General features: G+C 42.9%; 6 protein-coding genes and 1 long non-coding RNA gene across 13 annotated transcripts; 4 read left to right on the forward strand and 3 right to left on the reverse strand.

Annotated features, from left to right (window-relative positions):
• The first annotated feature begins 54,883 nt into the window (after positions 1-54,883).
• Positions 54,884-70,071, forward strand: SERTM1 (serine rich and transmembrane domain containing 1). 2 transcript variants are annotated; one of them, XM_079974263.1, is made up of 2 exons: positions 54,884-55,006; positions 68,324-70,071. In XM_079974263.1, the coding sequence occupies exon 2, from the start codon at positions 68,475-68,477 to the stop codon at positions 68,796-68,798; it is 324 nt and encodes a 107-aa protein (XP_079830389.1). In that variant the 5' UTR covers positions 54,884-55,006; positions 68,324-68,474; the 3' UTR covers positions 68,799-70,071. The 2 variants fall into 2 exon arrangements, with proteins under 2 accessions (XP_079830389.1, XP_079830390.1); XM_079974264.1 differs by lacking the exon at positions 54,884-55,006 and adding an exon at positions 66,746-67,921.
• Positions 70,072-85,558: 15,487 nt separating this feature from the next.
• Positions 85,559-91,690, forward strand: RFXAP (regulatory factor X associated protein). Its single transcript, XM_079974248.1, has 3 exons — positions 85,559-86,329; positions 88,768-88,875; positions 89,251-91,690. The coding sequence occupies exons 1-3, from the start codon at positions 85,781-85,783 to the stop codon at positions 89,359-89,361; spliced, it is 768 nt and encodes a 255-aa protein (XP_079830374.1). The 5' UTR covers positions 85,559-85,780; the 3' UTR covers positions 89,362-91,690.
• SMAD9 (SMAD family member 9) lies at positions 90,114-129,505 on the reverse strand. 3 transcript variants are annotated; one of them, XM_079973903.1, is made up of 7 exons: positions 129,379-129,505; positions 112,169-112,769; positions 106,111-106,365; positions 105,194-105,331; positions 103,031-103,252; positions 102,115-102,371; positions 90,114-99,910 (listed from the first exon to the last, which is right to left on the reverse strand). In XM_079973903.1, exons 2-7 carry the CDS (start codon positions 112,578-112,580, stop codon positions 99,767-99,769), a joined length of 1,428 nt encoding a protein of 475 aa, XP_079830029.1. In that variant the 5' UTR covers positions 112,581-112,769; positions 129,379-129,505; the 3' UTR covers positions 90,114-99,766. The 3 variants fall into 3 exon arrangements, with proteins under 3 accessions (XP_079830029.1, XP_079830031.1, XP_079830030.1); XM_079973905.1 differs by having other exon boundaries at positions 105,221-105,331; positions 129,379-129,504; XM_079973904.1 differs by lacking the exon at positions 129,379-129,505 and adding an exon at positions 129,241-129,351.
• A 16,262-nt stretch (positions 129,506-145,767) lies between these two features.
• On the forward strand, positions 145,768-174,874 carry B4GALT4 (beta-1,4-galactosyltransferase 4). Of its 3 annotated transcripts, none has more exons than XM_079974025.1 (9): positions 145,768-146,068; positions 150,951-151,131; positions 151,229-151,377; positions 159,631-160,100; positions 161,573-161,805; positions 164,975-165,162; positions 166,132-166,254; positions 173,537-173,641; positions 174,133-174,874. In XM_079974025.1, exons 4-9 carry the CDS (start codon positions 159,830-159,832, stop codon positions 174,272-174,274), a joined length of 1,062 nt encoding a protein of 353 aa, XP_079830151.1. In that variant the 5' UTR covers positions 145,768-146,068; positions 150,951-151,131; positions 151,229-151,377; positions 159,631-159,829; the 3' UTR covers positions 174,275-174,874. The 3 variants fall into 3 exon arrangements, with proteins under 3 accessions (XP_079830151.1, XP_079830150.1, XP_079830149.1); XM_079974024.1 differs by having other exon boundaries at positions 151,229-151,348; XM_079974023.1 differs by lacking the exon at positions 151,229-151,377.
• A 2,460-nt stretch (positions 174,875-177,334) lies between these two features.
• On the reverse strand, positions 177,335-194,822 carry LOC307214925 (beta-1,4-galactosyltransferase 3-like). Of its 2 annotated transcripts, none has more exons than XM_079974020.1 (7): positions 194,692-194,822; positions 190,191-190,675; positions 184,229-184,464; positions 183,091-183,281; positions 181,770-181,892; positions 179,942-180,046; positions 177,335-177,636 (listed from the first exon to the last, which is right to left on the reverse strand). In XM_079974020.1, exons 2-7 carry the CDS (start codon positions 190,441-190,443, stop codon positions 177,468-177,470), a joined length of 1,077 nt encoding a protein of 358 aa, XP_079830146.1. In that variant the 5' UTR covers positions 190,444-190,675; positions 194,692-194,822; the 3' UTR covers positions 177,335-177,467. The 2 variants fall into 2 exon arrangements, with proteins under 2 accessions (XP_079830146.1, XP_079830147.1); XM_079974021.1 differs by lacking the exon at positions 194,692-194,822 and adding an exon at positions 194,614-194,675.
• A 764-nt stretch (positions 194,823-195,586) lies between these two features.
• LOC307215220 lies at positions 195,587-201,062 on the forward strand. The gene is made up of 2 exons (XR_013838398.1): positions 195,587-196,118; positions 200,546-201,062. It is a non-coding gene; the product is annotated as an uncharacterized lncRNA (long non-coding RNA).
• Positions 201,063-206,786: 5,724 nt separating this feature from the next.
• Positions 206,787-211,148, reverse strand: LOC307214545 (galactosylgalactosylxylosylprotein 3-beta-glucuronosyltransferase 1-like). Its single transcript, XM_079973167.1, has 4 exons — positions 210,285-211,148; positions 209,591-210,126; positions 208,889-209,185; positions 206,787-207,800 (listed from the first exon to the last, which is right to left on the reverse strand). Exons 1-4 carry the CDS (start codon positions 210,394-210,396, stop codon positions 207,714-207,716), a joined length of 1,032 nt encoding a protein of 343 aa, XP_079829293.1. The 5' UTR covers positions 210,397-211,148; the 3' UTR covers positions 206,787-207,713.
• Positions 211,149-217,368: the final 6,220 nt, after the last annotated feature.

Consider the following 217,368-nt stretch of genomic DNA (forward strand, 5'->3'; position numbering starts at 1 on the left):
CCTTGTTGTTGTTTGGTCGTTTAGTCGTGTCCGACTCTTCATGATCCCATGGACCAGAGCACGCCAGGCACTCCTGTCTTCAACTGCCTCCCGCAGTTTGGTCAAACTCATGCTGGTAGCTTCGAGAACACTATCCAACCATCTCATCTTCTGTCGTCCCCTTCTCCTTGTGCCCTCAATCTTCCCCAACATCAGGGTCTTTTCCAGGGAGTCTTCTCTTCTCATGAGGTGGCCAAAGTATTGGAGTCTCAGCTTCACGATCTGTCCTTCTAGTGAGCACTCAGGGCTGATTTCCTTCAGAATTGAGAGGTTTGATCTTCTTGCAGTCCATGGGACTCTCAAGAGTCTCCTCCAGCACCGTAATTCAAAAGCATCAATTCTTCGGCGATCAGCCTTCTTTATGGTCCAGCTCTCACTTCCATACATCACTACTGGGAAAACCATGGCTTTAACTATACGGACCTTTGTTGGCAAGAGTTGCAAATACCAGTACCCATATCAAACTATAGTTCCTAGGATTCTTTGAGAGGTGGAAAATGTGCTTCAATAGAATGTTTGCTGTGTTTGCAAACACTGTAAGCTGCGAGGGGCTTAAGGAACATAAAAAAACCTGCTTTATAACAAGTCGGACCATTGGTCCATCCAGCTCTTAATAGATTGCAGGGATGGGACAGGATGTAGGGGCCCAATTCACATATCATGAACTGGGCCCAGGATATCCTCTTGAGGCCCCTGCATACCTGCTTCAAGGGGTTTGTGACTAATCTGATTTTTGAGCTGGTGGTTTCTGACTTGCCCTGCGTCAGCTTTTAGGCTGTGAGCCGAGTTCAGCATCATTAGTATGCATGCTCTGCTGTGGCTCTCCCAAGCAAACGGTTTTGACTGAAATGGTGCTTGAGAACAAAATGTTGCCATCATTAAAAACCACAGGTTTCAGGAAGAGGTTCATATGTAGCAGCTGCAAAGGCAGGCAGTGTCCCTTTGTAAGAACAACCAGAACTTGCAGGTATTAAATATGTTATTTCCTTGGCCCTAGCTTTCCTTAATCTGAACCACTGGGACTGCTGGTTACTCAGGTGTGTGGGGAAGGCACTTTACGTATGTTCATAATCTCATCTATTTGAATCGAGTCTAGTCTCAACACTGGGATACAAAAGCAGTTTAAGAAGATGGTGGCAGGATGGCCTCAAATTACATGCTATAATTGTCTAAACGGAAGAACACTGGCTCTCACCTACATCTCTGAGCTAAAACCACTCAGCTCTATTGTCTTACAGCCTATCCCGGGTAGTAGGCCTCAGTGGCATTGTTAGGTACTGAAGTTCTCACCCTGGGCCAGCAGGGGGATACTGCAGATAGTTTTCACTCAGGTCCACATATGCAAATAAGGGATTGAAAGTGACGTTCAGTGATTGGATAGTTACAGAAAGTTGTTACAGTTGTGTTATACTGGAGCTCTATATCAGCAGGCTGGCTGAACCCTTCAGTTCAGTTCTGTTCTGGCCTGTGAATAAACAAGAGCTGTTTGAAGAATCGCTGTGTTGTCTGATATGTTCACCCACAACTTAACAGGCATAGTGTAGGTTGACAGCACCCAGGGCAAGTATTGCATCCCCTGACATGTGGACCATTAGCATGGATGCCAAGAGGCTGCACCACAGAGCAAACACCATGGAGATGGTTCGGCATGTGCACTTGCCACTCTTCTCCCCCCACCCCCTCTTGCACCTGGGACACTTACACCTAGCGCCACCGCCCGTCTGTCCCCCTTCACCCAACACTATGCCACTGGTAGCCCTGCCCTTGCTTACAAACACCCCCAAATAGCAGCTACTCACCAACAACAGAGGGTCACATAAACAAGTCCCAAACACAGGGGCCAGACCCTGCAACAAGCTCAGATGCCAGCGTTGTCTTTATGCCTCCTCAGACATTATTTCAGTACCCAATAATGCTAGCCATAAGACCACAGGCAACTGAATTAAATGCAGGCCCTGTAGCAGCTTTGAATATGCATAAGCTGTGCACACTTTTCCTGTGATGTTTGAGGAAATGCTTGTTTCATAACTACCCAGCAGGTTATTATGCATTTTTAAACTTAGTTGTTGTTGTTTTTCCAATCCAAGATTTTTTTCAAGGCTCTTTTAGGCTTGAGGCTTCAGTCCTGGCAGGGGGAAAAGCAGTAACCTTTCTGACAATCACTAGCAAGAGGTTGGCTCACCATAATGAATCTGGCTGCAATAGCAAGTCTGATGTTAGGAGCAGTAAAGGCGCAGTAAAATCCCAATTGTGTGGTGGGCAGGTGCTTGTGTTGTTGGCATTGAGGAAAGCTGAAGCAGCTGCTCACATTGGAAGCTACCTCCTATCAGATCAGGTCATTTGTCCATTCAGTCCAGTATCATCTATTCTGATTGGCAGCTGCTGTCTAAGGCAGAAGTCTCTCACATCACCTGAACCCTGATCATTTTTTTAAAAACTGAAGATAATAATAGAAGCCGTACCTTCCAAGTGCCTCGATAAAAAGAGGAACATCCTGCTTTTTCTCGCGAGATCTCGGCAGTCACTCCCCAAAAAGTGCTTTGTTCAGGGTGAGAGTGAGGCTTGAGTCACTTGACTCACCTACCCTCCAGCATTTCTCTGATGAAAATAGGGACGTCCCATTCCATAATGATAATTTTACTATTTATACCCCACACATCTTACTGGGTTGCCCCAACCACTCTGGGCAGCTTCCAACACATATGAAAACACAACAAAACATTAAACATAAAAAACCCCTTCTCTATACAGTATTGCCTTCAGACAGCTCAGGGGTCAGGTAACTCCACCCCTCCAACATTTCTCCAATGAAAATAGGGACATACTAAGGAAAAGTGGGACATTCTGGGATCAAATCAGAAACTGGGATAGCTTCTCTAAATCAGGGATGCCCCTGGAAAATAGGGACACTTGGAGGGTCTGGACTCGCCCCGGAGTGCATCCTGAGTATTGTATACAAATGCAAATTAGTTTGCTTTTTTGACTAAGTCTTCTGCTGTTATTTTTATTCTTATCTATTAAATTCAACCTTCAACCAGCATCATTTAGCATTAATGCAAGATGCATGTTTCCTATTCAGGCACCTATACCAGATCAGTACGGGGCAAGAGAGAGGCGGTTGTATTCATGGCAGGCACTGATTATACCTTTTAACTCCAGGTTTCTGTAATACATGATGTCCCAAGGTCCCAAGGTCTTTCAAATGAGCTGTCAAAAAATAAAAAATAAAAATCCAATGCTCTTAAATGACAGACAGCAAGTGATGTGGACAGATCCACTTGCTGGCAAATTCTTTCTCCCAGAATGCACCATTCACAACTGGAGCTGGAAAAGAAGCAAATTTAAGGCAGATACATTGCACTTCAATTAGAGATTGTTTGCGATACCCGCTGTAATCAGACGCAAGGGTTTTTGTTTTCCCTCCAAAAAAAGTGGGATTGATATAATCATATGTAGTGACAGTGACCCCAGTTTTCTGAGTGCTGATTTTTATATCATGAAAATGACCTCACCCACATAGAATAGGAAAGTTTCTGTATGCTTCGGGAAACCCAAAGGTCTGCAGAACTACAAAACACACACATGAAAGCAGGGTGAGAAGATACCTACATAAAAGCCACCTAAGGAGGACTGAGCATGCTCAGTGGGCACAGAATGCTGACTGGCTGCTGAGGGAAAGGGAGGTGGAAAACTGATGGAATGTCAGGAGCCCTGAGCAGAAGCACTCTGCGCTGCAACATTTTGTGGTAGATCATGCTTGTGTTATCCTATTCAGAGAAGCATGCTTTCATTATAATGGAAAGCATTACTGCAGTGAAGCTATTTACAAACCATTTCCCTTTCACAGTGGTATATATCCTCAATTGGCATTTCTATAAATGGAAAAGAGAAATGTGACGATAGCAGGAATTTCAGGAAAATGAAAGAGGGGCTTGCCAACAGGAATTCCTGGGTCTGGTACACTGTATGCGGATTGGGACCCTTCTATCCCACCTGCCCCTCCTCAATCTATTGACAAGAGCTGCTGCTTATGTACATTCTGTATATTAACCTAGCCTACCTCACAAGACTGTTGCTATAAAATGGGGGAGGGGTGGAAAATGTATAGAACCTTGAGCTCCTGGGTGGAAAAACAGGATGCAAATATGTGCCCCACAGTGTGCAGTTAAGCTATGAAATACCCTCCCATGGCAGACAGTGACAGCTGCCAACCTGGGTGGCTTTTAAAGAGGTTCGGATAAATTCATGGAGGAAAATCAGAGGGCTGCTAGCTACAATGCCTATGCTCTGTCCCTTCCCACTGGAAGGGAGGTCAATATTCCTTCCTTTGGTCTTGTAACAGCAATTAAGCAATTACATGTCCTTAGTAATGGTGCTGCCTGCTGAGTGCAGAAGCATTAGAGTTGCCTCTGCATTTTCTGCTTTAACTTTCTTCAGAAATGTCAGATTGATTTACTTTTTTGAAAATAAAATAAAAATAAAACTAAGTGCCTTGGCTCAAGGATCCATTAAACCCTACACCAGCAGCCCTTGGCTTAATGGCAGAGCTGAGCACATGCTGTTCATCTCGAAGGTCTCTGCTTCAGGCCCTGGGATCATCTGGTGAAAAGGCTTCATGCAGACAGAGCAGTGAAAGATTTGCACCACCAGCCCAAGTAGTTAGTACTGGGCTTGGTGGCAGTACGGTCCAATGTAGCTTTACCACATTCTTCAGACGGTTAACTTCTTACCCTGCAATACAGTGTAAGAGGAATGACATCAAGATTAATTGATTCAACCTGGTATGAGTCAGTCCAGGACACAGAGCTTGCAGAGGAATGGTGCCTGCATCACAAATGTGCACACAACTAATATATACCGCACAGGCATGAGCTGAGCTGGGGGGGATGACTCATGTCCAGACCCTGGGGAAAGTGCTTTGCTCACCAAGGTGCTATCTAAATCAGCAGCTGCATACCTCCTTGATTAAATATATCAGGTGCCATGGGGACAAACATTCCGTTCTGCAAGAAGAAATGTTGGAAAACTTCCCAGTGCATCGAGCCTTTAGGCTGTTTTGTTTATCTTTACAGACAGGATACTGGCCTTCTAATATAATTGATGTTGCAGGACAACAGAGCTTTAAACATCTGGAGAGACATAGGTTCCTTATCCCCGCTCTACAGCAATAATATAAAATACTATCTAAAACTTCTTTCAGATGTGTCTGATTTGACAATTTTCGTAAGTAAATCTCACTTTTATTTAACAGATTCTTTGTTTGCCCTGGGTTGTTCAGATTCTTTCACAACTCGAAAGCCTTGACCAATTATTTGCAATGGGTTAGTCTGCTTGGTCCAAGAATGATTCTGAGAGTTACACATAAGTAGAGTCATGCAGAACAATCTCTGGACCATGACTGGTAAGAACTGCTGAAGACCTAATACAATTTCATCATGTAACTGTATTTGTTATTTCTGTTTTTTAAAAAAACAAACCAACAAACCAACAAACCTCTGATTCTGGCACTTGATGAACTAGGTGCACCAACATTTCCATTTGATATTCTCTCATACAACCTGCTACTGTAAACCTCTCAGCCATTCCTTTTGAAGATGACACAGTGCACTCTGCACTTGAAGAAAGCAGAAGTTGCCATGCTCAAGAGGTTGACAGAGGTGTGTGTCTAGCACAGAAGATAAGCAGGAATAGAAGCTTGGGGGTGGGCAGCATAGTTGTAAGGTGAGCCCTGTGCAGGCTTAAACAGTGGCCATGTCAGTTTCTGTGCCATCCCTGCTCCTCATCCAGTTGTCTTTGAGCTGGAAGGTAGGAAACGGCAGCAGGCGATACACATCACTGCATAGAATCATAGAATTGTAGAGTTGGAAGGGGCCCTGAGGGTCATCTAGTCCAAACCCCTGCAGTGCAGAAATCTTAACTAAAGCATCCCTGACAGATAGCGGAATGTGCAATCTTGATTGCCTTATATTAGTTAAGCGGAATTTTTTTTTTTTTACACATCTGCCAATTCACATTTTAAGCTCAGGCTGTGCTCAGACATATTGAAGCCCCAAAGCACAGGTGGCTTAATATATTTTATTGCCTTTAGGCAGATGTGTCTCTTTCTCCCAAAGAATGGTGCAATGTCAGCTTCCCAAGCACACAGAATGGACAACAGTACCTATAAGTCCTTTTTAGTGGGGTGCAGTTTCTTGTGAACATGGTCTCAAACTTCATCTGAGCTCTGTTGGAATGGCTCTGGATTTAATGCTAAAATATGAAGACTCTCCACAGAAGGCTGACCCTTAGTTCAGACTTAGGATCAGTCTTTTGGAAGGCACAAAATTCCATTCTTTTGCTGGAACTTACACTTTGCCATGGTCTAGAATCAGGAACAGCTGATCACCATTCATTTGGTCCTCTCACAGGGTCATTGTGTTCTGTGACATTGTTCATTGAACACATCTGTAAGGCACCTTTGATTGGTTTTTGCTTAGAAAGGCAGGCTATACATTTTGGACTCCACCAAGGATTGGAGATGGATGCCTGGGCCCTTGCTCATGTGCCTACCTGGAAGGGAAGTCCAGCTGCTGTCTACAAGGAACAGAGCCTTTTCTGCTGGGGCCCCACAGCTCTGTCATTCCCTCCCCTGAGGCATAACAGCAGCCACTCCTTGGCAGTGATTAGGTGGGCTTTAAAAACGTTTGGGATTGCTTCCTATCTTATTTGGGTATGGAAATATTTATATACTGACATTGTCATTGTTGCAATGGAAGGCAGCTAGTAAACATTTTTAAACAAATTAATAAGCACAGCCATATCATCACCAAGGAGACAATCAAACCAAGCAAAGGTGGGGGGAGGATCCACCACAATCTCTGAGCAAAGTGAAGGAAAGCTGTCATTTCCATTGCAATATGCTTTTCTGAGTTAGAATTAACCTGGTAGTGAACAGCAGGTGACAGCAATGCACTGGCTTAATACAATTTACGCACCAATGGAACACTTGAAAAGGTGTCAGGTAGTTTTCTTTATCAAAGTAGAGCCTTGTCATCCGAAACCCCACTGGGCGGCTTCTTGAACATCAGCATCCCTTTTGCTGCAACGATTTATGGCACTATGACGCATGTTTCAAGCATCCGCCTATAGGAAACTTTATGTCTCATCTCTTCCCCCCCCCCCCATGTGCTTTTACAACTCAACACTTTTTGTTTCCCCCCGGTTTTACTAAACAGGGGGGAATAATTTGGCTTGCAATCACCGTCACCCTCTTGCCTCGACTGCGCCAGCTCTGAGTCCAGTGAGAGCATTAAAACTCACAGGCCTCTCCACTTCCCTTTCCAGAAAGATTTCTAGCAGGGGAAAGAGATGATGACACCTGGCTCAAGCACCACTCAGGACTTGGGCGGGGGGGGGTGTATGTAGGGGGGAGAACTCCTTGTCCCTATAGTGGAGGAAAGAATTTACACATGGGGAAAATGCTTACATCTCTTGCTGGCTTAGGGCAATGCTATTTTAAAACCTGTGTACTGAATTGAGCGATTGACCCGATGCATGCTGAACCTGTTTTCTTTAGATGTACTTGTCGAGCATGTTTTGAATGCTAATCCTAGCCAAAGGCAAGGAGTATTTTCTTATCTGCATTCCCAGGAAAAGCACAGCAGCAAAGCCCATCTTGTAGCCCCTACATTGAATTTTAGCAACCACCTCAACTTTTCATTCAATTCTTATCTGCCAATTCGCTTCTTCTGGGCAAACTGGACTGGTAGATTTCATTGTCTGCTAACTGCAGCAAGGTGATGGGTTATTTATCTGATTTCCTTATTTCTCACTTTAACCCTTTTACCGTGTGTTTTTTAAAATTATTATTCACAAAAGCAGAGCTGCCATTGGCAGAACACACAATCCTTTTGCAGTGGGATTAATTTGCTGTATTGGCTGCTCACCGGAGATCACAGGTTCATTCCCACTAACAGTCAACTGCTGGGAAGTTTGGAGTTTTGTCAGCACAAGGGAGATGAGTCATCTGTGACAAATGGTGGTTCTCTGAGAGGTAATAAAAAAGCACAGGGAATGGATCGAAGTTACCCAGTCTAATGAACTAGAAGATTCCATGGGAACCATAGTTAGCTTCAATGATTCCTCTAGCTACAGCTGAGTGTTTGAACAATTCCCAGAGATAAGTCCAGTAATGGGAAGGAACAGACTGCAAGTGTTCATAAGGGAGTCATTTCGCTGCCTTTTCTCATCTTTCCAGTTGTTCTTCTGTGCTCTGATCCAGGTTCTCTTTAATTCTTGTCTGCACCAGATGTGCCTAGCATGTGGCAATATCTGCTTCTCTCTTTGTCCAGAAAATGTCTGCAAGCAGTTTGGCATCTTCTACTTCTTCCCAGTCTTTGCTAAAAAAAAATTATATATAGTAAAGCTTTTAAAAAGGACTTTGTAGACTTTGTTGCATATGTTCCAATAACTGTAAAGTGCAGGCAAAAATCACAGATCATGTTAGGTGGAACACCTTGACTGAAACAACTGGTACAAAACACTGGAAGACCTAAGGACCCTTCTTCAAGCACAAATGTTCAAAGCAAGAAAATGGGTAGTTAATATGACATGACTGAATATGCAGACCACTCTTAAATTACAGTTAGGAACTGAAACTGGAGGCAAAAGATGCAATTGCCCAGAATGTTCTCAAAAAGAACTATAAATAATATTCACATTATACTTGCCCCATGGATGGTGAGTGATGTGTGATGGGTGTCAGGTAAAACTGAGGCTAGAATAAATAAAGTTTCCAGTAGTCAACAAAAGACTCTGCAGAGTTCTCTGTCCTTCCCCTTGACTAGCACAAGCAGAATAAATTATCCCAAATAAACTTGGTTTACTTATGCAGATCACAGAATTCAGCTTTCCTTAAGGCAGAAAAGGGCAAAGTACACAGAGAGCTGTCCATGGTGCTTAAAATGCAATCTGGATGTTGTTCTGTATCCCATCCTTCTGTTCTGCTTCAATACTGTGAGCTCAGTAATCGTCTGTCATGTAGGCTTGAAGGTTTGTGATTCGATGTAAATCTCTAATTAGTTAAATATCAGTTTGCATTCAAATAGCCCACACATTCAGTGTAATGTAACATTTGCACAAAGCACACACTCAGGTTATTCCCATGGCTAATTGCAAGCAGAGAACTTCATTTAAAGTCTGCTGCGGGCATTCATGCACCATGAGCTAGCAGATGCAAGCTGTTAGCAAATATAGATATTTGGTGCCCTTTCTATTTATACAATTCCGCCAGGAACATCTGCTGTAAAAGCCCCTTTGCAAGAAATGGATATTGCATATCATAGTGAATTGTACATATACTATGCCAGGATTGAAAGCAATAATATGTAAAAGAATAGGAGCTATAAGAACAACATAATTCTATTTTCAGAAACTGTACATCTGTGCAAGGCTGAAACTTAACTTAGCTCCAAGGTAGTTACTCCATGAAGAAAAAAACAAACTGCTGTTTCTCCCGAATTTCACTCCCCCACCCTTCAATATACTTTATCTCACAACAGACCTGTGTAGTGGATTAGACTAAGAGATTGTGAGTGGTCCAAGGTCATGCAGGGAACTTCATGATGGATTTGAACGTAGTTCTCCCTGATCTTCTTGATCAACCACTGCACCACTCTGCCTTGATATATTTCATACATCACTTAAAGCCTCAGAGGTGAATTGTCTTTCCTTCACGAGAGTACAAAAACAGCGAGCTTGGCTGGCAAGTATAACAAAATGGTACAGAGAAGCATTTCATTTATCTTCTAAGATAATTAATGCACCCCTTTTTTGTTAACTGTGACTAAAGCTTTTTTGGTTTTCAAACAATGATTATTAGCGTGGGTTCTTCTTATTATCTTTTCTCCCCTAAGGAATTGGTCTTAATGAGTATTTTATTTTCAAATCAAGAACTTTTAAATCAAAATCTTCATAAAAGGAAAGCTCTGAACATTTAAAAAACTAGATACACAGTGTGCTGTGGCTAAACTAGACACAATGCTAATTGTGTGGATGCAATTAAAATGTATGGTCTGGCGATTAGAAGAATAAGAAATATTAAATACTGCTGGGTTGAAATCCAGATTCCCCAGAATGACTTAACAAATTCATTCATTTCAATAGAGTTGGATGTGCTGAGAGTTGCCTGCTCCATTGAAGTGAATGACAAAATCTGCTGCATGAGAGCTTCATTCATGAAATGGAATTACTCAGGACTCTGATCTCAAGAACAAACCAATTACAATGCCAGCCCATTACAGCTGAAAACCATGAAAATAAGGCAGGTGTGCAGCACCATTGCCTATATTTGAACATTACCTACCATGCAGTTACTATTTGGTGACTTGTTTCCATTGCCAGATTGGTGTGGCTGCCAGCCAACACAGCATGACTCAGTTCCACTGAAATAAAAGGCTTAGTCATGTTTACATTCCATTCCATTGCATTCATTGAGACTGGATGTAAACACATTTCTTCTAAGTTGTGCCTATCTACTGAGAAACCACAAACCAGCTATGTGGTATTATGGAACACTGAAAGATAATTCTTTGTGTTGTTTACTTTTTAATAATACATGGAAGATGGATCTCCCTCGGGAGGTTCTGGACTCTCCTTCCTTGGAGGTTTCTAAGCAGAGGTTAGATAGTCATCTGTCATGGATGTTTTAGCTCAGTTTCCTACACTGCAGGAGGTTGCACTAGAAAAACGACCCTTTGGGGTCCCTTCCAGCTGCATGAGTCTATGTGTTGTTGTTTTTTTTGCTTCAACAGTATTTCATTATGTTCCTATCATTTTATGTAATTGTATTTTGTATAAATTATAAAAATTATTAAATTATAAAAATTATAAAAAATATAAATAAAACATGCTCTATTTACAAACAAAACTTTTAAATAGTTACCTTTCTACTGGTAGGACGGGGGCATGGGTGTAGCTAGGACTTTTGTTAGGGGGGCAGGCTTCTGTTGGGGCAGGCAGAACCTCTGATTTGTATTGATTTGTATTGACTTTTATTTATTGGGGGGCAGATGTCCCCGCCCCCCTTGGCTACACCTATGGGGGCACAGAAACATCCTTAGGAGTTGCCTTGCATCTGGCTCATAATGAATGTTCCACAGAGAGCTGTCCAGAGTTCTGATCCCAGGTGACTGGACAGTTCTCTTGCTGAGTCTCACCAGCACCATTACAGTGGTACTTAATTCGTTCTGGAGCTCTGTTCTTAACCTGAAACTGTTCTTAGCCTGAAGCACCACTTTAGCTAATGGGGCCTTCCGCTGCCGCCACCACCACGCAATTTCTGTTCTCATCCTGAAGCAAAGTTCTTAACCCGAGGTACTATTTCTGGGTTAGCGGAGTCTGTAACCTGAAGTGTCTGTAACCTGAAGCATCCGTAACCCGAGGTACCACTGTATAAGGTTCCAGCCCTGAACAGGATGCATGCAAGGACATAACACATGCACATGTTATTGAAAATATAAATTTCTCATGTGCACACCTTGTTTTGTTTACACATAAATTCCACAATTTAGTACAGAGGTATGTGGGCTTGAACCAATGGGTGCCAATGCATTAGGGCAAGAATAAGACACTGTGACACCTTAACAACTAACCAATTTATTTTAGCATGCAATTTTTTCTAGGCAAAAGCTCATTGAATCTGATTTCAGGCACAACTTAAAAATTGCCCTTCACTTTTTGTTAATGAACCCCCCCCATAGGAATACAGGTGAGAGAAACAGGTGCTTTTGTAAACTGCAAGAAGGTGGAGGCTAAAGGTCTATGTTTAGCAGATTTGTATAAAAATGCCGCTAGTAGGGAAACAAATGTGGTGTTCAAGAGCGTCAATATTTGGTTTTTATAAAATATTGCTGAAGCTTTAATGGGGAAAAGGAGTGATTCTTCTGTGTGCTGAAATCAAATACTGACAAGGGGGAAAGGATGAAGAATGGGAAATTAAAGGCATCTAGTCAGCAATATGTCATTAACACATATACTAGTTCAATGCAGGGTGGCCCATTCATCCATCTCTGTGCAATTTGCAAGCAAGATGGATGGGACTGTAGCCTACAGAAGCTGCATTCTGTGTCCTCATCATTGTACCACTTACACATCTGTGCAGTAACCTTGAAATGCAGATTTCAAAGGACTTTTCCAGGATCAGTGCATTCAATTCAGAAACTCTTAACACCAGCCCTTGGTTGAAATTACTTAACTGTCAAGGATTTGTAATATGTGGCTTTACTATTACACTATGAAATACAGATACTACAAATGAATGTTGATGATGCTGTGTAGACAGCACAGAAAACCAATGGGCAAATGATTTTGATTTTTTTAAATGTTATGCAGGGTAGAGTGGGAATAAATTAGAGCAGCTAAAGTGCATGGATAGCATCACCTTTCATGCGCTTCAATTTGCCTCTTGGCACTTGATTATAAGTAGAAAAGGGAGGGGAAGGACGACAACAGATAGCTGTCCTTTATTTCTTATGCGGCTTAAAGTTAATTCACACTACAGTGCCACAAGTCAGATGTTGGGCAAATGGTTATTGTCCTTCTTTTCCCCTAGTTCTCCCTCCTCTGCTGTTTTGATCCTAAGGATGGGATGAGGAAATTTCATCAAGTTTTAAAGTCTGATTTTTGATAGATTAAGATTTAATTAACACACCCATAAAGGGAGGGGGGAAGAAAAGTGTGATTTAACCTATGTACAGTGGTGGTTGTCAATCATCATCATCATAACAAGCTTTTGAAGGTAAGTGAACTCTAGACTCTTTCAAGAGCTTTGGGATTTGACAAACTCTAGCAACTTTAATAGAGGCAGTGTGGCATAATGGTTAGAGTGTTGGACTAGAAACTGGGAGAGCAGGGTTCAAATCCCCACTCAGCCATGAAGCTCAATGGGTGACCTTGGGCCAGTCACCATCTCTTAGCTTAACCTACCTCACAGGGTTGTTGTGAGGATGAAAAGGGGAGGAGGAGAACCATGTACATCACCTTGAGATCCTTGGAAGATAAAGGTAGTATAAAAATGTAATAACAAATAAATAAATAGTAGGGGTCATTGAATTTGCTGACATTCCTTCCACACCAACACTTTTTGTGATTTCCCTCCACAGGTTTCGAATGATCCCATATATTAAAATCAACAACTTTGTCATGAATGTGCAGTGACAATATATATGCTTCCCGACAACAGAGGAGGAAAGATGAGGACATAAGGAAGTAGAAGATTGTAATCAGCTAATTGATACACCAACATCTCACTTGCTTGGCCTGACTCTACTGAATGAAGGCCATTGGATATTATGGTATGGTTGCCATACTTCTGGAATTTCCCAGACATACCCAGAATACCATGGTCAGAAGCAATGTCTGGGCAGGAATCGCTAAAATACCCAGGAAAATCCTGATTTTCAGTTTGAAATATGGCAACCCTACATTATGGAGATAAAGTCTTTATAATTCTGCCTCTCATACCATCATAAATTTTACATTATACATGTCAATGTAAAAGTAACACTCTGTCCTAGACCAGAGATATTGTTTTTAATGTGGGTTATAAAACATACATTAGAAGTGTAATGTGTGATTAAATATTTGTCCCACTTATTTTTTTAAAAAATATTTACCGGTAGTACCTCAACAAGTAATACAAAGTCATGGGCTGTATCCAGTGGTCCCCCCCCCACTAGTGTCAGGGCTCTTGCACTAGTGAATGGGTGAGTTTTAATTTTGCACACCAGAGGAATTCAATGTAACAGTTGTGACAGGAGGAACTCATTGCAGAACAAATTGCACAATCCATTTTGCAACAAATCACCAGCAAGTTTCTTATGCTATTGTTATTGTCTTTTATTAGCATAATAATAATAAAAATTATTTATACCCCGCCCTCCCCAGCCAAGGCCGGGCTCAGGGCGGCTAACAAGCAATAATAAAACAAGTTGAATGAATACAACTTAAAAACAAGATTAAAATATAACATTAAAACATTGAAACATTAAAATGCAGCCTCATCACAGGAGGAGAAAGGAAAAAAGAAAGAGGGGGAGGGAATCAAATTGATTCTAAACCAAAGGCCAGGTGGAACAACTCTGTCTTACAGGCCCTGCGGAAAGAAATCAGATCCTGCAGGGCCCTGGTCTCATGAGACAGAGCGTTCCACCAGGCCAGAGCCAGTGTTGAAAAGGCCCTGGCTCTGGTTGAGGCTAATCTAACTTCCTTAGGGCCCAGGACCTGGACCTTAAGGTCCTCCGTGGGGCATACCGGGAGAGGCTGTCCCGTAGGTACGAGGGTCCTAGGCCATTTCTTATGCATTATCTTATGCAACTATATTCTGCAGACACAAAAATTTCACCAATGGGACTTTCACCCTCTTGTTTTTCGTGACTGGCATTAGTAAAAACATGGTACTTTCATAAACTAGATACAATCTTATTTTGGTCTGGTATTCTTTAAAAAACCCAACCACAATGGTATTTTTAAAAGTTCAGAATGGATGGGATAATTTGCAGAAAGCTTGAATGAAAAGCTATTTGTTTCAGCTTTAAACAAAAAAAATTCCTTCCAGTAGCACCTTAAAGACCAACTAAGTTAGTTCTTGGTATGAGCTTTCGTGTGCATGCACACTTCTTCAGATACACTGAAGATACACTTCTTCAGATACACTTCTTCAGATACACTTCTTCAGATACACTGTGTATCTGAAGAAGTGTGCATGCACACGAAAGCTCATACCAAGAACTAACTTAGTTGGTCTTTAAGGTGCTACTGGAAGGATTTTTTTTTGTTTTGACTATGGCAGACCAACACGGCTACCTATCTGTAACTGTTTCAGCTTTGTTAATGATGCTTTCCATAGTCATGTCCTAAATGTGCTGCTGTCTCTATAATAAACACATATTCAGTTGAGAATTACCTCCGAGCTTATTGTCAGTTTAAAGTTCAGCAGATGACTCATGTTCTAGATGAAGGTCTCCATTCGTTCAAAAGGCAAATCCACACTCATCACTAACTGATGACTTGAAAAACCTGCCAAGCATGAGTGAGCTCTCAAGTGGAGTCTCTCCAACCTTATACATATATTATTAAGCATTAGGAAATGCCTTGGGGCGTCTTAAATGTCTACTGTTGAGAATGAGTTAGTGAAGCTGACATTATTCCTGGCTTTAATGAAACAGAACTCACTGTGCCTTGAAGACCCCATCTCCAGAGACATTGTGTCTGAGATATTTCTGCTATTAATATAAATGAATCAAACTGCCTTAATGTTTTATCTCATGATTTGTTTTCTATCTTGCAGGTAAAATTCAGACAGGATAAATACGGAACAGAATGCCCAGTAGGAATACTGTCTACACAGGAGTTCATTTTTTTTTTATTTTGTCAGAAGCTCTTTATTTCTCCTCAGGTACAAATTCTCAGCACAAAACAGGGTGTTTTGCAAAAACCTAATAGACAGGAAAAAGTGTGAGAAATCATTCATAAAGTACAGAATATGACAAAAGATAAGACAAAGCACTGAAGAAAACTTTGGAAGGCTTCATATTAAGGACACTTAGCTGGGAGTAAGTCCCACTGAACTGAGGAAAACTTAATCCTGACCAATCACACAAAGGATTGCGCCAAAAATGGACAGAATTTTTCTTTCTGTAACGGGAAGGCTTACAGATCCCAGAGAGAGCTGCATTATGACAGACACATTGTATAAGCGGATAATACAAACACAAGCACCGCCTTGGAGAATTCGGAGAGCAGGATTTGCAGAGTTCATAAAAAGGTGCATCCGCAGATAAACAATGGGGAGGAGGCCTCAGTAGAGACAGGTGTGCTTGCATAAGTTAGAACAGCAGCAATGTCATGTGGTAAATTAAAGGAACAGTGAGGTACAATTGTTGCAAGGCAGGGAGATGTGCAGTGAACAAATACTATTTCAATAATGCAGATAGAAGAAAATGCAGCGGGAAGAAATGTGGAGAAAACCTGAGAAGATACAACAGCAAAGCCAAATACTGGACCTAGCTAATGTATTATTAATTTTAATATGCATGGAAATAGTAAAATATAATATTGTGATAAACTTTACAGCTGAACAATATTGCGCTCTCTTGAGAGTGGGAGTGGGAACGGAGGTGTTAGGTTTTCTCATTAGAAATGGTTTTTATCCCCTCATTCCTCTCCCATCTCAGCAATATTTGTAATCACAGTATTACATTTTATCATTCATTGTTAAGTTACATTTTGATAGCTGGATCATGGGCCTGTCTGGCTGATTAACTGTCTTCTGCTTAGCTATCTAATTGGATTTGTTATCTGATTAGAATAAATACAAGAGGGGTTTTTTTCCCCTTTGGAGATTTATTGAGGATAACAGTTTATAGTTTAGAAATCATCCGAATAAGAATGTTAGAAGTGTCTGCTGCACCAGGCTAATGGCCCATTGAGTTCAGAATCCTCTTCACATAGCGGCCAACCAGATGCTGTAGGATACCTATAAGCAGAGTCCAAGCACAAGTGCACTCTCCATCCCAACTGGCTTACAGCTGGGATTCAGAAGCATCACTGACTGTGGCCATGAAGGCAGAGCATAGTCATAATATCTAGTAACCATTGATAGCCTTAGCTGCCGTGAATTTGTCCAATTTATGGTCATCTAGGTGGGGGGTCATCGCTGCCTCCCGTGGGAGCGAGTGCCAAAGCTTAACTAAGACCTGTGCGAATATGTTATAATATTACTTTAAAAAAGATGGGCATGCATATATTTCCTAACTACTCACCAGGCTTCCTCCCCTTTTTTTAATGGATTGAGGCCCTGTGTTTTTAATTTCTGAGTTGCACACCAACCCAAGCAAGATTCCAAGGTTTCCAGGCGCTTATCCAGGTTTGCCTTCCTGAGAATGAGTGACAGCGGAGACTGTGATAGCTGTATACAACCTAAGAGTATGGTGGAAGGGCTCACAGCATTCACACCTTTTGCTTCTCCCATAGCCACAGCCTTGGATTCAAGCAGAAATCAAGCATGTCTCTCCCTAAGAGGCTTCAGCCTGCTGCCTGTGTCTAGCTTCTGGCTCACAAACACCTCAGCATACCCCATATTAAATATGAACTTTGCGTCAAGAGTGTGATGATATATGTGTGCATGGCCAACTCCCTACGTATCCTCAGTCTCACTGGATGTAAATCTCTCCTGCTCTGTTTCACTCTTTCAGGATCAGACAATGTGTTGCATGACTTGAGTTTTTAAAGAAGCCGGTTTAAACTGGTTGCTTTTTATTGGGGTGGGGTGGGGTTTGTAGTCCAGACCAGGAGCCCTGTTCCAGTTTCCTGCTGAAAGCCACCCCCTCCTTAGCAGCTCTTTGGCCCTGAGGGAGGAGCAATCTTCTCCAGGAAACTGGTGCTGGGCCCCAATCCAGTTCGGGCGAGCATAATGCCAGACTGAGGATCTGCAGTGGCTTTTCTCTCAAAATAAAGTGGCAAGTTTGAGCACACATTTAAAATGAAACACGAGAGAATGAATAATGCAGGAGTCTGGCCTTCGGTTACCCACTTTAATCTAGACTGTGTTGGAATTTGATTGAAGGTTACTCTTCTGTTAATGCTTTGCTGCATCTGCCTGGTTCCTGACTTTTGAGGGCAGACGTTTAGATCTCAGTTGCATGAATATGTATGCCCCATGGTAAGAAGCTTCTTTCAGTTGTTTTTTTAGCTGAATTGTGTGTGCTGCTCTGAAACTGATATCAAACCTGGAGAATGCAATGGGTATCTGCAACACATAGTTGCATTGTGGGATACTGTTCAACATTCCAGGCTGCCAGCCTTGCCCTTCACAAAATGCTCCATTTCTTTCCTTCTCCCTCCAATTTTTCACCTCACAACAGGCATGCGGTATTCCAACTCTGTCCTGATTGGGCTGTTCTGTTTTGGTTTTCCCCTCTAGATTTCTTTCTTTCTTTCTTTCTTTCTTTCTTTCTTTCTTTCTTTCTTTCTTTCTTTGGAGTTGTGTACTTTCTTTGACTTATGGAAACCATGGAGCTCCAGTAAGCCTACTGATGCACTCATGTGCATTGATGGCGACATTTTGGCTTAACGTAAGTAAATGTACGAGTTTACCATTAGTATATAGGCTATATGATGATGTGGTACGGCCCTCTAAACAACACATTGACCCAGTTGGTCATTTTATACCTTTTAACCCAAAGCAAATGGATCAAGCAATCTGAAAATGTTTGGCCAGGGAAACTGGGCCACTGCAATGCAAATCGAGCATCTTTTGGTATCTTTTATCTTACGAAGGTCTTCCTCAAGGCGACCTGCAGTGTCAGACATAAGCCATGTTCTCTCACTATGAAGTCATAGTTCAGTTTGATGGGGTTGTATTCAACAAGGGATTTCTATCTGTGAATCTTTGGTGGATTACAAGTAGCACCCCAAAAAATGTAGATATTATGGCACCCCTCTCTTGCTCTTTCAAACACACAAACATACAGAGAGAGAGAGAATAGTAATAGCTGCAGCAATTGTACCAATAAAGCTAAAGGCCCACTAAATGTTTCTGCTGACCCAGAGAAACGTGTCATAGCTAGCCTGCAATCATTTTTGCTGGGTCAAAGTATCATGTCCAGGAAAAATAAGGTTATAATTCTGTCATGAATAGATATATCTAATTAAATCTTCAGCTTCCTGCTGTAAATGAATGACTGATCCTATAAATGATCTGGCAATGCTGTCATGGACTGTCCGTTCTCATTTTTGTTTTGTTTGAATGATATTTTGTCAGTGGTGTGTAGGGCCTATGAAAAGGATTCACAGAAGCCCCTTTGGCCCACATAAAAGGGATTGGACTACATCCTTTTCACCACACTTGAGGGCAGCAGACTAGCTGCAGGGATCCAGGGCAGGCTGGGTAGCACGCACTGTTTTGTACTCCAACAAAGGGCCTCAGGAAGAATGCCTGAGAGAGCTGCCTCAATTTGTCTAATGGTAGGGCTGGCCCAGTTTGGCCTTATCATTGCATGTATGTTTTTTGTTTGTATATCGGAAGGATTTGGAGAGTAGTGAGGTATTTGTTCAGGCCAATGTACAACAGGGAGATTAGTTGTCATCCTTTTGTCTTAGCTCTGGTCCTTTGATTGCAGGATCTTCACCCCTTGTGGAGCTCCTGGTGGCCTCCTTCATCTCACTTGCCTGCATATGCCAAGCACTCACTCACTTTATCACTGCATGTGCACACAGCAGTCGGTGATAATCATAAATCTGATCGTTAACTCTCTGAAGTGTCAAGGAATGACTGCTTTATTGGATGCCTTCTCTGTGGAATAGTGAAAGCTGGGGTCTTAAGTGTGCTGTTCAGACGCAGCTATTACTTCTTAATGAATGGGTAGGAGAAGGTCACACTGATGAAATCATTTATTTGCTTTACTTTGAGGAGGCTGGAGAGGTTTGGGTGCAATAACGATCTCGGTCCATTTATCTCATATTTCATCATTGACTGACTGACTGACCTCTCGGTGCTTCAGAATGAAGATAGCTTCATAACCTGCTCTCATAAGTCTTTCCTTGTTTTCTTTTCAGCTTCTAAATATACAGGAAATGGTCTCTGTGGGGAGGAGGTTTTAAGCAGCAAGAAAATCCTTATTTTTCCTCTGTAGTGCTAATAGCAGCTTCAGGGAAGTGACTGCTGCGTGCACACACACAATACCCTTCAAGTACATTTGAAGCACACTCTTTTCCCTAAAGAATTCTGTAGTTTACCCCTCACAGAGTTACAGTTCCCAGCAACCCTCAGCAAACTACAGTGACCAGAATTCTTTGAGGGAACAAAATTGCTTCACATAGGCTGAACAAGTGGTAGAAAAATACTTTGTATATTGTCTCCAGGGCCAGCCTGCCCATGAAGTAAGGTGGGGCAGTGTTAGAAGCCAGAGTCAGGAGTAAGTCGGCCATAAAAAATACTGGTGTCAGTCTGTAGCACCCTGCTTGTGGTTAACGCTTAGCTGGAATGAAATATTCAACGCAGCAATAGAGAAATTAAAATAATAATTTATTTGTCAGACAAATAAATATGAGGCACAGTGGTATATGGTTACCAAGCTCTGGCCTGGCCTCCTGCCATTCTGGCCAGCACTTATATTTCCTTAATCCAGCCCCCTTGCTCCTCCTGTGGCTGCCTCTGTCCAATCAGCCTGGTTGAAATTCCTATTGGCTGTTTGCTAGAACCAATCACAAAAGATACACCCATTTCCTCATGCCCTTTTTTGGGAAACAAAAAGCTATATATTCTTCTATCTATAAATGACAAATAAGTAGTAATATATCTTACATGTGTCTTAACAAGGAACCTTAATTACCAGCTCACCTCTTGCCATCCTTGCCCTATTGCCCTCCAAAACAAATGGTTTAATCTCAAATTTTTATCTTAAACAGATGTCAAGGATCATCATTGAAAGATCTCCTTCCTTTGGAGGTCTCTAAACAAAAGCTTGACAAATGCTCTAATGATGTTTCCTGCTTGGCAAGGGGGGGCTGGTGGCTGATGGCCCCTGTGATCTCTTCCAACTATATGAAATAAGAATCTAGCATAAGGATTTAACATTTCTTAGCTTCTAATTCCTTTGCATAATTACATTTAAGCCAATATATATTTAATACATAACATAGATAACCTTTTAAAAGGAAAAGAAATCTTAAAAGGATCTCAGTTTAAGAAAGAAACAACTTTAGAAAAAGACTTCCCAAAATACTCTCTTCTCCAGCCAAGCCAGTTGCCTTTTTCACTGCTCTTGACCTTTCAACCTTAGGAAAATATGGCTCAAGTTTAATGGGAGGCACATGGTTTTATTTTACTATTTGTTGTTGTTGTGTTGTTGTTTAGTCGTTTAGTCGTGTCCGACTCTTCGTGACCCCATGGATCAGAGAACGCCAGGCACTCCTGTCCTCCACTGCCCCCCGCAGCTTGGTCAGACTCATGCTGGTAACCTCGAAAACACTATCCAACCATCTCGTCCTCTGTCGCCCCCTTCTCCTTGTGCCCTCCATCTTTCCCAACATCAGGGTCTTCTCCAGGGAGTCTTCTCTTCTCATGAGGTGGCCAAAGTACTGGAGCCTCAGCTTCACAATCTGTCCTTCCAGTGAGCACTCAGGGCTGATTTCCTTCAGAATGGAGAGGTTTGATCTTCTTGCAGTCCATGGGACTCTCAAGAGTCTCCTCCAGCACCATAATTCAAAAGCATCAATTCTTCGGCGATCAGCCTTCTTTATGGTCCAGCTCTCACTTCCATACATCACTACTGGGAAAACCATAGCTTTAACTATACGGACCTTTGTTGGCAAGGTGATGTCTCTACTTCTCAAGATGCTGTCTAGGCCTGTCATTGCCCTTCTCCCAAGAAGCAGGCGTCTTTTAATTTCGTGGCTGCTGTCACCATCTGCAGTGATCATGGAGCCCAAGAAAGTAAAATCTCTCACTGCCTCCATTTCTTCCCATTTTACTATTTACCCACTCTTAATTATGTTTATCTCTTTTTTTTATCTTCTGTAATATGTAGGGTCAGTGTAACCTTGGCTGTCAGCCTGTAATTCCCTTTTTACGACTTTGAGAATTGTTTTCTGCTATAAATCAGGGGCCCCCCTTGTCTAGGAGTAAAAACATTGCCAAGGTTCTTAGGCAGCTGCTCTTCTGCCTGGCATGAACATTTGAAAATCTTTAAGCTCATTTTAAGATACAGGCCCTGATCAAGCCTTAATAAAAATGCAGGCTTATGATTAGATGCCTCAAGTCCACTTAACTCTTTACGCAAGCAAACTAAAACAGTGCAGGCCATGTGAGCACAGAAACTCTTCCCAGTAGGTCTTGTGCCAATGAGGTAGTTGTGAGAAGCCTGCACCTTCCCCCAGCATGACAGAGAACAGCAACAACCGGGAAAAGATAGACATAATATTTTACAAGGACAGGAAAAAACATCATGGACAGAATAACTGCCACGCACAAGAAGAACAAAGATAAAGTTTGAGTGCCTCACGTGTAGTTTTATAGATCATTTAATGTGTCAGTACGAATGGAGGTTGTTAACATTGCAGTTGCTGTATAAGGGATTGTTATTTTGATTGGAGTATAATTGAAATTAATAAGATTTTGGAATGCAGAAATAAAGTCAATCATCAAACCATCAATTCTAGCACATGGGGAAGGGGGGGCACCTAAATTATATAATTTGGTATCTGAATTATAGGTGTTAGTAATGGTGTTATAATTTGGCATTGTTATAACGAGGCTATTATTGGATTATTGTAATTGAAAACTACTATAAATTATTATAATAAATAAATAAATTATTCACAGGCTTTGCTGCATCACAAGATTTTGTAGCCGGGAGGGGGGTGTGCTTATCTTTTAGTGTGTGTTTTTTTACTTGTATGAACACTTACTTAATGGATTGCCTTGTTCCAGCTTTTGCATATAAGTTATATGATTAAAAAAAATAATAATAATGTTTTTTTAAAGGTATAGTGTGTCTGTAGCATTAGTGGAGGACTACAGCTGGCAGGTACATGAGACAAGACTTTTGGGGTGGTGGTGCCCCAGTTTTGGAACTCCCACTTAAGAGCAGATAGACTGGCTTTGAAAGGGTAGACTGTGGTGTATTTTTAGGCAGATAGTTTAATCTTGCCTGTTTAATCTTCCCTTTAAAAAAATAAAATATCATTTTTATTCTGCCTTTTTAATGCTCCCCAGTTGTGTTGAGATTTGAATTGTTGTAAACTACCCTGGAGGTCCTTTTGGGACTGAAAAGCAGGATGGAAGCATTTGAATAAATGTTATCTATGCAAACATTTATATTCTGCCCTTCTGGAGCAAAAGTACCACCCAGGGATGCAGCTTTCAAACCATTTCAAAATAACAATTTCACAAAAACATCAATATCCACAGAGTGCAATCGTGGTGCATCCGCTTGGATCTGTTTAGAAAGGAGCCCAAGAATCCTATGCTGACAAAAGAACCCTAAACTGTTTAATTAATGACTGTTTATTCTGTCAGTATCCCACAGTTTCCAAACAACCTGCTGTCTTCAAGCGATGTTGGTCTCTCCAACAGCTGCAATGCAAATTCACAGTGGGGTTCAGTGGGCTGAGTAAGGATTACAATAGGCACAAGGTGTCATGATTCATTACACAGACTGATTGTTGAGATAGATGGGGGGTCCCAGCTTGCCATTGTCTCAGCAGACTGAGAATTTTAATGAGTCCTTCATTGCTCATTGCAAAGTGTGATTGAGTAGGGGGCATTCGGCAGTCATCAAAGAGCGAAATTCAGATTCTTTCCAAAGGAAGAACTGGGTTATACCATCACGATTTGACCAAGATCACAAACAAGGAAATGAAATTAAATGGTGTGAACTCTGTGGACACTTGCGTTTTTATCTTGTGAACCACTCAGATCTTTTGATGAAGGGTGGTATAGAAAGCTAATGAATAAAAATAAATAAAATAATAGTCTTGAGTTGACTGTGAAACTCACTCCCACCAGAGGCATAGATGGCCACAAACTTGGATGGCCTTTTTATTTTTTTTAAGGATTGGACAAATTCATGGAACAGCTACTAGCTGCAGTGGCTAAGCTCGGCCTCCATGGCTTAGTGTGAAGTGATCTAGGTGTCTGAATGTCAAGAGAAATGGAGGCAGAAAAAGAGGTCTGTGTTTTGGGCTCTCTAAGCACCTTAAGGTGCAGGCTGTCTCCTAGAAATCAGATATGGGAACAATGGACCTTGACTGCCTGTTGGACTGCTTAAATTGTGCCTCTGCTCAACCTATATGTTTGCAAATAACATATATGCAAATATTATAAAATTGCCTTTGGAAATTCTTACGGCTTGGAGAAGTTCTATGTGTGCAACAATGTGGTGAAAACTCACATAATAAATATTCAACAGGTTAGGCATTTAGATTTCGAGACATGGACTTTTAATTTTTTTTATCCAATGGTTATCAGAATGTTCTGCTGAGAAAGCTATTACTTAAAAAGCGAATCTATTCTGTCTGGTGACTTGAGGTTTTATTCACATATCGTCCCCTCAGGATCTGAGCATGACTCAAAAGCTCAGTGCTTGAGGAAATTGTCCTTTCCTTGGGCCAGCTTCTGTATTACACACATTCAGTCTCTGTTGCTCACCTTTAAAGCATAGAATCGTTCTGGGATCAAATCAGAAAACAAGATGGCTTCTGTAATTCCGGGACTGTCTCTGGAAAATAGGGACACTTGGCAGGGGTGAAATGAGACTTTATTTCATCTGGGTCAAAGAACCAGTTTGGCACACACCCAGGCAGAGGGCCTTCTCGGTAGTGGCACCCGCCTTGTGGAATGCCCTCCCATCGGTTGTCAAGGAAATAAACAACTACCTGACATTTAGAAGACATCTGAAGGCAACCCTGTTTAGGGAAGTTTTTTATGTCTGATGTTTTATTGCATTTTTAATATTCTGTTGGAAGCAGCCAGATGGGCGGGGTATATTATTATTATTATTATTATTATTATTATTATTATTTACACACACACACACACACACAGGCTGGGAGCCTCAAGGGTGCCTCTCTGGAGGCTTCACCTGGGGCAAAAAACCTGACTAGCCCTCCCCTCCTTTATGGCTCTGTGTTCAAGTGAATGAATTGAGCCTGTGTACAGGATGAGTAACCCAGTAGCACAAAGGAAAGGTGGGAAGAGACTTGGCAAACAGTGGAGGGACCAAGCAGGAGGGACACGGCATGTATAAAGTTTGAAGCTGGCATGTTAAGTAAAAGACTTCGGTTTACAGAAACACTGCCTGATTCTTTAACGGCTGCCAGCAATACCACTTGGAAGCACCTGGGCTCAGCACGCTTTTGCCCATGGCTCCTGTTGATGGATCTTAGGATTTTATATATACACATATAAAAACAAAGTAGAACCTGGAAGCCTGGAGCCTGGACTATAATCATAAGGCAGGCTGATGTCTGGTGTCTAGTGTCTGCCCTGGGTCCCCAGGACCTGCCAGCTGCTATTTAACTTTCCCTCAGGGTCCCCAGTGTAACATTGTTCCAGAGTATTGTGAGGAATTAAAATAGCGGCTCCCACTCTGTGCTCTGATGAGGCTTCCCATCAGTGGGTAAGCTCAAGGATGTCAACCAAAGATAAGAACATAAAGCAAGCCTCTGACCAGGCCATTCCATTCTCCCAGTGGCCAACCAGACACCTGTGGGAAATCAGCAAGCAGGACACGAGCCAGCACCAGGTATACGTATAAGCTAAACAAGCTATAGCTTAGGGCCCCCCTCTCTTGGGACCCCCCAAAAAATTTAAAGGGGAAAAAACTGGATGTACATTTCCAAAATATAAGATAAAAAAACAAATAAAATAAAACCTATGTACAGCAACAGTGTTTTGTGTTGTGTAGGCTCCTACAGTCGTACCTTGGGTTACAGACGCTTCAACTTACAGATGCTTCAAGTTACAGACTCCCCTAACTCAGAAATAGTACCTCAGGTTAAGAACTTTGCTTCAGGATGAGAACAGAAATCGTGCGGCGGCAGCGGGAGGCCCCATTAGCTAAAGTGGTGCTTCAGGTTAAGAACAGTTTCAGGTTAAGAATGGACCTCCAGAACGAATTAAGTTCTCAACCCGAGGTACCACTGTAGTTATTATGTGCAAATGGCTTTAGATACCTATTAGGACCATAAATTACCATATAGCATACAGTCATACCTCATGTTGCAAACGCTGCAGCTTACATCCTTTCAGGTTGTGTCCCGCAGCAACCCAGAAGTACCAGAAGGGGTTACTTTCGGGTTTCACTGCTTGCACATGCACAGATGCGCAAAATGACGTCACACGCATGCGAGAAGCGGCGAATTGTGACCCACGCGTGCGCAGACGTGGGTTGCGTTCCATTCAGGTTGTGAACGGGGCTCCGGAATGGATCCCTTTCACAACCAGAGGTACCACTGTATATTCAACACAAAAAACAGCGACAATTTGTTGTTGGCAAAGGACAGCTGGGCCTATAAAGGACCCCATTACCTTCAGTAGCTTAGGGCCTCATCAAACCTGAATCCGGCCCTGACCTGAGCACAACGGCACTCTCCCCTGCTGTGGGTTCAAGCAACTGGCATTCAGAAACATTACTACCTCTGATCAGGAAAGATCTTGCTCAAACCTGGAAGTGACCCAGAACAAGGGCCTGGAGATAGTAGATGGGTGTCTGAAGCCCTAGGAGCAAGGGAGCTGTAAAGTCTCCATGAACACAAGTATGTTTCACCAGCACCTTCTTTCTTTCTACTCTCTGTGGTTGCAGGATTTGTGCAAAGTGCTTCCTTTGTGCAAAGTGCTTCCTTTGTCCAAAGTGCTCCATCATCAAAATCCTCCTGAGCCTCTTTGTTAAAAAAGAAAACCAAACAAACTCCTGGCATTCCTCCAGGCTTTCCATTTTACTGTCAAGATATAGAGCCATCATTGTCTGCTGATTGGACCCTAACCTCTCATCGCGGTGTGAGAACTAATATTAAAAATACATAAGCCAAGTCTGGGAGGGAGAGGACTTTGAGAGACACTTAATACCACCTCCAGCTTCCTTTCTCTGTGCTGCAGAACTATTATGATGTGCCATCTAATTGAGCTGGCTATGCAAGGTGTTGGCATACTTCCAAGTTACCGTAAATGTCATATATATTTGCATAACCCAGCTGGCAGCATTATAATTGGGAGAAAAATAGCCATTTTGTTTGAGCAAGATTGCTGCAAACAAAATATGGGAAATAGGGTTTCTCCACCACCACTTTTATGAAGATATCCTCTATGTTTGCTCCACAGAATAACTATGATACTCTCCTATCTTTTTGCAGGACTCCACACATCATCCTAAAGTTGTTATTTCAGCTGATTCATGGATCACCTGTGACTACAATGTACGGAAATGAGTTTAAGAGAGGTATAAATTCCAACTATGGTGGGGAGCTGGTAAAGTTACATCCATTAGATCTTCTAAGTACAAAACTGAAAGGTTCAAGGCCCTTTTGTACCATAGCCTTTTTGTGCAGACTAAGGGAAATCACGTTATCTTAGCAACCAAGGTTGTAAACCTATGCACTAGGAATATGCATCATATTTGGATTAATCCCAAATCCAAATTAGGGAGCTTTGGAGAGATTAAGAGAGAGAAGGGTGATCTGCATAAGGCAGTGTGACTTGAAGTGACTACTTCTAAATCTCTTTGTGATACCTTGACAATTAAGATGCTTAAAAAAATGCAAAATGGGAATAACTCCAGGGTTGGGTGGTGGAGGAGGGGGGAACAATACCAAGAAGAAAAGAGGGTAGATAGATAGCTCAGTTGTGCCTGACAAGTCAACCTTGTAATTAGAGGGAATTATTTTACCTCAAAAGCGAATCTTTTTTTTTTTTTTTTTTTAAAAATCTCCTCCCAATCAACTTTGAAGGTGTGTTGCACAAGAGCCCTGATGTCGCCTTTCTATTAATTATAAACTCCGGTTATTACTTAGAGGCCAATTTCCTACCAAAGGTTAAGTGGGGAAAGCGCTGCAGCTAACCTTTTGTAATTTGATAGGATTAGCATCCTTAGAAGGAGAGATTTTGTAATTTCTATAATTTCCTGCCCCCAAATCAAAAAGTTATAGATGTTTCCTTTAAAAAATTGCCCAGCACATAAACCATTAGAGCTATTTTCTTGTAATAGTGCAAGAATAGGTTTTATCTACTCTAGAGGGGAAGCCATGCCTGCAAATTTCAGCCACTTTTGTCAAAAGGAAGAAAATGCTACAACCATTTTTTAATTTCCTGGTTGTGAATTGGGGGTGGGGGTGGATAATGTGGACTCAGACAGACCCAGATCTGAACTGGACAGCTTTTCCAAAGCACTGAATTGGAGTCTGAACTGAATCTTATAGTTGGTGCCACACCCACATTTGCATGGGAGAAGTAGGGCCTGCTTATTTCGGACTCAACCCACAAAGACAGTGCACTGTTGAGTCCCAACTGTAGCATGTTCTCAGAGTGGCTTTGCACATGTGGCGATTTTGACTTTGCCGTGTTCCTCTACATCAGCCTTTTTCAACCTGTGGGTCCCCAGATGTTGTTGAACTACAACTCCCATCACCCCTAGCTAACAAGGCCAGAGCTCAGGGATGATGGGAGTTGTAGTCCAACAACATCTGGGGACCCACAGGTTGAGAACCGCTGCTCTACATGTACACACAAAGAGGTACGCATGCAAAGGACAGTAACACATCTATTTTTAACAGCTCCAATAAAAAGTGTCCATAGGCCTGTTTTCATTGGCATGGTACCTGACGATGTGTTGCCTGGTGTTCCATGCTGGGGTGCAAGTAAGAAAAAAACCCAAAGTCCTTTGCCAAGCTGCCTAGTGGTGTCCTGTTTGCTGTTCCTTCCAAGGTGGTGGCGGTCCTGGTTCTGTAAGGTTTCCTGACAGAAACTTCCTGCAATCTCAGCTCACGTAATTGTTGCCAACGTGGGAAAGAGCAGGCACTTTGAGAAGTAGGCATCTGAATTATTTTAGGGACTCAGAGAAAAGCTGCAAATCTGCTGACCGCGGGTCTATACTGTGATCACAACCCCCTGCAGTGTGGACAGAAGAGAAATGGACTGAGTGTGCAAAGTGGTTGCAGGTGTGCTGTGAACTGTAGGAGACACAGATGTACTACTCCTTTCAGAGCCCCCGTGGGCAAGAACACGACAAATTGGGAAATTTTCATTTCAGGACTTAACTTCCAGGCAGTTTCTTGCTTCTTAACCTTTATGTTCTAATTTATCTTAAAGAATCAAACTGCAAGATGGGTGCTATTACCTTTCTGTGCTTCTGCTAAGGGCTACATGTACGAGGCAAAGTGACAGAATCAGGGCAAAGCTCGCAGAAGCACTTGATGATGAAGCTTCCTCTAGGAAAGAGCTGAAAAAGCAATATATATATATTCCAACTTGCTACCTGGGAAGCTTTTAGCAAAGCTTCCAGAGAAATGTGTGTCCGTCCCGTTCCCCCCGCTTGCAGTGGTTATGCTGAGATAGCGGCCCTACTTCTTTTGAATCCTGTGGGTCTCTGTGGCAAGTCTATTCCTGTTGTCTTGGGTCAGCCTGAAGGGAGAAAAGGTAACAGAACATTGAGGGCAAAGAGGAGGAGCAATGTGGCCATCAGCACAAAGTCACCAAAGATCTTAAAATGATAGACCTGTATAGTTGGAAGGTGCCACGAGGGTCATCTAGTCCAACCCCTGCAATGCAGGAATCTTTGGTCCAACATGGGGCTCACACTCACAACCCTGAGATTAAGAGTTTTATGCTCTGCCGACTAAACTATCCCACAGGTGAGAGCCCCGCTGAGAGCCATTTCCCACCATAAGCAGAGGATCAGGTTGAATCTGCACCAGTTGATTTCCAAGGCCAGGGCTCAACACAAAGTTGAACTTTTGAGAGGGAGAGAAAATGTTTGTTTGAAGTGCATTGTAAAAGTTGGGTTAAATAACTTGCAAGTTTGAATGTCACATGTTGAGTTGATAAGAAAAGGTTGATGAAAAACCTACATATTCATCCCCTTAAAAAAACCCAAAAAACCCTCCCTCCTTTAATTGTTGAACTATCACTGCGTTTCACACAGTTTCACTTCTGGTGCTTCACAGGCTTTATAATTAATCAAGTTACAGGCTAGCATATTTGCAGTGCATAAAGCTATTTTTTAATGTATTAGCCCAGCTGTGATATCCGGAGATTTCTCACATTCAAAAAACATTCCTGTCTTGCACGTCATTCTAAAGATAGTGAGAAATAATAATTTCCTTCTAGGGTAAAAGAACACACACACACACACACACACACACACACACACACACACTGGTATAATTTAATTCAAAATATGGTCCTAGTAAAATACCCCTGAATGGAGTAGTTTTCTGATGATGTTTTCCTCTGTATAGTCACATTCATTCTTGATCTTTTGCTGCTATGCCCCTTGAGCAAAGCAGTCCCCTTCTACCAACTTATATTACATCATCTTATTTATATACTGCTATGTACTCTACATGGGGCTACCTTTGGAGGGGACTCGGAAACTACAACTAATCCAGAATGCAGCAGCTAGATGTGTGCCTGGGAGTGGCTGCCAGGACTATATAACACCAGTCCTTAAGAATCTACACTCATACCCTCCAAAATTTCTCCGATGAGAATATGGACATCTATTATTATTATTATTATTAATTATGTATACCCCACCCATTTGACTAGGTTGCCCCAGCTACTCTGGGCGGCTTCCAACATATATAAAAGCACAATAAAACATTAAACTCTTTTTTAAAAAACCTTCCCTATAGAGGGCTGCCTTCAGATGTCCGTTTAGGATTGCTGTTCTGAAAAAATGGAAGGCCACAGCCACATTGCATTTGATTGCTTTCCATATTACAAAAGATGTGATTCCTTCAGAGACAGCAGCCTTTCACTCTTCTTGTTTCCACAAACTGTAAGTTCAAAAATTCATCAAATAGCACCAGCCATGCCACTGAATGCAACACTGCATAATACGTACATGTACTAAAAATGAAGAATAACACTGATTTGCACATAAGGAAACTCTTCAAAATATTTCTTTCTTAATCATTCCACCACTACATTAAAATATACGCCAGGAAAGTCTCCATTTATTCATTGTTTTAATCGATTTTGGGATCGAAAGGGAGGACTGAATTTCAGCTGTGGAAACTCAACAAGGCTGTGTGTGAAGAATGTTCCCTCTGGATTATTTGCTTTTAGTGGCCAAATATTATTCCTTGTACACAGAAAATCATTTCAGCTCCCCTAAGGCTGCAGGTTAAAGGGCTTGGGTTATGAAATTTACTGGTACAGACTGAGCTAGATGCTATAATTGGTGCTCAGGCTGTGAAACTTCACTGATGGATGATCCAGAGAGAGAGTTTAAGGAGCTCTCAAAACAACTTTCTCCCTCAATATATTAGAACCACTTACAAAGTAGGTGGTCCCGTTCATGCCACATCCTCCAGATAGTAAAGGCAAGACAACCTATGTTTCTGACCTCACCATTTAAGCTCAGCTTTTCTCTGTGGGTTGAACCACACCCATTGCTTCCCATGTTGCTTGTGTTTGCCCTCTGGAACTCTCATTCAGCCATCTGCGGCAGTAGCTCGAATTTGAAGTCCAGAGGAAGGTAACCGGGCACATATGGGACTTCATATTGTGCATAGACTCAAATAATCTGAATCAAATAAGAAAAGAAGAAGCGTTTGGATTTGATATCCCGCTTTATCACTACCCTAAGGAGTCTCAAAGCGGCTAACATTCTCCTTCCCCTTCCTCCCCCACAACAAACACTCTGTGAGGTGACTGAGAAGTGTGACTAGCCCAAGGTCACCCAGCAGCTGCATGTGGAGGAGCGGGGAATCGAACCCGGTTCCCCAGATTACAAGTCTACTGCTCTTAACCACAACACCACACTGGCTCTATAAGCTCTATAAGACCTGCTAATATAGGAGATCCTCTCCTACAGCATCCCAGAAAGGAGTCAGCCAGCCCCAGTTTACAAACCTCTTAACAAAGAAGAATTCTACACTTTCTGAGGCTGCCGGTTCCACTGTCTAACCACTTATGGTATCAGGTGGTTCTTTCTGATGTTTGGCCATATCCTTTCTCCTATAATATGATCCAACTGATTTGGGTCATATCCTCTAAAGTAACAGTTTGCTCCATTGCCTATCAGACAGCCCTTCAGACAGCCAATAAATAATATGACCATATTATTGCAGATGTGAAGTAACAGGATGCGGGAGGGCAAGGGCACCCTTAACTGCTAGAATGAGTGAACGTTAGAAATTGATAAATGGTAGAATTTAGATAATATTTGGAGTATAGAAGAGAAGGTGCCAGGGCTTCACCTGAGATAGAAGTCATTAAGAATGACAGGAGGAGCTTGGAAGCAAGTCATTAAGTCATCAGTGGAAACCATCAACCAGGCTGGTGAGGGGATGAGGTTGCCAGGGTGAGAGGGGCATGATGTCACACAGGGAAAAAATGATGTCTAAAAAAAACAAAAAACAGAGGTCTGGATAAGGGGGTATGCAGACAGATGGGGAGGAGTTGCTCAGGGCAGGGGTTCTTGAGAAGGAGAAAGGAAATGGATAGAACTTCATGAGTGGCTGAGAAGGCCAGAACATCTTGCCAGGCTGGGACAAAAGCCCAGAGATGGCGTGCAGGATTATTATTATTATTATTATTATTATTATTATTAGAATTTATATACTGCCCTATACCCAGGGGTCTCAGGGCGGTTCACAGAATAAAATCAAGATATAAAACCACAAAATACCTAATAAAAATAAAGACAACAACCCAATAGCCCCCCCCCAAAAAAAAAAATTTAAAAAGGCATAGGATGTAAATTGGATCAACCGAAGGCCTGGTTAAAAAGGAATGGTTTTGCCTGGCACCTAAATGTGTATAATGAAAGTGCCAGGCGAACTTCCCTGGGGAGAGCATTCCACAGATGGGATGCTCTGCAGAGAAGGCCCGTTCTCGTGTTGCCATCCTCTGGACCTCTTGAGGAGGAGGCACACGAAGAAGGGCCTCAGAAGATGATCTCAGAGTCTGGGTAGGTTCATATGGAAAGAGGCAGATGCCTTGGACTCCAATGCTGCACAGTGGTGGGGAACAATCCCCTCTTGAAATGTAACGCTCTGAACTCTCACCAAAGTAGACCCAGGTGTAAATATGTATACAACAAGCCATATTTCTTAAAGGCCCTAGTTGCCACTGTGCTTTGATTTCCCAACAGAAACACAACCCTGGGCGAGTGCCTGGAAACCCCTGGAATCTTGCTACCACTCAGCAGAGATTGGGGTGGCACACAGCCTTTGAAATAAGGCCATCACCCAACTCCTCCAGACTTTCTTTGCCAAACAGGGAGGACTAATCTGTTGCCCTCCAGATATTGCTGGACTACAACTCCCAACAACCCTGGCTATTGGCCATGGGGCTGATAGGAGTCCAGCAACATCTGGATGGCCATAGGTTAGCCACCCGCCATAGGATTTTATAGGCCCTCTCACCATATTTGTCACCCTTCTCTGGGCATGGCCCAGTTTGTTTATCTCAGGGTTTCCCAAACTCGGGTCTCCAGCTGGTTTTGGACTACAATCCCCATCATCTCTGACAACTGCCCTGCTATTTAGGGATGTTGGGAGTTGTTGCCCAAAATAAGCTGCAGACTCAAGTTTGGGAAACCCTCATCTATATCTTTAATCTATGGGGCATATTACCTGCCCACTGCCCTGCTCACCCATTTCATGCCCTGGCCCTGTCCTTGCCCAACTTTGTTGCTGCTAATAAACATGCATGCTGGAAAAAGCCAGGAGAACTATGTCTAACATTGAGACATATGGCAGTACGTCCCATGACCGTATATTTTTTAAAGAAAGGTACAAGGTTGCTATCTTATTAGCATGCTTTAGAGCAGTGTTTCCCAACCTTGGGCCTCCAGCTGTTTTTGGACTACAACTCCCATCATCCCTAGCTAGCAAGACCAGTGGTCAGGGATGATGGGAATTGTAGTTCAAAAACAGCTGGAGGCCCAAGGTTGGGAAACACTGCTTTAGAGCCTGCTAGCACCCCTGATATCAGCAGAGCCTGTCAGGATGACAGAGCAAAGCCCCCCCAATAATGCTTGCAAATATATGAGATGTTAGTGCTCTCATTCCTCCCCCCCCCATTAATATTCTGCTGATGGAAGTAAGTCAGCAGGAGATAAGAGGCATGATGGCATGTTGCGGCTTATGAAAAGAATATCTGAAACTGAACAGCCTGCCGCACATGAATCCTCATGGAGATGGGTGGTTTTCTTGATACATCAATTCAGGGTTTTAGCTCAAATTGCCAGCAGTGAGCAGCGCAGCCCATTAGTTCAGCCAGCCAGCTCTGCTACAGATTTCCTAGGTAAGAGCAGAGGCGTTCCAACTGTAAATAAGTGCGACAGATGGCATAAAAGCAGCAGTATACAATGGCAAAAGCATACAGATATTAGGCTGCGGAAAACTCTTCCGAGCATGAGCTCAAGGCTCCAGCTTTTGCACCTGGGTAGACGTCTCAGAATTGATGGACCTATTTGTATTCCAAAAGAACTTCTATCAGACTTGGAGCAAAAGCAGCCTGCTTTGCTATAGAGATCTTCTCCATCGCACACAGTTTTACAGGGAGTCCATAATGACCAGCGCTTTGTGGCTAGGTCAAACCCTTGGCAGACAAGACATGTCACAAGTCCAAAATGTATCATGCTGGTGCATAAACAGTTGAGTCTGGATAGACTTAGAATCAGAGAATTGCAGAGTTGGAAGGGACCACGAGGGTCATCTAGTTCAACCCCATCTAGTCTAATCTCGAACCCACAACCTTAAGACTAAGAGTCTCATGCTCTACTGACTGAGCTAGCTATCACAGTTAGACTTATTGAAACACAACACACACTGCTTAACAACCATCATTGGCATAAATTATGACTGCAGATTAAAAAATTATAATTGACAGCCCCTCTTGGTTTTTGAATATGAGAGCTTTGCCACAAGCAACATATCATGAATGGCTAATGCAGGGATGGACCTTCTAGTTAGAGGCTTGATATGGGTTAGAATCCGTGTGATGGGGTGAGCGCTAGTTCCTGCCAACCTAGCAGTTCGAAAGCACATCAGTGCAAGTAGATAAATAGGTACCACTATGGCAGGAAGGTAAATGGCATTTCTGTGCACTCTAGCACTCGTCACGGTGTTCTGTTGCACCAGAAGCGGTTTAGTCATGCTGGCCACATGACCCGAAAAGCTGTCTGTGGACAAACGCCGTCTCCCTTGACTTGAAGCGAGATGAGCACCGCACCCCATAGTTTGACTGAATTTAACCACCCAGGGGTCCTTTACCTTTCTTTTTTTTTACCTTTACCAAGGGTCATTGTGAATATCCCTGTCCTCCACAACTCAGAGCTGGGGTCACAGGGTGGATTGTTCCACAACCATGTGAGGTCCATCTGTCTAGCTTGAGGTGAATACTGAATGGTCCAGGAGCCCTATGCTCTTACTTGAAAGTAAGAGGAGGGGAAACTAGTGACACCATGCACTGCGGAGGGGAAACTAGTGACACCATGCACAACCTACATCCCTCCAACAGAAGCCCTTGAAAGAAACCTGTAGGAATGAAAATCACGACAGACGAGTAGTGGGCGTCATGTGAGAGGCGTCTCTCGAGCATGTCTCGAAGAGTCTCTTTTATTGAATATTACAGCATTGCCACATATGTGCTTGTTGCTGATTGGTCAACACAAATACAATACAAGGGTTGCATATAGGCATTAATCATCAATAGACCAAAGGCTGGGAAAGGGAACACAGAATTGGGCAGGCGTGAAAACCTCCTTGTTAAACTATTACTAGTGATTAATATAGCAAAACTTGTTCCATAGATGTGGTCAGCCAAGCACTAAGAACAGGTCAGACTAAGAACGAGTCAGAATGCAATGTTTTCTGTTGTGCAGAAACAAAACTTTCCTACATCTCCCCCTTTTCTTTTATTTCAAGGTGAATGGGACAAAAATACTTCGGGATACGTGGTTTGCCAGCGCATGCCCAAAATAAGTTCGCCCAGCGTGGTGCTGTGTGATTTTAGGGTGAATGGGACAAAAGTACTTCAGGATACGTGGTTTGCCAACGCATGCCCAAAATAAATCCGTCCACATTTTCCCTATTATTTACTGTTGGTGCTGCCATTTGGCAAAATAGGCAGCAATAATTTTATTGGGTGGCTGAGGGGGTTTCTTTCAAGGTAATATGAACACCCACCGCCCGCTGTCTAACTAACCCACCGCCCTCTGTCTAACAGGTCAGACTAAGAACGAGTCAGAATGCAATGTTTTCTGTTGTGCAGAAACAAAACTTTCCTACAGAAACCTGCTCAGTTTTCCAAGTTCAAGTCTGCATTCTTGCAGTTTCTGAAATTAGTTCTCACTTTCCCCCTTGACGCCGTCTGTCTTTGTCTAGGCTGATCCATAAACGGATGAGCTACTTGCTCTGCCATCCTGTATTTCTATGCTTTGTATCACCCACAGAACTAAATACTTGTGATGCCCACTGCCTTATTAAGAATCACCTCCTTACACACTTCATGTTGAAGTAAGGAGCTACCTTCATGAATCTAGAGGAGAAACCAAGATTGCTATCATTTTGAGTGGTGTAGCTGCAGTATGGCAGTCTGTATACGTATCAAGACCTGACTGCCACTAAGGATGGGGAGGAATATGTTCACTCTGCATTTTAACTTGTGCAATTCACACATCCTAAACCAAAATGTGAATCAGAACACAGGTCTATGAAATTCATAAATCTGCAAAATTCACAAACCTATGAATTTCCCAGTACATTTCTTCAACACAAGATCTGTGTAGAAAAGCTTCTGCTAGGAAACAATGCATGTGTAAAGGTAAAGGTAAAGGTACCCCTGCCCATACGGGCCAGTCTTGACAGACTCTGGGGTTGTGTGCCCATCTCACTCAAGAGGCCAGGGGCCAGCACTGTCCGGAGACACTTCCAGGTCACGTGGCCAGCGTGACATCGCTGCTCTGGCGAGCCAGAGCCGCACACGGAAACGCCGTTTACCTTCCCGCTGGTAAGCGGTCCCTATTTATCTACTTGCACCCAGAGGTGCTTTCGAACTGCTAGGTTGGCAGGCGCTGGGACCGAGCAGCGGGAGCGCACCCCGCCACAGGGATTCGAACCGCCGACCTTTCGATCGGCAAGTCCTAGGCGCTGAGGCTTTAACCCACAGCGCCACCTGCATGTGTACGTTAGTGAAAATAATGTACAAGAACACATTCTGTTTAAGGGGTAATTGCTTCCAAAAATGCATATTGTTATAGACTCGGGGGCAGGGCTGACCTGGATGGTAGCTATGGATTCCTTCCAGACCTGTGGTTCCAGATCTGTGACATTAGAATCTACAAGAGTGAACATCATGAATTGGTCAAACCAGTTCCCTTCTTAAGGGTGAATGGCTTTGGCAGGCCTCAGCAGCATTGTTAAAGCTAAGATGATATCTCTCTAGTACAGCTATGATAAGCAAAGGCATAAATATCATTGCCAAGTCCTATAAAGGAAACATTTACACTTGCCTCTAATAAAAAGTCTGCCTCCCAGTCACTCTGTTGAATCCTCCCCTGTCATTGTGAAATTACTGCTGATCAGTGTTGCAGACTCAAGGTCACTCTAACTGGGGATGCGACAAAGATAATGGAAGTGAGATGATGGTTCATCAATAAACGCAAAGAAAAGCAATGAAACCAAACCTTGGCTTCAGATAAAGTGGAGGATCAATTCACAAACCAAAGAAAAGGTACAAGGCTTTTGAAGTATGGTGCTATTGAATGTTGTCATAGAAACACTGAGTGTAGTTGCTGCACCACACACACACACACACACACACAGAGAGAGAGAGAGAGAGAGAGAGAGAGAGAGAGCATTCTGCTATCACTTCATATCTGCTTTTCATCATTAGCAAAGTGTTCCTTGGGTAGAATTTGTAAATGTGAGTGCCTAATTGCCTGGATGACACTGATCATGTTGGAAAGTTGGAGAGAGCGGAACAAAAGCTTTGAGACAAGAACTCCTAATTGTGACCACCAAGGAGGAAAGGCAAACTTGCTCCACGGGCTACAAAGGAGTTGGATGGGAGGCGACTTTACATCTTTGTCTTGGATCCTCAACAAGGAAAGCCCCAGGGTGGAACTGAGGGACACTTATTTAATATATTACAGAGAACATGAAGCTCAAAGAATGATTCAGTGAAGATGGTTTTTATTCACAAAATCTCTCTAGGAAATATAGAAGATGTGATACTGGTGCAGGTGTCTGCAATGTACCACCTTGGATACAGATGAACAAGCAGGAGCATCAATATAAGTTAAGTTGATGGCCCAGTCCCTTATTTAACTATGTGGTGTTCCTTATTTCAGAACAAGTCAGGGTCATATAAGAAACACTCTGTGTAGTTTATAGAGTTTGGCATCCTCAGATTTCCATAACAGAAGGCATGGTGATAAAGAACTGGGGCACAAAACTGTTGTGTGATATGAACAAGATTCCCCCTCCCCACAATGAAACTGAATTAACATGAACTTTGAAAATTAGTTGCATCTTGGTGTTGATGAAATCAGCAGGACTTCAGGTAGTTGCAACTAACTTGTCCCACTGAAGGTCCCAGGGCAATATCCGAAGGTGCATGGTAAAGTAAGCTTGTTGAAGCCCAGGAAATATGGGTCTGGTCAGCACTCAGAGGGGCAGCCATCCTGTTTCAGATACTTTTATCTGACAGATGGAGTGACCTGGTGAGTCCTATATATTTATATCCCTTGCCCCAATGAGCCAATTTTGACAGGTGGAAGAGATCACCCAACTGTCAATCATTTGATGTCTAAACCAACCAGGAATGACATCCCCTCTCATCAGCTGATGGGCAGTGAGTTCAATCCTGCTTTCTAGGGGGGACTCACTCATGCAGCCCAACCGAGAAGGATTGAACTTCGGTGGGGAGATCAAGCCTGGTTTTTGCAGGGATCAGCTGCACCAGATATTGGGTGATAAGTTTAGTCCTGCTTTGGAAGCGATTATAAGTCTTGGTTCCTTCTCCTTCTGCTCTTCTTTTAGCTCATAGTGGTGGGTGAAGGAAGCAATGGGCTGACAGAATTTCATTCAGCATTTAGAGATCCCCCCACAATTTGTCAAACGAGTTTTCTGAGAAAATTTCTGGGAATTTTATCCCCCTCCTTCCAAATCCAAACTGTTGGAGATCCATCTATGAGATCCATGTATGTGTGTATTGTTGTTGTTTAGTCATTTAGTCGTGTCCGACTCTTCGTTACCCCATGGACCTGAGCACGCCAGGTACTCCTGTCTTCCACTGTCAGCCGCAGTTTGGTCAAACTCATGCTGGTAGCTTCGAGAACACTGTCCAACCATCTCGTCCTCTGTCGTCCCCTTCTCCTTGTGCCCTCCATCTTTTCCAACATCAGGGTCTTTTCCAGGGAGTCTTCTCTTCTCATGAGGTGGCCAAAGTATTGGAGTCTCAGCTTCACAATCTGTCCTTCCAGTGAGCACTCAGGGCTGATTTCCTTCAGAATTGAGAGGTTTGATCTTCTTGCAGTCCATGGGACTCTCAAGAATCTCCTCCAACACCATAATTCAAAAGCATCAATTCTTCAGCGATCAGCCTTTTTTAAAAAAAAATATATACCACCTATTCCCTCACTCTCAAGGTGGCTCACAATATCAATATTCAAAATAGCCAATTTGCTCAGTGAAGAGGCAAGCAGCAGTATCCTTCACTAGCTTCATCTCTCATACCATTAAGAATGCCATGAACAGAGACTCTTTGGGCCGGACAGCAAATGGGGAGAGTCACTCCCTGAGGTGAGAGATAGTTAGCAAGGAAATGCCAGGAGTCTGTGTTGTCAACATGCCTGGTTTTTGTGAATGACCATTGTTAATAATGCACTTATCCCTATCTGTACTTTTCTGCATTTCATTTTCTTCATATCTCACACCCAAACCATACAATGGATTACAATCCATAATGCAGGATAAAACTTCGTGCATCTGACAACGTGGACCATAGCCTACAAAAAACTTTTCCTTAATAATTTTGTTAGTCTTTAACAAGACTACAAGAGACTGATAATGGTAGCCCTCTGGAAATAATCCAAGATGGCAGTGTGCTTAAACTCAAATGTTCTTATGGAATTCAGGGTGCTTTGCTGTGTTAGATTGTAACCTTAGAGAGATCTCGGTTGCCTATGTGTAAGAGGGAGAATCTTTAGATAACTTCGCTCTAACCGCGTTTCTCATTATTCCAGTCCTGCCTAAGCTCTCAATCACAATGGCTATAATGACAATCAGAAAGAACTCTCTTCTCCGATACTATTTCCAAGGGCAGCTCTCAAAATCTTTTCCCTCCCCAAAATAAATTACTACTTTTAAGCTCTCTAATCATTAGACCAGCTTAACTCTCCCATGGGAATATGGAGATCAGTCTAACTTAAAGAGTGCTTCCATTGATTGAAGCATGTCCTTTGTTTCTTGATAATTAATTTCTAACCTGGACCATAGTAAGGATGTGATCAGATTCTTGGTACCAGTTCAGACTACATTTCAACAGACTCATCACCCATACCATTTCTCCTCAGTTTTAACTATTCCCAGTCCTTTCCCTTTAGCTTTTTCAAAAACAACATTATTGTTTACATGTTTTTATAATGATGAGCTGGTGAAAACTCAATGAGCCAGTAATTGCCCACTGAAGTATGCATCTTCCCTCAGGGTTACTGTCTGTTCAAATGAGGATGAGGAGTGAAGGACACACACACACACACACACAGAGAGAGAGAGAGAGAGAGAGAGAGAGAGAGACAGAGTTACAGATCCCTCCCACCTACCTGTCCGCACACTCTGCCCAGAAAAAAGATCAAAAAATGCCCTTTGTACTTTTGCATGGATTAATAATGAAAAGTAATAAGCATCAACAGGATGATAGGAAACTAACTGTTTATTATAATGTACAGTGGTACCTCTGGTTACGTACTTAATTCATTCCGGAGGTCCGTTCTTAACCTGAAACTGTTCTTAACCTGAAGCACCACTTTAGCTAATGGGGCCTCCCACTGCTGCTGCGCCGCCAGAGCACGATTTCTGTTCTCATCTCGAAGCAAAGTTCTTAACCCGAGGTACAATTTCTGGGTTAGCGGAGTCTGTAACCTGAAGCATATGTAACCCAAGGTACCACTGTAATAATAAATAATGCAATTATGTTATTACAAAAATATGTATCAGACTCACATTTTAACACTAACAAAATATAAGCAGAGCCCATGTTTGGTTACATTAATACAGGGGTCAGCAAACTTCTTCAGCAGGGGGCTAGTCCACTGTCCCTCAGACCTTGTGGGGGACCGGACTATATTGTGGGGGGGGGAGGGAAATGAACGAATTCCTATGCCCCACAAATAACCCAGAGATGTATTTTAAATAAGAGCTTACATTCTACTCATGTAAAAACCCCAGGCAGGCCCCAGATGCATTTTAAATAAAAGGACACATTCTACTCATGTAAAAACACGCTGATTCCCGGACCATCCATGGGCCGGATTTCGAAGGTGATTGGGCCAGATCCAGCCCCCGGTCCTTAGTTTGCTTACCCATGCATTAATATATATTGATTCAAATTAAGATGCCAGACAGCAACTGTGATTTCTGTGTGAGGGTTGGCTAAGCCACAAGGGACAAAAAAAGTGAGAAGGTTAACAATAAAACAATGAATGTTAATGTCAGTTAATAGCTAATATAATCCACTCAACAGGGAATCAATGAGACAGAAGTTAAAGTGAATACACATTTTAGCAGTACCAAGTTAGCAGACAGTTAAGATCAAATGATGATTATGATGGCAACTTGTTAAATTGTATTGGTACAAATGTTGTCATATTGAAATAATTATTTAAAAATACCACCAGGAGATCTGCAAAGAGTTGTTGCTACACAAAAATAGAGACCAAGCAGACTAGGGGACAGTTCAATACTTGATCTGTTTGTTGTGAATTCTGCCACTGTCCCTACTTCAAAGTGGAAGCCAAATTTTCAGAATTCCAGTTGGTCTGAGGCAGGATATCAATGGCCATGCCGAGTCCTGTATGAGGACAGGAATGACTGGTAGGCAGGTGAGTGAGAAAGCAGCATAGGAGGCAAGAGGACCCAGGTGAGCTGTTTAGCAGAGAGGGGAGGTGTATCAGAGAGTGGGGAGGAGAAGAGGCAAGGAGGTTTGGGTGAACTGTGAGGGGGTATGCAAGGGGGATTGAGGTATAAAGGGAGGAGATCTGGTCAGGTGTAAAGGAAGGAAGGAAGGAAGGAAGGAAGGAAGGGTTGGTCAGGTGTAAGGGACAGGAGTTTGGCAAAGAGATTGGTGGGTAGGTGAGGTTGGTGGAACAAGCAAGGATGACAGTCCCTAGGTTCTGAAATTTATGTCAAACAGATCCCAGGGCAGTTGCCAAACACATGATAAAAGATACAACAGATCCATGAAAAATGCAATCATCTAAAATAGTAATTGAAACTGGCTCCAATGGCAGTTTAGCTCTGGCACCTAGTGTGTTTTGGGGTAGGCAGTTTTCATTGGGACAGTGGAGAAGGAGGAAGGAGATTCATCTCCTTCCCCATTCTAGAATCCTGATCTCCCCATGGCTGCTATTTAATAAGCATATCTAGACATGACATAAAGATCTGTTGAAATAGTCAAGCAGGGGACTTACAGGAGCGTCTGTCAGTGTAGCCCCATTTCCTTGAACCAAATAACTCAATATTTAGTGCTGTGTGTGTAATCAGGGAGTAAAAATAGCAGACAGTCTGCACAAAAGGAACTGTCTCAGGCAAACGTGTGGCATAAACAGTAAAGCCTCGCAATGTGTTTACAGCCAGCCAGCAGAAGCTTATGCAAATAATCCAGCTGGCAAATTGAAAACCTGCCGTGAGTGTCTAATGAAGAAAGGATGGGGAAAGAGAGAGAAAAAGAGGAAGAATTAATTTCTTAGGAATCATTTAATCAAGCAGAACATTCCAAGGGGTTTATAAAGGGTAATCATGACTGTCCCTTGGTCCTGGGAAGAAAAAAAAGTTTGGAACAAGAGAGGACAGCCTTTTAAACATTCTAAATGAAGGCATGGATAAACAGACAAATTATTCATAGAAAGCTGGAAAGTGAAGCAAGGAAGTCTAGTCAGATATTGTGCAGTGAAGCACCAATTCTTATATACAAATTCAAATTCTTACAAATGGGGCCTGCAATGTCATACTGCAGTGTGGAGTCCTCCTGCCCAGGGTTCCAGCCAACTTACTGGCTCTACCTTCCTAAGATACTCCATTCCGTTCCTCCTCACCCTATCATCTGCCCAGTGTTCTGTTTTGCCCCTCAACAGTCAAGTCTGCATTCTTTGCCTACCTAAGTAGGTTAAATCTTCATTGGGTTGTTTTGGGGTTCCTCCCCCACTGTAGGGTTCCCCCCCTCCTGCAGTTCTGCAAAATTTGAGGCTTTCAACAGCTTCTTGAGTGGTGCCATTTTGGCTACATAAGGATCAGTGCCTAGAAAACTGAATTTACTATGCCATATGGGATATTCTTATTTTTAAAGGATTGGGTGGTTTCACAAAAGTTGGGTCCATCACAAGCATGGGGAAGCTGTGGCCTTCCTATAGTTTTTGGACTTTCAGCTCCAGGCAATGGAGGCAGAGTGCAGCCATCAAGGCTAGTATCCATCAATAGCCTTTTCCTCTATGACTTTGTCTAATTCTCTTTTGAAGCCAACTAGGGTTGTGGCCATCACTGCCTCCTGTGTGAGTGAGTTCCATAGATTAACTCTGTACTGCGTGGAATATGGATTCCATGTTCCAGTATGTTTCAGCATGCATTGCTGTTTCAGGGTTCGTTCCTCCTTGCTCATGTGGACACCTTATTTCCTTGCCCCTTGAAGAACACTCACCCATGTCACACACAGACCAATACAAGCATAGCCTTCGAAGGAGGCAAAACATGATAGCAATTCTGGTTTTAGACTTGGCACCCTACGAATGTGATTCAAAGCAAATGAAGGATGTTGATGCTGCTGAGCCAGCTTCGTCATTAGTCAGATGACACTTCATTGCTCGAAGGCACTTCACAAACATTAAATAATTGATGGATTCTCATAGTTTTCCAACAGGGAAGAAAACAGTGTGAACTGAAGGGGACACGTCAAATATTTGATAAACATTTGACAAGGTGCTGTGGTGTTCTTGTTTTATTTCTTGCACACATCACTAAAAAGAACACAGCAGCATAATTTTCTGTGCTTAAAAATATATATTTCCTTTAATATTTATTTATAGGTTGCCCCTCAACACATATTTTCAAGACACTTAACAAAGTCAACACATTGCATGATTTAAGACAGAATAGGGTTGTCACTTTGCAATGTGTATGCTAGACACAGTTTGGTCAAAGATGTTTTACTGTCTGAGGCAGAGCAGTGCATACACACCTAAGCCAAGCTGTGCAGTACCCAAGGCCAGCCAACTTGTTTTTGACACCTGAGGAAGGAAGTTCTCACAAACACTTGGCAGCAAAAATGCAACAATAACAAATTAAATGACCAACAAGTTGTTGCCTGTTCACAACATCTTAAATCAGCTACATGAGATGGTCACCTCAGTCTGCCTAACATTGAGGCTGGCCCTGTCACAGATATTTAAATCTGTCAACACAGGAGGTGACAGAGCCATCAAGGTTCCCCTCATCTGTTCTCTTGTTGGTCCTGTAATCAACTTCTTCCCTCTCCTGTTGTGCTGCTCAGCTCCAGTCCTGCTCAGCACAGCAAGCAAAGGAGGGAGCAGACAACAGGACTATGGAGAGATCAGGCAGAGCCATCTTAAGACAAAATGGTACCTTTGGCAAGTGGCCTATTTGGTCCCATTCTCTCTTTGTTTGACTAATCGTTTGTCATGAATACCACATTTTTAAAATTGCATTTGTAGCCCATTTCACAACTTCAGTGTATGATGTGCACAGAAGATTGTCACATAGAATAAACGTACATCCCCAGCTCTGTTCAGAGTCGCTCACAAGTGCACCATTGGTTGAATAAGCAGTAAAGTTGACATTTTCCCCATGAATTGGAAATAACAATGACACAACTGTGGCCATTCAGGTCAGTGTTACAAGCTTTACAGGAGGAGATTGACTGCTTGTGGAATGTTTGTTTCAGCCATCACAGACTCCCCTGAGCCAGCACCCCAGCAGGTCATCTGCTCCTAAATCCACAATGTTGTGTCAGGGAAGAAGGTTGGTCTTTGTTCCATGGTGGACTCTCAATGCCCCCATAGCTATCCCTGTCATCTCTTCAATACCTTTTCTCTCTCAAATGTTTCGCTCTCCCTCTCTGAAACTTCTCACCAATCCTTTCCCTCAGAAACTCCTCAGAGAATCTCCTCTTGAGACTCCAATCCTATACACACACCTATCAACTTTCTAGACAGACATGTACAGGGTTGCACTGTAAATCCTCTACAGTAGCTCCTCAGACTAAAAAAAAATTGCATTCCAGGCATCATTCATTACTTGTATATATGTAGGTGTTTAGATAGATGATAGATAGATAGGAGATAGATGATAGATAGATAGATAGATAGATAGATAGATAGATAGATAGATGATATAGATAGATGATAGATAGATATAGATAGATAGAGATAGATGATAGATAGATAGATAGATAGATAGATAGATGATAGATAGATAGATGATAGATAGATAGATAGATAGATAGATATAGATAGATGATAGATGATAGGTAGATAGAGATAGATAGATAGATAGATAGATAGATGATAGATAGATGATAGAGATAGATAGATGATAGATAGATAGATATAGATAGATAGATAGATAGATAGATAGATAGATGATAGATGATAGATAGATAGATAGATAGATAGATAGATGATAGAGATAGATAGATGATAGATAGATAGAGATAGATAGATGATAGATGATGATAGATGATAGATAGATAGATAGATAGATAGATAGATAGATAGATAGATGATAGAGATAGATAGATGATAGATAGATAGATTTATAGATAGATAGATAGATGATAGATAGATAGATATAGATAGATAGATGATAGATAGATAGATAGATAGATAGATAGATAGATAGATAGATAGATAGATAGATGATAGAGATAGATAGATGATAGATAGATAGAGATAGATAGATGATAGATGATAGATAGATAGATAGATAGATAGATAGATAGATAGATGATAGATAGATATAGATAGATGATAGATAGATAGAGATATAGAGCATGTGTCATCCTCAAGATATGCTGGATGGGTAGGGTGTAAATAATAATCATTATTATTACTATTATTATGCTTAGGACCCCGACTGAGCACCAATTAAAAGCTTGCCCACTTCAGCTTAGGGATCTGAGTTCACCTCATCCCTACCTACCTAAAGTCACTACTGGGATAATAATTATAACTATAGCTATATATTTCTTACTGTTGACAGAAGTGGATGAAATCTGTAGGCCCTTCAGAGTGGATAAAGTCTGACAAATTACAAGCCTCAATGACCCTAAACACAACAAGGCTGCTTTGTCATCTTTTGAAGTAATTGAAATAAGCCACATTGCCATCTAAAGCAGGCATAGGCAAAGTCGGCCCTCCAGATTTCCCAACCCTCCAGGGACAGGAAAGTGCAAATGCAGGAGAGGAGAGAGGGGAAAGTCCCATTGCACAAGCAGTAGCCCTTGCAACGTAATCCTTGTGATGGGAAGTAGCAGTAGAATACTGTCCATTATGTCCAGAGTCTAGAACAGTGGTTGGGAACCTGTGATCCTCCAGATGTGGCTGGACTACAACTCCCATCATTCCTGAGCACTGGCCATGTTGGCTGCTGCTGCTAGCTTCCCCACCTCTGATCTATAACTACTTATCTGCACCCCTGCCTCTGGTCCAGAAGATTTCCCATCGTTTCAGGTACTTCAGAGAGAAGAACACAATATTTTTTAAAAATGACAGATAGATTGATAGTTTATTCATGTATGCAAATCACCAGCTGCCACTGGCTGAAAGATATTAATAACTCTAATTAAACTGGAGTGGAACTGAAGATGAAACACTTGATATGGGTACATGCTTGACAACTACATCCTTATTGTAACCTCTGGTTATTTCATGAATTATACTTCTAATAGGAAATATTGGTGGGGAAGCAAATGACCATAATGCGGTCAGCATGGAGGAGGAGGGGCAAATGTGTACAGTATTTGCACATGGTGCACATAATACTTCTTTTTGCTTTGTCCACATTGTCCAATTACTTTTTTTGTTGAGACCTATAAATCAGGGGTAGGGAACTGCTGGTAAAAAAAGGTAAAGGTAATGGACCCCTGGATGGTTAAGTCCAATCAAAGGTGACTATGGGGTTGTGGTGATCATCTCACTTTCAGGCCGAGGGAGCCGGCATTTGTCCACAGTTTTCTTGGTCATGTGGCCAGCATGACTAAACCACGTCTGGCTCACGGAGGACTGTGACAAGTGCCAGAGCACAAGGAAACGCCATTTACCTTCCCACCGCAGCGGTACCTATTTATCTACTTGCACTGGTGTGCTTTTGAACTGCTAGTTTGGGAGGAGCTTGGACAGAGCAACGGGAGCTCAGCCCGTTGCAGGGATTTGAACCGCCGACCTTCCGATCAGCAAGCCCAAGAGGCCCAGTGGTTTAGACCACTTGTCCACATTGTCCAATTACTTTTTTTGTTGACACCTCTAAATCAGGGGTAAGGAACTGCTGGACCCTTAAGCAGATGTAGCCCCATGGGCTTCCCCACCTGGTCTGCAGTATCCCCTCCTATTGACCTATTTGGACAAAACACAAAGAATGGAAATACATTATTTCCCACAATTACCTACCATTTTCTTGTCAATTCCATCACTTATTTGTGTATAAAGTAACACCACAGGATGAGGTTTGATGAACCAAAGAAAATATATGAAAACATGTCTGGTATATAAAGCACGTCATCCCAAAGCAATTTTTACTGAAATAAACTAACACTTTAACGACCCAATATACCAGACAAAATATATCTAGAAAATATGCAAATGCCCTCAGTTGCTTAATGTGCAGAGAATTAACTTCAAAATACCATGTACGCTGATTGTCAGGCATCCTTTTTCTGTAACAAATGAATGGTGGATTAGTAGAGATTGGGCGCCGGTGGGAATTTGAAGACACAAAGAAGGAACTGTTCATTCAGCACCACAAAGAGCACATTAAAGAATGTCGTAACTAAAAATCAGGGGGAACTATTATCCAAAACAATTAGTCCCACTCTCACAGCTTGCAGGAGCTGTGGGGAATCTGCAGAGACACCCTCCATGCTTGTTTTATAGAAGCTGTGTCCCACAGCAGAGAAAACACAATATCAAAACTCTCAATCTCTCCATTATTATTAAACTCCTGGCATTTTCAGACTCTGTGTCTGAATGGAAATTCAGAACCCCCTTAAGCCATGAATGTTGCGCCAAAGCAAGAGGAGATACAAACTTTTATTATTCCTACATTCTCAGCTGGTGACACAGACTGCATTATTGGATGGGCTAGACTAGAGAGCAGTAGTTAATCTCATGAGAGACAGCATCCCACATAATCTTAGACTAGGCTGCTGCTAGTGCACTCTCTGGAGGCCTTAACTTGATTGTATCTTTAAAAAAAAAATATGGCAACAATGGTGCCACTATATTTTATACCACTGTGCTGTGCTATGCAATGCTATAGTGATGGTGTGATAGAGATATTTGTCCTTTATTTATGTACAGCCAGGATATTCATAGATAAGAAAAGGTTAGCTATCAGAAGAATCAGGGCCACAAAGCATGAGCTAGCCTTTCAGATGTTAAAAATTGTATATAAATATCTGCATGTGGTGCCCAGATAAACAGATGCTTAAAAACTAAAATTACTTTCCCATCTCTCTCTCTTTTTCCTAGTCTTTTTCCTAGCGTCTAGCTGCAAATCTGTGCAATGCTTTCAAATGTTCGGATGCAATGTTTTGAGAGGCAGATGATGCTTTGACACAGCTACGCTTCGCTGCAGGGATGTTGCAATAGTTGCTCTGATTGCTGCATAGTTCAGAGGCCTTTATGTTTGTTTCTCTTTCACCTCTGCCATTTTGCAAGCTTCCATGTGCAGATAAAGGAAAGCAAACGCATGTCCACTCAAAGTTGTAAAGAACAGAAAGTCATTTCACTCTTTCCATTGCCATTGTGTTTACCACAATGGCAGCAGTGCTGCAGCCGAGCTCTTTGTAGCAAACCAATAAGGTGTGAAGGGGCACAAAGTCTGTACCAGAAGGCAACGGTTATTCAGGGTTCTGAAATACACACCCCTAAGTGTTAAGGAGCATTACTGGTCTCTAAAAAGAGACTAATAATTTCACAGAGAATTGCATCATTAGTTTTCTTTCTTTATTATTATTCTGGGCAGCTAGGTATGAAAGTTAAGGTCCACTGTGTGCCTCACTATGTCACTGCCAGAAAAATTAATAGCAGGGACTAGATCACAGCATCGCTGCCCTTCGACTTCCACTGAATCATTTGCAAGAAGCACTCAGCCATTGGCAAAGGCAAAATACTGACACAGCAGTTTTTTCCTCCTCCTCCAATTGCAAACTAATAATTAAGTACAAAGGCTCCAATCCATAACCATGAATAAATCTCATGGGTAGCAATAAGCAATGGGTTGGTCTCAACTACCTGTAGCTGGACCAGTGGTGAAGAATATGGATCTGATCTTACGATAGGAGGTTGGCTTTCGTCACCCTATAGTCCTCCATGCGGCTCTTACAACACAGTTCTATTTAAGCTTATTCATATATACCGTATTGACCCGCATAGAAGATGCACCTGAATATAAGCAGCACCTTTAAAATTCAAGGGGGGGAGGAGACAATACCTGAACATAAGCTGCTCCCTTAAAATTCCACAGGCACTCACACCCGTTTCGGTTTACTGTATGTCTGTTTCAGCAGTGATATAGTAAAAGCCCATTTTTGTAAGGTCGCGAATTTAAGCTGCACTTTAACTTTTCATGGTCGGAATTTGGGGGGGAGTGTGGCTTATATTCGGCCAATACGGTATAACTTGAAAGGTCACACACCATTTTGTAACATTTTGGTTGGTATGAAAAGGTATTTATTTGATATGAATATCGATTTTATATTTTCCCCAATATCTTGAAATTGTTTGTCTAGCTGCCATGCGTTCTTTATCTCTGGCATTCTCTTGCTCATCAGTAAAAATGTTCAATAAAGCTATAATTGATTATGAAACTACCATTTCTTTCATGATTCTACTCATGTCTTTGAACACATTATTATTCCAAAAGATAGAAACTTTAAAACAGCTAAATGTTAAACGTTTTGATGTTTAGGTAAATGTTAAATTATAATTGACTGATCCAGTATATATTACAGCATTTAATATTTGATACAGATATATATGTGATGAGTGACGAGTCTTGCCTTTTCTATTGACTCTATGAATTTGTGAGTACAATACAAATGACATTTAGGATGATGAATTGTCTGGTATTCTGGAGGGCCCTTGTTAAAAATGTTGTAACTCCAGAGGTTACTCTAGCAGAGAAATATCTGCAGGGAATTAATAGGAAGTATGGATGGACTGAATGAACTCTAAAATGTCTAGTCCCAAGAATTACTACAGCTTGACGCAGGTGGTGCTGTGGGTTAAAGCCTCAGCGCCTAGGGCTTGCCGATCGAAAGGTCGGCGGTTCGAATCCCTGCGGTGGGGTGCGCTCCCGCTGCTCGGTCCCAGCGCCTGCCAACCTAGCAGTTCGAAAGCACCTCCGGGTGCAAGTAGATAAATAGGGACCGCTTACCAGCGGGAAGGTAAACGGCGTTTCCGTGTGCGGCTCTGGCTCTGGCCAGAGCAGCGATGTCACGCTGGCCACGTGACCCGGAAGTGTCTCCGGACAGCGCTGGCCCCTGGCCGCTTAAGTGAGATGGGCGCACAACCCCAGAGTCTGTCAAGACTGGCCCGTACGGGCAGGGGTACCTTTACCTTTTTAACACAACATAATTGGAAGGTTGGATATAGTTTTTATTAAGAAACCTGTGAGTTCCGAGTAAATGTCATTTAGAACAGCTTAACAGGTCTGGTTTCTGGGCAAAATTAGGAAGACTGAAAGTCAGCAACTTATCTTCCCTTTACCTACTACAGTGGTACCTCAGGTTACATACGCTTCAGGTTACATACGCTTCAGGTTACAGACTCCGCTAACCCAGAAATATTACTTCGGGTTAAGAACTTTGCTTCAGGATGAGAACAGAAATTGTGCGGTGGCGGCACAGCAGCAGCGGGAGGCCCCATTAGCTAAAGTGGTGCTTCAGGTTAAGAACAGTTTCAGGTTAAGTACGGACCTCCAGAATGAATTAAGTTCTTAACCTGAGGTACCACTGTATAGTAAATGAGTTAATAAATACCATTTACTATTTTTGTTTAAGATGTTGCAGTATGCATGCATGCAACATTCTCATTGTTAAAACCGTGTTTATGGAAGACAATCTTACTTGGCTACGCCAAAGAAGAAGAAAGAAGAAGCATGCAACCAGTGGCGTAGCGTGGGTTATCAGCACCCGGGGCAAGGCAAGTAATTTGCGCCCCCTAACCCATGGATTTGCGCCCCCTAACCCGTGGATTTCCCTAACCCCCATATGTTGCGCCCGGTGCGGCCGGCCCCCCTGCACCCCCCACGCTACGCCACTGCATGCAACATTGAATTTCAGTTTACAAAACGACAAGCTTCCTCCACTATATCCACAAAGCTAACAAAGCAATGTTGAAATGTCTTGCTATCCTTTTGTTGTGAAACTCTCAGGGGTCAGAATCTGTATTGTACAGTATGGGTGGAGAACGAAGTGGTGCCTGGATGTTGTTGGACTACAACTTCCACCATCTCTGGCCATTGGCTAGCAAGGCTAGGGCTGAAGGGAGCTGGAGCCAAGGCTAACCAAAGGCAACCAAAATGATCCAAGGGATGGAACAACTCCCCTATGAGGAACGGTTGAAACATTGGGAGCAGGGGATTAGATTAGAGAAAAGGCAAGTAAGAGGAGACATGTTAGAGGTGCATAACATTTATACATCCTATGGAGAAAGTGGATAGAGAGAGGTTTTTCTTCACTTCTCGTAACGCTAGAACTCAGGAACATCCAATGAAGTTGTTTATTCAGGACAAACAAATGGAAGTAATTCTTCACACTGTGCAGATTTAAACTGTGGAACTCACTTCCACAGGAGACAGTGATGGTCATTAACTTGGATGGCTTTGAAAGAGGATTAGACAAATTCATGGAGGTTACTTCCACCGTCTGCGGCAGTATGCTTCTGAATACCTGTTGCAGAGTGCTGTTGTGTTCAGGTCCTACCCACAGGTATCTGTTTGGCCACTAGAACAGGATGCTCAACTAGGCCTCATCCAGTAGGATATTCCTATGTTCTTCTGAGTCGAACAACATCTGGAGGGCTACAGGTTTCCCACCACTGCATTTGCTAAAATCAAATCAGGTTTATACCTGTCTAATACCTCAAGCAAGTGACAGGAAGTTCTAGGAGCTACTGAATCCTGGGTCTGCTTCCTTGTGAAGAGAGAACACTGGAGGCATGGTGCTTTTGTAATATCTGTTTATCTACAAATGTACAAGCTGAGCATGGAGGAAAAGCAAACATCCAGACAGACAATTCCAATTCCTCCAAAAGCAAACAGCATATCACTCCCAGGCAGAGAGAAAAACTCTGTCTCTTTCATAGGTCGCATTCCAGTTGCAAATTCTTTTTCTCCAGCCGCCAGCTAAGCAAATGGAGTGTGCTAAAGATAGGAGCCACCATATGTGAAAAGCTATTAGGCTAGCACCTTCAGCTAGTTTGAAAGACATGAAGTAGTTATCACTGTCCTTTATCAACCAATCAAGCAATGGTCTTCTCTTCACTTAACATGACACACACAAAAATCTGCCATAACATCCTTTGACATTGGTTTTTGTGTGGACAAAATATGAGAGATAATAATGCTAATAATAATAATAATCCAAACCTGAAATATACCAGTTTTGCCTGCAATTGATGGAAATAATAGATTTTCAAATGTTGTGATGCCACTGATTACAGTGCATGCTCGGGTTGCAAACGTGATCCAAGCAGGATGTACATCCGCAACCTGCAGCAGTGCATCTGCGCACACGCAGGTTGCGAACTTGACACTTCTGTGCATGCACAAAGCACGATTTAGCACTTCTGCGCATGTGCAACCACCAAAACCCGGAAGTAACCCGTTCCGGTACTTCCAGGTTTCGGCAGTCCGCAACCCGACAAAACACAACCTGAAGCATCTGTAACCTGAGGTATAACTGTACAGAACACCAGGCTGATCCTGTCTTTTGATTCCACAGCAAAATACTCCTTCTGCTGTGGCTGTACAAACCAATATGGGAGAGACATGTTTTGTTTGTTATAGCTGAGATGAAGCCATCTGGTTGTGCTGCTGCTGTACTGAGCCCTCTCCAGTGGCGACTGGTGCCCATTGGGCAGAAAGGAGGACTAACAGTAGGTGGAGCCAGAGGCTATGACAGGCTGAGCCACTTTTGTCTTCCTCCTCCTCCTTGTTGCGTTCCATACACCATTAACCTTAAACACAAGAACCCAAATAATTATGGGAACTGCAGTTTAGTCAGGGTGCTGGAGACTGCTGCTCTGTGAGGGGGTAAACTACAATCCCCATGATTCTTTGGGGGAAATGCATGGTTTGTAGCACCCTGAGGAGGAGGAGGAGGAGGAGGAGGAAGTTGCCTCAGGTAGTTCTGGCCCCCGCTCCCCGATTGGTTGAAAGAAGAAGACAGGCAGGTAGGCAGGCAAGGGGCAGGCTGAGGCTGGTGAAGCTGTACCTCTTTAGCCCTAATGGAGCAGCCTTCGCTTTCCCAGAAAACATCCCAAAGTTCTGTGGATCCTGCTGCACGAAATCTTTGTTGGATTGCAGAAGGGCACCTGTTCTCAGTGGCAGCCTGCCCCATTTCGCTGCCTGAGGTGAAGCAGGAAGGAGCCGCCCTGCGCCCCTGCCAAAGCCTGGCTTACCTGAGTTGTGTGGCGGCGACTTCCGGGTTCCAGCGAGATCCCTGCAAGTTCTCTTGGGGCTCTCACAAGAACCTGGAAGTGGGGGTAGATTTTGGTAATATGCTGCCTTGGTCAAGGCCAAAAATGGGATCTTCTCAGTTATGGACCTTCTCAATTTTGCATCCCTTCAGCTCAGCATCCTGTGCACGGGAACCTCTAAAGGTAAAGATAAAGGTACCCCTGACCATTAGGTCCAGTCATGACTGACTCTGGGGCTGTGCGCTCATCTCACTCTATAGGCCAAGGGAGCTGGCGTTTGTCCGCAGACAGCTTCCGGGTCATGTGGCCAGCATGACTAAGCTGCTTCTGGCAAACCAGAGGAGCACATGGAAACACCGTTTACCTTCCCGCCGGAGCGGTACCTATTTATCTACTTGCACTTTGACGTGCTTTTGAACTGCTAGGTTGGCAGGAGCAGGGACCGAGCAACGGGAGCTCGCCCCGTCGCAGGGATTCGAACCGCCAACCTTCTGATCAGCAAGTCTTAGGCTCTGTGGGGAACCTCTAGCACTGCCCTAAATCCTGCACTGCTGCCAAAGCTTCTCCCTTCAGTAGGGGCACCCATGGCAGCTGCCCTTGGATTCTGGCTGCCTGAGGCAGCTGCTCTAGTCTGCCTCATAGCCTGGACGGCCCTGCCTGTTCTCAGCAGGCCAGGTGAATTATGTATCTGCTAAACGGGAAAGTGGGGAGGGGTCTTTTTTAAAAAAAAGTGTCTGGAAGGAAATGGAAAGCAGAGCCTTCGCATCTCACATATCTATGCGGAGGGAGCCTCCACCCCACCCGCTCCAGAAAGATGCGAAGAGAAGCGACTGCGGCCAAAGGTGAAGGAATTCGATGGGGAGTCTTTATTCTAAATAGGGCGAGAGCCGGCTGCTGATTGGGCAGCGGGGGCCTCTCCCCTACCAGGGGCGGGCCAGCGGCAGCCACGCCCCTCAGGCTCTTGCCAGCCGCTTCTTCGGCGGAGCGCAGTGCTGGCCGGGTGGCTTGTAGAGCAAGGCGGGCGGTGGTTCGGTGTCGCTTCGGCTGCCCGGCGCTTCGCAGCCTCGTTCCTCCGGGGAAAGCCAGACGGGATCCCGCCCGCGCAGGTCAGTGAGCCGGCGTCCCCTCCGCGGTCTCCCTTTCTGGATTGCACGCGCGCCCTCCCTAACCCTCCTGGGCTCCAGATTTCCCCCACCTTCTGCTCAGAGAGGCTTTTGAATGGTGTCGTTTAAAGTCCTGCCATCGGAGCAGCCTTCCCGTCCCGGAGATCTCCCGGGACAGCCTGGCATTTCCGCAGCGTCCCTCCGCCGAACGCAAAAGGACGAGGCGATCCCCCCTGATCCGAAGCAGATTTGCCTGGGAAAGAAGCCTCGCTAGAACTTGCGTGTTTCCAAGGAAGTAGTAGTCCAGGATTGCAGCCGAGCAACCCGGTTCTGGGTCGGTTTGCTTGGAAAGCCTTCCACGTGGCTTACTCCCGAGTAAACATACAAAAGAACGCAGCGTTTAGGTACAGGAACCGGCCTTTTAGTTTGCTTCAAAAAAAGGGGACGTGGGGGAGGAGCGAAGGAATTAGATTAGTTTCTTTCTCGCTTTTTTTTTTAAGGGAGGGTTTTCTTGCCTAGTGGAACGGTTTGGATCTCTTTTAAGTTTTGCAGGGCAACCCTAGGCATGCCTACTCAGAAGTAAGTGCCACTGAGTTCGGCAGGACTTGCTCTCAAGAAAGCGTGTCTAGGATTGCAGCCTCAGTGACTCCCTTAACTGCCTGCCCCCCAAAACACCCGCCATCCCCATTCATTATTGACCCAGGTTGCAGGAACATCACCTGTCGGTGGAGAACCAACCTGTGCTACAGAGGAGCAAAGCTCTTCAGTGTTACATACAATTTGCCCTCTGGCTGGTATCTAGAGGGCAAAGAGTTTCCGGCAGGTATTTTTGTGCCCATTCTACATCTCCAGATTAGAAAATGCTCTTCTCTCCCCCTCACACCTGCACACTGTTGCAGACACACACAAAGCGGGTGATAGGAAGAGGGAAATATCTGATTTGCACAGCGTGAATAGCCTCCTGCAAAACGAATTATCTACCACACTGGAGAAAAAGATTGGGCAGTGCATCTAAATATATCTTTTTCAAAATGCAATCTGGAGATTTAGAGGAGGTTCTCTTCCATTCAGATTAACCCAGGGATGGTTTTCCGAAGGTATTTCCATTGAGGGAGTGAGAGAAGAAGCAATGCTGTCTTTAAATAGTAAAGGGATCTGTTGCTGATCAGTTTACAGCAGAATTTAACAGATGCTTACTTGGAGGTAAGGCCCACTGTGATCTGTGTGACCTTATTCTCCAGTAAATGTTTCTAGAATTAAGGACCCTTAAGGGCTGCAGAACAGATGGGTGTGCATAATCTAGTGACTTGCAGCCAGATGTGTGAATTGCCTCCATATTTGAAGAAGTGTGACCTGTGAAGGTTGTCTCGCTCACATGCATGTCACATGCGCTACAACTTGACACTGCAGTCATCAAGTCTTGGACATGGATGTGTGAACTCCTTCTCAGGCTGGCTTCATTGCTAATATTTTATGAGGTGACAGAGAAGGTTTCATATGGATGGAAGCAGAATAGAATATGGGGTTGGGGGACATAATAACCATTGGCTTTTATTTGCAGTTGTCCTCTAATCATAATAAATGGCTGGATAAGACTTCTGAAGCAGAATATTTGACAAGACTTTAAAATAAGGGTTTTTTAAGGTGTTTGTTTTGCTTCTCACTTGGTCATCCTAAATAAATACTTCTGGTCAGCATTTGTGTAACTGAGGAAAGTGAGATGTGAAAACATCTTTGGCTACCTGAAGTGGTCGATTTTGTTTTATTTAAATTTTCCCAATTGATCTTTTGAAAGCCAATGTCATGCTTTGCTTAATATGAAAAGTTTTTTGTGTTCTACTGGCCATTACACTCAGTTTTGCTTTTTCTAAATAATTTAGAAAAAGTCAATTTAGAGATTGGCACCCATCCCTTATTTAAATAACATTGTCAAGCAATATTTACAACTAAATACAGTTTACTCAACATTATTTATTAGGGTTAAATAGCAATATTCCTCATTTATGCTCAAATTGCTATTGAGATATATTAGTGTGTACATAAGGCCATGGGGAGTGGGGGACACTAATTAAATTCTGCAAGTTGTAATGAACTTTGAGAAAGTTTGACTTCAGCCCTAGAGAATGAAATTGTCTCTGCTATTCCCATGCAGTGAAAAAAAACCACCTATTTTCTTCTATTGTAGTAAAAATAACTCTGCTTCTCCATTGTAGATTTACTGGATTTATATTTTGGATCCAAACTGGCCATTTCCTTAAAACCTGCTCAGTTAAAATCCTCCATTCTGGCAAACCTAAGCCAATAATTAATGCGCAGCCTCTGGATTTTACATCTGAAACAAGTTATTCTTGTTTCCAGCCTCAAAATGTAGGCTTGAGAAAGAGCTGGAACTGACAAAAGCAAACTTTTAAAAGTTGATCAAAATACTCTTTCCATTTCAGAAATATAGCCAGTACCTTAGTCCTCTACTGAAGTTGCAAAATTGTTTTCAGAATTTAAAAAAATATTGTCCTACTGCAATTTCAAAACAGCCTTTGGTCTTATTGACCACTGAGCACTGGAAATTGCAACTTCCCCTGAAAGAAAGAAAGAAAGAAAGAAAGAGAGATCTGCAGGTATTTTTTAAAAGTCTAGCATGTTTGAATGGAATTCCACCCAGAGGCCATGTTTTAGACAGCAGTATGCAGAGAGCACTGATTTAATTTTCTGATGTTCAGTTTTTAACTAATCCCAAGAACAAAGAGAAGAGAATTTGTGAAGCAGATGTCACAGTGCTATTTGCATTTGTGATCATAAGGATTGTGTCCTAGTGATAAAGCAATAAAACTTCCAGCACATTTGCAAAGCTAAGCAGGCCCCGGTATGGTTTCAAATTTGGATGGGGGTCCGCATGTTGAGATTTCAGCATTGCAGGGGGTTGGACATTGATCCAATAGAAATGCCTGCAAAAAATAATAATTAAAAGAAGCACCAGGTGTCCCACACTCTGTCACATAAATAGGTGTTCATGGGCAAGAGCCCTACTCCCATTAGAGCTGCAGGACCCCCCCCCCCCCACCCAAGACATTTGGATAAACTACACCGTTCCCCTTGGGGCTCCACATTCTCACTGAGAAGTACCACCATTCACCCCCACAAAATTTAGCAATGTAAAACAACAAAGGTGATGGTATCCTTGAATAGATCTGTGGGCAGGTGCCCAGCAAATCTGCAGCAAGACACACCCCATCACTCTTCTGAGTTGTAGCGGAACCCAACAGTTCTGCCAGAACTCAGCAATAGCCAGCCTAGTAGACCTGCCAGAGAACTGGGTAGAGAGATGGAATCAGTGACCACTGCCCTTTCTTTGTTCTCATAGTGCCTGGTTTGACCATCAGTCAACATCCTCTCCATCTCATGCTCTATCAGCATCTCATGCTCCAGCTGCTCACTCTCGGCCGGGAACTGCTGGACGAGAGCCATTATGCTCTCGTCCTTCAGCTTGTACTAAAGGCTCGATTGGTTACGTTTCCACTTCTGCAAGCTCTTGCTGAAATGTGGTTGTTGCATGTCACAGATGATGGGAGCTGCAGACCAACAACATCTGGAGGACCACAGGGTCCCCATTTCTGTTGTACCGTATGCCGAATATGGTTTTTGTATACATCTAAAATAAAAAAAGTAGGGTTGCATCCAGCGAAGCCCATTCTGTTCACGCAGGGACTTCTGCTTGTCCAATGGGATTTCCTTTCTTGATGCCCCCCAGAAACTGTTCCTAGAGTTCCCCTTACCCTTTGGAGCAGATTTCAGGTGGCACAGGAATGTGTAGAGAAAATGAGAGGAAGTCCCATTGCACAGGTGAAATTCTTTGTGCTAATAGGACAGCCTTGTCACATTTGAACTAAATGGGTTGTATTCAGCATACAGCACTTCTTCAAACAATTTAGGTTATTGGGGGGGGGGGGTCTGTGATTAGCTGCAGTTCTCTGCTGAGGGTATAAGGAGAAAAACATGGGCTGCCTCTGTATAATGCCCTGATCTAGTAGCTGCTCGTAGTGAAATTCTGGAAGCATGCTATATCCGACGCTCTTCAACTGGAATAAATTAACAGTTTTATGCCGAGTGATGCTGTTACTTTTTTCCTTTTGCTCCCTCACTTCCTCCCCGACTTTTATTTGCATTCCAGGGCCAGTGTGCTTTTTTCGCTGGAGGATTCTGTAGGCATTGTTGTCTCAGCTGTGATTGAGGACCGCTGCACGGCATGCAATTTTGGGAAGGAATAATCAAATGCTGTGCAGCATGTGAAAAGTGTTTGTTAAAGAAGCTCCTATGGCAATGGGAGAGGATTGGAACAGAAGTGGAATCATTTATATTTGTCTCATTTGAGGACAATGCCGCACATTCAGCCTCTCCAGGGATTTTGTTTTCACAGACAGAAGTAGGATCGATGGAGAGCACGTGGAGAGGAGGGGATGGTTGTCCTCTGGCATCTGGGACGAAGATTGTGTGTGAGCTTCAAAGCTCACATGCATGTGTACAACTTTCCATTGTATGACATCTGGCTTCCGTGATTAAATTTTAATATGTCATCAACTTGGAATGATAAAAGACAGGGTGTGGCTGGCTTCCGTTATCTTGTTTTGGCACCAAATACCAGTGTGATAAATATAATTATCAATACATTTTGGTATTAATGGTGTACTGTATTCTGCAGTAGTTTTGTTGCATTCAATAGCTTCCTTTATTACATTCTGGCTGATTTCAAGGATGAATGGTTCAGAGTTAGAATAAGAAAAAAGCAACATAATAAGAGATTCAAATCCAGCCCTGAAGAATTGTTTATCTACTCAATCAAAGTATGCTTAAAAGATGGGAAATAGAAACATCCAGAGATTCTGCCAGATTTTTATCTTTGTCACGGAAAGAATCTTTCTGAAAGCAGATCTACTTCTTGCTTTATGTATCCAGAACGGGCCTTATCTGTGGTGGCTCCCCATTTGTGGAATGCTCTCCCCAAGGAGGTGCAGCTGGCTTCTTTATTATACACCTTTAGGCACCCAAGTGAAAACATTCCTCTTCAACCAGGCCTTTGGCTGATTAACATTCAAAACCCTTTTAAACGTGTTGGGGGTGGTGGTTGGTTGGTTTGTTCTTGTTTTTTATTATGTACCTTGTGGTTTTTATGTTGTATTTTTATGTTGTGAACCACCTCGGGATCTGCGGATGAAGGGCAGTATACAAATTTAATCAATAATAATAAATAAATCAACAAATAAATTAGTGTGTGTGTGTGTGTGTGTGTGTGTGTGTGTGTCTAGAAGACCATATTACTATTACAGTTAATGTTATTAATCACATTCTAAACCAATGTTTAGACACAAATACATTTAAAGCAATATTTGAAGTGGATACTTGTGGGGCCTGTCAACAAAATCATCATCAACTGTTTCTGAAAAATGCAGATAGTGAGTGCCTGCTGTATGTATCTCGACAGAAATGTTATTCCACAGAACAAGGGAAGAAACAGTAATAGCCCTGTTCTGAGATGCTGCAGGCTTCTGAGATCTTTGGAACTTGCAAGAGTAGCTCTCCCACAGAGCTCAGGCATCTACTGGGCATATATGGGATAAGGTGACCTCTAAAGTAACCTTGTCTCAAGCTGTACAGGACTTAAATGTTAGTAGCAACACCTTGAACTTCATCCACTAGCAAATTGGAAGCCGGTTCAAATCATGCAAGCAAAGTGTTACGTGCTGGCAATGGTTTTCCCCACAAGCAACCAATCTGCCTTGTTTGGTACTAGCCACAGCCTCCAGATCAACTCCGAGAGTAGCCCCACAGATAGCGCATTGCCGTGACACAGCTGTGAGGTTACTGATACATGAGCAACTGTGGTCTAGTTGTCCCAATCCAAGAATGGCTGTAGGTGACATACCTGGCGAAAGGCCAGGAGTGCCTTTGAGGACACCTGTTCCACCCATGATAGAGGAAATTGCTATGAGTCAAAGGTCTGCCTTGCTCTGCAGGTCATTCCATATAATATCACAGCAAAATAAAACGGTTTGTCTATCTGCCAATCATATCACCAAAACAGGGAGAGACCCAAAGTTGGGCCCCGAAGGAACTTGCACTTTCGCCGCAAGTAGCCAAGGGACAAGCAGAACCTTCACTTCTGTTCTATAATAAATCTAGCACAACTGGTTAATTTGTCAGATGTCTACTCAGTGGCATAGCGTGGGGGGTGCAGGGGGGGCCGGCCGCACCGGGCGCAACATCTGGGGGTTAGGGTTAGGGGGCGCAAATCCACGGGTTAGGGGGCGCAAATTACTTGCCTTGCCCCGGGTGCTGACAACCCACGCTACGCCACTGTGTCTACTGAATCTCTTGATTTTCACTGCAGCGTCTCTCCCAAATTCCCAAACTCAGTCACTGAAGATATCATGCCTAGTTTTAATTAGCTGGCACTTGATGTAAACATTTTATTCATGCCTGAGAAAGTTGTTCTGACTTTGTGGTTAGATTTGCGCCATTAGTTGCACCAAACCTCAAAAGTGAATCGTTTGGCAAGAGTGTGGCTGCTGTGGCTGTAGTTCAGACACCTTCCTGTTCAGCCAGGGCCATCTGGCACTCTTTGTGCGCATAGAGAGTGCACAGATTTCCAGCAACAGTAGACCGTCTGCTCCCGGTTATAGTACCCCAGCAATTTAAGAAAGAAACTATAAGCTAGTGCGTAAACCCGGCCTACCCAGATTGTGAGCCTTGCATCCATGAATTGTGATTTTGCTGTGTATTGATAGGTTTTTTGGTTGCTCCAATTTGCTGCTCTTTTATTGGGTCTGTTCTGTGGTTATTGTATGGCTTGCTTTATCTGCAAAACATTCTTCTGATTTTTTGTTCTGCATGTTCTGCTCTTCAAACTTTGTAAGTTTATTGGAGAATACTTAAGCAGTGAGTGCCTGATAAATGGAATTAATATAATTAATTGCCTTCCACCGCCACTGTGTGGCTGAGGGCCAAACAAGATAAGACACCATTTGTGCAATTAGCATGAATGATTGTATTGTGTGGCTGGCTGTTAAAAAACCATCAAAGTCTAGATCAGAAACGGGAGGGAGTAGTAGTCTTAAATCTTTTGCCTTCTGTAGGGGTCCTAATCTCTCTCTGCCCCCTATGCTTCTTTGTACTGGAAGACAAGTTCCACTAGCATAAATAGGATACTTTCTCCCAATGCAAATACAGTCGTACCTCGGAATTTGAATGGAATCCGTTCCAGAAGTCCGTTCAACTTCCAAAATTTTCAGAAACCAAGGCTGCAGTAGCCACGGAAGTCGGGTCAGACATTCGGGTTCCAAGGAATGTTCGCAAACCAGAACACTCACTTGTGGCGTTCAGGAGTCAAAACTTTTCAACTCACAAGGCATTCATGATCCAAGCTACAACTGTAGCAGGCGTGGGGAGTGGTGTGGGTCAGAGCAGAGGAAAAGAGTTAAAAGTGCACACCATCAGTGTCCTGGTGTATACTAGACTCCCCATGCCTGCTCTTAATTTTTTTTTTAAGCCATTAGCACAATTACTAATTGCAATGGTCCCTGCCTTATTTTGCCCCAGATTCTCAACTTAAACCACGTCTGGCAGGTTAGTGAGCACGGTTTCAAAAAACAGCTAAAGAGTTGTCCTGCTAAAAACTCACATTGGATTTGGTTCTTGGAACTAAGCCATCTGAGTTGTTGTATTAGCAGCTAGCAAGCACCAACTGAGCAGCTTTATAACCATCCTTATTGCCCTAGTCCTTCCTCAAGGGAGAGAAACTTTGAGCTGCCAGATGTCCACTGACCCTTCTGGTCTGGGCCTTGACCTGAAACCAATGCCACCTCTGTTACTGAGGATGATGTGGGAAGTCTGATTGACGGGACCACTTGGGATGAACTGGGGTCCCCAAATCTGCTGGGGTGATAATGGGGTCTTCCTCATCTGAGGTCTCAATTCTGGTGCACTGTAGCACATCCGTTGCATGAAAAAGTTGTCTGGAATGGTCCCAAATTGTTGTTGTTTTGTTAGCAACAAGAATTACCGTATTTTTCGCTCTATAACACGCACCCGACCATAACACGCACATTGTTTTTAGAGGAGGAAAACAAAGGGAAAAACATTCTGAATGAAACAGTGGATGTATCATTTTTGGGCTTCATGCTGTGGCCACAGACATGTGATCTGATGGTGAATTTGGGGTGACCCAATGCAAAAATCCTGAGAATTCCTGTGGATCCATGCTTTGTAACCACGTTTTTGCACCATTGCTGCCCCAGGCAACAGTGGGTGCGTGATTTTTTTGGTGCAGGCTGTAGCCATGGACATGCTATGTGATTTGATGGTGAATTTGGGGTGACCCAATGCAAAGATCCTGAGAATTCCTATGGATCCATGCTTTGTAACCACATTTTTGCACCATTGCAGCCCCAAGCAACAGTGGGTGCGTGATTTGGGGGGGCAGGCTGTAGCCATGGACATGCTATGTGATCTGATGGTGAATTTGGGGTGACCCAATGCAAAGGTCCTGAGGATCCATGTGGATCCATGCTTTTTAACCATGTTTTTGCACCATTGCAGCCCCAGGCAACAGTGGGTGCGTGATTTTGGGGGGGCAGGCTGTAGCCATGGACATGCTATGTGATCTGATGGTGAATTTGGGGTGACCCAATGCAAAGATCCTGAGGATCCATGTGGATCCATGCTTTTTAACCACGTTTTTGCACCATTGCAGCCCCAGGCAACAGTGGGTGCGTGATTTGGGGGGGGCAGGCTGTAGCCATGGACATGCTATGTGATCTGATGGTGAATTTGGGGTGACCCAATGCAAAGATCCTGAGGATCCATGTGGATCTATGCTTTGTAACCACATTTTAAGTGGGGAGCGAAGGAAAAACAAAGAAGGGACATGAGAGGGGTGTGCAGAGAAGCAGCTGGCTAAGAATGCAGGAGAGGGATTTAAGGGAGGGAGGAAAGAAAGGCAAAAGTTTCCCCCCACCCAAGCCAGCCATCTCTCTCTCTCTCTCTCTCTCTCTCTCTCTCTCTCTCTCTCTCTCCCCTCCCCCCTCTTTCTCCCTCTCCCCCAGCAGTACCGGAGCACAGAGAGGACACTTTCCCCTCTTCTTGCCTGGAGGGGAGGAATGCAGGAGAGGGATTTAACGGGAGGGAAGAAAGAAAGGCAAAAGTTTTCCCCCACCCAAGCCAGCCATCTCTCTCTCTCTCCCTCCCCCTCTCTCTCTCCCTCCCCCTCTCTCTCTCCCTCCCTCTCTCCCTCTCTCTCTCTCTCTCTCTCTCCCTCCCCCCTCTCTCTCCCTCTTCCCCAGCAGTACCGGAGCACAGAGACGACACTTTCCCCTCTGCTTGCCTGGAGGGGAGGGGCTTTCCCTGCTCTTTGTTCCAGGTGGGCAGTAAGACCCTGAGGCAGAATGCCGGAAAGCAGCCGCTTCCTCTTTTCAAGTTTCCCTTCTAGGAGACCCGCGATTTGATTTTTGCCTGCTTTTTCGGCTCCAGGGACCACACATTCGCTCTATAACACGCACAGACATTTCCCCTTCCTTTTTAGGAGAAAAAATCTGCGTGTTATAGAGGGAAAAATACGGTATGCCTTTATCTGAGTTGGACCATTGGTCCAATCAGCTCAGTGCTGTCTACCCTACCTGGGTGATATTGAGCTCAGGTTTACTCAGACTAGACGCACTGAAATTAATGAAACATAACTTAGGGCCAGTAATTTCCATAGGTCAACTAAGTTTTGCTCAGAATAGAATACCATCTACTGGGTATTGAACCTAGGGCATTCTTCACAGAAAGCTCATGCTCCATCACTGAGTTACAGCCCTTCCACTAAAAGATTTTGTTTTAAAAATATCTGTCCCATCATTTATCATTGCTGATCTTAGGGCTGTTTACATCATAAAAAAGACTAGAGCAACTAAAAGTAATTAAAAATTCAAAGGATACTGCAAAAGATTGTGTAGGCTTGTCTCACATAAAAGCCTGTGGGAACATATACATTTTAAGTTGGCACCACAATGAATATACTGTTGGTGCTGACTTTTATGTCCAAAGAGAAGGTATTCCACAGCTGGAGGGACACCACTAAGGAGGCCCGTTTGTGCATTCCTGCTAACCATACCATTTCTGGTAGCAGAACATTTAGAAGGACCCCTTCTGAAGATCTTAATACCCAACAAGTTGATGTCAGGATGGTGCTCCTTCAAGTCTGTGGGTCCCAAGTTCTTTGCTTCTCTGCCTTTGGTCTAATCTGTCAAGCCCTAGAACTGCAAATGAAGCCTCTGCAGCTGCATTTTCATGGAGGTTGGCAGAATAAAATAGAGTAATAGAATCAAGATTTACACAGAGAAGAACCACAGGCAATAAAAATGTAAGGGAATTTATAACACTGTGCAACCAAGGTTATCTGAAAGAACACTCAATTTACTGCAGTATGTAGAGCTGAAATTGATGTGATCCTATCAGTAGCTTACATCAGAACTCTTCTGAGACTGACTCTTAAATGCCGTTCACCCTCTCCAGTTCTGCTAAGAATGGACTCATCTGCATTGTTTTGAAGCCATTTGCTCCACTCTTCTTTAATAAATAGACAGGTGTTCAGGGAATGATTTTAATGATTTACTATAAAGTGGATATATAATGAGCTGTGAAGGTTTTTACTCAAAAGACAAAAGAGGAGACAAATTAAAAAAGAGAAGGAAAGTAGGAATTGGATACCGTAGCAGGGCCATTCCCATGCTAAATGGCTCCCCAAGTGAAGAGCATCTTTGGTGAACATGCATGCACACACATCTTCCATCTGTTCAACTCTCATATCCCTTGTTTTTGTTATATCGCCATGCATGATTTATCCCGTTAATACAGTACACAATTAATTTGCTTCCAAGGATCTGATCACAGTCATCTTGCCATTTGTTGATTGGACACTGGTGTTGTACATATTTTTTTTAATCAATGCAAGCCACACAGATCATTGTACCAATTGTATGACTATTTATACTATTTGTTTCAGCAGTTGAGTGGATAATTACAAAACCAGTAACAGGCCTGGGGTCTAGCTTGCTTAGAGGCAAGATAACAATCACATGAACCAAAGGCAGGAGGCACTCTAATGTCCTGGCTGGAGTCAGCAGCGCCAACCAGAGGCCTGTGGGAAACCAGCAAGCAGGCCCCAAGCATAAGAGAACTCCTCTGCCTTGTGGTTTTCACCAACTGGTATTCAAAAACATTATTGTCTCTGGTTCTGGAGACAGAACATAGCCATCATAAAGGTAAAGGTACCCCTGACCGTTAGGTCCAGTCACAGACAATTCTGGGGTTGCGCACTCATCTCGCTCTATGGGCTGAGGGAGGTGACATTAGTCCACAGACAGCTTCTGGGTCATGTGGCCAGCATGACTAAGCCACTTCTGGCGAACCAGAGCAGCAGATGGAAACGCCGTTTACCTTCCCGCTGGAGTGGTACCTATTTATCTACTAGCACATGACGTGCTTTCGAACTGCTAGATTGACAGGAGAAGGGACCGAACAACGGGAGCTCACCCCATCACGGAGATTCGAACTGCTGACCTTCCGATTGGCAAGCCCTAGGCTCAGTGGTTTAGACCACAGCGCTACCCACATCCCTATAACCATCATAGCTAGTAGCTTTTAGTAGACTTCTCCATGAATTTGTCCAATTCTATTTTAAAGCCATCCATCCAAGTTGGTGGCCACCACTGCTTCTTGTGGGAGCAAGTTCCATAGTTCAACTATGCTCTGTGTGGGAAAAATGACTTTCTTTTATCCATCCTGAATCTTTTCACATTCAGCTTTATGGGAGGTCAATGACTTCTAGAGTTACGGCTCGTCACATGGGGCAGTGGTCAGCAGTTTCTGACAGCACATAAGCTGGCTTTCACATCCAAACCAACTCACACTCCTTTGCTTTAATGAGATGCACATTCAAATATATAGTCCGACACATAGTCTAAGGCAATTCATTGTGTGCAATGTGCAGCTAGACCTGGATTTGGGCATTTACATTCATTAAAACCATACTATTAAGCTTAGGATAATATGTCTACCATACAAATGAGAAATTTGATGCCATTGCTTCCTTTTCTGCTAAACTAGGCATTTATAAGGCGAATAGACAAGGCGACAGAGAAATGAAATCACGGTCTACAAATTGGGTATAAATTATTTACCGTAGCTGAAGTTTTAAAGATGTCTGAAGCTATTTATAGTATTGTCAAGACCCTTACCTTTAGATTACTATTGCAATATAGCGGTTATTTTATGCACACTCTTGCAGAGATCTAGTGGCAAATTCTTTCGCTCTCTTAGAAATTGTCTGCTGAGGCATCTTTTAATCCGTCAGAAGAGAAATGGTGCTTGGAGAGACTTGTTTGCATGTCTTGAAGATCATTCATCTCTTCTGGCTTTTCCCACAGACAGAAGAGCTGCTGGCATCTTGAAGAAGCTTCTTAATTAGGTGAGAGCAGTGGCAACTAACCTGTGGCCCTCTGGCTCCTTCTGGGCTCCAGCACCCATGAGCCACAGCCAGCATGACCCATAGTCTGGAATGGCAGGAGTTCTAGTCCAAGAACAGCTGGAGGGCCAAAGGTTAGCCACCCCTGTGTTAGAGGAACCAACAAGAAATAAAGAGTGATAAATGAGAATATCAAAGTAGAGTATTATTGGTAGCAATGTTGGCACATATTTATGGAATCACCATATTGTTTTAACCTCATTTCATTTTATCCCACCCTCCATGTTTTTCAGGGTCAGTTTCTAAGGCTCCAAAATTGGAGTGGATTCCAAACAGACTTCTGCTAGCGCAATGGGGCTTCGTCTCCTCCTCCACCCCCTTGCAGATCCACATATGCCCCCGAAATATGCTTCAGAAAGACCCCGGTAAAAATCCCACTGTGCAATCAGAAGTTCTTTCCACTCACACATGGACAGTGTTGGATACAATGATATAGTTATGGAAGACCTAACCACACAAAAAACCTAAACTTGTGCAAAACAGTTCTGAGTTCGGCAAAAGGCTAGTTGATGGGTTGGTTTCAAGAGATACCAAAGTCTGCAATGCCCAGATTTCTGTACTTGGGAGATTACTAGCAGCACTTAAGTAGAAAGTATCCATTTAAAATCTTACATGCCAAGCTTTCTGTTACCACTTGCCTCTAAGAAGAATCAAAACGTGAAGTTGAAGTTATTTGCTTGCTCAACATTCTAGCATTGCATCAAATAAGAAATGAACTTTTAAGTACTGTAGTCTAATTTTTCCTCTCCCCCTTTTCTTTCTTACAGCAACAAAGGATAACACCATCCGGATTTATTCTGACCTAAGAAGTGAAGGATAACAGCCATCACTGGGTAGCTCAATATGCCAGCTTTCTTCTGGAAGGTTGCCTTTGAATGTTAGGTCTCCTCCATTTATTTTACAACACGCACAAATAAAATGTCGGAACTCCACCCTACCTCTGGATTAATATCAAATATGGAAAATGGGACTTTTCTGGAGCTGTATCCCACCTCTCTCTCGACATCCATGGATTCATCTTCCGGACACATGTCTAACGTCTATGTCTATGTTTCAATATTCCTCAGCCTCTTGGCATTTCTTCTTTTGCTATTAATCATTGCACTTCAGAGGCTGAAGAACATAATCTCTTCCAGTTCTTCCTACCCAGAATACACCAGTGATGCTGGGAGTTCCTTCACTAACCTAGAAGTCTGTAGTATTTCTTCCCAGCGATCTGCTTTTTCAAATCTTTCCTCCTGAGAAGGAATGAAAGAGAATACATTGGGGGATGGAACAACTTTGTCTAACTCTTGGGGGGAAGTTATGCATGCAGTATTTTCTTTGGAGGACTAATAGTCATAAAAGAGGTGACTTTTAATTTTCACTTTGGTTTTTCTTTCCCTTTTTAGTCTGCATTTCCCCTCTTTATTAATGACATTTTTCATCTCTGAGCAGTGAAATTGATGATGGTCTCCTGCCTGATCATGGCCTCCTGTCTGTAATAGTGTTGTAGCATTTCCCCAGCCCATTTAAACTGGGTCTTCAAACATAACAATGGGAAGATTCTGCTTCCTGGGCTTTGTCACCTATGGTTTCATTGACTCAAAGCTTCAGGACTTTAACTTCTTCAGAAACACCATGATATCATACAGGATATCATTAGATCTCTGAAAGTTATTTATCTCACCACTGAAAGAATCTGTTGTGCCGTAGTTCTAGAATTTAGAGCAACTTTAAGACAACAAAGCTTAATTTAATTTAACAATTTAATTCAAAATTTTGTCGCTGAGGTCTCTTGTATGTTTTCCTGTATACAGTCGCCGTGTTGTCTGATGTGCTTGTTTTATTTTAGCCAAATGATTATAATAAATATGTGGGCTCATTCCATTTCACACTAAAACTGCATTTGGTAGACTTGCAGATTTGCATGAGTTTGCTTTGAGCTGGAAGAACTGGGCTGTGTCCAAAGTAGATCTAAGTAAGAACTGTGCAAGCGGGAACCAGACAGTGGCGATTTTCCACCCACAGGTTGCTTAAATGGAGTACGCCATGCTCCCTGGCCAACCAGATTGGTCAGCCTAGGGTGTGATGTGCCAGGGACTGCCTATGATGCGGGGGCTAGCCACACCCCCACACAGGGGGCAGGTTTGCATCCAGCCCGCAACTCCATTTCCCTGGGAAAGGGAATTGGCTTTATCAGTACAAGGATTTCCACTTGTGCTATGAGACTTGCCCACTTCACCTCACTCATGCACCCCCTAAATCTGTTCTGGGGGATCTCCCAAGCCTCCAGCGCAGATTTGGGTAGGGTGCAGGGCACAGACAGAGGGACCAACCTGTGCTTTGAAGGACTCGGTGAGCTCAACACCTTTGAGGTCATTGGTTCCATTGTTCAACTGCTGTTATCATTAAAAAGTGTCTTCAAATGCCCAATCCAAATCTCCCCTCTTTTAACTTAAGCCTGTTAGCTCTAACCTTGCTATGTGGCAGCCCTTCAGAGAAATAAAAAGTGCTATCATGTCTCCATTCCTTTAAATGTTCCTCATTGGACTTGTTTTCCATATCTCTGACCATCTTCATTACCTTTCTCTGAACTTCTTTCCAGTTTGTCTGTGTGCTTCTCAAAGTGTGGTGCCCAAAAGTGGGCATAGTGTTTCAGCTGAAGATGGCCTAGCACAGAATAAAGTGGAACTATTACTTACTGTGACAAACTATTCTAAGAGTTCCCTGGGAAGAGGAGTTGATTGTTAAGGCACTTTGGAAACAGGGAGAAGAACAGGGGTCTCCTAACAATTCTCAGAACCCTTAACAAACTACAGCTTTCTGAATCCTTTGGGGGAAGCCACAACTGTTTAAAGCACTATGGCGTGGCTGTGGCTTCTAGTAACCTAAGATGTAATTCATCTGATAACGAAGACTCGGACTCATTTAAAATAGCTAGATATTTCCTTATCTACTGCCTCCAAGTACCCTTCCCCTTTCCCACAAACCTCCAGATTGGCGCTGCTGCTGAAATCATTTAAACTAAGATACCAGGTTCGTCAAGATCTCTCTTCTGTTGCTGAGGATAGCCTGAAGATTATGTTGCCCAAAAGTCGAACTGTTTAAATGAGATTGGCTTACTCCATTAGAACTCTGCTATTTGTCCTCTAAAGTCAGAGTGGGGAACTTGTGACCCATCTGACTCCCATCAGCTCCAGCCAACATGGCCAATGATCAACAATGGCGGGTATTGTAGTCCTGCAAAAATGTGTGAGGGGGTGGCAACTGTTCTTCACCTTGCCCTAGATCATGGTGGAATTGGCTGGTGTTAGAGACAAGGGAAACTGTTGTTCTGACAGCCTCAGCATCCCCACCAGCAGTAGGAAAGTCCAAATTTGGGTTTTGCATTCTTTCACATCTTTCTTACACCCTGTAATAATATGTAAACAACATGTTGACGAAATTTGCTATTTCTGTTGACTTGTTATGAACTGAAAATACTTTTCTAACAACAACAACAACAACAAAAGATTAAGGATTATTTCAGATAAAAAAGATGCTGGATAGAAATAAGATGCAAGAAAAGGCAACGGGCAGTGCCTGGAGATATGGATCAAACCCATCAAACTATCTCTTCCTTGCTGTGAGAGAGAATCATGAGTAGCAGCTGCAGTTAAAAGACTGAAAAATATGAGAGAATGGACAGAAAGCTACAATCATATTTGTGTGTGATGGTGGCTTCAGGAAACACCATCATTCCATATACATGTTAAATAGCACTAGGGAGAGGACAGTATCCAGTGGAACCCTGTAGCACAAATGCCAAGGGGCTGAGTAGCACTCATCTTGTGTTACTCTCTGAACATGGCCCTGCAGGTAAGAATGGAACCAGCCTAATACATTGCCTCCAGTACTCATCCCATGGAGCCAGTCTAGGATGATACCATGGTATCAAAAGCCACAGCAATCAAGCAGAAGTAGCAGGTTACACTTCTCCTGTGTCTCTCACAATGAAGGTCACCCATCAGGGTGAACAAGGCCGATTCAATTCCAAAACTGAATTCTAAATTCAGATTGTAGTTTATCCATGCCATCCAGGAATACCTCCCATTGCACATATTCTCAAAAGTGCCATTGATGGCAACATCACGGTGTCCTAAGAATTTGCACCAGCTCAGAGTATACCCTAGTCCAAAATCATTCCACCATTCACAAGACCGCTACATATGAATAAACATGTTTCCCTGCCACCATTTCAGCTGTGTGGGCTGAGACTGATACCCACCCAAGATAACTTCACAGAAGGGAGATACCAATGATGTGTAAGCTTTAGTGAGGGTTCAAGGATTCGGCTTTCTGTGTATATCCATGTGTCAGTAAACACTGCTGTTCACAGAACACTTAATTTTCAATGGTGACTGTAGGGCCTTGGAACCAGTAGGGTGAAAAGCAGAAAAGTCCACAGCAGATGGAGATGGAGCCAGGGACAGGAAGAGCCAACCTATGCCCCCATTCTCTGTGGTGTATTCTCCACCGTGGTGCAGTGGTTAAGAGCGGTAGTCTCGTAATCTGGTGAACCAGGTTCGCGACTCCGCTCCTCCACACGCAGCTGCTGGGTGACCTTGGGCTAGTCACACTTCTCACTCACCTCACAGAGTGTTTGTTGTGGGGGAGGAAGGGAAAGGACAATGTTAGCCACTTTGAGACTCTTTCGGGTAGTGATAAAGCGGAATATCAAATCCAAACTCCTCTTCTTCTTCCCATTGAGTTCTACAAGGACAACACGGAGGGCTCATCTACACTTAACCTCTGCTCCACATTTCTAGGGACAGGTCAGGGCTTTCCAGGCCAGTGACTGAGTGGTGTTTTCTGCTGAATTGGAGCAAATGGCAATCAGGTTTTGTGCAGAGTGCCATCTGCTCTGATTCACTGGTAAAATGCAGATTTTCCTGGGGAAAGTACTAGGACAGGAAGGGGGTGGGAAGCCTGGGACAGGAAAAATAAGCCTGCTCAGACACAGACCTGGAAAGTCCAGACTTGTGCCTGGAAAGCATAGAGCAAGGGTGAGTGTGGATAAGCCCTGAGACTAAAGAGTAGGAAGCCAACAGGCAGTGCCATCCCCACACCCACACCCGGGACTTCTTGTATGTAAGTAAAAAGACAGGCTGGGAGGGCTGGCCCTATTTGTCCCAGTGGATCAGCTGCCACTGCTTACTTTCCAATGCAACGAAAGCGAAATCCTAAGCATAGCCGCAGATAGACATGAGCACGTCTCACACAGACTGGAATTTCACTGCTTGCAACCTTTTCAGCATTTCTCACTCAAGCACCAGATGGTTATATAACTAGGTCTCTAGATCCATGCCCCTTCTTGTTGGTTCTGGGACACTTGGCAAAGGTGACCCTCTTCCTGGCAGGTGTTTGCGGTGGCCTGACTGTCACCTTCTGACTGCACACTGCTGCTTGCTGCTTTGTCATCATGCTCCCCATGTGCTGTTCTTGTGTTTAACAATTACGTTCTTGCTTGTTTCAAAATCCCGTAAGACTGGTTGTGCATGAAAGCACCCAAAGCATATGTATTCAGGGGAGGCCACATGGTGAATATTCTACCAGGACCTCCAGACTTTGAGTAGAAGGTAAACACAATGCGAACATTTTCATTTCTGTTACAAACACCATGATTTCCCACATGCATCGCTTCTCATTGATATTCAGCAGAACTGAGATATCACTCAGCTGTACAAAGCCAAACAAGGCTGCGTCAAGAAACCAAATACTGAAACATGGCAGTGCTCCCTGCTGTGAAAAGCTGCTGAGAGGCTGGGGTTGCAGAACTGGCTGCAGCACCCTACTGACAGGGACTTGGCCTTCCAGAAAGTGGCTTCCTTGGGGAAGCATCAGAGGGCCCAACCCACTGTGCTGCCATTTCCAACCATCAAAGGAAGTGAAAGCCGTGTGTGTGTGGCTGCAACTGTGGTACTTCATTTTGGGGAGCCAGGAAGTAAACTGCAGTTTGAACAGGACGAAGCATAAGCACAGCAGGTCTGGCTTACCACATTGGGAAGTAATTGAAATAATCCACAATCTGATTTAAAAAAAAGGTAAAATCCTTTGTCTAAAGTTACCTAAATGCAAACATACCTCTGTTTGTGAAAGGAATGCAAGGAGGGGCCCTGAGACTGAGTGCTACAGTCAAACCGATTCATAAAATTCAGTCCACGGTAATATCTGGCACGTTAATACTTAAGCAATCTACAGCCATGAGGCACTGCACCAGTTTCCCTGCCATCTGCTGAGAACAGAGCTAACAAAAAACATGTCAGTGGTTTCTGTAAAAATATCTACTTCTGTAATCTGATGGTAAAGTTCTGCATAATTCCAGTCTTGAGACTAAACTCCTGGAAGAACTGCTAAGCAATCACTTCAGATGCAATTTTTGCTTAGCTGAAGCTAAAGCCCATGAATTTTAATGGAGAGCATACAAAAAAAAAGGATAACTATAAAGATGTGGGGACCCCTACCCCCCTGGCACTGTCATTTTCCTGTCCTAGAATGAAGTCATCTTGGTGTGAACAACTGCAAAGTGATCTGGAATAAACTTTGTAGTTTAAGTGAATGCTTAGAGGTGATGGGCATTATCTTGCATAAACAGTACAGTAATGTCATATATGCTCCTTTTATTAAACCTGTGTTTTTATCCAGTAGTGACGTAGGGACCACAATGAGTGCACTGAGGTTTTATTATTAGATCTAGACTTTGCCCTATTCTAGCAGTGCAATCAGCTCATGTTTAGATTATGGAATGAATAGTCTTGCAGGGAATATGCAATATGCATTACTTCACTTTCTCTGAAATGTGGTAAGTCAGTCCTGATGTATGCATGAGTGTTTTTAAAATGCCACACATCCCTGACTCACTCAGGTCCATGGTGTAGCAGAGTTTGTACTGCAGACTTCAGAAAGCACAGCCGTCTGTCTGTCTGTCTGTCTGTCTGTCTGTCTGTCTGTCTGTGGTGAGAGGAAGAATCGGGGATCAGAAAAGTGCTTGAGAAGAGGGAGCTGTGAAGGCGCAGCATGACCTGACTGACAGCCATCAGATCATGACTTCTCAGACAGCGGAGATTGTCCTGTAACTTCAAGAATCTCCAGAATGTGGCAGCTAGACTGGTGACTGGGAGCGGCCACCGAGACCACATAACACCGGTCTTGAAAGGTCTACATTGGCTCCCAGTACGTTTCCAAGCACAATTCAAAGTGTTGGTGCTGACCTTTAAAGCCCTAAATGGCCTCGGTCCAGTATGTCTGAAGGAGCATCTCCACCCCCATCATTCTACCCAGACACTGAGGCCCAGTGCCGAGGGCCTTCTGGCGGTTCCCTCAGTGCGAGAAGCCAAGTTACAGGGAACCAGGCAGAGGGCCTTCTCGGTAGTGCACCCACCCTGTGGAATGCCCTCCCACCAGATCTCAAAGAGAACAACAACTACCAGACTTTTAGAAGACATCTGAAGGCAGCCCTGTTTAGGGAAGCTTTTAACATCTGATGCATTACTGTATTTTAATATTTTGTTGGAAGCCACCCAGAGTGGTAGTAATAGTTGTTGTTGTTGTTGTTGTTGTTTGTTATTCAACTGCTCCAAGCTATCCTTTCTCCGACAGGGAAGTCAATTTCTAAGAAGAGTCTGCTGGATCATGCCAATGGCCCATCTAGTCCAGCAACTTGTTCTCCCAGTGCCCAAGCAGATACCTGTGGGAAACCAGCAAGCAGGATTCAAGCACAAGAGTACTCTCCCCTCTTGTGGTTTCCAGCAATTCCTGAATGACAAAGTGGTCATGTGTCCTACTTTACAGCAGACAATCCTCTATTTGGAGCATTGTCAGAGGGCAGTCCCCTACTCGAAGGGCTGTCTGGTCCAAGTCCAGCTTAAAGATAGAGAAACATAACAGTGGTCTTTAAATTGGCCATTAACAGTGGCCCACCTGGACAGCAGACAGGTTCCCCACTGCAGGGAGATGAATTATAGTTCTGTTTGCCATTATTATGTCTAGATTTGCATATAAAATAGCATATAAAACAGCATGTGCAAATTTTATGGCATTTGTATGGCAAGTGTTATGCAGATCTGTCCTCTTTTTAAGTGATGCATTTCTTCTTTCTAAATGGCTGCCCTACTAAAGGACAAGGTAGGTGCCTGCCAGCATTTGCTAGAAGCCAGAGGCCACATTCACAGCCGGATGGCTCTTTAATGTCGATCTCTAAGATGGTATGGCTTGGGTGTGTCACAGAAGGAGGATGGCAAAGCCATAAAAAGCTGTAGTTGGTTTTATCTGTTCATTAAAGTATTCCTTTACCGCCATATCAAGATTGGTGGTGTACAACAACAACAACACAAAGCAAAAGCCCATCATTAAAAGCAATATAAGCATTCCTCAGTGACTTCAAGAGGCACCTGAAAGTCAGAAGTGAGACTGCCTTTGTGTCCTTGTTAAAGCTATTTTATTGGTGTGTGCTGACCAGCATCCCCAAAGTAGAAAATTTTGCTGCATTTATTTCCTCGCCCTTTCCAAATACACATACAATTTAACTTTTTATTCAAGTCATATATCTTTCCCCCTTTCCACCTTCATCTTTAAAGCTGACGGGGTTTTCTGCTGAGTAATTTAACAGATGAGCCTGCGGAGCTATAAACCTTTTCAGCCCGCCGCCCTCCATAATACTGAACTTCATGCATCCCATTCAGAAGGCCTACTTCATGAAGATGAAACTGTTCTGAACCCTCTAGTCTTCTTCCCATTAGGACTTCCGCTGTTCCATATTCTGCGGGGGGCCTTTGATATGATAATGAGGCTGGGGTGAGGGATCTCCTGCCTTAAAAAAAAATGTGGTAAAATTCATATTTTAACTCTAAAGGCAGCTGGACATGTTCCAAAAAAGTGTCTGTGGGAAATGAACATTTGTGAGAGAAAAGTGGAAATTCGTGGAGTTTAGCTGATGAATTGCACAATGAGTTGATTTCAGCAATGTGCTCATTTCAGAATATGGTACAGTCTTGTCATGAACTACTGCCGGGGTCTTCTTTCAGGAGAAAAGTTTCCTCCTTGCAGATGTAAAGTATTTATTTATTCCTACACAAACAAACAAGGGATGCAGGTGGTGCTGTGGGTTAAACCACAGAGCCTAGGACTTGCCGATCAGAAGGTTGGCGGTTTGAATTCCCGCGACGGGGTGAGCTCCCATTGCTCAGTCCCTGCTCCTGCCAACCCAGCAGTTCGAAAGCACGTCAAAGTGCAAGTAGATAAATAGGTACCGCTCCAGTGGGAAGGTAAACAGCATTTCCGTGCGCTGCTCTGGTTCGCCAGAAGCGGCTTAGTCATGCTGGCCACATGACCCGGAAGCTGTACGCCGGCTCCCTCGGCCAATAAAGTGAGATGAGCGCTGCAACCCCAGAGTCGGCCACAACTGGACCTAATGGTCAGGGGTCCCTTTACATTTACCTTACACATACACACACACACACACAAACACACACACATATCTTTTATTCACTTATATTTTTCAATAACAGCATAAGTCTCAGGGCCTACGTATTTATTTGTTTGTTTGTTTGTTTCCCACCCAATATGGGCCTTGGGCCCATCTGCTACCTCTTCATCAGTAGTTGATTCTGCTTTCAGCTGTGACATTTGCTCAAAATCCCTGATCAGATGATGGCAGTGGAACAGAGCACATTTGCTAATGAAGTGTTTTATTCAGAGATGGCGTCCTGGAAAAACGAAATCCTCTGGGGATGTGTATTTCATTGGCTCAGATGTATTTTCCTACCCATGAAAGTGTGAGAGACCACGATCTGTGAGTGAGCTGAATTTGAAAGTGGATGGCTTTAATTTGCCATGGCTATTATGCAAAATCTCAGCAGGAACATATTCAAAGCATGGAAGTTCCCCAAAGGGAAAAATGATCAGTGGTTATAATTGACCACCACACACCAGGAATCACTGCAATATTCATAAGAGCAGCGCCCTTCCATGATAGCTGCATTTTAGGATTTCTTGCTTGTAATAACTTAGCATCACAAAACACCATTTGTGCAACTTTTTCTGATCAGATCCCAGCCTTGCAAAGCAACATAGGGCTGGTTCGGGGAGGGCAGCATGAATGCCCCCCTCCAAATATGCCTGGGGCAATCACCCCAGCAGTGCCCCCTGCCCCGGCTACACCTCTGGAAATACCTCATTTTGATGTGTTTCCTCCCGAACAAGCTTTGATCCAAACTGAGAAAATTCTAGCAGTGTTTTAAGGCAGCAATGTCTACACAGCCTATTATCTTAAGCACTCCCCCCCCCCCCATTTCTACCTATAGATCTTGAAACAGGAAAAGTTCCATAGATTCAAATGGGCTTTTGCTTAGGTACTGATAGGGCTGCAAGAATCACAGTATCTGCTTCCGTGCAATTATTCCATCCACTCTCCCCCACCACTGCTAAAAGAAAAAAGAAAAAAAAGGAAAGCATATTATTGCATTATTTTGTTGAAATACCAAATTTATATTTAGAGCCAGAATGAGCAGATGGAAGCAATTTTAACTAACAATTGTACATCTTTGATGTGTGCTACAACAAATCCCGCAAACGCTACCAATTAGTTTCTTCCTCTCTGCTTCCCTCCCCCCCCACCCCCCACCCCGATCTAATTGTGTAATTTATGATGTTCTAAAGGGCAGGTGTCTTGGTTGGGACTGAGCCATCCAATTCTCTAGCAATGCTGATCTGTAAAAGTGGGAAGTGGAACAACTGAGGCATTGCTAAGTTCACAGCTGATCATTAGTTCAAGTCTCTAAAGGGCAGCTTCCACACCAGACCCATCTATATAAAGAACTGAGCTGCTCGTGTTAGATATTGGGAGGCTTATATTTTTAAAGTTCGAACTATAAGAGCAGGATAGGATTGTTTTTTGACAGCAGCTCAGTGGTAAAGCCTACGCTTTCCTTGTGGTATGACCCAAGTCCGGTCTTTGGCATCTCTAGTTCAATCAGGGATAGAGAACCTGCGGCTTTCCAGATGTTGGACTCTCAACATCTGCAGGGCCACAGCTTCCCCATCCCTGAGTTAAGAGAAATAGGTGACTGGTGATGTGAAGGAACTTCTGCCTGGGATGCTAGAGAACTGCTGCCAATCAGGATAGACAATCGTTGAAGGTATTCTACTGGTGCAATGCAAGTTGCTGCCAAGCTCGGAGAGTCCTCCCCTCACTTCAGTAACTTCACAGATAAGAATTAACGAGCAATTGATGGATTTATAGTCCTTTTTATTACAGCTTCATGTTGCGAGCGCAGATACACAGCTCTCTGCAAGGAGGGCAGTTGCCTACTCTAAACCCTTCTTCCGACTTCCTTCTGCAGCAAGATGGGCGCCAAGGGGAAGTTCCTCTCTCCCTATGCCTCCTTTGTTCTCTGATATGTTCAGACCTCCGAGTCCGTGGTGAGGAGAGGGGTCCCCCACACTCTTGATTGATGTCTTTCCTAGCTGTCCCCTCCCTTCTGGTTCCCTTGTCATTATCTCGTAGCTGGGTAACGCCTTTCTAAGCTGTTCAGCTTCTGTGTCTGTGTCTGGCTCTCTCTCTGCTTCTGAAAACACTGGAGGCGGCAGGAGGGAGAAATATTCCCCCTCCTCTTCTGAGAGAAGCTGATCTGCCCGCGACTGCATTCCCCAATCTTCATATCCAGACTATTCCCTGACAGTTGCTATATTAAGAACATAAGAAGAACCACCAGGTGGACCAGGCCAATGGCCCATCTGGTCCAGCACCCTGTCCTCACAATGGCCAAACAGATGCCCATGGGAAGCCTGTAAACATAACCTGAGCATAACAGCAGTGTCGCCATTGCGAGTCCCAGAAACTGGGATCCAGATGCCAACTGTGTCCAGCACTGGAGGCAGAACATTATGTTATAATTCTATCTAATAAAACTACCTGTAATTATTGAGACAGGGTCCTCTCTGTGGCAGTTCCCCACCTGTGGAATGCCCTCCATGATGCACTTTGCGTCTTGTCTCTCTCATTATTGCTCTTCAGGAGAAATTTCAAAACATTCCTGTTTACTCAGGTATTTGTTGGCTGAAAGATAACTGGCAACGTCAGAATTACCAACTGTGAGGCTATGTGATTGCTTTTAAAAGTTTTCAAATGTTCTAAATATTTTGAAATATTTAAACTCAGGGTCATGGTATTCAAGCCCCATGTTGGGCAAAGGATTCCAGCATTGCAGGGGGTTGGACTAGATGACCCTCGTAGACCTATTCCAACTCTACAATTCTATGATTTTGCTTTAACTTCATGGTGTGTTTGCTATCCTGAGCTCTGTTGGGATAGAAATTGTAAGTAATAATAACGTCCTCAAGATGCTTCACATACTTTATTGCAGAAATCCTTACAACAGTGCTGTAAGATAAGCCATGTGAAGCGATCTTATACTGAGTTAGACCATAGGTCTGCACAGCTCATAATGGACTACTGCTTTTGGAAGCAGCTTTGCAGGGTGTCAGGGATGTGTTTCTCCCAGTAGTGCTGCACAATATTTTAATTATTGGTGATGCTCAACACTTAATAAACCAGGGATTTCTGTTTGCAAAGCAGGTATTCAACCACTGCGCAATGGCAGAATGATTTAGGTAAAGGTAAAGGTACCCCTGCCCGTACGGGCCAGTCTTGACAGACTCTGGGGTTGTGCGCCCATCTCACTTAAGAGGCCAGGGGCCAGCGCTGTCCGGAGACACTTCCGGGTCACGTGGCCAGCGTGACGAAGCTGCTCTGGCCAGAGCCAGAGCCAGAGCCAGAGCCAGAGCCACACACGGAAACACCGTTTACCTTCCCGCTGGTAAGCGGTCCCTATTTATCTACTTGCACCCGGAGGTGCTTTCGAACTGCTAGGTTGGCAGGCGCTGGGACCGAGCAGCGGGAGCGCACCCCGCCGCAGGGATTCGAACCGCCGACCTTTCGATCGGCAAGTCCTAGGCGCTGAGGCTTTAACCCACAGCGCCACCTGCGTCCCTCGGCAGAATGATTTAGGCACACTCATATTTCTCTTTTCCAAGAACTGTAACTGCATGGTACACAATGTGCTGCTGTTGTGATTGCAGGAAACAAAAGAAATATGTATTCCATCAAACTACTTCAAAGAAAAACTTCAGTGCATGACGTTGTGCCAGTCAAGTGTTATGCTAAGTTGCCTCCTGACATTTTAAAGGCCATTATTTGAAGGCCATTTCTTAATTTAATGAATCAGAAGGATATCTAGTTCTCTACAGTTCTTAGCTGGAAAAGACTCCTTAAAGAGCTTTAATTACCTGGCACAAAAGCTAAGACACAATCTGGGACCACTTGCTGGCTTCTATTGTTAGCTTCTGGTTTGGAAGAATCCTCCCTTCAGCAGTAACAGTTTCTTGTTTGGAATAAAATTCTTTCATGAGACAGCTAAGTGGTGGTTTCATTAGAAAGATCAAGCATGATGTCACTAACATTCATGAAGGTCTTTCAAATACTAAAATTATTCTGATTGTTGTTCTCCATACAGATCTGAATAAAACATGGCACAACCAGGATAGATTATGATCACTGGGTGAAAATAAAAATCCAGAATGGCAAATGATACTGTTTTGATATGTAATCAGGGGGCATAGTTGTGTTTTACACATATTGCAGTGATTTTTTTAAGCAGGAAGAGCAAATGCAATTCAGCTGTCTGGGGTAACAGCACAGTGGGAGCACTTGGGAACCAAATGCCGTAGCAGAAATTAGATTCCTTCTGCAAGATACAGAGGTTTTAGATTTGATATGCTTAGCAGTCATGAAATAAGAGGCGAGGTGCTGGTTAACTGGTGAACTTCAGTAACTGGTTAAATATCAGAAAGCAGGACTAAACGGACTGTTCTCTCAATGGAGGGATGTGGAGAATTGACGCTGGAAAGCTGCGGGAAAATATTGTTAAAACAGAATAACTATAGAATTGTAGATTTGGAAGGGAGCCTGAAGGTCATCCAGGTTAACCCTCTGTAATGCAAGAATCACAGCTAAAGAATCCCTGGCAGATGGGCATCCAACTTCTGCTTTAAAACCACCAATGAAGGAGTCCACCACCTTCTGAGATCATCTGTTCCATGGCTGAACAGGTGTCAGAAAGTTATTCCTGCATACAGAAGCAGGTAGAACAATTCTTCCTGAAGTGGGACCATCATGACTTCTGCAAGAGTACTTACTGTAAGTCCTGTCTCACTAACCTATTAGAATTGTTTGAGAGTATCAACAAGCATAGAAGTGATCTGATTGACACAGTGCATTTTCAAAAAGCTTTTGACAACATACCTCTCCAAAGATTCCTGAGTAAGCATAGCAGGCATGAAAGAAGAGGTGAGGTCCTTGTGTGGATCAGGAACAGGCTAAGTGACAGGAAGCAGAGAGTAGGAATAAGTGGACTGTTTTCCGGATGAAGAGATGTAGAAAGTGGAATCCCCCAAGGATTAGTATTGGGACCTGTGCTTTTTAACTAGTTCATAAACTGTCTAGACTTAATAACAATGTGGGACTGGCAGAAATGACCGGCAGAATCCGCGACCAAGAGAAAGAGACTGTGGAAGAAGACTGGAAGAAGTTTAAAATATATCTTAAGAGTTACTATAAAATTGAGGAGTGCTAAAATGCTAAGGGAGAGGAAGACGTAGAATTACAGCGGTAAATTTTGTTTGATTCAGGGTGAAATTGAAAAGGAGAATGAATTTATATTTAATTGACTAAAAGGGTTGTTGAATAATTGTAAAAAGAAAAAAAGGATGCAAAAAGGGGAAGGTATGGGGAAGTCCGAGAAAAGAGGCTTATGGAAATAAGGTTAAGAAACTATGATTTTTTGTGTTTGTTTTTATGTTGTTTTTGTTGTGTTTGTTAAAAATTGGAAAATTAATAAAAAAATTTATAAAAAAAAAGACTTAATAACAATGATGAAAGATTTTTAAAAAAAATATTGAAAGATGTTCCAGTAGCACCTTAAAGACCAACTAAGTATAAGCTTTCTAGATATGAGCTTTCATGTGTATACACACTTCTTCAGATACTCTAGACTTAGTGAGCAGTGAAGGGTCCATGTTTGCTGATGATATGAAGTTGTTCAGGGTCTTTAAAACAAAAAAGGACCTCTCTGAACTGAGTGAATGGGCAGTGAAGTGGCAAATGCAACTCAACATAAACAAGCATAAAGTGATGAACATTAGGGCAAAAGATTGCAATTTGACATATGCTACCCAAGGTGCTGGGTAGCCCTGCTCATCTGTCAAAATGGCCCATATTGGCTGGGGGGAGGGAGGGATACAACCCGCTACAGTATTCAGATCAAATTTCCTACCCCAGCATAATCAGCTTCATGTGATAACCTCACATAATAAAGCAAAAAGTTGTATTTGACTCTGCGTATATCTTGCTTCTAAGCTAAACAAAGGTTTGTATTAGATTTATGGCTCTTATTTACCTCTAGAAGCAGTAGAATTAAAAGCCTTTCAAAATCCTTTGTGAAATGTAATTTTAACAGCCCAATCCTATGCAAAGTTAGGCACCAATAAATGAGTTTATTAGGTGTGCCTTGACTCTGCAATGGATTGTGATGTAGAACTGTTCTAAATGCTCCTCACATTGTATATGATCACATTTTCACATATCTTTCAAAGCAGCATTTTAAAATCCCATATTGTCATCTTTGGTGGGTTTTTTTTTAGCATTTTATAATAGTACAACAATTGTAAGGTAATTTGCATTTAGATGGTTTTTTTTCTGTAAGGTTAGCATGCCATTAGATGCACACATTTCTTAGTCTTGCTTTACAATGACGTTTCTAAAGCTACATCTGATAGAACACCCACCCACTCACCCCCAATTCCTTTGTGTATTTTTTTTAAAAAATATAATAAGATAAAAAGCACAAAAGTCCATTTACAGATAATTTTAAAATAATAAATTATGGCTAGGGAATTTGCCACTTATGAATCTGCTCTATACTCAGACAGGCAAATTGGCTCCTCTTGCTGGGTATTGTCAGTCTACATTGACTTGCAGTTTCTCTCCCTGATCTCAAGTAGAGATCTTTAACTAGAGATGCTAAGAGTGAACCTAAGTTATTCTATCCACAAAGCTCTACTATTGTGCTAAGACACGCATCCCCAAACTCGGCCCTCCAGATGTTTTTGGGACTACAATTCCCATCATCCCTGACCACTGGTCCTGTTAGCTAGGGATGATGGGAGTTGTAGTCCCAAAACATCTGGAGGGCCGAGTTTGGAGATGCCTGTGCTAAGACCTCTCTCTACTTGACTAGCTCATATGATAAAATAAGTTTGTTTGTTTCTTAAAACTGTGGCCAGATTTCAGTAGAATAACTTTCAGTACCGGGAAAGCTTTATCCCAGCTTTGGCAGTTACGTCAACTGCACCCCTATCTGGAGAGGGCTGACCTTGCCACAGTGGCTGATGCTCTCATCATGTGCAGACTACATCACTGCAACACAGTCTCTTTGGGGTTGCCTTGAAAGAAGATCTAGAAAGGTTAGCTGGTTCACAATACGGTTCACAATATAAATCCTAATGGATTTATATATTAGCTGCACTACTTACCAGTGCCTTTCTAGGCCCAACTGGTTTTGACCCTTAAAACTGGGGTGGAGAACCTCTCGCCCACTTTAAGATGCATAAGCCGTAAGGCAAATCATGAGCTCTCTAAATAAAATAATGCATCTAGTGTTTGCTGTTAGACAAGATGACACGTGATCGTTTCCAAGTAGTGTACTGACTGAGGTGTGATCCACTCAATTTTATATTCATTGTTTGATAAAGCTGTTATATAATAGAATTATGCAACTATATCTCTATACACTCACACACATATAGCATGCCTATTCTCTTCTGTGGTGTGATGCAACAAGATACATATTCTGCCCAGGAGTGAACCCACAGTTTAGGAAACATTATGACACCAACCTGCAGCTCTATATTGTTACAAAGATGAGCGCTGCACCCCATAGTTGCCTTTGACTGGATTAAACCATCCGGGGTCCTTTACCCTTTACAAAGGTTGGACGCCGCCCCCAATCTCTGCCAATGTGTCAACATTTCAGGAGGCTTCAGAACTTCTTATATTTTTTACAGACGTTTTGTGCATTCTCCACTGCAGTCAGCTTGGACAGACTCCTCTAGTCCCATTTTCACTTTTGCTTCTCCTGGTGGATAAACTTTGCATCTGTTTAAGAAACCCTATGTTCTGAGAGTCCTGGAAGACTGCAACCTGCCTTGCAGGCCTTTCCTCACCAGGTTTGAAAGGGCAAGTTCCTGACGGACTCCAGCTACAAAAGCTAAAGCTGCTGAACAGGCTCTTGGGCTGGGGCGTTGTTTGGGTTGTGTTTTCTTTTTCTTTTCTTTTTTTTTTTGTGTGTGCAGCTGTTGCTGTTGTTGCAATTAATGTTTAGTATCTTTATTCTGGATTTTACCATTTATGAGGAAATTGTTCAATTTGGTCATGTTTTGTTTATGACTTCTTTTGTTATATTTGCAGTTATGTCAAATTATATATACAGTTATGTTTTTCTGTTGTAATCCGCCTTGAGAATGGTTCGAACTATGGAAAGGCGGCATACATATAAAATGACTGATTGATTAGAACTGTTACATTGTAACCGGGAAGTAAAACACACTAAAGTTGGTGGAACTTACTTCCGAGTAACCGATTTTCCCCGACCCGCTATTAGAAGCCAAGTCGCCTCCCACCCCGCCCATCGAACAGGCTGCCAACGCGACGGCGCATGCGCGCGACGAATCCTCCCGCTAACTTCAATATCATAACTGAATCATAAAGGAGATCGCTTACCCTAGCGGCCTTTTTTGAACATGCGCGACGTCTGGCTTGCAACGCGCACGCGCAAGCAGGAAGGATGGGGGGGGGAGCCCCGCCGTCGCCGCCTCTGCGCTTGCGCGCTTAAGTGAGCTTCCGGGGAAAGGAGGCGGAGGTCGCGTGCGCGCCGCCTTCCCCGCGCGTGCGTAGTAGCCGGCAACCTGTCAGCGCCCGGCCCGTGGCGCCCGTTTGCCGTTGCTGTGGCAGCCGAGGGGCCCTTCGGGAGGCCCTGGCTGCGAGGCCTGCCGGAGGGACGGAGCCTTCCGGGAACACGAGCGGCAGCTCGGCCGCTTTCTCCTCGTCGTCGCCTTCCCCCTCCCCGCCGCAGCCGCTCACGCTGCTGGTGATGCAGCCCTGCGGCGGGGACGGGGAGGCGGTGGGCGCCTTGCTGCAGCCCCAGGTGGTGCGGCAGCCGCCGCAGCCGCCGTCGCGGGGGACCTCGGAGGCGCCCTCGGGCCTCATGGTCTTCTACGAGCTGGGCCCGGCGGCGGCGGGGGGCGACGCGGACGGCGACGGGGGCGGAGGCGACAGCGCCGGCAGCCCCGGCGGAGGCCTGGAGGATCTGGACGACGACGAGGAGGGCGGCGCCCAGTCGGGGGGAGGAGGAGGAGGAGGCGGCGGCGGCGGCTGCAAGAGCTGCACCTACAAAGGCTGCAGCGAGACCACCACGCAAGTGGCCAAGCAGCGGAAGCCCTGGATGTGCAAGAGGCACCGCAACAAGATGTACAAGGACAAGTACAAGCGCAAGAAGAGCGACCAGGCCTTGGGGGGCGCTGGAAGTGGCGGAGGCGGAGCAGCAGGAGGCACCCCTTGCTCTGCCACAGCCGCCGCCGCCGCCGCCGCCGCCGCGCAGGCTGGAGCTGGGATCTCTCCCGGAGGCAGCGCGAGAATTGAGGTGAGGAGAGGGGCACTGGAAACCGCTGAAAAGAGCTTATTTCTGGAGCTGGGATGCTGGGAATCAGAGAATCGTAGAGTAGGAAGGGACCCCCCAAGGTCCTCTAGTCCAACCCCCTTCAAGGCAGGACTCCCAGCTCAAGTATCCATCTGACCTCCGCTTAAAAGCCTCCAAGGAAGGAGAGCCCGCAGCCTCCCGAGGGAGACAGTTCCGCTCTCCAACAACTCTTCACTGTCAGAAAGTTTCCCCTGATGTTTAGTCTGAATCTCCTTTCCTGTAACTTGAAGCCATTGGTTTGAGTGCTCCAGAGCAAGGACAAAACAAGCTTGTTCCCTCTTCCTCGTCGCACCTACACGCAGGCTGTTTTCTGTTGTGTAAAGCAGGAAAATGAGTTCTTTCCCTTTTTGTGCAGCAGTGTAGCTGTAGTATCACCACTGGCCCTTGAACATGGGCAACCAACTCAGGGATGGGAACCTGTGGCCTTCTAGATGTGGCAGGACCGTGGCTAGCATGATCATTCCTGACCCCAGCTGGCTGGCTGCCTGTGATGGCAGGGGGAGGCCATGCTGAAATAACTTCAGAATGCCTTTTTTGTGGTTGCATTTTTAATATATATACCATCTCCGTGACAACATTGATGCACTGGTGCAATACCCCCAGGTTAGCTTGCACATAGTTTTGTTTGTTTATTTGTTTAAACATTTATGCATCACTTAATACCACGTATCAGAGTAGCTTAAAAAAAACATACTACATATTTAAAACATAAATTAAAACATCAGAGTACATCGCTTAGGTGGTGTTGTTGTTATTGTTGTCGTCGTTATATATTTTGTGTTTTATACTACAATCCGTCCTGTGATCTTTGGAAGTAGGGCAGTATAGAAGTTTAATTAACAACAACAACAATATTAATGGTGCAAAGACCTCCTGAACAACGACAACATTATTAATGGTGCAAAGTCCCCCTGAAATAAAACAGTTGCTAACTTGGACCCTGAAATTTAGCAGGGGCAGTGTCTCCCTGATTTATAATGGGAATGAGTTCCATTGTTTTGGGCCTATTATAACACTGAAAACATGACTCCTCATTGACAAGTGCCCTGATTTTTTAGTTTTTCAGAGTCCGACCTACACATTACAGCCTGCTTGGAACTGGTGTGAAACCAATCTGTCATGCCTTCCATGAAACAAAGTGGGGAATTTTTAAAGGCTGCTACAACATTTTTGTCACAGATCTCTGTTAGAGCTCTTTACCTTTGTCACATAATTCATTATTTGGCAGCCAACATGATTAAAAACAAATTTTAGCTGATTTAAATGTATAATGCATGGGTCAGCAAACTTTCTCATCAGCTGGCCGGTCCACTATCTCTTAGACCTTGTGGAGGGCTGGACTATATTTTGAAAAATATAAATACCCTGCAAGCTGGTCGCACAGCTGCCTCCAGACCTGGAACACACTCTGCACGCGCTCAGGAGCGCGTCTTGGCGCCACCCGCTCACTGGCGTTGTTGATGAGCAGCAGCCACTCCATCAGCCCATCCCAGTGGAGCTCCCAGGCGGCGTGCACCACGTGCTGTGGCCCATCGTCCAAGGCCACGCACGCAGAGCACCGGGCAGGCGGCATGATGCTCGCTCTCCAGCTGCTCCAGAGCAGCTGCCGAGCGCGCCAGCAGCAGTGCCAGGCACAGGGCCAGGAGGCACGCCAAGTTCTTGCTGAAGCCCTGCAACGCACCCGTCATGATGCCCATGGCGTGGCCCAGACCCGCTGGCCGCCCACCAGCCTCTCTGGGTTTACCTCAGCACATGGACAGCGAGGCTTTGGATAGCCTGCAGGAACTTCCTGCAGCCACTCCGAAGCCATGCCAGCATCGCTGCCTGCCCAGAGCCATCCACAGCTTTGGATTGGCTGCAGGAGCTTCGCAGCCAATCTGAAGCTGCGCCAGCATCACCGCCCACCCAGAAGCCATGCCAGCGTCGCGGAAGTCAGTCCCCGTGCGGTGAGGCGTCCACAACGCACGGGGACTGACTGAGTGGGAGGCAGGGTACGCGGGCCGGATTTACGAGCCTGGGGGGCCACATCCAGCCCCCGGACTGTAGTTTGCCAACCCCTGGTATAATGTAAATCTGTCTTTAGTTACTCTTGCCAAGAAACATTATTAATCATCTGCTTTACAATAATTGTGTCAGTGTCATAATAATAGTTGAGAGTCGTATCCTATTGCCATTCAGTTGTTTCCATCAATAGGATAGGGAGGGAAGCAATTTTTAGCTATTCCCACTTCCCCAGTAGTCAGCACTCAATTGCACTGTGTTCATAATTTTTCAGGAAAAGTCATTGAGAAGTCTTGTATTGAAACTTCCCATTAGTGCTTTCTAGTGAGAATAAGTACATTTCCCCCCTCTTTTTTTTTTTTTTGTGTGTGTGTGGTCAGGATTGCACTGAAAGTTCAGTTTCCATATCAAAGCAAAGAACAGGAAACATTGGTGATCGGCCAGCAAAACCTACACTTTTGGAACAAGTGTTGAACCACAAAAGACTGGTAAGTGCTTCTGGCCTTTGAAATAGAAAGTGTCCAGAGGATTCCTGCATCATGATGATGGTATTTAAAAAGTCAGTTCATATGTTGAACATAAGTGATCATGTTTTCTCTTGGCACATCCTCTGTACCACTTTTTTAGGCCCTGCATGCAGAACTTAAATCCAGCTCATGAGAATGCTGAATGCATCAAATGAAGAGCCGAGGGCCTTATCTTTTGGTGCCTGGTTAAGTGTGTTGCATGCTCACCACCTCTATTATGCTGGGAGGTGGGAGGTGTATTTTGGCTCTAAGAAATCCTTGCATACCTTGTACTCGGTGTGTGGAAGGGGAAGATTGCAGACATTGTCTAATTTGGTGTCTTTTGTCTCTTTTTAGTCACTTCTGAGAAGTCCAGAAGTTGTACATTTTCTCCAGAAACGACAGCAGCTACTAAGTCAACAAGCATTGGAGCGAAGGCAGCAACAGTTTCCAGGAGCACCAGTGTGAGGATGTAGTTCAAATACCCTCAGCTCAGTTTCATGTTGGAATGGTGAATGAAGGAAAGAAGTTGACTAACAGAGGCCTACAAGCTGCTCTACCTGTTTTATGCTGTGGTTTTACTTTCTATTGGACAAGTAAGAAAACCTATTTGGTTTTCCCCCCAGAATTTATTTATTTGTAATTGTTTTTGTTAGCTTTGATACATCTTCTCTCCGTCCACTGAAGCCTTCTGTTAATATTTTGGAAGCCAAGTTTTTGTGTTCTGGGAGAGAGAAATTAATAGATCAAATAAAAACCAATTTAATTATTTTAATGTTTTACTATGTGAAAATTTTTAATATCTTGCATAAAGTTATTCTTCGATGACAGTCATTGAAAAAGCAATACTTACTTTCTATGGAAGTTTTAAATTGTAAACTTTGAGCCAATCTAGTAGCCTCTGTTGCTCAGGGATGTAGGAGAGGGGAATGCTGGGCTTACAGCTTTGTGAGGGGAAGTTCAGCAAGATTTGGCCCACCATTCTAACACTGGTGTGACATTTGACACTCTGGCCAATCTAGTTGATCAGTTTCTATATTGCATTATAAAATAATGTATACTTGGTTGGTATTAATTTCATGAGCATTTTTGTAAACATGATTTAAGTATTAGTGTGAGTATTGCAGTATATTACTGACATGATTCATAAAGAGGCATCCATTTGAGCTTATTTATATTAATTTTATATTTTTAATGACTTGTTTACTAAAGAACACAAATTGTTCATACAAGGATACATTAAGGTATCAGTTTTGTATCTTTGTAATTTTCAGGCTATTTTTGAACGTTTTCAAGGATTTTTTGAAACTTTTTGAAAAATGTCATTTAAGTTAACTTTTGTACATCAGATTTTTAAAGCATTTTAAAACTGTACATATTGTATATAATTGGTGTCCTGTTCTTTCATAGCAATTTCCTGACTAGTTATTGATAAGCTGAAGTAAGTGTGTATGTTTTCTAGGCTACTGTTTTTAGAGAAAGAACTCTAAGTTGTGTTGAGAGATGCAAATTTAAAAGATACGTCGCTTGTCTGCTCTTTCATTTGCAAATTAAATGTTTTCACCTTGACTTGCAGTTTTCAGTTCTGCATGAAGGAAATTAACTGTTGTTTACAGTAACCTTCCTTGTCAGATTTATTTTATCATGGGGCACATAATTGAGTCTAGTCAGTAAAATATGAATGAAATATTCCAGCATTTTACTAAGAGTGCTAATCTTAGCTCATCAAAAGTGGCATTATCTACCTTGCAATTGTATCGTACAAGATAAACTGCTCTTGTACTTCATATAACCAGGCATAGGCAAACTCGGCCCTCCAGATGTTTTGGGACTACAACTCCCATCATCCCTAGCTAACAGGATCAGTGGTCAGTGATGATGGGAATTGTAGTCCCAAAACATCTGGAGGGCCGAGCTTGCCTATGCCTGATATAACCCATTGTACTGAGTGAGGATTTCTGTCCACATGCCCCTTGCAATCTCCTACAGTTAGTGCAAGGTGTCGTAATAGAAGCTACTTTGGAGCTAACAAAGCAAAGCTTTAGGAAAGACAACCTTTATTAGGAGAATATCTGAGATCAGATGTGCACGTAAAAAGGGTACTTGGTCTGGAAGCAATCAAATAGATGGAAATATATACCTCAGAGTTCAGTTGAAAATTGTAATACAGATGTGAGAGGATCATTATGCAATTATCATATGTGAAGTGGTGCTAGGTATACCAAGTTGACAATATTAAAATAAACCTTTCTTTTGACCATACAATTGAATACTTCTTACCTATAGTGTACAGTGATGTGCACTGCCCTAGAGAAGTATATGCACTCCAAACATGCAATAGTTCATTTGTACAGACACACCTCTATTAACTGCAAAGATGGAAGCAAATGTCTTATACATAAGAAATTGATGGGCAAACCCTTGTGTGCATGGAAGCTATGGGTACATTCAGTGCCTGCTAAAAACATTCTTGTTTAGACAAGCCCACCCAGATGCTTAGACAGTTGAGGTGATTGTGTTTTTGTGTGTTAGCTTTTCTATGTTTTGTAGAAGGATTGTATTTTTTTCTTGATTTTCTTGTCTCAGTGCTAAAAATCATGCTGGAAGAGGCAATGGCTGTCAGTGTAGCTAATCTATATGGATATAGAAGCAATGTAAATCTCACTACAAATTAGGTTTGTACGGATTTGTTTCCAATAATATGACTACTGCCAACCATCATTTTGGTAGTATGGAGAGCGAACTGGCCAGGTTTTTTTTTCCTGAATTGGTGCCATGTGCAGCTATTTTTCATTCATTTTTTTTAAGCCTGTTTAATGAATTCAGCCATAATGCAGTTCAAGTAGCTTTTGTTATATTCTTTTGAGAAGTCTGAGTTGTTGCAGCTTCATGTGTTGTACTTGCTTTTTGACATGTTCACCCTTAAGTGACAGGTGCATATTTTTGGTTTGTATGTAGTAATGTTAATGGGAAACAAAAGAGCACATCACATTCAAGCTTGTAAAATGATTAGTAGGTATGAAAATGAATATGAATTCTAAAGGTATTTTGGTCATTTATGCTGGACACACAAGAATTGGGCTGTTTTTTATGTTTGTTGTTGGGTGCCACCTCATTGCCACTTCACTTGGAGCAGCTGTTTATCAGAATTTAAACAGATCATTTGAACTATCAAGAAACCTATTTACTCTTGTCATGTAAATTTGAAAATTAAGAGTTTGAATTTGTATACAAGTTTTGATGAGGCTCTTGAAGCACAGATATAGTAATGTCATTATAAAGGCTTCTTGCACCTCAGAATGAAATTTTATAGCACTACAAACAAGATAAGGATTAAACCGATCTTTCACTAGGGCCTTTGAGTGGAAAAGTGTACTTTGTGTTTGGTATAAGGAAGAACTTACCTGTTACTTTGCCTACATGAATGTCATAAATTGTGTTCTATACTGTCCTAGAGCAAAATTACTTTACATGTGGATTAAGCAAATTTGCAGATGGTGGTGTTCAGAGTTTGCAGCTCTGAAAGATGGAGAGGTCAGTTTGGCCTTAGCAACCCTCTGAACAACAGTGATAAAGTATAAGCAAATTGTCATTATAGTTCTTTGTATTTTCTCTTTAATGGCACCCTTCTGCTTCTGTAGGTACATTTTATTTTTGTTGTTCTGAGTTGCTCCTACTCTAATTCTGCTGTTGACCCATTTATTGGTATGTTACTGCTTTTCAAACGGAATAAACTTCTGTCTAAAAATTTGTCAACTCTAGACATGAAAATAAAGCTGCTGCACTTATTTATAGAGTAACTTTATTAACAGTAAAGACAAAATTTTATCACCGGTACAGCAGGGCAATTCTAGCCAACAAAATTAAGTTGTTCATGACAGCATGGCAAATTTATTCACTGGCCAGCCTTTAAACAAGAAGCTATAGGAAACAAACATCTGCTTTTTTACTCAACTAGTCTAACTGCCTACAGTGACAGTAGAGCTTTTCAGTGCCTGTTTACAGATTTGAAAGTGGCTTTGAATTCTGGGGTTAAACAATGTTGGACTAACACTGCAATTGTGTAACACTCAACAGTAAGCCCTACTGAATTCCATAGGGCTTATCTCTAGGTAAGTGTAAAGGACTGTGTCTGGGTATAGCAGCTGCCATATCAGTTTCCCTGCCATTCTTCTGTGGGTAAGGCAGAAAGTAGGGACATTTTTTCTTCCTCCTTTCCATTTTAGTCAAAGTGAGAGTGTAGCGTCCCTCCGTTTGTTTGTTTGTTTGTTTGTTTGTTTGTTTGTGAAACAAAGGAGCTTTGGGCACATCTTTATGGCTGCCCCTAACATAACCTGTTTTCCCCTACTCTATTGGCAGAACATTTTGTGCTGGTGGAATTTGCATTGGTATATTAAGGGACTTCTTCCAGCATTTCATTTTGCAGAGGTATCTCTGTTCCTGCTGGCGGAGCAGCACTTTCTCTGCTTCCCAAGGCCCCTAAGCCAGCTTTCAGAGAGGTTGGGATTACTCCCTTAAAACTCCTGAGGCAAAGTTACTAGGAGCACTATAGTCAACACTGTAGAGCTGTCTGCTGCAACCTGTCTGCAAGAACTAGAACATTTCTTGTAGCAGCTTTTGATCTGGCTGTTATAGTGATGGAGGACGCTGCAGAAAGAAACCAATCAGAGAGAACAATTTATATTGCATTGTTTTCCAGCTGCTATTTCACATTCAACTTGGCTATGACTATTGAGTGTCAAAAATGAAACCTTTGCAAAGTCACCTGCATAGGTAAGTGAGTTTATGTCTGGGGTGTTAGTATGCTTTAATTTACCCCAAAAGTGAATTGTGGTTTCTTCCTGCTTCTCTTGATTAAATATCAGATGTAGTAGTATGTACTCAGACTCATAATTACCATGTATACTTGAGTACATCTACTTTTACCTTCCAAAATAGTTACAAATGCATAGGTCGCATCCTGAATGAAGATAATCTCTCTGGCAATTATCTATCAGTATATATTTGTTTACTAATCAAAGGATACTGCGGCAGGAATGAAATTCTGCTACAAGGAAGATGGATTTGTTACATATAGCTGTCATATGTAACTGATTAATTTATTTACACCTTATTTGTGATTGTTTTACTCTCAGTCAAGAGACAAAATCGGGGAAACAATGAAATGTTCTGCACGTTAAAAGTATTCACAAATAACAGTCTAGATTCAAGTTATAGTAAGGGAAGCACCACCAAATCCACAAGACAGATTAGGTAATATCCAGCGTTTTGTTTTTAAACCAATACTCCACAGGGTAATGTCTGAAGGAGAAATAATGGTCTCTTTATATTTGGGTAGCTATTAACATTACAAACCACAGCTGCAGCTGTACCTCATTGGGCCCATTAAACAGTGGCTGCTGCTGTTAGCGCTCTCACCCTATGCACTTGCTATATTTTAGGGTCACTAATAGGCAGAGAATGTCTGACTGGGCAGGAAGCTCACCTAGTCCCTATTTCCAGAAGAGCGATGCAAGAATGTCCTTTCCCCTCCTTTAATGCTATGGGCATAAGCTACAGAAGTGTCTCTGTTTTATTGTAAGCCTGATACCATGCTTAGCAAAGTTATCCCCCCCCCCTTTAGTATTTTGGACAACTTAAGTCAAAGTCTTCAAGGATGAGAGAGATATTTGTTCTTTGGCTTGTGTTTGTACAGTGCCTCTTCAGGGGACTGAATTGACCAATTTAGTGCATCCAGGATTCTGGGTCACCTACTGGAGGCACCAGCCTTTTCTGACTCCTCACCCATATGTATAGCATATGGAAAATGTGATATGCATAACCCAGAGATGCATTTTAAATAAATGGACACATTCTATTCATGTAAAAACACGCTGATTCCTGGACCGTCCACAGGCCGGATTTAGAAGGCGATTGGGCTGGATCCGGCCCCCGGGCCTTAGTTTGCCTACCCATGGTGAAAAGTATTGATTACTTAGAGGGATGCTTTCTCTGTTCAGATGCGTGGCTGTTTACACACTCAGCCAGCCTAAGGAATCTCCCAGAAAAGTCAGGCACACACAGCATTTAATAAATTACAAAACAATAATTATACAAATACACATTATGAGCAACGTTTCTCAATTTCCTACATTCTCAAAGCAATTTTGCTTGCCATGTTAGATTTATGGGTTTAGTACTGAATAATTCAATATAGGATTTTAATGCCCATCGACCCAAACACTACTGTTATGCATATTTCACAATGTTTCAAATGAAGTCAATGAAAATTGTCAAATTGCATAAAATTACATATTCTTGAAAATTAGTGTTGCACAAGAAAAAAATAAAACCTATTTGGTAAGTTAGGAACATTTATGTAGTAATGTTTTCTACATGTCCACTTGGAAGCAAGTGTCATGTAGTTAATTGGGATTGCCTTCCAGCTGTGTATAAAACTGCAGCCTTAATAAGCTTTTCTGATATTAATTACAACCTTGAATAAGTCAAGAAGCTTTATTAGACTGAGCTTACTATGCTTAGTAAGTTCCATTCTTAAGACTACAGCTTTATTTGTATATATCTGAGTAAGCACCACTAAATTTAGTGGGATTTAGTTCTGAGTATCCAAATATGGAATTTGACTGTAAAATTCACATAAACTAAAGGAAACAATCTATATAGTGTGATGATTGCAGTCCAGTATGCATCTTTTAATGTCTACATTTGTGACTTTGGGAGGAAGACTTAAGAAGCATCTCAAGGTTTTCACTATGAGCTTGTTCCCACAATTGACTTGGAAAAAATGAAGTACTATTTCCACAGATAGTTAACTTACAGCATTTGCTGCCACACCACGAGGAGATGGACTGTAGAAATGGCTTTTTAAAATGCTTTGGATAGGGTGATCAACAACTATTAGCCACGGGGCACTCAGCATAGGACTCTGAGCCAAAAGGCCAGAGCTCCACTCATCAAAATTAGCAGAAAGTGCAATACAAGGCTGACCACATTTTGAAGAGACCCTCTGGTAAGACCACTTTAAGTAAGTAACATGCATTGCTAGCTTTTTTTTTTTTAAAAAAAAAAAAAAAAAAGCCCACTCAAGGAGACCATTCCCCAGAGTCCCAAACTGCCAACTGTACTGTTGAAGCAGTATGGTTAAAGGCATTATGTCTCTGAACACCGACAGAGGAAGACTGCCTTCATGTCCTTTGAGGACATCCTGGAAATATCTGCCAGATCACAGTTGGAAACAAGATACTGGACTAGAGTAGACTTTTGGCTCGATGCAAAAGAACTCCTTGCAGTTAGTTGAAGAACCTGTCTTTACTCATGGTAAATGAAAGATCTGCCCATGAAAACTGACATATGTTCATTGTTCCATACAACGTTTCAGATACAATTACCTCTTGGTTAAAAACTATGGTCTGGTAATCTCTGTCCAGGAATCTTTCATTATAGGCAGTGGGATGAGATGCTTCTGATCACAGCAGTTCATTATGTGGGAGTGTTCCCCAAAGGCTGTCGCTCAGCCCTTCACTTCTACAATGTACAGTGCCAGGTTTCAAACCTGGATAAAGGGCACATATTCTGACCCAATGATCCTCTTGCTGTGAATCCCAGCTGTGTGTGGCTAGCTGTGGTTACTGGTGGCTGCAGGTAAGCACTCTTTTCAAATGCAAAAAAGAAAAAAAAAGCCCTCTGCTTAATTACTCATAAAACAATGTTTATGCTTCACCACCACATGATCCAGCCAACATTATCCTGCGATATCATTAACATTTTACCTGCATCATTTATGCATGACAAGTTTAATTTTTTACTCCAGTAAAGCTAGTTCACTGAGCCATGCAGGCAACTTAAAACCTGAGAATAAAAGGCCTATTAGGCCGCCTTATATTCACTAGGAATATTCAATGAACACCAGTTAAATACTAGCAGCACTTCATTCACTACCTTCCTGTGAGAATTATTTTGCACGTAATTTCTTAATAAGAAAATGGCAGGCCTGAACACTAGGATACATTAAAAAATAATAATGACAGAGCACTCATAGCTCCACAATGATAAAAGATTTTCCACAAGAGGCTTCAATGTGCTTGGATTTGTTGACACATATAACTGCCTCAAAACATGTCTTTTCCTTAAACTGGCCATCGATAGATAGCTTTTCTAGTAAACGGCTTTTAAATCTTTCCGGCAGCACATCTCAACAGATGGCATATTTATGAGAACATTGAAAGGCTATAAATTTTATACTGGTTGATAACTTGGTACAAACAGTACTATTTAAAGGGGCCATTTCTATATGAAGAGCCGGAACTGAATATTGAAGGAAATGGTCTGGTCCCCGTTCTCCCCCCCGCCCCCCGGTGGCAGTAATTAGTTTATTTCTTTGTGCTGGGTTCAGTTACTTCTGCTCTTTGTGGCTGAACAGAGCCTATGACTTAGAAGCTAAGGATGATTTAATAGTCATTAACTGTCCATTATTAGAAACATTGAAAATTAAGGATGCTGGCAGTTCAGTGATATTTCAGTCTGTGCTCCTAATTACCACTGCTGTCATGTGCAACACAGCTTCTGGAAGGTGCAAAAAGAACACTCATTTGATTCTTAGCGCAGCAAGTGTAAGAAGATACCAAAAAAACAAAAACAAGCCTGCACTAATTAGACTGAGAAACAAGTAACCTAGATACTGTTTGGTGAGAGAAAGAATCTTCCATGTTTGCATCAAATACAGGAAACTATGACGTTTCTGTTGTTTAAAGCAATATGCATCCTGCCATTTTCGAAACAACTTTATATAGGCACACTTTTTTTGAGGTAGAGACTAGCAATCCTAGGTATAACTAATCCTGTCTGAAGATGCTACTTCAATAAGGTGCACTCATATGACACCATTAAATGTTGTCCATACCTATTTTTCTACTTGTGTACATTTTGATATCCTGTTTCGTTTCTCCTATTCACTCAAAATCCCAATAAGCAGCAGAGATGCATATTTGTAGCAAGAGCAATAATCTGTCCAATTCAGAAAGATGGAGCTAACTGGCAATGAAATGCAAAAAAATAATAATAGACTGTGACAACTGAATATAGAGTAGGGGATAACCATACTTCAGAGTTGCTGGAGCTACTTTTTTTCTAAAACCCCATGATCTACTAGTCAGAGCCAGGTGCAAAAGACACAAGAGTTCCTGTCTGAACACATTTTGAGCCCAGGAATTTGTTTTAGGTACTAGAAATGAACTGAGCTCGCAGTCCTTTCCCATAAAAGTCTACTCCTTGTTGATCCACTGCCTATCGCCCCAAGATCTATTAGCAGATCCTAATCTACTTTCTGCCCACCCCTCAATTACAGCCTTTTAAATCTGTTCTTTTGCATTTCACTCTTATGTTAATTCTCCCTTTCACACACACAAAAATGCAGAATTGGACATTTTACGTGAAAAAAGCTAACTAGAGAATTCAAGGAAGGAGCTACATATTACAGTAAGCAAGAAGCAGTTGCCAAAAACATTTAGGGCAGCCTTTCTCAACCTGTAGGTCCCCAGATGTTGTTGAACTACAACTCCCATCACCCCTGGCTAGCAAGGCCAGAGCTCAGGGATGATGGGAGTTGTAGTCCAGCAACATCTGGGGACCCACAGGTTGAGAGCCACTGATTTAGGGCATTAAAGAAAATGCATAAACCCATTAACACCCAGTACTGAGTACTCATGTCCTGGTATCATGATGGTGCAGGTCCCACACCACACACATAAACAAAGAAGGTGTGAAGGAGGAGTTGCACAATTTCTTGATGCCACAACACAGGAACTTTGTCCTAGACAGCACTGCAGGGGGAAGAACTAAAAACACTGGCTGTATTCAGCAGCGGCTGCATGTGTCTTGGATGATGTGGAGCAGCATGGGAAAATGCCCTGGGCCGAGCGTATTAGGACAATTGTTCTAGGGACATTACTGGTCACACTACTGTCTTCTTAACTAAACAGACATAATACATCACATGAAAAAAACAAACAAACAAACAAACCCCAGCATGGAGGTGAGAATTAAATGTGTGAGCACCAGCCATCTGTTTAGTATAACACATAGTTCCAGCACTGGCCATCCTCCTTTTGAAAAGCAAATTTTAAAACTTGAGGCTTGAAATGACGTGGGCACAGCATGGTTGAAAACTTGGGTTTGTGTGCTGCGTTTGTGTGAAGAATCGGCACAACTTCTATGAGATCGGTGGGTGGGGTTTCCTTGCCAAGCATAGTTTTGCTCCCTTCCCATGACTGACAAAGGTGCAATAAATGACCCCAAATAATGACAATTTAATGGAGGGCAGGCCTGCAAATGCTATTTATTTGTGATAAATAAATGGAACCTCTGCGATCAGATTCTGTGTTGAGTACTGCCTGCCAGGGGCAAAACAGAGGGTATTCAAAGCTGTCCACTCCTGAGCTTCCAGAGGCTATTGCAGAAAGCCGACTAATGGACCTTCATCTATTCTAGCAAGGTTTTTACAAGCCAACTTTTCTTGATTTGCAAAATGCATATGGGCCTGTAGAATTTAACTTTGCTTAGTGCATAATTTTATTAAATTATTTATTTATTTATTTATTTATTTATTTATTAAGAATACAAATAACACTGGTCTTATTCCATTAACCACAAACTGGCCTGCTAAACCCAAACATCAATGCCTTTGTCAGCAGGCAGCAACACAACGGATCATACAACCATCTTATGAACTGAAAAAACACTGAACATAGCATGACAAAAATCCACCAACAATATACTATATACATAAACCTTCATATATTTACAGCTACATACAGAAATTTAGGTTGGCTGCAAGGTGAGAAAGTTCTGCATCCCATAGGTGGTTGGTAGATGATTCTTAAGAAACGGAGGAGATTGGGTTATGAGGTGAACCCATTTGCGTCAGCACCTTATCTAGCCATTGCAATGGTCCATGCAGGTGGATCTCGATCCAGCACGGAGTACTCGTGACATCCTGGCGATGATACTCCGCTCCCCAGCCCTACAAAACAGAGGAACAAATGCCAAAGGATTTTTAAAAAACACCAAACACTCACATTGTATTTGCCATCTTATTCTTCTTTCCATCAAGGCAGATCAAACTGTAGCAATAGAAGTTTGTGATGGCCAATGGCTGAACAATAAAGCATAAAATTAATTGCAGCAAGATAAATCTGTCCATTCAAGGAAACTGATCACAGACAAATCTGCAGTAAAGCAAAAAGCTCCATTGTGTTGTCTCAATTTTGAACAGATTTTTCACTCCCTTAGGTCATTATCTAGGATGCTAAAGGTCTGTAGCTCAAATGCACTTGCTTTGAGGATGGTTTCTGAACTTACAGAGGCACAATTCACACCTGAATGACTCGCAAATGAACATATGAACTGCATTCACTGAGCAGCACTGTGCTTGGAGACGGTAAGATTGTGAGTTGCTGTTTCACACAGACGAACCATCACTCAGTGACAAATCATCACCCATCACAAAAGCAGACATTTTCTTTCATAAGGCATATATTATCAGAGGAAGAGAGCTAAGATTTGTGACCCACTTAAGTGAATATTTTTTTTACCTTGTTTTGGTGTAAGGCGCAAACCTTGAACATATTTATAGTTTTAAATGTGTACATTAATGCCAGGTAATCACTCCTATGTAAGTCACCCAAAATCTTTGTTTTAAGGCTCTTCTATTTGTTACTAAGTTGCAACATGTCAATCACAAGCCGTAATAGGATACAGAGGTGGTGGAAGGAAGAAATCAGACTTTGTAGAGAGAGAGAGAAAGAGGCCATCTGTTATGCTGCATAATGCTCACGTCTGACTTTATATGAATGAAACCGTGTCTGACACAACCTGGCGCCCATCAAATTCTTGGTTCATTAAGTGGTTCTTTAACCCCCTCTGCTGGTAGTTTAAAAACACTGACAAGTATATTAAAGGTGACTAAGCTCAACATTAAAAAAAAACTAAGATCATGGCCACTGGTCCCATCACCTCCTGGCTAATAGAAAGGGAAGAAATGGAGGCAGTGAGAGATTTTACTTTCTTGGGTTCCAGGATCACTGCAGATGGTAACAGCAGTCACAAAATTAAAAGACACCTGCTTCTTGGGAGAAAAGCAATGACAAACCTAGACAGCATCTTAAAAAGCAGAGACATCACCTTGCTGACAAAGGTCCGTATAGTTAAAGCTATGGTTTTCCCAGTAGCGATGTATGAAAGTGAAAGCTGGACCATAAAGAAGGCTGGTCGCCCAAAAACTGATGCTTTTGAATTATGGTGCTAGAGGAGATTCTTGAGAGTCCCATGGACTGCAAGAAGATCAAACCTATCCATTCTGAAGGAAATCAGCCCTGAGTGCTCAATGGAAGGACAGATCTGAAGCTAAGGCTCCAATACTTTGGCCACCTCATGAGAAAAGAAGACTCCCTGGAAAAGACCCTGGTGTTGGGAAAGATGCAGGGTAGAAGGAGAAGGGGATGACAGAGGACGAGATGTTTGGACAGTGTTCTCGAAGCTACGAACATGAGTTTCACCAAGCTACGGGAGGCAGCGGAAGATAGGAGTGCCTGGTGTGCTCTGGTCCATGGGGTCACGAAGAGTCGGATATGACTAAACGACTAAACAACAACAACAAAAATGCCCAAGTCACAAAACGCACTGGTTTTGCTTCACTGGGCTCCATGGGCTACCCTTTATATACAAACCTGGTGTGCCACCAGCTTATATGATTAAGATACTAGAAGCCTTTCAAAGGATTCAAGGTAAATATCAGGAGTATCCGATTAGTACAGGCTGTTCACCCAAATAAGCAGACTAAATAACTAGATGTCCTTGTGTATAATTAGGCCAGAAGATTGCCACAGAAGAGTGTGCAGATGTGGCTATTACATGGGTGAACAAAAGCCGCCCACGTTTCCTTGCATGCCAATAACTATGGCCAGGAATAGGAGGGGCCACCTTGACAAATTACAGAGGCATGTGGCAATTTCCCCAGTCGCTCTGACTTGAATCCTACGTGACGGTTGGGTAGAAAGGAACTAACATGCAGCGCCTCACGCAAGCAACACCTGCTCCCCCATGTCTGAGAATTGCAGAACTTGCTTTGCTGGCTGCTGTTCGAAAAAAGCTCCGCTAACAATCGTGCCACATTGGCAGCTCACCACCGTAAGGTTGGGGGTAGAGAAGACAGAAAGGAGTCCTTACTTTGACGAAGCTCATTCGGATGGTGCACATCTTGGTCAGCTCATACACCACCTCGAAGCCGTGGTTCACGGACTGGGCCAGCAACTGGGCAAAGAGCTGGTTGTTGAAAATCTTCAGGCTGCAGCCGCTGGGGATCTTGCAGACGGTGGCAGGGTGGAAGCCGTGCTGGTAGTTGCAGTTGCGGCTCTGTACAAAGATGCTGCTGTCGCTCACGCACTCTGCGTACACCTCTCCCCCCACGTAATACAGGTGGACACCTGAAAAGGGGGTGGGGGAGAGGGGAGAAAACAGACAAGGTTTCAACATAGATAAAAGCAAATTTATTCATTCATTCACTGCCATTTATGTACCGCCTTTCTGCCAAGGCACCTAAGGCAGTTTACAATTTTCTAAGTACTGAGACAAAAGATGGAACACTATTACTATTATTATTATTTTCGCATTCCCCACCCATCTGACTGGGTACATGTAAAATTGGAGGTGGGGAGGCATAGTCTGCCTGCAGTGGACCCTGATGTAGTCTCCTTCACCAATTAAATTTGCCAATTCAAAATAGTATACTATTTGCTTAACAGTGCATTATGTGATATACAGAATACAAAAAAGACACTTTTCTTTGAGAGAGAGAGAGTCTTAAAATATAGTACATTCTAAAAATCTGTGCATGGAGAAGGAGTTTGGCAGACATTCCTCACCTAAGTTTTGAAGGAGCCTACTTGCCGCAGGCTTCTCACTCTTTGGAAAGCAAACAAAGTGCTCCTGAGTGGCCTGCTCTTCATATTTCCTTGTGTAGGACCCGTATCCAAGTGCACAACCTAACCTTTGGGTGCCTTGGAACGCAACCCCAGCGTAAATGGGGAGCTGCCTGCGGTCCTAAACATTATTTGCTACCACTGCAATAAGGGCTTGCTCTCACCCTTTCCTATGTGCCTCCTGGTGTTTTCTATAGTGGAATTCCTGTTCACGTTAGACAGCAGCCCAAGGCAGAACCTGTTCTTATTGTTCGACGGATCTGTAAAGCCATCTATCAGTATACTTCGCGAAGAGGCCTGGAAAGTCTCTCCGACTCGGTTGTTGAGTTCATAGTACGCTACCGAACACCAGTGCTGCGGCTCCTCATAGCAAACGGGCCGGAAGTCTGGAAGGAAAGTCAAGAATGAAGAAAAGAGGCAGGGCCATCTCTTCCCTCACAACAATATGTCTAGTCACATATGCTGTCAGGAGTTGCCTCCATGGCAAGTTCCTTTTCTTCCTAATCTTCCAGCTACATCATTCCAAAATACTGTTAAGTGTATATTCAGACAGCTGGAAGGTACTGGTTCTGGCTGCAGTAAATGACAAAAGGGATACTGATCAAGGGGGTGGAGCAACTGACCTATGAGGAAAGTTTTTGATAGTGTTTGGGCACCTTGAGGTGAGCTTTTATGCCCCCACCATGTCATCTGATTCTACCCTGATTAACTTGGCATGATGTGTATTCAGCAAATTTGTCCTGAAGTGGATCTGATCCTTCTGTGCTCATAAAATGCAATATATTGCTTTTATTTTCTGATTGGTGACAGCCCCACCATTAAGTACGGTGCACTTCTGACACTGCTAAAGAGTGCCTGACAATTCATCAAATCCACCAGCCTCAAGTTGAAGGCTGCAAGTCACTATCACTCCTACCACATGGCCAAAACAAGGAGTAACTCATGTCCTGAAGCAGGTGGAATAATTCTGTTCTGATTTGAATTATAGCAACTCAGGAAAGGGGTCTAAGGGTTCACAAAGCACCCTGAAAATATCCACTTGCTGAGCTGTGGAATGGAAAGGGCAAACACGACTTGAGCAGCCTTTGGAAAAGGAGCAGAGGCTAGAACAGAAAGCATTAGAGTGGCTTTGTACATTACAAGGTAAGATTTATGGCAGACGTAAGCAGGCACCAGCGCATTTGCTTTCCGCTACACATTGTAAGTGTGATGTTCCAAGGAGAACTAGACCATTAGCACGTCCTCTTTTCAGATGTGATAATATAGTGATAAATGAAAAAGCGAGGTGTACTTTGGCACCTCCTGTCTCCTATGTGTTGAGGAAGGATGACTGCAACCTTACTCACCACTGCAACTCGAGACAGTAACAGGTGCCTTCGAACTTTGATATATCAAAAATTGTAAGCAGTTCCGATAGTCTTATCTCAAAACCAATGTTATAGAGATGGTAAGTTCAGAAAAGGACAAATGCATTAATTAACCATCACTTTATCAAAAAATAAAAAGTGGACTTAGCTTACAAAACCGAATCTGTAATCAGGAACACGGAAAGCAAAGTGTTTTAGCTTACAGGGCAGGAAGTGGGACACACATTGATTTGGAAAGCAGCGGGTAGTGGAGTTATTCTTTGCTCTCTCAAAATGTGAGCTCTCACAGCTTTTGCAATAAAACTGATAGGCAGTAGGTTTAAGTCAAAGAAAAGTTATTTGGGCGATATCCTGGAAAATTCACTGCCAAAGGATGCTGCACGGCTTCACTTCCTTACCTGCTGAAGTGGGATTTCGGATTATGTTTGCCTCATGCTGATGCATGGCAAACAGATTTAGAAAATATGGGGTGTCTCAACAGCAGCAAGCCTATAGGGGCTGTTTGGATAGGCCATCAGGCCTATCAGATACTAACCAATGGAATAGTGGTCTAATCTGCCTTAGTCTGTGGAGATTTTTTTTTTAAATGCTTTAAAGGAGTGCCTCATGCGGCCTTGGAGTTGGTGGGATCATTGGTTGTCACATACATAGAAAGCACGACCTGAATATGGACTAGAATGTTTCTGCTTCCTTGGGCTTTCATTTATCAGTCGATTGTTTGTTATCTAAGCTCAGAGGTAGCCTTCAAACAACTAGCTAGTTTACCAATATTCCAGCCACATCAATTAGAACCGTTCCAATAATACTGTATTCTAGTGGTTCAGCACTGGAAGCAATTTTGTTAAACATCACTTTTAATCCAGGTTAAGGATTTGATTTCCCCCCCTGCTGTCAGAGGCCTATAAATCAGGCATAGCTCAAGTCATTTTCCCCTAGAAAACGATACAAGTATTTACATACTTTCAGGTTCTCCATCGGCAGATTTACCTCCATTGGGCAATGACAGGACTAACTGGTTCTCTGCGGTTGCATGTATAGAGCGTCCATGGTGGTTTCCTGGCGTTTCTCTCACGTTGTAAGGCGGAGGTGGCGTTTCGACTAGAGAGGGGGGATAGAAAAGGAGAAAGCTACTGAGCCTGCCATTTCATTAACTGACTAGTTTATGTTCACTGGAGAAGGACCAAAATCTTCTGACGTAAACTGAATCCGTGTCTCATCCGAATTAAAATGGATTTTCAAGGGTTTTTGTTTCAGATGAAGGATCAGACACGGCCCAAGATTCTCATGTAAACATTTTGACAGTGCACATCACATGAAATGATGAAAGCAATACAACTGTCAGCGCCAAAATTGTATGGACTGTACGCTTTCGTATGAACCAAATACCACACGAAAGTTGATATTCCATGCCCCCCAAAAGGTAAACGGTAAAGGACCCCTGGACAGTTAAGTCCAGTCAAAGGGGACTGTGGCGTTGCAGCACTCATCTAACTTTCAGGCTGAGGGAGCCAGTGTTTATCCACAGACAGCTTTCTGGGTCATGTAGCCAGCATGACTAAACCGCTTCTGGTGCAACGGAAACCAGAGCACACAGAAACGCCATTTACCTTCCCGCCGCAGTGGTACCTATTTATCTACTTGCACTGGCGTGCTTTCGAACTGCTGGGTTGGCAGGAGCTGGGACAGAGCAACGGGAGCTCACTCCATTGCGGGGGATTCGAACCACCGACCTTCAGATCGGCAAGCCCAAGAGGCTCAGTGGTTTAGACCATAGCGCCACCCGCATCCCTCTTGTCCCCAAAAGAGAAGTCACTGTAGACCCATTCATCAGCACTGGAAATGTGTTCAGGGAGACTGCCGCTTATGTATTTTTTTACCTGTAAGTTGATAAGGACTTCCTGGTGTAGAGGAACTTCCGGGGGAGTCAGGGTAGCTCATGCTGCTAGGGGACTGAGAGAACATGTGGGGGGTCACTGGGAGAGGGGGGCATGGAGGATGCTGGAAAGAATCAGGGTAGGTCGCATTATGAGGCATCAGTGGCTCACTGTGAAGAGACGCATTCCGGAATTTGGCAAGGAGGCTGAGGTGAGGGTTGAACTCACTATGTCTTGGAACCAGAACAGGAGGCAACACTAGAACAAGAGGGAAAACATGTGCGGCATTAAAAGCAGTTAGGGGCACAGTTTGAACTGGTGTCAGGCAGTTTCCACGTTTGCTTCTCTTGCCCAATTAGTCTGGAAGCAGGTCTCCAGAATCTCCTGAACCTTTCACTTAAGAGACGCCAGGGATTGAATCTGAGATCTCCTGCAGCAAAGCACGCACCACACCACTGAACTGTGACCTCTCCCTAGTTATATGCAATGCCTCTCCCAAGATCTGGCATGTCAGTCACATTACCAAACTTTCATGCAAGAACGTATGCAATTCCTGAAAGGGGGGGGGGTGTGTTAAAACATGCAAATTCAAATTAAATGACCTGTGAGTGCATATTAGGAATTTCACCAGTAGAGACCTGTGAAAATTCCTTATCCTTAAGCTGCAAAGGTCTTAAAACTGGTGGGCGAAAGACACTGAAATCTCAGAAACCACAGGTGGTGGGGGAAGAAAGAAAGAAGAAAGAAAGGAAGGAAGGAAGGAAGGAAGGAAGGAAGGAAAGAGAAAGAAAGAAAGAAAGAAAGAAAGAAAGAAAGAAAGAAAGAAAGAAAGAAAGAAAGAAAGAAAGAAAGAAAGAAAGCACTACGCAGAATTTTCAGTGCTGCAAGTAGCAAGGCTTCAATGCAGTATCTGAATGACCTTGGCATACATATTTTAAAGACAAAATTTATAGGGTACAAAATCTCAAATAACAAAACATATTTATTCTAAGTATCCAATTAATACAATTATTCAGAAAATGTAAATTACTGTTTCCCAAGTTCTACGAACTGATAAAATTAAAATCATGAATGCGATACAATTAATATTCTACGCTTCAGGTCAATAAATAGAGAAAATGTGCAAAAACATGCTACGTATAAAATGGGAAATGAGGCTGGCTGGGAAATAACTGGCTTCCACACTAGCAAAACAACAACCACAAGAGAAAACTCTACTGGATCTATCCCATCAGAAACAAAGACCACTGTATGACAATAATAATATCAGGGTGGCGATTAGGGAAATCACACATATATTTGGAGAATTTTACCATTATACATGAAAAAGCCACCTTCCCACCACTGCAAATGGAGGGGGTCTTTAAAATAAAAACCCACCCATGCCACATTTACCAAAAGTTGACAGAAATTTGAAAGGTCAGGTATTACAGAAGTCAGAGAAACTATTATATCTTCATAGGGCAATAAATCTCAAGGGCCAGATGGAATTACCCCCGGAATATGATAATGCTTTCTTTCCGACATATTGTTAACTCCATTAACAGATGTAATAAAAAATACATGAGAACAGAAGATTTGTTGACTCATGGGTCTAGAGAAACACTGGCAGGAGATCTATGACTGATCTCTCCCAACATTTCCCCCCACCCAATCAAACACACCCACGGGGAAGAGGGAGTGCTAATTTGACTAAGAAAGGGGTATGGGACTTGGAAGAAGTGTTTTCAAGTCTCCCTCCCCGAATTATTTTCCCCAATCTAATTCACAACCTGCCCCTGAAGTTGCAGTTGGCCAGGAAGGAGAACAATACTAGGCAAGCCAGGAAAGGATCCAAGGAATGAATCATCATATTGACCAATATCATTATTAAATTTATTAAATTTATGTTTACCAGGTGATGGCAACAGTATTAGCAAGGAGGTTTGAAATAATTATAGGACACAACATACATTTCCCCCCTGCTCTTCAGCAACACCCAGGTTGCTAGACTAAACAGCAACACCCAACTTACATATATCACTGGTAAGACAGTCCCTGCCCTCAGGATTACAATCTAAAATACACAACATGAAAGGGAATGGGGTTGGGAGGAAAGAGGAACATTGTAGTGTCCTTGCGTGGGGGAATGTGGCAGCCACATGGCTCCTTGGCATGCTATGTGTAATGGTTCTAGGGGTTGCTCGTGCGTAAGCTGGCTGTATCTATCCGGCTGGGTGCAAACACCTGGCTGGGTTGCCTAAGTGAACCTTTTCTGTCCGGACAGCCACTCACCCGTGGCTGACTCAATCGCTGGCGGAATCCATCAGTGGGCGTTTCTTAAACTTCTTCCAGCAAAGAAGCTCTCTGACGCCTAGTCTCCTCCTACTCTCTCTGCGCGGAAGCCTTCTGCGCAAGGAGGGCGTGGGCAGCGGAAGACCTCTACTCTTCCCGCTGGTCCCGGGCAAGGAGTCATGGGACCGCCTCGCCGCTTCCCCCATCTGCCCCCCTTCTCCACTGGTGCTACGCTGATTCTCTTCCCCAGAAGATGGGCTGCTCCTCCCGATCCCTGGACGCTCTCTGGAATCCCTCTGGCTTTTGCTCTCTCCGGCACTGATGGCAGTTCCCTGACACTATGCTATGATGAAATGTCATTTTGGGGCATTTAGTGGGGATGTTTTTTTTGGGGGGGGATGGACACCTAGAAGAGCTCTGTTGCTGCTGCCACAGATTGCAGCAAAAGCATAAAAATTATTTATTTAAAAGAGAGAAATCACAACCACTTGTGTAAGGTCCCAGGTTCAAATTTCCAGTTAAGAACTGGTAAGTGTCCCCTGTATCAGACCCCAGTGTGCCTCTGCCAATCAGGGTAGGCAATGCTAAGTCAAATGGACCAATGGTCTGACTCAGTTAAGGGCTTCCTGTGCACATACCCCCCTTGAATCTTATTGAATAATCTTAAGCTCAAGATACATAAATGCAAAAATGAAAGGGGTTTTCCCCTGGCTATATCTGCACTACACTGCAAGTGAGCCAATGGAAGAGATTGGCTGAAGGACAAAAACACATCTTCTTGCCATAAGAACAGATGTAATTATTGTTATTTTGGCGGAAAGTCCATTGGACCAATGCCACAGTCGAACAATATAATTTACTCAAGAGTGGACAATTTTATTGCTGAGTTAAACAGATGTCAAACAGATAAACAACTATACAACTTTCCAAACAGAACTGAAGGCAGGCCTGTATTGGGATGCCTTTTAATGTTTGATGTTAAAACATTAACATCCTAGGTGGGTCAGAATTATGCAGTGAAACAAAAGCCTCCATTTCCCTCCCCCCCCCCCCACTATCCTGTGCAACCTATAGGACATATGAGATTACACAAAATTAGGGTTTTTTATCATGTTTTTTAAAAGATATTCGTTGAATATATCAATTTTAAAAAGTATTTCCAGACAGGAACTCAGGTTAAATTCCAAAAAACTGATACATGAGGTGCATAAATAACTTTGGTAGAGACAAATCAGGAACTGCAAGCAATCAGGAAAGCAGGTTGAGCATTTTAGAGGCCAATTCCCAAGACTGTAGCTGAAGATCCATATTCAAATACACATCGTTCATTGATTCATAACACTCAAACGCACATCATTTCCAGATTTGGGCATAGCCTCTGCCCATAGTCTCAGAGACCAGGTACAATCCATGCCTTCTCTCTTATGCTCCTCCAGTGCCCTCTTAGAAGAAAGGGCAAGAACTAGCAAAACAAGGAAGACCAAAAGCATAGGCTGTTGACTGCTTGGCAGAGGAGCCTAATTCCGGAAGCATTCAGGTTAGGCTGACCCCTGAACCAGTCTTGTGTACTAGTTTCAGAAGGTGAGGCCAGCCAACATGGTAAAGCCCAATTATCCTAGCAAAGTGAGAGAAGGTGAGCTCATTTGGGGCCTAATCCTCTCCAAATCATCAACAGGATTTTCCAATCCTTTCAGAGTGCAGGTGTGACAATATTGCAGAACAAAAAACAACCACCACCTTAGGCTCTGTTAATGAAATGTCTCTTGTTTGTTTTCCTGTGCTTCCTCCTACAACATCCTGTCTTGAATTCCCATGAGCTTCCACAATACCAGCGAGGCAAAAAGCAGCTGGGAGGACATAGATTGGGTAAATGGTGTCAGGGTACCCCAGCAAAGGGTTAACGAGTCCATGCCCTAGGGGTGCTTTTCAATGGATACCTACGTATTGGGTGACTGATGAATTATTCCTTGCATAGCATCTAGTATGGCTTTAAGAAAGAAGCTTTTTTAAAAAACCACCTTCTGAAGTTTCAGCACCCTGGACAAGTACAAATATGAGCAAGAACCACAAGAGAGAAACCTTTGGAGAAAGAAATGCAATTAACTGCACCTACATTCCAGGAATCCGCTACCACAATGGCTTCTTTTGACACCTGATTTGTGACTTTAGGGCAGCACTTGAAGGAGGAGACAAAAGTTTGCAAAACCACAGCAGCAAAGTGAGTTGAGTTCCACTGTGCCAAGCTGCACTTGAGGCAAAGCAATCATTTGTCTGCTTCATTAAGTGCAGAACAGAAGCACAATCCAAATTTGCCATGGCACATCTGACCAATTTAGGGTAGCTCTGTAACTACACGGAACATTATGAGCTGAGTTGCAAATTATTTCATTACATGACCACAGCACTGTTCTAACAGTGCAAGTTTAACTTGGTGTGTGATTTACACTGAGAGAGCAGAGGAGAATGGTTGAATCTTACCTCCCCAGTGGAATGTTCCCAATCCAATCCCCAATTCTTGACATTTTTTTTTTAATACAACGTATGGCAGATATGATCACAGATCTCCAGAATCTCGTCTAGTCTCCCCTTTATTTTGGAAAATGTGTCATGTATTTCTCTTCTCCTATTATTACATTTTTACAGGATGTTTTAGAATTGGCATGAATTTGTTCAATTTCAATTGTTTTATGATTCTGTATATTTGCAAGGTTGCAAGAGACTGTTGTTAGCTGCCCTGGGCTCCAATCAGGAGGAAGGGCAGGGTATTTAAAACAAAGAAACAAATCACTAAATAAAAACAAAATTTTGCCTTCTCATCAGTGACTCTGAACTTGCCTCACACACTTAAAAAGAATAAATCCCATAAATAAAAACAAACGCTGTATCACAACAAATCACAGCGGCCAAAAAATTCATACTGACACAGCTTATTTCACCTGATGGCTTTTAAGAAACCATGATTGATTGCTAACACTGTCACAAAGTAGCCTTTAAGATTACTTCCAACCCATGTTTAGTCAGATTCATCACAAGATTTAACAAGGCTGTTTCTATCCTGAAGCAGCAGAACTTGGTTCCTGGTTAAAAACAGCAACGTAGATTTCTCAGTAGAAAACTGATTCAGTTTTCTTTCTTCATCAAGGAGTCTATATTTTCCTCTTATTCTTATGGTTTCATAATGAGATTTCTTACAAAATATGAAACCCAATGCAGTGGTAGCCTTTGCATCAAAATTTATTTTTAGATTGGAGAGGGTGCAATGCTCTGGGATCTACTATCCAAAATGTTTTCTCTGAAATTTCTCTGATAATCATAATTTGATCTTAGATCCCAAATTAGCACTTTTGTCACCTGAGAACAACTTTAATCCTCTGGTTCCATCTTCAACCCTAATCTCTTTTCTCTTAGCTGCTGCCATAAGATAGCTGCCAAATGGGAAACGGGAAAATGTTACTTTGCCTTCGCAGTATGCACGCATATGGGGAAAAGCAATTTTGGAACGCATGACCCAACACAGGAGAGTTGTTAATGGACAGGCGAAGAGAGACAAATTTTTAGGCAAGCGGTCTTTGTTCACTGGTCACATCCATAAGTCAGCCCAGTTGTTACAACACATGTATCTCTCTGGAAATTAATCAATGAATTTTATCATGTATGTACCTTACTGTTACTTTTTGTAACCGACAATCCAATAACAGGCACTCCATGTGTTGTTTTTGTTTTTATGTTTATGGTATTACTGTTGAAACATAGATACTTTTTTAATTTATTGGGATGACTTGCTTACCTGGGGTCTCCACACGTCGATAATGGTAAGGATTAATGCACACTTCTTTCTGCTTTGAGCCAAACGGGAACTCGCAACATTCCAGTGCTTTCAGTTCATGGTGAGACTGCAGGTCAGGCCAGCGCCACACTCTGCAGTAGATGACATGAGGCAGCCCTTTGCGATGAGACACTTGCAACCGCCCATCCAAAGACCGTGGGATTGTCACACACTTGCTGGGCTGCCCGGGGCAGCTGAGCGCCCTCTCCAGTTCCTCCATGGCTCCCTTCTTCTTCTTTAGCTTCTTCACCAAGGAGTCAACAGCCTTTTCCGCCCACTTCTCCTCTTCATCTCCTTGCTTCCAGCCCAGCAGTCTCTTCACAGCCGGGCTGGTGAAGGAGAACAAAGAACTGATCGAGGTGCTGGAGTGCATATGAATCGGAGATAATACGTATGATTGCAAAGTGAGACCCCAGATATGTAGATCTTTCTTAAAAAAAAAAAATGAGGCCCAAATTTTGGCACTGGGAGGACAGCTGCTTTCAAAATCAGGCTCGTTCACACATATCCTAGGTGTTCTTAGAGATATTTCATCGCAAGTGTCTTCCAATATCGAACAATTCTGCAATAAAAGAACAGTGTTCTGTCAGACATATTACAGATCCTTTTTCATCTCTCTTTTTAAAAACTCACCTTGAAACAGAACCAATTTTGTCTGTTTGTTTTTCTGCTTTTTGTTCACTAGAGTAAAATAAATAAAGACAGCATCTTTCTATATATCACAACCAGAATCTTCAGCAATAGCAAAATTCAACAGGCACAGGATTGCAGCCACTTTAAAATAAACTTTACTCACTATGTACTATAAACTGGGTATAGTTAATGTCTTTTCTCATAAAAACAAAAGAAGGGAAAGCCAAGAAAGGATCTTGAAACACTATAGTTCTGCCTGTGAAGTTTCTAACCTAGTAGTACCACATCTTTAGATATCTAAAAGCCCACTGGATTGAATCCAACAAATCCATTTCATTTGCACAAGGACTTCCACTTCTGCAATGGAACTTCTCCCTCTCCTCTCCAGATCTACTCCTGAGTATTACGATGCAATACATGCAACAGAGAATAAACATGTAAAAAATTGGCACTGTTCTTATTATGGTGGAATGATATTTCCAAGGTTATATTAGGGTTAATCTGGGTCCTGCCGGACCTACATGTGCATCACACCCAGCAGTTATAATATTGTCATGGGTTGGCAGGGGGCAAGGATCCCCTAAAATTCCTGGGTGCCAGGTTCTCCCCATAATTTCTGAATTTAGTAAATGTGTTGGTTTGACCAATGGATTTAGCAAGGCCTAACAGATAAGTCAGGGACGCAGGTGGCGCTGTGGGTTAAAGCCTCAGCGCCTAGGACTTGCCGATCGAAAGGTCGGCGGTTCGAATCCCTGCGGCGGGGTGCGCTCCCGCTGCTCGGTCCCAGCGCCTGCCAACCTAGCAGTTCGAAAGCACCTCCGGGTGCAAGTAGATAAATAGGGACCGCTTACCAGCGGGCAGGTAAACGGCGTTTCCGTGTGCGACTCTGGCTCGCCAGAGCAGCGATATCACGCTGGCCACGTGACCCGGAAGTGTCTCCGGACAGCGCTGGCCCCTGGCCTCTTAAGTGAGATGGGCGCACAACCCCAGAGTCTGTCAAGACTGGCCCGTACAGGCAGGGGTACCTTTACCTTTACCTTTAACAGATAAGTCAAGCCAGCTTCCTCAAGAGATTGGCTGAGAGGGGCCATCAAGGAAGAAAAACACATGATCATAGTCATTGCCCTGACAAAAGGTGGGGCATTCGGTCTCAGACAAGAAGGGGGGTGGAGTCCCTCCCCCAACTGTGTGTTAACTAGCACAGATTTCTGATGACTTGTTGACACAACTGTTAAAAAAGAGCTAGAGGGAATCTATACTATTTCTCTTAGGAACTGGTAAAGCTGAAGGAGCATTTCAGTCTTAAAATTTCACTTGGTGTTTTTGGCGCTGTTTCTAATTTCAATGCGAGCCATTCTTAGTAGCTGGCCTTTGGAGGAAGATCCTCTGGAGGCACTAGCACTTTTATCAGCCCTGCCAATTTACAACGGGCAAGAAGATGCCTGCGGGCTGGGAGAAAAAAAAGACTCTGATGATGACATGACCACTTGATCGAGAAGAAGAATAAAAATTCTGTACTGCTCCGTATGAATAGTAGACGTACACTGATGACATGCCCTTGACAGGGAGCATGCAGGCAGACTTAGATAATTTTAGACTCTGGACTAAATGGCATTATTGTGGCCTCCCTCTTTAGATGGTAATTCAAAATGTGTAAGGCAGCCTTGATGCATTTAGGGGGCTTCTGCTCATTCTGCTGAGCAGGCCCTGGACTGCAGATCCAAAGTCCTGCCCCGATGGCACCAGTCATCAATACACCAGTTTAAATAAGTGGGCCAAAGCCATTTCCGAAGACCTAAAGCCCAAAAGCTTTACAAAGGTCAGCTGGCAGTTACTTCAAAGCCACATGGCTACTATGGAGAAAGCTTCTTCCTCACGCCCACCAGTTTCACTGATCTCGCAGGTGGATAAATGAGAAGGTATTCCACTGTTGATTTTAATCTGCACGCAAGAGGGTTACAGGTGCAGTAGGTTCTTTGAGTAACTTGGACCCAAGCTGTTTAAAGGCTTTAAAATGTTAGAGCCACCACTTCAGATCGGTAGAGCATGAGACTCTTAATCTCAGGGTTGTGAGTCTGAACCCCATGTTGGGCAAATGATTCCATGAAATTGGGAATGGAAGCAGAGTGGGAACCAAAGTGGCTGGTACAACAATGGTGTCACAAGATACAACCACCTAACTGCCCCATGAGGACTTAGGGGGCTGCATTTCAAACCAGCTGAAGCATTGCAGCCGTCAAAGCTTGGTGTGACAAGTACACAGATTATTGTGCCATCTCTGAAAGTAAGACTCCAAATTCCTGGAGCTGCGATCTGTCTGCATTTCTGTGTTTGCCTGTATAAATCTACTCCTCTCACTGTAGGAACATGAACATGTCTTCATTCCACCGAAATATTCCTTCACACACAATTATTTATTTATCTGTTCGAGAAAACGCATATCCTTCCATTCTGCAGTTGAAAAAGATTTAAAGAAAAATTACAGAGCTCAGGGAAGATTATATCATTTGAAAGCAAAACAATGTTTCATAAAAAACAAATTAAGCAGCAGCAAAAGGCCAACTGGAACCAATTAAAAACCAAGTTGAGCTTCAGGCTATTAAAAACCTAACCAAGTAAATTAAAAGCTTGTCTTGATTCCTTTCTTTCAAAACAGTTCTGACCAGGAGGCAGAACATAGGCTATGCCAGCTAGGGCAACATCTGGAGGGCCAAAGGTTCTCCACACCTGCCTTCAGGAGTGGGAAGGATGGTTTGGGAGGAGGCAGTTCTTTAGTGGATATTTAAGTCACGCATCTTAACACTTCAGACAGGACAATTTGGTGATAGGAAGTCCACCGGTCAGCCTCACTTCTTTATCTCACTCACACTCAAAAAATGTTGTGATGGAAGAAGGAGGTGCTGTGCTATTAACTGGGCAGAGCTAAAGAGTAAACCAATGGTGCAAAAAGGAGAGTAACAAATCTGTCTAACTGTATGAACTTGAGGGACTGGGGAGACTTAGGCTGCAATGCTAGACACAGGTACCAGGGAGTATTCCACTCACCTCACTGAAACCCAAGTCCAACCAAAACACATGCCTGCCATTTTACTGTTAGACTTCTTATCTGTTTCCTGATTAAGTTAATGTAACTTTATAGCCAGGCAATCACCAGATCTTAAAACTAACATTTCGGAGTGCTGTCTTGTGGTTCCCCCACCTCTGCTTCCCATTTTAAACAAGGCTTTAAATAAACAATGTTATCTCTTTCGGTCAGATTAAATAAGTTACCTGTGACATCAGCATGACTCTGCAATGCTGTTACTGCTGGTGGGAGATAAGACCAGGACATAGGCATTTATACAAAAATAATTATATTTTAGAAATAGACAGGCTTGCTGTTTGATGCAAATGAAAGGGAGTGATTTTTACTAATTACCTAAAACAAAAAACCGGCAGTGGTCACTTTTAAAATCCCAGGCCCATCTAAGCATGAACAGAATTAAGAGTCTCTCAGAAATGACAGTAGTGATATCAACAGACATTTTTCAAAGCCAGGCCACTGGCAGTGAGAGAGTCAGTGTAGTTTATTGTTGTTTTGATATGAGAATCCCATGTATAAATCTCTTCTTGGCTATGACATTCCCTAGAAAGGTTCAGGGAAGTCTCTCAGGGCCTATCTTTACCTCACAGGGTTACTGCAAGGATAAAATGAGATTCCTCATATAGGATCACTGTTGGGATCAAACTGTGATGATAAATAATAAAAATGGAAACACTCTGTGGTACAGCCACAGTCTCGGGAAGATTCTAGCATCAGGTTTTCTAAAGCGCATAATACAAAACGTTGCTCAGCAGCCTAGCCTAAGCATTCCTCTGAATTTGCTGCTCCGTTTTAAAAGGCCTAGCCCTCCTTTCTGCTTGGCTGATGCAAAGACATATACGCATGAAACATAATGTATAATTTCAGGGCTGGAATTACACTGAAGGCCACCAAGGGCAGTCACCAACACTGATCCTCCACACCTTGGGGCGGGGGGGGGGGGACTTAGCCAAGTGGCCCTTATCATATTCTAGGATATGGTGTGCCACAGTGAGTCAGCACGAAGGAGCAAGATACACCATCTGCATGATAGCACCACTGGGAAATAAATGACAGCAACAAGATATTAGATAGTTCGAGCAGTACTCGATACTGACGTGCTAATCAGAGATTATTTTCTCACACAGATGATGTAAGCCCCTGGAAGAACAAACAGTTTTGCCTTGCCGTTCCTTTGAACTTAACAGAGGTGACACGACCCTGCAATCTGCAGGAACTCGTATGGTGCATACAAGTTGTACACTGCAAAACAAATCTTGAGGTTCATAGTTGTGAAGTCATATCCTTGAAGGCAGTGGTTCTCAAACATTTTTTCCTCTGGACTGCCTTGGTGCATTGGGACAACCTTGCACAACTTTCAGGAAGCAGGCCATACAGACTGAGAAAACTATGTTGGATTCCAGTGCGGTGCATCTGTCCAGTGACATAAATGCTGCACCAAAAAGGCACTGAATAGAATAGTATTGTTACAGGCTCCAGGAGCTTATCCAGGGTTCAGTTTCCTTGGAATGAGAGACAGTGCAGACTGTGGTGTCTATATGGTTTATTTACACATACAGTGGTACCTCGCAAGACGAATGCCTCGTAAGACGAAAAACTCGCAAGACGAAAGAGGTTTTCGTTTTTTGAGTTGCTTCGCAAGACGGATTTCCCTATGAGCTTGCTTCGCAAGACGAAAACGTCTTGCAAGTTTGTTTCCTTTGTCTTGCAAGTTTGTTTCCTTTTTCTTGAAACCGTGCATTCAGGGGGTGCAGTTGCGTCTTGACTTCGAGGAGCAACTCATAGCACGCGGTGTGGTAGCCTTTTTTGAGGTTTTTTAAGACTTTGGTGATTTTTGAAGCTTTTCCAAAATCCGTGCTTCGCAAGACGAAAAAAATCGCAAGACGAAAAAACTCGCAGAACAAATTAATTTCGTCTTGCGAGGTACCACTGTATGTACAACCTGAGCCTACGATAGTGGGGCTCACAGCATTTACATCCCAAAAGTTCTTGCTTCTCCCATACAGTGGTACCTCGAGTTACAAAGGCCTCAGGTTACAAACACTTCAGGTTACAAACTCCACTAACTTGGAAGAGTTACCTTGAGTTGAGAACTTTGCCCCAGGATGAGAACGGAAGTCGTGTGCCAGCAGCGCAGCGGCAGCAAGAGGCCCCATTAGCGAAAGCATGCCTCTAGTTAAGAACAGTTTCAGGTTAAGAACGGACCTCCAGAACGAATTAAGTTCGTCACTAGAGGTACCACTGTATTCACAGCCTTGGAATAAAGGAGAAATCAAAGATGGGTCTGCCTCTCTGGTTGCTACCTGCTTCTTGCCCAACTCACAAACACTCTGGCTTTTGTTTTTCTCACTACCAGTCAGGTGAGGGAGGGGCCCACCTATTTGCTCTCTGGCACAGTGCTACTTATTTTGTCATACTAAGTTGGTCCTTAGGACTATTAACTCACACACAGAAGCATGGAATCCTCCATTTGATTTTTAACCATGCTGGATCCAAGACTCACGAATTAGAAGGGACTCAGGCAACACACTGACTACCCCTCACCAAACTCACAGCAGTATAGAATAATGGGCTGGGACTAGTATCTTTGTAGTTCTTGAGCTGAACAAAATTGCAGTCCATTAGATTCTAGCAGTAGAACTGAAACAGTGGGCTTTTTTCTTATTATCTACCCATATATATATCTGTCTAGACAGGCCTCTCTCGAGTCTGTGGATTGATTTGGCACTTTCGGTGACATTGAGACCAGTGACATCATCCAGCAGCCTTTTTCTATCTTGGTATTAAAAGTCTCACTTGTTGTACTGCCATACAGATAGAATGGAAAAAATAAAACGTTACTAGCCCTGTAAAATACCCATTAGCTCACCCATAAAGAAGAGAACACCCTGTGCCTTTAAAAAAAATAAAAATCAAAGTTTCAAAATCTCCACACACACACACACACACTCCAACAAGTACACCACTTATACACTTGTGTATTTATTTAAAGCATTTTCACTCCACTCTTCAGCCAAAAAACAACTAAACAGCTCCTGGAGGAGCTTACACATATCAGTAATAAGTCACCTCCTGTTCTCAGGCTTACAACCTGAAATACATGACACAAAAGGAAAAGGGATGGGAAGGGAGAATGGGGGGGGGGGGAAAACGAGCATTGGCAATGCATTCATCATCCTTGTACACTTTGCTACCCAGCATAATACCTAATGACTCCCTATCCACCCTGCATGGTTCCATCACACATTTTCTTTGTTGTAAATGCTGACATTGTGCACCCACATTTCTCAGGGGCACAACAAAACTCCACAGGTAAACCACTGGTTTCACAACACAAAGAGTTTGCAATTATAATTACAAGCAGACAAACTGGACAGTAGTGCCTATCCCAAAACAGTCTCTAAACCCAAACAGAAAGCACCCCTACAGCCCTGCACGACTGCTTCTATGAGACAGCACCAAAAACTTACACCTACTTTTTCTCCCTCTTGCCAAATTCTGACTAATCTTTTAGATCTCCTGGCACAAACATTCTCAGGCAGAGAACAAGCCCCACACCTTCATCTAAAAACATTGGTGTGCCCTCAGTTCCTCATTCTTGGGGTAGCTGATAATCATCTTAGTGATCCATCAATAGTAACTGCAAAAGATCAAGCCACAGCAAGGCTAGTGAGTGTTTACTCACACAAAACAGTATTCCTATAATATTTCGGTTTTTACATCTGCAGAGGTATTTTCAGAACATAGCATTGTGGTGCCCACAAATATTTTTGTTAACAGCTATTTGAGCATGTTTTAGTTGGCATCCTTCTCACAGTCTGTGATTGTCACGCTGTTTTTCTCCCAACAACAATTCTTGTCTGCTTCAGCTGCTAGAAAACAAGTGATTTGACACAGTCCAGAGCATGAAGAGATTCTCCTTTGGGCCAAGCAAAGCTGGCAGTCTTTCTGGCAACTTCTACCTCTTGAAACAGCTCTCCTTACATACATCTATTTATAAATTTGTAAAATAATAGGAGAAATGGTTTTTTCAGGCTGCACAGCTCGAGAAAGAGGCAATTGAAGCCAGGAATGGGGAGCCTGTGACTCTCACTTACTGTTGGGACTCCATGTCCCATCATCCCTGACCACTGGTCCCACTGGCTGGGGCTGAAGGGAGTTGGAGTCTACCCACACTGTAAGCTCTAAAGAAAGTGAAGGGACAGGAAGATAAGAGTGCTGAGTAGGCAGGTGCCAGAGGGTCAAGAGAAGAGGATGAGCTGGACAGACTACACCTGAAGTCACCTACAGACCACCAACAGGAGTTCTGAAGACAGTCCCTGGAGCAAGGTTTCTAAACTGGAAAGGCTACCCCATTAGAGCACTACCCCACCAACCTCATTCTTCCCTCAGCTAACCCCCAGCCTGCTTCCTTTCTTTCTAACCCTGTCTATCTGCTCCCTCCTCCTTAACCTCAGTGCAGCTCTTGTAGAACTCTTGTACCTACGGGACCGCCTCTCCTGATATGTCCCACGGAGGACCTTACGGTCTTCAAACAAAAACACCTTGGAGGTCCCGGACCACAGAGAGGTTAGGCTGGCCTCAACCAGAGCCAGGGCTTTTTCGGCTGCGGCTCCAATCTGGTGGAACGCTCTGTCACAAGAGACTAGGGCCCTGCAGGACTTGACATCTTTCCGCAGGGCCTGCAAGACAGAGCTGTTCCACCAGGCCTTGGGCCAGGGCACACCCTGACCCCCTCCTTTGGTAATTCTTCACAGAACTCTAGCCCAATGGTTGCCATCAATTTGATTTGAACTGATTTTATAATGAATTGATTTTAGAATGCTGTATTTTACTGTTGTTAGCTGCTCTGAGCACGGCTTCGGCTGGGGATATAAATAAATAAATAAATAAATCATCGTCATCTCAGCAGGAAGGGGGACAAAACAAGAATTATTTGGCTTTGCCTACAATTGGCTCTGGCGCCACCTTCTGTTGGCCTCCATGCCTTCCGCACAACCAGTCCACTTAATCTAATAACAGAGGAGCAGAAAGAATCCTAAGTGATGTCAAAATCTCAAAATGCCTGTTAAGTCTATGAAGTTGGCTAAGGCCTTAGGTGCAATCTTCCAGCCTTATATGTAGAAACATAAGTGACTTCAATAGAATCTAGAAGCAGCTGCAGACCAAGCAAGTTTGGGGGGGGGGTTAAGTTGAAAAGGATTGTGCCGCATATCATTAAGTAAAGTTGGTGTATATATGCAATGTGAGGCCACAGTAAGATGGAACTACTCCGTGCCTTTCTGGACCTTGGCAGCTATTGGGTCTTCTGCAACACAGAGAGAAATTATCCAGTGCAAATGGAACTACTGAAAAATGCTGCCTTCTGCCCACAATATACGACACAGAGAAATAGGAATTATTTATTTCTAGCCAGTACTGCATTGCATCAGACCAGCCGTAATGTGGCACCTTAATATCACACAAGATGAGGATGATCACAGCAAAAGACATCACTCCGCATGTTTTTGTAAGCAATATCTGTCCACCGGGCAGCAACAGGGTCACTGTGCCATTGAAATGGCAGCATTTTTGAGGGAGAGGCCATGTATGTTTCAGGTAGCTCTCATGTTCACTGGCAAGGCCCACCTGTGCAGCTTAAAATGATGCATAGCATGTCGTTTCCAGTTAAGGACCATGAGGCTTTCAGCTGGGAGATGACAGACACTATGAAATCCAGCAAGAAAATAATGTCCTGTGCATAATTTATAGCTAAACAAAAGCGTTGCAGATCTTCATGTCTGAAAAGAAGCTGTACGCAACAGTTATTTCCTTCCCTTTTCCCAAGATAAGGTTTTGCCTGCTCAGATGTTTAGTTCTGGGCTACTAATGTACTTTGCAGTAAGTGCAAGTGGTCAAAATTGCAAATGACAAATTTCAAAAGCAGCTACAGACCAGATTCAAACAAAGTTCTTTACAAAGAGGCATTAAAAAATGAATATTGGTGATGTCTTGACAACTGAATATTTAAAAGAAGAGGGGGGAATATATGACAGGCAATAAAGTGACGTTAGTAAAAATTGCTAAGGTTTCTCTGTCAAGCCTAGCAGCACAAATGTATTTGGAACAATCCACAGATAAGTTTTGGTTTTTTTAAGTGCTATGATGTGATTTTGTGCAAGTCCCGAGCATTTCAACATGCCATTCTCAATGTAATGATATGCTATAATTCCAAACAAACTCAAGCTTACCCACCAGAACTGAGCAGCATGCAACTGCAGGCACATTTTTACTTCTTCACAGTAAACCACAGTTTGAAACTATGGCTTACTGTGACATATGAACCAATGAGAGATGGGGCTCAAAGTCTCCTGTGACACCTAAATAATGCATCCATTTCTAAATACAATGTTGTTGTCTGTGGGTCTCCTCCATCAAAGTAGTATAGAATACATACTCAGAATGAGCTGGAGGGAAAGCTAAAAATAACAGGAATGCAAAGAACCACCTTGATAGCTCAATGCAAAATACCATATGGAATCTAGCATTTGCCTACATTAACATCAACAATTGTTTTCATATCAAAATGAGAGGACAATGAGTTTTTGGCATGAGAGAACAAACCCATAACCCTTCAATAAAATTTTCACCAACCAGATGACCGCCAATGTTTTGGACTAGAATGCCTATTAACACCTTCCTGCCCTCCTTTTCTTGAACATCTGGCCTGTGATATGTTCTAAGTCAGCCTTTCTCAAACTTGGGTCCCCAGCTGTTTATTGGACTACAATTCCCATCAACCCTGACCACTGGTCCTGGTAGCTAGGGATGATGGGAGTTGTAGTCCAACAACATTTGGAGATCCAAGTTTGAGAAAGGCTGTCCTAAATAGTTAAGACACTTGTCTACTCTTTTTCCTTTTCATTGCAGTCCTCACTCTATAGCTGCTGTTGCTTTTTTACTTAACTCTAACCCTAATCAATGCACAAACCAAGTGAAAGGTCTGAAACACAAATGCTATTTCTGTTGCTCAATATAGCTATTTATTCCAACACATTATTGCTTATTATCATGTAGCTGGATGGTATCTAAAAAGGAGGGGGGGGGGAGAAGCTCCCCAACTTACACTAAAACAATTAATTCTATTTCATCTTCCTGTCATTCTATCTCAAATGTAATTAATATAAGCAACATCTTCTTGCAGGGCATAGGCTCCCTCTGCATTATTTAACTGGGATTCAAAAACCCTGGAACCATGCACTAATATAAGTACATGGTTGCAAATATGAATAACGTGCAATGTTACTCCTATATCTCAGTATTAGGGCTTCCTGTTTTCTGAATGGAGAACCGGGTTATCCTTATGTAAGGGCCATCAGAATAAATGACAAAGAGTGACATGGAAAGATGTTTCCAAATCAGGATTGGTATACACAACAAACTTCCCCTCCCTGCTGGACAGGTGCCTGTGCTGTCACATCCACCTGCGTTGGCAATCTGCTTGGGTGCAGAGGCTGAATTAAAGCTCCCTATCAAGAGAGGTGGAAAAACAGGTGATTGATGCTGCCAGAGTTTAGTGGGCAATGAGGAGGAGAAAGGAAACCTTCACCTCTGTTTTTAACTAACAGCTGTTTATAATTATGCCTGAACCCAGACAAAATGTTGCTAGTCTTTAGGGTGCTTTATTACAAGAGGCTATCCTCAAGCCATGGTTTATGAAGTTGGCTTGTTTCCCTAAACCAGTTAGCCAACAACACAGCACTCCCCAAAAGCTTGTGAACTACAACTCCTGTAATCCCCGACTATTATTGCCCATGCTGGCTGTGAATTGTAGTCCGCAACATCTGAAGGGCACCAGGTGGACAACCTCTGCACTACACCATAGTCATTTTGAGACATTGTACAGTGGTACCTTGGTTTAAGAGCAGCTTAGTTTATGAACAACTTGGATTAAGAACGCTGCAAACCCAGAAGTAGGTTTTTTTGGTTTGTGAACTTTGCCTTGGAAGCAGAACATGTTTCGCTTCCTGTCGAGTGTGTTCCATTTGTAAATTGAGTCCCCCGCTGCTATGGGAAAGCATGTCTTGGTTTAAAAACATTTTGGTTTAACAACGGACTTCCGGAACGGATTAAGTTCGTAAACCAAGGTACCACTGTATGTATAAGTGACAAATAAATAATAGCAATGCATAAGATTAAGCACAGCTTCAGGTTTACAGGCAGCAACAAGCTGTCAATGACTGAAATGGAAGCAAAGCTTCTGATCACTGCAACCACTCCAGAAGCTGGGAGGAGAGGCCAGAACCCCAGGGTGCATGCATGCAACACTGAACCATACTTTAGAGTTGTGCCTGAATCAGACTATATTCAGATGCCACAATCCTCTTCCTCCAAAGCATGATTTGATCAGGCCGGAGCAACAAACCTAAGCACACCCTCCTCCTTTCATCTCTTCTATCACACATCCACTTCTCATGGAGCTCACCAGTGACTGGATACTAACCCCAGATAGCAATCAAGGTGCAAATGAAGGACTGATAGCAGTGTCTAGCTCCCTTCCAGCCAAGGGCCAAGATGTATTTGAGGAGGAGATGGTCTGCCTGAACTGATTTAGCAAAGGGGGCTTTCCAAGAGATAGCAAGGAATCATTAATTTTAGGAACAAAAGGAAAGAGGTTGGGCTACCTTCGAGATACAGATAAGGAAAGAAACATCTCAGCCCCCTCTCCACTAGCAAACAAGAAGGAAACTGTACTTTATTTTGTTATTAAATTGTCCTTCCTGAGCCTTGGCAAACTTGTTTCAGTCATGCATTATATTTGGACATAAAAGCAGTGTGTGGTTAATAGTTAAGGCACTGGAGTAAAAGCATCAAATTGGGAGACATTGAATCTCTGGGGACAATGGCATTTTTATATCTCTCCAAGCGTTCAGGCTTCTAAAATGAAAGTGAAGACTTCTGCAAGGAGCACAGCCAAGTCCTGGCAGCCAGTGGGGCATAAGTCATGACTGTGTGTTGGACTAGAGTTGTGGAGCCCCAGGTTCAAGTCTCTATACAGCCATGAAGCTCACTGGGCAATCATGGACCTAACTTACCAGGACAAAATGATGATAAGATACATGCTGCTTTGAGCACCTAGAATGGCAGGGTTTTTTTTCAATGTAATAAATAAGTTTGGTACAAACTGAGAATTATTTCAGACACAACTAAAAAGGGGCAGTGGAAGAGTGGGAGCCTGAACAACTGCACTTCACCTTCGCTTCATTTCTTTATCTTGTATCTCTTTCTTAGTAAAGTAAGGACATATTCCTGCTGCAGGGAAATGCACAATGTATTTTGAATTAGGTAGGCAAGCGTGTGAAACAGGAAGTGCAAGTCTACCTTCCCTCTCCTCTGCTTATCATCATGTTTACTCCCAACTCAGATTTGGCTTAACACCTAACTCCCAGGTGTGCCCAAGTGGAGTTCCTTCACCCAAGGAACACACCTCCACTTTTGGGGAGGTGCGAGAAAGACCAGGACCAGAGCAAATGCATGTAATAAGAAATCATCCTGCCAGCGATACAGAGCTTGGAAAAGCTCCATTCAGTTGAGTCATCAGCAGAGTATGTGCAGCCTTCTCCTGCCTTCCCTGAAGCTGAAACATCACATAATAAGAGAACTAACCACAGTGTGGTCCTCACCACACAACTTAGTCATGAACCGCAAGTTCGCAGTATGTTTCCACAGCTTTTCTCAGCATTACGTTGTCCCAGCTCAAGGCAAAAGTCTGTAAATATTGCATCTTTAAAGCTCACATCCCCATTTTGCCTTAAAAAAGGGAGAAGATTGCCAGTGTTACCAATGAACAATCTATGGCCCACACTGCAGAACTGTCAGTACAGACCAACGTAGTCTGTGTCCCAAAATAAAATACGATTAGATTCCCTGTTAATTGTTCAGTAATTCAAGAGGCTGGGATAATTTGCAGGCCGCTTTGAACCCCATGTAGAAATACAAGGAAGTCTATTAGAGGAGTGACCAGTGTGGTGACCTCCAGATTTTGCTGGACTCAAAGGCTGGTTGAGACTGATGGGAGTAGTCCAACGACATCTGAAGGATATCAAATTGGGAACAATCCACTGGGAATCTACAATGAACTGTTTTCCACATGGGCTCCATTAAAATTAATGTGAGCTGTTCAAGAGCAACAATGACAAAAAGTATATCTGAACCTTATCTCTAGTATTTGAAATTAAGTGTATTTTCCGCAGCCAATTAACCCAATGTTCTCTCGTATAACTTATGGAACAGAACAATGCTATATCCGCATTCTCAGAATTAGTCCCATTGTTTTCAGTGGGGCTCATTCTCAGGAAGCCGTGTGCAGGATTGCAGTGTAAGAAGACACAACATACTAAGACATTCAGTTGAAGGCATGTTCATTTTAAAGGTCAAACACAAATCAGCCCAACAGCAGCAGCTTTGGCAGCAGCTGAGGCAATTATCAAATCAGAAAGAAGAGCTCTGCGTGGGTGGACTATAAAGATAATCTGAATGGTGACCATTGTTCTACCCATTGCTCTGGGATATACTGCTCTTAAAATAATCTTACTGCAGTACCTTTAGATTGCATTGCAGAAGACAATAGCTGCTTATCCCCAAAGACTGCCTTTTAAAAGCATGTATTTACAGGCTTCACTGTGACATCTCTCTCTCTTATCTACAGTGTCCTTCCTGGACAGTCACAAACCTGATTACATTCCAAGAAACCTGCATATCATTTCCAGACTATGAGAAAATCCATTCCCTGAGGGCATGCTACCCCACCTTAGAATATGATTTTGCCCTTTAGAATATGAGCATTTGACTATGCATGTATTACTTCTCTATTCGTAGAAAGGGGGAAGTTATTAACTATGAAATGGAATGTTTAGCGCTGGGAACAAGCCTGAAAACACTTAGTAGCTACAAATTCGTCACTTCCACGCGTATCAGTAACAGGAATAAAGTTGGATATTTTTTTTAAAGCACCACGGCACCTGCAATTTACCTTCTCTCCAACTTCAGGACAATACCAATTTTGGGTTTCATCCATCAATGGCTGCCAGTGACTTATTCTTTGTAAGGCTTTGGCTTGGACATGGCCATTTAATTTTAATAACTTATGTTTTACACTTTGGCCCAAAATTCCCTTTAAAGGTTAAAGGGACCTCTGACCATTAGGTCCAGTCACGGACGACTCTGGGGTTGCGACGCTCATCTCGCTTTATTGGCCGAGGGAGCCGGCGTACAGCTTCCAGGTCATGTGGCCAGCATGAGTAAGCCGCTTCTGGCAAACCAGAGCAGCGCACGGAAACGCCGTTTACCTTCCTGTCGGAGCAGTACCTATTTATCTACTTGCACTTTGATGTGCTTTTGAACTGCTACGTTGGCAGGAGCAGGGACCAAGCGACGGTAGCTCACCCCGTCGCGGGGATTCGAACCGCCAACCTTCTGATTGGCAAGTCCTAGGTTCTGTGGTTTAACCCACAGCGCCACCCGCGTCCCTTTAGATGGCGACAAATTCTAGGTGGGTAACCTTGTCAGGCTGTGATGTAAGAACATTAAGAAGAGCCTGCTGGATCAAGCCCATCTAGTCCAGCATCCTGTTCTCACAGTGGCCAACCAGATGCCTGTCCGCAAACAGCATTTGAGCTCTTCTACCGTGGTTTCCAGCATTACTGCCTCCCAGCTGTGTAGGCAGAGCACAGCCATCATGGCTAGACATCTTCCCTAGTGCTCTCTTTGTCCAATTCTCTTTTAAAGCCATCTAGGTTGGTGGCTGTCAGTCCCCTTTGGAAGTGAGTTCCATAGTTTTAACTATGCACTGTTGGACACACCTACCAGAGAGTAAGTCCCAGTGAAGCTTACTTCTGAGTAGACATGCATAAGATCATACTGCAAATCTTAACCTCAAACTGGGGCCAAGCAGGTTGGAGGTATTATGCTTATGGCACAATAAATCTATTCCATTTTTAAAGAGCCACTTTTGTTTTGATGATGACGATGTGGGTAGTCTTTAAGTGCTCCTTTATTTCTGATGATGAGACTGTGCGGATACATTTTCTTAAACAAAATGTATCCATAACATAAGAAATTAAAATATTATTTTTATTTTTATTATTAAAAACACGTAAGAAGTTAAAAAATGAACCGGATTCACTTTTGATTCGCTAAGGAGAGAAAGGAATCAAAATACAAGAGACTGAGGAAGGCTTGACAGCGTTTAACCAGCCGTGAAAACGTTTCGCCCGGCGACCCTCCTCCCCATCACAATGCCGGCGTCACTTTGTCTCCTCTCTCTAGTCTCTCCTCCCAAACCGCCTTTTCGCTGCCTTCTGCAAGGACCTCACGTTGTAAACCTAAAAAAGTAGCGAAGTGGGGAGGGAGGGAGCGAGCGGGAGGGGAAGATAAAACGGAATTATTCCGGCGGAGAGAGAGAGAGATTCGTCCTTAGCACATTCCCTTTACTGGCACAAAGAGTGTGAGCTTCTACAACGATGCCAACAAGGAGCAGTGGCAGCAGGTTAATAATAGACGAGGGCGATGTCACCGCGCGGTCAGTTTACACTACACTGTTTTGTTGGTGATTCCAGTTCCAGAGCGAAGCGATCGCGACGGCTTCGCGCGCCCTTCTGTTGATAACGGGGGTTACCCCGGGGGACGCCCGGCAGACCGGCTCCCGCTGCGCTCACCGCGACTTACTCTCGAGTAGGTGCGCGCAGGGTTGCAGCCCGCCACGGGAGAGAGCAGGCTAACCATGCGTGCCAATCCTAGGCATGTCTACTCAGAAGTAAGGGCCACCGAGGTCAGCGGGGATTACTTCCAATAAAGCGGGCACGGATGGCAGCCTAAGCATCTCTCCATGTATTTTATGCATTCATTATAGGTACAAGATAGACGGGTCTCATCCAGCATGGTCAAATGAGAGGTACTGTGTGTGTGTTCTCGCGCGCGCGCATACACACATACACGCATCATCGCAAGTCCCCTCGAGGGGCTGGTTCAGGGCTTAGCACCTTCTGCTGAGCCGAGGTTAGGCAGGATGCAGCTCCCGCCTCCAATGAAATAAAGTGCAATGCAAAAAAGAAACATTAAAAGCTTGCAAGCAGCAGCTCATCCGAGGGAGGCTGCAGACAGCAAAAAGTCGGGAGAGCAGAGTTCAGACGAAGAGCCAAAAAAAAGAAAGAGAAGGAAATAATAATAAAAAAAGAAAACCCCGGGCGGGGGTGGGGAGAAAGTCTGCGGGTGGAGATGCCAACTCCAGCCAGTTTTGTGTTTCTGGCAGGGCAGGGGAAGGAAAGCCTAAGTTTCTTACCTGCCCGTGGGGCGAATGCCTCTCCTTTTCTCCCTAGCCCGCCGTCTCCCTGCTGGCGGCTGCTGGTGCCCTAACTTCTCTGGAGCGAGTTGCTCTCGCTTAAAAGAAAAAAGAAAAAAACACCTCAAGAGTACTCACCCTGCAAAGGGACGTGGCGGCAGTAACCCGGCGGCGGCAGGGGCCAGCGCGAAAGCAGCAGCAGCAGCAGCAGCGAGCGAGCGAGCGAGCAGGCAGCCTCCGCCGGCGTCAGTCAGGCGGGAGCCTCGCAGCTTGTATTAGTGCGCCGACCTGGAACCCGGCCAGGAATCCCTTCTCTCTCTCTCTCTCTCTCTCTCTGGCTGGCTGCTGGCGGAGTCTGGCTGGCCCGCGAAGGCGGGAGAAGGGACGGGGGGGAGCGGAGGGGTGGCAGCGCGAGGAGGGAGGAGGCAGGTCCTCCTGGCTGCTTGGCTGACCCTGAGGAGCAAAGCGAGTGCTTTCGCTTTTGTTTGGGTGGCCCCTGCCTCTCCCCAGGCGGCCCCCTCCCGCCACCGCCTGTGCCATGCAGTCACTAACCCTAAAGTCCTTCCCGGCTCTACCATTAGGCAGAGAGTGGGGCTGCCATCTCAGGCAACTGGGTTTGGGCAACTGAAAGGACTGGAAGTTATGAAATATTTATTATAGAGTTAGAAGAGACCCCATGAGGTATCTAGTCCAGCCCTCTGCAATGCAGGAATCTCATCTACACAGGTAGCTATCCAAGCTGTGCTTAGAAACCTCCAAGGAAGAAGAGTCCGCAACCTCCCGAGGCAGACCATCCCGCTGTTGAACAGCTCTTACTGTCAGAAGGTTTTTCCTGGTGTTTAGTCGGAATCTCCTTTCTTGTCAAGCAATCATTTGGGTCCTACTCTCCAGGGCAAGCTCCCTCCATCTTTCATATGACAGCCTTTGAGATATTTGAAGATGGCTATTATAGCTCCTCTCAGTCTCCTCTTTTCTAGGCTAAGCATACCCCGGTCCTCCTCATAAGGCTTGGCTTCCAGACCCTTGATCATCTTGGTTGCCCTCTTATGCCCATGTTCCAGCTTGTCAACATCCTTCTTAAATTGTGGTGCCTATAACTGGACGCAGTATTCCAAGTGTGGTCTGTGTAAGGCAGAATTATGTGGTTGTTGTTTAGTCGTGTCCGACTCTTCATGACCTCATGGACCAGAGCACACCAGGTACTCCTGTCTTCCACTGCCTCCCGCAGCTTGGTCAAACTCATGTTCGTAGCTTCAAGAATACTGTCCAACATTTTCGTCCTCTGTCATCCCCTTCTCCTTGTGCCCTCCATCTTTCCCAACATCAGGGTCTTTTCCAGGAAGTCTTCTCGTCTCATGAGGTGGCCAGAGTATTGGAGTCTCAGCTTCAGGATCTGTCCTTCCAGTGAGCACTCAGGGCTGATTTCCTTCAGAATGGATAGGTTTGATCTTCTTGCAGTCCATGGGCAGAAAAGAGTGGTACTATTACTTCCCTTGATCTGGACACTATAGTATCTGGACATCTATCTATCTATCTATATCTATCTATCATCTATCTATCTATCTATCTATCTATATCATCTATCTATCTATATCTATCTATCTATCTATCTATCTATCTATCTATATCTATCATCTATCTATCTATCTATCTATCATCTATCCATCTATCTATCATCTATCCATCTATCTATCTATCTATCATCTATCTATCATCTATCTATCTATCTATCTATCATCTATCTATATCTATCTATCTACCTACCTACCTACCTATGCACACACGCAAGTGTTTATATGTATTTAAAAATATTTTAATATTTAATATTTTACCGCCAGGAATGAGAAGAGACACTTTTGGGATTGCCTGCCTCAAGCACCCAAATAATTTGAGTGGCCTTAGGGTACAAGGCACCCTGACTGAACAAGAGGGGCATGATTTGGTACTATCATGCCACCACCTCCACCACTGTCAGAAATCATGTCTACTCCTGCCCCTCCAGGGGAGCCTGTTACCTTGCCTGTCCCATCTTCCTCTGAGAGGGCAGTAATGCCTCCTCCATCACTCAGGTCACAGAGATGCCAGTGCAGGCATGAACAGACACGACTGGTTCAGCCTTCCTGGAGAAGTGTTAGGTTGCTTGCCAGACTAAGGATCAGAACGGGAGACTTTCTCAGACCACTGGATCCCTTCCCGGGTTCATCCGTGTTGGCAACTCCTCTTTCCTTACACAGCCAACCCCAGCCCTCAGGGCCCATGACATATAAATTAAAAGGGGTAACAGTAGCCACAATCACTTCTGGTTTTCGCCCTGCTCACTTATGGCTCTGTACCCACCCATTGCTAGTATGTGGTCCCTGATGAATTAACTTGTGGGAATGTGGCCTACACAACCACTCTTAATTTAATCCAAAGAAGTGGCCATTTTGCTGCCTGTTGCACATTCACAATGTTTGCCAGATTATAGACAGTTTTATTTGCTCTCTGGTCAACAATATATGCAGGTCATTTTCTCAGCATTATTGTTAGAGGAATGTAGATGTGGATAGGTGGACAGCTTGATAGAGTCTTCTCTTTTTTTCAGACGTATTATTCAGATCAGTACATGGATCATAGCTGTCAACTTTTCCCTTTTTTTGCGAGGAATCCTATTCGGAATAAGGGAGTTTCCCTTAAAAAAAGGGAAACGTTGACAGCTATGACATGGATTCTGGGCATATTGTGGAGGAAGAAGATACAATAAAGTCTAACTAGGTCACCAAGTCTAGGTCCTGTCAAATACCAGATTGTACCCTAGAGTATATTGTTCAATGCAGGAACATCAATGTGGCATCTATGGTCATGCATTTACCTGGAGATGCCTTCCCTGATGTCTGCAGTGTGTTCTCCCACTTCCGCCTTTCCACTTCTGAAAGTAGGCATGAAATAAGCATTCTGTTGTAGCCATTATAATATTTTGCAGTGTGTGCTTGGTTTGCACTTTGCTTGTGGTGACCACAACAGTTTTTCCCGTTTGCAAATATGTTCACCAATGCCAAAAGATTGGCAACCTCTGGTTAAATGAATAATCTCTGCTTTTCAAATGTTGCAAGCCATGTCATTTGCCCTGGAAGGCTAATCCACATCATAACACATCTCACAGGAAACCCTTCGCAGCAATGAGGTGTCAGTTTATTAAAAGCAATATTATGCAAGAGTACTGGTACATTTGCTCATTTCTGCCAAGAGTCATAAGAGACCAACTTTGACTCCTCCCCTGACTTCTAAATCTTCCATCACACACCCAATGCCTTGTGACTCAGAAGTCCACCCTACTTTGGGAAAATAAAACCAATGGGCAGACTTTACCGGGCACTCTTCCTCCTCGAACACCATGAAAATAAATGAAATGAAAGCTGTACAATACTATATTTGTACATCTTGTATTTAAAGTGCCTGAGCTAGGTTGAAGAAGAAGAAGAAGAGTTTGGATTTGATATCCCGCCTTTCACTCCCTTTAAGGAGTCTCAAAGCGGCTAACACTTTCCTTTCCCTTCCTCCCCCACAACAAACACTCTGTGAGGTGAGTGGGGCTGAGAGACTTCAAGAAGTGTGACTAGCACAAGGTCACCCAGCAGCTGCATGTGGAGGAGCGGAGACACGAACCCGGTTCCCCAGATTACGAGACTACCGCTCTTAACCACTACACCACACTGAATCCAATGAAACTAGGTAACATTAAAGCACTGGGTTTCACTCACAGTATGCAGCTGTTCTCTCAAATGTACACATCTCAGCTTAACTGTAGTTTACATTTTCAAACTAGATGAAAGATGGTTTGAGGGGAAATGCACCAAACAGCAGTATTGCTAAAGAAACTACAAAATTGGTATCTATTGTGGAGCCTGAGTACATGGCAAGAGGTACACGGTTTTAGCCTAGCTGGCAATTGAAAATGTCTAGGCTCCACTCTCCCTTCTATGGTTCTTCAATTGAAAACCCTACGTGTACCAGACAGCTCTTCAAAAGAGGACTAACATCTGAGAGTCCTTCAAACAGGGAGCTGCCCTCTATAAAATAGGAAACGTCGTCCCCAATATAACAATTCAAACATTTTTATAATAAAATCATAAAAGAATTGGGGCTTCAGTCTTTAATTGGTGTTGATGTGCTTATGTTGACCCAACTTAGACAGGCAATGGATTTTACAGTTTTGAACTGGCTGAAGCTTCCAGACCATTTTATTGTCTGGCTGGAGGTTCCATTTTTTAAAGTAAAAAAATATATATTAAAAAATCAAATGTTTTCCATCCTCTTCCTCGCCACAAGACTTAAAGCACCATATGCTAGCTGAGAGAAGCCCCATGTAAGTATGCACTAATGTAATAACTGAAAATTTGATTAAAATAACTCCTGTAATGACATCTTATCAGAATGCAGAATGAAGACAAACTTGGTTATTCCAGAGACAGATTTATAGCACTGGAAATGCAGATAGAGCTGATGGACTTTTCACCCTTCAACTCCAATGAAGCTCTCTTGAGTGGAGGGAGGGATCCATAGATCCCCGTCGCTGTTGAAACAAGGAACTTGAAACACAAAAGTCTGGGATCAGACAGACAAGTATTGTTAGATTGGCCTCTGAAAATACTGGCAGGAAAATGCCTGGAAATGATTTTTATTCTTAAATATTTAGAATACTTAAACATTAAATAAACACCTTGGTTAGCAAGTGTCTGCATGAGATGACATGTTGTATGAAAGAAATTAAAAGAAGCAAAGGAATGATAAACCAGGGAAGTGACAGCTATGTGAATTGTATATAGAAAAACCCACAACAGTGGAGGGAGAACAAACCCAATGCCAGATTTTCTCAACAATAGGCAAGAAATTAACAGGACTCAACTGTTTATATTTTCCATAAACATTAAACAAATTAGCCTTCCTAGCCTTTCTGAAAATGGGATTAGGTGAGACCAGGATGCAGAATGCCAGCTGATGCCAACTCTTCCCAATTAAATCACCCCTACTAGAGATTATAAGGGTAGCCTTAGAATTTTATTCAAAAATTCCCTTTTACCTTGGGGCAGCGAGTTCCTAAGCAGGGAAAAAGGGTGGGCAGCCACATCCCCTTCCCTCAGGTGGTACAGGACCCAGGGTGGCTGGGAGGTTGTTGCCAGAGGCTGTCCCTCCCATTCTGTAGGACTGCATCAGTCTTCTCCAACCTGGTGGCCTTCAATTGTTTTGGACTACAACTTTCATCAGCTGCTGTCAACATGGCCAATGGTCAGGTATGATGGTGTTGTAGTTGGAGACACCTTGAGGACACATTTATTGTCTTTGATTTAAGTTTCATGAACCTCCAACCTACACTTGGAACTGTGCACAAAAGATAGGATTTCCACACAGTCGCTTCCAACTTTTGTCCAGTAACTTTCTGTTAAACTACTGCACAAGGCAATCTCCCTCCCTCCCTCCCTCCCTCCCTCTTCGTTCATTCATTCATTCATTCATTCATTCATAACTATATTTATATAAAGCCACCAAATCACATTGTTCTCTGGGTGCTCACAAACATAAATGATGAGAAACTGCAATTAAAAGAACAAAGCAACATGCAGTCCATGTTTCCAGAAGAGAGAAGGATAAAACCAAAATCGCAACACGTGATAAGTGGTTTAAAATATGGATGAGAAACATGTGCTTCTCCAGATGTTGTTGGACTCCAACTCCCATCAACCTCATCCAGCATGGCCAGTGCTCAGAGTGTTGTAGTCCAGCAATGTCTGGAAAACTTCAGCTTAGTCCTCTGCTTTACAACACACACTTACACATTCACGTGGCCTGAAATGGTCATAAACAAGGCGATAGGCAAGCTTCTGTGATAAAGGCATCCTTGCAAGTGTCACCACTGAGGAGGCCAGCTGATGATTAAATAGGAGGGAGACCAACATGTATTCTGCTCTGAGATCTTTGGAGGGGTGTTGAGATAAAAATGCCTTAAATGAGTAGCTGAAGTAGTTGGAAGTACAGTTAACCAAGTGCAAAGCCTTAGAGGCAACACTGGGCACCTTAGAGTGTGGAAAGCGGCAGAGTAGTCAATTCCTAATGAACCTCACTTTTGACAACTTTGTGAGAATCTGTTGGCCAAAGCATTAACAGAAGCCGGGAAAATGTCTAACTGGTTTCAAGACTTTTGAAATTGTGGTGTGTGTTTTTTTAATTTAAGTGTTAAGCGGGACTTGTTCCTGCCATTTCCAGAAGAGACTCAAATAAATGGAGATTTTTTAATTTTATTTTTTAAAGAGCGGTCCTTCTTTTTGGCTTGCAGAAATGGTAAACTGAGAGAATGCCAGGGTTTGGCACTTAGTGATTTAGCTGACATGCTTAACTGTGCTTGAGATGTCTCCATGCTTGCCAAGGCCCAGTGGAAATGACTCAGCAAACATTTCCTTGATTAACGTCCCTTGAAAAAGGTGTTCACATTTGTAACCCTCTCCCACAAGATTTAAATAATTTTGTAGGAATATTGAACTATTATTATCATTTGTTCTTGCTTTATATCTGTGCTATCTTTTTCTTATTATTTTATGTATGATTGTAACATAGTATGCGTTGACAACGAGATATAATAGAAAAGCAAATAAAAACTATTATTTAAAAAACCCTCTCCCATAGAGAGAGGGAGAGCATTTTCACTTGACGTGGTAAGTCAAAGTATGGCTTCCTGGAACTGAGCAAACATGCAGGCCCCCAGAGAGGAGCCCTCAGCCGCTTTGTTCTCCTCAATCCTTTTCATTTCTGTGCCAAGGTTTGGCTTAGCATGCCATCCAAACTGGAGCTTGAGATTAAGATCTCCTCGCTCAACACGAACTATAGCCAAGGTTCCTGCCTGGATGACATGTTAGGACAACTCCTGACTTTGCTCAACATGGCCAAGAGCAAAAAGGGTCAGGGATGGAAAGACCTCTGCCAGTATGGCTTATTGTGTTGTGAGAACCAGCCTCACTCTTCTGTGCCATATTTTCAGTGATGTAGTGTGGGTTGCCAGAACCCGGACAAGACAAGTATCCTTGGCGCCGCCTGCCGATAGGCTGGAATGAAGGAGCAATAGCTCAGTGAGCTACCTGAGTGGCAGCTGTGGCACCCCATGAGCGTCCAGCATGGTGGAGAGTAGGACGGGAGATTGGTCGGGAATGGGTATCTTTCTAAAGCCCATGCAGAGTGTGCCTTAGGAGCTGTCCGTCATCCAAAACCGCCCATGAAAACAGAGATTTTCTGTGTGAGGTGGAGGGCGTGCTCTTATTTATTTATTATTACTACTTTTCTTTTTCCTTTTGAAGTTTCCCACCCCTAAAATTTTTGCACCTAGGGCAACTGCCCCTGTGGCCCTATCCATGCTATGTCACTGCCTACATTAAGTGAATGTGTGCCAGCATTTGGAGCAGAAATCGAATTTATATGGCAGCCCGCCTAGGTTCTACTGCTTATGTTAGGAATGGATTTGGAGGCACAGCTACGAGTTACCTTTGTGTGTTCCTTAGTAGAAGTAAAAGTTGAATGGTCTCCCTGCCCCCCTGCCAATAGTAAAAATATAATAATAAATCAAACTAGAGAAACTGTTTGAGTAACCTCCTTTTGTTACGTGTTGCAAATTGCTGTCTGAGCCTCACCGTGCCCCATAATAGTACGCAGAAACCATGTTTCAGATGTAGTACTTTCAAGCCTATATACAGGCAGAGAGCCGGAGGACAAACTTCTGGTTTGTTTGTTGTACTGGGATGGGGGCGGTGATGCTGATAAGCGAACAGTTTCTGATTAGCAGTACTTTACATTTCAATAGGGTCTTTCATCCCAGAATTATGAAGTATTTACGTCAAACAAGCTAGATTCTATGGCTAGGGAAATTTAAACAGGCAAACTATGAGGAACAAGCATTATATCTGCCGTGGAACTTCTCTCTCTAAAATTCCCTTGCATTGTTCACATCAATTAAGTTGTTAGCAGTGCTAACAACCTCAATGCCTCTGACAATTTGTAGTAGATCAAAGTACTGATGGCTGTGCTAGTCCTACAGAGATAGCAATGCAAAAATCAGCTAAATGATCTATTTTATTGGACCAGTCAGTAACCTAATGCTGATGCACAAACTTCTCTGTGTCAAAAGAACTATTAAACAACTAAAATGCATTCATTTCAGTTTCTGTGTGTGTTTAAGCTGCATATTAGGTATGGACAGAAGGCAGGCATGACAGAAGGCAGGCATTTCTTCAGCGCCAGTGGTGGGAGCAAGCCTGGGTATGTAATATGTTGAATGGTCCTTAGCTCAAAAGTAAAAAATAAAAACAGCTTGCAAAATATTGACTCAGTAGGTCCCAATTTGTTTCTGTCAGCAACAATATGAGATATGCTTTGACGTGGCCGAGAAACAACACAGGGCAGGGCATTTGCACCATAAACACACATTTTAAATGGTTCCATTTTGTTGTGTACAGTGGTACCTCGGGTTAAGTACTTAATTCGTTCCGGAGGTCCGTTCTTAACCTGAAACTGTTCTTAACTTGAAGACCACTTTAGCTAATGGGGCCTCCTGCTGCCCCCACGCCGCCGGAGCACGATTTCTGTTCTCATCCTGAAGCAAAGTTCTTAACCCGAGGTAATATTCCTGGGTTAGCGGAGTCTGTAACCTCAAGCGTATGTAACCTCAAGCGTATGTAACCCGAGGTACCACTGTATTGTGTTTTGAATTGTTGTGACCAGCTTCCAAGTTCATGTATGATGATGGGGCTGTGATATAAACCTTGTTTATTTATAAGTTCAGCTTTGGTTGCTGAGTTTGCTTAATGTTACAGGATAAAACATTGATAGGTTTACACATTAATAAGCTTTTGACTAGGGTGTGGGGGCCATGCTGTTGTGTATTCATGGGTGGGAAATGGGTGGAATGGTCATAGTTTCATAGAGAGCCAAGTGTGGTATAGTGGTTAGAGTGTTGGACTAGGACCTGAGAGACCAGGGTTCAAATCCCCACTTGGGCATGAGGTGAAGGAACATCAGGTCCCCAAACAGCACACTAGATCTCAATCTTCAGCAGTGGAATAATTGGTTCTAGTGAGATAACATTTCACCCTCTTCTGTTGCAACAGCAAGCATGTAGCACCTATGCTTGGGAAGAGACAAAAATTGGAGAAAGGAATGCTCTCTTGCCCTCTGCTTTACAGGTAATCATAAAAGTGCTTCATCTGGTCTTGATGATTTGTACAAACTGCATGGGTTTCCATGCTGTGATATTTGCAATGTTTATTGCTGAGACTTCAGCTGGGTAAGTGCCAAACGACTCTGGTCAACCAATCAAGCAATGAATATTGCTTTACCACCATGGCTCCACAGCCACTAGAGTGGCTTTTAGGATGATAGTGGTCTGCTTGATTGAAAGCCACAAACGTATTTCTGGAAAAGAAATAGGGCCCATTTGTTTCTGTTTCAAAGATACAGAGAGACTTACATGCACTTCAAAAACCTAAATCGTTCACTCCTAGTTTTTTGTCTGTTTGATATGCATTAATATACTGTGAAAGTAGCTGCTAAGTATATACTGATGCAGTCCAAAATATTATTCAGAAGTGTGACCATAAACACATTCAAAGCTTAGGCTTTTCCAGGACAATGGATGGATAACAGCTATTGAGAAATGCTGTTGTTTGATGCATTATCCCTTCACCAGTTTACGTCCAATTAAAAAAATTAAGCTGTGGTTCCATGGAGATGCAAACATTCGAGACATCCCTTGCATGTGTGTGGACACCCACAGGTGACACCTTCATTGTTTGGGGGGCAGAGTTTGCAGACGTGGGGCAACAAATTAGGTAATGAGCATTGAGTGAAGTACCTCCTCACCTTCTCTCTGGTGTGTACAAGTGCATATGCGACTTGCTCAAATACAGTGCAGGGAAAACGACCTTGCTGCATCTCAAGCTGCTAATATGTGGCACAGCCTCAGTCTCCAAGTGTATTGAACCACAGAATTGTAGAGCTGGAATTGTTCCTGAGGGTCATCTAGTCAAACCTCCTGTAATGCAGGAATCTCAACTAAATCATACATGACAGATGGCCATCCATCTTCTGCCTTAGAACCCCAAAGGAAGGAGAGTCTACCACCTCTTGTGGAAGTCTGTTCCACTGTCAAACAGCTCTTATTATCAGAAAGTGTATAGAAGGACCAACAACAACCAATAAAAAAAACCCACACCCAACAACAACACTTTAGGTTAGGAGAAAAGTAGAAAAGGGGGAGGAAGATATGAGGATGGTGGAAATCAAAGCTGGAGGAGAAAAAATTTCCCCTTTCCACCCTGACTTCAGTTGCTCTGGAAGAGATAACAGGGATGTCCGCTGTACCCTCTCACCTTCCTGTGGAGCAGGAAGCCTCAGTGGAAGCTTTGATCAGTTGATAGAGGAGGCAGAACAGGAGCTGGCAGTGACTGAATGGGAGCCTGAACAGGAGGGGCACGGTCTTGTTGCCTAGAACCAGGCACTGCTTTTGGAGATGAGATCACATCCACCCACCCTGACAGACCATGTGTTTGCAACCTTAGCATTCCTCCAAGGCCTTGTCTTTAAAAGCTTGGCAAGCAGGGCAGGGCAGCATGTTGGGACACCTGCGCCGCTTCTGTCCAGTTCTGAACTTCTTGCCTTGCTCCTGAACTGTGACCCCTGAGCCTTGTGTCTGCTGCTGAGCCAGCATCATTACTTGCTGAAAGAAATGTATTTTTCTTACCTGCAAGCAAGAGCCTCTGTCTGCACATATTGGGTGGGAGCTAAGACATGGCATGAGATTGGCTGTCTATTTTCACCTGTCCTCCAACCTAGAGGATTATAGGCTATGGCCTGTGAATCTCCCTGCAGTTTACTCTCCTGGTGAATTATTTTGGTGTGCTCTAGTACCTGATTCACAGGAGTCCTGATTCAACAACACCTGATAAGGACTGAGAGAACTTTCCATGCAAGAATGGGCAGGAGGCTACACTGAAACTTGTGAGTCTGGTACACATCTCATAAGCTGTTTCTTCCTCAGCAAAGATATTTGAGCTCTGGTGGTATTTTTTGGGAAGGGGGGGGTAGCATGTAGGCAAAGGGGTCCAGTTACCAATACAAGCTTGTAGATTGAGTCTCAGGACATCTACTGAAGTATAAAGAGTGCCCTGAACTTCACTTTCCTTCTGGTTGATAGTGACCTCTGTGGTAAGCATTTTCAAGGCAGCCTTGAGTATGTAAAGAATCTCCACATCAGGTGGCGTACTGGAACAGGAAATAAAAAATGCAATGATATTTATTCTCAGAAGAAAGGCCGGTGCTGTTTTCATGAAATCACTAGCAGAGTGCAATTTAAGGAGCTTGGTGTGCAGATATGAAGTTTACATTAACACTCTGAAGGTCAAATAAGCATGCAAGGTCAAATAATTATATACCTAATTGATTAAAAGAGTACAGATTACATTACTTCACTTCAAAATGTCTACATTCAGAGACAGGTTGCAGTCATTGGACTTGTATTTAGGTTTTTTGTTTGGACAAAGGTTGCTTAATCATTTTAGCCTCTGTTTGTTGTGCTGCTAAGTACTATGAGTTTATTATAAAAGGTTTGCAAATGCTAATTTACAGTTAGTAAGTAATGCATGTTCCATCATGAAGCTGACAAACCAATCCAAACTATTGCCCTAAGACATCCCGTAACTAAAATACCCCCAGGGGAGCTTGGGCCATGGTTGAACTGCCTCTTATAAATTTGTTTCCTATGGTTCTCCAACAATCAAAATCTCTAATAAAATATGTTTTAAGGCAGTATAGTGAGTCAAGAGCAATTGCTCAGGGTACATTGAAATTTCCAGTATTTATTGGTCCTAAGCTTGTAGGGTTCCTTTGTATATATTACTTTTCTATGAAACCTTTCTATGAGTGTCACTGAAATATGCAAGTTTCAAAAAAATTAGGTTTGTACAAGTATTCAGGGACATGATGAAAAGGCACTGCTAAAAATAATTGCAATATCTCTTTCATTCTCAAGCACAATGACATGGTCTTTATAAAAACTATTTATGAAAGAAAAAAATCCCTATGCACATGCAACATCTTCATTTAAAGATCCATTCCTGGGATGCCAGCAAGATTTCACTCTCATAACTCATCACCTTAAAATTAAAGCATGTGAAATATTTCAATTATTTCATAGACGGGTAAACCGAGCCATGGAGAGGCCCGTGAACTGTTTAAGATTACAGAGTCATTAATGTTGCCAAGAATAACAGCCAAAGGTTACAGATTCCTGTCTGTCCTCCTTGTTGGTACACTAATTATTCCTGTTGTTTTTGTTTATAAAAGGCATTTAGTTTAATGAACTCTTAAACAGGAAATATGCGATTGTCATTACAAACCACTGGACTATTAAACACCAAAGTTCATGATACCCAACATTTTCCGATAGGAGAGAAATTGGACTTGACAAATAAGCCACGAAAACTGGAGCTCAAGTGGAGAATAACTCTGGAGACAAAAATAAAAGTGAAATTAAATCTTATTTCAAACCAAGAAGAATGGATGCCCCTGCTATGGAGACTTCTTACCATCCTTAATGAGACTTTATGAAGTGCCCATTTTAGGATGTTAACAGACCAGAGGGCTCATATTTACTACCACCATGGTTGAAGAAGAATTTGAAGCCGTGTTCTCCTGCTCAACAATCCAGCATTAGCCCCAACACAATCTATCTTTGACTAGGGTCATATGACTAGGGTCATATTTCCAAAAGTGAAAATCCGGACACAAAAGTTGTTGAGCCAAAAAATCAACACTTCTGATGTTTGAAGGATGAATCCCGGCTATGTCTGGGAAATTCCAGACGAATGGCAGCCCTATCTATGACCATTGGTATAGCTCTGAGTACCATGTTTTGTTTTTTAAAAAAGAAATGAAGAAGTTGAAAAACCCTACCTGCTATGTTAACACACAGCAGTCCAAAAAAATGAAAAGGGAAAAAAATGGGGACCAAAGGTGGACAAACTGCCCCAGAAAGAGCACAATGTATATTTTTCCAGAGGTACTACCCCTCCTCTGACACCTCAGACTCTCCATTGAAACACTAACCACTTCCCGGACGCATCCAGTCAACCTCTTTTGGTTAATTCTAATAAGCAAAGTTGAGCAAGGCAAGGGTCAAGGGGGTGGCTGGTTGGCAGCACTCCTTTATGAGTTATGAGGTTACAAAAATGTACAGTGGTACCTCGGGTTACATATGCTTCAGGTTACATATGCTTCAGGTTACAGACTCCGCTAACCCTCGGGTTAAGAACTTTGCTTCAGGATGAGAACAGAAATTGTGCTCCGGCGGTGCGGCAGCCCCATTAGCTAAAGTGGTGCTTCAGGTTAAGAACAGTTTCAGGTTAAGAACGGACCTCCGGAACGAATTAAGTACTTAACCTGAGGTACTACTGTATAGGCAAATTGGCACTTATCATGAATTAATAACCTGTGACATTTAAAAAAAAAGAAATTAAAATTAATTTTTAAGGCACTTGAGGACTGAGTGGACCATCCTTCCTGTTATAGTACTAAAGTTTAATAACTGTAATTGTGTAAGTAGCAATAAAATAGGGGCTGGAGGTTGTACTCCCCCCCCCCACCCACCATGCACAATTTCATGACTTATTTTAAAATAATGTTTTGGACTACAATCCACAGGGAAATATTATTCTTAACAATAATGTTATAGCACTTTCTAATCTATGAAGTAGTTATTTACATGCTGTTTAATGGTGCATTTATCTTTAGCAGTTTCTCATAATGTATGTTTGACATGGATATATGTCAGAGATGCATGCAGAACATTTGACTAACGGTTTAGTTATATCCGAGCCAATTACTATCTCGTTTAGTTTAACTGCCTGAGTAGTCCTCAGGGCTTTATATACATTGGTATTCAGGATCAATTATATCTCTGGCAGGTTTACCACAAATTAGTTTCGTACTGCAAACAGAAGCAAATCCACAGATTAGTTTTTAAATTAAGACAACATCTGAAGGGCTACAGGTTCCTTACTTTTTATGTAAAATACCTGGTGGGATCTCTAGATTTATGTGACATTGTGAAATGTAGCAGAAACATGAGTCATATAAATCAATTGGCAGAGGTGTAGCTGTGTAGAATCTTGCAGAGTTGACACCTCCCAAATACACCTGCTTTACTCTACACGTTCATCTTTTCAGAGCTATATTTGGGGGAGGGGGTCATTTTGTTGCTGCTATAAATAATTGGCAATCAGAAATTCTTGTCAATCTACTAATCATCCAGAGGATATTCTGCTTGCCCTGTTTTAGAGTTTTCAGGTAAGATTCGTATAAATCAGTTAGTTAGCACCACCTAGTGTTTGATTGTGTTTTTAAATATATACGTCCGTATCATGCATGTTCTCCTGCCAACCTAGCAATTCGAAAGCACGTCAAAGTGCAAGTAGATAAATAGGTACCGCTCCGGCAGGAAGGTAAATGGCGTTTCCGTGCACTGCTCTGGTTCGCCAGAAGCGGCTTATTCATGCTCGCCACGTGACCTGGAAGCTGTACACTGGCTCCCTTGGCCAATAAAGTGAGATGAGCGCCACAACCCCAGAGTCTTCCACGACTGGACCTAATGGTCAGGCGTCCCTTTACTTTATCATGCATGTTGCTTTGGGTAAGATTAGATCTAAGCTGGTGGTTATGAGTCTTGGATCTGAATCTTTACATCACCTGCCTCTAGAGTCCCCTGCTACATCACTAGGACTCTGATCCTTATCCTTTAGCACCACCCTTATTTTATGTATGCCACTACATCAAAAACACTACGAGTGCATTGTGTATGTTTTAAAAGGCTGTTGCTTGGTAAAAATAAATAAATAACTAAATAAAAATGGTGTGACTTACACCATAGCTGTAAAGTAGGGTATAGGAATAAGTTTTCCAAGTGCCAAAAGTTAGAAGAAAATCTCTAAACTAAAATCTCTTCTACCATGCACATTCCTTGTTGTTGTGGGCAAATATGTGCATATGAGGCTTAAATCAATTTGCACTGAAAGGTCGGCAGTGCAGTTAGTTAAAACTTGCTTTCACACTTCTACTGTAGGTATTGTATTAACAAATGTCATATGTGGGATAAATAGAATAAGCGAGACAACTGGTGTATCTTGGAAAGCTGTTTTTATGGTACCTGTCTTTAGAAATGTTTTAAATAAATAATTACATAAAGCCGATACAGCCTTGGTAAGAAAATCATACCAAATTACCTAGGGAACCCATCAGTGCATTGGACAACTGGTTGTAATATTTATTTATTTAATTTAAATGTATATGCCGCTTTTCCATGCAAATATGATCAAAGCAGCTCTCGACACAACATAGATGCAAGTCGATACATAATGACTATAGCCATCAAATACTGAAGAACTTCAAAGCATAGTATGGTAATCCAAATAACTCAGTTTGAGTATACAGTATGAACATAATATTTTAAGGTTGTCGTAAAACAAGCTATAAAGGATTGAAACGTCAGTTAATTATAAATAACCATTCCAACCCAATCACATACCAACAATAATAAAACCATTGCGGCCTGTGTTTTGTTAGCCCTAAAATGGAAAACAGGTGAGGTCCCAACTAAAGAATAGCAATTCAAGTTGACAGAATACGCTTGCAGACTTAACATATAGAATAAGAGAACAAGAACATACATTCAGAGAAGATTGGAAAACGTTTATTGAATATATGGGAAATAACTGTGTACAGCTGAAAACGCTGGCAGCATTAAGATAAATTCAACAGTGTAAATAAGTTTTGATGGATGTAATAATGGAATGTTGTTGTTGTTGTTTAGTCGATTAGTCATGTCCAACTCTTCCTGACCCCATGGACCAGAGCACGCCAGGCACTATATGCCTGTTGTCTTTGTCCATGGAGTTTTCTTGGCAGGGATACTGGAGTGGCTTGCCGGTTCCTGCTCCAATAATGGAATAATGAATGGTATAGTTTCTGTAAAATGTGCAGGGATTTATGATACATAAAATGAACCATGGAAAGAGGAGGGAAGTCACTGATATTTTAACAATTTTTAAATGAGTACTTTAAATGGTAAAACAAAATTTAATTATCTATCATAAAAGCAGCTGCCACTGCAAGTTACTGAATACAGGGAAAACATGTCACCACTATTATTTCAATATGGCTTCATTTGGTGTTATGTCATAGGCTGAAGAAGTCCTATTTCAATCGAGGACATCTGTTGGAGGAGAACTGACAAGGTCACGGTTGTATGTGGTTGGGAATGTTTGGATGGTCTATAAGTTCTAAGCTTATGGGGTGCAATTTCAACACAAAGACAGAAGAGGAGCCCTTGAAAGGAGACGCCAAGCACGCTAACCAGGACGCACCGCTATTTGCGCGCGCGCGAGAAAGACGCCGGGCCTCGTTTCTAGGCAACTGTAGCGGGGGTGGGGTGTGGGGTGGGCAAAGCTCCGTGACGCTCTATCTGCCGGGAGGAATCTCTCTATGGTCATCGGAGGCGGCCGTTCCGTCCGGGTCTCTGTGGTTGGCGGGGGATTTGGGTTGATACCCGAAGCCCCGTGTAACGGCCGGGCCAGAGGCGCCCGGGCGGGCGGCGCGTGAAGGAGCCCCGTGGCGCCTCGGCCCGCTTCCGGCGTACCAGCTTCCCGCGTAGGAGCAGTGGCCTGTCCAGGGAGCGGGGAAGGGATGCTCTGGGGCTGCCTGAGCCCGTGGGCGCTTTCTCGGGCGTAAAACCCCCGCTGTGGTCGGCGGGCCTCCTCCGAAGGTAAATGGACAGTCGGAGCCCCCTAGGCGCGGCGGGACTTGCCTGTGAGGAGACCGGCGGCGGCATGGCGGGGCAGCGGGTTTATGGGCGCACCGCTCCGTCGAAATGTCCGGGGTTTGGGGGGTGGGTGGCGAGTAAGACCAGGCACCTTGGGGCATAAGTAGCGCAGCCTGGCGCTTTTCAAGCCGGAGGTGCGTAAAATGCGCGTCTCACAACACAAGTACAGTGGTACCTCAGGTCACGGACGCTTCAGGTTACAGATTCCACTAACCCAGAAATAGTGCTTCAGGTTAAGAGCTTTGCTTCAGGATGAGAACAGAAATCGTGCTCCGGCGGCAGCAGGAGGCCCCATTAGCTAAAAAGTGGTACCTCAGGTTAAGAATAGTTTCAGGTTAAGTATGGACCTCCGGGACGAATTAAGTACTTAACCTGAGGTACCACTCTAGCACCGCTCCATGGGGACAGGAGAGGAATGGGCTCTTGGCGTTTGGGAGCGTCCTCACAGGAGATCCTGGGTGGTATAGAAAACGCCCAGTGGAAACGAATATGTCTTTAATGCATTTTCTCTCTGTGTATTTTAAAACAGAACTGTATAGAGCACATGGTTTTTTCTATTTCCTCTCAGTTCTCATAAAGCTCTGGCTGGGATAGTGCATGGACTTGGGTGGCTGTCAGGGGGAAATTCAAGGAATGTGCCTGGAATGCTGTGAATCTGTACACAAGGCCTCGGTTGATGGCTGACTTGAAAAGGGAGGCTTGTCTGGGAGGAGGCTGCCCGGAGTGCCATACAGCTGTTTGTCTCTGTTAGGTCTTTAAGGAGGCCATAGAGGTGTGTGAGCCGGATGACAACCATTTGAGGTAGGTTACGCTAGAGTGAGAGTGGATGATTTCCCCCGGGCTACTCAGTGAGCTTTATATACAAATGGGGATTTGAACCTGATCCTCTGGTCCTGGAATAGGTACCCTTTTCAGCTCAAGGATGTGTTTCCTTGTGGGCAACCTGAGGATTGAGTGCCCCTGGTGGGTAGGGCAGGGACCAAAGTAGGTGGGGAAGGGTAATTGCCTTTGTACAGTTGGCTACAAGCTAGGCATGCAAAACTCAAGAGGTTTCTTACATGCACAACTCAGCATCCTCTGTTTGGACAAGCAAGAAGCATTACACTTTAAGGACCCATTCTAGCTAGGCAAAAACACTCAAGGAAGAGCAGGGTCAGTGAGTGTTATGACCTTGGGAGACTTCCAAGGGCCATATGGAAAAGACTGGAGGGCTGCATCCGGCCCCTTGACCTAAGTTTTCTCAGCACTGCACCCAGCTGGCTGAATGATCCTTTTACTCCAAAAGTCGCTCAGCTGCACAGTTACGTGCTATTAAGAACTATGTGTTAAAACAGTTTACATTGGATGATTAATCTCATTTTTTGTTGACATTTGCAGAAATACACTTGAGCTTAACTTCTGTAAAGCATAGTTACTTTTATTAGTAAATATAATTCCAACATTTGATACTTTACAGATTACATTCTAGAATAGGGACAACGGCCATAATCCCCAATCATTGATTTATTTACACTTGGCAGCTGTGGCCTTTTCTCCCTCCTTTCCCCCTTTCCTCTTTCCTCTATTAGCTGCTTTCATTTTCACTTCAAAAGATCACCATTACATTGCCGATGTAATTCTCCTTAGGTAAGTTTGCAGTCCTGTTTCGAATAACACTCTTGTTTAAAGACCAGTGGTCTAGAAGAATACAACTGAACATTTCATTTATTACCCAAAAACTATGATGCAAGATTTGTAACAGAATTTCCGATAGATAGGAAGAAATGGAACATTTGTGGAAATGCATTTTTCAGAAGAGTAGAATTTCATGTACTGTATGCTGTTTCAATAAAAAAAGCCTTTAGCCAAGAGGTATAAACTTTTTTTGTGGCCTGAAGTCATTTTACCAGTGTTAATTTGTTAGGACAAGTGTTATAGACAAACAACACTGGTAAGCATGTTGTCCCCCTATGACTACACAACATGTGAGGATTACTTAGACAAGAATACAGAGGCATATGCATTAATTCTCACAATGCTTCCATTCCTTCCTGATCAACATTGAATACAACAGAGCAAAGCCTCAGTTTTCCCTTCCGGTCAGTGAAAAGCACCCTGGGGAGACAGGGAGAGTTATTCCTATCTCTCACTTCCTCCTGCAAGTTCCTTTTAGGGGCCAAATCATACTTCGTTTTAATCATGCTTTTTAAAAAGTGCACCTAATGTTGCTGTTTCTTTATTTTGAAGAATAAAAAGAAGCCTTGGGTTTTGGGGCAATATGAATTGAGCTCACAATAGAGCCTGTCACACTGGTTTCCCACAAAAAAACCCTTCTCAGCCCCCCCCCCCCCCGCTGCTGTTTGCTGTCAAAGATGCTAAGCCAGTTTGACACAACTGAAGTGTGCTTTGCTTTGGCAGAAGGATTGTGCAGTTTGAATTGTGCTCCTCTACCTGAAAATTATCTGGAGCAAAGTCCTGGTCATTTTCTTTAGTAACCCCAGTCTTTGAAGTTGGCAGCAGGGCCAAAAGTGGGCAGTGGCTACAAGGCAAAGTTGCAAGCAGTGAAAATGAAAGGAAGAGAGGGCTCTTTAGGGTTGCTGCTACTAACCTTGCCTTATAGCCCCACCATGCGCATCATTATGTGGCAGCACCAGGGAATGCACCAGGATTAGGATCACAGCTGTTGTACATCAAATGAGTGCTGACAGTGCCTCAACAGACAGGAGACGGAAGTTCAGAGCTTGCTATTTAATTTGCTGCCTCTCCCATCCCAGCATGGGTATTTTTATTGCTCCCTTTTATTGCTGAAACTTAATGAGTGTTTGTGCACAGGAGTTGCTGCTCCTCTTTTAATTGAACCAACTTCTAATTAATTTTCTGGATGCAATCATCACCTGAGGAAATAATTTGTCTTGATATGTGTGGCTGACTTTTTCTTTGGTTTTGCTATTAGAAACTGCCTTGCTCTCTGGCATCTGCAAGGTACCCTGCTTTTTCTCACCAGGGCAGCAGTTCCAAAAGATAGTGCAAGATTCCCAGAATGAATTGGATCCTTCGCTTTCAGACTCCCAGCAGCAAGATATTTATATACTCAGAAAGTTGCTTTATCACATTTGAAGTTAATATTAGTAATTGCTCTAAGTGTTGGAGCCAAGCCAGAAAAATTTAATGATGCCCGAAGCCGCACATAAATGAATAGAATATGCTTGGATTACAACTAACCAGCCTCATTGATTTCAGTGGAGCAAGAACAGATTACTTTTCCTAAATTAAGGTCACTGTCTAAGCACCTACAAGCTGGAAGCTGTAGGAGGACAAAGGAAGGTTACATTGTCCCCTTGACACCTATCATCCAGAGTCTGTTGTCTTATCTGGCATAGAGAATTTCAGTAATTATGCCTAGTGTACAGGAGAAGGCAGCAGAAAAAGTGTTTCTTTTCCTTTATAGACTGGCAAACAGATAATAAAACTAGAGTTTATTACTGCTTGTCAGAGGACATCTGAAATTCTAGATTTCCGAAGCACGAAGGGGCAGGAAACGTTTCCTAGGATATAGCATAAGTTTAGATTGAAACAAGAATGACTTTTAATTGTTAAATGGCTATAAAGTGATTTTTGGGGGGTGAATGAACCAAATTAAACAAGACAGATGCTAGTAATGCAGCTGCATTGTGGTGCTCAGATCACATATAAACTCAAGTGTTAACCTGGTTAAAGCCTGGTTGAAATTCTGCTATGTATTCACTTGAATCCTCAGGTTTCATTTCCAAACCAGATAATACAAACTGTTTGTTACAAACATTTTGGACTTCCTGGGCAACTTGCTTCTTACATAACTGTTGAATTTGGGAGCACTTTGGCTTCTAAAACTCCTTAGCAGGGTTTGTAACATGTAAGTGAAGAAGCAAAGTGCAGGGTAAGGAGGGTGGGAAGCTGCTATTCCTATGCTGGGGTGGCATCAATTGAGCTCAGAGTAGACCTATTGAAATTAATGGACCTTAGTCATGTTGGTTAATTTCATTGTGTCTACTAAGTAAAATTTAGTTGATTCCCACTCTGGTCTTTATATGTTGTTTCCCTTTTCATGTTGTTTATAGACCAGAAACGTAGGAAGCTGACCTTATTCTGAGTCAGACCACTGGTTCATTGAGTTCTGTATTGTCCACTCCCTGACTAGCAGCTGCTCTCCATGGTTTAAGGCAGGGAACCTTCTTACCCCTTCTTGAAGACACCGGGGATTGTACTTTGGGCCGTCTGCATTCAAAGCACATGTCTGACTACTGTTATAGAAAAACCAGCTCTTCTCCAAACTGGTTTTATTTATCATTAACCCAGGAGCTATTCTGTGTGGGTGGCATATATGGTACATTTAACTCACAAAGAAATTGGTGGTATATCTTGAAGCTGGGACAGCTCACTTGGTAGAGCATGAGACTCCTACCTTCAGGGTTGTGGGTTCAAGCCTCACATTGGGCAAAATGACCTCAGGGTCATAAACATTGGGCAAAAGATTCCTGCATTGCAGGGGGTTGGGCTAGATGACCCTCATGACCCCTTCCAGCTCTACAATTCTGTGATCTATGACTTCCTACAAAGGCAGAGAAACTTGCAGGGCAGAAATAAATCTGGGCTTGTATGTTTTGGCAACCGATTTTGTCAGGCCACTTTTGCACAGGCATCTGTGAGTGTTTCCCTGCTCCAGCTCTCCAGAATTTCCCTGATGTGGCTTCTTTTCACATCTTGCTAGAAAGAAAAGAGAAGTGGTGGGAGGAATTAAATGTCTTGGAAGGGGTGAGGGAGTGGCTTTCTAACAGGGGAAGGCTGAAACTGTTGACTTTTCTTTCAGTGGCTCCTGCAGTTTTGAGCAGACTCCTCCTGAATCCCTGAGAGGCAACAGAGGTTCCTTTATGGTGTGGGGTTTCAGGTCTGAAAAGTGCCCTGCCACTTGGCACTGGAGCCCTCGTAGCTGCGATAAGGACAAAACAGCTTCACCGCAGCAGGAAGAGGAGCAGCGGTGGCAGGATCAAGTAAGTCTAAGGGGCTCGCATTCTCTTGGCTCAAACAGCAGGAAGGAAACGGGAGCGAGTGGATGAGTTGCATCTTTGACTCGAGTCTCTGTTGCAGGCTGAATGGACCAGGCTAAATGGGAGCTTGATCACGTTTACTCCAGTGGAAGGATTTTCAGCGTAGCGAGCAAGAAGGACAGCTGAAGCCATATTAGAAATGATGAAAGTCGGGAAAGGGGTGAATTTAAAAGCATTCATTGAACTCAGGTCTTAGTTCTTTCAGTTTCAGGTTATCTCTTGTCGGTATTTTCAGCTGACCTTGCCTTCAGGGGTTTTTTTTAGGTAGAAGTGTTTCTGCCTGCAAGTGTAAGGAATGCAAATGAATGCTTTCCAGCCTTTTCTGATGTTCTTCTAAAATTTCTTTTGGGAGCATAGGAAGCTGCTTTATACTAAGTCAGACTCTTAGTCCATCTAGCTCCCTAGTGAACTGACTGGCAGCTTCTCTCCAGTCCTACCTGGAGATGCTGGGGATTAAACCTAAGACCTTCTGCATGCAAAGTAAATGCTCTGTTATAATTATTACATCATCTTTTCCCCTTACAGGGACTTAAGGCAGCTTATAGATTAAAATAAGAACATCTGAAAGTGGGGTGGGGTGGGTATGGAATAATTAAAAAAACCACATACAGATAATTGCAATAAAAAAAGCATGGCCCAGTCAGTACAGTCATACCTCATGTTGCATCCACTTCAGGTTACGTGTTTTTGTGTTGTGTCCCACGGCAACCCGGAAGTACCGGAACGGGTTACTTCCGGGTTTTGCCGCATGCACAGAAGCGCTAAATCGCGCCGTGCGCAGATGTGGCACTTCATGCTTGTGTCAGTTCCGTGTTATGGATGGGCCTCTGGAACGGATCCCGTCCGTAACACGAGGTTCCACTGTGTCTTATTTCGTGCTTGCACCACATGTCTTTCTGTATGGGATATCCTAATAGAGAAGCGGGGAACCCAAGGCTTGGGTGCTTCTTTGTCTGGCCCTTGGGACTTTCCCCAGGCTGCACCCTCACTGGCCCTGCCCTGCTCTCTCCTTGAGTGCCTGGGTGGACGTGTGTGTGCACGTAGAAAGCTCTGAATTTTTCTTTTGCTGGAATTTAGCCTTCTGTACAAATCTGAGAGTCACATCTGTTGCCTCATCCCCTTTTTTGCCACCCAGCTCTGACATATGGCATCCAGAAGGTTGCCTGCAAGAGTATGCAGCCCCTGGACTGAAAAACTGTTCCCCTCTCCCGCTTTATACATTTATTTATGCAGTGTCTTTGTGTCTGTGGTTTTTAAATGCTTAAAATGGATCATTAGTTACTGGGGAGAAAAACACAGGTCATTTCCATTCAATGGCATATATCCACACCAAGTCAATACAGAACCTTGCAGTCTCCTATTTGCAGCCATTTCTCAATACACAAAGACACCATTGCTATATATAATTGTGAATAAGTAAATGAGCATTACTGCCAAAGCTGCAGTCCATAGTTAATACTGGAAAACAACAAAACACCGTCAGATAATATATCCTATACTTGCATTGTAGCTACACCATGTCCTGAGGTCTCACGATCACAGTGCCTTTTCGCCATATTGCTTATTTTCAATATGTATTAACATTATTATTTATTATCTGCCCTTCACCCTAAGGTATCATGGTGGGTTACAACAATTTAAAAATACATTAAAAATGGTTAAACAAAAACATACAATCACAAGAAAAAAATTACAAAACATGTTGTTGTTGTTTAGTCGTTTAGTCGTGTCCGACTCTTCGTGACCCCATGGACCAGAAAACGCCAGGCACTCCTGTCCTCCACTGCCCCCCGCAGCTTGGTCAGACTCATGCTGGTAACCTCGAAAACACTGTCCAACCATCTCGTCCTCTGTCGCCCCCTTCTCCTTGTGCCCTCCATCTTTCCCAACATCAGGGTCTTCTCCAGGGAGTCTTCTCTTCTCATGAGGTGGCCAAAGTACTGGAGCCTCAGCTTCACAATCTGTCCTTCCAGTGAGCACTCAGGGCTGATTTCCTTCAGAATGGAGAGGTTTGATCTTCTTGCAGTCCATGGGACTCTCAAGAGTCTCCTCCAGCACCATAATTCAAAAGCATCAATTCTTCGGCGATCAGCCTTCTTTATGGTCCAGCTCTCACTTCCATACATCACTACTGGGAAAACCATAGCTTTAACTATACGGACCTTTGTTGGCAAGGTGATGTCTCTACTTCTCAAGATGCTGTCTAGGCCTGTCATTGCCCTTCTCCCAAGAAGCAGGCGTCTTTTAATTTCGTGGCTGCTGTCACCATCTGCAGTGATCATGGAGCCCAAGAAAGTAAAATCTCTCACTGCCTCCATTTCTTCCCCTTCTATTTGCCAGGAGGTGATGGGACCAGTAGCCATGATCTTCGTTTTTTTGATGTTGAGCTTCAGACCATATTTTGCACTCTCCTCTTTCACCCTCAATAAAAGGTTCTTTAATTCCTCCTCACTTCCTGCCATCAAGGTTGTGTCATCTGCATATCTGAGGTTGTTGATATTTCTTCCGGCAATCTTAATTCCGGCTAGGGATTCATCCAGCCCAGCCTTTCGCATGATGAATTCTGCATATAAGTTAAATAAGCAGGGAGACAAAATGCAGCCTTGTCGTACTCCTTTCCCAATTTTGAACCAGTCAGTTGTTCCATATCCAGTTCTAACTGTAGCTTCTTGTCCCACATAGAGATTTCTCAGGAGACAGATGAGGTGATCAGGCACTCCCATTTCTTTAAGAACTTGCCATAGTTTGCCATGGTCGACACAGTCAAAGGCTTTTGCATAGTCAATGAAGCAGAAGTAAATGTCTTTCTGGAACTCTCTAGCTTTCTCCATAATCCAGCGCATGTTTGCAATTTGGTCTCTGGTTCCTCTGCCTCTTCTAAATCCAGCTTGCACTTCTGGGAGTTCTCGGTCCACATACTGCTTGAGCCTTCCTTGTAGAATTTTAAGCATAACCTTGCTAGCATGTGAAATGAGTGCAATTGTGCGGTAGTTGGAGCATTCTTTGGCACTGCCCTTCTTTGGGATTGGGATGTAGACTGATCTTCTCCAATCTTCTGGCCACTGCTGAGTTTTCCAAACTTGCTGGCATATTGAGTGTAGCACCTTAACAGCATCATCTTTTAAAATTTTAAATAGTTCAGCTGGAATACCATCACTTCCACTGGCCTTGTTATTTGCAGTGCTTTCTAAGGCCCATTTGACTTCACTCTCCAGGATGTCTGGCTCAAGGTCAGCAACCACACTACCTGGGGTATATGAGACATCCGTTTCTTTCTGGTATAATTCCTCTGTGTATTCTTGCCACCTCTTCTTGATGTCTTCTGCTTCTGTTAGGTCCTTTCCACTTTTGTCCTTTATTATGGAAATCTTTGTACGAAATGTTCCTTTCATATCTCCAATTTTCTTGAACAGATCTCTGGTTCTTCCCATTCTATTGCTTTCCTCTATTTCTTTGCATTGCTTGTTTAAGAAGGTCTTCTTGTCTCTCCTTGCTATTCTTTGGAAATCTGCATTCAATTTCCTGTATGTTTCACGATCTCCCTTGCATTTTGCTTGCCTTCTCTCCCCCACTATTTGTAAGGCCTCATTGGACAGCCACTTTGCTTTCTTGCATTTCCTTTTCATTGGGATGGTTTTCGTTGCTGCCTCCTGTATAATGTTACGAGCCTCCATCCATAGTTCTTCAGGCACTCTGTCCACCAAATCTAAATCCTTAAACCTGTTCCTCACTTCCACTGTGTATTCATAAGGGATTTGACTTAGATTGTATCTTACCAGCCCAGTGGTTTTTCCTACTTGCTTCAGTTTAAGCTTGAATTTTGCTATAAGAAGCTGATGATCTGAGCCACAGTCAGCTCCAGGTCTTGTTTTTGCTGACTGTATAGAGCTTCTCCATCTTTGGCTGCAGAGAATATAATCAATCTGATTTCGATGCTGCCCATCTGGTGATGTCCATGTGTAGAGTCGTCTCTTGTGTTGTTGGAAAAGCGTGTTTGTGATGACCAGCTTGTTCTCTTGACAGAACTCTATTAGCCTTTGCCCTGCTTCGTTTTGATCTCCAAGGCCAAACTTGCCAGTTGTTCCTTTTATCTCTTGACTCCCTACTTTAGCATTCCAATCCCCTATAATGAGAAGAACATCCTTCTTTGGTGTCACTTCTATAAGGTGTTGTAAGTCTTCATAGAATTGGTCAATTTCAGTTTCTTCAGCACCAGTAGTTGGTGCATAAACTTGGATTACTGTGATGTTAAAAGGTCTGCCTTGGATTCGTATCGAGATCATTCTATCATTTTTGAGATTGCATCCCAGTACAGCTTTTGCCACTCTTTTGTTGACTATGAGGGCCACTCCATTTCTTTTACGGGTTTCTTGCCCACAGTAGTAGATATGATGGTCATCCGAACTGAATTCACCCATTCCCGTCCATTTTAGTTCACTGATGCCCAGGATGTCAGTATTTATTCTTGCCATCTCATTTTTGACCACCTCCAACTTACCCATGTTCATGGTTCTTACATTCCAGGTTCCTATGCAATATTTTTCTTTACAGCATTGGACTTTCCTTTCGCTTCCAGGCATATCCGCAACTGAGCGTCCTTTCGGCTTTGGCCCAGCCGCTTCATCAGCTCTGGATCTACTTGTACTTGCCCTCCGCTCTTCCCCAGTAGCATGTTGGACGCCTTCCGACCTGAGGGGCTCATCTTCCAGCGTCATAACTTTTATATGCCTGTTGTCTTTGTCCATGGAGTTTTCTTGGCAGGGATACTGGAGTGGCTTGCCGGTTCCTCCTCCAGGTGGATCACGTTTGGTCAAAACTCTCCACTATGACCTGTTCATCTTGGGTGCCCTGCTCGGCATAGTTCATAGCTTCTCTGAGTTCTTCAAGCCCCTTCGCCACGGCAAGGCAGTGATCCATGAAGGGGTTACAAAACATAGTGAACCCTGAAACTACACATCTCATGAGTTGGTGGTATGGGAAAAAGCCCTTTTTGTCTTCTTTCCTTGTATATTCCACTTGCTTAGCTAGTTGCAGGTTTGTTGCAAAGCATTATTTGCTTAGAGGGCAGGTGCGAATTATAGTTTGCTGGTTTTAGAGCTTGCCACAAACTAGTAACTTTAATAATAATAATAATAATTTATTATTTGTACCCCGCCTGTCTGGCTGGGCCTCCCCAGCCACTCTGGGCGGCTTCCAACAAAGATGAAAGATACACTAAAATGTCACATATTAAAAACTTCCCTGAACAGGGCTGCCTTCAGATGTCTTCTGAATGTCAGGTAGTTGTTTATCGCTTTGACATCTGATGGGAGGGCGTTCCACAGGGCGGGTGCCACTACCAAGAAGCCCCTCTGCCTGGTTCCCTGTAACTTGGCCTCTCACAGTGAGGGAACCGCCAGAAGGCCCTCGGAGCTGGACCTCAGTGTCCGGGCAGAATGATGGGGGAGGAGATGCTCCTTCAGATATACTGGACCGAGGCCGTTTAGGGCTTTAAAGGTCAGCACCAACACTTTGAATTGTGCTCGGAAACGTACTGGGAGCCAGTGTAGGTGGAAACAAGATACTGCATGTGAGAAACTGTCCATGCAATGGCTTAATTCTTGTGCTTTTTAATTTTTCTATCCCTGTTGCATATTTAATCACATTCTACAACTTTTTTAAAAAATTCTGCTTAATTGATATTGCACTTTTTAACCCCAATGTATTTATCCCTTTATTTTTCCTGCATCAGTTGTTTGGCACATAGCATTGCAAAGATGCATTCCTCAAAATCACGTACCTTGCCTATCTACCAGCCATCAGATCATATATTCAGAGTCCCTGTAGGGGACTTCAGCCTCCCTACTTCCTTTTTGCATAGCTGTTTGCTGAGCTGAGACTGAAATGCCATGCTTGAACTTGCAGATTGAACAATGTGTGTGTGTGTGTGTGTGTGTGTGTGTGTTTAGCATTTAATGAGCTTATTTTTAACCCATCTACATTGCATTTCTCCTACTGTTGTGTTAATAATGTACTTGCAGTTGGAGGAACCATTGGCGACTTGCCCTATTCTAATGCTGCCTTGTCATCTTAGGATGATATGGCTGATGAGGAGAAGCCGGGGGGGGGGGATTTTTAAGCCTGCTTTCAAATGTATATGAAAATAGGAGTCCACATGTGTTTTGGTTCCATGGGATGAGTCTAGCTTCCCTTTACCTTCCCTTTCCTATGTATGATTGTTTAAACGTGCAATAATATTGTGCCCAATTTTTCTATTTAGGCTTAAAAACTACTCCAGGGAGATGTGAGAGAGTTTTGTGCCGCAGGTGTTCAGCCAATAAGCACTCTTTCATCTTTTCTTTTTCAAGCTGAGATAACTTGTTCCCCCTGGGCTGGATCCCCAGCAAGAAAACTGTCCACTTGACAACTATTTATTTTAAATCATAGTATGCCACCTTTCACCAAAATGATTACAAGTTGGTTTACCTGCTACTTCCCCTCCCCAAACAAAAAAAAGTTGCCCACCACAGGAGTATATATCCTGTTTTTATGTACTACAACTCCCATCATTCCTGAACATTAGCTGTGATGGAACCAATAGACCCAAAATATCTGGAGGGCACCAAGATAGGGAAGACTGCTGTAAACTCTACCTGACCCAGAGTGCTTTTTTTGAATCAACCAAGAAAAGGGGAGTTCATACATTTATTGAACAGCTTGTAACTTGTGACCCCTTCAGGCAAAAAGATGCCTGCATTGGAGGAGGTTGAATTAGATGATCCTTGTGGTCCCTTCCAACTCTGCAATTCTATGATTCCAGGTTCTTAGGTAATTCATATGTTTCTTGAGCAGCATTTATAGTAATTGGTTGCTATAACATCTGTTCTCAACTAAATAGACTCTGTACTCATTGGAGGCATAATCCAAAATCTCCACTCATGCTGTAGCACCCTGCTTGTGGTTAACGCTTAGCTGGAATGAAATATTCAACGCAGCAATAGAGAAATTAAAGTAATAATTTATTTGGCAGACAAATAAATGTTAGGCACAGTGGTATATGGTTACCAAAGCTCTGCCCCTTCCAGCCCTGATGGCCAGCACTTATATTTCCTCAGCCCAGCCCCCTTGCACCTCCTTTGGCTGCCTCTATCCAATCAGCCTGGTTGAAATTCCTCTTGGCTGTTTGCTAGAACCAATCATAAAAGATACTCCCATTAACTATTACCTTTTATGGGAGACAAAGAGCTATATTTCCTTCTATCCATAAATGGCAGACAAGTAGCCATATATCTTATATTTGCCTCGACAAGGCACCTTAATAACCAGATCACCTTTTGCCCCTGTTGCCCCTGCATTCCAAAACAAATGGCTAAAACAAATGGCTCGTGGTATTAAATTCTATCTAAACAGAGATCTTGGGTTCACATTCTCACCATCAATGAAATAAGAATCTAACATAAGAATCTAACATTTCGTACTTTCTAAATCCTTTGCCTAATTACATTAAGCCAACAAATCTCATACATAACATAGATAGCTTATTAGAAGAAAAGGCCTTTGCAAAGTAAAAAGGAACTCAGTAAAAAACAGCTTCAAAAGAAGCCTCTTCAGTTTACACCCTCCCTTTCCCAGCCAGCTGCTTTTCCCATTAGCTCTTCCCAAAATTTATTGCCCTTTAACTCTCTCAGTATACCTTAAACCTTAGGAAAATATGGCTAGAGTCTGATGGGAGGCACATGGTATTATTTTCTGTTAAACAATAAATCTTACTATTTACCAACTCTTAATTAGTGTTTTTGCAGCTTGATTGTATTCTGTAATATGTAGGGTCAGTGTAACATTTGCTCCCAGCCTGTAATTCCCTTTTACAACTTTGAGAAACTTGTCTCCTGCTACTGCTATAAATCAGGGGGGCCCTTGTTCAGGAGAGCAGGAAGATAAACATCTGCCAAAGTACTTAGCCAGCTGGTTTCTGCCTGGCATGAAACATACAAACATTTGCAAATATATCTTTAAGCTCATTTTAAAATACAGGCCTTGATCAGATGCCTCAATGCAGCCCACATGCCCTCTTGCCCCACAGAATATAGGAACACAGGAAGCTTCCTTATACCAGGTGACTCTCCACCTACCCTAGTTGTCTATCTAGCAGCTGTCCAGGCTGTTAGGTAGAGGGGTCTTTCCTACTCTATTCATCCTCTTGCCAGGGATCTTCTGCATGCAAAAATACGCTCTGTCACTGAGCTTGGTTTCTTCAAACTGCTTCCCTAACACTTGGGAAATTAAGATTTTATCTGTGTATGAAGCTTACAGTTTTGGAGCTTGTTTTATTACAGAGGGAAGAAGAAAACCCCACTTTCCCACAGCCTGTGTATTTTGGTTTCACAGCCTTTGCACAGTGCTTCTGTTTAAAGTTTGGAGGGGTGATGGCATAGAATGACCTTTTCGTCTCTCTCTGAACAGGTCGACTCTTGTAATGCCTGCCTTCCGCTTATCGTTCAGCTAGAAAGACATGAGTTCAAAAGTCAGAGGAGACTTGTCAGAATGCGGCGTCACAGAACTCCTTGTTTCGTCTTGACTTTCCTGCTCTCCTCAAAGTGCACTGTGACAAGGAGACGTCAAGGACAGTGTCGAGGGAGCAGCTTATAAACCAGGCAAGGCCATGGGCTTGAGCTATGCCAGCCTTCACGTGTCCTACAAGCTCAAGCTGCTCATTCTATTCACCTTTTGTGTCTTATTGGTGGGCTGGGCCACTTCCACTTACTTAGTGGATACCGTGCACGAAACTCCAAGAGCAAAAAGCATCGTGGGGAGTTTCCGAAAACCAACCACTATCACAGAGGAGCGAACGGAAAATCCAGACAAGAGCACCATGCCTACTGTGAAACTGCCCATAATGAGGCCCCCGTGTCCCTCTCTGTCTCCGTATCTGCGTAAGTTGATCCATGTTTTCCAATCTCAGTCTTAAAGCAAGACTTCATGGATTTTGGGGCTTTAGCTAAGAAGTCAAAGAGGGGAGGATTCCCTTCCCCCCCCCCAAAAAAAAATCCTTAAGGCATCGGCGGGGGGGGGGGGGGAGAGACTTCAGGCTTGTGTGCCTAATCAGGCCTGCCAGGCCTCCCCATTGGACCTGCAAGGCTGATTTGACCAAGCCATATCCACCTGCCATACCCCAATGTTATACAAGGTGTTGGGAGTGAGGCAGGTAAAGTTGCAGCTGTGCCAAAAAGGAGATTGCATCTTCAGAGCCCTGCGTATAGTGCTCTGTGTGGTTCTTGCAAGCCACCAATGATCAGGTGATTGGTGGAGCAAGCAGGGAGCTGTCCATTAGGCTTTGAAGCCCCAACTATCAACAGATTGTCAGGGCTTCAAAGAGCTGTGCAGGGCTCCAATGATCAGCTGATTGTCAGGGCTTGCAGTCCTCATGGGATGAAAGCAGGTCAACTGGTGTCATTGTGATGTCAGGTGACTGACTGGTGGGCAGTCCCTCCCACCTTTCACATTTGGCCCACAGTAGGTGGCGGAGATAGGGATCCAGCCTGCTGTCCAGATCCAGTTCCTATCCCTGTCTTAGGGAGAATTTGTCATTTGCACATAGATGAGAAAACACTTGTAGCTTGTAAAAATCAGCATTCTGTTTTCCTCTTGGTGTTACATTTCTCCGTCTGACATATCTTCTAGTACTATTCAAAAACATGATTCATATGTCACAGTTCTGTGGCTGAATCCTATGCCAACAAATATTAGAATTCCATGGAGATCCTTTGAGAAATTTCCATTTCTGTTCTGACACTTGTGAGATGGCAGCCAACAGTGCAAATGTGAGCATCTCCTCCATAATCGAGGCACCCCACATAATTCCACTATTCAGATATTGCTGGACCAAGTGGAAAAGCTATTCCTGTACCACACCAATAATGTATGAGTCTGACCTTGATAACAGGGATGGTGAACTTGTGGTTGTCTTACCTTCCACTGCTTTACAATTTTTGCAGAGTTCCCTTTATGGTTTGCAGTTACTAGTTCCCAGTTTTGGGGTTATGTTTCTAGCTTGCTCTTAGGATTATGGCACAGAGTCAAAGGTAGGAGCCCCCGGGAACCTCTGGATGGAAGGCCTAATTGACAGCTGACCACACTGAGGAAGAATATTGCTTGCCCACCCCCAATCATCCTCCCCTTTCCCCTTAGGTAACTTAAAGAGTAGCTTGCTGGCCAAATCTAGCTGCTTACAAAAGATTTTAGTGTATAGTTCCCAGTTTAAAAAACAAAGCATCAAATAAACCTCCTCAGTCTCCGAAATGGCTTCGCAGATTCCTAAGCATTTAAGTTAATTTGCTCTTACGACTTACAGCAGCTGTGTTTATAGTTTACGAAGATGAGACTGAAGTCATGCCTTTTCCCATAGGAGGCCCTAGCAAGCTTTTCTTTAAGGCATCTCTCACACTGGAGGAGGTGCAGAAAGAGAATCCTCGAGTGTCAAAGGGACGCCATCGCCCAGAAGGCTGCTTAGCTCAGCAACGTGTCGCAATATTGATTCCACATCGCAACCGAGAGAAGCACCTGTTGTACCTGCTGGAGCACCTTCACCCATTTCTGCAGCGGCAGCAGCTGGACTATGGCATTTATATCATCCACCAGGTGGGTCCATACAAAACATCTGCAGCTAGAGACGAGGGGTGAATCAAACTATCCTGCCCTGTGCTTGTGTCTAGAGGTCTTTTGACTGTTGTGTCTGTTTGTGCAATTGGGGATCAGAACACTGCTTCAGGCACATTCCACATCGTTTCCCCCAGTCCTGATAAAAATCCATATCAGTGTGTTACCAGCGGTTAGGAGTCCCCATGTGCACCGGTGCTGATGAGTTTCGTCTTCTGCTGCAAGAGCTTAAAGCAGATCAGATGAATTAAGCGGAGCGGGTGGCAAATTAACTTTATGCACTGTTGGTAGAGCATTGTTCTCAAAGCTGCCAGGCTTGAGAAATGTGTCTTGCTCAAATAATTGCCTGTTTGTGTCCTGGGGCTTGGCTCGCATTTTCGTATGTGCCTGACTTCCTTCGGCTATGCTTGGTGAAGTTCCCTTGCACTCACTGCTTTAGAGGTGGTGTTTTTTGTAAAGAATAAAATGTTCTTTGGCCTTCTTCTTCCCTTGAGTGCAAAATGTGGCAGCATCTATCGCAATAGAGACACATATTCTTGGCTCACGCTTTATGTTTCATAAGTCAGTCTCCTATTAATAAATAATACGTTATCTAGTCAATTTTTTATTTTTTAAAAAAGGATTACAGTGGAAACTGGAGGTGGTACAACTGGGTCTCATGCCCTCCAGAGCTGCTTTACCTATCCATTATTTTATTGGCTGCTCCTGTTCCTAGGCTTGTAAGCTACATGGATCAAGACGGAGTCAGAGGGAGTATAATTCAGCCACATCGCTGTAGCAAGCAGGTTTGGGTCTGGTCAGGGCTTGGATAGGAGGCTTGGGAATCTCATGTCCACCACCTTGAGTTCCATGATGGATGTAATACTCTTAAGTAGACCAAATTGACATTGGTTTGATGCTCTTTTGTACACAATTACATTCTGGCTTAGTGGAAACCTAAATGAGGAATGTGATAACCATTTCCAAATCTCCTGGAATAATACAAATTATTGGGGCTAGGGGATGAGAGTTCCATTCCTTAAACTGCACCAGTCTTCTGCTCAGAAGTAATATTTGCACATGTATTCGTCATCTAATCAGGCAATTTTTAGTTAAGCTCTCCTGGCAGAACACTGAAGTATGTTGCAAGTGTTGTACACTTGGCTAGAACTTCTTTCTTAAGGGCTGACTTTCCACTTTCCACTGAATTTCTACACAGCGATCCTGGCATCTCCATGTAGGCCTAAGGAAGACCCTTGTCTGAAGCTGTGAAGAGCTGCTTCCAAGTTATTGTAGGCCTGGACTGGGGAACCTCTGGCCTGGGGGACAAATGTGGCCCTCCAGGACTCTCTCTATGACCCTCAGACCTCTACCCAGGTCTGTCCCAGCTTTTCATTTCATTTTTACTGAGGCATTATGTTTTGCCTTTGGCCCTGCCACTACTGACACCTGGCCCTTGGAAGGCTGCCCAGGAACAAATGTGGCTCTTGAGTTCAAAGATTCCTTTCCCCTGTTGGAGACAAGACTGAGCTAGGTGGACCACCTGTCCATTTGCAGCACCTGCGTTTTGCCTGAAGCTGCCTGGAATCTCAAATTCAGTGCTGAAGTGACAACTTGCTTCATCTTGGCAGTCTCAGTTTAATTTAAAACAAAAGCAGCTAATAGTATGGCATTAATATTCATTTGTCAATACTTGGTTTTTATAAAACCAGCTCTGTATGAAAGAGAAAAGAGAAGCTCTTTTTTCCTTTTAAGAAGGGTTTTCATCTTTTATTCATTTCCTGTTTGCCTAGTGAATGCTATTCCGGAAGAGTTCTGAATGCTTTTGTGAGTGTCTCTGTTCTCCATAAGAAAGTATACACATCCTTGCCATTGTAACAGGCTTTAGGTTGCTGAAGGAGTTTCTCTCAATTTCAAAAGAGAGAAGGAAAATATGTATTTTTTATATATGTTTGTAGAAGAGTAAAGGTAAAGGGACCCCTGACCATTAGGTCCAGTTGTGACTGACTCTGGGGTTGCGGCGCTCATCTCACTTTATTGGCCGAGGGAGCCGGCGTACATCTTCCGGGTCATGTGGCCAGCATGACTAAGCCGCTTCTGGCGAACCAGAGCAGCGCACGGAAATGCCGTTTACCTTCCCGCCGGAGCGGTACCTATATATCTACTTGCACTTTGACATGCTTTCGAACTGCTAGGTTGGCAGGAGCAGGGACCGAACAACAGGAGCTCACCCCGTCACAGGGATTTGAACCGCCGACCTTCTGATCAGCAAGTCCTAGGCTCTGTGGTTTAACCCACAGCACCACCCGCATCCCTTTCGCAGAAGAATAATTTGGGGCAAAACAATATTGTCTCAGTTACACAGAAAGGAAATTAATAGTCAGTTTAAAATCTTCTTTTATTGTAGAGTGAATGAAATATAGCCAATGCTAGTGAACTTTAGAATGCAAAATATAAGTTTGAGGCTGCAATCCTAATTATTCTTACTAGTGAATAAGCCCCATTGAACACAGTGGGACTTATGAAAGGAGTCCATACCCATGTATTTTAAAACTTAAGTTGCAAACTGAATGTCAAATGTTTAAATTATGATACCTCTGTTGTAATCAATGACCATGGGTTGTGGAGATCTTTCCCAGCAACTTAACAATTCTGTTATAAGGTAAACAAGTAAAACTACAAGAACAAAAAATAAAATTTCCAATTTAGCCCAAGACCTAGGTAAAAACAACCACATGGCATTTGAATAGATTAAGCAGCCAGTGGTCTTAGCAATAGTTCAGATGGAATAGCTACTGATTGAGGCAGTTCTAGGAGGGGAGCAGCCAAACGGTAGCTGGTCTTAGCCAAGTTAATGGAGGGCACCTTTGCTGCCCTGTGTTCTCCTTTACAGGCAGCCAGGAAGGGTGGCTGCTGATGGGATGAGAGACACTGTACATGCAAGACGAGTTGTTTGCAGCTAGAGCTGGATTGGGTTCAAAACACACACATGTTTTTATTCATTTATAATATTTCCATTACCTTTTCTCTCAGCCCCACACCTGCTTTTATGGTACAGTTTCTGTGATCCAGGAAAGGATACTGTAAACGTGTGATCCCGAGAGCAGCCTGATAGGAAGTTTACTTAGTTTTAACAGGTCTGACGTAAATTGCTTCCTTTTCTTGTTTGCAGGCTGGCAGTGCCAAGTTTAACAGAGCAAAACTGCTGAATGTGGGGTACTTGGAGGCCCTGAAGGAAGAGAACTGGGATTGTTTCATATTCCACGACGTGGACTTGGTACCAGAGAATGACTTCAACATTTACATGTGTGGCAGTCAGCCAAAGCACTTGGTAGTGGGTAGAAACAGCACAGGCTACAGGTAGGAGCTAGGAGAGAGAACTTGCATCTTCTGAAGAAGTGTTGATTTGCATACCCTTTCATAGTGATACAAGTAGGGACACTAACAACGGGTGATAACCATTGCTTGAATTTAGCAAGCAGAATTGAAGAAGGCACCCTAGCCACCCATCCTATGTGTATGTGTGCATGCGCGCGCGCGCACACACACACACACACACACACACACTGCAACCCATCTTGGTCCCCATGAGAAAAAAGCTTGCCTTGGGAGAAGGTGGATGCAGTTTCTGGGAAGGTGAGAGAGACCTGGCATGACTCACTTTTTCCTCTGCATGTTTTTCTAAGCAGGGGGGTGGGCAACTCTGCTCTCTCTTGAGTGTAATCTGTAAGGGACCGCATGTCATCTGTGAGTGAACATGAAGCCAGAAGCAGGTGGGGCCAGATCAAAGTGTGGGTGGAACTACCCCATTCTCTTTCTGTGCCACCTCTCTTTTCCTCTGCAATAGGCTGCTGGTGGATGGATGAGTTATTCTTACAGGTGGTATGAACTGAATGCTGGCAGAGGGCTTCAGAAATTAGACCAACAGCTACATAAAATTAGCCTTAGGGCTGCTTGTTGCCAGCCTGGGAGAAAGATGTGGAGTGCCTTTTATGTATATATGTACACAGCCTTACCCATCTTCAAGGAGCTTCCCCTACCAGTTGTCCTGTCCATTCTATTTTATATCTGTAGGGCTTTTCCCATCTCACAGAATGAAATGTCTTTGAGTCAGATTTCATGCCATAGGTGAGCTAACACTGCTTGCTCAGGACATGGCAAGGCCCCTGAGAGCATATCTCTACACACACTTCATTATTAATTTTTTTGCTTCAGCAGATGGGTAACTGAACTTTTTTCTGGCTATAAAATAGTTTTTGATAAAGGCTATGTTTGGTTTTATGCCGCTTTCTGAAAAGACTTTTCTCCACCACTTCTTATGTGTTCTAGGTTGCGTTACCAAGGATACTTTGGGGGTGTAACTGCTCTAACAAGAGAGCAATTTTCCAAGGTGAATGGATTTTCTAACAACTACTGGGGCTGGGGAGCAGAGGATGATGACCTCCGCATCAGGTAATTGCACACCTAAGCAAAGTGGGTGGCATAGACTGTGGGTGATTGGAGCTCTTTGGATATGACTCATACGTTGCTTAAAATGAATGCAGAAGGGGAAGAGAAGTGCTATGGGCGAATTGGAGATGAGAAGCTTGTGCAATATAAATAGCCTAAATAGGGATATGAAATCTTGACAGGAGTACAGACACTAGTTTGAATCATTACAGGGAGTTACTGGTTGACTAGTGACCAGAAACTGTCTGCTTGCTGGAAGGGTTGTAGCTCAGTGATAGAGCATCGGTTTTGCATGCAGAAGGACCCAGGTTCAGTCTCCAGGTAGGGCTGGGAACAACTCCTGCCTGAAACCCTGGACAGCCACTGCCAGTCAGTGTAAACAATTCTGAGCTAGATGAGCCAATGGCATATGGCAGGTTCGTATGCCTCTATCTTTTAAATTGACCCCCTTGTACCTAACTATTATTTAAGGCCTTTCCTAATGTGGGCAGTGGGAAAGAATCCTGCTTTCTCTTTATTACATGTATATGCTTAAGTACTAAAATTGGTGAGGACCACCCACCAAAGAAATATTGGAAGGAGGACTGTAAAATGGGCACAGCATTCAAAATGAGATGGGAGGAGGGCTCGTAATGCACTTTTGCTTCGAACACCAAAGCACCATCTAAGAAACATCTAGGTTGCTACCACAGTTGATTTCCAGCTGGCAAAACACACCTGCAACAAACTGCATTATTGCCCTTGAAAAGCAGGTGCATCACAGCAACTAATGACAAAGTGTGACTTGAGGGGAACCCCCCCCCCAGAAAACAAACCACCATTAGCTCCAACCATAAGTTTGTTTTCTTGTGCTCACTATTAGCGGCAAACTGTGCAGGTATTTTAAGAGTACAGTGCTACCTTGGTAGTCAAAGCCAAATCAGCAACACCGCAAACCCGGAAGTGAGTGTTCAGGTTTGAGAACATTTTTCAGAAGCCAAATGTCTGACATGGCTTCTGCGGCTTCCAATTGAGTGCAGGAAGCTCCTGCAGCCAATCGGAAGCCGCGCCTTGGTTTTTGGACCGTTCCGGGAGTCGAATGGACTCCCGGAACGGGTTAAGTTCGACAACCAAGGTACCACTGCATTTCAAATTTTTAACTTCCCGTGTAGAAATTTGAGAAACTTCTGGACATTGATAGCTTTGCACTGAGAGAGGTACAAATGTCTAGCATATCTGTTATGCTATGTTCCTGATGCTGTTGCTAGAAAAAGCAATTTCGAACACATTGAAGCCACAGAAATGTGCAGTGTGTGGAATTAAAAAGAAAACAGTAATCATGGTAATATTAAAACATTAAGTCTCCTGTAAGATGTGTATCATAATCAAATTTCTCATACGTCAGCATTTCTGAACTGCTGGCTCTCCTTGCTGTTGTTGGGGAGTCTTGCTTGCCAGCTGCGTTGACAGTTTGATTGGCTTTTGGTTACAGGATCTGTTTATTGCTGCCTCGGAGAACTTGTCCTTTCTGTTTACCTTCCTCTCTGAATGTCAACAGAACTGCCATTTACAAGAAAATAAATACTGCAAGCTGATAAAAAGGAAAGATAGAAGCATTGTTCCTCTTGACTGAATGCTAAAAAGGGACGGGCTGGGATTGAGAGGCAGTCTTTTTCTGTAGATGGCAGGAATTTCCAGTCCCAGCTGTGTTTATCTCTTGCAGGAAATACAGCAACGAGTCTTGTTGCACCTTAAAAACTAGCAAATTTATTATGGCATAAGTCTCTTTAAAAAAACAACCAGAGTCCACTTCATCAGACACAATTAATTTAATTAACATGGTGGCACTTTATTTCCTCGACCATCTTCATGGTGCAGCATGTGCCTTATTGCACTAGTAATGCTGCTGAAATTTTGAAAATATGTCACTGATAGCGTTATTTTTTCCAGAAGTCAACTCTGGCCCCTTTTGAAAGTTTATTTATCAGCTGGGTCCTGTAGGAAGGCATTTAGTTTCTTCTTTCTCGAAAACCATAATTATCCTTGCATCTTGTGAACCAACTGTTTAAAAAAGGAGTTATTTTTCAACCATGTCAACTGGTAATTTGATCCGGGGTCTCTCCATATCTCTGGCTTCTCTTTCTCCCTATACCCTTCACTGAGGTCTGTTTATTTGCCAGTGAAGGTTTTATCAATAAGTGCACGGATGCTGCACATGTCCAGCACTATCAGTCAACATCAGCTACTTATTTTATGGTTCCAAGATGAAATAGCCTGAAGGAGTGGCCCTTAATTTTTTTATGATGATCTGCAGACCATCTTATTCCACAGTCTAGATAAATTGTTGCTGCCAGCGTACGGTCCATGGTATATATACCCTTCCCCTGAGATGAGTACATCAAAGCCTGGAGGAGCTGAAATCCAGTGCTGGCAGCAATTTCTAGTCCCCCAGAGCTCTGGTGGACATGGAGTAGGACCAACATGCAGCAACATCTGCAATTGCGTGGTCTGAGTAGCAGCTGTGCATTTCTGGGTGGGGCTCACCATGGGCAGAACTACATGTTACACAGGCATGCCAGCTCCTGGTGGCTTCTCTTCCCCCTCCTAATGAAAAACAGAGTTGAGAGGAGAAGCTTAGGAACATGGAAGTGGTGTGTGCAATTGTGCTTCCTCCTCTGCACTCCCAATCCCTGCTGCGCCTCCTGCAGGGTCCTGCTTGAATTTCGTAAATGGATATAGTCTTGTCTAGAATTCTGCAAAGGGAAAAAAATCAGCTGGGAAACAAAAAGTTGCTGGGGAAATGTGGTGGGCAGGCTTCTGTGCTCCTAATCTCCTCATCAGAAAACTGTTTTTCCTTGGTTGGGGGATTTCTATGTATTCTTGCATGCAATTTGCAGTTTGTGGCTAGAGCAGTGGTTCCCAGATAGCTAATTACTAAGGATCCCCTATTTTTTAAAAGCCAAAGCCATGGACCCCCTACCTTTTTTTTGGGGGGGAACCCCTCTGGTGGTTACCTGTGCAAAGCATTTTTTTGAAGAAAATGTAGGTTAGCCCCTAGTAAGCAAAGGATTGTAGGTATACTAAAAACAGACCATGAAATTTGTGATATTGCCACAAATTGCCTATCCCCAGACACTACAACTGAATAAAATAAAAAAAGCAATTGTGTCCTGTCAGGGAACTGCCATCGGAAGGGCAGGCGGTGGAAGGGCTCACGGAGGTTAGGAGAGACTCGGCAGCAGAGGAGGGAACCAGCAGGGGGAGAGAAGGAGCTCCAAGGGAAAGTGAATCAGAGGGATGGCTCAGAGAGACTTCCAGCGAAAACAGTGGGGAAGTTTCAGGACCTCCTATAGGGACACCCACCCCTTGCCGGAAACTGTCGCGCCGAGAATCCAGAAGACGCGTTTCCGTTAAGGAGCTTCTATGTTGGAAGCGATTCTGCAAACGCCCACTGTCGGATTCTGCCAGCGATTGAAGGAGTCATGTTTAAGGGGCTCTGCTATAGACAGAGCTTTGATAACCAGGCCAAACTCTGAGGGACTAAGCTTTACGCACACGCAGCTCATCATCCCATCACATGTCCCTTACGTGCAAGTGTTCTATTTGCAGAAGGCTTTTTTATGTGAGAGAGTATTCAAACATGCCATTCCTTACTTGTAATCTTAGCAAAAGTTTGCAGCATATGGTTCTGCTAACTGAGGGATCTTGCGCCTTAAAGACATAGGTGAAGGCTTGGTCAGGGCTTGATACAGTATTGGTGAAGACTAAATAGAAAACAGCTGGAATTTTGTAATGTTGGTAATAGTAGTAGTAGTAGCAATAGTAGTGATAATAATTTTTTATTATTTAGTCGTCCTGTGCCCAAGTTTCATCCCTGGCTTAAAGAGATTAATTAGTTAAATACAGTACTTATTTTGAGTGAGGTTTTTATTCTTGCTGTTTGCCTAATAGGAACAACCAACTTCTTAATTTATTAGGATTCTGCCGTACATCTGTTTCCTCCCACCCCCAAATGTAGCCACATAGCTTCCCACAGAAAACATGGAAACAACATCCACACAGGCTGCCTTTTGCACTAAATAGGCCTGGGTGAGGGGCAGACCGTGATGGTGGCTTCACTTTATTGCAAGCAAAACCACCACCGCTCTTGGCTTCCTCCAGCTGGCGTTGGTTGCAGAGGGACTCAGGAGCGGTGGTGGTTTCACCAGCGATATACTGCTGAGTGAAGCCACTATCCCACTCTGCCCTCACAGCAGCTGAGGGAGAAACAAGCTGTATCGGAGAGGCGCGATACAGCTTGTTCCCCCCTCCGCTTCTTGGCTGAGGAGTGCATGGTTGCCGCTCCCTTCCACCAAGCAGTTTACGGAGCCTCCAGCCCACTGCTGGCTCGTTCAGTTGGGGGGCGGGAGACCTCTTCCACCCCCCAGTTGAGCAATTCAACAAAGCCCCGATGCTCCTCGGCTCACATATGAGCCTGAGAGGCATCGGGACTCGCTCACTGTATAGGACTGGGCCATGTATCTCAGCTGCTTCTTCCTTCCCAAAGTGGGAAGAAGCAGCCGAAATAAATTCCAGTCATGGTGATATGTCAGCGTATACTGGTATTTAGCTGCTGATATATCACAATGTTGAAAAGAGAGTATCGCCCAGCCCTAGCACTAAACTAAATCATCAGAGGGTGAGCTGTTGTGCTAACCATAGTGGCAATTTGCTTAGCTCAGAGGTTTTCAACCTATTTGAGTCCATGGCTCCCTTGACCAACTACATTCTTTCTGTGACTTCCCTTTGGGAAAACATGCTCCGAGTCTCAGAAGCCTAGTTAAGTCACCCTTTCCCCGAAGAGCCGGCAGCCCCTCACCCCTTCCTTGTGAAGTGTTCCCTCTTCTTCCCTCTTCTTGGCAGGCATTGCACACAGCAAGCACAAGAAAACGCAGCGCCTACCTGCCTGCCCAGCCTCCCACTTGTCTGTCCATTCCCATTCCCAAGCAAGGGCTTGGTGGACTGGCTGGCTGGGCTCCCTCACCCGCTTGCTTGCTTACTCGCTTACTCCAAGGCTGCCTCAGCTCCTGGCAACCAGCACCCCCTGGCCAGCCCCAGAGGCGCCATTTACCTGGGGAGCTTGTAGCCAGGGCTGCTGCCACAAACAGCCTTTGGGCAGCAGAGATGTGAGAGGGTATCAGAGGAGGGAGGGAAGGAAAGAGGGATGGAGGCCAGTGCTCCCTGTGGCACCCCAACCATCATTTAAGGCACTCCAGGGTGCCACAGCACACTGGTTGAAAACCACTGGCTTAGCTATTTCCCTTGTTGGATTTCCAAGATGAGACAAGAATCCCAAATGCATAAGGCAAGAAAACCCTACCTACAAGCAGTGGGATAGACAATAAAACCTGATAGTCGTTGGATGCAGATAGAAGTTCTTTTTAGTTAAAAAGTAGAGAGCAAGGGGAAGGGATCGCTTACATTTTTTTTAATGATAAGCATGTGAATATACCCTGTGGAGCAAGCCATTTGCGCTCTCTCTTCCCCCGTCCCCCTCCAATTGCAAGAGCCCTAAGGAACTGTATCAGAGGTTTTTGTCCAATCCCAGGTCACTTGCCATTCAGAAACTTTTTCACAAGTTTTTCCCCTGCTAGCAAGTAGGTGCTGGTCATGAGCAGAGGCTAGATGATGCGTGGATGACTTTTACTGTGCAATTAACAAGATAAATGAGTCCATGGCAAGGGATCCCCTGGGTGTGTATCCCCTGCACCCCCAGGGATCCCCGGACCCCTAATTGGGAACCACTGGGCTAGAGAACGTCCGTACTGAAAAAGAATGTCCTTGGTGCTGCTGTCATCCATGAGTCCAATAGAGGGCAGCAGTTCCCTCTGTTATACTCTTACAAAATGAAGTTTGGTTATAAAGCAGAGTGGGAAAGGGTTTGGGGTTTTTTTGTTTGGGTTTGGTTTTTTTTAGAACTTGTTTTTGCTCAGTGCTGTACTGACGCACTGCTTTTTGAGTCTGTTAGTTACTAGTGATTAGTTAGGCCTTGTCCTTCAGCAAACTGCTTCTAATTGTAAAAAGCCTTCTGTGGATTTTGTCCCTTCAACGTGACTGCCTAGAATCCCTAAGCAAATGAAGTCTTGAGCTGTAATACCATCATTATTGGTTTTCTTTCACTGGTTGTTTTACAGCTCTGGGTATCTCTGTTTGGCACGTGCACTATAGGAAGTTAGGAAGCTATGTTATACCGAATTAAGCCACTGGTCTGTCTAGCTCAGTATTGTCTACACCAGGGGTTAGGAGCCCACCTCCCACAAAGACATTTTAAAGGCCATAGAATGTTAATCAGCCAAAGGCCTGGATATAGAAAAACCTTTTCATCTGGCACCTAAAGATACAGTATGTAATTAATCTGCTATAAAAAGGTAAAGGTACCTCTGCCCGTACGGGCCAGTTGTGTCCGACTCTAGGGTTGTGCGCCCATCTCACTTAAGAGGCCGGGGGCCAGCACTGTCCGGAGACACTTCCGGGTCACGTGGCCAGCGTGAAAAAGCTGCATCTGGCGAGCCAGCGCAGCACACGGAGACGCCGTTTACCTTCCCGCCAGTAAGCGGTCCCTATTTATCTACTTGCACCCGGGGGTGCTTTCGAACTGCTAGGTTGGCAGGTGCTGGGACCGAAAGACGGGAGCGCACCCCACCGCGGGGATTCGAACCACCGACCTTTCGATCGGCAAGTCCTAGGCACTGAGGCTTTTACCCACAGCGCCATACTCAATAGCTAAGGTCAGGTGCAAGCTGCATTCCCCCTCCCCCATGAACTCTTTCAGTACATGCCTTTGGGTGAAGTGGGGTTCTAACCAGAATATGATGGTTTTTTAAATCAGCGGATGGATGACCTGGCTATGGCCCACCCACAAGGAAATGGTGTTAGGAAGAAGCAAACTAGCACTTGCTAGCCTTGATTCTCTTATTTGCACAGCCAGATTGGAAGCGCTAAATGAATTTAAAAGGCCCCAAAGTTTGCCCCACCCCATTGAGGGATATCTGAAAATTTGAGATGGTGCCCCACATTTTTAATAGCAGAGGTAACAGTTAAGGGTCTTCCATTACAGCTTGTACAAAAATGCACAGTGCGGCTGTCATTTCAGTTGAAGTTTATAGGGACCTGCGCACTGATGCACTAGAGGGGGTGTGAGTCAGATGCCTATTGTTTTATAGTTTTGAGCTGGGGGAGGTTGGGAGGTTCGGATCATCATTCTCAAGCCTCATCCCCCCCCAATCTCCATGACATGCTTGCAAATCATTGCCATATTTGCATTTAGAGTTGAAATGCAGAAGATGAAGGTTATCCGGCCATCTCCTCATGTGGCCAAATACACAATGATCTTCCACACGAGAGACCAAGGCAACGAAGCAAATCGACAGAGGTGAGTCAATGAGGTCATATTATGGTAGTAAAACTAGGTGGGTGGGAAATGGGGGGGAAACGTGACTTACGGTCTAAGCCAGGGTGGCCATTATGGTGCCCACCAGAAGTTTTGGACTAAAATTTCCAACAGCTCCAGCCAGCATTTCCAATGGTCAGGGATGATGGGCATTGTCTCCTGCAACATCTACAGAGCACAACGTTGACTAACCCTGGTCTAAGCATAGTGTGGGCACAGTACCCATATGAATGGATTGTGAAACACCAAGCCTGACAATATATCATATATAGAAGTTGTCCTTGCTCAGGTCTGTATTGCCTCTTAAAGTGCAGTTTGCATCTTTGGCCACTGGAACTTAAGATTCATCTGCTTTCAAAGTTTTACATAGCGTACCTGTCTCTAAAACAGAACCTTCATGACGTTTTAATTCATGCCCTCTTTTCTGTTCTCTCTCCACCCCACCCTACCCATTTTTATTTTTAATTATTCAGAATGAAACTCTTGCGTCAGGTATCTCAGGTGTGGAAAACAGACGGGCTAAACTCCTGCTCTTACAAGCTGCTCTCCGTGGAACACAACCCTTTGTACACCAACATCACAGTGGACTTTGGCACGCCAACCAAGATTTCATAACCATCTCTTGTGCCTAATGAACTGTATGGATAATGGAAGACAATTTCCAGGGCCGAGAGCAAGCAGCTACCTTTTTGTTGGTGGTTTCCCAGAATCAAGTACATTACCGGGGGAAGAATAGGGTTCCCCCCGCACCCGATCTCTAGTAGCTTTGTTAGATGTTTCTTCCTGGACTTCAGGACAGTACTGGCCAGTTGGTGACTGCGGTTAACTTGAATAACTCTATGATCATGGTTTTTTCTTTGATTAAAAATATTAATTCCTTCCTCTGGAGGGAATTGACTTCCACTGCCTGAAAGCTATCTGTTTTGATAGCTGATGTTGAATCTCCACCATTTTAAAGTGGAAACAAGGATATAAGGACAATATTGCCATGCTTTTTCCAAGGTGCAAAGTTAAAGGGCTTCTTCATCCAATGGGCAATTCTTTTTTAAATAGGATAGCCCTGTTGGAAATGGCTTTTTCTTCAGCCAGTTGAACAAGCATTCATCATAACCTCCTGAGGTAAAGGTATCTGATGCCATCGTGTTAAGAATACCCACAGGGAGAATGAGGGAGATTTGTAAACTCGCAATAAAATATGGAGCATATTGAAAAGTATTCCATTGTCTTGGTGAAGCTTTCCAATTACATTGTCAGCTTAAGGGTGCGTGAGAAACCTTATTTAATTCTGCAGCTGGTTTGTAAAAATGTTTGTGGTGCCGTTGCCTAAGGACAGCAAGAGAATGCAGAGTGAGAGGTTGTGGAAGTAAATATTGAAGCTCCTCCATGCAGTTCCTCAAAGGCATAATGCACACATGTAAAATGGTCTGGAAACAACTACCGGGGGTGTGGGCATGACAAAAGTGGTTGTGTAGCTTCTAGGTGCATCTTCTAAAGCATTTCAGGCCATGGTACTAAAAGTAGAATATGTTTTCGGGGAGGGGGAGTGAAGTTTCAACAATTCCTAGAAGGAAATGTTTTGCATTTTGAAGAAATTATACAACTGATATTTTTGCCCACTGATCCTGAGCGTTTTTCAATAAAATAGTTATTGAATTTGGGTGGGTGTTCAAAATGAAAGTGGGCTGTAATGCTTAGAATAGATAAATCACCGAGACTTACATCAAGTCATGACTAAGTTGCATAGACTTCATTAGGCCCGCTCCTATGATTAAGCCTTTGTTGTTACAATTTCAAGTTGTCTGTCTGCAAATCACTCCGTAGATACCATTTGTCACTTCACTTAGTGGATATGCTTTCAGTTCCCCACAGGCAGATACAGGCCACGACTGTCTGCGCATGCGTGCGTCACTGCAACCTGGAAGTGGTCAGAAAATGGGCTGGACAGAGGTGGGACAGGCTTACACGTGCTCCGCCAACACATGCCAGGGTCAGGAATGCAACCCCTGTGCAAAATGGCCACCGCCGATACGCAGTGCGTATTTTGTGGGTGAAGTGACCAATAGGAACGTGTTGACCTCACCCTCAGTGATGCTGCACAATGCATAATCGACTAGCTGAAGAGAGCTTTTATGTGCATGGGAAAAGGGAGATCATTTGCATCCCTGTGGAGCAAACCCTGCCCTTATTGAAGCAGCTCCCTTAAGAACATAGGGAGCTGTCTCATACCAAGTCATACTATTGTCCATCTAGCTCTCCAGTGTCCATACTAGCTGGCAGTGGCTCTCCCAAGATTTCAGTCAGGCAGCCTTTTCCAGGCCTACTTGAAGATGCTAGGGATTGAGCCAGGGACCTTCTCCATGCAAGCCAGACGCTTCCTTCAGAATAATTGTGCAGAGGGGGGAATGCTGCCAGTACACAGGGCTACCCTGCGTTCCTGTTGCCTGCTTCACACCTAACAAACATTGTAATATGGTTGTTCTACACAAGATGAACTACTGATGCATCTTCGCTGTACATTACTGAATGCACTGCATAAGCAATTTGCAAATGCTTAATCTCTCATATGTCAAGTCCCCCTGCCATTTGCACTGAAATAAGTAAAGATGATCACTGCCTGTTTATAGCACAGTCATCAGATCTCAAGGCATAATGAAGCGATGGAGTAAAGGCTTCTGTTGACGGCTTTGAATAGAAAGAAGAGGTTATTAATTCTGCTAGAGGCTTGTGGGGGAAAAGAAAAGAAAAACCGAGTTGGTACCAGAAAGTTTAGCAGCACATTCCCAAGAGCTGACTGATCCATATCAGGGACGCTCTGAGGAAAAGAGGCACAGTACAGGATGCCCTAATGGAAGACGCAGAAGCACCTGTAAAGCAAAACCCAGCATTCTGACATGTGCTTAAATTGTGCATGGTCTCAAAGTGGACTAGGTGACCCTCATGGCCCCTTCCAACTTGAGGATTCTATGAATATAGCCAAGCGCAACAGAGCTACATACACCTAGAAGCAGGTGTCTTAATTTTTACAACAAAAGTGCACGCGGGGTGCAAACCTTGGCCACTCTCACACCTCACTATCATTTATCTCCGTTTAGGATGGAATTGCTTTAGCGAGGAATGTGAACTAGGGAGTTAGCTCCTAACACCCATGCCTTACTGTAAAATGCCCATGTGCTCTTTTATATGGGAAGGTGGCAAATAACTCATTGGCTATAGTCTTCCCTTGCCATGTACTGTATATCAGAAACTTCTGGAGCAATGCAAAGCCTCTAAGGAGAGAAATGATCCTTCAGAAAAGCAGGTAATGATTGCAGCTGAGACAAAACGCTAATACTCAGTGCAGTTTATTTAAATTCATTGAAAAATAAACTTACAAAATTAACACTTTGAAACACATTTAATACTTAACTGCCACCTTAAAGCATTAACACTGGTGCAAGAGAACAATTTATAATGCAAAAGATGTCTAAAAATAGAACACATAAATTTACGTTACATTCATACGGTTAAGAGGATACAGTAATGTCAAGTATCCACATCACAGTGTAACTGGTTATAAGATCTAACACTTGCTCTTCAAAAACTGTGCAGGTGAGTAAGAGTGCAGGGTTCAGTAGACATCGCACTTTACAATGGCTACATGCTTTTCCAAAAATACACAAACTTAATACTCGCGTGTTCATTCGTGCTGACTTTATTATTATTTTACTTGTAAATAGAAGCTTTAAAAATGCATCTTCATGTCTGCGTACCGCACAATCCTTTTGTACCCAGCAAACTCCAGCACTGCAAGAGTCCAATGCTGCCAGAGTCAGGCTTTGTTTCCTTTGCTTTTGCCCTCGGGTGGTAGGACGGGTGCAGCCCCAATATCCACAGTAATGTTAACATACAGACGGTACTTCTTCTTTCCCAAGAGTTTGTATTCCAAAGAATTCATCCCATCATCTCTCCACGTTTTTTTAGTGTTCAGTTCAGCAGGCCTAGAGGGGAAAGTAAAGGTGGAATGATGTGTGGCAGGGACAGTAGAGAGAGAAAAATGCTAATCAGATATCAATGTTACAGGTCTAGGTTTTTCAGCAGAGATGAAGAGGAAATTTTCTAGCGTTATGGTTTTTTTTTTTTAAAAAAAAAATTTATTAAGATTTTTTAAATTCAAAAATGCAAAAGTAATAAACAATATAACATATATCATAACGTATTATCAAAACTTCTTTGGACTCCCTCACGTCTCCCGCTCCCACTTGCATCATTACAAAACTTTTTCCAGCAATTTATCAACTTATTTACATTCTTAAGTCTTATTCATTTAATTTAGTCTGATAATTCTCCAAAAAATTTATATTTTCCTCAGTCTCATTTATCATCCAGATTATGTCTAATTTAGTGGTGCTGAATTGTTTATGATCTGCCATCCTTCTTAACATTCAACCAAATTACAGTGTTTTTGTAAATAAATCCTGAATTTCTTCCAGTCTTCTTCAACCGTCTCCTCTCCCAGGTCTCAGATTCTGCCGGTCATCTCTGCCAATTCCATATAGTCTATCAATTGCATCTGCCATTCTTCCAGTGTGGGTAGATCTTGGGTTTTCCAATGCTTAAAGGTAAAGGTAAAGGTACCCCTGCCCGTACGGGCCAGTCTTGACAGACTCTGGGGTTGTGCGCCCATCTCACTTAAGAGGCCAGGGGCCAGCGCTGTCCGGAGACACTTCCGGGTCACGTGGCCAGCGTGACATCGCTGCTCTGGCCAGAGCCAGAGCCAGAGCCGCACACGGAAACGCCGTTTACCTTCCCGCTGGTAAGCGGTCCCTATTTATCTACTTGCACCCGGAGGTGCTTTCGAACTGCTAGGTTGGCAAGCGCTGGGACCGAGCAGCAGGAGTGCACCCCTTCATTTTCTCCAAACTCTGCAATTTCCAATTGTCTCCATCTTTTTCTAGTATTTCCCCATATTTTGGCCATTTGGCCTCCATATTGGGTCTTTTTCGGGCCTTAGCTTCCAGAGGTGACAGCCACCTTGGAGTTTTATTTTCCAGTAAGTCTTTATATTTTGTCCAGACATTAAACACTGCTTTTCTGACAATATGGTTCTTAAAGGCCTTATTGATCTTAACCTTGTCATACCATAAGTATGCACGCCAACCAAAAGCATTGTTGAAACCTTCCAGATCCAGTACGTCAGTGTCTTCGAGAAGTAGCCAGTCTTTTAGCCAGCAGAAAGCTGCGGCCTCATAGTACAACTTTAGGTCTGGCAGGGCAAAGCCCCCTCTTTCTTTCGCATCAGTTAGTATCTTAAACTTAATTCTGGGCTTTTTGCCCTGCCAGACAAACTTAGATATATCTCTCTGCCACTTCCGGAAGCACTCCGTCTTGTCCACAATCTGTAGTGTTTGGAACAAAAACAACATTTTTGGAAGTACATTCATCTTGATAGCAGCAATTCGGCCTAACAAAGAAAGTTTCAATTTTGTCCAACTGTCTAAATCTCTCTTAATTTCTGACCAACAAGAAATTTTCTAGCGTTATGAAACATGAATAGATAGGCGAATTCTTCCAAGTAGGAGGTGCCTCACCCACGAATGTGCTACTAAGCCAGTGTTTCCCAACCTTGTGCCTCCAGCTGTTTTTGAACTACAACTCCCATCATCCCTGACTAGCAAGACCAGTGGCAAGGGATGATGGGAATTGTAGTCCAAAAACAGCTGGAGGCACAAGGTTGGGAAACACTGTACTAAGCACATGAGGCTCTTTCGGGAAATTTGGTGGCAGACTGAATACCTTCACAAGCAGAGCCTTCAATACCAAAAAGGCCAGGTGCAGCCAAAGAGCGGCATAGTTTTCAGTCTATCTGATTGCTATGAACTGAGGGCAGTCCAGTAATCTGCTTGGTGTGCCTCTGAGCATATACAGTATCTCTCAGCTCAAAGCAGCCACAACAGCGAAGGCTGAGAAGAGTTTCTGTGTCAGATGATGTAGCTGATAGGCACCTCTGCTCTTCATTTATCTCTATTCCAGTAGAGCTGCTGGAATGCCTCAACTCTGGCTGTTGGGGAGATGTTTATCAATAAGATATTTAAATATTTTGCTCCATCCTGCTGGTAGTTGCATTGATAAACAATGAATTTGAGGTGCCAAAGACTGTAAGTCTCTACTACTTAAATATATGTCCTGGCTCAAGGGTGAGGGTGTGGTTTGATCTGGTGCAGATGCAATGTGTTACAAGCCCTGTCTGCTGGGAAGTGTAGTGCACGTAAAACCGGTCATGGAAAGAAGAAAATCTGTATTCACCTTTTAAGGTTCTGTACACGTTCAGCAGCTTGTCCATAGTCTATCATTTTGTAATGCCCAACATAAAGTGGAACGCGATCTATTCCCATTCCTGCGATAGCAATCCTTTTGAAGTGAAGAGATGGTGAAAACATTAATTTACGAGCCTAAGTACATGCATTTCAGAACATTTCTCCATAAAAAATGGCAAAATCAAGGCAGACGGCAACAAAGGTGAAATGGTTAGGACTGGCATATTCTAAGGGTTCATGATTGTCAATTATTTTTTGTCTAGCAGTGACACAGACACAAGATGGCTGGATAATTTGCTCTTGGTAGGTGGAATTATATAAGATCAGGCCAGCCGTTTTCTTTCTTGTCCTACCTTGGGTGCATTGCTGTGCCTCTGCTCAAAAATGGCTCACAAAACCCGAAATAACAGATTTTAGCACCAGCCTCCACTCTGTATCAGGGTTAGGGTTAGCAAACCAATTCTTTGAAGTTCAATCTGATGAGCTTCAATGCTGTTCCTTAGAAATGGTTTTTCCTTTTTTTTGAAAGGGGGGCAGCCATACGAGTAACATTGTCCTAATACAACCACATATGCTGACAATGGCTTCACGGCCTCAGTGGCCAGTATGAAAGCCTATCAGGCTGGTGATGCCGTGTCAGATTTCTCTGTTTCAACTGCACTGGGCCAAAGTGAGAACTGCAGTTATCAAGTCTACATTCCAAAATACTTTCCCATCTGCTGTTCTGCACTATTTTAAATTATTTATCATTCATTAACAATTTTTTAAAGGAGGAATTAGAGAAGGGGGTCTTTGGTGTCACAATAATTATTAGGCACCATAGAATCACAGGAGGAGATCCTCAGGAATGGTAATTAATAACAATAAAATGGACAAATGGGGAGCATGAAGGGCATAAAAACAATTTGGCATCACACTAGAGTTAATCAATGTTAACACATTTTTAACAACTAGAAAAAGGGGGGGGGGATAATTTTGCCTTTCAACAAAAATAAACAAATTTGGGGCCATCTTGAGGGGCACAAAGCATGGGGCGGGGAGGCCTGGATACCGCTCACAGGTTAGTCACCTTTACTTTGAACAGCGGTTAGAACAAAGTGTTCCATTTACATTTTTATATTCTGTCAACCGTGTTTGGGAACAGAAAAACGCCCGGGAAAGATGAACAGAAATTTCACAAGACTTTGCCACATTCATGTTTGATAGGGCTGATCTTTGCTCAAACTAGCAACTGGCTGACATTTAATTCAACACCCAGTAAGAAACCACCTTGTCACCTTGCAGCCTCCTGTACACATCCCAATCTAAAGTCTTTTTAACTGTCTGCAAAGGTTTGTATGGGTGCCCTTTTATCTCAAACAGCAATCTTCTACCCTTTATCATAAACTGCTTTGGAAATTCCTAAGCAGCTTGTCACATGGTACAAGGAGTTTGGATTTAAAAAACAAACAAACAACAGTTCCCTGCAGTGCAGCTTCAGGCTTGTTTATAGATTCTTGCACCGTAGAGCCCCATCCTTGGAATAGCAGCTTTCAGAGGACGCTTTTCAAATGTTCTGCCATTTCAGCCAACTTTTCTCACACTTTTCTAACTAAAGGTGCAAAACAGTGCTTCTTTGAATGGAAAACACATTCCACACACAAAAGGGCACCTTTAAATCCAACCTATCAAATGAAGTAATTACCAACCACTTTCTGAACAGAGGTCCTATTGAGCGATGGAGAGCTCTCACATCATTCTTTTAAACAGGCACAACTTAACTGTTGTTATGTTTGAATTTATCACAACCTTTTTCAACGCCTGTTCCTCAATAGTACCTTTCAGCAATGTCATCATCTTCACCATCTTTGTCCCAGAAGGTATTTGGAAACCCATTTATCTTCATGTAATGCTCTGGGGTCAAAGCAATTACACCACCAAAAAAGGACCAGTATGGGAAACTACAAAGAAAAATAAACCTAGATCAGTTTACAAAAAAATAATAATATTGCACTGCACTGTGGAAAGCAAAGAGTACATGTGTCTGGCACAACAAACTAGAATACTTTTATTTTTCTTTGGTCCTACATGGAGCATCAGGACACAATGACTTTCACATTCATGCAAGTTTAGTGCTCCTGATGCTGTACCAGAAGTGTTGTGAATACAGGGAGTATTAGTTCTGGAAAAAGTTCAAGACTTCACAAAAAAAATTCCTTCCAGTAGCACCTTAAAGACCAACTAAGTTAGTTCTTGGTATGAGCTTTCGTGTGCATGCACACTTCTTCAGATGCACACGAAAGCTCATACCAAGAACTAACTTAGTTGGTCTTTAAGGTGCTACTGGAAGGATTTTTTTTTGTTTTGACTATGGCAGACCAACACGGCTACCTATCTGTAACTTCAAGACTTCAGTATGCTTAAAAACATACCTTCCAAGTTTCTTCTCTCTTACATCTCAATGTTAAGGCCATGATTTAAGCATGCTTGGAAGTAAGAAAATACAGTTTTTCCTTGCAACAGAAACAAAGCACTTTGGAATGTGCTTCCAATGAACACCAGGAAGGCACTTGCAGTATTGGCACTTACACACCTGCTTAAAACTCATCGGCGTTCCTGAAGGGTGCTGTGTTGATGTATTAGGCTTATCTAATGTATTTTCTACTTGTTTTATGAAGAACATTTTATTGTTGATTGTATGCTTCTCACTGCCACATTTTTTCTAAAGGTTTGTTGTATTTGCAAATAAAAATAAATTGCAAATAAATTCAATGGGATTTACAATCCCAAGTCAGATTGCAGTTCAAAGTGTCATACAAAAGAAGCGCATGCAGGAGAACACCTGTGTGGTTTTATGCTCCGTACCCTAATCCATATGCACGCAATGTTAGAAAGGGAAAAGGAGTAGACGTATTCTGTCCAATTGCTTCATAAAAAATGAAATTGCCAGAACCTGCAAAACTGCTGGTTGACTGCAAAGCACTTGGCCCAGTGTTAACCCTTATAATTTTTAAACAATTATTATTTAATAAATTCATTTTAATTTGTACTATTTACATTTTTGTACTACTTGTGTTACATTTCTTCTCCTCTCTCCTGCCTGCCCCCAGCCAATGGTAATATGGGCCTAGTATACCTTTTCCTTGGGATATTTATTACCTGTAGTATAACTTGTCAATAGCAGTGGACAGTTGTTTGGGGAAATAATCATCACAGGCATAAACATTATAATCATTCTCTGGAATGAGGTCCACATCATGCAGAAGCAGGCAGTCCCAGTCATCGTCTTTCATGGCCTCGCGGACTCCAACGTTAAGAAGCTTTGCTCGGTTAAATGGGCCACTTCCAGCCTGAAAAGAGAAAATGAAAATCAGCCTTAGAACACAATGATGAATTGGTTAGAGGGCGCTCATAATATATTGTGCTGCTTTTGTGACACTGAGATATTCGGCATGCTTGGCGTATCAATCAGTTGTTGAAGAAACTAGTTTGCAGTCCAGCAACTGTGAGGAAAGACAAAATTAGCGGTTAGGAAGGGATCGCCACCTCACACAAGCAGCTGGACTATGGGATGAGAGATAAGGAGGCTAAAATAAGGGTGAAGAATAGCTATTAAGTAAAGAAGAACATGAAGAAAGGTAAGTGGAGAATGAGGATCTGAGGAAATGGAAGAAGCAAAATGGAGCTAATAATCACTGGACCAAGATTGCCAACATTTCAGGACTGGGATATGTTAACAGCTGTAAAGTGTTTACATGGTTAATAATGAGTGTGATGACCACAAAATTTGTAACAAACAAGCCTGATATCAAGCCTGATATCAATTGTACACATTCACACCTAGAAATGAAAAACAACTAATTAACCCCTCCACAAATGGCCTTCTCTTCAGTACTTCCCTTTTGTTTCTGATCTTTACATGTGATTTTATTTTTTATTTTTTAAAATCCCCAGAAGATCACATTATTTTCATAGAAACATCCATAGGAAGAGTTTGGACTAAGCAGCACTCATAGCATGTACTCCATCTGGCATAAAAGCAGCATGGCTGATTAGAAGATTAACCACTTGCAATTTAGAAAGCAGCAGCACCCTTGACATTTCAACTTTTTTCTCCACAGAAGATTCTACGTAAAGCAGATTTTGATTTTATGAGGAGCACTTTATAGACAGCTGTATATCGAAACTGCAGGCACACTCCCATATTCTGTACTTATCTGACAACCTTTGCGTTAGCTCATTTTATTAAAAAAAAACATGTTAAAGAGACTTGCAGCGTGCCTTTGGTTTGGCTTACCTGATGAATCAAGTAGATACAGTAGTTAATCTGCTGACGCTGAAGGAAGGGATGGAGATAATAGAGGAAGTGCTGCAAGTGTTTCTCGTGATTCTTGTGTGGCACAATGACAGCAGTTTTGTAGCGAGCCACACAGTGTGGAGGGCTGTAGTGACCACCTGACTGGACATATGGGTTTTTGCTGATGATCGTTTCTTCACTGGGTAGTGTGTCAAATGTGACGGCTAAGGGTCCAACTGTATGAGAAGAAGGGTTAAGTGGGTGAGTTTCAGAATAAGTTATTCATGGAGATAAAGTTTCCTACGAGGATAGTTGGTAGAGCACAGGTGCTGATTTAAACATTTTTCTTCTACAAGAATGAGTGTTTGAGGCTCTGGCTGGGCTCAGACATAACTGACTAAACCACTAATTAGCATTAGGAGAGCAAGCTTTTCCAAGCCTCAGGCCTGTGCATTTCCCCTCTCCTCTGATAAGGATGCAGAGGAGATTAGAGGCTTCTACTTCCATTTAAGATTAACTGGTTTAGCATTCCATCCAAACCCTAAACTATGGCTAAACTAAACTAAAGCAAGCCAGCTTCATAAGAGTACAATTTGATTTGCAGCTTGCCTGAGCTTAGATGCCCCCAGCAAGCTGCTGGTAGTTTAAAATGAATGCTTCTTTGCACTTGTGCAAGGATGAGTGCATGATCCCAAGGCTCATCCAAACAAGGTCATTATGTCAGAACGCAAAATCAATTAGAGACAGGCACAAATCACCCAATCCCTTGCAATAAGAAGCTAGTCAACTGCTTTCTTACAAACTCTAGGTAGTTTTTAAATTCCAGCATGTTTTTATATAAGTACTTCACAGAAAATATATTTAATTGTGGAATCAGTACTTAATTTGCCTTTAAACAGCAAGAGCTATTAAGTATACAATGCAGCTTCCTTGGGTCAGTGGGGTCATAGCACTTCAATTAACATTTTTAAATTAAAAGTGTTCCATTTTCACAATCAATAGCAGCCTTGAAACCAGAGGCTGGTATAAAGCTATACACTGACCAACTCTATTTACTATTCTGAGGGACTGATCCTTCTTATGCCAAGGGAACACCAATTGCTATGCCAGCACGCAGTTGAATATGACATTGCACCAGCACAGCAAGGACACTACAACTAAATTGCATATATAAGCTGGTTTAGAGTGAAGGAGGAATGGATTTACTGCAGACTAGAGTATCTCCATACTCTAATCCTGTATACAACAAACATTGGTTCCTTTAACTCAAGCAGATCCAATGATTGCACCTGTACAAGGAAGAAATGGAAAACAAGAAGAGCATACAGTGGTACCTCGGGTTACAGACACTTCAGGTTACAGACTCTGCTAACCCAGAAATAGTACCTCGGGTTAAGAACGTTGCTTCAGGATGAGAACAGAAATCGCGTGGTGGCGGTAGCAGGAGGCCCCAATAGCTAAAGTGGTACCTTAGGTTAAGAACAGTTTCAGGTTAAGAACGGACCTCCATAATGAATTAAGTTCTTAACCTGAGGTTCCACTGTACTGTGTGACTTCCTTCATGCATCCACAGGAGACAGACCACACTGGGACAAGCACTGCGAGTAACAACACCTGGCCACACTATTTGCTGATCACTTTTAACAGCTGAATAAATCACATACAGTGGTACCTCAGGTTAAGTACTTAATTCGTTCTGGAGGTCTGTTCTTAACCTGAAACTATTCTTAACCTGAAGCACCACTTTAGCTAATGGGGCCTCCTGCTGCCGCTGCGCCGCCGGAGCACGATTTCTGTTCTCATCCTGAAGCAAAGTTCTTAACCTGAAGCACTATTTCTGGGTTAGCAGAGTCTGTAACCTGAAGCGTATGTAACCTGAAGCATATGTAACCTGAGGTACCACTGTAATTAGAATGGTCTGGAAAATAAGAATAAGTTATGCAGAACAAGGGGGATTAAAAGGTTCAAGATATTCAGTTGGCTTCATGGGAAGGAAAAGGGTAGGAGGAGAGCATAGGAAGTCAAACCACATTTACTTAAGGCATATAAAAGTAAAGTTAACATACCAAATAATAATAATAATAATAATAATAATAATAATAATAATAATCCCGTGCCCATCTGAGTGGGTTGCCCCAGCCACTCTGGGCAGCTTCCAACAAACTCTCTAAACTAGGAGGGATCAGATCTGCTGATTCAAGAGGAAAAGGCAATTACAGTTCTCAGTAATAGTAATGGCAGGGGAGGACTTTGGTAATATGGTGCCCTGGGCAAGGACAGAATTTGGCACATACCCCCCCCCCAAAAAAAAAATTCCTTAACTTCACAATAATTCCTTTTAGTGCTGTTGCTTTTTAAATGGATCTTCTCAGTAGGTGCCTGTATAAATATAGGTTTTATTATCATTTTTATGATTTTGTGCTCCCTCAGCTCAGCGCCCTGTGCAAAGGAACTGCCTGCGCCACACTACAATCCAGCACTGGTTATGGCCATGGTTGGTGCAGAAGACTTCACTGGTAACTAAGCAGATTATACTGATGATTCAATCATGGGTACACTCATCTTCTCAAAAAGCAGCACAGCCTACTACAAACCTTAAGGTAAAGGTAAAGGTACCCCTGCCCGTACGGGCCAGTCTTGACAGACTCTGGGGTTGTGCGCCCATCTCACTTAAGAGGCCAGGGGCCAGCGCTGTCCGGAGACACTTCCGGGTCACGTGGCCAGCGTGACATCGCTGCTCTGGCGAGCCAGAGCCGCACACGGAAACGCCGTTTACCTTCCCGCTGGTAAGCGGTCCCTATTTATCTACTTGCACCCGGAGGTGCTTTCGAACTGCTAGGTTGGCAGGCGCTGGGACCGAGCAGCGGGAGCGCACCCCGCCGCAGGGATTCGAACCGCCGACCTTTCGATCAGCAAGCCCTAGGCGCTGAGGCTTTAACCCACAGCGCCACCTTTACCCTTCAAGAATATGGAAATGAAGTTATTTCTTCTCACTACTAATGAGGACCCTAGACATTTACTGCATACAAAAGCAAAGAACACCATCTCTTCCACAACCTGACTACACTATTTGGATTGAGTCAGCTATTACTTTTTTTTCCTAGACAAGGGCTGAAAGATTGACAGTGTCACTTTTTCAAGAGTGTGAATTTCATTACTGCAAATCTACTGCTTTCCCATCAGGAGTCACAGAATGGCAACTATACTTTGTCTGGCTCCTATTTGCTGATATTGCCACTGCCGCATAGAATGATTTACACAAGCTTTATCAAAACCAAATGAATGCTGCCTAGGATATAGTACCATCACAACTCCCTCTCATTTCACTCCCCACCTTATAATATTGGCTTGATCGGAATGTAATGTGAAGAGAGAAGAAATAGGGAACTTATAGTCCTCCAGATGTTGCTGAACCACAACTCAGGTCATATTTGATGGGAGGACTGGGACTGATGGGAGTTTGAGTCCAAGTCAGCCTGCTTTTGCTAACCATAGTTAAGATTAAACACAATTTGGGTTTGGATGACACAGCAAGCTGGAGGTTTTTCCAAAACAGTACTAAACAATTCTGAACTCGCCGTCATGTGGAAAAAAACACAAGCCAAGGGCAATGACTTCGCTGCAAAGAAATAATTGATCAACTGAAATCATAGTGATGTTGGGTGATGGACAGGTGAGAGGCCTGCCAGAGTTGGGGGACAGACAGACAAGGAATCGGCCTGTCAGCCAGATCCTGTTCCCTACTCCTGTGCTAAACTATGGTGAGCATTATGCCAAACCAGTCCAGCAGTAAGAAAAGCAGTCATTGGAGCAGATAATGCAAGCACAAGTCCAGAGTCAGGCAGTTATTCATAAGTAGTTACTGAAAAAGATTAAGTTTTTAAAAATAGCAGCATGCAAGATAAGAAGTACTGGATGCTAATCTCTAGCACACTGAAAAACATCTTAAGATGAACAGCAATTGTTGAAAAGGATAGCTACTTATAGCAAAAGCAACTGCTTCCAATGGAGAATTAATACAGTGGTGCCCCGCAAGATGAATGCCTCGCAAGACGAAAAACTCGCTAGACGAAAGAGTTTTCCGTTTTTTGAGGTACTTCGCAAGACAAATTTTCCTATGGGCTTGCTTCGCAAGACGAAACGTCTTGCGAGTTCTTGCGAGTTTGTTTCCTTTTTCTTAAAGCCGCTAAGCCGCTAATAGCCACTAAGCCGCTAATAGCCGTGCTTCGCAAGACAAAAAAACCGCAAGACGAAGAGACTCGCGGAACGGATTAATTTCGTCTTGCGAGGTACCACTGTATAGGAAAGTAATGCAAAAAGAACACAATCCTACAACCCAAAATACAAAAGCAAGTTCACCAGCCAAATTAACATAGGGTTTCTTAAATTTCAACAACAAAGGCAAAAAGTTAAAAGGACAATCAAAATCTCTTGTCAGACTAATGTGGACTGAGTCTCAAATGCCTTATGTATAAAAGGTCCAAGTGTTGGGCAACATTTGTCAGATCAGATTAAGATATTGTACACGAATGGAGCTTTGCTCATGAGGTAGCTTTAATAGCAAAGCAATACAGAGCCAAAGTTGTGTATCTGCTGTTGTATGGCAGATGTGTGAGTATGAATATTTGGAAGACCTGGGAAACCAAAATCACATCTCATCAAAACCCAAGTTATGCAGAAAGTCAGATCATTGACTGCCCCTGTAGCATGCAGCTATGACATCACCTGAAAGAAGGGAACAGTTGCTAAACCTGTCCCCCAGGCATAGCCTGGAATGCCTGAAAATAAATTTGTCTGCTTTTGTGCCTGCATTTTGAGGATATAAAACTGAAATCACTCCTGAAGTAAACTGCCTTACTTTCATTAGTAATGCATAATGGGGGGGGGGGGGGAATAAATACACACAGTAAAGTACTACCTTTCTGATAAAGTCGAAACTTCTTTTACTGATTTAACAAGACAAAATGTATAATTTATTACCTAATTAGCATATCAAATTGTATTATCATACAATCGTAGAGTTGGAAGGGACCCAAGGGTCATCTAGTCCAACCCCCTGCAATGCAGGAATCTCAGCTAAAGAATCCAGGGCAGATGACCATCCAACCTCCCCTTAAAATCCTCCAAAGAAGGAGAGTCTGCAACCTCCAGAGGGAGACTGTTCCACAGTCAAACAGCTCAAACACATGGGTCCACTGGAAGGTCATCCAATATCAAATCAATGTTTCCTGTAGTAGCCAAGGTTCTCTTAGCACAACAAACCAACCATTTATCAAACACATAACAAAGACAATCCCCAGCCAGTCAAGGACAGAAACAAAAGTAGTTGATATAGCTACAGGTTTTTATGATGCTGTTTGTTGACTCAAAAAAGGAAGCACATACATTGTTTAATGGATATCCTGCAATTCCAGCGCTAGAAAATACAAGCCAACAGGTGTAATTTCCCATCAAAATTCTATATTCTAAAAGAATGATATAATATTTGAAATGAATGCTACTACGAAAGATGCTTTCACACATCGGTCCCAGTATAATAACTATCCCACATACAGGTAAAGCAATCCTAAAACCCAATCAGCTTAACTGGAGAGATAGAATGCAGGTTTCCCTCTACCCAGTCCTGGCAATGTGGGGTGTGCTCTGTGAACAAGGTGGATCCCACTGCACCCAGCTGAGGTTCTTATGGAGCCTTAGTCAGTCCAGCTACTACCAATGGGCCTGATCCAGACCCCTATGCAACACCAGCCAGGAGCTGGCACAGTGAAAACTGGAAATTTTACTGTGTGTCCTTCCTTATCCTTGAGCAGTACAACCAGGAAATGGAAGAGATGGTGGCTCCACTACTTCATGCAGCCCTGCTGCTCCTAAGTGCGAGTTAGGATCACAGCCAAATACAGCTTTCATGTGCAACTCAAATCATTAGGATGCATTACCAACATCAACCTGCAACAATACATACCCAATATTGGTGACTCAGTGCAGTACCGCATATTTGCCTTATCAGGAGCAGGAGTGAACAAACTGAGATTTGTATAGACATCCTCTGTTTTTGAATAGTCCAATGGGCGAGGTAGCGGAAAAGAAGTCCGATATACAGTTGAATTGCTGCCTCGGTACAGGATCAAGATGAATATTGCTTGAAAGATTATCAAAAAAAGTAGAAAGCAGGGATTTTCTACTCGAGAAAGGGACATTTTCTTTCCAAAAGCCATACTTAGGCTAAACACTTAATTCTTCAAGACACACTGACATTTTAACTTCATGGGTACAGTGCAATGGAACAGTAAATGTTCTCAATGGGCAGCTGAATAAGGGAGCTAGCATCTTTGGAAAATGCCCAAAGTTTTCACAGGATATAATGCAACCTATATTATTACTGCAGATCAAACATCTTAGATTCTAACCATCTTCTGTGCATCTTTATCCATTCTTCTATTATTCAATCTGCAATTAAAATGAGAAAAGCAATGAAAAGGTGCTAACAATACATTTGACTTCTAACTGGATATAATGGCATATAAACTATAACTAGGAATACTGTTTTAAAACTAACAATTGTTTGACCTCTTCCGTGTTAGGTGGTCCCAGGTTAATTTGGTGTCTCCGGTCAAAAGCAGCTCAGGTAACATGACTATGAAATCCCTCTGCCAGAAGCTTAGAGAGTTCAGCTTGTACAAGCAAATATAACCAATACTGTACTAGCAAGTGAATGAAAGGCAGCTTGATGAAACTGAGTTACCGGTAGATAGATAAAACGGCTGACAGCAGAAGCAAAGTGGGAGGGCTGTGACTTTCAATTCATTTACGTATTTAATTTATATAAATGTATGAGCATTTATTGGGGGCAATCTATAATCACCTGTTTCCCACTTGCCACTGTGGAGTGGAACAGTTTCAAAATGCTGGTATTTAAAATTACGTTTTGGTGCAGATCCCGATCTCCACACTTCAGATTAAATTCTGGGTTTTTAGCCAATACATTTTCTTTCCATTACTGAAACTCTTGTTTCAGGAGAAAGATTAACCCAAGCATAATTATTACATATAATACAATAAGATCTAAAGCAATATTGCAATGTAGAGTACTCCTATTCAGGGTTCCAGTCAGTTGGCCAGGCCCTCTTTCAGGAATCAGAACAAACTATTTCTCCTCCCAACCCTAAGTTTTATGTTTCTCTTTTCCAACTGAGACTCAGCATTCTTTGGCAGCTAAGCATAAGTCAGTCAGTGTGTTTGCCTAGATTTAAAATTTTAGAAACTGTGAAGCCCAGGCTTCCAATTCAGTGAGAAATTCAAATATATTCAATACTTACTTAATTATTTATCAAACCTAAAGTTGTTTTGCTGCTTTAACAATACAAAATACATAATTTAACACTTAATTAGCATAATATTATACTTATTTGGCATTTTTCTTAATTTTACAAAGCAATGCTATGTCTTCTTATTCAAAAGAACAGCCCATTTTGCAAAGTGCACGTACTGTAAATGCAGTATACGACTGGACCCTTACTTTTGTACAGGCAAATATAACCAATACTGTACAGTACTAGCAAGTGAATGAGAGGCAGACTGCAGCACCCTATGCTACTTAAAACACAGGCATCTTAATTTTTGCCACCTGGGCATAGGCAAATAAAACTTGAAAATAGAAATTACAAATGTTGTAGTAAACAAACAAACAAAAGACATTACTTGGGAAGAAACCACATTGCATACTCACAATATTAAGGACTGGCAGCATATTTGGGTATCAAGATAAGCTTGCAACAACAATGAAAACACTGAGCACACCTTGCATGAGTGCTCACAGGAATTATCATTTTCTAACACAGTAAAATAGATTGTTCTACATAAAACCATTACAAAATGTGTTTTAAGTAAACTGTTGTCCTCATCCGGAAGAAAAAAAAGAATTATTAATAATATACAGTGGTACCTTGGGTTACATACGCTTCAGGTTACATACGCTTCAGGTTACAGACTCCGCTAACCCAGAAATAGTGCTTCAGGTTAAGAACTTTGCTTCAGGATGAGAACAGAAATTGTGCTCCGGCGGCATGGCAGCAGCAGGAGGCCCCATTAGCTAAAGTGGTGCTTCAGGTTAAGAACAGTTTCAGGTTAAGTACGGACCGCCGGAATGAATTAAGTATTTAATCCGAGGTACCACTGTATTTTCTCATTGCTGTTCTCACATACTGTCATTTTTATTGGCTAAACAATTGTACTTTATGGCCTTTCTTGCTGTTATATGAATTATTATGGCAGCTGGGTGTTTTGAACTACTTGAATATAATCCCAGTAGTGCAAGAGTTTCAGTGTGGTTCACTGCTTGCTGGTTGACTCTCTCCATTCATCTGAGAACAGGTGTTCTTTCAACCAGACAGGGAAAGTTGAATGTAATTTGATCTGGCACTCAAACATGTCCTAGGTCACTGAAACGAGAATGACTGTTCTTTCAAATGGTCTTTGACTCTCAGAGTTTTCAAAATCCAGAACGCAGTGTCCTTGAAGCACAGGGGAAATACTCAGTTGATCTTATAGAACAGTATAGCACACTATTAGAATATCTCATGCCTGAACCCCAGATACTGGTTTTAATATCAGGAGTCAGTCATGGAACATGGGGGTGGGGAGGAAATCAGACAGATCGACACAAAGACTTTCAACCATATGCAGAGATTTTTCACAACCGCTGAGAACCAGCAGGATTGGTGGGGACATCTTAAAAGGAGGTAAAAGAGCCCTGCCATCTCACCTTTTTCATAGAAATTCGTTCATATTTTTTTTTTTCAAAATATGGTCCAGCCCCCCAGAAGGTCTGAGTGAGCCGGCCCCCTGTTGAAAAAGTTTGCTGACCCCTGGCCTACACTCTACAACAGAATGGAATAAACTTTCTACCGACAGAAAATGTAAAAGGGGGGGGGGGGCGGAGAGATAGGAGAAAATCACAAGGGGTAAGAAGTTGGCTTCCCACCTCTACCTCTACCCACATAGAGCAGTCTTGAGCATATTTTTCTCTCAGAAGTGGCGCTTCTAAGTGTCCTTAGCAGTCCAGCCATAATGTGGTGCTTTGGGGGGGGGGGGGGGAGGAAGCTTCAGAAGAGGGTCAAGCAAGCCCCTGAACTGTGCTACCGGAAGGGAAAATAGAGAAATAAGAGGAGAGGCCAGCAATCAATCTACAGCAGGGGTTAGCAAACCTTTTCAGCAGGGGGCCGGTCCACCGTCCCTCAGACCTCGTGGGGGGCCGGACTATTTTTTTTTTGGGGGGGGGGATATGAATGAATTCCTATGCCCCACAAATAACCCAGAGATGCATTTGAAATAAAAGCAAACATTCTACTCAGGTAAAAACACCAGGCAGGCCCCACAAATCACCCAGAGATGCATTCTACTCATGTAAAAGCAAGCTGATTCCCAAACCGTCCACGGGCCGGATTTAGAAGGCGATTGGGCCAGATCCAGCCCCCAGGCCTTAGTTTGCCTACCAATGATCTACAGTATTGTGCAAAACAGGGAGCTTGCGCATTCACACTGGAAGCCATTTTTGGATCTTCCATTAGGCCCAGGTAAAGCTGAGTGAGAGCTTCCTATTGAACACAACTGAGAACCTCGGGATTTTACCACAGCAGTGAATCAGTAATCCTCTAGCCGGTGGGGCAGGAAGGATTTTCTTCTAATCTGTATGCTTGCTATGGTGCCTATTTCATCATGACATCCTGCCTTGACCCTGTTCGTACACTGCTTTGTGAGTCCTCAAAAAGTGACTAAAGCTGCTTTTAAATAGCGAACCCCTCACAGGGCTTTTGCAACTCAGATCTTCTTCTACGTGTGTGTGGCAGTGGGGGAACCCCTTATTAATTTATTTCTCACAAACATGGGCATAGCCAAATTAATCAAAATCAATACAAATCTGAAGTCCCCCGCCCTTACAAAAGTCAGCCCCCACTAGCAAAAATCCTGGCTATGCCATTTTATAAAATCGCGTACCAAGGCCTGTGATCCCCACAATGTGTGTCTGAGAGGGATTAAGTCAGCGTATGACAGTTGGCAGTTGGCAGTTATTATTGCCAACCAGAACTGTGACGTTTCGCATTTTTCCTCTGAGGAGAAAACAACCGCGGGGGGTGAGGGTGGAAGAGGAGGGTTGAGAAGCGGACACAGCAGCGCTGGCAGAGGCGGGTTAAGTTTAACTTAACCCCCACCCAAAGGCTGCAGTCGAGGAGACTTTGGAGAGTCGCTTAACTCACTCTATGGGACAAAGCGCAACTTTATATGTCTTGACTTCTTCCCCAGCCCCCGGCCTGCTTGGGTTCCCGGCCCCAACCCGCCACCTCTTGACGGTTCACACGAAGCCCCGTTCCCTCCCCCCCCCAACCCACCCCGCTTCTCAGAGAAGCCTGACGAGCGAACAGGTGCCGCCGCCGCCGCCGCCGAGGGCGAGAGATGGGGCTGCTCACCTGCCCCCCTGAGAGAACGCGCGTGTGCAACACTTCCGTCCAGAGGGCTGTCGTCGAGACCCGCCCACCTCCTCGCTTCATCCCCGTGTTTTTTTGCATAACAAGGGTTTCTAGGACTACAGCTCCCGAGATGCAACGTGACGCCTAGGCCCTCTCGGTGGGGTTAGCGTTGCATGCTGGGAATCGGAGTCCACTAGGGCTCCTGCCTTGCTGTGCCTGTCAGACGGAGTCTCTCTCTCTCTCTCTCTCTCTCTCTCTCTCTCTCTCTCTCTCTCTCTCTCTCTCTCTCTCTCTCTCTCTCTCTCACAGAGAACTGACTCCTCTTCAAGCGAATCCTTCCCTCTCGTTCTCTAAAGAGCAGGGAAGAGATTAAAATCTGAGAAGAAAATAATATTTAATACAAAAGCAGCAGCACAGTGTCAAAGTGGACGGAAGAGCTCTGCTGGATAGGAGCAAAGGCTGATCTCCCCCTATCCACCTTCTGCACCTCATACAAAATTTTATATCACATTCATGCCACATACTTGGTTTTTTCTTCTTATCTAAAAAGCCTCAGATGCAAAATGCCCTTAAAAGCCATTTCCCCTCCCCATAGGGAAAGTGTTCTACCCTCCACATTATATTGGCTGCCCTGTTTTGCAACTTTCGCTGTGTGTTGCAAAACATAAGAGAAATAAGTTGCACAGCTCTCGGGGCTATTACAGTGTGAGAGTATGGACATTTCATAGCAGAAACATAGCAATTCATTTTATGCCTTTACATTAAAAGGAAAAGTTGAGAAGCAGCGAAAGCATCAGAATGACTACTGGTAGATATGGCTGTCAGCTTCCATTACATTTATAGACATACTAATATTGTTTTTAAATATCATTACCATCAATTATTAAAACCAAGTTTACCAGTTAATTTTTAAAATTGGCTTTATTTGGTAGGTTCAAGCTTAATATATTGCTGCCTTAAACCCCTTTGTGTTGATTCCACTATCTCACCAGTTTTGCTAGTTCTAATATACACCACCAACCTTTGCGTTTTGGGACCTAAGTGCTGTATTCAGGAATGAGACAGATCTGCTAGGTTAGCCCAAGGCCACAGAGGCTGCACGTGGCACAGCAAACTTACTGACGCAAAGCAGGTCTGAGTCTGTCAGAGAGAAGGGTAGTCTGTGCTCGATGAAATCCTTCACCAGAACATTTTACAGATATGTTTTCAAGCTATATCCCAATACTCAGTCCAATTTAGAAGGTCTGCTGCCATTGAAGCAAAGCAGCATTCTGAAAGCAAAGTTTAAGAGAATGAACAAGGGTAGTTTACCCAGAGAAGAGGGTCTGCATTATAGGAAGGTCTCTCAGGAGATGTGTAAGGTAATGGAACAGTAGCCATAAGACAGGGAACATCTTTTCAGATATTGTTCTGTGTAGAAATATAGTGTAGCACCCTGCTTATGGTTAACGCTTAGCTGGAATGAAATATTCAACGCAGCAATAGAGAAATTAAAATAATAATTTATTTGTCAGACAAATAAATGAGAGGCACAGTGGTATATGGTTACCAAGCTCTGGCCTGCCCTCCTGCCGTTATGGCCAGCACTTATATTTCCTTAATCCAGCCCCCTTGCTCCTCCTTTGGCTGCCTCTGTCCAGTCAGCCTGGTTGAAATTCCTATTGGCTGTTTGCTAGAACCAATCACAAAAGATACACCCATTTCCTTTTGCCCTTTTATGGGAAACAAAAAGCTATATCCCCTTCATGGATCACTGCCTTGCCGTGGCGAAGGGGCTTGAAGAACTCAGAGAAGCTATGAACTATGCCGAGCAGGGCACCCAAGATGAACAGGTCATAGTGGAGAGTTTTGACCAAACGTGATCCACCTGGAGGAGGAACCGGCAAGCCACTCCAGTATCCCTGCCAAGAAAACTCCATGGATAAAGACAACAGGCATATAAAAGTTATGACGCTGGAAGATGAGCCCCTCAGGTCGGAAGGCGTCCAACATGCTACTGGGGAAGAGCGGAGGGCAAGTACAAGTAGATCCAGAGCTGATGAAGCGGCTGGACCAAAGCCGAAAGGACGCTCAGTTGCGGATATGCCTGGAAGCGAAAGGAAAGTCCAATGCTGTAAAGAAAAATATTGCATAGGAACCTGGAATGTAAGAACCATGAACATGGGTAAGTTGGAGGTGGTCAAAAATGAGATGGCAAGAATAAATATTGACATCCTGGGCATCAGTGAACTAAAATGGATGGGAATGGGTGAATTCAGTTCGGATGACCATCATATCTACTACTGTGGGCAAGAAACCCGTAAAAGAAATGGAGTGGCCCTCATAGTCAACAAAAGAGTGGCAAAAGCTGTACTGGGATGCAATCTCAAAAATGATAGAATGATCTCAATACGAATCCAAGGCAGACCTTTTAACATCACAGTAATCCAAGTTTATGCACCAACTACTGGTGCTGAAGAAACTGAAACTGACCAATTCTATGAAGACTTACAACACCTTATAGAAGTGACACCAAAGAAGGATGTTCTTCTCATTATAGGGGATTGGAATGCTAAAGTAGGGAGTCAAGAGATAAAAGGAACCACTGGCAAGTTTGGCCTTGGAGATCAAAACGAAGCAGGGCAAAGGCTAATAGAGTTCTGTCAAGAGAACAAGCTGGTCATCACAAACACGCTTTTCCAACAACACAAGAGACGACTCTACACATGGACATCACCAGATGGGCAGCATCGAAATCAGATTGATTATATTCTCTGCAGCCAAAGATGGAGAAGCTCTATACAGTCAGCAAAAACAAGACCTGGAGCTGACTGTGGCTCAGATCATCAGCTTCTTATAGCAAAATTCAAGCTTAAACTGAAGAAAGTAGGAAAAACCACTGGGCCGGTAAGATACAATCTAAGTCAAATCCCTTATGAATACACAGTGGAAGTGAGGAACAGGTTTAAGGATTTAGATTTGGTGGACAGAGTGCCTGAAGAACTATGGATGGAGGCTCGTAACATTATACAGGAGGCAGCAACGAAAACCATCCCAATGAAAAGGAAATGCAAGAAAGCAAAGTGGCTGTCCAATGAGGCCTTACAAATAGCGGGGGAGAGAAGGCAAGCAAAATGCAAGGGAGAGCGTGAAACATACAGGAAATTGAATGCAGATTTCCAAAGAATAGCAAGGAGAGACAAGAAGACCTTCTTAAACAAGCAATGCAAAGAAATAGAGGAAAGCAATAGAATGGGAAGAACCAGAGATCTGTTCAAGAAAATTGGAGATATGAAAGGAACATTTCGTACAAAGATTTCCATAATAAAGGACAAAAGTGGAAAGGACCTAACAGAAGCAGAAGACATCAAGAAGAGGTGGCAAGAATACACAGAGGAATTATACCAGAAAGAAACGGATGTCTCATATACCCCAGGTAGTGTGGTTGCTGACCTTGAGCCAGACATCCTGGAGAGTGAAGTCAAATGGGCCTTAGAAAGCACTGCAAATAACAAGGCCAGTGGAAGTGATGGTATTCCAGCTGAACTATTTAAAATTTTAAAAGATGATGCTGTTAAGGTGCTACACTCAATATGCCAGCAAGTTTGGAAAACTCAGCAGTGGCCAGAAGATTGGAGAAGATCAGTCTACATCCCAATCCCAAAGAAGGGCAGTGCCAAAGAATGCTCCAACTATCGCACAATTGCACTAATTTCTCACGCTAGCAAGGTTATGCTTAAAATTCTACAAGGAAGTCTCAAGCAGTATGTGGACTGAGAACTCCCAGAAGTGCAAGCTGGATTTAGAAGAGGCAGAGTAACCAGAGTCCAAATTGCAAACATGCACTGGATTATGGAGAAAGCTAGAGAGTTCCAGAAAGACATTTACTTCTGCTTCATTGACTATGCAAAAGCCTTTGACTGTGTCGACCAGGGCAAACTATGGCAAGTTCTTAAAGAAATGGGAGTGCCTGATCACCTCATCTGTCTCCTGAGAAATCTCTATGTGGGACAAGAAGCTACAGTTAGAACTGGATATGGAACAACTGACTGGTTCAAAATTGGGAAAGGAGTACGACAAGGCTGCATTTTGTCTCCCTGCTTATTTAACTTATATGCAGAATTCATCATGCGAAAGGCTGGGCTGGATGAATCTCTAGCCAGAATTAAGATTGCCGGAAGAAATATCAACAACCTCAGATATGCAGATGACACAACCTTGATGGCAGAAACTGAGGAGGAATTAAAGAACCTTTTATTGAGGGTGAAAGAGGAGAGTGCAAAATATGGTCTGAAGCTCAACATCAAAAAAACGAAGATCATGGCTACTGGTCCCATCACCTCCTGGCAAATAGAAGGGGAAGAAATGGAGGCAGTGAGAGATTTTACTTTCTTGGGCTCCATGATCACTGCAGATGGTGACAGCAGCCACGAAATTAAAAGACGCCTGCTTCTTGGGAGAAGGGCAATGACAGGCCTAGACAGCATCTTGAGAAGTAGAGACATCACCTTGCCAACAAAGGTCCGTATAGTTAAAGCTATGGTTTTCCCAGTAGTGATGTATGGAAGTGAGAGCTGGACCATAAAGAAGGCTGATCGCCGAAGAATTGATGCTTTTGAATTATGGTGCTGGAGGAGACTCTTGAGAGTCCCATGGACTGCAAGAAGATCAAACCTCTCCATTCTGAAGGAAATCAGCCCTGAGTGCTCACTGGAAGGACAGATTGTGAAGCTGAGGCTCCAGTACTTTGGCCACCTCATGAGAAGAGAAGACTCCCTGGAGAAGACCCTGATGTTGGGAAAGATGGAGGGCACAAGGAGAAGGGGGCGACAGAGGACGAGATGGTTGGATAGTGTTTTCGAGGTTACCAGCATGAGTCTGACCAAGCTGCGGGGGGCAGTGGAGGACAGGAGTGCCTGGCGTTCTCTGGTCCATGGGGTCACGAAGAGTCGGACACGACTAAACGACTAAACAACAACAAAAGCTATATATTCTTCTATCTATAAATGACAAATAATTAGTAATATATCTTACATGTGTCTCAACAAGGAACCTTAATTACCAGCTCACCTCTTGCCCTCCTTGCCCTATTGCCCTCCAAAACAAATGGTTAATCTTAAATTTTTATCTTAAACAGATGTCAAGGATCTTGAGTTCACATCATCATTGAAAGATCTCCTTCTCTTGGAGGTCTTTAAACAAAGGCCTGACAACCATATGTGTGCTCTAATGATGTTTCCTGCTTGGCAGGGGGGCTGGGCTGATGGCTGATGGCCCCTGTGATCTCTTCCAACTATATGAAATAAGAATCTAGCATAAGGATTTAACATTTCTTTCTTTCTAAATCCTTTGCATAATTACATTTAAGCCAATATATTTAATACATAACATAGATAGCTTTTTAGAAGAATAAACCTTTTCAAAGTAAAAAAGGAAGGAACAGTTTCCAGCCTCAAAATAAGATAGGAAGAAACCTATCTTCTCCAGCCAAGCCAGTTGCCTTTTTCACTGCTCTTGACCTTTCAACCTTAGGAAAATATGGCTCAAGTTTAATGGGAGGCACATGGTTTTATTTTACTATTTATCAACTCTTAATTATGTTTATCTCTTTTTTTATCTTCTGTAATATGTAGGGTCAGTGTAACCTTGGCTGTCAGCCTGTAATTCCCTTTTTATGACTTTGAGAATTGTTTTCTGCTATAAATCAGGGGGCCCCTTGTCCAGGAGAATAAACATCTTGCCAAGGTTCTTAGGCAGCTGGTCTTCTGCCTGGCATAAACATTTGAAAATCTTTAAGCTCATTTTAAAATACAGGCCTTAATCAAAAATATAAGCTTTGATAAAAATGCAGGGTTATGATTAGATGCCTCAATAGTCCACACATTCTCCAAGGATCTCAAGGTAGCATTCAATGCATCATTCCTCCCCCTCCATTTTTATCCTCACAGCCCATCCTGTAAGGTGGGCTGAGAAAAGTTGGTGACTAGCTCAAATTCTCCCAGTGTGTCTGATGGGTGAGTGGCGATTTGAGCCTTGGTCTCCTTGGATCTATTCTGACACTGTTACTACTGCACCAGCACCAAAGGGAGGGGCAGTCTACATGAATTCATTTTAATGTCCGAAATAAGCCTCTGCGCATAAAGATTTGTGTGTGTAGGCATCTCTCCATTCTATCTGAAACTGTGCCATTCTTTCTACACCAATTAACTTTTGAATAGGAGCTACGTGACGATGCAAATCAAGAAGATAGGGTGTGGCAGAAGGAGAGAAACAAGAGCCCCATAGAAAAGGAGGTGGGAAGTCGACAAAAATAAGAGAAAAGGCAAAATGGTGTTTTGACTGTATTTCTTTAAAAAATGTTGAAACTTAATAAAAAAAAATAAACATATAAACCTTTCCACATGAGGCTGAAATTTGACTTGCAACTGTTTTGCAATACAAATGAGAAACTGGCATTAGGCAAAATGCTCATTCAAATGACAAATGTATTTCCTCGTTCTACTCTGCTTTAACAGCAATCATTCATTTACAAATAGACAAGCAGATCAAGCCACATACTTTGTTTTTTAAGCCACAGGATGTAATGCACACTTTGTAGGACTAAGCACCATGAAATTAGTGGAACTTGCTGTGGGTGGATGAGGAACAAGAATAAGGTTGGGCTGCCAGAATGTCAACACACACACACACACACACACACACAACACCACCAATTTTTAAGTACTTCTTTTCATCCATAAGAGCTGGGTGCTTTTATTTTTAAAGTAAAAGTAGAGTGAGGGCACAAACTTGCAACCCCAGACAGCTTCACTGCTAATTTGACTCTTGGTCATAAATCCCCTGCTGTTCTTTGATGGGTGCACCTCAAAACCAAGAAACTTGTGTAATGAAGAAGCATGAAGAACCTGCATGAATCCTCATAACTAACTTTTTAATAAAACATGGCCATTTCTAGATAGCTGTAATCGGCAGTCTAGACAGGTGGATAGCACACAATTCTCAAGGTGCTCTTCTACGCAGAACGACCTAGCTTCAGACTGCTTAATCAAACATTGAAGCAAACGGGAACATTTGTTGCAAGCAATAACCCCCTTTTTATTGGTCCCCAGGAACTGTCAGCCAAGAAGAGTCAGACTCGGATGGTTTCCATCTTAGCCCATGTAAACAGAAAGATTGGAGGCTGAACAAACAAACATGGCCTAAAGCAAATGCCCCAATTACTCCAATGTGAACACACACAAAAATGTTTTGATCCTGTTTTGGTTTTCAGAGAAATCCAGCCTTCGTTAAATGTAATTAATATCCATTAATTACATTTCCCAAATGCTATGCCAATATAAAAACAGTGTTGTCAAATGGACAAAACGTTACACTTTAAGCTAGGAAGCCTCTGTGGTTGATGCTGCATGATTTTGGGAAATCATGTCCAAAGAATCAGACGTTGGTGTGCATATGTGTGTTTCAGGCCTTCAGAGTGGTGGGTGAACAGAGGTGGGGTGTTTTTGTTTTTGTCAGGTGAAGGGGGAATGTTCGGATTCCTTTGCTTCTTTGTGACACCATTTCTTTATATCTTTTGTGGGTGTGTGGGGGCCTGGGGGTACAAAACATGGAAATTGCAAGGCGGGCAGCTGGGTGGGTGAAATGTACTCTGAGAGAACCCTCAGTTTTGTGGAGTTTATATCAGTTTGTAATAAAAATTGTCAGTCATCGGGTGTGTCCGTCAGTGCTTGCCTGGCTATATATCCTTGTTCACACCCCAGGTCACACCTGATAGGCTGGTTCAAACTTCCCTTATGGAGCTAGATTGGACGGCTCCCACGGCCAATCAGATTATTACATTCTAAAGTTCTACCTGCCTATTATTCTAGGATTAATGCTCCTGTAAATTTAAACAGGGAAAACAGGTACAGAAAAAAATGGGACCCCACAGCGCCATCTGGTGGTACACTGTTATATCACACATAAAGGTAAAGGAACCCTGACAGTTATTATTTTTTTAAAAAAATATTTTTATTAACAACTTCAACATAAAAACTATCAAAACATATCATATTCATTATTTTCCCCCTTTCCCCCACCCCTTTCTAACCCTCCCCCTTCAGACACTTCCCTCAGTTCCTCTCTCTGATTTCTCAGCACATATTATTTTCTGCATGTTATAAAATTAGACATATCCTTACGTTATCCACCTATCATGTTATCAACCAATAAATTTGTGTATGTTTATTTGAACCCTTCCAAGGAGTCCAGTTAATTTTGTTGTCTTTTTAGATAATTTGTGAATAGCTCCCATTCTTCCTTAAAGTTACAGTTGTCCTAGTCCTGCAGTTTGTATGTCAATTTAGCCAGTTCTGCATAACTCATCAATTTTTCTTGCCACTGTTCTTTCGTTGGGATTTCCGCATTCTTCCATCCTTGTGCTATCAAGACTCTTGCCACTGTTGTAGCATACATAAATAAATTCTTTTTTTTTCTTGGCAGGTCTTGTCCTAGAATCCCTAACAGAAATGCTTCTGGTTTTTAAACATTTCTTTCAGTTCATTGTATATCATTTCCCAAAAAATTTTCATTTCTCTACATTCCCACCACATATGATAGAAAGTCCCTTCTTTTTCTTTACATTTCCAACATGTGTTTGACCCGGTTTTGTACATTTTTGCTAACTGTACTGGTGTAATACCATCTATACATCATTTTCATGTAATTTTCTTTCAAAAGAGAACAATCTGTAAATTTCAGATTTACTTTCCACAATTTTTCCCAGTCCTCAAATGGTATATTATGTCCTAATATCTTGTGTCCACTTGATCATAACCGTTTTGACCTCCTCATCTTTTGTTTCCCATTCTAGCAAAATACTATATGCTTTCTTCAACAGCTTCACCTCTTCTTCTATCACTTCCTTTTGAAATCTAGAAGTTGTATAACTAAACCCTTTCTTGTTGTCTTCCTTGTACATCTCATGTAGTTATCTGTAATGTAACAAACTCTGAAAATGGTCTTTTATTTCCTCATAATCTTTTAATTTCCATTTTCCTTCTTGATCCTTCAGCAAATCTCTGTATGTAGGCCATTTCCCCTTTTTACCAAGTGGTTTGAGCAACGAAGCTTCAGTTGGTGATAGCCACCAGGGTGTTTTTTGTTCTAATATATCTTTATATCTCTCCCACACCCTCATTAATGATTTCCTAATTATATGATTATAAAACCCTTTGTGAACTTTTCCTTTCCCATACCATAAATATGCATGCCATCCAAATCTATTATCATGGCCTTCCAAATCTAATGCCTCTTCCTTTTCCAGTTTTATCAAGTCCCTAATCCAGACCAAACACGCAGCCTCATAGTACAATTTAAGGTCTGGGAAGGCAAACTCGCCTCTTTCTTTTATATCTGTAAGTACCATGTTTAATCCTTGGCCTCCCCCCCCCCCCCCCAACTTAGAAATATCCTTCTGCCATTTTTTGAGGCAGTCATCTTTCACCATTACTGGGACTGTCTGAAAGAGAAAGAGCATTTTTGGCAATACAGTACATTCATTTTTATCGTTGCTATTTTTCCTAGTAGGGAGAGGTTCATTCTACTCTATATTTCTAAATTCCTTTTTATGTCACACCACACTTTTTCACAATCATCTTTATACACTTTTATATTTCCTGCTGTTAACCATATCCCGAAGTATTTTGCTTTTTTATGGATTTCTATCTCAATACTTTGCTTCAGCTCTCTTTTCTCTTCTTCATTTTTTTTACTAATAGCTTAGTTTTATTTCTATTTAATTTAAATCCTGCCACTTCCCCAAATTCTCAAATCTTTTCTGTCACTCTAGGAAGAGAATTTTTTGGCTCCTCCACTATAATTACTAAGTCATCAGCTTATGCTTTCAATTTAAATTCACTTTTTCCAGTGTTTATCCCCATAATCTCTTTATCTGCTCTTATGTTTCTTGCAAGTACTTCCAGGACCAGAATGAACAACAGTGGTGACAGCGGGCATCCTTGTCTAGTTCCTTTTTGCATCTTGTACTCATCCGTTATCACCTGATTTACAATTAGCTTGGCCTCTTGTTCTGAATATATTGCTTCTATTCCTTTTAAAAATTTAGATCCGCAATTAATTTCTTCAAACAATTTTTTTAATGAAATCCCAAGAAACATTATCAAAAGCTTTTTCAGCATCTTTAGATGCGACCACAATGGCCAACTATCGCCCAGTCTCAAATCTTCCATTCTAGGGCAAGGTGATGGAGCGAGCGGTTGCCGAACAACTCCAGGCACGCCTGGAAGAAGCGGACCATTTGGATCGCTTCCAGTCGGGATTCAGGCCTCATCATGGGACTGAAACTGCCTTGGTCGCACTGGTTGATGATCTCCGGCAGGCTAGGGACAAAGGTGAGAGCTGTTTCCTAGTTCTGCTGGATCTGTCAGCGGCGTTTGATACCATCGACCATAACATCCTTCTGGACCGTCTTGAGGGGCTGGGAGCTGGGGGCACTGTCCTACAGTGGTTCCGCTCCTTCCTCCTGGGCCGTGTTCATAAACATCATTGCTACTTTCTTTTCATTTTTTACCTCCAGGTATTCTATTACATTAAAAATATTTCTTACATTCTCTTTCATTTGTCTACCTGGAAGAAATCCTACCTGATCTTGATGTATAGGTAAAGGTAAAGGTACCCCTGCCCGTACGGGCCAGTCTTGACAGACTCTGGGGTTGTGCGCCCATCTCACTTAAGAGGCCAGGGGCCAGCGCTGTCCGGAGACACTTCCGGGTCACGTGGCCAGCGTGACATCGCTGCTCTGGCCAGAGCCAGAGCCAGAGCCAGAGCCGCACACGGAAACGCCGTTTACCTTCCCGCTGGTAAGCGGTCCCTATTTATCTACTTGCACCCGGAGGTGCTTTCGAACTGCTAGGTTGGCAGGCGCTGGGACCGAGCAGCGGGAGCGCACCGCGCCGCAGGGATTCGAACCGCCGACCTTTCGATCGGCAAGCCCTAGGCGCTGAGGCTTTAACCCACAGCGCCACCTGCGTCCCGATCTTGATGTATATACTCTCTTAATATTTTTTTCATTCCAGTGGCTAAGATATTTGCAAATAGTTTATAATCATTATTTAATAAAGAAATAGGCCTATAATTTTTTATTTGCAGCAAATCAGAATCTTGTTTTGGAATCACTGTAATATAAGTTTATTTCCATGTTCCTGGGATTTCACCTGTTTTTAAAATCCCATTCATCAGATCTTTGAATGGATTTACCAGCTGTTACTTAATTTTTTATAATATTTTGCCATTAATCCATCTGAGGACACCTGACAGTTAAGTCCAGTCATGAACGACTCTGGGGTTGTGGTGCTCATCTCGCTTTACTGAACAAGGGAGCCGACGTTTGTCCACAGACAGTTTTTCCAGGTCATGTGACCAGCATGACTAAGCCACTTCTGGTGAAACCAGAGCAGCGTACAGAAATGCTGTTTACCTTCCCGCCAGAACGGTACCTATTTATCTACTTGCACTTTGACATGCTTTTGAACGGCTTGGTTGGCAGGAGCTGGGACTGAGCAATGGGAGTTCACCCTGTTGCAGGGATTTGAACTGCCAACCTTCCGATTGGCAAGCCCTAGGCTCAGTGGTTTAGCCCCCAGCGCCACTCGTTTTGCACATACAACACATATAAATCACTTGTTTTTCACCAGTCTAGCTTAGTCCCCAGATTAGGATCATAAGATCTAAGTTGTTCATGTCTGTGAAATTCTCTCTACCTCCTGAAGTGAATCTTCAGCCTGCTCACCCCTTGCTAATTAATTATGGATATTCTGGATGTAAACATGCCGAACTACCACTATCAGATCTAGTCTGGACCTCTTCTACCATCACCTTGTAAGCGTCTAGTCACAGTCATTATAGTCAGGTTCCCAGTCAGCCTTCATAATAGCTCTATACTGGTTTCATTAATATAAGCATTTGAGTCTCAAATCATTCCATGTATTCAAGACCTTTTCCTTTATTTTCCAGTTCTTAAATTGTAAGTGTGTGGAGAGGTACTGTGTTATAAATTTGTAAACTGCACTGGTAGTGGGTTCCAAATACTTTGATAAACAAGTATTCAGACACGACTAAACAACAAACATTCTTTTGAAAGTCTGAATAGGGCTTTGAATGGCTAGACAGTAGTGCTGGAATAAAAGCTGACTTTGATTAAAAGGGTGTGGCTCCAGAGTACCTAAATGTGATGATGCTAATAAAATGAAGCAGATATACTATTGTTTGTATTAAGTTGTTGTGGAGTTAAGACAATAGTCCATCCTCTATTTAAAGCACGTCCCTCCAGATCTAAAGTGGTACTATATATTAAACAGGCTGCAACCCTGTGCATGCTTATTAAATTTCTGGGGAAAGGTGCATAGGTTTCACTGTTAAGTTCCTTTTTAGACTGCTTTGTTTTCATCCTTCCCATCCTTTCAAATCCCAATTAAACAGGCATAGTTTTCTCAATCCAAGCTGAAGTTCTTATCAAGGTCACAGGTTTCCTTTTTAAATGCAGATTTATTTATTTATTGGTCTTCTTGAACTAAAAGTTGACTTGATAGCTTTTTAAAAGCTACAGCTGTCTCCATTGAAGCATGCCAAGGGTACGGTAGCTATTCTGAGTATCATCTGAGCTTAGCTGTAGAGCAGGGTGGGTGAGGGAAATGACAATGTTAGACTGACTATCTAAGCACCATGCATGAAGCTATCTTCACAGCCAAAGGTCCGTCTTTCTCATTTTCACGCATCTGCCTCAGAAATTAAACCACTGCATTTTTTTCCTAAACGCAGTTAAATACAATCTTCAACAGAGCTTGAAATTAAGTTTGTGCAAAGGATTGTGGATATCTGAAGGAGGTATTGGCATTCCTTCCCCACATATATTCTTGAAATATAATTTCTCTTTGAATCAGTCTTGAACTAGATGAGAGAATCAGCAACAACAAAAAAACATTATTCCGTTTAATAACTTAAGATGCATTGCATTGTCTCTTTTTGTCTTCTTATTGATTTCCCGATTACACCTCCATCCTTGGATCTGTGAATCCGTATTTGCCTTCATTACCCAGTCCTGGCTTTTCCGTCCTTGTGTGCCAAACCAAGACCTACAGAGAGAATGTACACCTTATTAGGATGTCATGGCTGAGCCCGAAGGCAAATATTGGCAAATATGCATGGCAGCCATCCATGAAGGCTCTGGAACATATACATCTGAACAGAACTATACTGTCTGAACAGAAGAATCTCTGGAACATGTATACATCGATAGGAGCTGCAAGCCTTGTTGGAAGGGCATGTTGATACTGCTCTTTCTATTAATGAATTAACGAATTAAATGTATATTCCGCCCTTTGTCACAAGATCTCAGGGGGGTTCACAGAATAAAATATAAGATAAAAACACCAAGTAGGTAAATAATTAAAACAAAAAACAAAACAAAGCAATAACCTTCCCTTTTAAAAATGAAGCAACCCCCCCCCCCATTAAATGACAATCACTCCTACTAATGTAGGATTCATCTGAGTTGAGGAAATTTTAATCTGTTTTAGTTTTTTAACTGTGTACTTAAATTAGGCTTGTAATTAAATTTTATTGCTTATCTTTCTGTAAACTGTTTTGAGGTGTTTTTTTTTTTTTTTTTTTTTACAATCAAGCAGAATATGAAACAAAGAAACGAACAATTCCATGAGCACTCATCGCTTTTTAAACAAAACAACCTCCATATTTGCACAAGAGGGAGGGGGATCGGAGGGCTTGGTAGAACTCCAGTGTTTGGGACCACCCCAAATGAAGACTAAACATGCTCTGTAGCCACAGAATGTTGAGCCATAAGACATTTCATAAAATATCAGTAAAACTTTAATGTTCATTGCAGTAAGATGCTAAAACATGCTGGAAACACTTGACAGTGGGTGCCTACCCAGTGGCAGACCTTGGTGTCTCAAATTTCAGTGGCACCCCTGTGTGTGATGCTAAAATCCAGTCCTCCCCCCCCCCACTTCCATTGGCTGTTATAGTTATGGCACCATCTCCGGTACCCCAGAAGCTCTGTGCCAAGGCAACAGAACTGGATGCGCTCCCCATAATCTACCTTTGGCCTGTCTAATCTCTGATGAGAAGCACCTTTCAGAGTGGAAGTGGATGGCAGGGGGTGGGGGCAAGGCTGTTGCGCAAACATTCAGGCCATGCTAACCTTTGTGCAGTTGGTGGCTCTGGGCTCCAGTTCATCCATCGTAACCAGACCCTCCAGCAGACTAGTTTCTTGGTAACCTTCTTTCACTCCGTCCAGCTTGAAAGTGGCCTGAGGCTTCTCCAGGATCAGCCTGAGGCTGATGGCAAAGCCAGCCATGTCAATGGCAAAGGGCCGGTTAGGGTCGTGCGCCACCTTCCAGCCCACCACTTTGCCTGCCGGGCTCACCTTTGGGGACTCGTACCTCAGGCCTCCGGCAAAGGCGACTGGCCAGACGGACACCTTCTTTGTGTAGCGCATCTGCTTGTCAGAAAGAAAACAAAATTGTGATGGCCGTTCCTCTGAGAATTCCTCTAGCGTTCCACTTTGATTCCTCCGACTTCCCTTCTATGCACCCACCTTCTGAAAAGCCTGACAGGTTAATGGGCACAGCAATAGCATTGTAGAAAACGGTAGCACAAACAGCACAATCCTAACCATGTCTACTCAGAAATAAATCCCATTGAATCCAAAGGGGGTATGCGCCCCAAGGCCAGACCATGTGCTCTACCACTGAGCTCCAGCACCTTCTCCTTTGTCATCGGCTTGGCACCTCTTCCTATGCACCCCAATAACGCTGTCCACTATGGCTAGGCAATTCACTCAACCAATGTGCCTGAATCATGGACCCCAAAGATGAAACCACCCTAAACTCGAGTCTCATACCTCTTCAAAGATCTCTAGGCTGTAGGTGTTGTCATCATCAGCAAAGTAGACCACACCCTCTGGTGGTGGTGTGGTGCTGAAATTCTCCCTCAACCAATGCAGTCCAAGATTCCTCTGCAACGTGCCCCTTGCTTTTTGAGATGGGAACCAGAAAGAGCTCTTCAGACTCTTAGGTGTCTCAACGTTCAGGTGCGTAAAATTGATTCCTATCTTCTCCAGCAGATTGGATACTAGGTTGGTCCTTCTGGGAGCGTCTTCCACCACCACCCAGTGGAGGTTCTGCACGTGGAGGAAAGTATTGGCCAGACGGGTCAGCTCAGCCTTCTGCACTGGCCGGCTGTAGGTAGGGGTGATCACAAAGATGGCAGGCAGAGCCTCTGACCATGGGGGAGGCCTGGAGTACACATAGCTCCCGATTACTTTTGGAGCTGCCCCAACAGCCGGCTGCCGAGCACATGATGAGAGTCCATCCTCCCTTGTGAGCGATGTGCTATTATTGAAGAGAAATTTGGCCTTCACATTTTCATCTGTTTCCTCTAAGGCAAGTCGAATAGAGAGAATAAATCATAAAACACACACTGCAGTGCCACCAAGACCTTCACCACATTCACATTTGTATTTTAATTATCCCCGAGCACTGTAATTGCAATGGGGTAAAAAGAAGCTCTTTGTAAAGCTGGGATGGTGCACTTACTTCTCAGAAGGTTGAGGTAGCGGGTAGTTTGGTACTGATTCAACAGTGTAAGAAGAAGCCCCCATGGCAACACAATCAGAAGTGTAGTGAGAAGGTTATGTCTCCTTAGCATGCTGCAGAGATGTCCCACTGCCTGGGCATCTCCCTACATTTCAGAACAAAGTAGCGGGGGGAGTTATGAAAGTGTATGGATAAATATAATGACACTTGGAACGCACTTGTAAAATTATAATGACTTGTTAATAATTATATACTGGTCGGAATAACAGCATTACTTATATACATAAATATCATATTGTATTACAGCCCCCCCCATTTATTATTTCATTTGCATTTTCAAAAACAGTAAGAGGGAGCATACTTAGCCCCTTCCTTCTCCCTGTTCCACTTACAACTTCGTACCAAATACAACATGTATACATATACCATATGACTTCCCTTCCACCCTTATCCTGGATCCTTTGCTTTTCTACTACTCTGCGTAATCCACATCTTTTTAATCATCCAGTTTGTTATCTATTAAAAACTCTATTTCATCTCTGCTAGAGTTACTAAAGTCCTGCTAAGCTATGTATTGTTTATACTGGTTCTTAAAATTTTCAAGAAACATTATCCATTCCTCTTTTTTTACTTATCTTCATTTTCTCTTATCCTGTACACCAGACCAGCCAGTTTCATATATTGAAACATTTTACACATTTGGAAATTCATGACAAAACTGCTAGAACAAATTAGAAGTGGTTCTAAATTTCTAAAAGGAATAGCATTGATTTACTCAGAACAAAAAGCAAAATTAATTATAAATCAGGTGAAAACGGATGACTGTAAGATCCAAAAAGGAATGAGACAAGGATGCCCATTATCACCATTATTGTTCATCCTGGTACTGGAAGTACTTGCCAGAAACATAAGAGCAGACAAAGAGATTATAGGTGTAAAAACTGGCAAAGGACACCAGTCAAGCTTGCAAAAATTTACCATTTGCCCGATAATAAATGTTGGAAATGTAATGAGATTGAAGGATCATTCTTTCACCTTTGGTGGACATGCCCAAGGATTAAGACATTCTGGGAGATGATTTATAACGAAATGAAAAAGGCATTCAAATATACCTTCCTGAAGAAACCAGAGGCCTTTCTCCTGGGCATGGTCAGCCAATTGGTGCCAAAGAAGGATAGAACATTTTTCATGTATGCAACAACAGCAGCAAGAATACTCATCGTGAAGTATTGGAAGACACAAGATTTACCCACCCAGGAAGAATGGCAGATGAAGTTGATGGACTATATGGAACTGGCAGAAATGACTGGCAGAATCCGAGACCAGGGAGAAGAGTCAGTGGAAGAAGACTGGAAAAAGTTTAAAGATTATTTATGGAAATACTGCAAAATTAATGAATGTTAGAAAAATGTTGGAATGAAGTTATATGGCTTTAGTAGAAATGTTATAAGGAATTAAGTATAAATAGATTAATAGAGTATCAAAGGAAAAAATAAGGTTAGAATGTGTTAAGATAATTATAGGATAGAAAACAGAGAAAGATGGAAAGGAATTGCTGAAACAGTTAATAGAAGTGGAATACAAAAAGGGAGGTGTGAGGAGGTCGCGGAAATAAGTGAATGAAAGATATGATACTGAAACAATTTGATGTGTTTTAAATTGTTTTTGTTTTGTTTTGTTTTGTTAGTTTAAATGTGTTGGTGTTGTGTAGTGTTTTTGTGTTGTATTGTATTGTTTTTATTTTTTGTAGTGTTTAAATTGTTAATAAGTATTATTTAAAAAAAACACTGGGAAAAGCGAATTTAAGTTAAAAGCATATGCAGATGATTTAGTGATAGCAGTGGAAGAACCTAAAACTTCACTCCCCAAAGTAATAGAAAAAAATTGGGGAAGTGGCAGGATTCAAGTTAAATAGGAATAAAACAAAATTATTAGTTAAAAATATGAAGGAAGAGGAAAAAACAGAGTTAGAACAAGATATTGAGATTGAAGTCCACAAAAAGGTCAAGTATTTAGGGATTTGGTTAACATCAAGAAATATAAACCTATTTAAAAATAATTATGAAAAAATCTGGCTTGAGGTAAAAAGAAATTTAGAAATATGGAGCAGAATGAATCTCTCATTGTTAGGCAAGATATAGGAGATTAAAATGAATGTGTTGCCAAAAATGCTATTTCTTTTCCAATCAATACCAGTCATCCTGAAAGATGAATGCTTTAAAAAATGGCAGAAAGAGACTTCAAAATTTATCGGGGGGGGGGGGGGGAGGCCAAGGATAAAACATAAAATACTTATAGACACAAAATATAGAGGTGGGTTTGCCCACCCAAACCTCAAATTGTACTATGAATCTGCTTGTCTGGTATGGATCAGGGACTGGATGAGGTTGGATAAGCAAGAGGCATTAGAATTAGAAGGACACGATAACAGATTTGGCTGGCACCCATATTTATGGTATGGGAAAGGAAAGGTTCACAGAAGTTTTTATAACCATATAATTAGGAAATCACTAATGAGAGTATGGGAGAGATATAAAGACTTACTGGAACAAAAGACCCCTTGGTGGCTTTCACCACATGAAGCATTACTGCTCAAACTTGGAAAGAAAGGAAAGTGGTTCACATATGTTGATTGAAAATGGAAGTTAAGAGATTATGACGAGATCAAAGATAATTTTCAGAGTTGGTTGCACTATCAACAATTATACGAAACATATAAAGAAGACAGTAAGAAAGGATTTAGCTATAAAAGATCTAGGTTTCAGATCGAAGTGATTGAAGGGAAAGTGAAATTACTGAAGGCTGCATACAGCATACTGCTAGAATGGGAGACGAAAGATGAAGAGGTAAAATCAGTCATGATCAAATGGGCACAAGATGTAGGTCACAACATTATGATAGAAGATTGGGAAAGGTTATGGAAAATTGATCTAAAATTTACACATTGTTCTTTGCTGAGGGAGAATTATATGAAGATGATGTACAGATGGTATATGACACCAGTGCAGTTAGGGAAAACTAGCTCAAATATATCTTGGAAGTGTAAGGAGAAGGAGGGGACTTTTTATCATATGTGGTGGGATTCTAATGTAATTAAAAAATTTTTGGGAAATGATATGCAACAAATTGAAGAAAATGTTCCACCTAACATTTGTCAAAAAACCTTTAGCATTTTTGTTAGGGATTGTAGATTGTAGGGAAAGACCTGTCAAAGAAGTTGAAAAATATGTTTATGTATGCGACAACGGCAGCAAGAGTCTTAATAGCACAAGGATGGAAGACTGAGGAAACTCCGACTAAAGAAGTATGGCAAGAGAAATTGATGAACTATGCAGAATTGGCAAAATTGACACATAAACTACGGGACAAGGATAACTGTGACTTTAAAGATGAATGGGAACCTTTTACAAAGTACTTAAAGACACAACAAAGTGAATTGGACTGCTTGGCAGGTTTTGAATAAATACTCACAAACTTTTTATTGATAACAAACAGACAAATTAAGGATCTAAACAAATTTGTAACATGCAGAGAATAGCATTTATAGAGAAACCAGAGACTGGAACTGAGGGAAGTCGGGGGTGTTAGTTTTATGGGAGGGAGGGGGAGGGGGGAAATGGGGGGGAATTAAGGATGATATGTTTTAAGATAATATGTTTTTTTAATTTTTCATTTTTTCGCAATCAAAAAGTGGTACTGTACCAACAAAGACAGAGTGTCTTGCCAAATTATTGGAGTACTACAATATATCCAAAACAATGGAAGAAATTGGAAGGATCTCAAAAGAGAAGGCAGACAGGGACTGGAAGGTGTTTAAAAGATACTTGCAAAACTATATCGAAAAATCAGAACTCCTATTAGAAAAAACAAGTTTCGTTTCAAATATTGGAATACTAAATAAGACGGATAACAATGTGTAATAGAAAAAGAAGTATGAAATTAGGTTAAAGGTGTGTGAAAGAAAGTAATAGAAGTGGAAAGAAATTGCAATTGAGTAGATTGGAAGTCTAACACAAAGGGTGAGGGGTGGTGGATGGTGATGGGAATTATCTGTGGGATTGAGTGTAGGTATGTTGTAGGTATGTTGTATGTATGTAGGTATGTTGTATGAAATGTATGTTTGTATGTGTATTAATGTTGAATTATTTTAATAATAAAAAAAGAAGAAAAACACTTTAACAAAAAAAATGTTTAAATTCTTAATAAAAAATCTATTAAAAAAAAGAAACATTTTACACAGCCGTTCTTCCTTACTATACTTGTTCTCCACCTTTGTGCCAATAAGGTTCTAGCTGCGGCAGTGGTGTATAGTAATAAACTCTTTTTTTTTTTGTGGACCTCCGTTGTTTCTATCCCCAAGAGGAAAATCACAGGTGGGGAAAGTTTTTTAAATTATCTTTAAAAAAATTCATTATATATAGTTTCTCAATATTCCTTAATTACTTTACAGGACCACCACATGTGGAAAAAAATCCCTCATTTTCATTACACTTCCAACATATACCTTTTTCTTTTTTATACATTTTCGCCAATCTTGTGGGACCCATCCGTGGGTCATTTTCACCATATTTTCTTTTATCGCAAAGCATGTTGTGAATTTCATATTTACTGACCACATCTTTCTCCATAATTCATAATCAGTATTGTGACCCACACCTTGTGCCCACTTAATCATGCTCGATTTCACAAATTCATCTTTAGTTGTATTGTACAACTGTATTGTATTATAGCTTAAAGCACATTTTGTTTTCATTTTTTCATTTCTTTCACTTTATTTGTCCACTGAAAATTTTATCTCATATCCCTGACAACGTGCTCTGCTTGCTGTAAGTACAGATATATCCTCACATACCTGGTTTTCTCTTCTCCTTAGTGAAGATATATTCCTGAGATCATTCTTTCTATGTTTTTCAGTAGCGAATGACTCTTTACTCTTTACAACTAAGGTGTATACGTTTAATGATTGTATTGCTGTCCGCATATGTGGAACCTTGATGACTGAAGGCTATATACTTTATATGTTTCATTTCCATGTAATAAACCAATCTTTATTTACATTATGGTGTACAAAGGTCTTTATGGGCATAAGGGTGAAAGGTGTACACCATTTTAAATGGAGACACGTACTGACTCCATGCAAAATATTCCAGTCCTCTCAGAGCTGTACGCTGAAGACGCATGTGTGGTAGGCGTGTATGTGGGTTCAGGCATACACCTTGTAACAGTGTAAAGTGAGACTACAGTTTTGGTCCAATTCTCACAGAGTTTGCTTCTGCAAAGTGACTCTTATCCGCATCCTGCACATGATAATTTCTTCATTTGCCCCTTAAAGTAGTAAGCTCTTACATATGTAGTCCAGACAAGGATAAAAAGAATAACCTGGATATTGTATATGATTTTTACTTGCAAGAGATTTCACATTATGGTAAGGGTTGTGTAGACTTGTCTGGATTCCATCCACTGGCCAAAGCAGCAGCAGTTGCAATGAATTTGTTTTCTTACCAGAAAGAACAATCTGCTCCAATTGTCAGTAACCCTAGGATTGCAGAACTGAAGGGGAACTTCACTGGATTTTCCTAGGAGGATACACTCTATTGTTGAAGGAAAGTAAATGCATTTCCTTCTCTTAAGCTTCTTGTTAATGCATGTGTTGCTGTAAACAACCAGAGGGCCCTGTTTGTGTAGCAATCTAGCCAGCATTTGTTGGTAGCTCTCTGTCTAAGTTAATTCCACCCCTAAAAGCTGAGTCATTTTGTTTACTCTCCAGACAACATATCTTCTATTTCTTCCCTTTTATCTCCATGCATCCTGTAAATAGTTCCTGCATGAATAAAACCTTTGAATTCCAGATACTGATTATTCTAATCTAATCCACCCAAGCTTCAAGGTCTTGTCTTCTACACTATGTCCACAGTATCCCCCTGGTCCACCAAGCTTGTAACTCTCTCTATATATAAAAAAGAAATTATGTAGTGTCCTTGCATACTGAAGACACACCTCTTTACCCTTACCTTTGACACATGAGATATATTGATTGTATTTGTTTTAAACTGATTTTTAATATCAAAATTTTAAATTGCAACTGTAACCTGCCCTGGAACTTTGTGGTAAAGGGCAGGTAAGAAATCAAATCATCACCATCACTCGGTGACATTCTCAGCAGCATTCTTTTTGGGGGATGCTACAGTGGATAGAGATTTCCTATCAATTGGATCTTATTTCTGCATTTAGTCTTAGAAAATTTCAGAATGAAATGTCTATGTGAAATTTCCTTCATCCAGATCTATTCCCAGCCAACCTGTCATCAGTACAGAGTTATGTATCCACAGGGAATTCTTGTTCCTCCTGCTAAAGCATAGGAAGCAGATTCAATGGAGCAAAGAGCAATGCAACAGAGACCTACTTAATTCTACTTGAGTAGAAGCTAGTCTTTCTGCCATAGAAAGATCATTGACAACTTATCCTGCATCCTGGAGTAATAAATGTTAACCGTGATAATGAGCCTAAAAAGACAAGCGGGAGCTTGTAACACAACAAGCAAGCTAGTTTTTCCCCCTCTCCAACATTTCCAGTAGCTCACAATAGCAATGTCAAGGTATTGTCAGTTATCTCTTGTGCAGATGCGTAAACAAGCCCAGAGAAATGATTTGTTTGGAACCATATGGCTATGCAATGCATAGCTTGGAACAAAAAAGCATATGGTGCACGGACCTTTCCAAAGATTAAAATGAGTTTTATTTTTAGCGCTTTATTAGCACGAGCCGTGATCCAGCACCAGTGATATAACTCATATCCTGCCCTTATGTAATGTTTCAGCTTGGGGGCATAACAACATCTCTGCAACGGAATGAGCTCCATATGGAACAATGTTTTGAGATCTGAGCAACATCTGTGCACGCTAAAAGAAACATCTGGAAAGTCCCTCTGCTTCTCCCCACACAACAAGGCCTTCTGGTGAAATGAACCCTTCGTAAGCCGGAGTCTTAACTGTCTTCTCTCCTCCCCGCAATTGACTGATGGTGAAAAGCAGAGATACGGTAAGAAAACCATATAGTAAGCACAGAAAGCAGACAGGGAGAAGGAG

This window comes from Podarcis cretensis, assembly GCF_951804945.1.
Source record: "Podarcis cretensis genome assembly, chromosome: 4".
NCBI classification, from domain to species: Eukaryota; Metazoa; Chordata; class Lepidosauria; order Squamata; family Lacertidae; genus Podarcis; species Podarcis cretensis.

Bases quoted from the DNA above. Each gene is read 5' to 3' on its own strand.
- LOC307214925 (XM_079974020.1), bottom strand. From the start codon at position 190,443: ATGGCTTTTGGAAAGAAAATGTCCCTTTCTCGAGTAGAAAATCCCTGC. The intron at 183,282-184,228 runs GTAAGCCAAACC...TTCTCTTTTCAG, and splicing joins GTATCTACTTGATTCATCAG to GCTGGAAGTGGCCCATTTAA. The intron at 181,893-183,090 runs GTAATAAATATC...TTTTCTTTGTAG, and splicing joins ATTGACAAGTTATACTACAG to TTTCCCATACTGGTCCTTTT.
- B4GALT4 (XM_079974025.1), top strand. From the start codon at position 159,830: ATGGGCTTGAGCTATGCCAGCCTTCACGTGTCCTACAAGCTCAAGCTG. The intron at 161,806-164,974 runs GTGGGTCCATAC...TCTTGTTTGCAG, and splicing joins GCATTTATATCATCCACCAG to GCTGGCAGTGCCAAGTTTAA. The intron at 173,642-174,132 runs GTGAGTCAATGA...TTAATTATTCAG, and splicing joins AACGAAGCAAATCGACAGAG to AATGAAACTCTTGCGTCAGG.
- SERTM1 (XM_079974263.1), top strand. From the start codon at position 68,475: ATGTCGGAACTCCACCCTACCTCTGGATTAATATCAAATATGGAAAAT.
- LOC307214545 (XM_079973167.1), bottom strand. From the start codon at position 210,396: ATGCTAAGGAGACATAACCTTCTCACTACACTTCTGATTGTGTTGCCA. The intron at 210,127-210,284 runs GTAAGTGCACCA...GACTTGCCTTAG, and splicing joins CTACCTCAACCTTCTGAGAA to AGGAAACAGATGAAAATGTG. The intron at 209,186-209,590 runs GTATGAGACTCG...TCTGACAAGCAG, and splicing joins GCCTAGAGATCTTTGAAGAG to ATGCGCTACACAAAGAAGGT.
- RFXAP (XM_079974248.1), top strand. From the start codon at position 85,781: ATGCAGCCCTGCGGCGGGGACGGGGAGGCGGTGGGCGCCTTGCTGCAG. The intron at 86,330-88,767 runs GTGAGGAGAGGG...GTGTGTGGTCAG, and splicing joins GAGGCAGCGCGAGAATTGAG to GATTGCACTGAAAGTTCAGT. The intron at 88,876-89,250 runs GTAAGTGCTTCT...GTCTCTTTTTAG, and splicing joins TGTTGAACCACAAAAGACTG to TCACTTCTGAGAAGTCCAGA.
- SMAD9 (XM_079973903.1), bottom strand. From the start codon at position 112,580: ATGCACTCCAGCACCTCGATCAGTTCTTTGTTCTCCTTCACCAGCCCG. The intron at 106,366-112,168 runs GTAAGCAAGTCA...CTCTTGTTCTAG, and splicing joins TCGACGTGTGGAGACCCCAG to TGTTGCCTCCTGTTCTGGTT. The intron at 103,253-105,193 runs GTATGTAAATAC...CTTTCCTTCCAG, and splicing joins TGCCGATGGAGAACCTGAAA to ACTTCCGGCCCGTTTGCTAT.